Below are 288,358 nucleotides of genomic sequence, written 5' to 3'. Positions count from 1 at the left end.
CAGTTTAGTTTGATCGAATATTTCAACAAGAATTTTAATTTTAAATTCAGAGGATAATCAAAAGTAATTGCTATTACAAAAAATGTTATTTGAATATGATCTTTTCTAGAAACTTACTTCTGCACACCGTGCTTCTTTGCAGCACAAGCATCGAAAATTAATACTTACATCTGAAGATTATCACAACAGACAGAATCACAAATCGACCACGTTCTGGTTGATGGACGGCACTTCTCCGACATTATCGACGTCAGGACCAATTGGGCGCTAACATAGACTCCGATCACTACCTAGTGATGGTCATTGATCATACTGCGCCTAAAACTTTGCATCATCAACAATGTAGGGGAACAAAGCCCAAAATGCCAAGATGGGGTAAAATGGCCCAACTCATAAAATCATTTCTGAACAGTGATGAGAATTTTCCAGCCACTTGTCATCCGAATACTACCCCACAGTAAAAAAGCGAGCCAACATCTCTGACCCCCACTGTGCTTTGAACCCCATTTTGACAGCAAAAAGTTTGTTAACAGTTAACTTTTCTGGACCAACACTTGAAAAGCGCGTAATATTTTCCACAACAAAAAAGAAAACTTTTGAAAATACTAGGAGAATTATGAAAAAATCTAATTCTCTTTGCTGAAATGTGTTATAATAAATAAAAACGTGTTCAAATAAGGCCGCAATTGGGAATGCAAAGAATTTTTTTTGTTAAAGAAAAAAATATCACTCGTAAACTACGCCTCAATCAAATGTTTGACCTGAAACAGATGATGACTTCAAAAACATGGCCGCATCGCAGCCGGTTGGAATTGTCAGACAAAAGAGGCACAAAACAAGCAACAGAGAAGGCGCGACGATTACTTTTTATCCCAACTGGTAACAGATAATGACATGATCGCGAAATTTTTTTATTGCAGACAAAACGGAAGCTGAATTTGTTGCGTACTTTTCAACTCGTGAATAAACAATTATTTCTAACCCAAAATCGAAACTTTTTGATGATACATCTTCAGCAGCGTTGCAGTGTTTACCGACTCGAAGTCACCGCTCGAAAATCACAACGTACACGGAGAAAACAACGTACCCAAATATGAGTTTATTTCACCAAACTTCGGGGTTGCGTGCGGGAACCCATATTTGAGTTCGTGGAAGCGATGTTGAAGTGGGTTTTTTACATTTGATCCTGCGCGGCAAAGTACCTACCGGCTAAGTTGTTTTCACCCAACTGCTAGTTCAAAATACTTTAATTTGAGTTCAATGCTGTTTACTCAATTTTGGCTTCCCGCACCGAACTGTCAAAATTGGGTTGGTTTGCTCTTCGCTCTCTGACAACAACAAAGAGAGTGGATGAGAGAGGAGACAAAAAAGAACTCAAAAGTGAGTTTAAAAAAAAACTCAAATTTAGGTACTTGAGTTTCTCCGTGTAAGGCTTTAAAATCTCTAAACTCGTGGTGCACGATCTTTGTCCTATTCTGTTCAAGTTGGGACAAACCTATGTCGCATTGGGTAGAATGTCGCAACAAATTCAGGTTGCGACATTGTCGTTATTGTTGCGCGATGGTTGAATTTTGATTCACTGTTTCTGAACATGATTTGATCATTACTATAGGTGAATGGTTTCAAGATATGTTTGCATAAAACATTCTTCTGGATTTTTTTTTCATTTATTTAAGACATTTTACACCACCTGGTGCATTCATGTCATAATAAAAAAAATGAGCATCGCACTGCATTGCTTCATCCACAATATAACAATACATATTTTCTTACATAATTACATATTATAAAATTTTATTCTAAGATCTAGTGTTGTACACTTTCCAACCCGAGTCTGGAATATCATCTCCCTCCACGAAACTTCTTCTCGTCCTGTGCCTTTCCGATTTTTTGACTACCCTTGTTACGCTGCTGTAAATCCTCTTCGCTTGGTCCACTCGATGTTCCCGTTGACAATCGCCTCTTGTTTTTGGATGTGGATTTCGATTCATTGTTGTCGTTGTCGCTGTGCAGGCTACCGGCGTCGTTATCGTCATTCCCTTCATTTGCTCCTCCGTCGAGTGCTTTTTCTGTATCGCTATCAACTGCTATAGAGGTAATCACGTTCAAATGTATGCGTGCCTTTTTTGTAGATGTAGTTGTGAAACTGCGAGGAAAATATTTGCACTCTTGCCCCGGACGTTAATTTTATAATTATTTACCCGTTTTACCCAATTCGATTGGGTAATATTTGCATATGCAATCTAAATAGCCTTTCAATCGGCGTGCACTTTTGTGTGAGGAAAAATTTGCGCTAGTGTTCGTGTGTTGAAATGTCACTTATCTCTATTGGATCAGTACACGGTCAGAAAATTCACTCAATTTAGAGCTAAAGTGGGACAACTCAAAAATGAGTAAATTTTATTTCCAGCCCTAGCGCTGGCCCAAGTGCTAAAATCTCATCAATTTAAGTCGTATAATATTCTTGCTGATGTGAAGAATATTGTACGGCTTAAATTGGTTGGATTTTTGCACATGGGCCAGCGCTATCGCTGGAAATGCAATTTACTCATTTTTTGAGCTGTTCCAGTTTAGCTCAGATTTGTGTGAATCGTACTCATTTTAGAGTAACTTTTTCTTAGCGTGTAGTAGCGCTGTTTGGATTGGATGTCGGTGTTTGATGGTTTTGTACTTTCTCTGGCAAGTGAATCTTTTTATTGCCATGCGCACACGATTTGGCTTGATTGGGGTACGATACAGTGGTGCTTTCGTTACACTCAGGCAAATAAAGGGGCTGTCCATAAACCACGTGGTCATTTTTTTGGGACTTCTCAACCACACCCCCCCCCCGCGTGGTCATTTGTCCATACAATTTTTTTTTCTTCCATACAAAATGGTCATTGGCCGAAACCCCCCCTCATGACCACGTGGTTTATGGACAGCCCCAAACCTAAGATTATCATAAGGTCTAACTTATGAAATGGCCTTTAAACAATTCATAACGGCTAGAACGATTTTCATAAGGTCGGTCTATAACGCAGAATCGACTCACAGTTTGGCTTTTATACACATTTAGCAATGAAGTGTAGAATTAGCTCTAAGTTAAAATACACATAAAAAAAAACATTTAGCAACACGATTTTCTCAAGCGACGATAGCCGCGTGGGTTGGGCACGAGCTCAGTGATCTCGACGTTCATGGATCGATTCCAGTCTGCATTATTTTGTGATTTTTCTGCTCTTTTCATAAGTTTATCTTATGTAATTAGGTCATAATAAGCATGTTCAATTTTCACTATTCTTATGGCATCCATACTTTACTGTTATGGCTAAATTTCATAAGGTATTTTGATGAAATTCGGTAGTTTACTTCGCTGAGTGTGCTCTTTTCATAAGTTTATTTTATGTAAAATATTAGGTGAAACCTTTTTTTTCAAGTATGCGTAATAATGAAAAATCTTTTTTAATCTGTTGTACCAACATTTTTAGCCTAAGGCTAGTTTATTTTGGGACCCTTTGTCCCGAATTCAAAGTTTTTGATTCCAGGTCCTCGGCGTAGAATCTTGAGTCCAGATCTATCTGGTAGAATTTTTGGCCAAATATATGGAGATGATTGAGTTTATATTTTTTGAATTTCATGCTTGAGGATGCTTTGAAATTTCATGAGTACCGCATACATTTCGTAAACATTCTTGGTTCAATTTCAATGCGAGTTTTACTGGTTATTTTCTGATAAATTCAATCATCTATCAATTTCTTTGAAGGTTTTAGATTCCACGCTTTCGACAGAACTTATGCTAATCAATAGAGCTTGATTGGTAAACATCTACTTGATGTTTCCATATCATACGCTTCAGGATTTTTATTAACAATCGGCATTAGAGCATCCATCTTATTTTTACTTATTTTGGCACTGCAGTCTTGGGGAATTGGGTTTTTAAATTAAGAAAAATGTATTGATTTTTTGATTTTATACGAAAGAGCACTTTTTTCTGAACCACCATGATTTTTTTCAGATTTTTAAAACTTTATTTTGGTACCTAAAATCGATTTCCAAGAGATTTTTCGAAATTACCTTTTGACAGCTTGGCAACTGTTTGACAGCTTCGCCCAGTACAAAATGCGACGAGGGGTGATTCGACAAATCGCTCCCATACAAACTTCAAGCTGATTTTTAAATAGGTTCCCGGGCACCAAAATTCATGAAAATTTGGATTTTGGATCAGTTTTGCATGCAGATTCAGAATATGGAATTATCTCAACACTGTTTAAGAAGCCAATTGGCATCTTTAACGGTGTTGAGATAATTACACATTCAGAATCTGCATGCAAAACTGAGCCGAAATCCAAATTTTCATGAATTTTGGTGCTCGGGAACCTATTTAAAAATCAGTTTGAAGTTTGTATGGGAGCGATTTGTCCAATCACCCCTCGTCGCATTTTGTACTGGGCGGAGCTGTCAAGCAGTTGCTCAGCTGTCAAAAGGTGATTTCGAAAAATCTATTTGAAATTAATTTTAGGTACCAAAATAAAGTTCAAAAAATCTGAAAAAAATCATAGTGGTTCAGAAAAAGGTGCTCTTTCGTATAAAACCAAAAAACTAACACATTTTTCTTAATTTAAAAACCCAATTAAAGCCCAAGACCATTTGGGAGGGGTCTATTTTGAGCACTTTGCGCTCTAAGTTTGTCAATTTTACATCAATTGACTTGATTTTTTGTACAGAATGAGATGAGTACATTATCTAGCCACGTACAAAACTTCAAGCAAATTGGTACTATATTGGCTGAGCTGCAGGTCCTCTGCTTAAACGGTCCAACACCCTATTAATGGCACTAGAGCAAATGAAGTCTAGGAGATGAAAGTCTAAATGGAAACATAATTCGCGCCATTGCTAGGAAAAAAATGTAAACACGCAGCATCAATTTGCACAAAATTGTTATAACTGCAAAATTCCGCGGAACTTTTTCTAAAATTTCGTTTCGTTTCGAAAAATACCGAGTGAATTCGGATTTCGTATCGATCTCACGAAACATTTTTGAATTTCGTTTCGTTTCGTACCGCTTTGCATCAGAAATTTCACATATCGTTTCGTTTCGTATCGCATTGAAAAAATCCCACACCGCATACCCTTAGTAGTTTCAGCACTTTTGTATGCAGCTGAACGCCATTAAACATAACTAAATGTTCGACAATTTATTTTTGTTGATAGGTTGTGTGCATACTTTTTGAAGTGTGTAACAGTTTGAAGTTTGCGGAATAGGTCTTCTTTGTCTTCTGAAGTCTGCCAGATTGGATGATTTCTCTGGATAAACAATACACTGACAAAAGTTTTCGAGATGTCATGGTCGGCTTCATCCTCTTTCGGGCAATTTTTCCAGCCACAGTACACTCTACGAATTCAATGTTACCAAAAGAAATGTGAAATTCGCTATGACATCGCCATTGCTAATAATCTCCTTAAAATTTCTACTTACCCTAAGGCATTCCACATGAACAGCACGTGAATGAGAGAAAATAAGTAAATTTAAAGGAATGACTGCTTCCGAGGGGAGTTACTTCACCGGGTTTACTGTGAAACTGCAACTATGGCACTTTCTACTGTTTATCCGCTTCGTGATTTTCCACCTGCAAGTTTTCCAAGCCACGCACTCTGATACTGATGTCGGTACTTTAGCGAAGTATTATGGGTATGTATAGTAATGTCCCATAATGTTATCATTTTATTGTGCTGGGCAAAGGCATAAGGCCGGAGTTTGTGCACCGCTCGTCAACACGCTCTGTGAACTTTTTTTTTCAGCTCAGCTTTCATGCATCTTCTCTTAGATTTTGCCCGAAAGCTGTTTCTGCGAGAAGTTCTTTTTTCCTGACTACCGCACACTTTTCATTGCTTTCCCTGATGAAGTGCTTTTATGCTGCCACATTCTTTCATCTTTCCCGACGCTTCCTCCGGCCACGAACTCTCGTCCTCCGTGTGGGAAAGTCCCTGCTCTGTACTATTTCCGATTTTGATCCGCGCATGGGGCACCTCTTTGGTTCAGAGTCTGGCACTCTGGTCATCCATCGAAAACCAAGCGGCAAAGCAGTATGTTGAACACGAGCTACACCCTAACCGTCAGGAAGCGACACCAGACTCGCACGGTTTCTTTCATGCCATCGTCGTCGTCGTCGTTGTCGTTGTCGTCATCGTTCGAACGTTGAGCCCTTCTGGCGCTGGCGCTGGCTGCCGTGGCTGGTGCATTACATATTTTTGTTAACCTCTTCCCATAACAGCAGCAAACTGCACCAACTTGGATTAGATTTTCCGTTTTATGTTGCTCTTGTGTTCTGCTTCTGCAGTCGACATATTTTTTTCATAGCCATTTTCCACTTATGTAACGTGCTCTTGGTTGCAAGAATTTTTCCCCGTTACTTGGAAAGCTGAAAGGAAAGTCAATTTCCTTACACTTTTTTCCCTGACGGAGTCATGCATTATGCAGCCGCCCCAAATTGATTAAACTGGATTGGTTTATTGATTGCGAAGGCATTTAAAAAAAAGTTTGGTTGTCAGATGTGAGTCGACGTGTATTGAGTAATTTATGTGAAAGATTGACGATTTGAGTAGATACATGAAAATGCTATAAATATCGATACACGAACAAATTCATCTAAATGTCAGAATAATTTCGAACTTTTTCTTCAAATTGAATTGTGTTCCAAAAACGCTTACGATTTGGAAAAACAATATTGAGTGCATGCTTCTGAGATTCCATTTTGTAGAATCGATTATTTCGCTGGATGCCTCTTTTCAATAAAGAATGCGAGAAGGAATGTTTACCAGACACCTATGAGTCCAGCAAAAGGAATCCCTACACTTTTATGAGTTTCGTAGGAGGAAAACAGTGCTAACTGGAAGAGGTGAAATGTTGGACATTGGTAACTAAAGATACTGAATTTTAAACCATTAAAACCAAAGGCTACCTCAACTTCTAATAAAAAATACGTCCGAACGATCTTTTAAAGATCTTGACATTTTAGGATCTTTTCAATACCACCAAAAAGATTAGAGTTGCGATGGGGATCTCTTTCGCGTTACATTGTTCGGTGGAAAAAGCAAAAGTGACGCGAGTTTGGGGCAAGGGCATATTGTCTTTTCTCGAGAAGTGTTAAAAATGGATGCACACTTGATAGCCAATGGTATTGCAGAAGTCAAGGAGTGGTTGCGGGCATCCAATGACATGGAACTGGGTGAGATCATTCCGACTTTTTCTTTACACCGTGTCAAATAAGTTCTCATGCAAAATACAAATTTAGAAAATACAATATTATTTCACATCTGTGATTCATATTTGCAAAATGAATGCATGTATTGAAGGACCACATAATACTGATTAAATAAAGCATACGGTTTAAAATAACTTTATTTTCTAGTTCGTCCAGGGAGTTTTCCAGAAGATCCTCAGATATTCCTCTACGATTTGCATCATAAACATCTCTTAGGATTTATTGATACCTTTCTTCAGGGATTCTTCAGAATTTTTCCCCGGACCCTTCAGGAATCTCTTAAGAAATTCTTTAAGGACCTTCTTCAGAAATTACTTCAGGATTTATTTCTTGGCGTATCTAATTGGAATTACTGCAAAACAGTCTCCAGTTTTCCATGCAGTCAGAGATTCATTTTTTTTTAGAAATTTATTCTGGTGATTGCTTTAAGACTTTTTTGTAAAGATGTGTTTTAAATTTCTGCTGCTAAATTTTACTCCGAACAATCCTCTAGGCAGTGGTCACCAAACTGCGGCCCGCGGGCCGCATGCGGCCCTCGACCATGTTTTGTGCGGCCCGAGAACGGATTTTGAAATGTATAAGAAAGTGGCACACTTAAAGATTCCACAATGAAAATCAGAAAATTCACCATATTTTAAAACTTTCATGAGACTTAATGTTAACTACTGAAATTTTGCCAACATTTTTGTGTGTTTCACTTCAATAATGAGTTTAGGCTAAATTTCACAGATTCTCTACCATGAACTTTGGATTTGTGGCAGAACTCGTAATTAGTAATTTGTTGAATTTGCCGAAAATAAAATTAAAATAATTTTTATTTTGTACTAGCTGTCCCGGCAAACTTTGTCTTGCCGTCTTGCAGTGGTTTGACAATTGTTGAGCTCAAAAAAGCACCGCACTCTAGATTAAGTTAATTTTAATCACGTTGAATTTGTTCCCGGTTCATCAAATATCAGTATCTTCATCAATTTTTATACTTTTTTAAATGGTTTTCGTAACTTTTTTGCATATAAACACAGCCACAACGAATACGAGTCGAACCGTGCAAGAGTCATGCTGATCGGTAAATCCATTTCTGAGTTTTGTTGCCTCAAAGGAATTTTGAACTCATTTATATATATATATATATATATATATATATATATATATATATATATATAGATTGATCGGCGGAAAACTTCCATGTATTCGATATACTTTATATTCAGCACTTCTACCAGGAAATTATTCCAAAAAAAATTACAGAATTTTTGCATTTAATTTCTCTTAAAAGGAAGTGTTGCCCAAACTTTTGGGATTTTGCTAAAAAACTTCAGGGATTGGGCAAGATACTATTCATCCCCTAGCAATACTTTTGGGAATTCCTTTCAAAATTTCCATACTAAATCGGCTACAAATACTACAAGTACTTCTATACATTGCTCAGAAAATCATGTCAGCAGTTTTTTCTTCATTGGCTTGCTAAGGAATAACGCAAAAAAATCTAAAAAAAACACCAAAGATTTCCACAACAGCATCTCCAGGTAGTTTTCGGGATTTCTTCCGAGAACCCTAAAACCCCTACAAATTATTTTGAAATTTCTTAAAATCCACAAGAAGTCCCAAAAAACCTCACAATTCCAAGATTTTTCTTAAATCAAGGTTTCGAAATACTTTTCATGAAATTCCTAAGCTTCAGTAAGAAATTTGAAAATTTGTTAAAATTGGATCCAGGGGTTTTACTGGAAAAAGGTCCGTGTTCGTGTCTAGAACTTCCACAGTTCTGCACTAAAATCTATGCCAGCGTTGCTTTTGCTTATTTTACGTATGACTTTTAAGTAATTTGTCTGAAATAATTTGCTCAACATGTTTAATACCAAGAACTACAAAACCTAGATATTACGGTCTTAAAACCTCTGTTTTCAATTCCCTACGATTTTCAGAATTTTTACAAGTGAAATACAATTTCCTGATAACCAGGTTGTTTAGTTCTTTGCTCCTGCTCAATATTTTGAAAAAAAAAAAATCAAACGAATGGATTGTGTTGAATCTTGAAAATTGTTTGTTGAAAATTAACTCTTGAATGACTTGCGGCCCGCAGTCTCATTTCAAAATTCAATTTTGGCCCGCAAAGACAGTTAGGCTGTTGATCACTGCTCTAGGGATAATTTCAGAATTCGCTCCAGGGGTTTTGTCCACTAGAATCTTTCAAATAATTTGCAAGAATCTTTTGCAAGAATTCCTCTTTTCACGAAGTATCTGCATGAGTTCCTTTTCTATTGCAATGTAGTTTTTTGTGTTCTTGTGTACAAGTAGTATTTCAGATATTCAATAAGACTTTGGTCAGTTGTATTAAACACTAATAAAGAATAAAGAATAAAGAGCTTCCTCTGCCAATGACCATTTTGCATGCGTATATCGTGTGGCAGGCACGAAGATACTTAATGCCCAAGGAAGTCAAGAAAATTTCCTTTACGAAAAGATCCTGGACCGACCGGGAATCGAACCCGTCACCCTCAGCATGGTCATGCTAAATACCCGTGCGTTTACAGCTTCGGCTATATGTTCCAGAGAATTAATTCTTTGAGGGAATCCCAGAAGATGTTTCTGAACCGTAGGAGATATTTTAACCAGAAACCTTCTGGAAATTTCAGTAAGTAACCCTTGACGGAATTTTCTAAGGAAATCCCAAGAACTCCCAAAATTTTGAAAATTACGAAGATTTCGAAAATAAAAATCATTGGAAAAATTTCTGAGGATATCTCTTGTTAACATTCATGATGAAATCCTCAAACTACCTCAGAATTTCTTGGGAAATTGCTGAAGGATTTCCCGAAGAAGTTTCAGAAGGAATCCATTAAGGAAATTCAAAAAGAGTCTTTGGAGGATTTCTTGAATAAATTTTTATCTGATTTCTGTAGAAATTCCTGTAGGTATTCTGAAACCATCCCTGGAAGAATCTCTGGAAATTTTCTAAAGAAATTCTTGCTGGTGGTGCTGTATAAATTCGAGGAGGAATCTCTGGAAACATTTCTTTAGTTCTTAGGGGTACTATTTTAAGAATTTAGTTTTAAAATTTTAGAATATTCCTGGAGAAATTCGTTACAAAAATTCAAGAAGGATGAAAAAATTGCCGGATCAATTCGTGAACGTATTTTAAAGTTATCCCTTAACCTTTTGGAGCCGATTTTTTTCGCCGCTGTCGACGCAACCTCGCTGGTGTTGAACACGTTTGTTATGCTCGGTTTTATCGCCGGGGTCATATATGACCCCTCCGGCTCCAAAGGGTTAAAGAATGTCTAGAGAAGCCACTAACTCCTAGGAAAACGTCATGAGAATTGACAAATAATTTTTTGTATAAGTTTTGAGGAATTATTTTTAAAGAAATTTTTGAAATAATAATAAAATTTTCTTGGGAGAGATCCTGGAAAAATCTATGATGAAATACATCAAATGAAAGCCATTCACATAAATCATAAAAATTGCAGAAGATTCATTATAATGCGCCAAAAATTTACAAAAAAAAATGTACAAATTGTTAAAAAAGTACCACAATTATTGCTATCAGGTCTAAACAGGTGGTTTGTAAAGTGCTGGAGAGAGAAAAAAAATAATGTTTTCTCCTCGGCGTGGGATTTTTTTCGGTGGCGTAGAACAATATAATAAGTGGCACGGCGGGTCAACTTAACTGGCTAAAAAACCTTGCAGTATGGGTATATTTGGAATGAGGAACATGTATGGAGTTAAAAAATGGCGACCACAATATCCAAGATGGCGATCTGGAATCCAAGATGGTGGCCCATAATTATCAATAGCTCTAAAATCTTGCAATATTAGTATAATAGGTACGAGGAAAATGTCCGGAGTTCAAAAACGGCGACCAGAATATCTAAGATGGCGGCCCAAAATCCAAGATGGCGGCTGTTTAATGAAGTTTAAGGCTGAAATATCAATCAATATGGATTTGTTTGGTATAGGGAAGATTTCCGGAGTCCATAAAAGAAGTCCGGAATAACCAAGATGGAGGAAAGAATTGCAAGGTGGTGACCCAGAAATTCAAGATGGCAATTGGTTTTTTAGGCTTAAAATTATCCAATATAAGTATATTTGGTATGGCGAAGATGTGTGGAGTCCAAAAATGAAGATATTTTTTTATCTGTATTAACAAGATTTTTAGAATTAGGCTAGTTCATCTCTGGACCCACACTTTACTTCCCTTCCGAAGGAAGTACTTACATTTTGTGAGTATGTCGGGAGTGTGATTCGATCCCAGGTTCTCGGCGTGACAGTCATGGGCTTAAACCATCACACCAGATCCGCTCCACCAATGAAGATACAGTCAGGTTTTTTTTTACGCGGAGGATACATACCGCGTAAAAAAACCGCGTAAAAATAAACTGCGTTAATTCAAAAATCCGCGTAAAAATAAACCGCGTTAATTAAAAAATCCGCGTAAAAATAAACCGCGTTAATTCAAAAATCCGCGTAAAAATAAACCGCGTTAATTCAAAAATCCGCGGTAATGAAAACAATGTTTTATAACTTTTAACTCAATAATTTCCTTCATGATTTTATATTAAAAAATGAACTCAACGAATTATTTTAAGACATCATTTTAAGATTTTTGCCTGTCACTTAAAATTTCTACAAGTTACACAAACTGCCAAGCTATTGTTTAAAGGTTTAAAGCTTTTACCATCATTGATGACGTCAAACTCGACATCAACCTATCATTCACCTATTTTTGTTTTGGCCACCAAACCCAACATGGACCCAATACTTGTTCGATATTGGTCCAACAGTGGTCCAACATTCGATAAAAATTGACCCGACTTTGACCCGACATTCGATATTTTTTCAGTCTGGCGGAATTTTGCAGGGTTTTCTCGTGTTTCGTGCCCAGCTTCTCATTCGAGTGACAATGTATTCAATTGACAAGGATTCGCTTCTGATTTGATAGTTGCTCTGATTGAATGAAATCGTTTTGAACATGAATAGAAGGAAAAATTACTAAAAAAGATTTGGTTAGTGTTCAAATGAATGAGATGAAGTTTTGCAACACTGGTTTGAACCGGTTCGTTGTTAAGATTCCATCTCACAGTTGTCGCATAAGTGTCGAAGTACAGGCAGTAAATCATGTTCACTTAACCTTCCGTAACTCGCGCGGTTGCCCACCACCGTCAGCACCACGCTAATGATGAAAGATTTGTACAATGAAAAAAGTTCATGTAATCTCAAGAACGGTTTGGATGTCCTTAGACATCTCAACAGATCTGATGCTGTCTATTAAACTTTGAGATGTTCAGTAAGTCATGAAAGATTAGAAGTCGTAGCTTTGTATTATGAATGAAGTTACTGGTACACCCGTAGACTTTAGGATCTAAACTCCAGAACAGTTTGGATGACCTAGGATATCCCGACTGATCTGAAACTGTCTATTGAACTTTCAAAAGACTTACTGGGCATACTAGATTACAAATCTAGTCTATTCTAGTCTAGACTATTCTAGTCTAGTCTATTGAACTTTCAAAAGACTTACTGGGCATAATAGATTATAAATCGTTGCTTTGTATAATGCAAGAAGTTACCGTTACAGACGTAGACTTTAGGATCTAAACTCAAGAACAGTTTGGATGTCTTTGGATATCCAGAAAATTACTCTGCATCATATTCTACCTTTTTAATGCTGTTAAGCACCAAAACTACAGAAATATGTAGAAAAAGTGTATAATAATGCTTGGAAAAATTCCGGCTTAAAATTGAAAATCCACGTAAATGAAAACCACGTTAATTCAAAAATCCGCGTAAAAAAACCTCGTAAATGAAAACCGCGTAAAAAAACCTGACTGTAATAATATCCAAGATAGCGGTTTGAAAAACAAGATGGCAACTCAAAATTCAAGTTGGCGGCTATTTATTTGAGTTATGGGTATATTTGGTATGGAGAAGAAGGTATTCCACTAACACGCCAAGGTTTATCATCATTATCAAAATGGAGAATATACAAGATGGTGGTCCAAAATCCAAGATGCCAGCTCAAAATTCAAGATGGAGTTTTTGGCACAAAAATCAAGAGCCACTTTTTTTTTTATTCTTTATCACTTAACCTAATTTACAGCTCTATTGTTCACTAGGGCACTACGTGAGCGATTTCAATTGACAGCTGCATCTACAGTATTGTACAACGCCTAGATGTGTTCTATTATACTTTATCAAACTGGTTGCCTTTCTGCTGCTTTCACTTTTCTACTCTATACAAGGTAGAATGAATGAGCACAAGGATGATGGATGGCCGTTGTTCCTTTCCAGTCCGATTGGGGGTCCATTATGAGTAGCAGTTCGCCGATATTCAGGTATCCGGGTCCGTTTCAGCCATGGGACTCAGAAGAGGGTCAGTGTCAGCCGCTCTCGGTGAAGAGCAACTGACGAAAAATTGCATGTGCCGGGGCTGTCGATCAAACCCATGACCATCCGCATATGAAGCGAACGTGTGACCAACTACGCCACGGGCCCCGACTCTAGAGCCACCTAAACGACATTATTTCAGGTGTTATGAAATGGATTTTTTTAACGGATGGAAGTGCAATATTTATCAACATGTCATTTGAGTTTCGTTGAGATGGGTTTCCGAAGGCACGAAAAAGGTGCCATCATCGCTAGGGTGGATAAATTGTTTTTTTTTTCTAATAGTATCGCTATGGAATCAGAACACCTTGATTAAAAGTTTGTATGTTAGATGGCGCCCAGTAACAACAATTTTCGAACCCCTATGTCCCGGAGATCCTGAAGATCCTGAATGTCATCTTCAGAAATACTGATCAACATGTGAAGAGTCAGCTGGCTGTGGTGTAATCCAGACCAAACTTTGTATCCATTAGTCAAACTAGTACATGTATCAAATTTTAATACCCCTGAAGATGACACAAAATCTAAGTGTTGAAACGTCGGGCAAACAATAAACCTCGTTTTCCGTATTGAAGACTGCGTAGCCGTGTAATTCCTGCAGTAAATTTCTCAGTCGATTCGCCAAGCGAGCAATATTTACAGTTGCATAAAACCTCCGCATATCGTTTTGATCTATTCCTTTTTTTTTGCGCCTGAGCAATTACTTTTTCCTTCGTGCTCCCGTTTCTTGCTGGTTATGGAATCGTTTCTTTTGCTTTTATTACTGGAGTGGATATATTCCAGCGACTACTGACTTCATTGTACTAATTCGTCAAAAACCATTTTGGCCACCAACCAAACCCCTCCCCCCTCCCTACATCCGGCTATGCGTATGTCGTTTCCGTTCGTTAGCTGGTTGGCGCTGAAGTTTCCAATAATTGTTCTGAATTCCTTCTCCTGGCCTTCCTGGGTGTTGACGTCGTTGCTTGGGCAGCGATTATGCTCGCGTTAGAGCTGCGCGTAGAATGCGTCCTTGTCATCATCAGTCTTTCCGGAGTGTGGGCTGTACACGTTGATTCGTCTCAGTTCCAAGTTTTCCATTGCAAGTCCTCTTAGTCTCCGTTTGTATTATTCTGTTGCTGATTTTCAATTGTAATTCTTTTTAGTCTGGTGCAGAGCCAGATACTAACCCCCTACTTTCCGGAGGAACATAGTGCTCAGTTGAGCTAAGAGCCCTTCTCTGGCACTCGGATGTTGATCAGCTGCCCTACCATGGGGAACGGACGCTTTTGTGAGCTACTCATCCTGAAGAAAAGACGCTCAAGTTTACATGAGCAAACTCCCATTCCCTGTCAGCCTACGACAAAAGTTCCCTTGGTTTCTACAAACCAACTTTGATAAGTAATCAGTAAAAATATCAGCTTTGTACAGCATTCTGATCGTCAGATATTGTATTGTATTTATTTCACGAAACGGCAACATGTTAGTTTTAAACTTTAAGTCATGTCAAGGAAAAACTATTTATTTGGAAAGCATCAGAACGCAACTCGAGATAATCGAGGGCGACTTGTATTTCATGATACAACTACCTTTACCGTTCGTTTCTGAAGTAACATTCACTATTATCAATAAATTGCACCGATTTGTTCCGGTTTACTGGTCTAGCTCCACTTCCTCCCTAGGGACTTTATTTTGATTAGCGTGCACTTCGACTGACGACGATCACTCTCTTTGTTCCCCTGGGATTCTCGTTGCGCCCAAAAGAAAAGAAACCATCCATCGCATCGCTTGACCTATTTAACGATTCAGTAACTGACCGGTTGGTTCTAAGAAAAGAAACCAAAATTAGGTCCAATTTTTCTTCTCTTTGAACAACTCCCTCGAATAGATGGTCATCGAAAGTCGAAGCAAATAGGGAACAGCAAAAATGGCAACCATCGGAGAAATGGGTCAAATAAATAAATCTGTTAACAATCCTTTGCTCCATTATAGCAAGGCGATCCCGGTGGTTCAACCGGGAAGTGTAGGAGCTCTCGTGGAGGAAATCTGTTGCGAGGGTGGATGAATAAAAAGAAAGTCGACTCGCAGACAGAAGCCAACTCGCATTCTCGCTGCCCGGCTCCGTTAGATTTCCAGCAGCCTTGAAAAACTCTGCCGATTTTCTCACCATCCTCCGGTTTCGGCAATACCTACTCCATTCCTGTTCAGGCTCCAAGTTATGGTCCCGTGTAAACTCCTCGCCCTATAGACGGCTGGCAGAACAAATGTAAGTTTTCATTTCTGATTTCTGCTGCTCTCTCAAGTGAAAACTTGAATAAGAGTTATTGTTGGACTTTCGTTATAGATGAGCGACACCAAAGAGCAAGAGGGGTTGGGCATTTTTTTTTTCATGCCCCTTATATCTTTCTTGCAATCGGTGGATTTTCCTTTCCGGAGTTTACATCAGCTCTTGTTTGCACCCGGCTATAACTTGGTTTCTGTTCATTAGTCTTTTAAGAAAAGATTTTCTTTCGGCAATTGCCATGGAAGGTTATCTGCTTTTGGGTTGGGTTTCCGTTCTCCATGTTATCTCGGCTGCAGACAGGCCTGTATTTGACCGTTCAGATGAGCCGAAGCCGGAGCCTTCCCTTTATCTCACTCAATCAAAACAGTCTCCTTATGGGCAGAACATGGAAGGAGAGCCTATGCGGAGCAGAAAAGAAAAGTTGATACAAATGGTACTGCTGGCTAATATATTTAACAGAGCCAAATAAATCGCATCGGCTGGGGCCACATATGCCATGATGGATCGATTTAGGCCGTGTTCAAATGGTACTGGGTAAGTGCGGAGGCACACAAGGGGATTAAAGAGGATTCTACAGCTATTCATTCTTCAAACTCAATTTGACATGAGCAACGAAAGTTTGTTTGGATCAAACCATCGACGATTGGAGAATGGTAGTAGGTATACTGATGTACGAGGTTAAGAAGGGAAAATTCATATCAAATCATATTAACCTTTTTGGAAAAAGTGCAAGTGCACCATTAAAAACTAGGATATTTCGTTAATTATTATGGAACACTACTCAAAAGGTAAACAGTTTCTGGAAGTTGTGTTAAATCAAATATTGATTCGTGAAAGTGAATGAGTATCATACATGTATGTAAAAGCATGTGAGAATTTCAACAGATTTTGTTTTAATATTAGACTGACACAAATTTCGATTTTCTCTTATGTCACCGCCCCCTTGGAAAATTTTGGTCGAAATTCAACATTTTTAGGGGGGACACCAATAAATTATTCAAGAAATTTTAAAATTTTAAGGAGAAATTAGAGTTGCACAGAAAATTTCTTAACAAATCCGATGAGTTTATAGATTTTGCCGATTTGTTTGGGTATTTCTTCGTCAAATACAATTATTATTTATTGTCCTCCCCCTTAGCGAGCCAACGAGTATTGTGACAAAAGAAGAAAATTAGATTTGTTCCGGCCTTATAAAGATTAATAGAAAACGACAGGGACATGCTAGTTCTGAGCACCCACAGTGGTGAAAAGAGCCGAATTGAAGGCTCTCCATAGTCTCCATCCTAGGCGATTGCCCGCCATCGTATTGACCTGTGATCAGGTCAAATTTCTGTCGACTTGCTGTATTTCGTTATTGAGGTTGCTCCGCAATGAGCCTCTGGGTCTGCCTCTGCTGCAATGTCTCCTGCTGGGTTCCAATCTATCACTTGCTTGCTGATTTCGTTTCCGCTTCTGTGTAGAGTGTGGCCGACCCACCTCTACTTCCGCACCCAAATTTCTATCGCTATCGGCTTTTGCTGAAATCGACGATGGAGCTCCATGTTGGAGATCCAATTCTGAGGTCACCATGCAGGAATTACATACCGTAGTAATCTATTGATGAAGGCATGCAGCTGTTGAGTGTTCTCCACTGATACACGTCAATTTTCACTGGCGTACAGCAGCACAGACTTCTCGGATTTCAGTGCATCGACTAATCTGACTGTTTTTCCATACATTTCTTAATCTTGCGAAAGCAACTCCCGCCTTCTTGATCCGTGCATAGGTGTCGATCTTGGTGCTGCCATCGTCCGCCTTTCTGCTACCAAGACATTGGAAGCTTTCAACATTCTCCACTACTTGCCCAGCTATCGTAAAGTTGGAAGGGCTGGCCGTGTTTCCATCCAACGGTTTGGTCTTGTTGACGTTGATGGTAAGACCTGCCGTCGAAGAGCGATCATCCAGTTTACTCTGCATATTAGAGCGCCGTTGAGCTAGGAGAGCAACATCATCGGCCAATGTGAAGTCATTTATGTGCTCCATGGTAATGGACTGCCACAGGAACCCACGATTTGGTTCACGATCAATCGCACCAAACGGCTGCAGAGACGTTTCAAAGGGTTAAGAGGCGTTTCAGAGAGTTCAGGGACAGATCAAGGGATTGCAGAGAGCTCTGAGGGGTTTCAGTGATTTCAGAATGCTTTCAGAAGGTTTACAGAGGGTTTAAGAAGACTATCAGTGGGTTTCAAGGAATTTTCTTCGATTTAAAATTATAACATGAGGTTCCAGGTGGTTTCAAGGGGCTTAAGAAAATTTAGAGGATTGTATGAGAGTTTCATAAAAGAAATTCCTCCCACTCAAAACCGCCCTGAATCTTCCTTAAAAGTCATGAAACGCCCTGAAAGGCCCCAAGGAAGGCTCATGAAGCCTCCTGGAAGGGTTTCAGGCAATGCCCCTGAACACCACTTGAAACCTTTTTTAATATCCCCTGAATCCTCTGTTAAAGCCTTCTTATTCTACCCGAAGCATTCTTGAAATTTGCCAGTTGTTATCTCCTGAAACGTCTATTAAGCCTTCTGAAATCTCCAATGAACCTGAAATGAACCTGAAATCTCCTTGAACCTCCTGAAGCCCTCTGATAGGTCTTTGTTTCTAACCAATGAGGAAGACGAAGATGCAAAGGATAACTGATTGGAAATTTCGAGTACTGGCTCATTGAATAATTGATGAGTCGTTTAACATTTGTCTGAGCTGGGCCAAGGATATGTTCAACATTTGAGTGCCAGACTACCGGTTAGTCGGAGCATTACGGAGTTGATTATTGACTTTTTGTAGTCCTGGCATGACAAGAAGTTCGAACTGGAGAGTAGAAGATAGCTATACACACAGCGATCACCTGGCGGTTCGCTACAATATCGACTACAACAACAACAGGCAGCTGGTGGAGGAATAGGCCACTAGGCCACGACATCATACTTTGACGAAAGGACCTTTAGGGAGGCGTTCCAGAGTGAGCGAAACCTACTTGATTTAAGCGGTGCTCTCCCCATTTGGCATAATGCCATTTGGAATAACGCCATTTGACATAATGCCATTTGGCATAAATGTCATTTGGCATAATGGTCATTTGGCATAATGCCGTTTGGCATAACACGAAGAACAGCTTTCTTGGTAAGAATGTGCATATTATTTGTTATGCCAAATGGCCATTATGCCAAATGACCATTATGCCAAACGGCATAATGCCAAATGGCCCGTGCGATGCGCCCATGCCTAGGCAAGTCTTCCCTAGAAATGGGAGACCACCAGCTTACTGGTGGGCTCAAGCGATTGCGGACCTGTACGAACTGAGAAAGAGCGAAACGAACGGCGCGTGGTATTCGCCGCTGCTAAAGTCGCGCTGAAGACCGAGATCAGAGCAAGCAGAAAGACCTGCATTGGGGGTTTCTGTCAGTGTGCAAATGCGAATCCGAGGGGTAATGCCTACAGGATCGTAATGGCTTCTACAGAGCAATCTGCAGAGATTTTGCAGAGACTTTTTCCACGTCATGACCCTAGTGCTTGGTTTCCTTTCGTAGGACAGTCGGGGACTAGGGTTGGCGATGAGAAGAGGGTTACCAATAATGTGGATCTTGCGGGGATAGCAAAGCTCTTTAGCGTAGGTAAGGCCCCAGGTATGGATGGAATTCCGAACCTGGTCTTAAAAGTAGCTATTGCAGAGGCTCCCGAGATATTCAGGTCTGATAAGCAGAAATACCTGGACGAGGGAGTTTTCCCACAGGTTTGGAAGCGGCAGAGCCTGGTTCTATTGTAAAAGGCGCGGAAACCACCCGAAGACCAGTCGGCATATTGACCAATATGCTTGATCGACATGGCAGGGAAAGTGCTCGAAAAGATCATCCTCAATAGAACGTTAAGACACACTGAGGGTGTTAATCGTCTCTTGAGAAACCAGTTCGGTTTCCGGAAGGGGAGATAGATCTGTAGACGCTATCCTCTTACAAAAAAAGCCGAGATAGGAGGGGGATTTGCTACTGTGCAGTAGTGACTCTGGATGTAAGGAACGCGTTCAATAGCGCGTTGCCGATGCGCTCTTTGGAAAACGTCGCCTTGAAGAAGTGGAGTTTGAACAAATGGAACTAGAAACACGGAAGTTCTTCTAGAAGCTCAATCCATCCCGCTTCGTGTCGTGAGCAGAAACGTACAATGATAAGGACAAGAGAATCTTATCGGACGGACATGAGGTGATCGAATGGTGCAGGGAGCGCAGAAATGGAGCATCAAGTAAGCGGAAGAAATGACTAACTACGTCAGTATAGAAGGGAGCAACAACGAATCAACTGCCACGTTAAGGGAAATTAAGGATGCTATTCAGCAGCTCAAGAACATTAAGTCAGCTGGTAAGGATGGTATCGGAGCGAAGCTCATCAAGATGAGGCCGGAAAAGTTGGGCATCTGCCTGTACTAACTGATAGTTCGGATCTGGGAGACCGAATGGAGGAGTGGAAGGAAGGGGTCATATGCACCATCTATGAGAAAGGTGATAAGTTGAAGTGCGAGAGCTCCCGAGCGATCACAATTCTAAATGGCGCCTACAAAGTGATATCTCAGATCAACTTCCGTTGTCTTTCACCTAAAGTGAATGAGTTTGTGGGAAGTTATCAAGCCGGCTTCGTCGATGGCCTCTTGATAACGGACAGCTGGAGTGCGAAATCGGGTCGTTTTGTCTATGTTTAAGATGTTATGGACATTTTTGACAAAACATTTGTAATAGTGGGCAGGTGGATATTTAGCCTAAAAAAATACATGTTGGTAGGCGAACCCGAGTACGACAGAGTTAGAATTCAGTGTAGGCGGGTAACCTTTGTGGTGGTGGGTGAGCTTGTCTACCTCGGATCCCTGAGAAGGTTAAAAAACGAAGTTAGATGCGAAATACGAAGGCACATTAATAGTGGTAATCGGGTCAACCATAGATTTCGGAAGACAGTTATTCATCCCACACCAATTGTATCTTGCACAAAATGCTGTCACGTAATGCATGAATACTACAACGGCGAACGATTTTATTGATCAGCTACACCCATTGTAATTTTTCAGTTGTCTTGCTACTAATTTCATCTATACGATTATTCAATGTCATAAAAATTTACAAGTTTTAAACTCCATTGCATATAATAAAACTTGAGAATTACAGCGGGCTTTAAATGAGGCAGATGCCAAAAATGTACCCGTGTACTACGAGCCCCTATTTACATGGTTTCGTCAACACGGTAGGGGATACTGAGGAGACTTGATCCCTGGGGAGACTTGTTCCCCCCATATTTGCTCGGAATCAAAAACATTTTTCTTCCAGCATATTTTTTCCAAAACTACTCCTGGACAAACGAATATGTTTTGGCTACAAGTGATTTCGATTGTACATTGCATTATTTTTTAACGGCTGATGGTTTGTTTTCAGTCCTTCAGAAATCTTTTAGGCGATTCCGAAAAATCTCAATAACTTTGTGAAAATTGAACCAAATCGTGTCAAAATTTCACAGCATATAGGGTAAATCGCCAATTGTTGCACGGCTAAAAATTCGCCAATTATTGCACACCCCATAAGAAAAGCATGGAGTGTGCAACAATAGGCGAGTTTTTAGCCGTGCAACAATTGGCAAATTAACCTGGTTTAAATAAAAAACTTTCAAGCTTATTTATCCAAATAAGGCTGTTGTTAAAATATTTTAATTAATTCGTAGCTTAGTATACACAACAGTGACATGGGGAGACTTTATCCCTCGAGGATTACACACACATTATACAAGTGAAAAATAAAATTCTATTAGGAAGCCTCTATTTACTTGGAATTCTAGTCTATTCAACGATAAAATGTGTCAGATAATTATAATTTTAGTACAAACCAAGAAAAGGTGGACCAAGTCTCCCCATTTTGAAAATACGGCATATCCTTAAAAATTTAAGGAAATCTTACAATTTCAAACACTCCATATTCATCGAAAATACAAGAAAACTCGAAAAGAAAATGAATGAGACTCTGAAATTATATCCCCTTTAAAAAAAAACCATGTGCTCAAAGGGGGATCAAGTGTCACACATTTTTGAAAAATACATTATAAGACATGCTTCCATAAAAACACAGTTTTGAAAACTCTAATAGTTATTTATGTAACGTGTTGCAAAAAGTTGATTTTTTCAGCACGAGTCGAACATTTATCCAACGTTGTTTGCCGAGTTGGATAAATACGAAGAGTGCTGAAAAAATCGAGTTTTGCAACGAGTTTCATACAAAATTTTATGCAATGATTTTTTCATAATGCAACCCATTTGAGTTGCATAATATTCATAATGCAACTCAAATGAGTTGCATTATGAACATTATACAACTATTTTTCATTATGCAACTCATTTCAGTTGCATAATAAGCCAGTTCGGAAAAATTGGCCATTATGATACCAAAATAAGTTATATAAAATGTAAATTATTATACAGAATTGCATAAAAATAATTTAAAGGCCTTCTTGCAATAGATGTTTACCTGCCATTTTGTACGGAAATCGGGTCTAGTTTTGCGTTTTTTCCTAAAGTTTCAGGTAAATTAAGAAAAGGGGATCAAGTCTCCCCTACATCCAGCTTCTTCAATCGCGAAGATGACTATATCTACATGAACGTAAGCCAGAGAAATTGTTTACGAAAATTGTCTGGCTCTCTGCTTCCCAGTTCTAATTGGTCCTATCAAAACCATCGTCGTCACCATGACAATGGTGAAATAATCAAGATATCGAAGATTTTTAATTAGCTATAACTAGTTCATTAACGCTCATCACCCCAGAAACGTCTCATGCTCAGCGTTTGCGAAGAGTGGGAATGCAAACATACATACACCCTACTAGAACATAACCATCATCATCGGATCGTCGTCGTCGTCGTCGTGACCGTGACTCGACCAGAGGACATTTGTGGCGGTGCGGTCGGTGGAGGCGTTGCTAAGACTATGGAAGAAGATGGGTGAAGATTGCTTTCCGAGTGCTTGCTTCCGGTTACATAAAGCGGGCAGGGAAGGTCGACGTTGGCAAACGATGGCACTTCCTCCAGTCAGCGAAGGCGGCTTCCAACGTCGACCAACACCCATCCATCGCACCGGGCAGCCTCATCTGGCACTAGCTTGCCTGTCTGTATAGTAGTACACCATAGAGACGACAGTAGCGTTCCTTTCACTTGGGGTTTCAAGTAGCGCAGCTGAGTGCTGGGGAAAAATACGAGCTAAATGAGGAAAGTCAGTGGGCAAACGTGATGATTTATTACTTCAACCGGAGAGTTTAAATAACACCAGTGAAAGACATGGACTCCAGATAGGTACTAGCCTAGCAGTCGCACCGGATCGCATAGATAGATGGATGGCGGAAGGATAAGGTTGGCAGGGCTTGTGATTAGGAAGGACAGTATCAAATCCTGGTACGGTATCAGTAGAGCACGATATATCCGGCGGAAATGATAAAACCTTGTTTAACCATTTATAAGTGTGGTAAGTTGTGCAATCCATCTTTCAAGTAGGGTCAGCGTGCCATTAAACATTTTGCGGTACCTCCCACAGTCATCCTATCCGAAAACAGACACTTATGGTAACGATAGGTTCCGGACTTTTTGTTGTCACGCATCTCTCTCTCTCTTCTTGGCGTAACGTCCTCACTGGGACAAAGCCTGCTTCTCAGCTTAGTGTTCTATGAGCACTTCCACAGTTTTTAACTGAGAGCTTCCTCTGCCAATGACCATTTTGCATGTGTATATCGTGAGGCAGGCACGAAGATACTCTATGCCCAAGGAAGTCAAGGAAATTTCCTTTACGAAAAGATCCTGGACCGACCGGGAATCGAACCCGTCACCCACAGCATGGTCATGCTGAATACCCGTGCGTTTACCGCCTCGGCTATATGAGCCCTGTTGTCACGCGTGCTCGCTCCTAAAATGATGGGCTTAGTGATCTACCGGCGTGATATCGCTTCGCTTCTAATCCAAAAGTAAAAGGTAGTGGGTTCAATCCCTGATTAGTCTCTTTTCTTCTTTCCTCCGTTTTTCTTTGTACCTTTTTATCTACTTATTCTGCTATCGCAAGATTCTGAAACGGATGGAAAAAGTCGTTTGTCTTCCTTCCAGTTTTCATAGCATAGTGTCAATCTATCATATAACGCCTACAAGATATGCAACCAATTGAACTGTGCCGCATCATCTTTGCAGTAATATTTATGCCTGGTATTCACGCACTAGCGTGACATCTCTGCCAAAATTCTCCCATCAACACTCCGACATTCGCATGATCTTGTGCAGGCACGAGGACTCAACGACCTGAAGTGGGTAAGCGATTGCAATCATCACTTCCCTTCCCTTCTCCACATTATTCATCGTTCAGCGTCCATCAGCTGACGAACGAAAACGGCCTACGACTCATTGATTTCGTTGGATCCAAAAATATGGCCATATGTAGCACCTTTTCCCAACACAGTATTCCTTGTCGTTACACTTGGAGATCACAGCAAACGGAATCGTAAATCGACTCCTACCAACGGTGCTCAAAACTTTCTTATCATTAACAATGTACGGTACCGGCGACGGAAACTGAACAGCCTAGAGCGACTGAAACAACCGGATGTCGCCTCAGCATTCGCGCAGAATCTCGAAGCACCGTTGTCAGACGAGGGCGAGCTCGATGTGGCCCCCTCTAGAAGGCACCTGGGGTACGAGGAAAGGAGTCGATAGAATGAATGATTCAACGAAGAGTGCAGAGCGATTTGGAAGAAAACAACACAGCATGGGCGGTAATGCTGCAGCAAGGAACTCTCCAGAACATGGAACGATGTCATTCACTAGCATTAAAATTAACTAGCAGCTAGTAAGGATGGTATCGCTGCTGCACTCATCAAGATGGGCCCAGAAAAGTTGGCTTCCTGTCTGCATCGGTTGGTAGTCAGGATCTGGGAAACCGAACAGCAACCAGAGAAATGGGAAGGAAGAGATAAACTGAGAGCGATTATTATTTTGCATGCTGCCTACAAAGTGCTATTCTAGATCATCTACTGTCGTGTGTCACCTAAAACGAATAAATTCGTGGGAAGTTATCAAGCCGGCTTCATCGACGGCCGGTCGACAACGGACTTGATCTTCACCGTACGGCAAATATTTCAGAATCGCTTTAAAAACAAAGTACATGCTGGCAGGCAGAACCGAGAACGACCGGGTCCGTCTAGCTAGTAATGTGACGATAGACGAGGGTTGGGGATACGTTTGAGTTACCTCAGATCCTCACTGATGCAGAGGTGGTCCAGGGGTTTGGAGTCAGTTTCGTGGGTCATAACGGTGCCCTTCGATCGAGGTCAACCGTTACAACGATTAAGTGGCCGCGGAGAGGAAGTCGTCCTGGTAGCGTTGCTGTCGTGGCGTCGGTCTACTGGGTTAGATCTGAGCCCGCGGTTGGAAAGGGGTCCCCGGTAAGGGCCGGGACAGGTGCAGACCCTTTTGTCAGCAACCTTCTGGTGCATCTGATAGGGCCTGAAGGGTAGTGGTACCCTTCCTTACGGGCAGGTCAGAACGGGTTGCACGTGGGCATCAGTTCTTGATGTCTGCTAAGCAGTTGGGCGCGGGCGGGGTTGACCCTGCCCGCCTTCCGAGGACAACGGGAGTGGTGAGGACCACTCGGGCAACTTAATAAGCGCCAGCATGCTACCGTGAGGGACTCTCCAATGCGAGTCATCGATGTTCGTTGCTGCAGGCTACGCAGCTAACCTTGAGGGTGCGATGTGCACTACCCCCTCTCTGAAGCAACATCCTCTTGGTGGTTCCGGAGAGATGTAGGGTTTGGCGACCATAGGAATGTGTGTAGTGGGTACGAGGAGAGAGTAGTCCTGGCTTTTACTTTTGTTGTAGAAGACGACCTCAGCCCCACACTACCCTAAACTTCATGTTAGGGTGTCTGTTGAGCAGATTCTCCCCCTATAATTTGGAAGGAAAAAAACCTTACTGACGCCTGACAACAATGTCAGTCGTGGAATTGGTGTAGGAGCAGCTGGACTTTTCATCGGAGATTTCTCCTTCTTTCAAACACAAGTTGTTCTTTTGTATTGTGTTTGGATGTTATAGATGCTGATTTTTTCATCAGAGATTTCATCTTCTTTTATGGTGTTCTACCGAATTTTATAATTTATTTCATGTGTAGCTAAACGGCGAGCCGACAACCTGGAGCGTCCAACGTGTCTCTGATTCTCACAAGCTCCTACCTCATGATTCCACGGGTCAATCGACGATAAAGATCGCCGGCTTAGGGTTGTGTGCTTAGCTGGTAGTGCAGCCAGGGCACTGTTGTTATTCTGGCTTTAGCTAAGACTGGGGCTATACGTCCCGTGCGTGTTTTCGTCAAGGAGGTGTGGCTCAAACAGCTTCTACCCTTGTATCCAGTGGCTGTGCCCGTGTAGCTGCCGGCTTAGAATAGCACTACGGACCACCTGTTCCGGGGGTAAAAGTCCACCAAACAGGTAACCCCAATCCAAGGTGTCAGGCGACCCGTGCTGAGGGATGAATGGTTGAGGGGGTTTAAAAGATGCTCGATCTTTAACGGAGCCCGTAGCGTGGGTAGATCGCCTTTTTGGGTTGCGTTGCGGTGATAGATCTACCAAACCGAAATCTAGTGTTGTCCTATTTTTCAATTTTGGAATATGTGTTCTTGTAATTCAAGGAGTTATAGCATTAAGTCCTACTACTGGTGTTTTGGTGACTTCCAGTTTTTGAATAAAACTGAGTTTACCAACTTTATTTTGCATATAGTTAAAAACCTCACCATCTCAGGCTAAACTCAATGCAAAGGAAATCAAATTGGGTTAGGGATCCATGTCTAGTCTAGTCTAGTCTAGTCTACACATACACAGCCATTCATTAAAAGAATCCTGGAAAATGATAGAATTGACTACTTCTATCATTTTTCTGGTCATTATTAATGATTGCAGTACATCGGAGATGCATTACAAGCATTAAAGCGGCCAGGCCTACTGTGCAGCGTTTTAATACAACAATAGAAACAATGAGTGGGGACATCTCGTACCAACCGCTCAGTTTATGAAAAGCAAAATACGGTGAAAATCGGTGGGGGTGACTATGCTAAGAAGGTTAATGTCACCCCTTGGTCCTTAGTCCTTGGTCCTTCCTGGGATGGAACACAGGTATTTACTCCGTGTCCTGGCCCTATTGCCTAGGCTAAAGCGCCTTTACTCGCTCTCTGAAAATAAACCAAAACGTTATGGTCTCATGACCCTTCAATGTGTAACGTTCCGTCCCGTTACGCTAAGCAAACGGCTTAAGCGCCACCTTCCAAGTAGAAGGACCGTTCACTCTTCTCAATTACCCGGCAATGAAACCTCCCTCTCAGGGCAGGTCAACCTAGTTCTTAAGAAACGAAGTCGCACTCAACAACCCAAACGTCAGACAACTAATCAGAACCAACTCAAATTCTCACAAAAAAACTTACCGAAACCGAATCAAATATTCCTAAATTAGCCAATGGGGGAAATGCTTATCACTAAAAGAACCCAACACCAACCTTAAATCTAGAAATTCAACAAATTTGTGACGTATTAAAAAAAAATGGAGTACCCTAACTAATCTAGAAGTAAGTTTTATTCAGATTCAATTTAAGCGAAGTTAATTTAAAAAAAATATATATTCAAATTCATCGAGTTCAAATCGATTGCCTTTAATTAAACTATTTAATTCAACTGCAAATTAAGGCAAACCTAACTCCTAACTGTGACGTCACGTTTCCGAAAGAAACTTCAAGAGAAAATTTTCGTTTCGTTTTGTCAGATCTGACCTCTTTACGCGACGATCCCTCGGCGGTCGTCCCACGTGGTCTTACGATTGGTTGTTGCGCACTTCAGTACTCACCGACTGGTCCAAACTTACACCAACGGCCGGTTCCACCATACGACTCGCGCGTCGGCGTCGGTTCCGGGGTATAGGCGTCCCCTTGCAGTGGAGTGTTGAGCTTCCAATTGGGATGTCAGCTCACGCCGCACGTCTTATTGGCGGACGAGTCGTCGTCACACGAAAAATGCTACCGTGGTAGCCAATGTTGCACAGCAGTGGCGGTAACGGTTTGGTGGGTCAAAACTCACAGCCTATCGGTGATGGTCGGTGGTAGTCCTCGCTGGATCTGAGGGATGATTGTCCACCCCAGACTAGCCGCCCACGTTGGTTGGGCAAGGAGGGCCTATTCAACGTGGATTCTCACTTAAATTTGCTCACTTTCAATCAAATTAGGCTTACACACTTAATTTAATTTGCCGAGCCCGGCAAAATGATTCGCCGAGAATCCAACAGCTGAGAGTTCGGTAAAAATCTCGGTAAAAGTTCAAATTGCCGACTAGTCTGCAAACTTGACAAAGATCAATTGTCAAACTTTGACGAGTGGTTCGGTAATGCATGGCCGAGAACTTCGGTATAATTGTTTACCGAAATTCAGTAAATGTTTGTTATCTTTCATGCTTATTGATAAAACGAGATAATAATAAATAAATAAATAAAACGAAAATGATGATTAGGTTAACCATTTTAATCATGTTGGATTTTTCCTATCGTTTCTTTAACTGTACTGCCGTGAATCGCATATCTGTCCCATTTGCATATGGGACTGATATGCGATTCACGGCAGTGTACATCAATGGTAAAACATAATATGTAGCACTTTTTTTCTTCTGTCCGGTAGCAAACAAACAGGCACTTTGATGCGAGGTTCCGGCACTCCTCCTGCAGCGCTGCATCTCCAAAATAACAAACTAAAAAGGATAATTAAGAAAGGGATCCATTAATTAATGAATGAATGAATTAATTTATGAATTTAATTGCTTTACTTACGAGAAAATCGCTGAAGTGATCGCTGAATCAAAGAAGTGATTCGCTTCAAAGAATCCTTTTTTGAAGATGGCACCAGGCAACGTGCTTCGTTTTCATTTTTGACAGATGCGGTTTACCGAAACTCAGCAACATGATTAGATTGCCGATTGCTGTGGCAAAAAAGTTTGCCGAGATTCAGTAATGAACGTAAATTACTGAATTTCGTCATTTTTGACAAGTTATTTTTGGCGAACTGTCAAATTTTAACGACATTTCAGTTAAAATGTTCTTTACCGATTGAGTTCGTTATTCGTTTTTACCGAGATTAAATTTGGAGATTAAGTGTGTACCTGAATTTGTATTAGCCAAAACTCAATTAATCAGGCACTTTTTTCACCGATTCTAAATTCTCGATCAATTCAAATATTCTACACGAAAACACAGAAACATCATATTAGCACACGAAATTTAATTTTAAAACTCCCGATAACTTACTTCGAGTTTAGTTTGAACAATGAGAAACTAATTCAAATTGATTTAATGTAACTTTGATTAACTTTCAAAGCACTCCGACAAATGTCGATCTGCACTCCACAAAGCACTCCACTATTCTGAAGTAATAGTCGCGATCCAGATTCAAAATAGGGTTGAGCACATTTAGATGAACGCAATTTCCCACCCGAATGCATACAAAAAGTCGTGCATTCTATTGTTTCTTTTGGTTGACTAATTTGGGAATTTTCATATGCAACTCTGGCGCAATTTAGTTACAGCGACGAGAGAGGTTCTGATTATTTCTCTAAGACGCAATAGATTTGAAATAATGAAATGTCGCCTAGTTACTCAACTCAAATACAAGATGGCGCATTGTTGGGTTTGTGCTTTGGCTAAACTTCATATGCTGTCAGTTTTGTACATTCATGACGAACACTAGTATATGTATAACAGAAACAGACAGTAACTTAAGAATGAAACGAAAAACACATATAGGGTTCTAAATGACGTTACATTATCGCCCCCACTAGATAAATAAAAATTTTGAAATTTTTATAATTTTCAAAATTTTTATAAGAAAAGAAGGCTGTATCTTCAAATTATCAAACAAACAACTTTACCAAGGATCTGAATATTATTGCTAATCTACGAACTATTTCTGACCTAAGTTAACCCAATACTTCAGAAAAATCTGAAACCAAGTGTTATCCTATCTAAACGAAACTTTTCCGATTACTCCAGACAAAATCTGAATCAAATTTATTCTTATTTAACCAATTACCTCAGTATTGACTGAGAACAATTTCCGAGAACCGATCCGAATTACTTCAACATTCTTGAAAATTACTCGAACCGATTTTGTATACCGATAAACATCAGAGCTAATCTGATTAAATTAAACCAAACAAACTAAACGAAACTGCAATTATCATTGCATATTGTAGGTTTTACAACCCTATTGACTAAACTTACAGCATATACGAAACGAATTAACACTACTACTACTACATTCTCGAAACACGGTTACCAATAACGAGACAATGTACAACTGTCAAAACTCACAAAACAAAACAAAAAACGAATGGACATGTGTATTCGAAAGGTAATTTATGCTTAATTCACTATTAAAAAAACGACTTTAATACAATTTTAGGCTAAAAGATACGGGAATTGAAAAGGGTACGTTGTTCTGTTACCCGCAATTGAGTAAAGTGATTGACTCTCAAGTGGTTTGATCATTTTCAGTGCTGATGGAAACAACATGTTTGTCTTGCTCATCCTGTGGGAAAGCACAAGATGCAAGTTGGATGTTGAAATTTCCAATAAGAATCTGTCCCCTTATGTGCAAGAGTTATCAATGAAGATAACTGCATCAGAGAACTAAATTCTAGCGAGAAATTTGATACTCGACAACGTGAGGAAACAGCTGATGTGACATCTCGAACGTTGGAGGTCCGTAGCACCTCAAAGAGTGTTTTGGTGAATGAAGTGTTGTTTCTGTGTCTCCGGCGAAGACACAGTCATAGCTCATACTTATTTACTACGGCTGAAGATTTGTCGACGATCGAGGAAACACTAGGACATCTCAGATCGGACCTTTTCGTTGCACCACCGAAGTGTATTTTGGTTGTTTTGAACTAGTATATGCACTATGCGACCATAGTGCAGTCATAGCTTGACTTTTTGGGTTTAAGCACGTTTAAGGAACGAACCGTGGAAAGTGCCAGGTATGCGGTGTCCATCCTCTGTTTCCAAAATGTATGTGTTGGTTCCGAGCACTTCCTTGACTCGTGCCTTCGAGAACTTTGCTCCGAATTTACCGACAAAATTGGCACTCTTATCAGACAGGTGAACATTACGCTTATAGACCATATCCCCTTTCTTGAACGTATGTTTCTGATTTGACCGAAGATTGTAAGGTCGAGAATACTTCTTGTACGCGCTGTATAGGTTGGCGCGGACAAGTTCATAGAGTTTAGTGAGATCTTCTTTCCGTTTTGCGGCATCGTAGTCTTGTCCCATACCAAGTTCTTGAAGGTGCTCGTACTCTTGACCGTGACTGATCATGTCTCGACCAAAGTTAACGAAGTAGGGGGTATGTCCGGTGCTTTCGTGGACGCTAGTTCGGATGGCTCGCGCTATGGTTTGAACCGAGTCATCCCAGTTTTTGTGATCAGCTTGCTTATTCAGCGCACAGCGTATCGCTGTGACTATCACTCGATTGACTCTCTCGGCTGGATTGGGAGCTGGATGGTAGACCGCTAAGTTCCATTGGGTCACTCCATACTCCTTCAGCAACTTTTTAAACGGGTCCGATACAAACACCTTCGCGTTGTCCGTTATGCATATTGATGGTGCGCCGAACAGATTGAATACTAAATTCTCCATTACAGTGCATACTGCAGGGGCGGTCGCGGTTTTCATACACTGCGCCAGAACGAATTTCGAAAAGAAATCGCAGATGACAAGTATCCACACGTTTCCTTTGCGCGACCGAGGGTATGGACCAAGGAAATCGATGGAGATCATCTCCCATGGTCTCGAACACATTTTTGGTTTTCCACAGGGGGGTTGTACATTCTGATTGGGTACTTTGGACTCCTTACACACTTCGCAGCTGAAGCAGTACCGTTTTATGTCGCTAGCCATACGCGGCCAGTAGTACCGTTCCCTGATCTTGGTGAGAGTTTTCAGGAAACCTAAATGGGCCTCGCTGTGAACGTCTTTGATGATGTTTCGGCGATCTGGTCCAGGAACTACTTGTTTCCAGCGATGCGCAGGGTCTTCCATCAGGGTGGAGTTGGTGATGAATTTAAAGACGTTGCCGTTGAGCATTTTGAAGTCAGGGTACTTCTGTGGATGGTGTTCTATCTGATACTTCAGTCCATCGATATACGGATCTGATAGATGAATGTCCACGGTGTAGATGCTCCTGCTGAGACAATCAGCTGGAATGTTTTCACTGCCCTTCTTATAACGCAGCTCGATGTCGTACTTTGATAGTTTCAAAGCCCACCGAGCGATACGCGGACTCCGAGATTCAATTGACATAGTCTGTAGAAAGGTCAGGCTCATTGCATCCGTCTGCACAACAAAGCGACTTCCTTCAACGAAATGTCGAAAGTGCTCAATACTTAGCAGCACGGCCAGGCATTCCCTTTCGGTGGCACTGTACCGGCGTTGAGTGCTAGATAACTTTTTGGAAAAGTAAGCGATGCACTTCCTCTCACCTTTCTGTATTTGCACCAAAACGGCACCAACGGCTAAGTCGGAGCTGTCCGTCTCGATGATAAACTGCTCCGAGAAGTCCGGATTTGCTAAGGCGGGAGCAGAAACGAGAGCATCTTTAAGTTTTTGGAGAGCTTCATCGGCTTCCGCCGTCCATTCGAACTTTTTACGTCCCTTCTTCAACAGATTAGTCAACGGGGTCGTGATTTCGGAGTATTTGCAGATAAACTTCTGATAGAAGCCGGCAAGACCTAATAGGCGACGAACATCCTTGACCGATCTTGGGGCTGGATAATCGAGGATTGGTTGAATCTTCGCGACATCTGTTGACAGTCCCGCTTCCGAGATCACATAGCCTAAATATCGTATACTGGTTTGGCAAAACTTCGATTTTGTGAGGTTTATCGTCAATCCTGCTTTACGTAATCTTTCAGCAACACATTTAATCAGACGGACATGCTCTTCAAAAGTATCGGCGGTAATAATAATGTCGTCCAAATACACGTATACAAATGGCTCTAAGTCATGACCAAGGACCTTAGTCATGAGCCTAGACATTGTTGCCGGTGCGTTGATTAAACCGAAGGGCATGACTTTAAACCGGAACAGCCCTTTGTTGGTCCTAAAGGCAGTCTTATTTTTGGCGTTTTCGTCCAGCTCAACCTGGTAGTACGACTCCGTCAGGTCGATCACTGAGAAGTATCGTGCTTTGCTGATACGATGTAGAATCTGTGACATATTTGGAATGGGAAATTCGTCTTTCTTAGTTACCGAGTTCAGCCTCCGGGAATCCAGACATATTCTCCACTTTCCGTTGGGTTTTCGAATTGGCAACAACGGATTAAGGAAATCTGCGGACGGCAAACACTCTTCGATAACATCTAGTTTACGAAGTCGCTCGATTTCTTCGTCGATCACTCGTTCAACTGTTGGAGACCACTTATACAGCGGTATTTTCTTCGGTGTTGCACCTAGAACTAAATCAATCGAGTGTTTGATAAAACTCGTTCTTCCCAACTGACCTTCTTGTGTAGCGGGAAGCTCTTGGATAGCTTGAAACAGGAGTTTCCGTTGGAAATCGCTAAGTTGATGTTCCGTGTCAATATCTTCTGGACTTTTTATCGGATTTGACGGTAGTTCTACAGTCGGCATTTCTAAGGTTTCATCTTCTTCCTTCATGTCTGTAGATTGGCCTGATTCTAAGTCCGGAACTAAATGGAAGCAAACTTTGCGTTCGTCTTCGCTGAAATATCCTTCCGCTAATAGCAAACTGTTATTCTCAGACGGTTGTTTAGGGTCCACAGATCTTTGATTTGGGTGCATGGTCAACTGGAAGTTGAACGCTTTCAGGAAATCTATACCGAGAATCAAAGTTTTGCATACTTCTGGTACAATAACTGTTGGTATGACCTTGGTGACTTTCTGGACCTCGCACGGGAGATTGACATACCCAAGGCAACTGTACGAAGTCCGATCAGCGGTAAAAACTTTGAGACGACAAGGCTGAATCTTGAGTCCGAGACGCTCTATCAGTTTCTGAGAACTAATAATTGTTACACTTGCTCCCGTGTCAACCAGGCCTTCTACTTCCACGCCTAAAACATTGACACGAAGTGTCGGACAACGGTTAAACTGGGTATGGATAGTATACGTGTTGTTGAAGTACTCAAATTTGCGATTGGAGATCTCTTGGGAATCTGGAACAAGAGAGGGATCTCCGCATCTCTCCATTCCTACTCGTTTTTTGATTTTCCTTCCGATGCTGGACGAATGTTGTGCTGTTGAGGACACCGGAAGGCCGTAGTGTCTTGATGTCCGCAAATGTGGCAGAAGATCGTCTTCTTCCGATCGCACTCTTTCCAGATATGGCCTACCTTTCTGCAATTCCAACATAAAGGTTGACGTTGATCAATGTTAGTTGAACCTCGAGCATTTTCCGACATTGGTCGGCGATCTTTGAATGTAACTCCACTTCTCGCTTGCAGAACGGAGATTTCTTCTTCATCGTCCTCCACATGTACAACAAAATCATCCTCGTCCTCAAGAACAACTTCGTTAACCAGGTGTGGCTTCATTTGGGATCGTTGGCCGTACAAATTTCCTTCCAAGGTATCGAATTTGTAACAGAGTTGCGCGAGATGTTCAACAGAGTAAATCTTCTCCAGAGCCAGTCTTCGTTTGTAGAACAGTTTCATATTTTCAATAACCAAGTCGAATTTCTCCGCCTCGGTCATTGGTTTGATCAAACGCTGAGCCATTGTTTCGATGTCCGTCAAGAACGCACTGAAAAGTTCGTTGGGGCGTTGCTTCCTGTTCCGCATTTCTTCCCTGATGAACCTGTCGCGGTTGGGATTATCATACCGCATTTGCAAATAATATAGCAACGTATCCCATGACGTGAATTTAGATTCATATGCCGTATACCAGACATACGCATCATCACGGAACAAAAGATGCGCGTGTGTCCGGAGCTCGTCCTTGCTCACTTGGTAGGAACGACAAAGTAGATCAATCTGCTTCAAAAAGTCGATAACCGGAACTGGATTTGTGTCTCCTGCAAACTTTGGCCACTTCTCAATAATATTACAAGTCTGGTGCGGCAGTCTTCTCTGATTCGCTGCCCCGTTATTTGCTCCAAGATTTGCCCTTGCGAAAGACGGCGGAAAACGAATCGGACTTTCTGCATCTCCAGCGAACGGTGGCATTTGCGTCGAGTTAAGTTGGGAAAGATATGGCATGGAATTCCTTTCCGCGCCTAGTTCTTGTAGAGGGGTAACCGGTACATTTCGTGTAGTATCCCGAGTTCCTGGATTGCTTCGCAACTGCAGTGGGGGTGACAACCTGGGTATTCCTTCGTGGCGTTCGCCTGTGGACCGAATTCCAAGGTGCTCAAACTGATCTGTCAGATTATGAATCGGGAGGTTGGGTACTGGTAGACGATTCACTCGTTCATCCAGCAGATTCCTTACGTACGCCTGTACAATTTGCTCAATTTCTGAAACGTGTACGTATTCCCTCGAATTAGCCCAGTCAACCAGTGATCGTATAAGATGTTGAATAAGATGTTAAAGTGGAGGCGATATGCATACACATTACATGCACCTAAATGGAGACATGCACACATATAGCCTCCACTTTATTATCCTAAGCAACATCTTATACGATTACTGGTTGTCTGGGAGGTCGTTGATTAGTGTTTGTACTTGTAGGTGGATCAGACACTGAAGTGCGCGGTTCCGGTCCCGAGTTGTCAGCAGGATATTGTTGGCGAACCCTTTCCTGTGCCTGCGCCCTTGCCTGCGGATGCTGTTGACCTTGGTTCGGATTCATGGACGACTCTACATATGGCAACGGAGGGCCCATCGACCAAAAATCCATCCGAGATTCACGAGGTGGTTTCGGAACGACTCCCCCAGGGGGATTTCTATCTCCAAGCAAGTTCCGTGGTGAAACGGATCCTTCAGCGGCTACCTGGCCATTCGATGACGAAGCTGGACGGTCCTCGTTTAAAATCGATAAATGCTCATCCGGACGGAATCGAACATTACGGAATGGCAACAGATTTCCTTCAGCGGACATTCTGCCTAACGAAGCCTGCTGCATTTCCATCTGCAAGTTTCCCGGTGCTGGAAAACGGCTATCCAAGGAATACCGATTTCCGGACATAAACGGATTCAACACCCTCTCTGGCTCACGGCGCTGCTCTTCAGTCTCATCTGCACCAGAATCGCCACCGACAGCTCCACCTTCTCGAAGGCCTTCAGAGTCAGCTAGTGGTGAGATCACTGGTGTCCTTTGTCCTGTAACTGTAGCAGCCGAATTTCTAACTTCCGTATTCACTTCCAGAACAGGCGGAGCTCCTTCCGCGGAAACAGCTCCCAGCCGGGTCAAATCGAGTTGGAAATAGCGTCCAGCCATCCCGAAAACAAATTTCATCAGAGCCTGTCGGGTTTGCTCTCCCGACGTGGTAGTCGCGTGGCACCTACGGAGACGACGGTAGTGGTGGATCAGCCTAGATCGACATCCAATTGGTCTACCCGATAACAACGCATCCTCAATCTCCTTTACGGCCGCAGCAACGGTCACATACTCGTCGTTAATGGTGTTCGAAGTAGGATATTCCTGCTGCTCGTCACGGCGGATCAGGTAGCGAAGTACACGGCGGTTATCCGCGCTATTCCCCACGGCCGAATTCCGTAGTTTAAGCTCATAAACAACTTCTTCTTCACTCAAATCATCAGCATTCATATAATAATTATCCATTTTGATCAAATTCACTCTCTAATCACTCAATCACTACAATTCACTTGAAAAAAAAAAATACTTAAAGATATTCACTTTTATGGAATTCACTATTCTCAAACTCAAAAAGATTTTGACAGTTGTAAGAATATACTAATTTACTATTAAAAACCGCGATATTCAAAAATGTAACCGAAAAATGCCGAATTCAAACAAAAATGACCGAATCCTTATAACCGAACCGAAATTCAACAATTTGTAAACCTAAACCGATAGACGATTGCCTTTGCAATCCAAAAATTTAAAATTTGTTATTCTAAGCTCAATTCAGATCCAAAAACCAATCAAATTCAAAAATATTCTAATAAATTTCCAATTGCCAACTTCCAAAGATTCTAATCAGCAATGCCAAGCTTTTAAAGCCAGGCCCCACGTTGGGCGCCAAAATGTAACGTTCCGTCCCGTTACGCTAAGCAAACGGCTTAAGCGCCACCTTCCAAGTAGAAGGACCGTTCACTCTTCTCAATTACCCGGCAATGAAACCTCCCTCTCAGGGCAGGTCAACCTAGTTCTTAAGAAACGAAGTCGCACTCAACAACCCAAACGTCAGACAACTAATCAGAACCAACTCAAATTCTCACAAAAAAACTTACCGAAACCGAATCAAATATTCCTAAATTAGCCAATGGGGGAAATGCTTATCACTAAAAGAACCCAACACCAACCTTAAATCTAGAAATTCAACAAATTTGTGACGTATTAAAAAAAATGGAGTACCCTAACTAATCTAGAAGTAAGTTTTATTCAGATTCAATTTAAGCGAAGTTAATTTAAAAAAAAAATATATATTCAAATTCATCGAGTTCAAATCGATTGCCTTTAATTAAACTATTTAATTCAACTGCAAATTAAGGCAAACCTAACTCCTAACTGTGACGTCACGTTTCCGAAAGAAACTTCAAGAGAAAATTTTCGTTTCGTTTTGTCAGATCTGACCTCTTTACGCGACGATCCCTCGGCGGTCGTCCCACGTGGTCTTACGATTGGTTGTTGCGCACTTCAGTACTCACCGACTGGTCCAAACTTACACCAACGGCCGGTTCCACCATACGACTCGCGCGTCGGCGTCGGTTCCGGGGTATAGGCGTCCCCTTGCAGTGGAGTGTTGAGCTTCCAATTGGGATGTCAGCTCACGCCGCACGTCTTATTGGCGGACGAGTCGTCGTCACACGAAAAATGCTACCGTGGTAGCCAATGTTGCACAGCAGTGGCGGTAACGGTTTGGTGGGTCAAAACTCACAGCCTATCGGTGATGGTCGGTGGTATTCCTCGCTGGATCTGAGGGATGATTGTCCACCCCAGACTAGCCGCCCACGTTGGTTGGGCAAGGAGGGCCTATTCAACGTGGATTCTCACTTAAATTTGCTCACTTTCAATCAAATTAGGCTTACCTGAATTTGTATTAGCCAAAACTCAATTAATCAGGCACTTTTTTCACCGATTCTAAATTCTCGATCAATTCAAATATTCTACACGAAAACACAGAAACATCATATTAGCACACGAAATTTAATTTTAAAACTCCCGATAACTTACTTCGAGTTTAGTTTGAACAATGAGAAACTAATTCAAATTGATTTAATGTAACTTTGATTAACTTTCAAAGCACTCCGACAAATGTCGATCTGCACTCCACAAAGCACTCCACTATTCTGAAGTAATAGTCTCGATCCAGATTCAAAATAGGGTTGAGCACATTTAGATGAACGCAATTTCCCACCCGAATGCATACAAAAAGTCGTGCATTCTATTGTTTCTTTTGGTTGACTAATTTGGGAATTTTCATATGCAACTCTGGCGCAATTTAGTTACAGCGACGAGAGAGGTTCTGATTATTTCTCTAAGACGCAATAGATTTGAAATAATGAAATGTCGCCTAGTTACTCAACTCAAATACAAGATGGCGCATTGTTGGGTTTGTGCTTTGGCTAAACTTCATATGCTGTCAGTTTTGTACATTCATGACGAACACTAGTATATGTATAACAGAAACAGACAGTAACTTAAGAATGAAACGAAAAACACATATAGGGTTCTAAATGACGTTACAAATGATGGCCCAACTCAAAAATATAAATTAGTTTTACATTAACTATCTTACCCGGTATATACGAAAACTCAAAAATGTTATGATAAATAAATCAGTAAATAAATACATGTAAAGGCAAATATATAAAGGGTGTGCGAAGTGGTGACTTGGCAAGTGATAACAAACATACGGAAGATACAAAATATATTGGTAAGATCTCACCGAATTTCAGCGCCATTCGATCAGCATAAATAATTCCGTGTGTCCGAAGGTCGAGACAATATTACGCCTTAGGAAATTAAAGATTTCCAAATAAATACCGTTATTTACACCAAATTTGTTGCATGTCAGCTGAATCCAATTCACTCATCCGAATCTATTATTTAAAGTTTGCAACTGCGCAAGTACGCACGAGAACACCGCCGCGGAAATATCGACTCTACTGAGCAGCATTCAAACGGAACGTATCGAGCAAACGAAACTATTTTTCTACTTCCGCCGCACACACACTGAACTGCGCCACGATGGCCACTTGTAGCCGCAGGAACTGAACTTAGCAAACGGAAACATACTTTGCAAATGACATCGATCGACCAATACTCTCAACTGCTATTTTTCCGTATGACGCGAATTGAAAAGCTCCTGCCACTCAATATCCCGAAAGTTTCACCAAAAATGGCTGAAGACCAAAGTCCACCGAGATTAACTTTGATTAGATTGTTCCAAAATTTCACGTTATTTTCACAAGCGCACAACCTCAAATCTTCCGAAACGACCAAAACTAAAACTGTACGCCTTTGCTGGAAGGCGTAGCACCGCCAATTTCGTCAGCCGATTCCAGCGAGGAAACACGCGAACGCAGAATCACTGTCAAAAAACGCGACCGTTCACAATCACGGGTTGCTGTGATCTCCTCAAATTGGGTTAGGGATCCATGTATGTACTAACTCTTCGAAAACTGGAAAGTGCTAGTACGCAAGGAACATACTAGAATCCTTATTACTGAACACATGTTCCATTATTGAAATGATATTGCTGCTAATGTTAAAACCCGGGTCCTAAACTTCCTACTGGGGAGAATTTAGCAGTAAAACAAGGGTGATGCTAGGTTTCCGATGTATGGCCAATATCAGTACTCTTGTTTTGTTTTCTAAGAAAACAAAACAAAAACTGTATCAAAATCGATACTTTATTGCCCCTCAATGGCAATTGAGTAATGCGACATGCACTACACTAAGGATACGGGTAATGTCACAATAGATCTAAAAACTGGTCGCAGTGACAAACCCGCACAGGAAAAAAAAATCCAGTGGCTGAATAAGAATCGCTGTTTCGCCTCAGCCATACCTAAGGTGGTATAGGCAGCGCAACCTTGGTAAGATAGGCTTTCGAAGGCTTACACCACCACGAAGAATAAAGACCGGAAAAAATCTTGGAAACCAACCCGACAACGAAATAAGAACCACAGACAAACAGTCGTATCACTTGGAACAAAATGCGATAAAAATCATCGTCACACAAACATGATCGCCCAATGCTAATTATACTGTGGTACGCAAACCCACTGAGTAGATGGCGGTAGTGAGCAAACGTCAAACAGGAACAAAAGCGATGCGAGCGCCATGAGCGAGCGATTTGCGAACTACGCAATATTTGAATAATCCGTTAAAAAGGGAAACGATGGGAAGTGAGTAGAGTGAGACGTCTGTTTGTCTGTGTTAGAACTATTTTTGGAAACTTGGCATCAGGACAAGACCTAGGGAGAATGTCCAAAACACAACGTTAAGGTTATCATCGGTGACGATAACGCGCAGGTCGGAAGATAGGATCACGAGGAAAACGTGATCGCTCAGGCGCAAGGCAGTATGAAACAAAATGATATGCTGAGGTTTTACGAAACTATCAATGGCGTGCAGTGAAACAGTGATGGGAACTTGCCGACAGATATAACCAGTCTTGTGCATTATCACCATCATAACACAAAAAAGCCGCAACATCAACATTGCCCTTCTTCCTCCATCAACGCTACAGCCGACCGTCTCTATGTTGCTATCGAACACATTCGAGACGAACGCATTGATACGGTTGCTACCGCCGCCACGCTCTTTCTCTGCAAATCTCTTGAGTAGCCGAACGCTTCTTAATCGTCGTTCCGCCGCAGAGCTATGTCACTCACTGCTGGGTGACTCTCGCCTGAAAATGCCAGGATGAAGGTCAATTTGTTAAGTAGTATTGCATGGCGCAGCAAACACAAACATAGCACGCCCTATGAATAGAATGCAAAGCGTAGAACAAAAACTCGCTTCGAAGTTTCATCGTGTGGTTCGAAAACAAGAGACGATCGCTGCTGTTGGATGTGGTTGACTCTGCATTGAACGAGGGTTGGCTTTTGCGTAGATCGATAATGTTTTGATGGACTGCGTTTGTCGTATGAAGTGATGGTTAGAGCGAGTGTCATTCGACATTGACCATCCTGAAACTGCACAACCCTGGATATAACAATGGTGATTGCCGGGTGGAGAGAGCCCTTGTAGGGTGGGAAATGAACGACATACAGAATTCGAATCAACGACGACGGACAGGTTGTGTAACCTCCAATGCTGGACAAGGCCAAGATAACTAATAGTTAACTGAAGAACAACAGGAAGGATGAACTCCCAGCCGAGTTTCTCAAGCACGGTAGTGAGCAGCTTTATCAACACTTGCACCGCATTATTTTGAAGATGTGTGAATAGGAACAACTGTTTGTTTGTTGGTTGGATAGTCTCATTCGCCCTCTACGAGAAAGGGCATAGACTGGAGTTCGTGAGCCTTAGAGGAATAATACTCGTACAAAATATTGCTGGAATACTGTTTAACAGACTGAGGCCGTTGAGGCATGCAGGTCGATCAACGGCGATCAACTGCCTTCTTGCAATTGAGGAGGATGTTTCGGCAGTATATTTCCTACCTTCAAACAAACTATTAATTGGTGTTTTAGTGCTAACGTAAGAACAATCACGACATTCACGAAACGCGACGCGAGACAAGACACGACACTTATGGTTCTTACAATTGTTTTTCTTCGCAATCTATCGACCATAAAGGCGAAAGCACTGTGAGGTTGTAGCCTGCATTTCACTATTAATTGGTGTTTTAATGCTCTTCTTCACAATCAATCGGCCATAAAGGCGAAAACACTGTGAGGTTGTAGCCTGCATTTCACTATTAATTGGTGTTTTTAGTACGATTGTAAGAACCATAAGTGTCGTGTCTTGTCTCGCGTCGCGTTTCGTTGTGTCAATATGACGTTGAAATGGTTAGGGGCTGTTCATTAGCCTGGTACACGGTTTATATGGGAAAATACAAAAAATGGAAAAACTCAAGTTCCTGTATACTTTTTGAGTTCCACTTTGGTCCCATATCAACTGTGCAAAATTTCAGATCGATCGGAAAAACTATATTTTAGCGCCCGCGATTCTTAGTTTTTCATACGATTTACTATGGGGAAACATTACTCCTGCAAAGAAAAATCGCTAGGAGTCACCCATAGATCCCTAAAAATAAGTCGACGAATGATTTCTGTAGAAAACTTCACTAGGAATCAGACCTCTGAAGACAGCAAATCGATGCGGCGTTCGTGGAAAAAGTTATTAGGCTTCACCCAATCGATAAAATAACGAGATTTTATTATTTATTGTTATTCCTTACATGTTAAACAGCGTTTGCATGCAATTCGGTTTTCAGTCAATAAATTTTTCCACATGCCTCAGATCGCTTTACGGTCTTCGGAGGGTTGGTTCCTCGTAAAATTTCCAACAGAAATCATTCATCGATTTATTTTTAGGGGTTAAGGGGCAAACTGTGGCGATTTTTCTTTGAAAAAGTGATTTTCCCCATACTAAATCGTATGAAAACTTAAAACGGCTGGCGCTAAAATATAGTTTCTCCGATCGATCTGAAATTTTGCATAGTTGATATGGGACCAAAATGGAACTCAAGAAGTGTACAGGAGTAAAATGTCTTTTTGTGTCCCACGCTACTGTTCATAAACCATGTAGACCAAAATTTGGCCATCTCAGACCCCCCCTCCACCTCGTAGACTTTTGTCCATTCAAAAATTTTGAAATTTGTATGGAGCGTAGACTTTGGCCAGACCCCCCCTCCCCCCAAAAAGTCTACGTGGTTTATGAACGGCCCCTTAGGTTATTTTTGGCAATTTTTACTGATTAAGTATAGTATTTGTTGAGTGTTGGTCGTTTTGACATTGGAAATTATGATACCGATATCAATAATATTATTTGTCGTTCAAATGTTTTATCAGTGAGCGCCTTTCGACCTGCATATGCGTATTCAACTAAATGTCATGTGTTTCTTCTTTCATAAAATGGTTTTCGAGAAAATGTCATAAATTCCAACGCCAAGCACAGTCTTGTGTTCGCAGTGCTCTGAAGGTGCAGGGAAACTGGAGACACATCGCCCATACCGACAAAGATGGTGCGCTGGAGTAAAGTCACTTTGAAGTCAACAAGGTAAGGTAGATTCAGATTCAAATGGGGAGCTGTACCAGTATTGCAGGGGATATCGACAGTTCGTAGAAAAAAATATATTTGCAAATACATTTTAGCAATATCGGAGATCAACATGATTGCATGCAGTTAGCTCGGACAACAGATCCTCTTTTAAAGTGTCGAATCAAGGAGCACCAATAAGGCCTTCCGTGAAGTACTATAAAAGCAACAACAAACCACTTTAATTTCCTGTTTACTGTTCTCAAAATTATTACCATGACCCTTACTAGGTCAACAAAGAATGAAACCTTAAGATATTGTTATAAATTTTACAAGATTGGCTGAACTTAAGGTTGGGACGGTTTCATTGTTGCAAAAGTTTGGAAAATTATGCTGCCCAAGGAACTCCAAACGAGGCACAGGGGATGAAAATTAAAAGTCAAATGCAGTCAATTTTGGCTCCCATGAATTATAGAACCTGTGTTCTCATTAAATAAATACAATCTGGCCCGAGTCCTGCCTCACAAAAGATGGTGTGAATTTTACTTGATTGGATATATTGGATGGAAACATCAAATGAATTATTCAGATATCACTTCGGGCTGCGTGGCGTGGGTTGCTCGAATGATTTACGCTTACGAGCACCGGTGGAGCCCATACGTAGACTAACTTGCACTGGTGTCATGATGTAAGAGGTGAGTTTTGCGATTGGGAACTCACTTCCTATCCTAGAGGCATCTTATATTAAGGTTTTTTGTTCTTGATGGAACAAGCGTTTCCATGCAAATATTTGTTGGAGAATTTTTGAAGTTTCTTTTTTGTGAGTGGCTTCCAACTTCCTGGTTTTTTCATGTGTATTTCAAATTTAAGAGATACACTTTACTCAGAGACTATGGCATGAAAGTTCTACTCGTTGGATAAACTGGAAGGTGCGGTGGTTATATGTATTACAAGGAAATACCGTAATCCGGGGTATCATTGATCAGCGGGGTAACATTGATCGGCTTGACCCGCCTCATGAAATGTTCAAACAAGCATTTTACATTGAATCAGTTTCTACTATGGAATGGTATATCGTAATCTGCTATCATTTAGCTATTAAATAACATGCAATTTATGAAAATTGAATTTCATAAACATTGATTTAAATCGATTTTTCCATAACTGTGTTTCGTAACGCAATGAGATACACTGTCAAACATTCATGCTTGGCGTGAATACTAGAAACAATATGAAGTTCTAAATCACTGTATTACTTCAATATGATATACTAGAGTTGGATTTAATAATCGAAACTTTTATGAAAATACTATTTTTCTGTGAAATATACGATTTATTGGAAGTCGGCTATCAATTCCTTAAGCCATTGCCTACCTTTAGGCGTTATTCGTGGTTTAGAGGATTTTAATCCTAAAATAACTTAAAAAGTACATTATTTGGAAAAATTTGGACAACATATTCGAAATCAGCGACCCCGAATTTAGTAAGTAAGGGTATTTTCAACACAAATGAACATTGATCACTGACATGATCAATGTTACCCCAAATCAACACAATCAAAAATTAGATTTAAAAACCTATTTAAACATGTTTTAAAGTTTTACAATACTTTTTCGAGTAGCTTAGCACAAACTCAGAGGGCCAGTACTTCTTTTAAAAATATAAAACATGTAAAGTTTGCTTTAACAAGAGAATCATTCAAGAAAGATAGAAAATTCTGATCAATGTTACCCCGGATTACGGTAATTAAATTTTCTAAGCATCAATGAGTTTCGGTTTCCTACAACCAGAAATTCTGTCAGCATCCATTCAATGCAATGATGCAACTAATCAAATTCAAACTTATTATTCACTGAAATCTGAATTAAACGAGAATTAGATTCGTGATTTGACTCAAGTGCCCCATTCCGCCCAGTTGTAACCTTCTCAGGCAAAGTGAGAAATAAGACCGAAAAGATCACACGTTGATGTTGCAAAACATCACTGTCACTCCAGGATATAAAGGAAGCACCGTCTTCCCCCAGTCAGGACGACTCAACGGGGACACCCAGAGCCCAGCCAGCCAGGGCAGGATGATAAACGAGAAAAGAACGACGATGAAACGAGAACGATCAGCCACTCTGGGTCTTACACCCGGCGGCAGCGAGCGGCGAATGTTTTTTGTCACCAGCGTGAAGTGAAATAATTTTAAATAGTTTCCATTGCCTTCAAGACCCACTTTCGGTTATCCATCTCCCGTGCATTTGCGCTGCTGGCTACGACTACGGGTGGTGGTTTCATGCTCGAAATCACTTTTTTCGTGTTCCACAATGCGCTAGCACAGGAATCCGAATTTTATTCACTATCTCTGCTTAGTCCGCCGAACAGAGAGGCGTCTGGGTGGTAAAAATGCAAGTTTAATTTATGCATTCATTGAAAACTGAGGAAAACTGAGTCTTTCACTTAAAATTGAATCGAAGCAAATGCAATAGTGAATATGCCTGACTAGTTTCATTCCTTAACGGCGAATAATCGGTATTTTTGTTAATATGCAAAGCTAAAATATTTGTAAGTCAATGGAGACGCATGATGAATTATTACCGTGGATGTGAGGTGCATAACCTCTTGAAAAACGACCATTCACTATTTTAAAGGTTAAATATTGTACAAAAAAAAAAAAATAATAATAACGTTACGTGTCGCACATCGGGGCATAATGGACATCTCTGATTTAGCCGAAACCGTTGACTTTTATGTTAAACTTTGAATGCATAAGTGTAAAGAAACACGTCATCGTTCTATTTTTTAAAAGTACCATTTATATTCCTTCAAAATAACCAAAATATCAATGAAATCGACACATGTTTTTCATATGATTAAATTCTAATAATTTCGAAACAGCAGCAAATAAGGTATTACGAATGTTTGAGTGTGTCCACTATAAAACCAAGTGAATTGTTACATTATCTACATGTATACGCAGATTTAGCAATGAATGAAGTATCTTATATTTGATCAGAATTTACTCAAAATAACAATTTTAATGTTGTAGTCGATTTGGGGCGAAATGAACATTGGCAATTACGAATGAATGCACACGCATTGCATACTGTTAGGCGTTTTAGAGGGTTTAGCAGAAATCAATCCGATTATTTTAGCCTAAAGTTTATTCAATTAACTTTGATGTAATGTGAACTCGTCTAAGATGGCGTATTATATTTGTGGTATTGATCTCTAAAGACAAACTGCTTAACTGGTTGATGTAATAATAAAAGCATAAAATTTGCAGGGTTTTTGTCCGGCGTTTTAGCACTATTCGTCTCAACCACGAAAATATGTGGGGAGCCCTCAGGCGCAAAGTTGTCCCTGAGAAAATCGTTGGCCACATTTTAGAACAGTACGGGACTTTTTCGTGCAGAGCAGCACACAACGATGTATTGTCCGAACCCATCCGGGTTGTCGCTGTAGTAAGGCGAGAATGTATGCTATCACCTCTATTGTTCGTCATTGTAATTGACGAGATCTTGATAGGTGCAATTGATCGTGAACATAATCGTGCTTTGCTGTGGCAGCTTATTACCACGAAACACCTAAATGACTTCGAACTGTCTGATGACGCTCAGGTATCAGAGGGCTGCTCCAGAGGCACATTATCCTCCATTTGATACATTTTTGCCATCGCCCTAATAAAATCCTATTTCATCATCAACCTGAGGGTATTTGGATTTGGATGGGGATAGGGACATGTAGGGAAAGGGGATGAAAAACCCTCGAAGAGGTTACTAATGTATAAGCGTACCACAATGGGTGCACACAGCGCCCTGAAAAGGGCCATGTAATAAAGCCTAAAGCGAATAGAAAGCCTTTCAGGAATCAGGTATCAGTAGGTCGGCTGCAGTGGCACGTTCTCCTCCATTTGGGAAATTTGTGCCATCACCATGAACACGAGCCTATTCATCATTTACCTGACGGAGAAGGGAAGGAAAAAGGATAGGACAGAAGAAAGGACAGGTAAGGGAATAGGATCGTCATACACGCTAAGGCGTACCACAATGGGTTCACATAGCGTCCTGAAAAGGACACTGTAATAACGCATAAGCGTACCACAATGGGTTCAAACAGCGCCCTGAGAAGGGCACTGTGATAACGCATAAAGCGGAAAGAGAGCCTACACTGCAAATTTTGTTTGCTGATTTTTTTTGTGCTGATTTCATTCAGCAATGCGAACTTACGGAATATCAGCAATTATTTTTCAACTTGCTGAACCATCCAGAAATTTTGACAGTTGATCAGCAATGTTGTGCTGAAATTCAGCAAAAAATTTGCTGTACTTCCGCAGTTTATTTTGCTGTTTTTTTTTTGTGCTGGAAGCGATCGAAAAAATTTGGTGTGGCGGGTCAAGAACAACAGAACGTCCTGAAGATTCAGGTTTCTGAAGTCAGTTTCACTTAACCCTCATGTGGCCGGCAGGGTACCCGGGTACCCAGCGCCCATTTAAAAAGCACGGTGTAGAAAAAAGCAAAAAGTTTATCGGGCACTTAACGGTTACTAAGTGTTTTCCGTGCATTTGGAAACGCAGTTGCGCAAAAACTGGACAGTTACATATCAAATGATAGAAGTTCCATAATCGGATTCACAGCTATCACAGGCAAATGCATCAGCTTGCTGAATATTCGTCATGTGATAGCTTAGTCGGCATTGGCCAGTCAATGCTTTGACCAGCATGCTGCCATTCTGCTTTGATAGATACTTTAGACCCTAGAGATGGTTCAGTACAATACAATTCTGTTTGACGACATGACTCCAAACTATTCTAGTATTGTATGTGCTGAGTTGCAGCACAGGTGTCAATCTGAAGCTTTATACAACACTTGGATACCGGAATAGCTGACTCAGGGCCAATGAAGTCATGTGATGCTCCAGTGCGAGCTAACTCATCAGCCAATTCATTTCCAGCGATGGAAGAATGGCCAGGTACCCATAGAAGGTGAACAGCGTTTGCTGAATTCAGCTCCTCGATTTGAGTTCGACAAGCGATAACTATCTTCAACCTGGAGTTGGCCGAAGCAAGTGCTTTAATAGCAGCCTGGCTATTAGGGGTCGCAGTACCGACCACTTTTGGTGAGTACCGGTATTCCGGTACTGAGGTTTACAGTACCGGTAGTACCGGTAAAATACCGGTACTGGGAAATTTTTCACTAAAATGAAGAGTAATCTGTTTTGCACAGAAAATTTACAATTTACCAGGCATTTGTGTAGTTTGGTTTTCAGGGAAATCATAAAAGCTATCCAGAAAATAATAAATTAAACAAAAAGTATAGATAGAAAAAAAGAAATTACAGCGGCGTTTCGGTTTTATCACTAGTCATTTTATTCACTACTCGCCAAATTCACGCTCGATTTTATCACGGTTTTTGTTTCGTTTTTATCACGCTTTTTATGAATCATTACGAAATAAACAGAAAATAGCGCAGAAAATATAAATGTGATTGTGTAACTACCTATTGGGGCCATCCAGTAGTATTGACTATGAAATTAAGTAAATGTGATATGTAAGTAGATTACATAACGAATATAAAAAGGACAACATAATTTTATTCTTAGGCAACTGTTCATTATATTCAATTTGTATACCTCGCTATTACTGTTTGAAACGTATGTGTTTCTTACCGATTTTGTCAACAACAACACGAGGTGAATTTCATCTTGCAAAATGAGGTGTTGTCAAAATCGGTGAAAAAATGATTTATTTACAACATTTATGAGTTATTTTGGGATATGTTATAAATAAATCCAAAATCATCCAATTAATCACAAATCAGAAAACGCTGCCATCCCAAGTAGGCCTTTTCATCGTCACAAAATGAAACGAGCACTCACGCACTTCGTCATGTCATTTCGCAATAATCAAGCATCATGACGAATACTTCCATATTGTTTTGAAATTAAAATTTTCACCTGTTCCAAGTAAATTTAGGCTAATCGTTGTATTTAATAGATAGAGAGGACATAAAGGATTTGTTGCGAATAGTTCCTATACGTTAGGATAGGAATCCATCGATGTGCTAGTAATTGCCTTGTTAACAACCATGCCACGCTCCGTCATGACCAAAAAATGAGCGAATATTGTTACACTCTATGATAAATATTCGATTATCCCAAATTAATTTGAGAAAAAAAACTTCATGCTACAGCTATTAGTAAAATTGTGAAAAACTTTGAAGATTTGACGAATCAGTTTCATAAGAAAAGTTATAACAAATTTGATAACATTACCATTTATTATTTTTTAATCTCTAGTGTTCATGGTTGTTGATTAAGTATCTATTAACTTGCCATTGAAACAAAAACTAGTTCATTTGGGAAATTGTCTAATTCATATTGTTCACAGCAATGTACACACTTAGAAAAAATCATGTAAATTTGCGTCACTTTGGATGCACATATGCAAGCGACACATATGACGTAAATTTAAACGCCCAAGTGACGTAATTTTCTGTCACATTTAACTGGGTTTTTCGTCATATGAAACGTAATGAATCACGATTCTCTAATGGTTTACGTCATCCTGAACTCAATTTTACAAGTATGACGTATTATTAAGTCAAATGATCTGCAAATTAACGTCATTAAACTGTTTACGTTCTGTGCAATAAATTTACGTCACGAGTAATTTTGATTTTTTCGTAGTATGTAGAAGTGATTTTGAACTTCTTAAACAACGTTTAGCTTGTGCGTGGTCTTATATTAAAATGATTTACAATTTCATCAAAGCACGGCGAACCCTTTCATAAACTACATGGGGGAGAGGGAGGAGGAACTGACCAAATACATACAAACTTTCAAAATTTAGATTGGACGAAATTATACGAGGGTGGGGAATGTCTAAGAATAAGTTAACAAAGTTTACGGAGAGTGCCTGATCAATAAAATCATTGACAGATTCCTAAAATTGTTGAAAATGTGCATAACAATTCAAAAATTTAGCAGTTTTTCGATATTTGATACAAAATTTACATTTATTTTTCATTTCGCCAAATCCACGGTAATTTTTTTTTGACCGTGATAAAATCGAAAAACCACTGTACTTGTATGAAACTGATTTTGGAGCTATGGTTTAACTTCTGCGCAGTTTCACAAGCAGTATCTTAGTCAGTCTAAAATGAAACAGGATTAACCTTACATGTACAAAAATTAGATAGCTGCAAGGTGAAGACAGAAGAAGATTTTACTATTATTCCTTGATGATACTATTAACGGATTCTAAAAACTGAAGAAATAACAAGAAACCCTAAGCTTACAAGTATCATTCTAAGCAAGTAAATTCATTTCCAAAATTCAACGTTCATTAAACCAACCATTGCTATGGTATCCTGGATTTGCAGAAATGTTGCATATATGAAACGTTTGTTTGTCAAGGTACTTGATTTTAAATGTTTTTGTTTAATATTTATATTGCATATTGGCTATACTAATGACCGGATTTCAGCATTTCGGAAGAGATTTATCAGTACCGAAAGTACCGGTACCAAGGCTCAGTCAGTACTGGTATTTCGGTACCAAAAATTGGTCGGTAATACCGGTATTTTCGGTACCGGTACTACCGGTACTACATCCCTACTGGCTATGTGAGCTGAAATACATTACTTTGCCCATTACGTGCTGCTGAAATGCTGATTGCACTCCGCGCATAAGAGCAAAGATTTCGGCTTGAAAAACGGTACAGTGTCTACCAACTGAATAAGGCTGATGCAGCCTTAGCTCACGAGAATAAACACCAGCACCTGCTGGACCTTCGAGAAGGGAGCCATCAGTGTTACATACGATGCCGTCTGAAATACTTCTCTCCAGATAACCAGATGTCCACTCTTCCCGGGAAGGGAATTTCGAGGAAAATGTCCTATATGGAAAATTACAAGCAATTGTAAGATCACTTGGAGCAAAAACAACTTTGTCCCAATCCTCCAAAAGTGGAAGCAACGAGGTGTGTGTTGAACTGCGGTTCAGATGAGTTTCCTCTAGTAGACCGAGTCCCCGTAGATAGTAAGTGCAAGAAAGTGCTTCTTGTTCAAGATAAATGTGTATTGGGGCGATGTCAAAGAGATCTTCAAGAGCTGCCGTGGGAGTTGAAAAAAAAAAACTATTACGATTTCGCCTTTCCGTGAAAGGAACATACTCGGATTAACCCAAAGGCCATATTGGCGACACCTACCTGAAGGGCGCTTTGCATCAGGTTGAAAAAGGTGGTACCAATTAACAATGTTAGGTAGTCGTCGGCAAAACCATGAGTAGGAAAACCGCTATTATTGAGTTGCCTCAATAGCGTATCTGCTACGATATTCCTCAAAAGCGGGGATAAGACTCCCCTTGGGGGTATCCACAAACACTCAATTGCCTAATCGCTGCTTGACGCAATGTCGAGAAGAGACCCCTGTTTTTGAGCATTTGGTGAATCCAATTGGAAATCATTGGAGATATATCATGACTCCGTGCGGCTTCCAATATGATGTCATCGAAAGGCACGTTGACAAAGGCACCTTCGATAAACACCCAAACAAGATTGCTTTCGTTGCTGGTTGCCTATGTTAAGTAATCCTAGATCTGTACTACTTAAGTATCCCATCAAACTGGAGCCTCTCAAATTAATGTCTGTGCTGCCCCCGATGATATGGTGAGCATAAGCATCACTGCCAACAATTAGCGGAAGGCCTTATGAAGTGCAGTGTGCGATGACTTGTTTGAAAGCATTCGTAGGGGATGGTTCATCATGCAGTAAATAAACCGAACAATTGACGTACTTCCTGTTGAGGTTTCCAACGAATACATCGATTGTGTCAACACATATATCTCTGGTGGTTAATTCAGAGACGAGTGTAGCAATGATTGCGTTGTTGACAAGCACACAGGCTCGAGGCATAACACGAATTTTTACTGAAAGTAGCAAACACCAGGTTCACAAGTTTTCCTAGATAGAAATTTCCCTTACGAAAGTAAGGCTCTTGGACTAAGTTCACTTGGGCTATATCATTTTCAAAAGTCTGCAAAGATTGATCGTTGCTGTTCTTTTATGCAGAAGTTTAATCTGACCTATCATAACCACAGCCAATACCCAAACTAAGCAAGATTACACTCTTTGAAATCACAGGACAACAAAGAACAGCAGCAAAAAAAAAAAAACAGATCGGTATCGTTTGGAAAACGCCAAAGGCGAGCATACACAGCATACACTTTGTAAATCGCAAAATGCGAAACCATATAGGTGAAAATTTGAGCTAATGAACTACATCTCCATAATTCCGCCTTTATTTAGTCTCAAGTTTGAGACTAAAGAAGGGCAGCTGATTGTCTCGGAGAAACACAAGGTCCATTGAACCATTGCTCCGGTTAGCGCAGTAAGGGCAAAATACTGTGGAGGGCGCCCTGGTACTCCACAGGCTCCGTTAGCGGTTCGGTTTTTATTAGACCTAGGCGCATTCATTCCTAGGCACGGTCAGCTTATAGCCGCGTCACACCATGGATTAGGGGTCACCTGTTAGTGGACTCTTGCCGTAGTGTTATTCTTAGCCAATTGAGATAATCGCAACTGACACTACACATCTATCTCTAGGCTGTGTCATGATCGAACAGCCGGGAAAAAAAAAACAATTAAACTTATTTTGAGATTAAAAAAATTGAAACAGTTCAAATAATACATGCCGAGTTCTGCCAGAAATCCAAAACACATCGTAGGTATTTTGAAATATAACCTTAGTTCGTTAGAAAATGAAATCTTCTTGGCTGAACTGAGTTAAGAAAATGATAATTGAATTTATTGGCTTTTCTCGGTGAACCTAATACTACTCAAAGATGGAGGGAGTAATGAAAGTAATGAAAGAAACGGTGAATAGAATCGCAAGTGTGCGTCGAGAGAAAATGAATAGAAGTTGAAAATTAACAGAGGGCCATAATTGAACAACACAATCACAACGACGACCCCTTTGCCTAACGTCCTGGTTTTGAACGGCTAGGTACTAGTAGTTTGATGATGACTACTAGCCCAAGACAGGCAAAAAGATCCTGGCTGTGATCTGTTAAATGTTGTTCGGCTTTGCTTTCGGTTCTATCGATAGGTTATTTTGTAATCTATTTATTAACAAAACGATACCCTGTTGACTGTGAAATAAGGTCAAGGAAAGGCACATACAACATTGATAAAAACATACATGGAGCTAGTAACTGAATTACAGTTTGCAAGTGTAACTAATTCTAACTAATTGTAGATAAAATCGTGAGAGGAATGTAACTAAAATCACAAAGTTTGCTTCTTCTTGGTTACAGGCTTCCAATGGCTTCTTTGAGAGATGACATAGTTGGTTTTGCTCAATTTGTAAGGGGAGCTCATTCCATGTTAGAGCCTCGTATGCCTAGGGACACTTGTTCAGAGATTCATATTGACCGAACGTTACTTATTTGATTTTTTTTTTCGCGCTTTCATCCCGTGTGCTCCTATTGTGTCCAAACGATCTTATTCGAACCGAATTTCATTCTTCCTTGCCAATTGGATTTTACTACCTAGGTTTAATCACCGCATGATTTTATGATAATTGAATTTTATTGGCTTTTCTTGGTGAACTTAATACTACTCAAAGAAGTAGGGAGTAACGAAAGTAATGTTCTATTCAATTTCTCTCGTCGCACACTTGCGATTCTATCCACCATTTTTATTTTTTTTTCTTTGCTGGTGACCATTTTTATTTAATAAATTTGTTTGGAATTGTCTAAAACCTCTAGATAACTTGCAATTTGTATTAATTTAGAAAAAAAACTTGAACCTTCCAGCGGTCCATATTCTAATTTATTTTTTAACCCGGGAGCGGTCGCGTCGTGTACTGAGTACACGCACCATGAAAAAAGTACGCGTGTGGTACACAGCGTAAGCGTGGTGTCGTTGAGGAAGTTCGAAGGCGCGCCTGCTCGAAGGTTAAACCCGCAGGTCACAGTTAGTGATCATCACCCTAGAGAGATCGTGAAGTTCCACATTATAATAGCATTCACTTAAGAGTACTAAACCACATCCCATTTTTTGTTGCATACTTTTAAAATTCTTCCCATAGATCAACCACCAAAATCGATTGAGCGGTTCGGACGTTCAATTAGAATTGTTTGAATCATTTTGTCATACAGAGAACGGAACAGTCCAAATGACGAAGTAAAACCGTTGGTAAATTTTGGTCACACGGTGCAACAAATTCGTCTTTGTGCGTCGTCGTGGCTTGCCATTCCATCGGTTGACATTCCTTTCTCTGCATGGTGGAAAAGCCACTACTGCTGCTGGCCGGGATGCGATACTCGCTGCCATGCCACTCCTCGCTGCTATATAGGACCTCTACACGTAACCAAACCAACAACACGCTGAGCGCGAGGAAAATTTTCTGTGTTCCGCTTTTTTTTTTCATCAGCTGCTCTCCGCTCCGCGACGTTGTTGGTTGTTGTCGGTCGGGGACACTTCAAACCTGGTGTCAACTTCTCAACTGCCAAAAGGGAACGTCCATAAATTACGTCACGCTTTGAGGGGGGAGGGGGGGTTCAGCAAAGTGTGACGACCCGTACAAAAATTTCAGAGGTCTCATACAAAAAGTGTGACATAGGGGGGAGGGGGGGTTGAAAACGGTCGATTTTTGCGTGACGTAATTTATGGACGTTCCCAAAGGGTGATGTTTGCGATGATGGATGGCGAAGTCGAGGTGGGTCGGTATTGTTGGTGTACCCAAGTGGAAAACGGGAAAAAAGGCATTCACAAAAAGCAACTTGACGATCCCGAAAGAATGCGAGGAGCAGAGCGCGGTGACGGATTTTTCATCCGAGGCTCTTCCTCTCCGAATGGAGGTTTTCTTGCTCGTGCCATGCTGCTACACACTCTTGAGCTGTTGTCCTCCCGATGACAACTGTGCCACAATTTTTGGAGAGCCTCACGCCCTATATTCAATGGTAGATAGGATTTTCCGTTGTGCTGCTTTTCTCCGCTGCTGGAGATGCTCACTACGATGATGACGATGAAATCGCAGATAAAATTTTCCAGAAAAGTTGCCTCTCAGCTCACCTAACACTGTATATACGTTGAAGCACGCGGAAGACGGGCACGGCCACCGCCAACGTGAGAATGAGATTCGAACTCGTGGAGCGAATTTCCCATTGCAGGAGCGATAAAAAAGGAAAACAAAATTCTCTTCGTTTTGAATTCAACGGTTTCGACTCCATAGGTAACCTAACCGACGACGGTGCTTGCTGCCAACGTTGTTGGATGCTGTAGGAGAAAAAAGGAATTCTGGTTCTGGTGTTATTTTTGCTCTTTTGACTCTCCGGAGAGACTGAGGATTAACTCTTGTTTGGGAGCCCTCGGGCTTTCATTGTGTGCTGATGTTTATGTTTTTGCATTTGCTGAAAGAAATCTTGGTTGGCACTTTTGGGACAATGGTATAATCGAATAATAAATTGAAGGTTCTGGTTTACCGAAGCTGAACATTTTCTAATAGGTATTGAACATAAATGTGTTTCAATCTCATGTCGTGGGATTGCTTTAAAGATTTCTTTACAGATTCCATTAGATGTTCTCCCAGAGATCCTCCCGATACTACTTCAGTTATTCCTCCAGGATTTAAGGATTCTTATAGAGATTTCTACCGGCATTCAGATTTCTGCAGAGATTCCTTTTAGAATTACTTCCGGGATTCTTCGTGGAGTTACTCCTGGGACTCAATCTGGGATTGATCCAGGGATTCGTTAGAGATGCCTTCTAGGAATTCAGGAATTCCTCCAGGCAGACTTCTCGTTTTTTCCCGGAGTTTCTTCCAGATTTCATCGCGGAGCTTTCCCAGAGATTGCACGAGAATTTCATTCAGAAATCCATCCAGGGATTCATCCATCAAGTCTTCCAGAGATTCCTCAAATGGTTCATCCAGGAATTTCTTTATGAATTCCTCCAGAGATTTCTCCATGGAGTACTGCAAGCATTCCTTCAGAGGTTCTACCAGAATTTCCTTCAGGGGTTCCTGCAGGGACTCCTCCAGAGATTCGTACAAGGATTTCCGCAGGTATTCCTCTAAAACTGCAGGGTCACATGCAGGGCTTCCTGCAAGGATTCCTGCTGGGATTCCATCTGGGATTCCCCAAGGGATTTCTCCAGGTGTTTCTACATGGATTGCTGCAGGGATGCCTATAGGGATTCCTCAAGGGATTCTTCCAGGGATTCCTCCATGGATTTTTCCAGGAATTCTTCTAGCCAGAGATTCCTCCAGGGGTTTATACAGGAATTCCGGCACATATTGCTCGAGGGATTCCTACAGGATTTCTTCCAGGGATTTCACCAGGGATTCTTCCAAAGATTTTACCAGGGATTCTTCCAAGAATTCCTACAGGGATTCCCAAGTAACACACATGTTATATAAAAGTTACGACAGCGCAAGTTTTGGTTGTATAGAAGTTTATTTTACGTTATTTCAACACAATGTTAGAATTACGTAAAATAGACTTCTATACAACCAAAACTTGTGCTGTCGTAACTCTATTATAACATGTGTGTTGCTTGGGTTGCTCAAGGGATCTAGGGATTCTTCCAGGGATTCCTTGAGGGATTTTTCCAGGGATCCCTGCAGATACTGCTCCAGAGATTTTCCCAGAGATTCATCCTGAGATTTCTACTGGGATTTCTCCAGGGATTCCTGCAGGAATACCTGCATGGATTCCTGCAAGGTTTACACCAGGAAATCTCTACGGGCTTGTTTCATAAATTCAAAGATTCCTTATGAGATTCCTTCAGGAATTCCTTCATGGATTCCTTCAGGAATTCCTCCAGGGATTTCGTCAAGGATTCCTTCAGGGATTCCGACAGGGGTTCATCCATGGATTTCTCCAGGGATTCCTTTAGAGACTCCTCCGAGGATTCCTGCAAGGATTACTCCTGGAATTCTCCAGGGATTTCCTTCAGAAATACAGAGATTCCTTAAGGAATTTCTCCAGGGATTCCTCCAGAGATTCCTCCTGGAATTCTTGCTGGGATTTCTCCTGGAATTCCTGCTAAGATTCCTCCTGGAATTCCTGCTGGGATTATTCCTGGAACTGGTTTACTTCGGGAATTCTCCACGGACTTCCTTCAGAATTTCAGAGATTCATTATGGAATTCCTCCAGGAATTCCTCCAGGAATTCTTCCAAGAATTCCTCTAGGAATTTCTCCAGGGATCTCTTTCTGGAATCCCTCCAGGGATTTCTACTGGCATTACGCGAGGGACTCCCCCAGGGATTTCGTTAAGGATTCCTTCAGAGATTCCTCCAGGGGTTCATCCATGGATTTCTCCAGGGATTTCTTCAGAGATTCCTCCAAGGATTCCTGCAAGGTTTACTCATGGAGTTCTCCAGGAACTCCATGAGTAAACCTTGCAGGAGTCCAGAGATTCCTTATTAAGATCCATTAGGAATTCCTCCGGGGATTCCTTCAGGAGTTCCTCCAGGGATTCATCCTGGAATTCCTCCTGGAACTCCTCCAATGATTTCTCCTGGGCTTCCTCCAGGAATTGCTCCAGGAATTCCTCCAGGGATTTCTTTAAGGATTTCTGCAGGCATTCCGTCAAGGGTTCATCCAGGGATTTCTCCAAGGATTTCTTTAGAGATTCCTTCGGGGATTCCTCCAGAGATTCCTCTAAGGATTCCCCAAAGGATTCCTCTAGGGATTCCTCCAGGGATTCCTCCTGGGATTTTTCCAGGGATTCCTCCTGGAATTCCTCCAGGGATTCCTTCTAGAATTCCTCCTGGAATTCCTTGAGGGATTTCTCTATGGATTGTTTCAGAGATTCCTCTAGGGATTCCTCCAGGGATTCCTCCAGGGATTCCTCCAGAGATTCCTCTAAGGGTTCCCCAAGGGATTCTTCTAAGGATTCCTCCAGGGATTCCTCTAGGGATTCCTCCAGGAATTTATCCAGGGATGCCTCCAGGGATTCCTCCTGGATTTCCTTCCGCGATTTCACCAGGTATTCATCCAGATATTTCTCCTGGTTTTACTCCCGAGCCCCTTCCAGAAATAATTTATGCTTAAATGCTTTTTCTTAGATTTTGAGGACCCACCGTGAGTAATTTTCCTGGAATCACACCATAGATTTCGTTCCTTTTTTCTCGTGAAACTGTTTTTTTTTTCTCCGGCTCGTGATTATCGATATCAACTTTATTGGAAGCTTTTAATTGTGGAATAATTACCATCGAAGTCGAATCAATCGAACATTTGCCACATCGTGTGACTAACTTCCCACTGTGCACCGGATATTTTCCAACGCGAAATTCTCAGTACAGTGACTAATACGTCGAGTGGGCAAGGGAACCCACGAAGAATTGATCGTCACAGCCACGGGAGCACGGCAAAAAGCGGTCTCGGTGCCACGGCAGAGGTTTTAAGCTTGGCTCGAGCTTGCTACACAGCAGACAGGCTGGCTGGCTGTTTTCTTTTATTTGCTACTTGCTTGGTTGACTGGCGGCGAGATATAGGCGAGGCAGAATCCGCCACCCTACACATTCGTTCGTAGGGACCTCTGCTCTGGAAAACCCATACAGCCTCATTGTCGGTCGGGTGCTGCTCTGTGCGAGCTGCAGGTTGCTGGAGTACGTACCTCTATGCTGAAAGGATAATGGAGGAAAATGCAAGCAGCTTTTGCCCTTTTTCTCTTACAACTTGAAAGAGAGTGTTACTCGTGTGGAGAGCATTGGATGTGTGCTGAGATAGTCTTGGAGCTGAAATCTTTCGTTCTCTTCCTAGGATGCTGTGGCAGCTGGACCTCGAAAAGGGCATGGAATGACTCTTTTATTGTAAGGTGGTTCGATAGATATTTTATTATATTTTGTGGAATTGATGAAAACTTACGTTATTTTCAATGTATTTTGATACAGTACTTCAGGCAACAGCAGGTCATTTTAAATTTTCTTCATTGTTAATCGATGTTTGAAGAATGTTGTCCTCAATGGTCATTCCATGAAGGGACACTCCCTTTACTGTGTAGCAAGGCAACACAGCGAGCGGGAGAGTCGTACGTCGAGTTCTCTTCGCTGTTGTCCAAGTCCATGGCTGCGCGACGGTAGGCTGCAGACCTGCGCAGTTGCGCGGCTACTGATCTTTTCTCAGCCATCTCCAGTTGCCTTTGAGCCCGCGGATTGATGAAATCGCTCGACTGTTTGTTACGATTGCGATTTGTTGTCATATTAGATAATTTTTGTTAAAAATTATTATAATTAACCTAGCTCGATAAGGTAATTGATTCCGGGAACGTTCGAGTGCAAGCAGCTTGGAATGCCTAAATTGGAACCGTCGCAGCCCGGAACCTCCCTTTTCGGAATTGGCGTACTCGCGAACGAGGCAGAACAAGGAAAAACTGTGCGTGTGTCTCTGGTGTGAGCCCCGTGCTCGATGTGTATGGTGGCGATGCCGAGGCAGTGCTGCTGACGAACGCTGTTCCACCTAATCCAAAAAAATAAAAAAAAAAAAACTAGCCAAACCGAATGCGATGGCAGATTTTAGGAAAAATTGTTCCACCAGTTAGGGGCGTGTGAAAATCCGTTTTTGTATGGTCAAATGGCAGAAGAATCACGAAGTGGGCAACGAATTGAATTGACCTAAAGAGGAGCCGTTCTGGAAAGAAAAACCCTCGATTTCCTGGATATCTAGAGATGAAAGAGTGAATAATTCCAACAGATATGGGTTTGAGTGCATCATACAGCCAATGAATAGTGAAGAATATCTGCCAAATTGAATCTGCCATAGGAATTGGTGTTTACATGCAGTGAGAATTGAAAAGTGAATAAAGCAGCAAATAGTCAATGAATAATAAATTCTTTTGGAAAGATGGAAAACACCCGTAAGTGTTATTGTGATAATGAGAAGATGTACACACCAATCATTCTGGTTTGTGATAGCGTGAAAGCGAATATTGCATTACCAAAAGATTTGGTGACGAGAATCCGGGAATGGTGCTGCCCCAGAGAAGGAAATCAGCGGAGGTGCAAGAAGCTGTCAGTCAACAGCTACCAAACATCGCAACCACATTAATCATTCGTTCATTACCTGTAGAGTGTTGCTAGGGTGGATGAATGTAGCTCTGGTTGACTTTTGCCGTGACCCTTGAAGGAAAGGCCAGATGAAAATCTTTTCACAGCATCCCAAAGAAGAAAAGGTGGAACACCCCAATGCAATGCATGGGAGAAAAAAGGAAAAGGGCCGAGGGGATGGAGAAATGTTTTCGTGTGAATTTCCTGACCAACAGCAGATTAAGGCGTTTTCCAGAAGGGGATAGTCAGTGAAAGAAGTGTTTTGGGCGAGGGCACAAAGGCAAGCACAGTTTTCTATCACGTATTTTTCTACACATCACTGGGGCAGAGCAATGGGAGAGATCCGAGCGGACTGCGGCCCTCACGCCCTTGTAGTATCACACTAACTTGGGTTTCAAGCTTGCAGAAGTAGACTGAGTGGCAGCAAGAATGAAATAGATAAAGTTTTAGTTTTAATTTTCCATCTGGGGGAGCCGTACCAATTTGTGGGGCTACTAATTGTGGTGATGAATCGCTGGGTAATGATGATAAAAAGTTTCTTAGTGGATATGGTTTTCTAATGATACCATTTTCCTACGTAAACTTCTAATGTCATGACACTTAAATTGTGTCTTTAAAAGTTCCATAAATGTGTTAAGAATCGATTATTTTATTTGAGTATTTAACGCCCGTATGATGCTACAATAATAATCCTATGCATCATATGAATTTTGAATCTTTGAGAAAAAAAAAAACAAATAATTTAGCAGCGAATGTTCGATATTCCAAAAATAGACACAATGTTTCTGTAATGCGGAGGAAGGTAATAGACCAACAACTTTTCAATAGTTGCAAATGCAATATGCATCATTATGATGATGCATTTCTCGTGCCTTCAAAAAACCATTTCAACCAAACTCAAGTGACATGTTAACGAATATCGCACCCCGTTTAACAAAAATCTTTTCCATGGCACAAACAATCATATCGTAGAAACGGCTTCAATTTTGTTTGTATTCTAGTACATCATCCCAGGCACCTGAAATTGGTTCGTATGAAATGATCCATGGAATGATACGATATTCTTTAATTGCTTGTACAATGTACAATGTAACAATTAACATCAGCTGCTAAAGTTGCTGTGATATATTTGTAGGATCCAATTCAATTAATTGCTCAGTGAGTTGAACATTGTATGTTATGTTTGTGTCTTTCTGCCCATTCAACCTGCTGACGTTGATGTATTTTGTATACTCCGGACCTCTCCGGACATCTTCACCGTTCGAAATATAGTTAGGTCGCGATTTTATCATCCTCCTTTTCAAAAATATGTCTAAACATTGTACAAAATCTTTCAGCGGCAAGCCGCGCTTCAACCATACACATTCCTCCTAAAAGAACATTAAATAAAAATTTAAATCTGCCGCACAGAGGTACCCGAGTAGGTGGAAAAATCTGATGAATAGCATATTCAGTTATGATTGATTGAATTACTGAAGAGCAAAAACTGAAATTGGTTTGATTGATATAAGAGGTAAAAGAACAGAAATAATAGCAAAATCTAATATGGTGAACTACTCAATAATAGCTCGTTAAGATATTACAAGATCAAAACAATAGCAGACAAGATTTGTCACTTTTTCTAGAAAAAAAAAAAATAAAAAAATTTCAGCATCCAGCATTGGAACCTACGACCTTAGGATTCACAGGCGGCGATGCTTACCACTCAACTGTGGCTCGCTGTTGTAAACAACATGGGCATAAAAGTATGCGGTTCTTCGTTTCCACAGCTCAGAAAGGGGCACATGGCATTTCACAAACATTAAGCCATCTCTGTGGGTGTATGTGTTCCATTTCGTGCAGAAGAGCTAAACTTATTCTTATTTAGAAATTTTCAGCTATTTCAACAAGAGCCAAAACTGATATCATTTCACTTTAAGCTATTCGTGCAATTTTCATTTGATTTTTGAATAACTCATCAAAATCACATCGAGCTATGACAGCAAAAAGTGTTCGATTTGAGATATGATTTAGATATTCTCGTCTACCCGGGTAGTTCTAAATTTGGGTTTATTAGCGAATAAAATGTTGCCCATTTTCTATAGTTTATTCGAAGGATATTTTTCTGAGTTCACAATTTTATTTTTGTTTCATGTTTTGATGTTTCAAATAAAAAAAAAATAGGATTTGCTTCCCTGGATAGAAGAACAGTTCAATCGATAGAATGACAGCTCATTCAGATTTTTCCCCAATTCAAGCTTTGCATGTATTTTTAATATACAGTGTATCAAGCAATTGTCCTTAGAGCGGATTTTTCGTCAAAATGATTTTTCATTCATATTTTCATAGCTTTTTATACGTAAATCAAAAGCTCTGACATTTTGACTAATAATGTAAGACTTCTTTTTTCGAAATTTTGAGCAAAGTCAAATAAGTGTTCTAAAAGTGATAGAGCTTTGAGAAAACTTGACCATCTACTATACAAAATTTCAATACTCTATATTTCAAGGAATAGTGGCTCAAATATTTTCAAATTTCTTAAAAGCTGTTGAAAATGCAAGACTCCATTTGAAAGTTCAATGTACAATCTTGTTTGGCGTCAGTTTTACCCTATAAAAATGTGAAAAATCTGCTTATGTAGCTGACGATTTTTATAAATTTTTAATATTTTGCACATAATATACCAATGGTTTTCCAATTTTAAAAGCACATTAGTTGAACTTATACTGCACAGGACCTGTTCTGAAAATGTAGTTTAGTGGGTACTGTAAAAAAATATCACAATTAAAAAACTTTAAGAAGTTGAAAACACTTGACACTTTTGCTGATCAAAATTTTGTTTAATTTTTGGGTGTAGATTTGGATTATGTGATAATCTGGAGTGGAGATCCTTAAAGAAGTCAGTTGAAACATTATTTTGTACCAATATTCATTTCAATTTCTCACGCCTATAATTTCGTACACAAGCTTCGAACGACAACCATGTGCTTGATGTAACGACCAAAAGTAAACACAAATAAATTATTGTTCAAATCAACCTACTTTTCAGTTTATATAGCGACCATTTCAATTTCCCATATATTAGGGCTGAACCACCACACACATTTAAACTCTTTTGCACCAACTCAGTTTTCAACTGACTGAGCCGAATCTTTGACAGGCTGTTCTACTCGCCTAATGGCAAAATTCGAGCGGGGTGCCCAGTGAAACTTTACGGCATTTGTGTATTTGGGCCAGATTCCATTGATAAACTCCACACTAAATTCGCCCACCATGCTAGATGTTTCAAAAATCGACGCAAATTGTTGTTTCACATGTTCGGATATGATTGAGTTTTAAATATAAATAGTTACACCGGTGCTGCTCCGGATTAATTCCGGATTCGATAAACCCGGAGTAATTGAGTACATTATGAACGCTCCTGATGAGCTCCGGGTATAAACGCTCAGATTCAGAACTGCAACCCTCTGGGATCTCCTGCAACATCCTTGGTTCGTCCCTGAAACTTTCCGAAACTTCAACAAACCGCCTGAAACACCCTGTAATGGCCCTTAAACTCTTCAGAAAGTGCTTGAAATCGTTTGGGACATCATTGACTCTTTTGAAACTCCCTAAGATCCCCTAAAACACTCCAGGAACACCCCTAAACCCCCGGAACACCCCTGGAATGGTTCTGAAACACCCTGAAACACATATAAAACTCCCGGGAATACCCCTGGAATCCCGGGAACCTCACTGAAATTACGCACTTTTACGCGCATGAAATCCCCTGCAACGATCTAGAACACCTTTGAGAACCCCTGAATCCCATGCAGCGCCGCTGAAATCCTCTTAAACAACGCTGAACTCCCTTGAAAACCGATGAAACCTCCCATAAAACCCCAGAAAATCTTGGATCGCCACTGGAACCCCCCGTAACGCCTCTGACATCGCTTGAAAACCTCTGGAACACTCCTGAGACTCCCAGTCGCTATGGAACTCTGTTGAAATCCCTTAGAAACCTCGGAATTCTTCTGGAATGGCTCTAGAACACATTTGAAACCTAAAACACCCTGAACCCCGTTGAACATCTTTGGAACAGCCCTGAAATGCACTGGAATACTCATGACACCCCTTGGAACACCTCTGAAACCCCCAGAAACACCCCCAAAATCATCTGAAACTATTCTGAAATCTCTTGGAACACCTTCGAAAATTCCTAAAACACTCCTGAAATCGACCGGAACGACCATCTGCAAGAAATTACCCGTAACGCTCATGAAACCTCCGATAACGCATCTGAAACGCTCTTAAAACACCCTTGAACGCTTCTAAAACACCCTTGAACTCCTAATATCCTGTCGAACGCCCCAGAAATACCTGGAACTCACTGAAACTTCTGAAACTCCTTGGAACTCTTTTGATACCCTATGTAACATGCCTCTGAAACCGCTTGTAAACCTCTGAAACACACCTGAAACCCTCTGTTTGGACCTTAAGGTTGAAGGATTCGTTATTGACATAATCGTCATCATTGGAAATTCAAAAGCAGTTTTCTCGCTCAAAACTCAATTGTTTGCATTGAAAATGTATTCACTGTACTACATTCTCCTCCCGCAACACAGTGAATACATTTTCACTGCGAAAATTTTTGTTCTGAACGAGAAAACTGCTTTTGAATTTTCAATGATGACGATTATAGCAATGAAATCACCTGGAGCACTTTTGAAAACCTGTTGAACAGCTTTGAAATGCTCTGGAACACTCTGGAACGCCCCTAAACTGGTTGAAAATCCTAGGCACGCCCCTGAAACCCCTAGAACGCCACTAAAATCCCCTGGAACGACCCTGAAACCGCTTGACCGCACTCCTGAAACTCTTTGAAAATCCCTAGAGGGCGTTCAATGGTTTTCAAGGGGTTTCAGGAGTGTTTCAGTGCGTAAGTCCTCTGCGATGCCCCTTAACCCGCCTGTAACCTGCAACACTGAAACCTACTGCAATGCTTCTGACATCCCCTGGGGCACTCCTGAAACCATTAAAAATCCTTGGAAACCTCCGGAAACCTCCTGTAGCACCGGTAACATCCTTCTATAACCCCCTGAAATCATCTGCAACCTCTTGAAAAAGTGCCCTCCCAGTTCTCGAAACTATGGTGCTCGGTGTTGACGTTGCCTAAACTGTTAAAATGACTGCCAGATATTTTTTATCGATTTTATCGATCAGGGCCACTCCAGTTCCACTTCCGAGCAAAGGCGAATAACAAAATGATAACAAGTTCCGTTACCTGGTTATCATTCGTTTGATAATTGAGTTTGTTATCATTTAGGTTGAATTAAGAGCCAACATAACAAAAATGATAACTCAAATTTACTCCACCAATACCAAAATGATAAGAAGTTGAGTTATCAATGAGTTCAAGTGGATAACTAATTGTGTTATACAAAATTTTATGCAATATTACATTTGGTTATATTGATATGATTGATAACAGGTTTTGTTATCATTTAGTTATCATTCAGAGCTACCGACATAGTTAGCAGCTGATAAAAGTTTCTTATAATTATAACTATTGCGCCCAGTGATTATCATTGACGAGTGATGATCGGTCGCAGCTGATAGCCCCCTATACCAACGGAACTCAGTGAGAGGGAGAGTAGTTGAAGGCTATGCTTTCGTACTGCAGTCCCATTAGAGATGAAAAGCGGAATCTATTTTTAGATTCGAGGTCCTCCAGCCTCTCAGTTTTGGAAAAGCTTTGACATCTGCGTTTGGAAACTGATAACGTATTTTGTTATCATTTAGTATTTTTATGTTATCACGATAGACCAAAATTATTGATAACAAAATTTGTTATCATCTGATTATCTTCAATTGGTAAAGATGATAACAAAATGATAATACCGATAACATAGTTTATTATCAAAGTGATATCACTTAGTTATCCGCCTTTGCTCGGTATGGTATTCCATATGGTCACAGGATTTGGGGAGTTGAATGATTGTTTAAGGGATATTTCAAAGGTTTCAGGAGCATATCAGGGGATTTAAATGGGGTTGCAGAATGACCGGAGTTCCAGGGGGTTTCAGGAGCATTCCAGGGGATAGCGGGTGCCTCCAAGGGTTTTAAAATGTTTAAATGGAGCTCCAGGGGACATCAGAAGCTTGGCAAAAAACTTTAGTGGGTTACTGGAGGGCTAAGGAGCGTTGCGTTGAGGGTTTAATGAGTGTTTTATGGGTTTTAAAGGGGTTTCAGGCGTGTTTTAGAGTGTTAAAGGTGTGTTACAGGAAATGCCGAATTTCAGGGGCGTTCCAGAAAATTTTATTGATGTTCTAGGAGTTTCAGGGGTACTCCAGGGGGTTTCAGGGGCGTTCCAAGGATTTCAAACCGGTTTCAAGGTCGCAGGGAGTTTGTAGGATTTTACAGAGATTTACATTTGCGTTGCCCAATCTTCTAGATGAGTGCGATAATGACGGCCAATTAAACGTCCATTAAAGTTTCCATATATAATTCGAAAATTATCACTTGACGTTAAAATCTACAAAAAAGGAGTTCAACAAATTGACTGCTGATGTTGACAAAACCCTCATCTGTAGAGCCTTTTAACCATTGCGTCCATTATTTAGGACCAAAAGTTGACCAAAAGTTTGGGATCACTTTCGTAAGACATTGAAAAAAAAGGCTGACACGAATTTCGATTTTCTCTAATGTCACCCTCCCCTCGGAAAATTTTGATCGGAATTTGACATTTTGAGAGGGGACACAAATAAATTATACAAAAATTTAAAAGTTTTGAACTGAAATTAGAGCTGTCGAGAAAATTTCTTAACAAATCCGATGAGTTTTACGATTTTGCCTAATTGTTTGGGTAATTTTTCATCAAATGCATTTATTATTTATCATCCCCCCCCCCTTGATGAGTCAACAAGCAAAGTGACAAAAGAAGAATATAAGATATGTTCCGGCCTAATGTGTTAATATATTCGTCATTTTTCATTTCATATTGATTCTTCTTGGTTCATAGTTACTTAGTGGTACCAACTGAATAGACATATCGACAAATCTTGCGGCATTTAAAGGACCTTTTCCGTCCCTACCCTACATGAGGTTTTCTTGGATGTTAGCGGTAACCTGCTTTAATGATCTGACCGACGGAGTGGCGTATCTCCCCCAAAACTGAAAATTGGCAATGGTTCACGAAACCCATTAAGCTTTCACCGTACGTACACGTTTAAGCCGAGAAGAACTACCGGTTGCAGACCATAAAAATGGCACATGAAGGCTCCGCGGTTCGCGGCAGAACATTCAAGGATACACATTAATGCGAGCTGACAGTGTTGATATTTGCCGTGTTGCTTGCTATTCGGCAGCTGTCCCACGCTTGGCGCTTCTTAGTGCAGGAGATAGGCCGTGTTTCGGCCGAACAAACATCGTACCCGGGGGTTCAGCTGGTACTATACTCATGGAATAAATTTTCCGGCTGGGTGTGGCTATGGCGATGTGAGCTTAAAATAGAGCGGATGTTTATTTTGCGACTTGTTGTTCCCGTTATCGGCAATGTTTGTATTGTGGTTAAACTTTTTGCGTGTGTCCATGTTAACGGTTTGATGGTGGGTTGTAACTGAGAAGGTTTATAAAATTTATGTGATAAATCTTAATGTTCAGGCTTCAGAGTATATCGTCGGTTTCCTGCAATAGGGACACAACAAAAAATTTGTCAATTTTGAGATATGATAAAAAACAATGTCAACAAAGAATTGTTTCGTAATTCGTTGAGAAAGCCGAGGTTTTGTCATTTTCATCGATTTTCTGCAATAAAGACACAACTCAAAATCAGTCAACTTTTTCAATAGTCGTTGTAAAATAGTTATCCAAATTTCATGAAACAGATAGTCCTTTAGTCCTTTTCCATAATACACTAATCAAAATTCGTTTACTTTTGTCAAGTGTTGAGTTAAATAAGTGAATTGGTAGGAGGTGCTTCATTATTCTAAACCTTCAAACACTTATTCTGTTGCACAACTTAGAAAATTCTGATCCCAAAAATCATAAAAACGACTCATGATTTCATGAGCCTAGTGCATTTTCGTTTTATAAAAATACACCATGATTTATGATCATAATATTGTGAGTCATTGTCTCGTAACGCCACCAGTGCGTTACTTTTTTCTAAAATTATAAAGATAACTATCATATTATTATGATTTTTATTCATGGTTTTGGATGCGCATCGTCTTAGATTCTGGTGGATTTTTTTAGAACCATGAAGCCAAATCATCTCATTGAGATTTCGAATCATAGTTCCGGGTGCGCAGAGCCTATGATTCTCGATATATTTTTGGGTTGATATTCTCACAAAATTGAGTGTACAGCCATTCTTCCGTCAGAATGGTTCTGACTTTGAATAGCTAGAACTTTTTTGCTTATGCATAAAACTTGGTCAAATTTTGTCAAGTAATACACTATATGCATATGATACTTCGGTATGAGTGCTACTTCCGACCGATCTTGTCAATGAAAGCTTTTAGATAACTGTGAAAGTGCCAAGGATAGTGCTTATTGAATGCTAAGCTGAGAAAGGGGCTGTCCATAAACCACGTGGTCATGAGGTGGGGGGTGGGGGGTTGTGTTTCGGCCAATGACCATTTTGTATGGACGAAAAAAAAATTTGTGTGGACAAATGACCACGCGGGGGGAGGGGGGACGCGGGGGGGGGGGGGGTGGTTGAGAAGTCCCAAAAAAATGACCACGTGGTTTATGGACAGCCCCAAAGCCAAGCTCTGTTCCAGTGGGCAAGTTACAACCTTAATAAATCACAACTTTAACAACAACTCACGTGCCGTTAAATGCCGCCAAAACCGGAATACAATTGGACGCTGCCGGAGCGGTGCCTACACCGTTTTATGCAACCGAAACGATTAGACAAGAACGGAAAGATGCAGTCAGGGCGGGGTTGATATCGTAGTGCATGTAATGGATGTAATTTAGAAATGAGTGAATAAAAATGAGAAAACTTTTTCGGCACGTTTGTTTTACTTACCATCACTAGTACTTTGGGAGAATCTTTATCCATAAAATTTATGACTTTTTACATTTTTTTCACCAACCACCAACGATGCCCCACACTGAATGACCACGTTTTGACAGGTAGCCGGAATGCGCGTAACGCTACGCGTAACTGGCATTAGTTGAAACTCATAAAAATGGCTGTCATGAATCATGATATCAGTTACTCGGATTATGAAATTATGATTCGTGATCATGATTTCATAAAAAAGTACATCTTTATGTTTTATGATTTGTGAATCATAAGAACAGGATCGGATTTGTTTCCGTGTGTGAGAGAGGATTTGCAATTATAACGTAAAAAAAAAACAAGCAAAAATCGAGGCGAGGCAAGACAGAGTTTGCCGGAGACAGCTAGACAATTCATAAAAAGTTATTATCACACAAAACTTCAAAACTACCCGAGCAGAAGGGCATACCTTACAAATACCGTGCAAAGAGCAACCTGTGCTCTAATATCTCAAGTTGGTATTGCTATACACTCGAACCTCCATTTAGGTAGGGTCCATTTAGGTAAAATCTATTTAGGTCCCTCCATTTAGGTAACGTTACCTAAATGGAATTTGATTATGTTCAGATCAGTTGGAGTACTTAAGATTAGGTATAAGGTTGGTTTACGGGAAAGAAGTAGTGAGTGGTGTTAAGGGGATATGGGGGGAGGGGAGGGGGAGGGTGCAATGTTGAGATATGCCCCTAAGCACCCCCCCCCCCCCATTTCCATGGAGTGTAGAAAGGTGTCAGTCAGTATCCAGCGTCATTTACAGCTGAAATTAGGATAAGCAACCATCCTTCCATCATTCAATTGAAATCAGCCCCAGCATTGATGACGTCAAACCCGACATCAATCTATCATTGACCTGTTTTTATTTCGGCCACCAAACCCAACATAGACTCAACAGTTGTTCGATGTTGGTCCAACAATGGCCCAACATACAATAAAAATTGACCCGACATTCAATAATTTTTCAGTCTGGAGGAATTTTGCAGGGATTTTTGTGTTTCGTGCCCAGCTAGTCAATAGGATGACAATGCTGATCTAAGACCCTCCAAAACCCTCGAAAACGCCAGTGAAGCCCCTCCCCTCCTGAAACCCATCCCCTCATTAAACTCCTTGTAAGCTATCTGAAACTCCGCATGACCTCCTTTAAATCTCCTAGTAACTCTTTCTTCTTAGACTTCTTTGCAACCTTGTACTCCATTTAGGTGAATCCATTTAGGTAATGAATCCATTTAGGTAAAAATTCTATTTAGGCAGTCCCGACTCATTACCTAAATAGAGGTTTAAGAGTATTATTCTACGCAATGTTATAAGAACACCATAATAACAAGTGGAGGTATTTGAGCAAAGTTAGGTATTGATGTGGTATTGTTGATTTAGCTGGGAAAATAACTGAAGAACAAGATTTGTTATTACATCATGGAGCTATCGAAAAATAGAGCACTTGAAATTTATGGTATGCATTCATTATTGAAATAACAAGACTTGTTATTTTTCAAGTGTTATTAATACAAAATTATGGTATTCATTTTTGTAAAGATTTGCCAACAAACCTATTAAAAAAAAAATATTTTCCTTTATACGTTTGCTGCTGTGTTCCTACTGCTGCGGTAGTGTTCCTAATGTTGCGGCACCCCATGTGATTCCAATGGGATACCGCAACATTAGGAACACAATGTTCTTTCTAATAAAAACGAATAAAATGATCATAACAACCCCAAAGTGGCAATATTTTGTTATTCTCCCGTAGATAAAGGATAGATTTTATTATTTTCAATTTAATCCATGTAAAAAGTTTGCTTGGAGCGATACAATTGTGGTTTAAACATGAACCCAGTGCTTAGCTCCTCCATGATCGGATCAATTACCCTATATTTGTAATTGAGCTATTGATACTTATGAACTCATTGTTACTGATAAAAATAAAATTGTGTCAAACTCTAACATTTCAACAACCAAAAAACTGATTATAAAACCTAGTGTTCCGTTTAAATAAACTTGTGTGATTTCAATTGCATCACAGTGGTATTGTCTGGAAAGTAACGATTCAGGGCGCTGGTCATCAAATTTTGATGGCACCATCAACTTCGCCCAGCGACCGATAATCATCACGAAAGCATACTGCAGCAGACGGATGGATGACGCCGTGAAAAGCAGCATCAATTGTCAGCAGTATTTTCTGTCGCTTTCCACCGATCGCCACCATCGTTCCATGCTGATGGTGATGAAGGGAAATTGGAGTAAAACGTGGGAATGGAGGTTTCTCGCTTCCTTCCTCCTCATCCTTCTTGATCGGAGTGCTGCCGCATAGGAGCTACCAGCCAGCCGACAACCGGGACTATGTTGTGCGGTGTTGGTGCCGCCGCGCCGGTTGGATGCTGCACTGTCAGACTGGACATCGATCCATCAGGTGATTGAATTTCCGCCCGAATGGATCGCAATCATTTTCCACTAGCAGACAGCCGGAAATGCTATAATTTGATGGAGAGCTATCGTCATTGTTCGACGACTACCTACTGGCGGCGGGTGTCGTGTGGAGATGACTGACTGCAATTCGGGGCGATTTGCCGCGTAAGTGTTTGCTGCTGACTTTGAAGGCTTCTGTGAATTGAAATTGTGCGCAGCGTGCGGTTATGTGCACCGTTCGTTTTTTGACGTAGGACTACGTCTCTGTTTTCTATACCCGGTGTCATTTCAAAATTTATGAAACCAAGAGCGTTACGTTTGAGTGAAAGATTTTAAACGCTCACAGTATCTTTCCCACTGAACGAAATGATAAACAAATCCCGTTATCCGAGAGATGAAACTCCCGCGTTAAATTTGTAATATTCGGTGAACCTAAAAATCATTGATAAATAGTTGAAAAGTTGTTTTAAAGTTAGACATTGAAATCGCTGAAATCTATAAATATGGGTAGCGGACAAATTTTCTCGTTCAGTATACCAACGCTCTCTGATTGGTGCGCATCGTGGGGGCAACTACGATGCAGGAAGGAATGCGATCATGCGAGAGCTGATCGTCAGTTCCATTTCGTCCACCGTCGAGGTGACACCTCGAGCTGGGCAGCGGCACATCGACTCAGCGACGACACTTGGCTATCGTACTGATAGCACCAGGAATCTCATTCACAACAGCAAGCGGCGGGCCAGTTTCTAGCGTTGAGCGCGGAGAAAACCAACACGAATTGCATGGCATGATGAATGCATCAAAATCGTCCATTATTCAAACCGGTCCTTTTCAGGACCATCGAAAATGATTCCTCAAGAGTTAATTGGATAATTTCCAACATCGATCGAGATGTAGTGCAACCAAAAAGCAAAAGACAGAGCATCGTTGCCAGCAATAGTGAAACCGGTCATTATTGTAATCCAAGGCGGTCCAGTTTTCGGTGGCGTTTATCATTCAGCACGGAGAAAACCAACACGCATTGCGTGACGTGGTGAATTCATGCCATTTCGTTCCTAAAATCGTCAATTAATCAAACGGTCTTGTTCAGGACCACCGTTAATTATTCCTTAAGAGTTTGTGAATCAGCTAATTTCATTCCATCGAACCAGAAAAGTGTGGTGCAATTGAGAAGTGAAAGATTGAATACTTGGTGGCCCAGCAATAATGATGAAGCCGGTCACTAATGGTCTAATGGTTCCACCCGTAATTTAACAACGCATTACTCTATCCGAACTATTTTGCGTGAAACATTGTTTAATTAAAATTAAGTTTAAACATTTTTCGAAAATGTTCGAAGGTGAATATATGACGAAGCCACACCTAGAATTTTCTAGAGCACAAATCTGAAGAACCGAATGTCGGTTTGCGCTTAAAAGTTGATCGTTTGGTTACCCGCTGGTGGTGAATCGAAATTATCCACTCCGTTCAATGAAAATTTGCCTAATTTCTCGGTTGGTTAGTTGCTTGATGCGTCTGGAGCATTCGGGGCGGGTCATGCAAACGAAATAAACTGGAAAGCCAGCCAAATGGGAGGAGCCTAATCTACTAATCAAGGGGAATAAAAGCAGTGACCTCTGTTTTCTTCCGTCATTTTCGTTGGATCAGTCAAAGGGAATGGATGTCACCTCCGCAGCTGCGCACCAATCCTGCGATGACTCTCGGCTATTCTCGGCTGATAGAACCAGGAATCTCATCCACGGCAGTAAGCGATGGCAGTTTTCGATGGCTTCCAGCATTCAGTGCGGATAATTTTCAATTGTCTTGCCGAAATCTCCTGTTATTTAAAAGGTCCTTTTCAGGACCAGTGAAAATTATTCCTCCAGAGTTATGAATCGGATAATTAAAAGCGACAGACTGAAAACTTAGCAACAGTATAGCCGGCCTCTAATTGTTGTTCGCGTAACTATACAACGTATTGTTGAATCTAGAATATTTCATGAAACTGCAATCAAAATTATCTAAAATTTCGTTAACAGCAATTGAGTTGTGTCAAATACACATGGCTACGGTGGCGCCATCTGTTCATTTCATAGCGGCAATTTTAGTTGTTTTAATGATTGTTGCGATTGCAATATGATGTTTGGGAAGCTATGGCTTAACGCCTTTCAATATTATAATCATTCTTTCCTTTCGACGAAAATTCTTTCAAACAACGGTTGAACATTTATCTTCAAACTAAAATAATACTCAACCCTCAAGTGATGGCCAACCGCGCGAGTTACGGAAGGTTTAACTAATTAACATCATATGAATGCGTTCAGTGAAATGGATCACATAGGTAACAACTTTAATCAACACATCACTCCGCCGATTTGAATTTTGCCAGCATACATTGTGTAGGCCTTTTATGTGATAAATCCGTTATGCATTTATTTACGAAGGTCGGACAACAATGACACGAAAATCAGCTGATTTAAGACTTCAAATTAAAGGGCCCATTTTAATATATAAAAGTCGGAACCTCATTCCAGCCTTTGTCCTACGTCAACATTGCGGTTATGTCTCATTACCCACCCCTAGTTTTTTTTTTTAACAAAATTTAGTTTTGTTCAACCGAATCGCACCACATTAAATTTCAAGTGTGTTATTGAAAATTTGAATCATATAAATATTCGTTTCGGGTCTCCAGTTTTTTTTTTTAATATACAGGGGATGGCCAAAATGTTTGGGATAGGCAACTTTTTTTTCTCTCACAAAAAAGTTCAACATGCTATAACTTTTCATAGAGTGCATCAAAAAATCTCAAATTTTGACTGTTTGTCAACCTATTACACAAGTTTACAAAATAAATCGAAAGTCGTGAACTTCTGTCAACGACCAAAATTTTTGAAGTACAATTTAGTGCTGATTTCGAAACCGACCTTCAAAAAATTTTAAGTAGAACAGTTTTTAAGTTTTAGCTCAATATCGAGTTTTACAACTTTTCAAAATATGTAATTTACTAAAATTCAAATATATTGCGTTTTGTTCAACCAATTTTAAATCTTTTTCCATCAATTGAAAGCTGAATACAATACCATTCGATCATCTGAATACAGGTTTTGCGTCAGATTGATGAAATTCGAGATATTGGCGAGTTTTAGGGACGATCTTCTTAAATTTTAGCAAAATTCCCAAATTTTTTTGAAGAAATGTATTTTTTACAATGAGAAAAAAACAACTAAAAAATTCTTTCTCCACGTTTAGTTGACATATCATATGTAGGCGAATTGCAGTAAAAATTTCAGCTCAATCGAAGCATTGATTACGGAGAATGAGATGTTTGGAGTGAGCGACTTTGCTTAAAAATAGAACAAAAATCGATTTCAAACCATCAACCTTGTATGGAAAGTCGAAAAAAAAAATCCGCTCTACTGTAATTTTTTTCTTTCGCGTTTTCGAACTCAGGGCATGATTCTACACCAAAAATGATCATCAGCTTACCGAGTTCAAAAATGCTGTAAACTAGTGTTATATGTGCATCATTGGTACAAATTTGGGCTCGATTGATATTTTTTTCGCGAAGTTAGAACCGTTCGGGTAAAACACTATTTATTAGACAAGTCATTTTTGAGCTGTCATATCTCGGAAACCAGTAAACCGAATTGAATGAAATTTTGAACGTACATTAACAATATGTAAATGCGTCATAAACTATTAAAACATAGGTACTTTTTAAACTTTGAAAAAAGTTATCATAAATTGACACTTTTTGGATTTTTCTCGAAAAAATGTATTTTTTTTACATCAATGTCAATAAATTTTAGTGTTGATATCCAAAGATTTTCCACTTCTGTTCTCAAGTTATCTCTTATCAGATATTTTAGAGCCTATTTAGATTGAAGGAAGAACACATTTAGTAATTTTTGTGTGGTATTGTAAATTTGACTTATTTTCCTCTTTATGGGTAAAAATTTCAACCCGGTATAACTTAATTCGTCGTGAGAAAATATTACATTTTAAAACGTCGTATTAAGTATCAATATATTGTTGATAAACGTTAAAAAATTCATTCAATTCGATTCACTAAGTTCCGAGATATGACAGTTCAAAAATTAGTTGTCTAAAAAATAGTGTTTTACGCGAACGGTTTTAAATTCGCGAAAAATTTATCAATCGAGCCCAAATTTGTACCAATGATGCACATATAATAGGTTGACAAACAGTCAAAATTTGAGATTTTTTGATGCACTCTATAAAAAGTTACAGCATGTTGAATTTTTTTATGGGAGAAAAACAGTTGCCTATCCCAAACATTTTGGCCATCCCCTGTATAATACTCGTTTATTTTGTTTACTTAGATGTTAAAAACAATAATTACAATACTATAATTAGTTACATCCCATGATCTAAACAAAACTCAAGACTACCAATATCAATTGCTGCATTATTTTGATTAATGTAGACGATATAGTTGCAGAACAATTTCAGTACTTTAACTCTAATTCTTGGATTTAAACTTGTAAACTGTGGCCTGATCACATCATCGAAAGACAGGTTACGCCATAATGCTCGGTTCGGGGTCTCCAGTTAGCCTAGTGGTTTAGGCTATGGATCGCCAATCCGGAGACGCCGGGTTCGATTCCCGTTCCGGTCGGGAAAATTTTCTCGACTTCCTGGGCATAGTGTATCGTTGTACTTGCCTCACAATATTCAAATTCATGCAATGGCAGGCAAAGGAAGTGCTTCAATTAATAACTGTGGAGAAGTGCTCAAAGAACACTTAGTTGAAGAGAGGCAGGTCAAGTCCCAGTGGGAACGTAGAGCCAAAAAGAAGAAGAAGAAGAATTCCCTTTTCGTGACGAACCAGTACATTTGTGCTGTTGAGTGATAACAGTTTTGCATTTTTACATCTGTTTAGTCTTTGTTTTATGTGATGTAAATTGATTCAGCCATTATTTTTTTTACTAGAATGCCTGTAAACAGACTTTTGTTTTTGTTGCCTGTGAGATTTTCCACAACTAATTAAACAAAAAGTGGACAAAAACCGTTAAAAATGAAAAAAGTTTTATCTGTCGCCTATTTTTTCATTTCTAATTTATATAGGTGGGCAAAACTAGAAATCGAAAGATAAGGAGTAGTTTTTCAAATGAAAAACAATAATTGTTGTTTTGTTGGGAAATCTAAGAGTTCTGGAGAGCCAAAGTTCAGCCATTTGTATAGAGATTTCGTTTTTTTTGCGCTCCGTCCCGAAAGGGATACAGAAAACTTGTACAAAAAAAAACTGAAAGACCAGCTTTGGTGCAAGAAGTGCGATAACTACAACTTCATTTCGTGTATAACAAAATTGAAAGCCGAGTAGGAAAGTTACTCATCCATTAAAATGTAATTGCTTAATGAATCATTTGAAAGTGGGAAAATATTAACTGAAGTTAATCGATACAATAACTAAACAATGTGAAACTTTTCATGTGAATTGTTAATCTTGAACAAAAAATGGTACATGTTTTTGCCCTTTACCGGCTATACCAATTGGCTGGTATGTCTGAAATAGACGAAAAACTCAAATTTCGAAGACACAGTGTTTATTACACTCAAGTGGCCATGTAATATCCGGAACCATTACCGTTTGTTTCATTTCGTTAGCTGTAGAAAATTTGCGAATCAGTTGAAGGTAGGCTGGCACAAAACTTAAGGCAAAACTGGTTGCATTTCCTCATTTTTTGGTTTTTGATTTTTTATTAAATAACAAAGCAATATTTTCAAAATCGGTTGTCGTACACGGGTAGAGTATGGATCAATCTATCTTCTGATTTTTTTTTGTGAAGGAAAATGTTTTCCATTTTTGCAGAAACATTTTTTTTTAAATTTTGTTGAAAATTGTTTCTGCAAAAACGAAGAACATTTTCCGCCACAAAAAATTCAGTAGGCACCCTGATCCATACTCTACATGTGTACGGAAATCGATGAACATATTGCTTCGTTGATTAATAGAAAAAAAAAACAAAAAACAAAAAGTGAGGAAATGCTTCCAGTTTCGCCTTGACGGTTCACACTTTATCAAAAATTTATCTCTCAATTTATCAATCTAACGCATACTGTGTCTTCGCAATTTGAAAAAAAAAAATGATAATTATCAGAACATAAAAATTAGGAATTTCAAAACATGCTATCATTGGCATATGGAGAGTAGAGCTGGTTACGCAGTTCATAAAAGACCTTATTCACGGCTGCATTATGCCTTTTTACTTCACGGGAAACATCATTGGCACATGTCATAAGTTGTCCCTGATATACACATTTTTCAACAACCTCAAACAGTTTTCCATCAATTACTATTCTGATCTTCTAATCACTGTTTTGAGTAAAACGTTGACCAATAAAAGGGATCTTCCTGCATCAATCCATCCAAGGTCACAAACGAGGTAGAACGTCTAAGATCCAAACACTTGATTTTTATCAATCTTGCTCATATCAGCCAATATAATTTCACCGGAAAACCGTGTTCTGGAATTATCTGCCAATGCTCATTTTGTTTCACTACGTCATACTCTGTTAGTAGGAAGCAACCATTTTTAAAAATCTTCCCATACCGATTTCGGATCGGGTTCGACGAGTAGATGTCGAAAGCTGATGTCTAACGCCACGCTTACCCATCAACCCTCACACTTCATTGCTCACTCATCAATCCTCACTGCCAGCTGCTCACTTCATCATACTCCCCACTCTTCACTTTTTACTGCTTATTCTTAACCATTTCAGTTTTCACTATTCACTGCTCACCAGGGATAGGGTGCAACTCAAACTCTTTGAGCGCAGCTCCAGCTACTGCGAGACAGCACAACAAACTAGAGGGAGGCGAGTATTGCTGACTGCACCCCAAATTGGACTGACACAATAGTGTGCACACACTTTCAAAGTGTGATTGCAGCGCAGGGTCACGTCGGATTGAGTTGAGGTCTTCGGTGCACTTATTCCTCGTAATTGGAGGAATAAGTGCACCGAATACGTCGAGACGATCCGAGGCAAATGTGCACTTTTATCACACTTTTTAGGCGTACCAATAAAAGTGTGATAGTCCAATTTGGGATGTAGTCTGCAATACGTACAGTCGGTTGTGTGTTGCACACTTCCTTTGTCATGCGCTGCCCCTCTCCTGTCTCTCGTGCTCTGTCGTATACACTCTCTCTGTGTTTGTCTCTGTGCTTGCCACAATGCTTGACTCTACGCAAGATTGGTGAAATTTCGAATCAAACGATCCATCTTGGAGCGTCCATAAATTACGTCACGCAAAAATTGCCCGTTTTCAACCCCCCTCCCCCCTATGTCGCACTTTTTGTATGAGACCTTTGAAATTTTTGTATGGGTTGTCACACTTTACTGAACCCCCCTCCCCCTAAAAGCGTGACGTAATTTGTGGACGCTCCCTCACTTGTAAGTCCGTGATAAGCTTAACAACTTTGCGAAAACCAAAAATTCTTCAATTAATTTGATTATAATCACTATAGTATTTTTCTGTACATTGAAAGTACCAAACAAGTGTACTGTGACAAGCACAGTGCGAAGCACTCTCTCCGTAGAGCTAGCACTGTGATTTGTCTCTCGCACTGTTACGAAAGCTCTCACTCATACGTCGGCAAAACGGGAGACCAGCACTTCCGGTTGTGTGAAGCACAGGGTTTTTTCGCACCGCACTGTTCAGTGCATGCCGACTATCCCTGCTGCTCATTCCTCGCTTATCACTGTTCACTCCACACTCTTCACTGCTCATTTCTCACTGTTCACTTTTCATTGCTCTCTCTTCACTGCTAAGTCATCACTCCTCAGTTTTCACTGCTCAGTCATCACTGCTCACTCCTCACTTTTCACTGCTCATTCCTATCTGCTATCCGGGGACTTGAAAACAATCATTCCGGATTGATTACATTATCCGGATACTCGAGCCACTTGTTTTTTCGTGTAAGGGAAATGGAGGTAAAATGAACACTCTAAGCGTTTGGCGTCGTTTTCAATGGAAATATTGTAAAATTTTTCTTTTTTGCCATGTAATATCGTACATGGTATAATGTTCTAAACATTCTATAAGAATAAAATGCTCAAAACTACAGTTTTCTTTATTTTTTTTTTCGATTTCAAAAAAATGCTAGAAAGCCGAGTAGCGAAAAACAGTGAGGGAACAATCGATTGGGGTAAAATGAACACATATTTAAAAGTTTATTTAAACGTGTAATTTCGATATTTTAAATTGCATGTCAGTAAATTTGATGTAAATTGTATGTGCTCTGATACGATTTTGAAACTTCTTATATAAAGTTTGCAATGTACTGAAATAATTATTTGAGAAAAAAATGTACTAAATTAAGCGGATTTTCTAATAACAATCTTATTTCGTTGGAGTAAGATATGTTTTCTTAACTTTTTACTCTATTTATCTAACGATATACGTTATAGATTTCAGTATATTGAGTTTGAACAAAATCCTGTAAAAAATATATAAAGTTTGAACCAATTGATCATTTTACCCCCAAGCTCTGTTTGTTTTAAAGTTACTTCTAAAATTTTATTAAAAATAATAAATTTTGTTTTTAAATTATTAGAATATGTTATCACACATGTAGAAATTTGCGATGAGATGGCCAAATTTTGGTCAATGTGGTTTGTGAACTGCCCCTTACTAGGGTCAATGATTTTATTATAAGTTTGTAAAGAGATTCCTACAAGAGTTTAGTCCGGCATTTCTTCTAGTGAATTATGCAGAAACTAGATCTAAGTACTTCTTTAGGAGCTCCTGAAGGATTTCGAAAAAATAAGACTCCTAGAGAATTCATAGAAAAAACTTCTTGGAAACTCTCATAAGGAGCTCTAGAAGATTGAAAAGGCGTCTGAAAGTTTTCAACAAGGAAACCTGCAGAATTCTTCCAAAGAACTCCCGGAAGGTTTTCAAAATGACCTTTTTGATGTTTTGACGTAGGACTACGTCTCTGTTTTCTATACCCGGTGTCATTTCAAAATTTATGAAACCAAGAGCGTTACGTTTGAGTGAAAGATTTTAAACGCTCACAGTATCTTTCCCACTGAACGAAATGATAAACAAATCCCGTTATCCGAGAGATGAAACTCCCGCGTTAAATTTGTAATATTCGGTGAACCTAAAAATCATTGATAAATAGTTGAAAAGTTGTTTTAAAGTTAGACATTGAAATCGCTGAAATCTATAAATATGGGTAGCGGACAAATTTTCTCGTTCAGTATACCAACGCTCTCTGATTGGTGCGCATCGTGGGGGCAACTACGATGCAGGAAGGAATGCGATCATGCGAGAGCTGATCGTCAGTTCCATTTCGTCCACCGTCGAGGTGACACCTCGAGCTGGGCAGCGGCACATCGACTCAGCGACGACACTTGGCTATCGTACTGATAGCACCAGGAATCTCATTCACAACAGCAAGCGGCGGGCCAGTTTCTAGCGTTGAGCGCGGAGAAAACCAACACGAATTGCATGGCATGATGAATGCATCAAAATCGTCCATTATTCAAACCGGTCCTTTTCAGGACCATCGAAAATGATTCCTCAAGAGTTAATTGGATAATTTCCAACATCGATCGAGATGTAGTGCAACCAAAAAGCAAAAGACAGAGCATCGTTGCCAGCAATAGTGAAACCGGTCATTATTGTAATCCAAGGCGGTCCAGTTTTCGGTGGCGTTTATCATTCAGCACGGAGAAAACCAACACGCATTGCGTGACGTGGTGAATTCATGCCATTTCGTTCCTAAAATCGTCAATTAATCAAACGGTCTTGTTCAGGACCACCGTTAATTATTCCTTAAGAGTTTGTGAATCAGCTAATTTCATTCCATCGAACCAGAAAAGTGTGGTGCAATTGAGAAGTGAAAGATTGAATACTTGGTGGCCCAGCAATAATGATGAAGCCGGTCACTAATGGTCTAATGGTTCCACCCGTAATTTAACAACGCATTACTCTATCCGAACTATTTTGCGTGAAACATTGTTTAATTAAAATTAAGTTTAAACATTTTTCGAAAATGTTCGAAGGTGAATATATGACGAAGCCACACCTAGAATTTTCTAGAGCACAAATCTGAAGAACCGAATGTCGGTTTGCGCTTAAAAGTTGATCGTTTGGTTACCCGCTGGTGGTGAATCGAAATTATCCACTCCGTTCAATGAAAATTTGCCTAATTTCTCGGTTGGTTAGTTGCTTGATGCGTCTGGAGCATTCGGGGCGGGTCATGCAAACGAAATAAACTGGAAAGCCAGCCAAATGGGAGGAGCCTAATCTACTAATCAAGGGGAATAAAAGCAGTGACCTCTGTTTTCTTCCGTCATTTTCGTTGGATCAGTCAAAGGGAATGGATGTCACCTCCGCAGCTGCGCACCAATCCTGCGATGACTCTCGGCTATTCTCGGCTGATAGAACCAGGAATCTCATCCACGGCAGTAAGCGATGGCAGTTTTCGATGGCTTCCAGCATTCAGTGCGGATAATTTTCAATTGTCTTGCCGAAATCTCCTGTTATTTAAAAGGTCCTTTTCAGGACCAGTGAAAATTATTCCTCCAGAGTTATGAATCGGATAATTAAAAGCGACAGACTGAAAACTTAGCAACAGTATAGCCGGCCTCTAATTGTTGTTCGCGTAACTATACAACGTATTGTTGAATCTAGAATATTTCATGAAACTGCAATCAAAATTATCTAAAATTTCGTTAACAGCAATTGAGTTGTGTCAAATACACATGGCTACGGTGGCGCCATCTGTTCATTTCATAGCGGCAATTTTAGTTGTTTTAATGATTGTTGCGATTGCAATATGATGTTTGGGAAGCTATGGCTTAACGCCTTTCAATATTATAATCATTCTTTCCTTTCGACGAAAATTCTTTCAAACAACGGTTGAACATTTATCTTCAAACTAAAATAATACTCAACCCTCAAGTGATGGCCAACCGCGCGAGTTACGGAAGGTTTAACTAATTAACATCATATGAATGCGTTCAGTGAAATGGATCACATAGGTAACAACTTTAATCAACACATCACTCCGCCGATTTGAATTTTGCCAGCATACATTGTGTAGGCCTTTTATGTGATAAATCCGTTATGCATTTATTTACGAAGGTCGGACAACAATGACACGAAAATCAGCTGATTTAAGACTTCAAATTAAAGGGCCCATTTTAATATATAAAAGTCGGAACCTCATTCCAGCCTTTGTCCTACGTCAACATTGCGGTTATGTCTCATTACCCACCCCTAGTTTTTTTAGAAAGAATTCCTGGAAGATTTCCAGAGTGAACACCAGGACGGCTCTCAGGAGGAACTCCTAGGAAGAACTTCTCGCTGATGGAACTCCTGTAGGACTCCGAGAGAAAATCTTAAAGGATTTGCAGAAGTTAAACCCGTAGGATTCCCAAAATGAATATCTGGATGTTTTCAGAAAACTTCTTGAATTTCCAGAAGTGCATAAGCAACCTATGGAGGACTCCCTGAAAGAACTCTTAAAGGGCAACCGGTTTAGGCGTGATAGTCACAGGCTTTAACGATTACACCAGGTCCGCTCCCCAAGAAACTCCTTACAGTGTCCGTGCAAACATGCCAAGAAAAATCTCAGGCCAGCAGAAAGCAATTCCTGGTGAAACTTCTAATGGAAATCACTAACAACTTTCTGCATAATCGTGTGGAGAGGAACTGGTGTGATGGTTACAACACTTGACTATCACGCCAAGGTCCTGGGATCGAATCCCACTCCCGAAAAACTCACAAAAATGTGAGTTCTTCCTTCGTAAGGGAAGTAAAGCGTGGGTCCCGAGATGAACTAGCCTAGGGCTAAAAATCTCGTAAATACAGATCAAATATAAACTTTCTGCATGATTCCCGGAAGAAACTGCTTAAGGCATGCCAAAAGAATTTGAAGGATCTACATATTTACACTGTGATTGTGCACCTTCCATAAATATAACATCTCTTTATTCAAACTACATGATACCATTCAATTATAAAAATACAAAACAGCATAAACAAAATATATCCTGTTGATCGAGACATTTTCGCCGGATCCCTCACTTTTCATTCCTCACATTTCAATCCTCACTTCTTACTCCACATTGCACACTACTTCCATACTACTCTCTTCTCTACTCTCTTCAAACTTTTTACTTCTCTTTCTTCACTGATTCACACGTTTCAATGCTCACTCATCACTGCTTACTTCTCATTTCCTTCCCACTACTTTGCCGCTCATTCCTTACAGTTCATTTTTCACTTCCACTGCGCTCTCCTCACTTTTCGAAGTTTCACACTCTTGTCTAGGAGGAACGACACTTCCTTAGCTAACCGGTAATAATCCACATTCAAATTTAATATAATTTTGTTTTCTACCACAGCCAATGAAATACATACATCCAAAACCTTCTCAAAGTGCTCTTTGTCGGGGGAATACATTTATTCGAATCAGCCATTTCACTTCAACACCATCGCTGCTATTTCCCGATAGGAATTCAATTTATGTCTCCTGTTGAAACTGCTTATCTGTTATCATGAAGCAATTATGTTTTTCATAAAATTCTTTCAACCTCCCTAACCCAACCAGCACCCTTTGTGCCACCATTGCGCCGGTAAGTATCTTGTGTTACGCAACAACGGTTAGCCATAAATTCCCCTCAGGCACTAGTTTTTACGATCCAGTTTCACTTAATACACACAGTTCCAGGTTAATGGATGAAGATATTAGCTCGAACTTAAACTTATCAAAGGGGTGCTGCCACTTCGCTGTTTGCTCTCACCGGAGCGCCACAGATCGGCAAACTTTTCCTTCCTACGTTGTGTTGTTGTTGGCGCAGAAGTTGTGTTTTTGCTTCCTCTCGTTTCTGTTTGTGCCTCCCACGTACGCAGGCACGTTCGAATAACGCCCATAAATTACACAACGGAACACTCATCAGTCTTCTTTGGCGTTTTGATGTGCGTGATTTCTGCGCCCAGGATATCATGCCTGGGGAGCTCCGGGAGGTTGCGTTTTCGGCACGTTTCCTCGTATGGGCGCTATATGGATTGGGGGTGGTGGTACTTGAGAAAACTTTTCCGGCTGCACACTTTCTCGTTTCTTCTCTGCTTTGGCCTTTGGCATAATTTCCACATCCACATCAGACAAATAAGTTGCTGAGAGATAGAGTGGTATAAGTTTTACTTTGTATGAAGGTGTTTTCTCTCAATTTAATTGGATTTTAACTTTTTGGAGATAAATCCACGTTTGGTAGAAAATACCTATAGGCCTATGTTATTTTCATAATGCTTTAGATCAGCATTTTTATTTGGCATTGGACACATTCCACGCGTTACGTTTTGCGCGAGAATCAAACGTTAGCTTCCAAAAATGGTTATGTTGTTAAATACATGAGGCTTTCCACGAAGCAGCACGAAAAAAATCCATTTTTTTAAATTTTGCATTTTTGATTTGCATAAAATTTTGCACAGCTGTTCTAATCAATATAAATAACTATTTTTTCATATTAAAACTTTTTATTGAGTCTCGACTATCTTTCAAATAGGGCCTATGAAAAATGGAACACATGCAAATGAAAAATCATATCTCTGAAACTGCTTGTTTGATCGGAAAACTGTCTTCGGCAAAGTTGTAGATTATTAAATGGTGGCTCTCAGAAAAATACACATTGAAAAATTTATTTAGTTTTTCTTCTAAAAAAACTGAATTTTGTTACTAAAAATTAAATATCTCAAAAAGTTATTTTTTTACCTTCGTGATATTTTGTGAGAATAAAGTTCATTCTGTTAGCTACCATCTGTAGAAATTTCATAATGGTAAAAAAATGTACAAAAAAGTTATGGCACTTTGAACATTTTCGGTTGTGTGTTTTTTAGAGTATATGACGAATTCACGCAAACTCGCCGTAGGGGTTTGGCAAAACTGTCTCAGAATCCGATGGAACTTCTTAGCTTTAAAGACGTATTTTAAAGCAAGATTGCATACGTTGTATTTTTTTATTTACCTAGACTAATATTTGAAAAGGTCTAAAGTATTTGACCGTTTTTTACTCAATATAACTTAAAAATGACATTACCTTCAAAAAAGTTATGTATGGGTGACTTTTAGATAATCATGTGAACTTTCATAACATTGCGCTTTAAAAGTAAAAAAATGCAAATAAGAAAAATTATTTCAATTTGCAAAACATGACATTTTTGTAATTATTGAAAATTCTGCCATATATCGCAAGATGCGCACTTTTGAAGAAAAGTATTTTTGAGGTACCGTGATTTCGGGTGAAACTGATCAGTGGGATGAAATTGATCACCGTAAGGGTCATGTTCATTTGTTAAAAATATTGCTTTAAACTTAAAACAATTTGTAGAAAATGACCATCATCCGGCTAAAGGATTATTGAATGATGAGTTACATGTTTTACAGTCAATAAGTCACATATTTCTGTATTAAATTCAATATTTTCCGTAATTGCGTGTTTGGCGAACCTCAATACCTCAATACCCTTTCAAACTTTTGTTACCGTGGCTGTATCGCACATGTAATGAATATTCGAATGGATGCTTTTAGCTGCCAAGTATTTGCTAAACACGATTTCATAATCAAAAATTTTATAAATATTCAAATTTATACATAAAATTGCACTTTTCGGAAGTAATAACTTTTTCAGTATGAAAAGTGCATACTTTAAGGCGTTTTCATGAAATTTATTAAATTTAAAACTTCACAGATCGAAAAGAGAGTGTAAATTTCTATGACATATAATGCACATGATTGGAGCGTGGGATTTCACAGAAGTTTACATGACATATCATGTAAATCTCTTGAAAAATCATGTAAACTTCCATTATATATCATGTAATTCAGCATGACTCAGAGTTTTTACATCACATATAACACAAATTTACATGATATATCGTGTAAACCATCATAAATGGAAGTTTACATGACTAAAATGAAGTTTACATGACGTGTAAACTTCATTATTTTTATCTGTGTTGAATAAATAAAAATTGAGAAAACTCGTTAAACTTTTGCGCAGCATTTCGCATTCTGGACTTGTTAATTCAGGTGGAAAACATATTTTTGGCACATGCAAAGGTATTTCATTTACTGATCAATTTCATCCCGAAAGCAAAATTATTGATTTTTTATTTTAAATGATATTTACCTATTGCAATAAAATGATTTGTAGTAAAAGTTTCAATCTCGTTGACTGATGAGAATCGTGGTCGTACTTGTTTATTGCTTTGAGTTTGACTTTCTTTGGATGATCGACTGTACGTTGGATGATATCTTTAATTGGCAATTCAGTCTAATTTGATCAATCAAAAAGAACTATATGTTTTCTCAACCCGACGTTTCGGTCCTTATTGGACCTTTTTCAAGGATTCTGTAATGTTTGAGTTTGACCATATCGCTGCATTCGAAATCACGGTAGCATTAGTAGAACATTTTTGACAGCTCCTCTCCTCTTAAAGTATATTCTCCTATACCTAATGGAAGGCTCCTAGCAATATCATAAACTTCCTCTAAAATGCTACGTCTTTAATGGACGGTTCCTAACAACAAATACTTCATGTCATCATTTTGCGTGTTTCTCTTCGGTAGAAGAGAAGTATTTATTTTATTCTCTTATGAATAAGAAAACTTTTAAGTTGAAATTCGACTTCTGGTTGATGTTCTGAATTTCTGTGTAACAAATCTGGTGTTCTGGTTCAAAAGCGAATCCTAAATTATATTCTTTGTATTGGATAGATTTATAATTGAAACATGTGAAGCTATGTTCAATATCAATATGTGAAAATCCACGTATAAAAATACCCAAAAATTGGTTTGACTCAAAAAAAAAAACATTTTGTGTTGGGTTAGATTTAGATACTAGCAATTTAATAACTTTGATCCATTTTGAATTCTATTCTTATTGGTTGGTGTGGGGTTTGGTTCTCCGAAATAGGATTAATTTAATTTCGCAAATGGGCATGTATTCCAAATTGACTTCAATTTATTTTTTAACTTTTTTTAGCGTGATTGTTTTTTCAATATTTCATTTTTTTACTTGATGGTTTACACAAATTCATTAAAGTCACACATACCACACTTTTTTGCAGGTCATGTTATTTTTAAGTTATATTGGTATAAATAAAATAGTCAAAAACTTAAGCCCATTTCAAATATTAGTGTAGATAAATTAAAAAAAAACAACAAAGTATGCAACGTTGCTTTAAAGTACATAGTCTTCATATCTACACAATTCCATTGAAATCTGAGAGGGTGCTGCCAACCCCAAAATCTAGTTTGCGGGAAATTCGTCATGCACTCTAAAAAAACACGCAACCAAAAATGTTCAAAGTGCCGTATCTTTTTTGTACATTTTTTTCCACTATAAAAATTTTACAGATGATAGCTAACAGAATGAACTTTATTCTCACAAAAAAACACGAAGGTAAAAAAATAACTTTTTGAGATATTAAATTTTTAGTAACAAAATTCAGTTTTTTCAGAAGAAAAACTAAATAAATTTTTCAATGTGTATTTTTCTGAGAGCCGCCATATATTATTCTACAACTTTGCTGAAGACACCTTTCCGATCGAACAAGCCGTTTCCGTGTTATAATTTTTTATTTGCTTGTGTTCCATTTTTTCATAGGCCCTATTTGAAAGTTAGTCGAGACAAAATATGAACTTTTGATATGAAAAAATGGTTTCTCACATGAAAAGGAATAGTATACAAAAATATCAAGTAAATTAAAAACATCGATTAAAATGGATTCGTGCTGGTCCGTGGAAAGCCTCATACATACCAACCAGCATATCAAACGATCAGATTTGATCAGAAGATTCATTTCATGCTTTGCAAATAAAAATTGGAGCTTTTGACTTAAATAAATACATATCAAGAAATAGAGCGTAACGGGTCACCATTGCAAAAAATGACAAATTTTGACCTAACGCCAAGAAATTAGCTATTTTCCCGAAACATTTTTCAAGATGTTTCATGAATTTCATAGGATTTTCTTTAAGCAATTCCAGTTGAGAATTTCTGAATTTCCAGTTCAGCAATTTTCGGAAGCTTTAAATTTAAATACAATTAAATCATAAAGAATTACAAAAGTAATCACGATAAAATTTCCTGAGAAATTTGCAAAATTACTGAAAAAGAAATTGATAAAAAATACAGAGGAAAAGCCATTGAATTATAGGAAAAAAAATCCAAAGAAATTATAGATTGCATTCCCAAAAAACGTAACTGGCTCAATATCAGTTTCTTGAACTATAGTTTGCTTAAGAGTGGTTTGTTCCTCTTCTATAATGCTTAAATGTTTATTGGGTTCCAATGAAACTACCAAAACAAATTTCAAAAAAAAAAGAACAATAATGCCGAAGGAACCCTTAAAGAAATGGCCATGCTGCGGTTTAGCAAATACGGAGCCGTGGGTTCTCGAGTCCCACCAGAATGCGATTCTTTTTCCACAAATTCATCTCTCATTTTGTCAATTATCAACATTCTGTACCTTCTAATTAATTACAAGTTTTTTCTCGTACATTCCTATAGTATTTCACTAGAGATTTCTCTAGTAATACCTCCTAAATAGGATATCACTGGAAACTCCAACTATTCCTGAAATTCGTTTAGGGATTCTTTAAGAGATTCTTATTGGGTTCCTTCAGCTAGAATTCCTTAAAGAAGGCCAAGAGGAGTTACAGGTGTAATTCCATGATTAATTTCTAGAGTAATCCATGAATTCCTGGGTAATTCTTTAGAAAAATCCCTGGAAGAATCAAAGGCATTTCTGGAAGTATCCTAGGAAAACTAACTAGAAGAATCCCGGAAAGAATTCCAGAAGAAATCTCTAGAGGGATTCCTGCAGATATCGCTGTAGGAATTTCTGGAGGAGACCTAGGAGGCATTCCTGAAACATTACAAGCAGCAAGAATCGCTTACACAGCGCAACATTTTTTGTCTCAAGAGCAAACTTATGTGTCTCCGAAGGATTTTGGGCCGCTGAATCCGAATCCGGGCTCAGATTTGCTCTGAAACGTCACAATTTTAAGCTATACCTCAATTTATAGGGCAAAATATGCGATTTTGGGCTTTTTTGACTGCAAGCTGTTAAGCTTGGAAATATATTTTTTTAAGCAATCAAAAGGCTAATTGGTCAATTACCATCTACATTAACGACTCATGCAAAATATTTCGTTTTACCTAATCAAGTTTAATAAATTTAAGCATTTTATGTTAGTATGAAAACTTGCATGCAACTTTTGGAGGATGACTTGTATGGGAAATATCGTACCTATCATAAATCGCTTAAAACTATCAAATTCGATTTGGTAAAACGAAATATTTTGCATGAGTCGTTAATGTAGATGTTAATTAACCAATAAACATTTTGATTGCTTAAAAAAAATATTTCCTTGCTTAATGGCTTGCAGTCGAAAAAGCCCAAAATCGCATATTTTGCCCTATAAATTGAGGTATAGCTCAAAATTGTGACGTGTTAGAGCAAATCTGAGTCCGGATTCGCAATCAGCGGCCCAAAATCCTTCGGAGACACATAAGTTTGCTCTTGAGACAGACAAAAAGTTATTTTTTGTTACGCTGTGTTATGGAATCCTAGGAGGAGTTTCTGGATGAAAGTCAAGAGGAGTTCCTGGTGAAGTCCAACAAGAAATATTTATAGAAATCCCAGATTTTTTTTTATTTCCAGCAGGACAGTTTTTGAGAGAATTCCTGGAGAAATTCTTAGAAAAGTTCGTAGAAAAATTCTGGAATGACTGGAGAAGTCCAAGGAGGAATTTCTGGAAGAACCACAGCAGGAATAGCTTGAGAAATCCAGCTGAAATTCCTGGATGAAAGCCAAGAGGAGTTACTGTAGGAATCCCATGGGAAATTTATGAGAGAATCCGTGGACAATATATCTTGGATAAAAAATCCTGGAGGAATCACCGGAGAGTTTCTGAAGAAATCACAGGAAAAATCTCAGGAGATATTCTTAGAAGGATTCTGGGATGTATCACTGAAGAAGCCTCAGCTGAAATCTTAGAAGGAATTGCTGGAGGAAACTGTACAGGAATTTCTAGAGAAACCCCATCAGGCATGCCGGGGGGAATCCAAAGAAAAAATCTTTGGAATACATAGAGAAGTCCCTGCAAGAACCGGTAGAGGTATTCTGGAAGAATCTATAGAGAAGGCCCTGAAGGAATCGCAGGAGGATTTTCTGAAAGAATCTCAGGAAGAATTCCAGCCATAATACTAGGATAAATTCGTATAGGAATCACTAGGAAGAAATTCTGGAGAAATTGATGGAAGAATCACAGGAGGAGTTGTTTGAGGTATTCTTGGAGGAAGGCCAAAAAGAGTTTCTGCAGCAATTCCATGATGATTTTCTGGAGAAATCTTTGGATACAATTTCTGGAGGAATTCCTGGATGAGTTCTACGAAAAATCTCTGGTGGAGCAACCAAAGGAATTTCTGCAAGAATTCCTGGCAGATTGCCTGGAAAGGTCTCAGCAAAAAAAAACCAGGCGAAGCTCTAGAAGAATCCGTAGCATAATTTCGGAAGTATCACAGTCAGAATTTTTGGGGGAAAAATAGCTGGAAGAACCGCATGAATAGCTTAAGCAGTCACACCTGGAATATCTAGAGGAATTCTTAGAATTCCGGGAGCTATCATAAAAGTAATTTCTAGAGAAATCCTAGAATCAGCAATGCCAAGGGTATCTTAAGAGAAGTTCCTCTAACAAATGCCTGGGGGAATACCTACAGTACTCCTTGAAAGAATCGGTAGAAGTATACTGGTGGAAACCCTGATGGAATCGCAGGAAGAATTTCTAGAGGAATCCCAGGAATATTTCCCGAAAGTATTGCAGCAAGTAAGTATGCCAAGAGAAATCCCTAGAAGTATTTCTGAAGGAATCCTAACGGGAATTGCTTGAAGAATTCCAGCTGAAATTCATGGAGGAAGGTCAATGGAAATACTTGGGGAAATCCCCTGTGGAATTTCTGGAAGAACCTTTTCTACAGAGGTCCTGGATATATCCTTGAAGAAATGTATGGAAGAATCAAAGAAGGGATTTTATAGAAAAATCTCAGGGGGATCTTCCGGAAAAATTTCCGGAAGAACTTTCCTAGTAGAATTCCAGGAGGTACCACAGTGAGAGCTTTTAGAGAAGGAGAGACATTGCTGGAAGAATCGCAGCAGAAGTTGCTTGAGGAATCCTAGCCACAATTACCGGAGGAAGGCCAATATAAGCGCCTGGAGGAATTCCATAAGAAATTTTTGGAAGAATCGCTGAATGAAATCTCTGAAAGAATTCCTGGAAGAATTACTGGAGGAACTTCTGAAAGCATTCCAGGAAGATTGCTTGAATAATTTCATCAGAAATTCTTGAAGAAATCTCAATAGAATTTTTACATGAATCCCTAGAAGAATTCCGAGAAGAATCATAGTAAGAATTTCAAAAAAAAAATCTTTGCAGAAATTTCCAGTATGTACAACTTTATCAGTACTGCCTGGAGTATCTTAAGCTTCATTCGAGCGGCAGCAAAGGCAGATGACGTTTTCTTCTGTTTCAGCTGTACTTCAGCTCTAACTTCTTGCTGAACCGGAAGCTTGCGGGTTCATTTCCACAAGTACAAGTTCGCCTTCAAGGTATTATCTGTTTTCGCTATTCCTTCTCGATCCTGCTAATCACTTCCGTATCTGCCGCCTCTGGGACTTCAGCGACATCGCATACATCATCAACAGTTGGTTTTTCATGATATCTCTGGGATTGTACATAGATGAATAGGTGCAAATGCGGGGATACTTTGGTTGAGTCGTTGACCATGGTGTTCAGTCCTCACTGGATCATGCGAATTGATTGATTTATAGAGACTTTCTTGCCATGCGACAATCCCAAGTGACCAAAAGCAGCTTGTTCGAGGTCGCTCATTAGCCTTCTAAGCAGCTTCATTTTTAAGTAATTTTGGAACTTGAAAGTTCACATAAGCACGTTGGATAGCCTTCTAAGCAGCTTCTGACTGAACTTTGACAAAATTCATGCAGAAACAAAAATGTGTTTTTTAGAATCACTACCCTGTTGGTGGGTTTGTGATTCACGTCTGGAAATTACTTCTGATGATTATATTTTCACACATGTTGCTGCTATGTAGGTTTGAACTGGATCCTCCTGCGTGATTGCCTGCCGACTTCCGCTTTTTTTTTTATATTTATGTGTATTTTAACTTATAGCTAATTCTACACTTATACCGACTTCCGCTGCGCTGCTGAATACACTCGACAAAGTCAAGCTAACTTTACTACTGTACAAATGTGCAAAACTAGATGCCGACAGCCGCGTAGTTGCCGGCTAAGAATAGGACTACTAACCCCAATTCAAGGTGTCAAGCGACCCGTGCCGAGGAATGAGTGATCGAGGGGGTGAAAAAGATGCTCGATCTTTAACGGAGCCTGTGGGGCACCTGGGCACCCCCCACAGTAAGCTGTCCCTTACCGCGTTAATGCAGAGCTCTGGCGTGGTGGACATTCTTTCTCGTGCGACTCGTGGGAATCAAATATGAGTAAACAAAATTCTAAATCAAGTGTATCAGGTAGTAGCGGTGCGATCAACCCCTTCGCAAGAAGCGGGTTGATGAGGTCTCCTACAAGGAGAAGCGAGGAGTAAGGTGCTGGAAGCTGCTTACGCAGCTCAAGCGTGGGAGCTCCTGTCCACTCCACGGCAAGCCAGCCGGCGGAGGTCATGGACGGAGCATGGTTGCTGAGGGCCATCAGCCAAGTTGCAGAAAAAGGACGGCCCGCATTTGAGGTGGCTGAGCAGCAGCTCGGCAAAATTATCGACTTTGCGACAACCAAGTCGAATATAAGCAAGGACCTGAAAACGGCCTTGCTTCGGCTTAGGGCGTCTGTCGATAATGCCAAGCAGGAGCACGCGGTTGCGTTGCTGGCTGCAGCAGCGGCGGAACCCGCAAAGGAGAAAGCGTCTAAGTTTACGCAAACGGAGGCCTTCTCCTTCGCTGGTAGTCCGAAGAGAGTGGAAGCGAATGCTCGCGACAAGCATTCGCAGAAGCGGGCGAGGCAGCCGTCAGGTGAGGAGCTGTCTGGCGGCGCCCGCAAGGCCAGGCGTATAATAACCCCGAAAGCCGGTGTTAACGCTGGAAAGTCGGACCCCAGCCAGGGTTCCCGGAAAGCTGGGAAGGGTGGGCCTGAAAAGGCCGGCCCGTCCCGGAATGATGGGAACAAGGGGTTGCGACCAATGGTGGGCCCTCAGCAGCCGCAGAGCAGGGCGATCCAAGGAGAGGACCCTCCTTGGACAAAGGTAGAGCGGAAGAGGAAGAAGAAGGGGAATCCGCAGGTAGAAGTGCAGGTCGCCAAGCCAAGGCGTAGGAAGGCAGGTGCCAGGCGCGAAAAAGGTGACGCTATCGTCATCAAGACCGAACAGTCGAAATACTCGGACGTCTTGAAGGCGATGAGGTGCGACGCCAAGCTCGAGGGTCTTGGAGCCGACGTACGCAGTATCAGACGTACTCGTACGGGCGAAATGATCCTGGAGCTTAAGCGCCAGAAGGATCACAAGGGCGCCGCCTACAAGAGGCTGGCAGAACAGGTCCTTGGAGATGGAGTGGAGGTGAGGGCTCTTACGCATGAGGCGACTCTGAAGGTCAAAGACCTAGACGAGATCACCGAAGCGGAAGAGCTCGTCACGGCACTGCGGCAACAGTGCGATGTTCAGGTGGCCGCCACAGCCGTCAGGCTGCGGAAGGGGCCAGCAGGGACACAGATAGCTCTGGTTCAGCTACCTGTGGCGGATGTTAAAAAGTCCGTTAAAGTAGGGAGTATTAAGGTGGGCTGGTGTGTTTGTCACCTGACATTCCACGAGCCACCTGAGGTTTGCTTCAGGTGTCTGGAACCAGGACACAAGTCGTGGGACTGCAAAGGCCCCGACAGGCGCAAACTGTGTAGGCGATGCGGCGCTGAAGGTCATAAGGCCCAAAGCTGCACGAGTCCGCCCATCTGCATGATCTGTACCGGGAAAACCTCGAAAAACAGACATGCGATGGGTGGTCCAGGGTGCCCGGCCTTTAAGAAAGCCGCAGTGAGCAACAAATCACAGTGCAGGTAACGCAGCTGAACCTGAACCACTGTGATGCGGCTCAGCAACTGCTTTGTCAGGCGGTTTCTGAGTGGGAGACGGATATCGCCATCATTTCGGACCCATACCGAGTACCCGCCGGCAACGGCAACTGGGCCTCGGATGGGACCAGGAAAATGGCGGCGATATGGACGACGGGTAAATACCCCGTGCAGGAGTTGGTGTCTACTACCTATGAGGGCTTCGTGGTCGCCAAAGTAAACGGGGTCTTCTTCTGTAGCTGTTATGCGCCTCCGCGGTGGCCGATCGAGCGGTTCACGCAAATGCTGGACCGCTTAACGACCGTGCTAACAGGGCGAAGGCCGGTGGTAATAGCGGGTGACTTTAATGCCTGGGCTGTGGAATGGGGAAGCCGTTTCACGAACCAGCGGGGTCAGATCCTGCTAGAAACACTGGCCATCTTAGATGTCGACTTGGCTAACGTCGGTACCAAGAGTACCTATAGTCGAAACGGAGCGGAGTCAATTATTGACGTGACCTTTTGTAGTCCTGGCCTAACAAGTAGTTCGAACTGGAGAGTAGATGATGGCTACACTCACAGCGACCACCTGGCGGTTCGCTACAGTATCGACTACAACAACAGCAGACAGCGGATAGAAGAAGAGGCGGCTAGGCCAAGGCCAAGCCCTCGTAGGTGGAAGTCATCATACTTCGACGAAGAGGTATTTAGGGAAGCGCTCCGCCGTGAGCGAAACTTACTCGGTTTAGACGGCGACGAGCTGGTAGCGGTGCTCTCACGTGCGTGTGATGCGACCATGCCTAGGAGAGTCCACCCTAGAAATGGGAGGCCACCGGCTTACTGGTGGACCGACGCGATTGCGGACCTGCGCCGCGCCTGCCTACGGGCTAGGCGGCGGATGCAGCGAGCACGATCAGAGGAAGAGCGAAACGAACGGCGGGTGGTGTTCGCCGCTGCAAAAGCCGCGCTCAAGACCGAGATAAGAGCAAGCAAAAAGGCCTGCTTTGAGGGTCTCTGTCAGAGTGCCAATACGAACCCGTGGGGTGATGCCTACAGGATCGTTATGGCCAAGACGAGAGGTGTGATGGCTCCTACAGAGCAATCTCCAGAGATGTTGGAGGGGATCATTGGAGGACTTTTTCCGCGTCATGATCCTAGTCCTTGGCCTCCTTTCGTAGGACAGCCGGGGACTGGGGCTGGCGATGAGGAAATGGTCACCGATGTGGAACTTGCGGGGATAGCTAAGTCCCTTAGCGTAGGTAAGGCCCCAGGACCGGACGGAGTTCCGAACCTGGCCTTAAAAGTAGCTATTGCAGAAGCTCCCGATATGTTCAGGTCTGCTATGCAGAAATGCCTGGACGAGGGAGTTTTCCCAGAAGCTTGGAAGAGGCAGAGCCTGGTACTATTGCCAAAGGCGGGGAAACCACCCGGAGACCCGTCGGCATATAGACCAATATGCTTGATTGACACGGCGGGGAAGGTGCTTGAGAAGATCATCCTCAATAGAATGTTGAAGTTCACTGAGGGCGTAAATGGTCTCTCGAGCAACCAGTATGGCTTCCGGAAGGGGAGGTCCACCGTAGACGCTATCTTGTCGGTTACAAAAACCGCCGAGAAAGCACTCGAGCCTAAGAGGAGGGGAATTCGCTTTTGCGGGGTAGTGACTCTGGATGTAAGGAATGCATTTAATAGCGCCAGTTGGGCTGCTATTGCTGATGCGCTCTTGCGTCTGGGGATACCGGAGTACTTGTACAAGATTCTCGGAAGCTACTTCCAGAATCGCGTACTAGTATACGACACGGAGGTGGGTCGGAAGTGCTTTCACATAACCTCAGGAGTCCCGCAAGGTTCCATCCTGGGTCCGGTGTTATGGAATGTCATGTACGACGAGGTGTTGAGGTTAGAGTACCCAGTGGGAGTGGTGATTGTCGGATTTGCCGACGATATTACGCTCGAAGTCTACGGTGAAACGATCGAGGAGGTGAAGTTGACTACCGACCACTCGATCAAGGTTGTGGAGGCGTGGATGCGGTCCAGAAAACTGGAGCTGGCTCACCACAAGACAGAGGTGACGGTTGTTAACAACATGCAGTCGGCGCAGCAGACGGAGATCAGTGTAGGAGAGTGCACTATCCTGTCGAAGCGCTCTGTCAAGCACTTGGGCGTGATGATCGACGATAAGCTTACCTTCGGTAGCCACGTCGATTATGCCTGTAAAAGAGCCTCCACAGCTATTGCGGCACTGTCCCGGATGATGTCCAATAGCTCAGCGGTGTACGCCAGTAAGCGCAAGCTTCTGGCTAGTGTTGCTACGTCCATACTTAGGTATGGCGGCCCGGCGTGGGGTACCGCGCTAAGTACTGAATGCTACCGACGGAAGCTGGAAAGTACTTACAGGCTTATGTGTCTGAGGGTTGCAAGCGCGTACCGTACCGTGTCACACGACGCTCTCTGTGTCATTACTGGTATGGTGCCCATCAGCATTCTTATCTGTCCGGGATGAACCTGCCTACGGCAGAAAATCCCAGAATAAAAAAAGAAAAAAAAAAAAAAAAAAAAAAGCATTCTTATCAGTGAGGATATGGAGTGCTTCGAAATGCGCGGCACAAGAGGCATACGCAAGACTGTCAGGATGGCCTCTATGGTCAAATGGCAGCGCGCGTGGGACAGTTCCACCAAAGGAAGGTGGACCCATAGGTTGATACCGAGGGTAGATAGTTGGATTAATAGGCGCCATGGGGAAGTTTCATTCCACCTGACACAGGTCCTTACAGGTCATGGTTGCTTCCGACAGTATCTACACCGTTTCGGGCATGCGGATTCTCCCGAATGCCCAGTGTGCAATGGTTTAGAGGAAACGGCGGAACACGTTTTGTTCGTGTGCCCGCGTTTTCGCACAATGCGTGACCGCATGCTTGCCACATGCGGGGAGGACACAACTCCGGACAACTTGGTCCAGAGAATGTGTAGGGATGAGATTAGCTGGAATGCCGTTTCAACGGCTATCACCCATATCGTCTGGGAGCTACAAAGGAGGTGGCGCGTGGACTCGGAGAATGGCTAGTCCAGATGCAGTACAAGAGGTGGTCCAGGGGTTCGAAGTCGGCTTCGTAGGTCATACCGGTGCCCTGCGGTCGAGATCGACCCTTACAGCGATTAAGTGGCCGCGGAGAGGAAGTCCCGGTAGCGGTGCTGTCGTGGCGTCAGTCTACTGGGTTGGATCTGAGCCCGCGGTTGGAAAGGGGTCCCCGGCAAGGGTCGGGGTAGGTGAGACCCTGCTGTCTGCAACCTACGGATGCAGCTGATAAGGCCTGAAGGGTAGTGATACCCTTGCCTTCAGCAGGTCAGATCGGGTTGCATGTGGGCATCAGTTCTTGATGTCCGCTCAGCAGTAGGGCGCGGGCGGGGTTGACCCTGCCCGCCTTCCGAGGACAAAGGGAGTGGCGAGGACCACTCGGGAAACTGGCTAAGCGCCAGCATGCTATCGTGATGGACTCTCCAGTGCGAGTCATCGATGTTCGTTGCTGCTAGGCTACGGCAGCTAACCTTGAGGGTGCGATATGCACTAGCCCCTCTCTGAAGCAATACCTTCTTGGTGGTTCCGGAGAGACGTAGGGTTTGGCGACCATAGGAATGTGTTTTAGTGGGTCGAGGAGAGAGTAGTCCTGGCTTCTACCGGCATTGTAGAAGACGGCCTCATCCGCACACTACCCTAACCTTCCTGTTAGGGTGTCTGATGAGCAGATTTATCCCCCTATGGTTTAGAAGGAAAAAAAAAAAAAAAAGATGCCGACAGAAAATCGATTTAAGTCAGAATTTACCTGATGCCCACTCAAACGCAGCTGTAGTACTGTGGTAGAGCGTAGGGTTGTCATACAGTGACTATCGGTTCGAATCCGATGGGCGGCATTTTTTTTTGCTCAAGCCTAGTATTTATTGATTTGATAAATTCATATTAGTCTTTAATTCGTGTATGCATACAAAGTTGTTTTCTGTAAAAGAAATAAATTTAATCTACATTGAAACACAATGTTACTGAACTCAACTTCTATGAACTTGAAAGTTCCGACAAAGTTCCGAGTAGCATCTTAAGCTGCTTTAAAGTTTCGCAAAGTTCAGATAAAGTTCCGAATGGAACTTTCTGGCTGCTTAAGAGGCTAATAATGAGCCTTGCCGGAGCTTGTGATCGAAGTTCCAGCAAGGCTCATCGTTAGCCTCTTAAGCAGCCAGAAAGTTCCATTTGGAACTTTATCTGAACTTCGCTGAACTTGAAAGTGCATTTTGTCATGGGAAGCGGAACTTTTGGTTACTTGGGATGTTTATCCAAGGATTTGTTGTTATCCGTCACCATACAACGAACGGCGTCCAGAACGCTTTGGTTCTCACGTTCGACTTGCCCATTTGCATGTGGGCCTCCAACGGCGATCTTCACGTGCACTATACCTAGGTCGATGCATAAACTCTCGAATTCCTTGGAGGTATAAGCTGTTCTACGATCGGTGACTATGCGTCTCGCCTTCCCAAAAACAGCAAAAATTTCGTTTCCTTGTAGATCTGCTTCTCCTGGTTTTCGACTGACGGCTTCGTAAGAATCTTCATGATCTCGAACAATTTTGGGACATCTCTCTGCAACAACTTCAAACACTCATCTTTTTTGATGCTCGCACTTCCATCACATGAGCCATCATTGGCTCTGGTTCTTCTGATCCGGCTCAGCACTGGGTTCCAACTCAAGCAATCGGCATGTTGCATCTTCTCCCCCTTTCGGTAAACTAACTCAAAATTGTACTTCTGCAGTTTCAGCAACCACTTGCCCACCACTGATAACATCACTTTCTTGGCCATTGTTTTCTTCACCGCTTCGCAGTGTCTTCTCAATAGATATTTACGATACCTTTCCACTGACTCCACGGCCGCCAGTGCTTCTAGTTCATAACTATACTTTTGGCACTCAACTGACGAAGTTTTTCGGCTAAAGTAGCTTATCGAATGCAGGCCAACTTCCATCTGCTGCAACAAGATTCCTGTCAGTCCGTGCGAGCAGGCGTCGGTGTGCACTTCGAGGTTTCGGGCTGGATCATACATACTACGACCGGTTGATTGACTAAAGCTTCTTTTAACAATGCACTTGAATAGTTCATCTTTCTTCATGACCCGCGTTAACGGTTCTGCAATTATGCTGAACTCCTTCACGAGCCGCCGAAAGTAGTTGGCTAGGCCAAGAAACTCGCGGATATTGTGCACATTTACCGGCTGTGGAAACTCACTGCCCGAATCTTCTCTTTCCCCGGTCGAATTTCGCCTTCACTCACTTCGTGACCCAGGAAACCCAGGTTGGTCTTCAAAAACTGGGTTTCGTTCAAATTGATTGTTAGGCCACACTAAACCGTTTCAACAGAGCTTCGAATTTCTTCAGCACATCATCAACATCGCGCAAACCGAAAATCGCACCATCGAGGTACATTATAATCAAAACCGTACGAAGAAGAGCGATCACCGTAGTCCAGAAGAATTTAGGAAGTTTAGGGTGGTTCGTAAATATAAATTTCAACATTTCAATGAATTTCAGTTATACATATTTGTTGACGTTTTAATTGGATTACGGGGGATTCAAAAGTACGTTTGAGGGGCTTTAAGGGCAATTCAAGGGATCTCAGGAGCCTTTAAAAGGTGTTGTGAGGGGATTGCTGGGCATTTTAAGGTTTTTTAAAGTCATTTCAGAGTCATTTAAGAGAGCTTCAGGAGGCCTCATGAACATTTCAAGGGCATTCCTAGAGGTTTTTGCCTTTCACGTACACTAAGTGTACTGGAAAGGCTATATGTTCACTCCAAAAATGACTTTTTGATAGAAGACCCGGAGGGTCGAGTCACATATACCAATCAACTCAGCTCGACGAATTGAGGTGATGTCTGTGTGTGTGTATGTATGTGTGTGTGTGTGTATGTATGTGTGTGTGTATGTGTGTGTACAAAAAAACTCACATCACTTTTTGGCAGTAAACCTCAACCGATTTTAATGACCAACGGTTCATTCGACGCGGAATCTGGTCCCATTGTTTCCTATTGAAAATGGTTCGGATCGGTCCAGCCGTTCCGGAGTTATGGCCATTTAGGTGTTCCGGATCGGTACCCCAGGAAGGGGCCAGATATGAAAACGCTACAAACCCATTCAAGCGACACATCAAACCACGGCACTTTCGAAAACATGATGAACGGTAAACAGGAAAATAGTCTCGGGCCATATCTGAACCGGTAGTGTTCCGGAACCGGTTCCGGGTGACCCGCCGGAAGTGGCCAAGTGAACCAAACCCTTCATGCGACACATCAAACAGCGGATTTTTCGATAACCTGATAAACAGTAGGCAGGAAAACATTCTCAGACCATATCTGAACCGGTAGTATTCCGGAACCGGTTCTGGGTGTTCCGCCGGAAGTGGCTAAATATGAAAGTGAACCATCTCCATGCATGCGATACATCAAACAGCGGCTTTTTCGATAGCCTGATGAACAGTAGGCAGGAAAATATTCTCGGATCATATCTGAACCGGTAGTGTTCCGGAACCGGTTCCGGGTGATCCGCCGGATGTGGCCAAATATGAAAGTGAACCAAACCCTTCATGCGACACATCAAACAGCGGATTTTTCGATAACCTGATAAACAGTAGGCAGGAAAACATTCTCAGACCATATCTGAACCGGTAGTATTCCGGAACCGGTTCTGGGTGTTCCGCCGGAACTGGCTAAATATGAAAGTGAACCAAACCCATGCATGCGATACATCAAACAGCGGCTTTTTCGATAGCCTGATGAACAGTAGGCAGGAAAATATTCTCGGATCATATCTGAACCGGTAGTGTTCCGGAACCGGTTCCGGGTGATCCGCCGGATGTGGCCAAATATGAATGTGAATCAAAGACATACATGCGACACATCAAACAGCGGATTTTTCGATAACCTGATAAACAGTAGGCAGGAAAACATTCTCAGACCATATCTGAACCGGTAGTATTCCGGAACCGGTTCTGGGTGTTCCGCCGGAACTGGCTAAATATGAAAGTGAACCAAACCCATGCATGCGATACATCAAACAGCGGCTTTTTCGATAGCCTGATGAACAGTAGGCTGGAAAATATTCTCGGATCATATCTGAACCGGTAGTGTTCCGGAACCGGTTCCGGGTGATCCGCCGGATGTGGCCAAAGATGAATGTGAACCAAAGCCATACATGCGACACATCAAACAGCGGATTTTTCGATAACCTGATAAACAGTAGGTAGGAAAACATTCTCAGACCATATCTGAACCGGTAGTGTTCCGGAACCGGTTCTGGATGTTCCGCCGGAAGTGGCTAAATATGAAAGTGAACCTAACCCATGCATGCGATACAACACACAGCGGCTTTTTCGGTAGCCTGATGAACAGTGGGCAGGGAAACATTCTCAGACCATATCGGAACCGGTAGTGTTACTGAACCGGTTCCAGATGTCACGACGGAAGTAACCAAGTATAAAAGTTAACCAACCCCTTACATGCGACGCATCAAATCGCAAGCTCTTCAGGCAACCTGATAAACGGTTAATAAAAGAGAATAGTTTCAGATCATATTTGGATCAACCGATAGAGTTCCGGAACCGGTTCCGGTGTCCCGCTGGAAGTGGTCAAATGTAGTAGATATCAAAACCCATGCCTGCGGCACATTAAACAGCGGCTTTTTAAATAACGTGATGTACGATTAGTCAGAAAATAGGCTCAGACCACAACGGAGATCTTTATAAAGGCTACCGATAGTGTTCCAGGACCGATCTAGGGTGTCCAGCCGGAAGTGGCCAAATGCCAAAAAGAACCAAACCTATGCATGCGACACATCGAACCGCGGTCTTTTTTAAACCATGAGGAACGATTAGCAAGAAAATAGGCGCAGACCACAATAGAGGCTACCGATAGTGATGCAAAACCAGCATTGGGTGCTTCCTAGGGTGCTTCGCAGGAACTTCAAAAATGAACAAAGTCAATGCAAGCGATAAATATGTGTAAGAAAACAAAATCTTGACTGAACTAAGGCCACATACATACAGACGTCTTACTCTACTCACTCTCCATCTTCCTTGTTTTCAACGGTTGAAACAAATATGTATTAATCGTTGTTGCTTGCAGAGATGGCATTTCACCGTAGCGATTCACTGCGGCGTCAGTTTATCGACCACATTAGGGATAGGAACATTTTTCACCACACCAAGAAGCCAGTTTCTCTTGTTTTGGGTGGTGGGTAGACCAAGCGCTAGTGCGTGCTCTTGCTGGTTCGCCTTGGATCGAGTGTGGCTCACTCTTTTGCGCGCATCGCTCTCCGGCGCTCTCCCGTGTTTTCACCCAGCAGTCACCGAATCGTCACCATGGTGTCACCGGGGCGAGAACTCTCCGGTGTTTCACCGCAGCGCGCACTCTGGCGCAAAAACCTCACTGGAGCGCGCGCCCGGGTGATTTTTTACACTTTCACCGGAGAGAATTTTAAATCGTTCTCGCCGCACTGTTGTGTGGTCTAGTGCTCAGGGAGCTAAGAGATTTATTTCTACCCACCAAGCTTGCGCGCATCCGATTCGCAGTGGTGGATCCACATATAAGAGACGGGCACTTGTTGAGATACATAGCGTGAGTGCTGTATTTTCGATTTCTCTTTCCTACACTGAGGATATGGACATCTCTGGTTGCTTGTTTGACGTCTACTCACTACCAACATCAAGCCGCAGTGAAACGCAACCTGATTAGCATTTAACGATTATTTTTTTCGTAACGATGAATATAATAGCACTATGTTACGAATGATATGTCTGTTTGTCTGTACTAAAGCAATCTCATCAAATCACTGAGGTGTAAAAATATACTGTAGGATAGGTCAACGTTATATGAGAAAATTATCGCATTAACCCCGGAGAAAGTTTTTTCAATCCTCTTTTCCGTCTAAAACTACTGGGATTTTTTTTATGGGATTTAGTATGGGCAATAGGACAGATTGGTGAAGTACTAGATTTGTAGTAATGAGCTGAATTTTAGTATGGTGAGAAGGTCAATTCTCAGTTTCTGCAATGAAATGGCGCAAAAAGTGTGGGTATTATGATTCCTTGCCTAATTTTATGCTGTTTGAGCAAAACTTTGGGTAACAGTGTTGTTGTTTTTTTTCTATTTCTTGCAACATAAACAACATAGTTATCCAAAGTTTCGCTCAAACAGCATCAATTCAGGCAAGGAATCATAATACCCACGCTTTTTGCACCATTTTATTGCAGAAACGGAGAATTGACCTTCTCACCATACAAAAATTCAGCTCATTACTACAAATCTAGTACTGCACCGAACGTGCCCCATTTCACTTGCTTGCATTTTTTGTCAAATTTTACATGAATTTTGTAACCTATGACAATAAAATATAGCCCAAAGTGTGAAGAAAAAACTATGTCGAAGACCGTAAAGCAGGGCTGTCCAACATACGGCCCGTTGAATCGATGAATGAAACTTGGCCCAAGGATTGAAATATTTGAAGATATTTCATATTTAAATAAAATTTAATATTAAAAATAAACTCGAAATAGATAGAGTGTTTTGTTCAAAATTTTCAAAGATTAAAAAATTTAAATACATAAATTTAAAAATTTTAAACTTGAAAGGTACAGCCAAATTTGAAGCAGAATTTCAGCAAAATTTACTGAATTTCAGAAAAACGTTGCTGCTGAACAGCAGAGTTTACTGAATGAATCAGGAAAGTTTGCTGAATTTCAGCAAATTGTTTGCTGCAACCTGCAGTTCGGCAAAATTCCGAAAAAAAAGTATTCAGGGTGATTTTTGCAAAACAATCAAGAATTCTTGCTCACATTTTATGACCCAAATGATGTCAGTGTTGTGATTTGCCGTGAGAACGGGTAATCGGATGTACAAAATTTCACTGTTGCATTCGTGCTTTCGAAATTTGATGTCGAAATTTAATGTCTGGCCCGTCGACTGGTATGGAGTATCACTTGTGGCCCGCGGCCACGAAAGGTTGGGTAGGCCTGCCGTAAAGTCATCTGTGATTGTGAAAGACGTTATATCCTAGCTTGTAATTATCGTCTTGATGTTGATCGGTCTTCAGTGATAGTGAAGGTGCTCAAGCAGTCAACTGAAAATTCTGATATTTTTCAGCCCAGTCTATACGTTTAACGTAACGTCGGAATATGTTCAATTAATAAATTTCCCAATTTTATTAAAATTATTGCTTTTCTAAATAAGGTATTCTCAGGATTAAGGAGCAGTTCGCATTACGTCGATGGAAAGATCATGCTTCGGAATGATGGCCCTAGCACAGAAACTAGCTTAACAATAGTAGAAGATTCCAAAAACAGGACCGAATTCTAAACCGCCCGATAGGTAGGAGATTGTCCACATCACAACGGTTTCAAACCGAACGGACTCAATAAATACCAAAACTTCCGTATGACATTTTTAAGTTAGGCTAGGCCATCTTGACTAGGAAACCTTGACCGATTGAACCCTTGAAAAGGCGCCATACAGATCGAAACGTCGGAAAAAATCATAAACTAGTGTTTTCGATGCCCCCAAAAGGCTGAAGCCAATATTCTGAAGCAAAATCATCCCAGTCGTATCCCAACCAAGGAAAGATCATGAGTACATGTTCGACGAGAAAGGCACTATCACCACTAGGTGGATCAATCTGGGTTTTTTTATTCCTTGTTGGGTATATAAGTCACTAGAGGTTTAGGGGCATTTGACAGGAATTCAGGGGCGGTTCAAGGGGGTTTATGAACCATATTAAAGGCGTGCAAAAGAGTTTCAGAGTCATGTAAAATTGATGATGATGATTCAAAAGGCGTTTCAATAGGATTACGGAGGTTTCATGAGCGTTTCAAGGCATTTTAGGTCAGGATCGTATCAGGGGGTGTCAAAAACACATGTTCGTTTCAAAACATATTTTGATGGGGTCTCTAAAAATTTAATAAAATCATCGGCCTCATTGAAGCACAGTACAGGGCATTTTCGTGCAGAGTACTGTACAACGGTGTTTTGTCCCATCCCATCCGGGACGTTGCTGGAGTGAGGCAAGGATGTATACTATGTATCACCGCTACTGTTCCTCATCGTAATCGACGAGGTGGTAGGTGCGATTGACCGTGAACCAAATCGTGGATTGCTGTGGCAGCCCATTACCATGGACCACCTAAATGACTTCTAATTGGTTGATGACGTTGCTCTCCTAGCTCCCCTAGCTCTCCTCGCTCTGATATGCAGAGCAAGCTCGATGATCTAGCTAATCGCTCCTCAGCGGCAGGTCTTACCATCAACGTCAACACGACCGAATCGTTGGATGTAAACACGGTCAACCCTTACAGCTTTACGGTAGCTGGGAAAACAGTGGAGAATGTTGAAAGCTTCCAATATCTTGGTAGCCAAATGGTGGCCGATGGCGGCACCAAGATCGACATAGGTGCACGGATCAAGAAGGCGAGGGCTGCTTTTGCGAGTTTAAGAAATGTATGAAAAAACAACCAGATTAGTCGACGCACCAAAATCCGAATTTTTGACTCGAACTTGAAATCTGTGCTGCTATACGCCAGTGAAATCTGGTGTGTATCAGTGGAGAACACTCAACGGCTGCAGGCCTTCATCAATAGATGCCTGCGTTATATATTTCGTGCATGGTGGCCTCACAATTGGATCTTCAACGTAGAGCCATCGTCGATGTCTTCAAAAGCCGATAGCGACAGAAATTGGGGAGTGAAAGTGGAGGTGGGTCGGCCACACTCTACCCAGGGGCGGAAACGAAATATGCAAACAAGCGTTAGACTGGAACCCAGCAGGACATCGCAGCAGAGGCAGACCCAGAGGCTCATGGCGGTGCAGCCTCAACAACTAAATCAAGCAAGTCGGCAGAAATTTGACCTGGCCACAAGTCAAGACGATGGCTGGCAATCGCCCAGGATGGAAATCTTTCAATTCGGGCCTTTACGCAACGTGGGTGCCCTGGACTGAAAGTCAAGTCAAGACGTAAAATCGAATGCCCTGTTTGTTCTGGTTTAAAGGAAACGGCGGAACACGTTTTATTCGTGTGCTCGCGTTTTCGCACAATGCTTGACCGCATGCTTGCCACATGCGGGGAGGACACAACTCCGGACAATCTTGTTCAGAGGATCTGTAGGGATGGATTTTTTTCTGGAATGCCGTTTCAACGGCTGTCACCCACATCGTCTTGGAGCTACAGAGGAGGTGACGTGTGGACTCGAAGAATGACTATTGGCTAGTTTTAGATGCCATACAAGAGGTGATCCAGGGGTTCGGAGTCGGCTTCGTAGGCCATGCCGGTGCTATGCGGTCGAAATTGAACCTTAAAGCGATTAAGTGGCCGCGGAGAGGAAGTCCTGGCTGTCGTGGTGTCGGTCTACTGGGTTGGATCCGAGCTTGCGGTTGCATAGGAGGGCCGGGGCAGGTGGAGACCCTACTGTGGACTCCCCCCCCGATGTTCGTTGCTGTAGGCTACGTAGCTAACCTTTTTTTTTACTATTCGTTTATTTGGAAGGCACGGGCGCCACTTGGGCATAGCGGAGCCAAAATCATTTACATATTATTATAACTTTAAAATACGATATACAATTTCATAAAATACTATAATCTATTTTCGACTAATCTGATATATCGGACTTTGAACCGATGGAGGATAGTCGCGATGAACATCTTTGCTTCTTTTCTTTGTGAGATAATACACTCCTGGATGCTTTCACCTCCAAATCCCGCTTTTTCTGCTTTTCCGTCTCGTCCTCCACGCTTATCTCCGCAATCCCGTCATATTGCGTGTACAACTTGCCATTGGACCTCCACATTCGTACTGGCACTTTCTCAGACCTGGGCCCCGATGCTGTCTCCTGTTCACCCATTTCTACACTTTCCTCTCGTGTCTCGATGTTATCCGTATTCGGAAACTTGTTCTCCAGGGGCTTCGCCATCTCATCGTTCTGTGCCGATGTCGCCTCTTTCAATACTCCAGCATAGGTGACCGATTGTGCACTATTAACGATCTCAACCGAACGTTGTTTTCTTTTCTTCGGGCAGGCGTTCATCTGATGCCCCGTCTGGTTGCAGATGAAACACTTGTCCTTGTTTCCAGAGTAGAAGATATTACCTCTCCAATTGAGGAAATGCAGCGTGGATGGAATTTCCGTTTTGACGTCCATGTGAACTCCGCGAACGCCGTTGAAAATATCCAACCCGATATCGGCAGGAAACTTCTCTCGTACCACTCTTTTCACGATTCCGTATTTTCCTAACACCAGCGATATTTCTTTATCGGGTACCTCCGGTGGTAGTTCACACACACGAACGTACTAATAGTTGCCTTCCGCATCAGATATTTGCACCATCACTGTCGTTCCGTTTGCATAATGGAAACGAAGTGGTTGTGCATTGTTCTCCAACGCTACTCTGAATGCCTGTTGACTTTTCAACTTGAGGTACACACTATGATCCTCTGCTCGTCTGTATAGCGTATCCATGTCGCTAATGCTGACATCCAAACACTTCACGAATTTTGCGATCTCATCGTACGATGGCCGCACAGAACCCGTTGGAAATGCAAACCTGACAGTGTTCTTGACCTCAACCATCTTTTTCTGCGTAATACCTTTCGATTCCAGCGAGTGACAATAAGCTGATGCAGCACACAGTGACCGCGGGAGAATGTTCTGCAACCGTTCTCGTCGGCAGATAAAAGCAAACTGATTGTAGCTAACCTTGAGGGTGCGATGTGCACTAATCCCTTTCTGAAGTAATGGGCACTGCGTGAGCGATTCCAATTGGAAGCTGTACATACTCTTTGTACAGCGCCTAAGTGTATTCTATTTTAATTGTACTATATCGAACTGATTCCCGTTGCGCTGCTTTCACTTTCTACCCTATCATGGTAAAATGATGAGCACGAGGATGCTGATGTGTGGCTGTTTCTGTTTCCAGTCCGATTGGGGGTCCATTATGGGTTGCCGTTCGCCGATGTCCAAGTATCCGGGTTCATTTGAGCCATGGGCTCAAAAGAGGGTAGGTGTCAGCTGCTCTCAGGGGGAAAGAGTAACTGACGAAAGTGCCGGGGCTAGTTTCGAACCCATGACCATCTGCTTATGAAGCAAACGTGTAGCCACTACGCCACGGGCCCCGGCTTAACGAAGGGTTTGGCGACCATGGGAATGTTGTTTAATGGGTAGAGGAAAGAGTAGTTTTGTATGTTATTTATTATTTTTTTTTTGTGGAAGACGATCCTTAACCCCACACTACCTGGACCTGGACCTGGATAAAACGTTTGGTGGCAATGGGAATGTGGGTCAGTTATCATAAAGATAAATTTTCGTTGACCAAATTGTATCAAGCTTGGCCGTATAATGCAGTTTGGAAGGTTTTGAAGCCTTTTTTGGGTTAAACATGTTTTATAAAACTTTCCTTGGCGAACAGAACAAAACAGCCCATAATTAATTAATTCCCTTATGTAGATCCCAAAAAAAACATCTTATTTTTATTTTAGTGGTTTAGTGATGTTGACTGTTGATGGCCAGCTTATGACATTTCTCCAATCAGTGGCGAGGGTTACCCTATTGTTGGTTGTTGCTTCTTTGAATTTGAAAAAGTTTTATGAAAGTTCGACTTGTAAGCTTTACACATACTTTTCATTGCTTTTAGTTTTCTGGGATATCTTACATGAAACGTCATAAAATTCATGTAGAAATATAATTATTTAGGATTTAAGAAAACATTAACCACTTGGTGATGAACAAGCATTAGTAAAACAGTAATTTGCGGCAAGCCATCAGCCCATTAACCGCGATGGATGGATATATTCCAGTATGGCCGCCGACGATTCACGCAAACACACCCCGAAAGCATTTCCTTTTCTGAGGCCAGCATTCCCGGAACAGGCGAAATAAGTTTCAGCTGAAGCGCAAACTTTCACATTTACCATCGGAGAATCTCTGAAATTTTCTTCTCTGCTCCACAGAATGCCAGCGATTTAAATGGCCAGAGGCGTAGCAGCAGTGGGAGACCAGTCAGTGTGGGAGGACAAAATAAAATACACAGCACAGCGGAATAGTGAACTGTCGGCCGTGGCGACGCATTGCACGGAACAGAGCCAGAAGCTAAACCGGAAAAGCGTAATTGCATTTGATGAGTTTTAATGAATTCGAACGAAGAAGCAAAGAGCCGAACGGAAGACAACGCTAGAAGTTAGTGTGCCAGAAGAGGAAAGCATTTAGAATTACTCGGAAACGAAAAGTTTTTTTGTGCTCTGCAGCTCCCGATTCTCTAATGCCCTTTGTTCGTCGGGCAAATGAGGAAAAAGAGAAACTCAACTGAGAGGATAAGTGTGAATATTTCAGCTGAAGTGCTCGGAAGAAAAAAAATCCTTCGAAAGGGCTTGAGAAAGCTAGAAAAATACGGATAGTGAGAAAACGAAAAAAAGTTTTATTGAACCAAGTGAACGTGTGCGTGATCTCGTCCGGAAATTGAAAACAGTGCAACCCAGATTGGAGTTTAATGGAAACTGAAGTGCTCTGTGTCGCGGGACGTGCCTATCAAAGGCTACCAAGATCGTATAGCGAAGCCGGATAGTTTCTACTCTCCAAAGTTTTGCACCACCTTGTGTACAGTAATCCTTGCATCCTATTTCTACTCGGTAGTAAACGGTAGTGCGTCCGCATTGTGGCGCATTTTTAGCGTGTTAGCGTAGTTAAACAACACTATTCAATTCACGTAAATGGCTTTAAATCTTCACGTATGATGTGTGTGTGTTAAAATGATAATGTTTACCTTCGTCATTCAATCAATCACATTGCACTCATAGGCGATAGTATTCTCGAAGATAAAACGGAAACGTTGATGTTGTGCTAAACCATACACATCCAAGGAAGAACTCCTCAGTTGGTGCAGTGCAGTCCCATTCATACTAGAACAACGGCGGTGTGGATTCGGAAATCCTTCAGAATTGTGAAAATAACGACGAACTGTGAAAACATAAAGACGGCGCCCGGTAAAGGTGCCAAAGGTGCCACCTTCATACCGAAGGAGGCTCCACAGGGGCGCTAGGCTGTCAGCTGCAGGCGATGCACCGATTTGCGGATCGACCGTGAGTATTGATATAATTATATATTGAATATATTTAAGGACAGACTTGTTAGAATCCCAAAATGGCCGCCACAATGGCCGACTTTGCCACCTACTCACGATTTCGAGCGCACAAATCTCTTCGTAAAAAAAAACAGCGCACCTGATCTTTTTTATTTTAAGCTTATTACAAGTGAGCAAGAACAGAATAATAGAATGCACTGTTATTTAAAGCTTGCTTTTTGAGATTTGTGCGTCTGAAGTTCTTATGCACTGTTGAAGCGGGATTTCAAGACGTTTGTCCTTAACATAAGATTGAATACAGCTGTATGATTGAAACTCAGTAGTAAATCATCATCGGTTTGATAATATTGTTGTTGATGGTACCATTTAAGCATTACCAAATCATTTAACCGATTATACCACGAAATGATCTTCTGCGTAATCAAATAAATAGAAAAAAAAAAAAATAAAACACCATTAAAAAATCGGAATATTTTATTCAAATTTCAAACACAATAAGACTAAATGCCGTGAAAGTTCTGTTTTTAACATCTACCCTACATGTTACTACAAATAATCATTGTCGATTGTTTTGTGATTGCTGGTTAGAACGTATTCAAGTCAATTTGAGGCAGTTTAACCCGTAAATACCCGGTTCGATCTTGTCTGGTAGAAATGATTAGATGATGATGATGATAGATATTCTTCTTTGTTTTAAAACATTTTACCCTGGAGTCTTTTTTATAGTCAAGGGGAATAAGGCTGATACAAATTTAATTTTGACTTTTTGTCTCCCCACTTCCTTCAAAATTTTTTGGCTGGATCTTGGATTTTGAGGGGGCAGATAAAAAAATATTTATCAAAATATCGGGTCTTGCTAAAAATTCTATAACAAATCCGATGAGTTTTTACTATTTTAAGATTAAATGCTTTATTATTTTTATCCCCCCCCCTCGACCCACCCACCAGTGGTGGGACAAAAAGTAAAATAAATATTTGTAACGGCCTAATTGCGCATTCCTTACATGGTACTCAGAGGTGCCAAATATGTATATGATCTGGCAGGGTTGTGGTCAAAAGACAAAATTGTCGTCACCAAAACAACAATGAACTCGGTGGTTTATCAAACCGAATGTCTGAAGAATCGAATTCTGCCATTAATTCAGTCTTATGATGGCCGGATCTTGAGGATTGCCACTACAGCCAGGAAGCAAAAAATGGTATAACGACAATGACGTCCAATTTGTTCAGAAAACTCGTAATCCGCCTGATTGCCCGCAGTTCAGGCCTATCAAGCACTATTGAGCAATTATGTAGAGGAAACAGAAGGCTAAGGATGCAATCATCAAAACAACTGCGGAGAGGTTGTTGGTGGGATATAATCGCTAAAAGCTAAAACAGTAGACGAAACTGTTGTGCGCCGCCTAATGATTCATGTTTAAAGAAAAGTTCCAGAATTCCTTCAAATTCGTGCCGAATAATTTGTTTCGTATTTTTCTCTTAAAATATAATATAAAATATGCATTTGTCTGAAAACCGCATTCAAATTAGTTGTTTCAAATCGAAATGAGATCAGAATATGGTTGTTCCATTACTAAGGGGGGCATGCTTTATGGTACTCAAAAAGCCTCACAGCACCCGTAGAAAATCCATGGTGTATGAATTGAGTAATCTAGGTCATCCGAACTACTTTGGAGCTAATGTTCTTCAGATCTACAATATCTGCCATCATTTGTGTTCACTTTGTTTAATAAATATAGTCATGTTGGTGTCCATTAGACCTCTTAATGCTACGAGCAGCTCGATATTGTGGAAGTTGGACATTCCGTGAAATACAAATGGCATCCAATACACTTTGAAGTATGGGGTACAATATCTACATACTGTATCATGCTTCAATTGTAAAAAAATAGTAGAATGTAGTCTATACTGCTGATGGTGCCTCAGTGCACATCTATAATGATTCTAATACATTCATGGGCTTTCCAAACCGTTCAGGAATGAGAACCTTAAAGCTCTACAGGCACAACCGTTGTTTCTCGTCACTCTATTGACATAATTATTTCACTATTGTGTGTGTTGCACCTCATTAGATTACGAGTATCGCTATGTGTTGCAACTTGGGTGTCCACTGGCATATAGATGGACCCCAAATGGACCCCTTGTATTTTTAAGTATGGTCGTAGAGTCTCAGAGCGCAATTCTGATAACTAAACAACATTCACTTGATGATCTAGGTCATCCAAACTATTCTGGAATTAAGACTTTCAAGCTCTACAAGCTCTACTCTTGTATCTCTTTACTTGATGCATGTATTTTTCCACGATTATTTCTGTTGTATCCAATAATATTTTGAGTATCTCTTTGTGTTATTGATGCATCTACTGACACATAAATGAACTTCATAATATTATGAAGTATCGGAAATCACCTAAAAATTCTAAAAGCGTTCTTTGGAAATTGCTCCAGAAATCCCTCAGAAATTCATCGTGATTTCCTCTGAAAATACTTCAACGAGTTCCTAGGAAATGTTTCCAGGACTTCCCTTCAAATCATTCACGAGTTTCCCGGAAGTTTCTTGGCAAATTTTTCAGGAGCTATACTGGAATTCCTCCAGGAGTTCCTTGAGAGTCCCCCATGAATTTCTCCTGTAGTAACCTGAAAACTCCTCCAGATTTTCCCTAGATATGCGCCCAGGATTTTTTCCAGGAATAGCTCTAGGAATTCCTCCAGCAATTCCTCTAGAAATTCCTCTAGGGATTCCTTCAGAAAATCCTTCAGAGATACCCCAGGGATTCCTTCACAAATTCCCCCATGGATTCCTCCAGGAATTCATTCAGGTACACCTCCAGGACTTCCTCCAGAGCTCCTTCAGGAATTCATCCAGGATTTTTCCAAAAACTAATCTAAAGAATTCTTCAGGAATTCTTTAAAGGATTATTCCAGAAATTCCTCCAGGGATTCCTTCACAGTTTTCTCAAGGAATTCTTCCAGGAATTATTTCGGGAATTCCTCCAAGGAATTTCTCAGGGTAATTTTTCGGAGTAATTTCTCAAGAAATTCAAGGAATAACTACTAAGTCATATAGGAATTCATCAAGGGATTCCTTCAGAAATTCCTCCACGGTGTCCTCCAGAGATTCTTCCAGGGGTTCCTCCAACAATTCCTCCATAAATTCATCCCGAAATTCCTCCAGCAATGCCAGCAGGGACTCTTCCAGGAATTCATCAAAGGGATTCTTCCTGGAAATCTTCCAGGAAATCCATCAGTCATTCCTCAAAGAATTCCTCCAGGAATTTCTCAAGGAATTCCTCCAGGAATTCCTCCAGGGATTGCTTTAGGAATTCCTCCAAGAATTCCTCCATAAATTTCTCCTGGATATACGCCTGGATAGCAAATACTTCAGGAATTCCTTCATAAAATTCCTCATGGAATTTCTATAGGAATTACTCAACGAATTCTTCCTGGAATTACTCCAGGAATTCCTTTAGGAATTGTCCGAGAATTCGTCCAGGAATTCCTCCAAAAATTCGTCCAGGAATTCCTCCAAAAGTTCCTCCAGGAATTCCTCCAAAAATTCCTCCGGGAATTCCTCCAGTAATTCTTTCAGGAAATACTCCAGAAATTCCTTCAGGAATTGCTCCAGGAATTGCACTAGGAATTGTTCTAGGTAATCCTTTAGAAATTCCCGGCGTGAATTCCTCCAGGAATTGTTTTAGGAATTCCTCCAAGAATTACTCCATGAATTCTTCCAGAAAGTAGTTCAGGAATTCCTACAGCATTTCCACCAAAAATTTCTCCATGATATTTTTGAAAAAAAAAATCTAGGAAGTATTCCTGTAGAAACTCTTGGTGGAATTTCTGTAGGAATTCTTGGAGAAATTCCTGAAAGAATTTTTCAATGAATACATGGAGAATAGGGTGGCCCACACTTATATGAAAAACAAAAAAAATCTAAAAATGCCGAGTCTTACCTCCTAAATCAGTTGTTTTGGACCCCCAGAAGCTACGTTCAAAATTTGAGCATAATCGGTTGATCCTAAGGGGGCGCTCAAAACGCTTGAAGTTTGTATGGGAAAACTTGGCCAAATATATGCAGAAATTTTAAGTTTTCGAATTTTGCCGCTAGGTGGCGCTGTAAGCGTTCAATAATCAAACCCTTTGGTATTATTGTAGGTGACTATATGCCAGGGAACTTTGTCGAAGACCGCGAAGTGATTCGACGGCTGTGAAAAAAGTTATACCCTAGGCAAAGTGAGGCAAAGTATTGAGATTTCATTATTGATATTCCTTTACATGTATTGGAAAAATAACAATAAAGTTTATCATCACTTTTCCTAGGGTATAACTTTTTTCACAGACGTTGGATCACTTTGCGGTCTTCGACAAAGTTGTTTGGCATATAGTCACCTACAATAATACCAAAGGGTTTGATTATTGAATGCTTACAGCGCCACCTAGCGGCAAAATTCGAAAACTTAAAATTTCTGCATATATTTGGCCAAGTTTTCCCATACAAACTTCAAGCGTTTTGAGCGCCCCCTTAGGCTCAACCGATTTTGCTCAAATTTTGAACGTAGCTTCTGGGAGTCCAAAACAACTGATTGAGGAGGTAAGACTTGGCATTTTCGAAATTTTTGGTTTTCATATAAGTGTGGGCCACCGAGAAACTCCTAGAACGATTCTTGGTGGAATTCTTGAAAGAAGTCTTGGAGATATTCCTGAAGGGATTCTTGGAAGAGAATTCTGGAAGGGGTTGTTGGAGGAATTCATGACGGATGTCTTGGAGGAATTGCTGGAGGACTTCTTAGACGATTTCCTGAAGGAATTTTCGGAGAAACTCCTGGAGTGATTGCCGTAAGTATTTCTGGGGAATTTCTGAAGAATTTCCTGTAATAACTCCTGAAGGTATTTATTGAAAAATCCCTGGAGGTATTCCTAGAGGAATTTATAAAGATTTTTATAAATTCCCGAAGGATTTTTTGTCAAAAGTATTGAAGGAGGTCTTGGAGAAATTCTTTTCAGAATTCCTCTCGGAAGAATCCCAGCAGTGGACTCAGAAATATTTTCTGGATGCATTTCCTGAAGGATCTTGGGGGTATTCATAAAATGATTTCCGGAGGATTCTTGGATGAATTCTTAAAGGAATTTCTTGAAAAAATCCCTGGAGGTATTTCTAGCGAAATTCCTGAAGGGATTCTTGGAGCAATTCTTTCTGAAGGGGTTCCTGGAGGAATCGCTGGAGTACTTCCTGAAGGAATTTCCGGAGTAATTCAGGGGGAATTTCTGGAAGATTTCCTAGTGCAATTTCAAAAGATTTTTTAAGCAATTCCAAAAGGAGGTCCTGGAGAAATTCTTGAAGTAGTTCTTGGAGTAATTTCGGGAAAAATTTTTGGAGGAATTTCTGAGAAAATCCCTGGAGGAACGACCTCTTAGAGTCATCCCTGGAGTATTTTCTTGAAGAAATCATAAACCCAAGCAACACACATGTTTACAAAACAGTGATGGCAGCGTATGTAAGGGTTGCGCAGTAAGTCACAGTGACTTCTGTGCAACCCTAACATATGCTGAGGTCATTTTTTTTACCCTTGAACGGAAAATTGCGTTCACCTCTCAATAACTAGAAAACCAAAAGTTCCAATTGAACTTTTTTCATCTCAATAGAAAGGTGCACCTCACTTGCAAATTGGGGAACAATGATTGCGAACTTTTAAGTAACCTTTGTGGAAATAGAAGCAAATGTTCGTCCGAAATGCGTTAATGTTTACCGGCAAGCGTGCCCACCACTGGTTTTTCTGCACAGGTTAGGGCGTGGCAAGGCGTTCAAAATGTGCAGAAGTAATCTGACAGTGGTACCCCTTTGATTTACACGCGTGCCGCTGTTCGATCTCGGCCGCTGTCTCTCGTGGGCAAATAAATTGAAAAGTTTTGAATTCGAACCAAGTTTGTTTCTTCGTCGCTTGGAGCTCCCCTTCCTACCCCATGACGTAGTCCTAGCCCTGGACGAAACAAACAGTTATCCGAAAAATTGTTGTGTCTAAAGACTAATCTAACCTAATATTCACTTTGACATTTGTACAAATGATGATACTAAAATAATATGTTCCGTAACATATAAATTATGATACCGATATCCGTAATATTATTTTCGAATCTCTCTTTGTCAATTAATGTCTTTCGATTAGATGTCCATTCGACTAAATGTCTGCCATATGCTTCCTTTGCCACAAAATGGGTGTCGACCAAATGTCCATTCGACCAAATGTTCTTTCAACCAAATGTCTTTCGACCAAATATATTTTGACCAAATGTCCATTCGACCAAATGTCTTTTGACAAAATGTCCTAGATCCATTCTACGGCGAACTTATCATCTGGAAAATAGCAAAAGTTGGAAGGATACGATGAGCAGGGAATGTTGTGAGAATGCCGGACAACATTCCTGCAATGCTGGCGTTCGATCCGGATGGTACAAGAAGACCTGGAGGGCAGCGTGCAATGTGGTCGGACCAGATGCAGAACGAGGATCTGGCAAATGGCGGCCGAGGATGGAGGCCTGCAGCCACAAAACCGAGTGTTGTGGTGAGGAATTGTTTATTCAATTGTATTATAATTGTAATAAATGAATATAAAATGGCAATAAGATGTTTCTCCAAGTGAATTGGCTTTCATTTACATGTTTCTAGAACACTGTATCAGTAGCAAGCGTCCATGAACCAAATGGATAGCTCCAAAACTGGAATCTATCACAATAAATTCATCAACGGCACAGCAGTTTCGTCTTTACCCACTGCAAGTAAACGCAATTGTCGACGATAATTGACGACAGCAGTGGACTGACAGAAGCAAAAAAGCAGACGTTTCACTTCGTTCGCCGCTAGCGTTGTAAGCTCGTGCTTTCCCGGAAGCTGTTTGCCTCGATGTTTTATGTGTCCATAAACGAAAAAACTTTCCTTTCATTTGTCGCCAGCAGCAGTAGCAGTAGCAGCCCAGCCCAAATACCCTTGAGTCAACATCGTCGGTAGCAGATTTTTCCTACTAAATGGCTTGTCAATCAATTCCTGGTGATATCTAGAGCAATCAGAACAGTTGTTAGTGATTGGCCGCTGTTTTGTGCACATGCTTCAAGCTGTGGGTTGGGAGATTACAGCTGGGTGATAAACAATGTGCTGGTTCATGTTTAGTCCAGAAGCAACAAGCGCTCAGAGATTGATGCACTTTGGAAAGCATTTTGAGCTAACGATTCTCATGAAGCTAGATAATCAATTTGTGGAAAAGTTTCTTAAGGTAGAAATCAGCTTGTATGGTTTGTTTCTGAGTTTTGTAAAATAGGATAGCTTTGAGAGTGGATGATTTATAGAAAATTATTGTATCACCTCTAAGAGTTGGAAATATTTTTTAGAACCTCTTTTGCATTATTACTTGAATTATTGTGGAAATTCACTAAAGAGCTAAACTCCCCTAGGATGTTATTCCAGGCGCACCACGATAACGTAGTGACGTAGGTGACGTAGATTGAGAAGACGATATGCAGTGTATACTACATAGCAGTTCATCTCAAAAGTCGTAACAACTACCAGACAAATGGATTGAAAAAGTTTCCTGTCCTCCTAGTGGATGAAAAAAAGTATCATTTGTACAATATTACAGTTTTCAAGAGTTTTAATAGCACTCGCAAATAAGAAAGTGTTACACCCCAGAGAGAGCGGAAGCAGTTCAACATGTAGCAGCATTTTCCTCGCAATGCAAACTTAAGGTCCTCCGCCCATGGCAGGCAGGAAGGCAGGCAGGCTGGCTGGCTGGGGCTGGCAGTTTTGTTTACCCCACAGTACGCATGCGCCGGTTCACAGCTTCCGATAACGGATCCCAAAGTATTGCACTAATGACGACATTCATTCCGGGGCGGGCGTGTGGCAGCGAAATGAGAAGAGAAGACGCTCCTCGTGGATGTGCTTATTTGAACAGTCAAAGAAAACGATGTGTTACACTCTGCATACCAGGGGGGCTAGGCTCGACTTGACGGCTTCAACCATCGCAGTCAGTGTCTCGAAATGACAATGGGTTTCCTGAATTGGAATGGCACCAGTAGGGGTGCCAGGGACAATATGCATCCTTGAGACAAAACAGGTCGTGATTATGTTTCCTATGCAAAACTTTATCTTAAACAGAGAAAGAAAAAAAAAATCAAATCAGTACATGCCCTGCCCACCGTATCGTGCCGGATTTGGCCACCTTCTGGATGCTGGGTCGCCGTAACGTGCAGCGAGCTCGTGGTTCATCCTTCTCCGCCACACACCGTTCTCCTGCACACCGCCGAAGATCGTCCTTAGCACGCGTCGCTAGAAAACTCCGAGTGCTTGCAGGTCCTCCTCGAGCATGATTAATGTCTCGTGCCCGTAGAGGACCACCGCTCTTATTAGCGTACATGGTGCATTTGGTGCGTGGGTGAATAATGTCAGCCGTCAGTAAGGATCCGAGGTATACGAATTCCCGCATCACTTTGAAAGTATCCCCGTCTATCGTAACTACCCAGACGGGTCCTGTCGTGCTCGGTTCCGCCTACCAGCATGTACTTTGTTTTTGAGGCATTCACCACCAGTCCGACCTTTGCTGCTTTGCGTTTCAGGCGGGTGTACAGCTCTGCCACCATTCCAAATGTTCTGGCAATAATGTCCATGTCGTCCGCAAAGCACACAAATTGACCGGATTTTATGAAAATCGTTCCCCGGCTGTTGAGCTCGGCTCGTCGGATCACACCTTCCAAGAGTAGGCATGAGAGTCCATCACCTTGTCGCAGTCCCCAACGAGATTCGAATGAACTGGATAGTTCACCCGAAACCCTTACGCAGTTTTGCACACCGTCCATCGTTGCTTCAATCAGTCTAGTCAGCTTCCCAGGAAAACCGTTTTCGTCCATGATTCTCCATAGCTCTGCGCGGTCGATACTGTCGTATGCCGCCTTCAAGTCGATGAACAGGTGTTGCGTACGGACCTGGTATTCAAGGTATTTCTGAAGGATTTGCCGTACGGTGAAGATCTGGTCCGTTGTCGGCCGGCCGTCGATGAAGCCGGCTTGATAACTTCCCACGAACTCATTCGTTTTAGGTGACAGACGACGGAAGATGATCTGGGATAGCCCTTTGTAGGCAGCATTCAAAATAATGATCGCCCTGAAGGTCTGGTAGACCCTGCGTGTCCAAAGACATGAAATCTGGCGCATATCACCCTTCACACCTCTAGTAAACTCGTAGCGCCATTTCGTCTATGCGCTACCTTCAGTCCGCGTTCAGTACACAGACATCCCGTCAGAAGAGGGATATATTCCATTATAATGTGTACTTTGTGCCCTTTTCCTTACCATTTTGATTTCGTACGACAGTAATGACGTTTCATTTGCGAGGACTGCCTTGAAGCAACACTCTTTCGAGAGTGCTGGAGCGGATGAAGTACCACTGTTATTATACCCATATACCATAAGCTTCCACTGGCTGGCTGGCGCTGCTGGTGGGAGAATTCAATAAAGCAATAGCCACGGAAGCCACCAAACAGCGCCAAATTTCATGGATGGATGGTTCATTTTGTCCGTTGATAATGGTCTACACGGAACAGGCTGACTCACTGCCGCCCGATAGTATCGAGCGAGACGGAATGTTGCGTCTTATTATCGATCAATTTACCGCCGCATCATGCATGCTTGAATACCAGAAATTTTCCTACGTTTTGTTACCCTCACCATGGGACCACAACTCGATGTGGCTTTTGCCAGTGCTTTCCTACCCTGTGTAGTCTCGGAGAGTTTTACCTCACCGCAAAAGTGCTATCAAGCGAAACAAATTAAGACACATGATGGCAAAGTTTATAATTTGGAAATGCGGTATCACAGCATGGGTAATCAATTTGCATAGACATAAATCACTACTACTGGGGCAGGGTCCAAGAGATTTCAGTTAAGAAGTACAACGGTGACATTGCTATGTAGATTAATAATAGCGAGTTCATATGCTGTTTATTACCACTATAATGTAGTGGAATTCAATATATCCAATGATAAAACTTTAAATTTGAATAATTTCACTCTAGCCCTAAGTGTAAAGTGAAAATGCTCGTCAATTCATCGATTTTGGACTAATAATCCAAGAAGTTGTTGACTTCTATCTGGTTCCCAGCTGAATGTTGCCTTGCCAAACCTACACACCAAAATTTTTGAAATGCTTCCAGCACGCCAAAAATCAGCAAAAGAAATTGCTGAATTTCAGCAACATTTTTGCTGAATTTCAGCGCAACTTTGCTGATCAACTGTCAAAATTGCTGGATGGTTCAGCAAGTTGAAAAATAATTGCTGATACTCAGTAATTTGTATTGCTGAATGCAATCAGCACGCCAAAAATCAGCAAAGTTTGCTGATTTCCAGCAAAAATATTTTGCAGTGTAGGATCGAAATTCCGGTTAGACCCGGGGCGTTACTTTCGCCAAAGGATTTTGTTTGCCAACTCCAAAAGTTCGTCTTCGCTGACTTTCCTCTTATCGACAGCCCTCCAGGAGTCCAAGTACATGGGAAGGTCCCCTTCGATGATCTGATAATGTTCAGTGGGAGCCATTACACCTCGCGTCTTGGTCATCACAGCCGAGTAGTACAAATACCACAGTTTCGTAGTGGTGCTCTGACAATGCTTTCATAGAAGACCTTTTTGCTTGCCCTCATCTCGGTCTTGACGAGCCCGAATTTAGCAGCCGCAAACGCCACTCGACGCTGCAGCGGAGGCGTTCCTCAAAATACCTCGTCGTTGAAATATGATGTCTTCCACTTAAAAGAACATGTCCTTGGCCTAGTCGCCCCTTCTTCCGCCCGTTGGCGTTGCCTGCTGTATTCGATACTGTTTCGAACAGGCGTTCGCTATGAGTGTGTGGGCATTATTTACCCTCCAGTTCGAACTACTTGTTTGGCCCGAACTACAAAAAGTGACGTCAAAAGCCCAGGAATTGAAGCTACCTGCAATTGCCACAGCCCTTCGCACTGTTAGATCCGCAGTCATATAGTCCAGTATCTGCGTGAACCATGCGATGGACCATCGAGGAGGCACGTAACAGCTACAGAAGAAGACCCAATTCACTTTGGCGACCATGAACCACTCGTATGATGTAGACACCGACTTCCATTAACCATTTCGTTACTAGGACCCATCCATAACACACATTTCGTGAACGGCTGCGCCACAGTGCCTCTGGATCAGATGCGTTACCTGTACTGTGACTTGTCAGATGAGGTTCTTTTGAAGGCCGGATGCCTTGGACCTGCAATCGGGTATTTGTCGTTCGTGAATTTCCCAGAACAAGCAACATGGAGGGTTCGGTCTTGTTAATTAATTACTAATTTATGTCTTGTGCCTAACGGTTTCGCCTCCACATTGCTAACTTACACAGATTGCTCCTGTCAGGACCTTCACAGTGCAGTCTTGAAACTGGGTTAAAGACGTGGGGGCAAGGTCTTTTTTTTTTTTTAACTAGTTCGTTTATTTGGGGCTCAATCGCGTATAACGCTTTACGGAGCCGAGGATCTTTCTTTGTACTTAATAGTATACATTATACAGAGTAATAACGTTTTATCACAGATATCATCTGTTAGTAATGGGTGGAAGCCAGGGTACTCGTGGCAGCTCGAGGTTAGAAGGTCACATTTTGAGGGATGGACAGGGTAAGGATTGGGCCAAAGGTTTCACTGCTGCTCATCCAGGGGTGAATCGCATCTTGCTAGCGTATTCGGTGCCTTGTGGTGTTGGTACCAACTTGTTGTGGGACTTGGTTTTCCGGATGGCCAGGAGCAGCTTGGTAACACAAAGAGGACAAAACAGAGAAAAAAAAAACTGGAGAAGAAAACACAAGCAAATTAAACTTTTATACCAGCAGAGCGAAGAAAGTCGAAAATACATCCCATGTATGTGACATCGCGGGTCCCCAACACATCTCTCACAAGAACAAAGGGTTGTCTACCTCGGGCCTCAAGGGTATCCAAAAGTAGCGCTCTGGAGGCGTCATTATCCGGGCATTGCCAAACTACGTGGTCGATGTCATCATAACCGGAACCGCACTTAGTACAAACATTGCTCAACGCGAGGTTAATCCTGTGTAAATGCGCGTCTAGCGAGTAATGGTTGGACATAAGTCTTGACATCACGCGAATGAAATTGCGACTTACATCCAGACCATACCACCACACTCGCAAAGAAACATTAGGAATAATGGAATGTAACCACCGTCCCAGCTGGCCATCTCGCCAATCATTTTGCCAACTTTGAAGAGAACTCTGGCGAACAAAATGGAAAAAATCATCATGTGAAATTCTTCTATCATAGATCTCACCTTCCTGTGCGCCCACCTTTGCGAGAGAGTCCGCCTTCTCATTGCCATAAATTGAGCAATGTGAGGGGACCCATACAAAGGTAATCTTGTATGATCTTTCGACCAGTGCACCCATCTGCTCCCATATTTTTGTAAGAAAGTAAGATGAATGTTTTACAGGTTTCATCGACCGGAGTGCCTCAATCGAACTAAGGCTATCCGAGAAGATGAAGAAATGGTCTACGGGCATGTTGGAAATCATCCCCAAAGCGAAGTTGATTGCTGCCAGCTCAGCAACATAAACCGAACAAGGTTCCTGAAGTTTGCGGAAGGCGGTGAAATTTTCATTGAAAACACCGAAACCAGTGGATCCATTTATGCGAGACCCATCAGTGAAGAATCTCTTACAGGAATTGACATTTTGGTACTTTTCGTTAAAAATGCGAGGAATAGATATACATCGAAGTTGATCTAGTATTCCATGAATAGCTTGTTTCATGGACAGATCGTATTTAACAAAGGAACTGTCATTAGTGAAGTGTACACGGGGAGGATTATAACTTGGTAGGCTTATATCAGATGACATGTAGAACAGATAGATTCTCATGAATTTTGATTGAGTGTTCAGACTGAGCATTTCTTCGAAATTTTCAATGACAAGTGTGTTGCTCACTCCACACTTGATAAGTAACCTTAGCGAGAGCTCCCAGAATCGGTTCTGGAGAGGTTTCACCCCTGCCAGGACCTCAAGGCTCGCATTATGCGTTGAGTGCATACAGCCGAGAGCAATACGCAAACAACGGTATTGAATTCGTTCCAACTTTATTAGGTGGCAGTTTGCTGCTGAGTGGAAGCAGAAAGAGCCATACTCAATAACAGAGAGAATAGTCGTTTTGTAAAGTTTTATAAGGTCTTCCGGGTGAGCACCCCACCATGTTCCGGTAATTGTGCGTAGAAAATTGATCCTTTGTTGACATTTTTGCACCAAATACTTGATTTGGGTACCCCAAGTGCCTTTTGAATCAAACCAGACCCCAAGGTATTTCGAAGTCAAAGACTGGTCGATTTCTATTCCCAAAAGATTGAGTTTCAGTTGGGCTGGGTTCCGCTTTCTAGAAAACACAACCAATTGAGTTTTTTGCGGAGCAAACTTGATCCCTAAATCTCTTGCCCAGATTGACAGATTATTTCAGAGTATCTGTACGCACATATCTCAATACGAGCATGAGAAAAGTTGGCTATGAGCACATGAAAATTCCTTGAGCTTTGAGACTCGCGATGTTGGTGCACATCACATTAGCATTGCGAGTCTCAATGAGACATCTCAATGAGACAATCGATGCGAACTATGGTCCACTGCTGGCCTGCATACTCTCGCAGAAAATTTGACGCTTGAGCGGTGCCGACACCTCTCAAACGTCAAATTTCGTGTAAGAGTAAGCAGGCCAGTATAAATTCGTGTAGTGGACCATACAATTTGTTATTTGCCCAACATCACCGCGGTGCACCGGTTCGATTTCCTATCGCAATATTCACTAGGATGGAATATCTGGAAGATATCCCGCTACGCTTGCGGGTTAACGTTTTCCGGGGCGGTTTAAAAGTATGCTGGGGCAGTTTTGATGCAGCCAAAATTTATTTTTGGATAGTGAATAGTGGTAAGAGGAACAATCTTGGTAGGGACCTCTTCCCCAGTAACGTACTAAACATCCATGAGTCCATATTACACAAACAAGCACGCTGAACCTGTAGTACGCCAGAGTGATGTGCTTGACATAGCTCCTAAAGAAGGTTATACATATCGTCTTGGGGGTACGTTGCCATTTCAATCAATACAATCAACATCAAAATTTATTAGAACCCCAAATAATCTAGACATTTCCTTCGAATTATCGAGCCCATTAATTGAATTCCCGGAAAATCATCGATCTCGATATTTCTGTCTTAAATCCGAGGTGAGATCAGGTTTACAAGACCTAATCCGGGCCTCTTAAATGGCCTCGGTGCAATTTGTTCCTAACTGACAAACATCTCAATGAGACGAGTCTCACGAGACGTCTCATTGAGGCACGTACACTAGATTTTTCATGAGCATGCTATGATCTCAAATCGCACAAATTTGCTTGAAACGCATTTCAAACAAGCGCATGGCACACTGTCTCATTCATGTATACATGAGATTTCAGACACTCTGTTTGCAACATTTCTGCATGTGGGCCTTTTAGAGAAACCACAGCATCATCTGCAAGTTGTCTTAGCGTGCATTGTCCTTCCAAGCAACTATCAATGTCTTTCACGTAAAAATTATAAAGCAAGGGACTTAAACATGAGCCTTGGGGTAGGCCCATGTAACTTATTCTGGAAGTTGTTAGTTGTCCGAGATTGAAGCTCATATGTTTTTCTGACAACAAATTATACAAGAAATTATTTAAAATTCCTGGAAGTCCACTATTGTGCAGTTTTTCTGACAATATTCCTATGGAAACTGAATCAAAGGCGCCCTTAATATCCAAGAAAACTGAAGCCAGTTGCTCCTTTTCCGCAAAGGCCAGTTGAATATCTGTTGAAAGCAACGCTAGACAATCGTTTGTTCCTTTGCCCTTGCGAAACCCGAACTGTGTATTTGAAAGCAAGTTATTCGATTCGACCCAATGATCGAGTCGTGATAGGATCATTTTTTCCAACAATTTCCTTAAACATGATAACATAGCAATTGGGCGGTATGAATTATGATCAGACGCTGGTTTACCAGGCTTTTGAATAGCTATTACTTTGACCTGTCTCCATTCATGCGGAACGATGTTGTTCTCCATGAATGAGTTGAACAGGTCCAGTAATCGTCTTTTCGCGATATCTGGGAGATTCTTTAGAAGATTGAACTTGATCATATCGCGTCCCGGAGCGGAATTGTTTGATGAAAGAAGAGCCATAGAAAGTTCCAGCATAGTGAAGGGTCTGTCCAGAGAACCGTCTCTTGGGGATGTTTCCCAAGAAATCGGTTGTGCTGGGACTGAGTCTGGGCAGACCTTTTTCGCAAAGCTGAATATCCAACGGTTGGAGTATTCGTCACTCTCATTAGAAGAAGAGCGGTTTCGCATGTTGCGAGCCACTCTCCAAAGCGTTGTCATTGAAGTTTCTCTTGAGAGACCCTCAATGAAGTGTCGCCAATAACTACGCTTCTTCGCTTTCAGCAGGTTTCTCAGCTGTCTTTCGAGCTTTGCGTACTCTTGATAAAGATCTGAGGTACCGTGCCTACGAAAAGTTTTGAAAGCATCAGATTTTTTAAGATACAACTGGGTGCAATCATCATCCCAACCTAGTGTGGCTGGTCTTCTTTTGAAGGTTGCACTTGGAACACGTCGTTTTTGTGATTCTAATGCACTCTTATATATCAGTTCAGACAGGAATCGATACTCATCCAAAGGTGGGAGGGGATTGAATGATTCGATGCCAAAAGATACCGCTTCTGCATACTTTTGCCAATCGATATTCCTTGTGAGGTCAAAAGGAACCTGAATTGGATGGTCTGACCTTTCGCTATTATGCTTTATGGTGGTTATAATGGGTAAGTGATCACTACCATGAGGATCCTCGATTACCTTCCACAAGCAATCGAATGATAGTGAGCTTGACCCCAGTGATAGGTCGAGACGACTTTCTTTGCCGTCAGATGCAATACGTGTCACTTCACCTGTATTTAAAATGTTCAAATTGAAATCGTCGCACAAATCATAGAAAATGGCCGCTCTATTATCGTCATATGGTTCGCCCCACCCTGTACCATGCGCGTTCATATCACCCAGAATTAAACTGGATGTGATAGTGCAGAAACCGCATTCCAAAGATGACGGCGGTTAATTGAAATTCTTGGAGGAATGTAAACGGAAGCTACGCAAAGTTCTTTACCCTTTACGTTTATTTGGCAAGCGACGATTTCTACGCCAGGATGAGTCGCGATTGGAATTCTATAAAATGAGTAAGTCTTTTTGATCCCCAAAAGAACTCCCCCATAATGGTCATCTCTATCCTGGCGTATAATGTTAAAATCGTGGAAGTTGAGTTCATCTTCAGAAGAAAGCCATGTTTCACAAAGGGCAAAAATATCACAATCAGAGTTGTGAATCAAAAACTTAAACAGGTCTAATTTAGGTTTCAGACTATGACAGTTCCACTGTAGCACAGTGATCATATCTTGTACCTCACTTGATGAATTATCCATCGAAAGATATGATCGCAGCAAGGAGGGGCCATGATTGTGTCAGATTCCGAAAATATTCTTCTACTGTAGGTATAAACATATCAATAATGCCTCTTAATGTTTCTGGAAGGCTGAGGGCATTATATAAGCGATCCACGAGAACCCTAAAAGTAAACAGTCCTCGCTTGGGTCTAGGAGGCTTGCTTGAACTGCGAGGAACTTTGGTAGCTTTTTTCTTGCTACCTTGTCGATTATTTCTCTTTGAAGTGTATTTAACAGGCGGAGACGGGGGTGACAGGTTCTTGCTACAACATGGAGATGAAGCTAGAGGAACCTGATTCTTCGGAGTTTTTAAGTTTACCCCGTCTCCTTTATCATTAGGCAAACTTTTGAGGGAAGACTTTAAAAAGACCTTTCGGCGCAATCCCGGGGAAGATGATGACTTCCTTTTTCCAGGTGCGTGTACCTCCGAAAGAGATCCACCCTCATCAGTTTCGCCATCGTCCTGATCATCGGAAGACAACTCCTGATAGGGATTTTCAACTGGGACAGCTGATTCAGACACGGAATCTGGTGTTTTAAAAGATTTCACCATCTCCGCATATGTCTGTTTGGAGCGCTTTATGATAGAGCGACTCTCATTTCGAATGCGTCTTTTGTAAGCCGGGCAAACTTGCAAGTCGTGTGGATCTCCGCCACAGTAGCTACATTTTTCCGCTTCCTGTGTGCAAGAGTCCTCCAAGTGAGCTTGGTTGCATTTGCCACAACGGGGCTTGTTGTCGCAAAAGCTATCACTGTGACCAAACTGCTTGCATTTGGTACAATTAAAAACCTTCGGCCTAAAAAGATGCACTGGGTAAAAACCACCATCAATTACAACAAATTCCGGGAGGACGGAACCTGGAAAAGTCACTCGAAAAAACGCTGAAGGCGAGTACACCTTTTTATTTCCTTCCATGGAAACCTTAGATAAGCGTTTACAGTCTAGGATAGCCACATCAGGAATTGACCTATTTTTGAATCGACCAAAGCCGGTCTTGATGTCCTCACATGTCAGCATTTCGTCGAGGATCTTCCCCTCCACCTCCACTTCTCGTGCTGGCACATAGACCGCGTATTCAACAGTAAACGCTTCGTGTTGAGCAATTTCATTTGCTGCTTTGTAGCTAGGTGCGGTAACACGCAGCTTGGATGCTTTCACTTGGTGAATAACGGTCCCAGGATACTTACGCGTCAGCTCTCGAGAAATCGAAAGCATATTCAATGGTTTGCATTTGCGCCGGAAATAGACAACCCAAGGTCCAGGCGAAGATGGCTGATAAAACCGCGTACGAGCAATGATATCATTGGGAGGCGTTTCGCCTCCAATCGAATCGTCCATGTGGAAACAAATTTATGGAAAATAACTCAAAAGTGCAAAAGAGGAAGAGAAAAACCTTAAAGTATTTACAGTGCACTTTCTTCCTTAGGACGACAACTGTTTGGTTTGTAAACCAAACAATGTTAATAATATATAGAAAAAAATAATAAAGCAAAAAAAAAACTTGTACTAATAATATACGAATTCAATAATTATGTTTATTTTAGCGCACCCTGTAGGATGCAAAAAAAAAACGGTATTGAAAAAAAGAAAAAATAGCTAATAAAAAAAAAAACAAAAAAAAATGTTCTGTTATTTACAGTTTGTACACCCTTACCCGTATACAGTAGTTTGGGAACCACTGTTATGGATGTCAAAAAAAAGCACGTGGTCGAATGTGGACTGGGGATACAATAGACAAAAGCGATCAAAACAAATTGGGCGGACAAAAGAGTGTATCGAAAGAGTGATACTTATCTGACCGGAGCAGGTAGATATTTATCACAGGCAGGCAGATGGTAAAGCTGTCCGTCGCGTCTGCCTTCGCACCCGTCGCCGCCGTCCTCTTTGTTGACGTTGGGGCTGATGATGGCGATAATGATGACTTTTGGATGCGATTATTCGTTGACCTTGATGTACGATGATGCAAGCACCTCGCTTCCGCGTTGCGCTGGATACCACCTTGCGACACTACACTTCGCACAAGCAGGAGAACGCACGATATAAAAAACCTTCCGCAATTGCGGGGGAAAAAACTCTACTTCTACGAGGTCTATCGCGTGGTGAGATACGGAGCACACGTCCGACTCGTCCAAATGCACAACAGGGAATCTGGGGGCAAGGTCAGCTGTGCCCCTACCGAGCCTTTCTGTAGCCGAACGGCTGCGGTGATCACTTGTACCTCGCACTGTTGCCGCAGTGTCGTGACGAGCTTTTCTTCGTATACGTTCTCATCTAAGGCATTAACCTTTAGAGTCGCTTCCACGATAAGAGCCCGCACCTCAAAAGCCTCTTCCACCGGATACTTATAGGTGGCGCGTTTTGTCGCACTTGAGCTCGAGGTCATTTCTCCGGTACGAGTACGTTCAATACCGCGTACGTCAACTCTGAAACCCGTGAGCTTGTACTTGCTCCTCATCGCCTTCAAGACCTCTGCATTATTTGGGATTAATACCCTCCTGGCCTTGTAAGCGATACCTGGTAGCTTATCCCCTAACGGATGCCTCGCGCGCTTCTGCGATCGTTTGGCATAAGCGATCGTGTCTGGCGTACTTTGATTTAGCGAATGCGAAGTAGGCTCAGTCTTGGTAGGCTTCGGTACTTCTAGCTTCACGGACTCTGCCATCGTTGATTCACGAATTCTAAGCAAGCCCTGTAACTTACTTACTTTCAGTCCTGGACACCCACGGTGGTGCAGAGGGTCGAATTGAAAGATATCCATCCTGGACGATTACCAACCAACGCCTTTACCTGTGGCCAGGTCAAATTTTTGTCAACTTGCTTGATTTCGTTATTCGACTAATCTGGTTGATTTTCCAAACATTTCTTAAACTCGCAAAAGCAGCCCTCGCCTTCTTGATCCGTGCACCTATGTCGATCTTGGTGCCACCATCGGCCGCCATTTGGCTACCATGATACTGGAAGCTTTCAACATTCTCCACTGATTGCTGAGCTATCGTAAAGCTGGAAGGGTTGACTGTGTTTACATCCAATGATTAGGTCTTGTTGACGTTGATGGTAAGGCCTGCCGCTGTGGAGCGATTGACAAGATTATCGAGTTTGCTCTGCATATCAGAGCGCCGTTGAGCTAGGAGAGCACCTGTAAGGTCCTTGCTGATATTCGACTTCTAGGACGCAAAATCGATCATGGAGTCAAGCTGCTGTGCAGCCACCTCTATAGCAGGAACCTCTCTTCCTATTCATGGCTCTTATCAACTACGCTCCCTCCATGCCCTTTCCCTGCGAGCTACCCAAGAATACAATAGGGACACGAGCGAGAACACAGAATCAGATTTCTGATGTTAATCAATGGCGTGACTGAGCTCAAACATTTGGGGTCCTTCATACTTGTTCATGTGACGAGCACCCCAAGATGGACCATGATGCGTTAAGTCGACTTAACGCGTGAGATGAAGAAGTTAGGTACGTCAGAATGGAAATCGGATACTTATGCTGGTAATGTTTACAAATCATGTTGACATTGTCAGATCCATGGTCAGATCTTTCAGTCTCTTATTTACGCAGTAAAAACAATCTTGAATATCACATCATTTTGGCTACGCCTAAGCCGTGTCGCAAAAGAGGTGTAAAAGTTACATCTTTTTCATGTAGCAAATTAGCCGCTATTAACTACATGGCAGTAGTCCTAGCAACCGAAACTAGAGCCGGACCTACAGGTCAATCATACCCATACCTTGATACTTGTTGGCTACAAAGTACATAGCTGTGCTAAAGCGTCGGGCGTATAGTACCATCTTCGACGATTTTGGGCGAGGTTACTCCAGCTTTCTCGAATGTGTAACCAAGTAAAAAATACAATACAAAACCCGTATATTGTATTGTAACAGTAATGATTCAAACCTTATTTTTACAATAGACATAATGATAAAAACTCAGGTAAAAATGGCAATTCAAAAACAATACGTGTTACATCGTCCCAGAACCATACGATGAATTATAAATGAGGTTTTTATACTGATTTATATAGATTGTTAAGTATCGTAACAATACAAAGAACATGTTTTTTGTACAAATATTTTTGCAAAACCATACGTTTTATAGTAAATGAAATGTTGCAAATACTGATACGTATTGTTTTGAACTAGAATTTATTTACTGACTGTAACACTATTACATGGTTGGGAATGGTTCTCTTTTGTTATGTTGTATTGTTTTTCATTTCAGAAACCGTCAAGAAACCCGTACAATGTTGTGTCATCTTTCAATGTTGCTCCTTTTAATGGTTTCTGAGTCCTAACAACTAGACGAGCCCTAAAGGCTGTTTGCAATTCAGATGGAATTAATTTCTCAGCCTATTATGATATATGAGAAATTTCTTATCTAAATCGCTCAAGATCTTCTTTCTTCGATCGCAGCATGCAGTTACCAAGGAATGACATTTCAAATGGCAGCCAACATAGAAAGTTTCGTACAGGAATCGCTCAAGAAATTTTTTGAGCGTTTCCTTTAAAACAGGAAAATGGGCTTTAAAAAAAGTGAAACAGAGCGATCTTTAAACGTTCGAAGTAGAAACTATTGAGTGCAACATAATTAAACTGTGCGTTTGGAATTTACCAAAATGGTTTGGATAACTGTTAAAAAATAGGATCGTCCAAGGGAACATTTACTTCAAAGTCTCGGTAATCTCTGATTCCATTAACAGTTGAAGCTTGAGCTCCCATGCCCCACCAGCCAGATAACTGGGTTTAGAAAACTAAGCATTATTTGTGGCAACACTTTGAGCGGCATAATGGAACTTTGCCGAGCGCGCCAAGTGTTATTAGACCACTATTGTAGTTGCATGAAGTGGGTGACGAGGTATATAAGTAACATTACAGCGTGCTTAACTGTTATTGCAATATTTGAGGCACCCGTTTGACTAAAACTTGGAATATATAACAAATGTTAGCGTCGAATTATAAAGTTAACTTCGAGGTTAACTAATGAGAAAACCAAGAAGAAAACTGACATATTCGAGTCAAATATAAGCTACGTGTTTCAGGCTTGAATACCGAACGCGAAGACGAACATACATTAGAAGGCCTTTCACTGGCCATTTCATATGCTAATGATGGCTCCATGTCAAAAATAAATTTCATCAATCGCTATTGAAATAATTGTGCGCAATGATGAGAAGAGTGTCTTTCTGTGTTGACCTAGTTTCGTATTCCTCTCATCACACTCTACATACCTAGTCCACCTTAACTTTTGGAGTATCTTCTACCAGGTTCCCTGCTGAATATTGTGTTCAAACACATCCCTGTCAAGCACTACGTCAGCAAGAACATCTCCAGGATGCCCCTATCTCTTTGCTTAGCTATGCTTAGACTGCCTGTACATGTCAATGGTTGCTCCTTCGTGGTTGATCTGAACTGGCATGATATTGCACTGAGATCCAACTGAATAAGTAGCTGGAACACTCCACTTAATCTCAAAGTACAATTTAAGCAGTTCATACATTTTGGATCAGTAACGGCGCTGGCTATGACCTTACAGCCAGTTGGGAAGGAAAAGGAATGTAAGAGTGTGATGGTTGATTCCACTATAGAGACCAAGAGCACTCTGCGTCCCCACAACCAGTACGGAAAGGGTATTTGTTAGCAGGATAGGATGTGAGATCTTGGAGTCACCATTGGTCGGTGATGTGATCCGGGTCTATTCTATAGGGGATATATTTAGGTGATATATTGTGTATTGATAATTCTGAATGAGAAGCGACACAGTGCGCTTGGTTGCTTGGTTGTATGCGTTTATGCGTTATATGATAGATTGACACTGTGCTGTGAAAGTTGGAAGGGAGAGAAACGGCTTTTTGAACACGTTTCTGTTTCTCAAAAAGTGTGAGAGAGAGAGCACGGGGAAAACGAGCTCAATACACTGATTTCCAGCATCGTGCGGCGAATGATAGCCTCCTTATCTGAAACTGTAGAGATTTTTGCAGTTTGTGTTGAAATTTCATTCGAATCCATCCACTTCGAGCAAAGATATTGAACTGATTCGCGTTTTATACCTATTTTTCCCATTGTGCGATGACTATGAACTTATGAATATACATGAGTTGTATATGTAGAGAAGAGAAAGAGAGTAAGTAGACAGGGCATAGAGAGATGCAAAGCAGGAGGAAATGGACGGGCCAGATATTGAAATCAGGACCTTCTGTATTCGAACCAGAAGCGATAGCCACTAGATCACCATGCCCGTCTTCTAGACACCGCTGTCTCTACCCACGAACATCTAATTTGCCTTGATCGAGTTTATCGTTAAGTCTTATATCTCTGACTTCCTTGCCGATTTCCTTGTTGAGGCTGCGCCGCCATGAGCCACTGGATCTGCCTCTGCTGCGAAATCGTACTGGGTTCCAATCTAACGCTTGTTTGCAGATTTCGTTCCCGCCCCTGCGTAGAATGTGCCAGATCCACCTCCACTTTCGCTCTCGAATTTCTGTTGGTATCGATTTTTGATGATATAGACGATAGAGCTCCATTGGATGGAGATCCAATTGGGAGGCCACGATGCACGAATTATGTATCTACCGCAGGTATCTTTTGATGAAGACCTGCAGCCGTTGAGTGTTCTCGGATGATACACACCAAGTTTTACTATCATACAGCAGCACAGATTTCACGTTCGAGTTGAAATTCGGATTTTGGTGAGTCGACTAATCTGATTGTTTTTCCATACATTTCTTAAACTCGCAAAAGAAGCCCTCGCCTTCTTGATCCGTGCACCTATGTCGATCTTGGTGCCACCATCGGCCGCCATTTGGCTACCAAAATAGTGGAAACTTTCAACATTATCCACTGCTTGCCCAGCTATCGTAGGTTACACCCAACGATTTGGTCTTGTTGACGTTGATGGTGAGAGCTGCTACCGAGGAGCGATCGGCAAGAGCATCGAGCTTACTGTGCATATCAGAGCACCGTCATCAAGGAGAGCAACATCACCAGCAAGTTCGAAGCCATGTAGGTGCTCCATGAGGAACCGTAGCGCCGCACTCTAGCAACGACCCGGATGGGATCGGACAGGACACCATTGTGCAGTACACGAAAATGCCCTGTTCTGTGCTTCTATGAGGCTGATGATTTTATGAACATCAGGTATGGAATTTATTGATTTGCTTCAAGATGATAGGGAGCGTCACAATATGGTCCACGCAGGATCGTCCGGCACGAGATCTTGCTTGCTGCCGCCGGAGAGTTGCGCCAATCTTCTCCTGTATCCGGTTAAGCAACACTTTGCGGAGGACTTTGAGAACGATGCACATCATAATGTTATTCCGCCAATTATCGCATACAGTCAGGTCACCAGTTTTGGGCATTTTATTAAGACGCCTTTCATCCAGTCGACCGGAAATGTCGCGGTTCCCCAAATGTGGCAGAACAATTGATGCAGCAGCTGTGCAGATGCTATGGGGTCAGATTTAAGCATCTCGGTTGATATGTGATCGACCACCGTGGCCCTGTTTGATTTCATACTACGGATGCAGGGATGGAAAATGTCGCGGATTTTCATAAAAAATGTCATGACATTTTTCTATTTACACCACTTCCGGTGTAAATTTCTGTTCGTAAGCAGCACAGCACCAATTCATAATGCTAATTAGATATGGATATATGATAGCAAATAATGAAATGACATTTTTGTCACATTTTCTATTCCTAACGGATGGCTGTTTCTATATCCTACAATGATGTAGCTTCGGTGTTGACACGGGAATGCGTCGACCCCTTGGCGAATCATGCTGAGGTGTTGATGGCGTGGTCGACTCCTAAAAAAGATTTCCAAAGTACTCACACCAGCGCAGCGTTTCAGCTGCTCAGCTGGGTCAATCAATAGCTGTCAAGATGTATCTTTCACGGACATCGTAGCATTCATCTTAGTCCCATACAGTGTTGCGAAAATTATCTCAATTAGTTTCGCTGGAAAACCATTTTCTAACATTATTTGCCATGGTTCATTTCTTTTCACTGTCCGACAGAACAGACATTGTTTGAGCCGCACCTCCTTAGCCTAGGGATGCTATACATCCACTACATGTCTATGAATCGATAGTACAGTTTTTTCTTGTGCTTCTATCTATAGTTATAGGTGCCTCAGCGGAGGATTTGTTTCTTTGCAGAATAATTTGCTCTTGTCCCCAGCGAGACGGGGCGTTTATTCTTTGTAGGTTCAACGCTGTCATCGCAACGGGACCTCGGTAAATTATTTCGGGCCTTAGAAGTGGGACGCCACTCATTTCGCTGTGTATGCGGCGTATGTGTATGTAGTTATGCAAATTCTCATTGCAGTTGTTCATTTCGCTTGCTGAAAATTAAAATAAATTGCCACAATATATCAAATAATCTCCAGTGGGCTTACGCTCGTAGGTTGGGGTATGAACACATGTATGTGGGCCTGGGCAAATGTGGCATGCAGCCATGCATATGTTCCGTATTGTGTACCGTGTGGGCTCAGCCCTCGGACGTACCGAGCACTGTTTGGAGAATGAAGCATGGCAGCAAGGGGAAAAGGGCAAGACCAGCCAAAGAATATGTATGTGGATATAAATAAAGCTGGCATAAATGAGAGTGTATATAATTTTCTAAATAGCTTTCGATCTGGCGGTTTTTCCCATGTATAATACATCTGAAGAGCAAGAATGTTGTGCCATCGGTTTCATGTTGGCGTACCGCACAGCAGACGCAGACGGATGAAACAAGCTAGCGTGTAATACTTTAGTAAACATCTCCCATAACGAATGCAAAAGCCATCCACCAGGACACTGAAATGTTCCTTCTCCTAGCCCCTGGTTACAGCAGTTTTTCGGTTGCGCAGTATTACTGCTGTACAAAAGCTTCAGTAAAAAACCTCATCGTCGTGTCTCCAATAACTTTCCTCGCCGGAAAAAAATGACTGGATGAGGAAAAGCACGTTGAGAAAAAAAATATTCCCATCATCTTCCGTTTTTCGGTTCAAAAATACAAGAACAACTCGAAATGATGGCGGAATATTTATTCATGGAGAGGCGACAACCGTTCCGGGTGAGCCTGGGCTTGGGCGATTCTGGCTGGCGAACGTCCTCGAGGACGGGCACCGAAGAACATCCACAGCATTACACTCTGGGGAGGAGGGTTGACAACGATGAAACATTGAATCGCTTCCTAACGTTTTGGCCCGTCTGTACTTCTGCACCACGGCGAAATATGACGTGGAGGAAAAAGATTCACGCACCGCTAGCAAAAGCAGGAAACGCGCCTCGCGCTGGCTGGATTGGTAACGGAAAACGAGACCGTGCTTCCGAAAAACCGAGAACAGATAAAAGAGGAAGATGTCATTCCACGACAATTTATTGCATTTTATTATGTTAATGTAAATAAATTATTTCAATTATGATCTGTCGGCGGCGCTGAGGAATAGAACATGGTTGGTTGGACTCCGGTAAAATCGAGTGGTTTTGTTGAACGTTTTTTTGGCGCTCGCTTTTTGTGTCCTCGTTGTAACAAATGAAACCGAACGGCAGCGGATGTTCCGCTCTAATTATATATCGCTATTTCAGCTTATTTTCAGATGATGATGATAGTACTAGCGCGACGAGCGCGACACCGAACATTCTATTCATTGTTAGCATTTTTTGGTGTTACAATTTTCAGCCTCTAACATTAGTCATCGAGAGATGGGGGCGGTGGACGAGCGGGCTGATAGAATAGTAAAAGACAAGGGTTGGACAAATTGCGAGTGGAAATTCTTTTCATGATGATCTGATGCGGTAGAATTTGACCTGCCATTAATTTGGCATATTTTGAGCATTTTAGTATTCTTAATAGGAAACGATTATTTGGCATATTTTGAGCATTTTAGTATTCTTAATAGGAAACGATTATTTCCTGTCGTTGTACGAATTGTACCGAATGTATATGCATCTTATCTTCTTGCTGATACGGTAATTTCACTCCATACGATTATGTCGATTAACAACTTTTTTATCCCAACACTTCTGGTTTTATGAAGGCTTTCAATAAGTTTTAAAACCGAAATTTGCTTTGGCATTTTTGATAAAGAAATTGCCATTTTGAGTATTTTTCTTTGTAAACGAATTTCAACCTTGTTTTTTTTTTTCAAGTCTTGTCCGCATAAAATTCTTAGAGCATCATTTCTCATTTTTTTTGTGATGTTCAGTATCAGTACGTTTTGTGTGAATTTTCTTCCAACTCATGTTTATTCCAATGAATTTTTGAACAAATGTTTCGATTGAGCTGACGACGGTTTGATGGACATCCCGACAAAAAGTACTGATATTGATGAAGTATTGACGTTATCGCAGCTTGTAGTAATTATAGTTGACAGAATATAGTAGATAGCATCAGACGCAAATCAGGTTAATGTAGCTGGATCTGTCTCCACTTTTATTTTTAATGTGCCCTAAGTCGAAAATATTTCCTGCTGTGTGTCCATCATATATACACTTAATACGCTTATCACAATAGTGAGCACACTTCTTAAAGGAATCTCTAGACAAATGCATAGAGAAATCTCCGGAAAAATCGTTGGAGGAACGTTTGTGGTATAATCCCTGGAGAACACCTCTAAAAAATTCCAAGAGGAATCACTGAAGAAATTTTAGTTTTTTTTGTAGAGAAATTACTCGTAGAGTTACGGGTTGGAACACTATTTCTATTGATTCCTCTAGAAAAATTCCTGGAGAAATCTCTTTAGTAATTTTGAAAAAATCCTTATTGCTATCTCAAAAATATCCCTGGAAGCATCCCTAGAGAAATCCCTTTAACCCTTATGTGGCCAGCAGGGTACCCGATTACCCAGCACCCATTTAAAATACACGGTCTAGAAAAAAGCAAAAAGTTTGCCGGCCACATAACGGTTAAACATTCCTGGAATTATTCATTGAAGAATCATAGGAGCAATTTTTATTGAAATTTTTGAAGAAATCCTAATATGGATTGCAGTTGAAATTCCTGTAGAAAACCACGTAAATATCCCTGAAAAAAGTTCTGGGGAACATGTGGAACAGTTTCTGGAAGACTCCCTGCAGAAAAAGCTTCACAAATTCTAGCATGCAGTTCAGAAAGAAAAAAATCTAGCAAGACATTCAAGGAGATTTTTTTCCTTTATTTTTGAGACTTTCAGCCCTGAGCTGGTTCGTCTCTTATTCAAGGAGATTTTTTGTAGGAATTCCTAGAACAAATTGCAAGAGAAATCCAAAGAAGTAGCTCTATAGGGATATCTGTGGAGAATTCCGCGGATTGACTCTAGGAGGAATTATTGGAGAAATCGACACAGAAATTTCTACATTCTTTGAGGAGTTTCTGAAGAAATTCTTGGGAAAAGTAATGCAGGAATACCAGCAACAAATTCTGAAGGAATCCCAGCAGGTATTCCTTAAAGAAACCCAAGAAAAACTTGCGACGTTGGTGTACTTCTAAGTGGCTAACACAATCATTCGGAATGGTGGAGCGATCACGATCAGGAAGCGATCGGCCTTACACAGATGATCGGACGCGGTAAAAAGTTGTAGTTAACTGTTGTGGAATGCACATCAGAGAGTGAGTGACCATGTGCTAGGGTTGCCACTAAAATCAATTACTTACTACTGGCTCATATGAAACCCTTGGAGGAAATCTCGAGAGAAGCATTTGAATACTTCCTGAAGGATACTTGAATGAATGTACTGTTGCAATCCTGCAGGAATTGCTGAAGAAATTCTTCGAGAAATTACTGGAGAAATTTTTCAAATGAACCCATGAGGATATTCCTAAAGGAATCTTTGGAGGAATTCCTGAAGAATGCATAAAGTAATGCCCGAAAAAGTTTTTGGAAAAAATGGAATGAATTCTGGGAGAAGTTGCTGAAGGAATCCATGCAGCAATTCCTGAAGGATTCCATGGAAGACCTTCAGGAAATCTTTGGAAGAGTTCCTATAGTAATCCTTGAAGAAATTGCCTATGTCGAAGTTGCGACCGGAGGCATTTCTATTGTTGTCTTTGGAGAATTTCTTGGAATGATGGGAAGGGATGGGAAGGAGTTCTAGGAGAAGATCTTGAAGCTTCCTGAGGGGAGTACCTGAACAAATCCAGTGCAAGAGTTCCTAATGAAATTGGTATAATGACTCAACTGGGACAATGCCTATTTTTCAACTTTGAGTTTTATTAGCCCTTCCACAGTTATTAACCAAGAGCTTCCTCCTCCAAGGATCATTTTTTATTCGTATATCGTCAGGCATGAAAATGTCCAAAGAAGTTAGTTGAGTTTCCAGAGAGCAATGTGAGCAATTTTTGAAGCGATTCTTGGATAAATATCTGATTTAATACTTGAACAAATATTGCATAAGATCCATGAAGGTATCTTGGAGTACATCATAAGGAAAAATTTCTGAAGAAATTCTGCAAGCAATTGTAGCAAATTTAGCTGAATTCCCGAGCGAATTCCCGAGAAAATCCTTGGAAAAATCCTCGAAGAATTCGTTGGAAGAATTTGTTTAGAGGTCTTTAAAGAATTTCTTGATGGAATCTCTGGAGGAATTCTCAAGGGAGAACTTTTTATTGCAATTCTTTAGAGGAATGAATAAGTGAATATTTAGAATAAATTTTAAACAAATCCTTGGGGTATTCCTGAAAGAACCATTGAAGAAATTCTTTGCAGAAATTCTGGAGAGAATTCTTTAAAAAAATGCGGAGAAACTGCTGAAGGATTCCTGTTAGAGGCTGCAGGAATCCTTGCAAAAAACCCTGAAAAAAGCGTAAGAGCAATTCCTAAAACAAAAATCATTGAAGGAATTGCCGTAGGAGTTTTGGGAGCATATTCTGTATCAATTGTGGGAAGTCTTCCTGAATAAATCCTTGTAGGAATTGCTGATGAAATCTCCTCCTGCAAAATCTGCAAAAACTTCAGGGTATTTTTTTTCTAAATTTCTGAGTATTTGACTCGAAGATCATTAGGAAGAAATTAAGTAGAAATCGTTTTTTTTAAACTAGACATATTTATAAAATTGGGCAGTCTATTCCAATAAACCATACACTTTTTTTTCACCAAAAACTCGGTTCTTTTTCAAAATATTGTGCCTGAAAACATATTTTCCACTGAAATTTATGATTTTTTATTGAAAAGCGATAAAACTCGGTTAAAGTGTTACTGTGTTGTGTTGCAAAACCATGGAGTATGATATGTCGTAAGCCAGGTTTCGTAATTGTTAAGGAAATGTCCACTCCTAGGATCCTGGAACATCTGGAATGGTGGTCAATATATCCAAAATCCTCTGAATTACCTTCAAGCATATTTGTTTTGTAAAATCATGAAGAATAAACCATCACCCCATAAACCATAAACCCCATCACATCAAATAGCGGTGATTTTGGAAACTCTTAGCATGATTGAAAATTTTGTACGGAGTTCATCAATGAAGACCAGAAAATTCATGATCCTTGCCCAAAATTAAAGATGGCGGCCTAAAACTCATGATAGCGGCCCATAATACAATATGGCGGCTGTGTCAAGGAGTTTTGGGCTCTAAAACCATGTAATATGGACATATTCGGTACGGGGAAGATATCCGGAGTCCAAACATGGTAACCAGAATAATCAAGATGGTGGCCCAAAATCCATGATGACGGAAAAAAATTCAATATGGCAGCATCTTTAAGGAGTTCCAGACCTAAAACCATAAAATATGATTGATTGGTATGGGGAAGTTGTCCGAAGTCCAGATATGACGTTCAGAATATGCACGATGGAAACCCAAATTCCAAGAAGCCAGCCGAAATTCCAAGATGGTGGCCAAAAAAACCAAGATGACGGCAGTTCATGGAGTTTCTGGCTCCTATATCATGCAAGATTGGTACATTTTGGTATGGGGAAGATGTCCGGAGTCCAAATATGGTGACCAGAATATCCAAGATGGCAGCCCAAAGTCTAAGATGCTGGCTCACAACTCAAGATGATGGCTATTTAAAGGTGTTTGCAATAAGGGTAAGGTACACCGGGGCAAGTTGAAACGGGTGAGGCAAGATGAAACAGTGGGTTAAAATGATGTTTTGAAATGATGATAAACAATTTGATTGCCATAACACATAGTTTTTGATTCAAACAATCTTTTAGCGAAGGGTAAATTTCCAAATTGTATTGAAATCTATTTCAAAACTTCGCGTTTCAACTTGCCCCGGTGTACCTTATATTTAGTATGTCGAAGATGCCTGGAGTCCAAATAAGGCGACCAAAATATTCAAAATGTAGGCTACACACCCAAGATGGCGGTTCAAAAATCCAAGATGGCTGTTGTTTATAGAGTTTCAGGTCCTAAAACTATGTAAGATGGATTTGATATTGGGGAGTTGTCCAGAGTACAAAAATGGTGACCAGCATATCCAAGATGGCGGCCCAAAATCCAAGATGGCGGTCCACATTTCAAGATGGTAGCTGTTCTAAGCAGTTCTGGTTCTAAAGTCATATAGAGTAAAGTGGAGCAAAAGTTCGAGTGGGGCAAAAGTTTCTTTTAAAGTTTTTGAGCTCAATTCAAATTATTTCTTTCGGGTGTCAAGGTTGTTCGAAGCCTTTTTGAAAAAGAGTCTTTCACTCCAAAAATTATGAAAATTGATCAATATTTCGAAAAGTTATGACTAAATGTTGGTTTTTGATCAAAAAATTGTAACATGCCATGGTCCTTCCAACGCATGAAATGGCATTGTAATAAAATAAAATTCGATATTTTGTTTTGGGGCATAACTAGGTATATTTTGAAGATGCTTTAGCATGTATAACTTTTTGCAAAAAAGATTTGGAAATCATATTTTACACATAGTGGGGCAAAAGTTCGAATTGTGGGGCAGAAGTTCGAGCCATGTGGCAACTTTAGGTAAAAACCTAAAATTGTGCAAAATGTACATATTACTTCTAAGAATAATGGAATTAGTAAGAAAATTCGATCAAAGTTGAAAAAAATGTTGTTTTATCTGGATTTGGCGGAAAACTACTAATTTTTCGTGTTTTAAATTGAACCCTGATTTGGGTAAAATCCAGATCGAACTTTAAAGTGTATTCCAGTTCCAACAGCAAATATTAAGTGGTTTCAGATATTCCTATTACCAAAGTGTCAAAATAGTGTGCTACGGTTAGCGAAATTTCACAAACACTAGATTCGAACTTTTGCCCCACTGGTGGGGCAAAAGTTCGAATAAAACTCACACATACAAAAAGTGTTGTAACTCAAAATTGATAAGACATTTGGCGTAACTTTGTTCAGCATAATTTTAGCTCATGGATGGTAGAATCACCACACGGTATTCATTTATTTTTATCTGCTTAGATTTTCCGAAAAAAGTTGAATTTTCAACTAGGGTCGAACTTTTGCCCCACCTTACTCTATCATGGGTCTATCCATATCCTTGTTCTCCGCATCATATCACTCAAAAGAACAGCCTATGACTCAAAGAAGAAATGAACTTCGATAAAATGTTATCAGTTTCAACGCCAACTAATCCCTGAATGTCTAACCTAGAAAGAATAGCCTACGATTTAAAGAAGGACATATTTTTGATGATCATATTGGCTGTTAGATTGTTAAAAACTTACTCTGATTTCTTTTGAGCATATTTCGACTAAACGGCATTCGGCCAAACCACCATTCGGCTAGATGACATTCGGCCAAATTACATTCAGCCAAACGACATTCGGCCAAATTGCCGAACACCGTTTTGCTCAAGGAAAAACTTAAGTCAATGATTAATTGGGCCATTTCAATATTTTTCAATACAACTAGAGATGTAGGGAGATTTTCGTTCCGAATTTCGTAAAATTTGGTTACAAATAAAGACTTTTTTTTTATATTATATTTCTAATTAGGACCGAAGTTGGTTAATACAGCTTCCTGCAAATAAAAAAAAAATAAATAAAAGAAAAAAAAAACATCTTGATTCGTTGAAATACAACCGAGAAGCTAATATAGGCGTAAAGCGATTTATTGGGCATATCGCAGCATTATCTTGTACAAATCATTAAGTAGCAAGTAGCTCATACTTGATAGATGTTGACTTTTTCACATGACTTATTAGGACTACTGAATGTAGGATACAATCATTTCTGCTTTATTTTGCCCATGTTTTTGGCTGCGCTCGAACGATTTTTTTTCCGTTACCCTCGAACGTCGTCAGCACGATCCATAAACCAAACCCAATGTGATTGTACATCGGAATTTTCCCACACTCTTTGCCAGAATCTGCCTGAAGCCGTCGTCGTCATCATTATTCTGGCGCCAGCATCAAAATAGATAGCTCCTAATACATGCGCCCCGACCGCAGGGAAAGCCAAAGCCAACCCAAGCCAGTCGAGAAGCTCGCCAACCCGAAACACATCGATAATAATAAACGAGTCATAATAATAATCCGCCTCATAAAAATTCTTTGTTTACAAGTTATGGTACTCAGCTTTATGAAGTTTGATTTTCTTTTACCGGGCGGGGAGGCCGCTGCGGCTGGCTATCTGGGCCTACGCGTGCAAACTAATAGTCGCAAGCGGAAACCGTGGAAGGGTCCGCCAAAAGTATGCCGAAATTGCCGAAGAAGCGGATTACCCCAACCTGCCGACGGTCGTCGTTCGGCGGTAGGTGGCTGGCTCAGCAAGAAAGGGGTTTTACTATTCAGACTGGAAATCGGGACCAGCCCAACCTTGTTCGACACAGTGTTTTTGCGTTATCGTCCATCTAGAAATTAATTGTTTTATTGAATTACATAATCTTTATGTCTACTTTTGGTTACTGGCCGAAAGAAACGATCAGCGTGATTAAGAAATTCCTCTTTTCTTGATTGAATTTAGATGAGAAGTGGTGTGCATGGCTGAGAAAGTACGTGGTTTCTTATTTTCAACTAAAACGTACTAGGATTGATATGTTAAGCGAAATAGGTAAAAATAAATGAATACAATACAATCATACCTCCTCAGTCTTCCCTATTGTGGCGCAACAATGTTGACTATGTGTTACATAAATAATGAGTTAGATAAATTAAAATTTTATGATCACCTAAGCACTTAGATCAGGATTAGAGCCGAAAGAAGTAATTTACAAATTTTATGGAATGTTATAAAAGTTCTCATTTTATAAATGTTACTGTCCTAACGTTTATGTAATGATAATGTGCAATTTCTCAAAAACATAATAGTTTTTTATGCCTGTACACTTCTAAAATAATTCAATTTTTCCATGTTTTGCTCCGGATTAGAACAACGCCACCTTCAAATATCAACGTTTGTAATGCTCTTCAAATTTCCACCAGCACATATCGTCGGTTTCCTGCAATAGGGGCACAACTCAAAAAATGTGAATTTTCAGAATAAGCGTTTGAAAATTGGCAATCTTGAAGCACCTCCTGCAAGTTCTCTTATTTCTCTCATCATTTGACAAAAGTAAACGAATTTTGATTGTTGTATCATGGAAAGGGACTGAAGGACTATCTGTTTCATGAATTTTCGGTTACTATTTTTCAACGACTATTGAAAAAAATTGACTGATTTTGAGTTGTGCCTTTACTGTGGAAAATTGATAGAAATGCAAAATTCTCGCGTTTCTTATCGAACTTCGGAACGGGTCTTTGTGAGATGAAAGTTTACATAGTTTTTCATCATTTGCCATCAAAATCTCAAAAATGACAAATTTTGAGTTGTGCCCCTATTGCAGGAAACCGACGATATAAGCTTGTACACACTTGGTAGTTCATTCTCTCGGGTGAATGCGAAAGTAATTCCACATGCCACTCACCGACGCTATGTGGGAGCGCACTAGATAGCGTGCCAGGTAATAAATTTCAAGAGATTAATTATCTGCAGTGGCATCCATGGCGATGCAACCAGGTTGCCGGTAATTAAATGTAGTAAGTGCACTAGAACTTGCTGAATGAACACTCGGAATGGCTGCGAATGGCAACGGTAGAATAATAGTAAATGATGAAACCTGCTCTGCTGGGATCGGGTTGGTTCACAGAACAGTAATTAATTCGACGAAGAAGAAGAAGTAGAAAAATCATTTTCATCGTATCAATGCACACAGAGATGAAGCTACAAGTTGCACTGTGCAACTCATTGATACACCTATGATGTAGCTCAACAGCATGGCGCACCACCACCGTTGATAACAGAAAAACAGTTCCCCATCCGGAAACCATTCCATATACGATCCACCGTCGTGTAATGAAATACGTTTTTCATTCGATTTTGATAAATGATTGCATGGCGTGCACCTGTTCGAACTGGCACAAGAAATGCTCGCAAATCCACTACATTGAATGCCAACTTCTTCTTGCGCCGAACGAACGAAAATCCTGTGCGTTCCGACAGGGCGAGGAGCAACACGAACGAGAACGATTATGTCATCAATGCTCACTGGAAGGTATCATCAATCACTCCATTCTGTGCACGATTTGGATGTGAACCAGCTCAATAGAAGTCATGAGCTCACTTTTTCGACCGAGCACCGAGGAACATCTTGACGGGTGCTCGTATTAATGATTGTTATTACAAACTGATGGAAGTTTTCCCCGGGCGAGAAAACTTTATCCACCTCCTCAACTGTTGCCGGGTGGATTTGTCTTGATAAAATTGTGCCGGGATGGAAGCGCGGGCTCCATTTCTGGCATCACTCATGATAAGCCGCATACGGAATTATAGTGTGTTTCGAGTGTCGTAAACTTTTCTGAACAATTACATAATAAGTTTGAGCAGACGTACAAGTGCGAGTTTTCCTCGATGGGTTGAGTTTTTTTTACCCTAGTTTAAAGTGTTTACATTTCATCAACTTGTTTGCGATGCTCGTGTTCATGATGCTGTTTTCCAACGTTTCTAGTTGATAGACGGAAACTAGGGTATGTGACTGGGCAAAGGCCGTCCCTTATTTTGCAAAAATTGAAAATGTTATAAGTTCGTTAGTGGAAAATAATCGTTTAAGCTAAGAAACTATCATGTCAAAATTTGAAGTCCATATCTCAAGGCTAAGTGGTCCCTCAAGGGGCCTAAAGTTGTCAAAAATGGCATGGGACCAAAAAACATGATTTTTTTTTCGACGAAAAAATACGCTATTCTATTAAAACCGGTGATTTTAGGACCCTATAGGGCTTGGGGTCTCCAGTTAGCCTAGTGGTTAAGGCTATGGATCGCCAATCTGGAGACGGCGGGTTCGATTCCCGTTCCGGTCGTGCAAATTTTCTCGGCTCCCTGGACATTCTTCATTACACCAACGAACCTAACCTCAAAATGACTGATAATTCTCAGGTCATTTTGACAAATGTAACATGTGCATGAAAAGGACGACAACAAGAGCGATAAAGTAGAATATATGATCCGTCTTTTACGTGCATGTGTGTAGTCTGTCAAAATGACCTCAAAAGTGTCAAACATTTTCATGGCTAACTTTGCTGGTGTAATGAAGAATAGTGTATCATTATGCTTGCCTCACAAGTTACAAAATTCATGCAATGTCAGGTAAAGAAAGCCCTCCAATTAATAACTGTGGAAGTGCTCAAAGAACACTAGGTAGGTTTCCTTTGGGATCTAAAAAAACGATCAAAAATGCTGATTTTTCGATTGTTTTTGTCAATAACTCAGATACGAATAGAGATATCGCAAATCTATAGTAGAATAGCGTATTTTTCCGTCGAAAAAAATTTCATTGTTTTTGGTCCCATTCCATTTTTGACAACTTTAGCCTCAAGGGACCACTTGGCCTTGAGATATGGACTTCAAATTTTGACACGATCATTTTTTAGCTCAAACGATCATTTTTCACCAACGAACTTATAAAATTTCTAACTTTTGCAAAATAAGGGACGGCCTACTGGGCAAGTGGTTCTACTTTGCGCAGTTTTTCGCATTATCTCAGTTATTTAATGCCAATTGAACCGAATTTTCGTTCACGGTTTGACCCCTACCAAATGGTTCCTTACCCTAGCTCAACTCAGATGCTGTGTAAGTTTTTTTTTCAATCTTCTACTTTTTCCTTAACATGGAGTAGTATAAGTATTCCACGGCGGTAAGGTTGAAGGTCGTCGTGTGAAGCTTTACTTGAAGTTCATAAAAAAAAGAAATAATAGGATATAAATTAGGCTGTCCCAAAAAAATCGATGTTCGAAAAGTAAAAAAAATACTATTGTTTTTTTCAACCATGAAAGTTTTATCTGACAGTATCATATGTACCACAGTAGGGTGAGTGTACCAATTATGGCTATAGTACCAATTATATTCGTCATAGTTGATTTTCACCCTTAAACTATGTAAATCAACATGAAAAAAATGTGAACAACAGATCACGTTCACAAAAGATGGTTGCACTCATTCAAAATCCACATTTTGCTCAAATTATGGTAGAAATAAATACTTTCCTTAAAATTTCGGCTTCCTTGCACCCTCTTTCGCCATAGTGTACCAGTACCAGTTATGGCTATCCCATAAGGAATGCAGGCAAATAGTGCGAAAAGGAGCAGAAGTTTAAAAATGCATCCATAACTGGTACAGGGTTCTTATCATTGGCACCTATTGGCACACGCTGTAATAAATACTAAAAATAGTTTCGGCTCCGTTTCTATATTTTTCCTGTAAAGTATGAAAACTAATCTGGGTAACTCGCGCTGAGACCGGCCCACTATTTACACCTTGTCTTCAAAAATGTTTAAGTTGCCGATTTTCTGAAAGTCCTCCCTAAAAAAGTAAGGAAAATGCATTTGGATACTCAAATTGATGGACCCCCCGTTAGTTAGAGCCACAACAATTTTTGCAGACCCTTCGATTTTGGTCAAATGGTGGCTCATTTGAACCGTCATAACTCAAACTTGTACAAAAACCACCTCAAAACGAATTGTATTTGAAAAAAGGGAAGATAGAGCTACTATTAACAATAATTAAAAGTTGGGTCGGCCATATTGATTTTGACCGCCATTTTGGATATTTATACCAAAACATTTTTCTCACCATGATGGCAACCACCGATTTTCAAAATTTTTGCATCAATTGAAAGCTGAGGCATTTATACATAACATGTCAAAAAATTAGAGATGTCTTTTTTTCCTTTCAAAAATTATCTGCAGTTTTGTGAATTGAGCTACGTTTTCTCCATACATTTCAGAGAGACGAACCAGCCAAGGGCTGAAAGTCTCTTAAATAAAGACAAATCAATCAATCCATACATTTCCATGTGCACCGGCAACGACATGCAACAGCATCCGGGTTTACGCCTACATGTCTATACAGAGGCACCTGCCGCAAAATTTGGGCAAATCTGAGGTTCGTTTCCGTTTTTAACTGTTTCTCAATGATTCGGACAGTGCCTTTATAACTTTTTTAGTGTTTTGAAAAGATTAAACCTTCAGCTTTCCATTACTAGGTTCAGATTTTAAATTCGTGTTCGTAAACACTGCGAAATAACGCTGCATTTATGTAAACGGCCGGCACCGGGCCCAGTGCCGTGGCGTAGTTTACAAAACTGCAGATAACTTTTGAAAGAAGAAAAAACATCTCTAATTTTTTGATATGTTATGTATAAATGTCTCAACTTTCAATTGATGTAAACATTTTGAAAATCGGTGTTTGCCATCATGGTGAAAAAATGTTTTGGTATAAAAATCCAAGATGGCGACCAAAATCAATATGGCCGACCCAACTTTTTATTATTGTTAATAGTAGCTCTATCTTCCCTCTTTTCAAAAACAATTCGTTTTGAGGTGGTTTTCGTACAAGTTTTCGAGTTATAACGGTTCAAATGAGCCACCATTTGACCAAAATCGAGGGGTCTGCAAAAATTGATGTGGCTCTTACTAATGGGAGATCCTTCAATGTGAATAACCAAATACATTTTCCTTACTTTTTTAGCGAGTACTTTCAGAAAATCGCCACCTTAAACATTTTTGAAGACAAGGTGTAAATAGTGGGCCGGTCTCAGCGAGAATTACCCATCTATCATTTGAAATGTCGACGACATTCGTCGGTCTTCTTCTTCCTTTTGTAGAAATTGTTATCCTTAGGTAGTGCGATAATTGGTACACGCACCCTATTCATATGCGTCATTGCTCTAAAAAAATCTATATATATATATATATATATATATATATATATATATATATATATATATATATATATATATATATATATATATATATATATATATATATATATATATATATATATATATATATATATATATATATATATATATATATATATATATATATAAATGAGTTTGCAGCCCCTTTGAGGCAACAAAACTCACGAATGGCCGAACCGATCAGCATGACCCTTGCACGTTTCGATTCGTATTCATGGTGGCTGTGTTTATATGTATAAAAAGTTAATAAAATCAACTCCAAAAGTTAGAAAATTGATAAAGTACTGATTTTTATGAACTGAGAAGAAAATCAACATGATCGAAATCAAACCAATCTAGAGTGCGGCGCTAAAATTAGCTCAAAAGCTGTCAAACCACCACAAGATTGGCAAGACAGAGTTTGCCGGGACAGCTAGTATTTAATAAATTTGAAAGAAATTTTGATAATTTTAAAGAAAATGGGTCATTTTTCAAAAAATTCTCTGGCGGAACCTCGAACACGATTTTTTAGAAAATCTGGAATGTTCTACAAAAATAGGTATATTTCATTTGAGAGTTGAGTACATATCTTGACTTTTCTAACATCGATTTTTTTGGGATAGCCTCATATTACATTAATCGAAGTAAGATCCATTTTATAGGCGAAAATAACGCTTTAACCCTTTGGAGTCCGATTGATTTGCCTTCGCTGCCGCAACCTTGCTGACCTCGAACACGTTTTTTATGTTGGGTTTCATCTCCGGGTTTGAACTTAATACAAGGTGGTAAAAATATCTAACTTATTTATTGATTATTGGGGATTCAGGCGGCCAAAAATCTAAAATTGACTATGCATTTGAGATTTAGGTTCGATAGTTGAAAGTAGACCACTTGGACCAGTAAACCCGAGAAAATTAGTTGCTAATCCTGAATGAGTCCATAGCAGGGATGCCAGATGATTTTTTTAAAAATCTGTATCACCTTTTTCAAAAATCTGTATTTCATACAAAATTTGTGAGAAAAATCTGTATCCCATACAAAAATAAAATGGCCTCTTTAGCTTAAAAATCTGTATTTCATATAAAACGAAATCTGTATGGAAGCTCAAAGGTCTGTATAATACAAATAATCCTTTATATATGGCATCCCTGGTCCATAGGAATTTTTTGGTAAAATGATACATTGTTCATCTTTGCATATCTTCGACTTAAATATAAAATGCTTAACTTTTAAAGTAGTTTCTAAAAGCTTACTTATAAACCCTTCGGATGAGATGTCAGACGTATAAAAGTTGATTGTAAAACTATTAAATGAAGCCACTTAAAAAAAATCACCATACAAACCTTTTCATACAAAAAAAAAATCGGGTAGGTTCACTTCGGGACTACTTCTATGTCTTTCTTTAGGATCCCCGGGAAGCATTGAAATCAAATTTGGTTGCTACTAACTGCTATTTTGCAATTCCAATCAAGTTGTCGGCTATGATTGAGTTTTTCCAATATAAAATCACCCTATTGCCCATTGAATACCTCTGAGGAAACATTGATTGCATGGCACAGTGTTCGAAATCGATGATTTTTCGATCAAAATTTAATAACTTTTTTAAGGTTGGTTCTAGAGGTTTGGCGTGTTCTACAAAGTTTTTCTGCATGTTAAAAGGCGTCTTCTGATAAAATGTAATTAATGATTAATCCCCCTAGAAGTGAGATAAAATTTTTATTTTTTCAAAAAATTTTTTTAGAGGTTTGATGTCTTCGGCAAAGTTGTAGCTTATAATAAGAGAAAAAACTTCGTAGAACATGTCAAAGCTCCACCTCTTACGGTTTTCGAGATATGAAGCGTTTTGTGCGAAGTACCCCTAAAACTAGTTTTTTCAGTGTAGCTTTAACAGATAAAATCTTACCGTTTTGTGATCTTCTACAAACTTGTTCAGAACGTCAAAATACACATTTCTTCCGAAGGTGTCAATTCATTATATCTTAAAACAAAAAAGTTATAGGCAAATTTATCATATTTTAAGGTGTACTTTCACCTTAAGTAACTATTTCCGGCGCAAAATGGCGCAGATGGCTCAGTCGGTAGGTGAAAAATTAGACTTTTTGCTATCTCTTGAGGGTGGAAACCCTCTTGGGCAAAAGTGGGGAAGGTGTTTTAAATACAAGGCAAAAACGTATTATTTTGCCTGTAATACAGTAAAAATATATATAAAAAAATATAATTAAGATGCCCGCAGTAATTTTTAATGCACTGTGTTGCTTCCGGCAGAATCTTTACAAAGTTTTTGCAGAAAACAGTGAGTTTTTATCAGTAAAAATTGAAAAATCAGTAGAAAATATTGTTATAATCCGAGAGTTATAACTAAAGCTAGTTCTAAATAAATGTATTTGAATTTCTTCAAACTTATGACAACATATGCTCAAACGATTGACTACCTACCCAATAGTCATACAATTGAATGGCTATAGTGGTTAGAATAGTAAATACGTTTTGATAAATACCTTCGCAGTTCTAATTGGCTTCTTTAGCGATGTTGAGACACTTCCATATTCTGAATCTGCATGCCAAACTGAGGCGGAATTCAAATTTTCATTAATTTTAGTGCTCGGGACCCTATTTAAAAATCAATTTCAAGTTTGTATGAGAGCAATTTGTCGAATCACCCCATGTCGCATTTTGTACTGGGCGGAGCTGTCAAGCAGTTGCCCAGCTGTCAAAAGTTGATCGAAAAATCTCTTTGAAGTTGATACCAAGTACCGAAATAAAGTTCTAAAAATCTGAAAAAATATAGTGGCTCAGAAAATGGTGCTCTTTCGTATAAAATTAAAAAATCAATAAATTTTCCAATATTTAAAAACACTTTAAGATAGTTGTAATTTCGCACTCTTCAATTCACATTTTGATGATTTTCTGATGAAAACAAAGCAATATATATTTCAATTGCTCCCCAGTTGAAAGTGAAACTCGTGAATTACCCAAAAAGCTGTTAATTTGCAATCGGGCGAATCAAAGCTTCTCCTGATATTTTCCGATACTGTGTTCGAAGTTGAAAAGTCAAACAACAACAAATATAAATACATGAAAAAAATGTACTCTGTGTTTTGATGCACATCTTGAACTGTTTAATATTTCCTCTCTCCTATTCCTAGCGCTACATAACTTGAATATTGCCTCGAAAAAAAATTTAAAAAATGAAATTTTAAAGTAACTTTATCAGAAATTACACAAGTTTACAAAATAAAACGAAAGTCATGAACTTCTGTCAACGACCAAAATTTTTGAAGCACAATTTAGTGCTGATTTCGGAACCGACCTCCAAAAAATTTTAAGTAGAACAGTTTTTGAGTTTTAGCTTGATATCGAGTTTTGCAACTTTTCAAAATATGTAATTTACTAAAATTCAAATATATTGCGTTTTGTTCAACTAATTTTAAATCTTTTTCCATAAATTAAAAGCTGAATACAATACCATTCGTTCATCTGAATACAGGTTTTGCGTCAGATTGATGAAATTCAAAATATTGGCGAGTTTAAGGGACATTCTTCTAAAATTTTAGCAAATTTCCCAAATTTTTTTGAAGAAATGTATTTTTTTCAATAAGAAAAACCCAACTTAAAAATTCTTTCTCGACATTTATTTGACATATCATATGTGGGCAAGTTACAGTAAAAATTTCAGCTCAATCGGAGCATTGATTACGGAGAATGAGATGTTTAAAGTGAGCGACTTTGCTTAAAAATAGAACAAAAATCGATTTCAAGTCATCAACCTTGTATGAAAAGTCGAAAAAATTTCCGCTCTACTGTAATTTTTTTTTCTTTCGCGTTTTCGAACTCAGGGCATGATTCTACACCAAAAATGATCATCAGCTTACCGAGTTCAAAAATGCTGTAAACTAGTGTTACCTGACCATCTGATAGTTAACAATATGAATTCAAAATCATCAAAAAATATTCTGTTTGGTAAGCACAATGCTCAAAAATGTTGTAAAATATTTCCGGAAATTACGCAATGCAGTAAAAATTATTGCGGACATCTTGATTATTATTATTTTTATTTATTTTTCTTGTATTACAGGCAAAATAATAAGTTTTTGCCTTGTATTTAAAACACCTTTCCCACTATTGCCCACGAGGGTTTCCACCCTCAAGAGATAGTAAAAAGTCTAATCTTTCACCTACCGACTGAGCCATCTGCGCCATTTTGCGCCGGAAATAGTTACTTAAGGTGAAAGTACACCTTAAAATATGATAAATTTGCCTATAACTTTTTTGTTTTAAGATATAATGACTTGACACCTTCGGAAGAAATGTGTATTTTGACGTTCTGAACAAGTTTGTAGAAGGTCACAAAACTGTAGGATTTTATCTGTTAAAGCTACACTGAAAAAACTAGTTTTAGGGGTACTTCGCACAAAACGCTTCATATCTCGAAAACCGTAAGAGGTGGAGCTTTGACATGTTCTACGAAGTTTTTTCTCTTACTATGAGCTACAACTTTGCCGAAGACATCGAACCTCTAAAAAATTTTTTTGAAAAAATAAAAAAAATATCTCATTTCTAGGGGGATTAATCATTAATTACATTTTATCCGAAGACGCCTTTTAACATGCAGGAAAACTTTGTAGAACACGCCAAACCTCTAGAACCAACCTAAAAAAAGTTATTAAATTTTGATCGCAAAATCATCGATTTCGAACACTGTGCATGGCCGCTTTTCTCGGTAGATCAATCATAGTAGAATCTACAATCTAACCAGCCAACATCCTTTAACTGATCGAGCCCGATCGATCGATGCCTATATTGCATACTATTATTGTTCAATTTAACATTTTGGCTACGACAATTTTAAAATAGCGTCAAATACCGATTTTTGACTTATACTCATCGAGCCCGATCGATGGATACCCATATTGCATAGTGTCTGAGGCCGCATTGTAGTTAAATAGCATACATTCTGGAAGTTTGGCAGCCATCTTGGAACCTAAACTGCCATCTTGAATTCCAATATCGCCATAACTCTCTCAATAACCTAAGAAATATGTATGTCAAATTTGATTGAAATTTCTTAACGCATTCCACAGTTATGTCGAAACATACATAGATTTTCTACTTCTGTTCTCGAGATATCTTTAATGAGATATATCAGAGCCTATTTGGAAAAATAAAGAACACATTAAGTAATTTTTGTGTGGTCTTGTAAGTTTTACTTATTTTCCTCTATATGAGTGAAAACGTTAATCTGGTATAACTTTCTTCGTCGTGACAAAATATTATATTTTATTACGTCATTGCAAGTATCATAATGTTGTTGATAAGTGTTCAAAATTTCATTCGATTCGGTTCACTGATATCCGAGATATGCCAGTTCAAAAATTAGTTAGGGTATTGGTTCACTTATTAAGCATGTGGCTCCCATTTTCATCCTACGAAAAACAAAGGATTGAAGCGTTGTTTGTTTCATATTTTTGTATTTTTCGTTAGATGTGAGCACGCATGAAAACAAAAAGAACGGAATCAATCGGTGCCGTAATCGCTTGTTTTCGAATAGGATGAATATGGGAGCGTGAGATTACTGATAGCACACATACCCTATCTAAAAAAAATATTTGCTTAAAAAAAGTGTTTTACGAGAACGGTTCCAGCTTCGCGAAAGATTAACCATTCGAGCTCAAATTTGTACCAATGATGCAACTGTACAGAGGTTGGTAAACATTCAAACAACTCTGCCCGAGACATGAGCTATACATTTTGAACCATTTTCATGGTTCCTGGGAAATGAAGTTCTTTCGCATTGGAAATAAAGCCCATAGATCATGACAATATGTAATCTTTGCAACATCTTTTACGTTATCTAGTGAACTATATTGCCCACTACAAGGTCCACTATGAACAAGATATGGATGTGGAGAACATCTTCTCTGAAGAAAGTATTCTAAAATATTGTTTAATTATGGTCAAAAGGATCACTGGGCCATTGGGTGTTATATGTGTTGTCTAATGTTAGGGAGCATCCAAAAATTACGTCACGCAAAAATTGTCAATTTTCAACCCCCTCCCCCTTTTGTCACACTTTTTGTATGAGACGTCTGAAATTTTTGTATGGGTCGTCACACTTTGCTGAAAACCCGCCCCCCCGCCCTCAAAGCGTCACGAAATTTATGGACGTTCCCTTAGTAATGTTCAGTCTTTACTGATTTTGGCCGAAGACGGTGTAATTGTCTTTTCATGGTATTCGTTACTGCAAGGCTACGCAGCTATCCTCGAGGATGCCAAAGCAATGCCTTCTAGATGGTCCCAAAGTATGACCCAGGTAGTGTGGGGTTGTGGACCACCTCCTACAGACAGTGTCTATTATACACATTCCATCTCGTTAGTTCTTAAACATTTTCGCAGAAAAGTTTTATATAATGCTCATCTGGGAAGCACACACGTAGTTGCTGTATTCACATCTAATTGATATTATTTTGTTACTAAATTATATTTTTCTCTTTCCATTTTCAGGTGAGTTACTACTTCCACCAACTTCTTCATCACAAGATATCCAATTTGTGTTGTTTGCAACTTTCAATGATGATTGTACTTTTACAACGACTTCGTTATATTGTACAGGTCAACATTGATTCGTGAAGCTCTTCACGAACATAACCTGGATGCCAGCCCACGATAACAAAATTGACAACGAACTAGCGCTTACAGTCCTCCCGATTTTTTCAGTTACCTACTTTTATTGTGTTCTGTCTCATAAAACTTGTCTCCATGTTTACTTAGAGCATCAGAAGTGTTCTGGCAATAATGGCAATGTGTCGCCAAAAAAGGTGCCCCAACGACCGAGCTCAAGATTTATGGGCAGAGGTCATCACCATCCACACCCTTTCTATCGGGGCAACAGCGAGCGTTGTCCTTCCGTTGTTGTGGTACCTACCCTACCAGGAAGGAAGAAAAACTACTACAAAAAGCAAGGATTTATGGTGGCGTGCAGTGGTAGCACCAACAAAAAAAAAGGAAAACAACTCCGGAAAACTGTCACCAAAAAGAAGTGCGACGACAAACAGTAAAACAAACAAACTTCACGGTATTTCGGAGGGAACGGACCTCCAGATAGGCAGGGCGCAAAATATGACGAAAATAATTTTTCCGTTGCTCTCGGCATACTGTTAGGTAGTTTAGGTACGTGTGGGAGTTTGGGCACGCGGGTGTTTGCGTTTAGGATTGCCTTCCGGTTTTCTCTCTCCGTGTTCCACCGCGTGATAGTTGAAGCAAGTTGGAAGAGTTTCTATGGCGTTGCCATGTCTGGAACATGTGATTGGTATGCTCCACTTACGGTCGGTGGATGTTGGTGGATCGCTTGTAGGACTTTTTTTTTGATTTGCTGTTTTAGATGATGTAACCGTGGACATACATAGCAATGGCAGCCGTATATTTGAAAGGTTCGCATTTTTTTATTATGGGTATACAATGGCTGTCATAAACGGATTTGATGATTTATGATGGTTCGGTTATCGAAAGGTAGGGTGTTCCGTTCAGGTCAATATTTGGGGTTGATTTTGCCCTCGTGTCCGGATTACACAGGATATCCGTACAAACAAATTTTGTTGTAACTTGATGATATCTTTTTTGAGGCTTAAAAACAACAATTATTGTAAAAATATCATTTTAAGATTCTATTACATCGATGTAAAAATGAAATTTTTGTAATACGATCATGACTTGAAAAACAAAAGACGAATAATTTGACCCAAAATGTTCAAACTCTTCACACAAAGTTCCACAATCAATTATCCGCAAATGACGGATTTTATTCATGATTCAGTCGAGGGTTTATTTTCAAGTATCACATCACACTCGATCCTTCACATACGGGTGGATCAAAAACTTTCAAACCATTCAACAAAATGTTAACATTATGAACCAACTTTGTCCCCTTGTTAGCCTTGAACCAAACTCGACCCAACTGGATATATGATGTTCTCATCGTCACCGTCTGTCGGAGAATTGCGCTTTTCCAGGCAATCACAAATAAAATGCCAATAAAATAGCAGTTTATCGTGATCAAAGGAACAATAATTCACCAGGAAAGTGGTGTTGGTCTATGCAAATGTTTTATACGAGTGGAAACGGTCCCATATACCAGCGTAGGTAGGTTTTCTTCGCGGGATGTTTGGAACATACGAGAAAAAATAATTTTCCTAGATAGAAGAGCTTGAAGCTTTTTTATGAATTTAGGCTGAGCTCATTTATCAGCCATTCCATGAAAAAAGTAAATAATCCAGACGGCTCATATAATACATCTGGACAATTTCCGCAAAATTGGTCAAAACTCAGGAACGGAGAGAACCCACATCTTGATAATTTTACAGAAACTTATAAAATTGCCTTTCAAAAATTTATTTTTTGGGAATTTTCCAGACTTCCTTAACAGTGGATAATTTTTTTATTTTGTATAGTTTTTTTGAATTGCTGAGAAAATTTGCTTATGATTTCACAAAAAAATGTGTCTACGATGCTTTGTTCTAGAGTTATGAGGTAGTCTCTGTGCAAAATGTTTGCTATCCACTGAACTTTTCCGGAAAATTAGGTGACCCTGATTTTTTTTTTCAATTTAGTTCTTAAAATATATATATATATATATATATATATATATATATATATATATATATATATATATATATATATATATATATATATATATATATATATATATATATATATATATATATATATATATATATGAACCCTACCTATGAAAAAAAAATCATTAAATTCTGAGAATCTTCGTACCAATTTGTACGATAATAAAAAAAATCCCAAATGTCATTTAATATTGATATAGAAATAGTCAAAATATCTGTTTTTATGATTTTACAATACAACGACTATATTTTATATTTTTTTTATCGAAAATCTAACTATTTTTACACGACATGTTAAAAAAAACAGAAATATTTTTCAAGTCGTTTCAAAGCGGCATTTTTTTTAAATTTCAAGTTTTGTACTCATATTTGTATGGAATACAGTGCATCCCCATCACTTTAAAATTACCGTATTTTTATTAAATTTTTTATTTATATTTATACATACAGCCATGAACTACTAGGTGAATTGCAGTTAATAAAAAATACCAGGGAGTTTGCCTGCTGCAGAGAGAGAATCTTCCATGAATTTCTGCAGCCATTCCTTCAGAAGTTCCTTGTGTATTCCTCTATGATTTCCTTCTTATTTACCCACGAAAATTTCTTCTCTGATTCCTCCTAGAGTTTTTTTTTCTGAGATTCATTTAGGAGCTCCTTCTGAAATACCTTCAGAAGTAACTTCAGAGATTGATCTATAAGTTCTTTCTAAGATTTCTCTGGAGGTTGCTTTGAGGGACCCCCAGGAGTTTCACCTGAAACTCCAGCAGTTTCTTCAAGCGTTTCTCCAGGAATCAATTCTGGGAATCGTCAAGAAAATTCTTCTTGGATTTGTAAAGAAGTTCCTTTAATCCTCGAGCAGCCGCGTCTTCGGCCACCCTCAACGACACCTCGCACACGCTGTGTACCACATGCGAGCTTTTTTCATGGTGCGTGTACTTAGTATACGACGCGACCGCTCTCGGGTTAAGGATTAAGTTTTTTGAGAATTTCTTTAGCAGTTCCTTCTGGGAATTCTTTAAAAGTTTCTTCTGTGATTTTTCAAGGAATTCTTTCTGAGATTCCTCAAGGCGTTTCTTGAAGTCTTTCTTCATGAATTCCTTCCGGAGTTCCTTCTGGGATTTCACTAAAATTCTCGAACATTGACCAGGAGTTGCTTCTGGGATTTATCCAAGAGTTCCTTCGAAGATTCCCCCTTCAAGAAATTTCAACCGTGATTTCTACCAGCATTCTTCCAGAAGTTTCTTTCGAAATTCACTCTGTTCTTTTAAGATTTCTTCAAGAATCTTCTGAGTTTTTCAAGGAGTTTCTTCTGAGATTCCTCTAGGATGTACAGTATTACTGCAGGAGTTCTTTCTAAGATTGATACAAGAGATCTTTCCTGAGTTTCGCCAAGAATTTCTTGCGGGATTTTTACATCAACTCTCATTGGAATTCGTCCAGGAACTTCTATTAGAATTCCTTGATGAGTTTCTCCCATACAATCTTATGGCATTTCTTCAGTATTTTTTCCTGAGATTACACAATGTCATATATATCATAAGCCAATCAGCTTTGCTCTCGGTGAAAGTCCGAGCCTCAATATGCCAACATACACAGCGTTTTATAATACCGGGCTCAGGTTCGAGCCCCTGAGGTACATCCGTGGTAATATTGTAGCATTTCTCTCTGTCTCTGTGACGTAAAGGAGCACTTTGCATCTTTTTTTTTATGCTTACTTAACCTAATTTACAGCTCTTTTGTCCACTAGGGCACTACGTTAGCGATTCCAATTGGACGCTGCACTTACATTTTGTACAGCGCCTACATGTATTCTATTCTAATTCAACTATATTGAACTGGCGTCTTGTGCTGCTTCAACTTTTCTACCCTGTCCACGGTAGAATGATGAGCACGATGATGCTGATGTGTGGCTGCTGTTCCTTTTCCAGTCCAATTGAGGGTCGTCCATTATGAGTTGCGGTTCGCCGATATCCAAATTTCGGGTCCGTTAGAGCTATATGCTCCGAAGAGGGTCAGGTGTTCCGGTTTGCTCATTAGCCGGAGGTCAAACACGAGGTCAGTCATCTGCGATGGCTATCGATGATCCTCGGCTGCGATCTGTCCATGTGACCTTCCTCTCCGAACTTCCTGCAGAGTTGGCTTCAATCAGGACCTCCACACTCCCACGATTTGTTAGACTTGCTCGAAGCACTTGAAGCATGCCTCTGGTGACGGCTTTAGGACAGAAGGTTGAAGGACAAATGGTCGAAGAACAAAAGGTCGAAGGACAAAAGGTCGAACGGACAAAAAGTCGAATGGTACAAAAGGTCGAATGAACAAAAATTTTAGTAGGCCAAGTTACCAGCTGGTGTGTCTCACGTATAAGAATAAAAAATTGATGAGTCTTTGTTGTTACTCAATGAGAGAACATTATATGTAGTGCTGTTAAAGAAATCATATGCATTTCAGACACTAACATTTCCATAGGAAATTTTTCCTTCTTTCGTTTATAGGCTGTTCTTTCAAGTTGTGTTGATGAAGTATTTAATGGCAATTTAGTTAGATTTTTTGTTTATGAATTTTTCCTTCTTTAATTTATAGGCCGTTCTTTTAAGTTTTATTACTGAAATAATTATTGACTCTTTAGGTGCTTATATTTCAATCAGACACTTTGCCTTCTTTTATTCGATAGCTGTTCTTCCTAGCTTTACTGCAGAAATATTCATTGACTACTTGTGCTTAGTGATCATCGTCTCTTGGAATGATAGGTAGTTCCTATGAATTGCACTGTATAAGTAAATAACTACATTTTGTTTGCTCATATAATACCCAGAGATTTGTCCTTCCCTACTGCATAGACTGTTTGGCTTTATTAACCCTAGTAGAATGTTTGGGTCGATATGACCCAGCCCAGATAGGCACGCTGAACGTGCACAACGCCATCGTGGTGCGAAAAACCTAGCATCTTTGGGGGGTTAAATCGCTGTAATTATCGGATTTTCAAATGACAATATTTCAATCAATGATTCATCCTTCTTCTACCCATAGGCTGCTCTTTCAAGGAATATTATTGTCCACATTTAACTTCAATGTATAACATTACTTTCTATTATTTATGGACATCCTATCTTTCCTATCCTATCTTTCAATAATGTTTTTTTTAAATGAAGTTGTTGAATAATTTTGGAATCACTGGTGCTATTATTTTTATCGGAATTTTAGTTGTCGTTTTTCTGTCAAATTTCGATAACTTTTTCGTGTCTTCAAATTTGTGTTTAGTCTATTAACCTATTCGACCTTTTGTCCATTCGACCTTTTGTTCTATTCGACCTTTTGTCCCATTCAACCTTTTGTCCCATTCGACCTTTGTCCCATTCGACCTTTTGTCCATTCGACCTTTTGTCCCTTCGACCTTTTCTCTTTCGACCTTATGTCATAGATTCATCACTTTTGTTGAGATTCAGCGCCCGCTTGAGGTCTGCCGCACTCATTTGAGCTGCCTTTGGTGTTGCTGCTCCTCACTAGCTGGTCGCTGGAGGTACTCCAGATTGCGTCCTTACGTAGGTAGCGATCATGCCGTGCCATCACTCGCGAATGGCTTCACCTTTGCGCCCTTTGCATCTCTCTTAATTTTATCGTGCTTTTTGATTTGGATTATGTTTCAGGGGGAGGATTTTTTTTCTTGCAGGTGAGCAATAAAAGAAACTTTCTTATTTTTTTTCGACAACCGGTATTTGGGCACTGGTTTGCTATTTTCGAAACAAATTGCGTATTTTTTTTTGTATTAACGACCAAAGCTGCCCTAAGTAAGTCATCCTGAAGGACGTGTGCCCGACACTGCCCAACTCCCTTCAATCAATAGCATTTGTATCCTGCTGGCGCAAATGTCCCTCCCGTCTTGAACTGAGCCACACCCGAGGGGCATTAATCACCCGGCAAATTGAATTTCGGATATTTAGCACGGAAAATTAATGAAATTGTCCTTATTTTACGTGTCTCGTGTAACTGGCGCGTGGTCCTTCAAGCCGCAACAACCACTCGGGAACCGTAACGTCTGCGCCTTCAGGGATGGCTTTTGTTTCAATAAATCATCTTCCGCGGCGGCGAGGGGACAAATAATAATTCCTATGCAGAGTGAAGGTGCAAGATAATATCCACCCGGCTCGGATGTTTGAATGTTGTTACCAAGCGTAAACTTCCCGCCCAGAATCGGAAACAAGTCGGTTAGTTGGGTGGGCTGGATAGATGGATGGATGTTTGTCGGTAGCTTACGATATAAATTCCGTGCATACTCCGTGGTCCCCACGGCGTGAAAAATACACAAACAGCGCAAAAGACGTTAACGAGAGGATGACAAATTGTCTTCCAGATCTTGCGGAAAACCGACAGACTGGAGCGTAGTGACATGATGGTGTCAGGTTTGCGCTTCCCTTTCCGTGGAACGTCTTTTCTTCCTAAGTATAATTTCGGATACCTCGTCACGTGGAACGACTGAGAGTTTCCGTTTGCCTGCCGCCTATGCTTTCCTGCTGGAGCCGATGTAAATCTTTTCAAAAGTGTCATTATTTCAAGCAATCTTCATCATACCCGATGGAGAAGAGATTGGCTTAATTCAATGTGAGGGATTCATTCGGTTGGATGACTCTACGTTCAGTCGCTTCTGTAGCTGCCGATGTCGTTGTTTAGTCGGGTATACGGTTTGATAAATTGCCATGGTTTTAAAGGAACGCCTTTATTTTAGGTACATACCTATATGATAAATTAATTTTCAGAAACGCTTAATGGTAATGATTTCTTTAGCAGTAGTGGTGTGATTTTTCAAATTGCAAATAACATCTAAAAGTATTCTAATAATTCTAAACGAATACTTAGGAACAAAACTGATATTCATATAATCCACTATTTGGTGAGAATAAATTGTCGAGGTAACGGGCTAGCAAACGCATTGCAAATATATTCTTTAACTAGACCTTTCTCTATGTCTCACAGAACTTTCTAAACTTTACAGTCTACAGTAAAGAGTACTTGGAAACATTGTCTATTAATTGCTGGTCGCAAATACCTGAACCATTTTAATGAAACGTTTTTGTATTTCACAGCTCACATTGTTGTCAGCTGCCAGTAAGGATTCAAGACGGACGAATTAGTTTACTACCTTGAAGGTATCCCCGTGTACCGGGACACTACTTCCTAGACGGATCCTGTTGTGTTCAGTTCCGCCTACTAGCATGTACTTTGTTTTCGACGTATTCACCACCAGTTCATTGCTGATGCTGCTTCGCGTTTCAGGCGGATGTACAACTTTGCCTTTCTGGCGATAATATCGATATCGTCCGCAGAGCACACAAATTGACAAAATTTCGTGAAAGCCGAGCCCAGCTGCTCAGCCCTGTTTGTTGCATTACACCTTCCGGAGCAAGGTTAAAGAGACTTCCTTTCTCGATAGCGCTGATGAGCTACGGCTTTGGCTCCTCGTGTTTATGCTCGCTATATCGTGGCTTTGGTGTTCCTTTACTCCTCTATCCGAATGTCATCTGTGATCCACTGCTTTTTCCGGGTGAGTAGCTCACCTAAATTATTATCATCGGTGGCGCTACATTAATCATCTACGCTTCCACCTTCCGGAATATCCGCAGCACGGTTGTCTAGCTCCTCGACGAAGGATCTTTTCACCGCAACGTCTTCCGGAGAGTACTAACTATGGAAGAAAGTTAAATCATCCATTATGTGAGTGTGTGTTACTAATTACATGCAGATGCCAAAACAAACGCACATCATTTTCTCTTACGACGGATTTTGAACATGTATACAGAGTCTACTCCTAAATACGCTTAGAGAGCGCCACTTGTGTCGTCGCTTGGCGTTTACATGGAAAAAGGGAAAGGATGCCATACTTTCTATTTGTACTCAGCATTTACCAGCCCCTAGTGTCCATCAACCAGGTTTTACCATGAATCAGTTTTCATGAGGAAATCTTAAATAGACCATTACCACAGAAAAACAATTAGTATTCGACCATCAGAGCCATCACACATCATTTGAAAATAGCTCATCATCCCCAGTGAAGCCGGTCAGAGTCACTTACATCCTCTTGATGGCACGGACACGCCCACCTCATCCTGGTCTCCTCACTCAAGAATTTTTGCTGAATCCATGTTTTAATCTCGGAATTTTGTTCGCCTTTCGCACGGTTCATCGTTATGATTATTATCGTACATCAGAGTGCGGAATCTGCCAGAAAAAAAAATCAAGTCCTCACTTTGCGGTTTTCTACCTACTGTTTCGCCCGTTAAAAAGATAAGGGTTCGCGCGCTGTTCGTTCAGCTCATCCCATGGGATGGAGTTTGAATTTGGCTGGGCCCTGCTCTAACGGCTTCCTTGCACGCTAAGAAAATGTTACTCTAAAATGAGTAAGATTCACACAAAACTGAGCTAAACTGGAACAGCTCAAAAAATGAGTAAATTGCATTTCCAGCGATAGCGCTGGCCCAAGTGCAAAAATCCAACCAATTTAGGCCGTATAATATTCTTCACATCAGCAAGAATATTATACAACTTAAACTGATAAGATTTTCGCACTTGTGCCAGCGCTATCGCTGGAAAAAAAATTTACTCAATTTTGAGTTGTCCCACTTTAGCTCGAAAATGAGTGAATTTTCTGACCGTGTGTGCTGCTGTCGCGCTTCCTTCTCTAGTGCAAGTGCTTCCATAGCATACGATTCCCGTGCGAATGCTGCTCTCTGATGACGGTTCGCAGTTTATCGTTGTCTTTTTATAGTAGGCTGTCTCTCCCCGCCGGTAGACCTGCAGACGCCTGGCATAAGTGGAATCGCTTGGCTAAAGGGGGGCTGAACCAGTGACGGCGACGGTTGAACATGTAGACGGGATCTTGGAGCTTGTTTTTAGTATGATACAATGTGTGCCATTTAATCAAGTGTTTATAGTACTTTTTAAACAGTAGAAATTCTGCTAATTCAAAAAATGAAAAATATCATGTGAAAGGATTGTGTGAAGCATCTAGCCACTTTCGCCATATACCTATCATGATTTTCCCACAACTACGCCCATGGAAGTGACCTACTCTGGCAGCTTCCAGCGGGCAAAACACTCTGCCATCGCACACACACCCGAGTGAGGCCCAGAGTGCAGACCAGCCCGATTCAATTACCATAAAATAGAAACTTTAAGCTCTGATTTCTGGCGTTGACGTTTTTGAAGATAATGGTTTTATGCTTTTTCATATCTCGCCGAAGCGAGTTTATGCCGTGGAAAGCGAATAAAAGCACCACGTAAAGAGCATGCTTCTTCCCGTAGTCAGGAGGAGCCCTCTCCTTCGGCTTGACATCGGTTCCTGGTGCAGGAAATTCTTATCAGAAAGTAGTACTATGGAGTACAGATTAATCCAATTTCTGTCGTAAAAGCGCGGTGGCTCATCATCGTAAAACTGGGTCAAATTGACCAACGAGCTGGAACTAATCTTGAAGGTTTCTTCCCGTTTCTCCAAAGATCATTTCAATGACATGAGCTTACATGCTTAGCTTCGAGTGTAACGTTTTTCTCAAAACCCATTATTTTTCCTGAGAATCCCTTACCCAGTCAACACACGATCGCATATGATGTTGGATAGGATGCTAAAGTGGAGGTGATATGCGTACACTTTACACGCGATCAAATGGAAGCAGGTACGCATATGGCCTCACTTAAGCATCCTATCCAAATGGGTAGTTTTTCAGCCAAGTATTCAATATACGCTTTTACAGCTAATATCTGAAAACATTTTTTGAGAATTGACCATTTTTGACCCCTCACCGGGGACCCCTTTCCAACCGTGGCTCGGATCCAACTTAGTAGAGTGACACGCCACGACAGCAACGTTACCAGGATGTTCTCCCCGCGGCAACTTAATCACTGTAAAGGTCGATTTCGACCACAGAGCACCGTTATGGCCTACGTAGCCGATTCCGAGCCTTTGAACCACCTCTTGTAGCTGTAACAAGACCATGTGGGGATAGCCGTTGAAACGGCATTTCAGTCAAACTCATCCCTATACATCCCTTGGACAAGATTGTCCGGAGTTGTGCTCTTCCCGCATGTGACAAGCACGCGGTCACGCATTGTGTGAAAACGCAAGCACACGAGTAGGAAAACGTGTTTCGTCGTTTCCTCTGAACCAGCCGAAAACCGGAAATTCGAGAGAACCCGTATGACCGAAACGATGTAGATACTGTCGGACGTAACCATGACCTGAAAGGACCTAAGTCAGGTGGAATGTTACTTCCTCATGGCGCCTGTTAACTCAACTATATACCCTTGGGATCAACCTACACACCAAAATTTTGAAATGCTTCCAGCATGCCAAAAATCAGCAAAAGAAATTGCTGAATTTCAGCAATATTTTTGCTGAATTTCAGCACAGAGTTGCTGATCAACTGTCAAAATTTCAATTTGTGGGCTTCATGTCCGTGCGGTTAGCGGCGTCAGTCGTCTAGGCGTTTCGTAAGCCTCGGAGTGCGGGTTCGATTCCCGCTCCAGTCGGGGAAAACTTTTCGTCAAACGAAAAATTCTCCATTGGGCCACTGGTGTCCGTTGTCTCGTGTATGTAATGCTCAGTCTGTGCAGCCTCTGGCTGAAGACGGTGTAGTGTCTTTTTTTTTTAAATTGCTGGATGGTTCAGCAAGTTGAAAAATAATTGCTGATACTCAGTAATTTGTATTGCTGAATGCAATCAGCATGCCAAAAAAATAGCAAAGTTTGCTGATTACCAGCAAACATATTTTGCAGTGTACGCGCGCTGCCATTTGATCATGGAGATTACCCTGGCAGCCCTGTGTATGTCTCTTGTGCAGCGCCTTTCAAAGCATTCTGTGTCCTCGCTGGTAGGCACTGTGATATCCTGTGTCTGACAACTTATTAATCTGACTTCATCGGTCTTCTATATTAACTAGAGGCACCTCAACTAGGAGCAAACGCATTATATACCTCCATCTAGTTAGCGTTCCTATCGTTCACTGACTCGTAGCTCTCACACACCCATATTAGGATGCCACATCCTCCCCTTGCAGAAATGTTCAAATACTACCAATTACAATGACTACTTTGAAGCAAGCTACAAGATATTATATAACTTGGTTATATTTAAGCCTGTGCAATACAATTCGCCTAAATTCAATGGTCGATTTAAAATGTAATGATTGCACTCTGACAGGAGAACAAGCACTGTTTAATAAGTAAGGCTCCTTTTATCACTTACTACTCCAGCCTTGGTAACTTGAAACCTATTCGTCTCACTGTTGCTCCTCCCAACCAAAATAGGGGAAAAAATGAAAAGAAAAGCATTATTGTTCTATCAATTGTGAGATTTCATACAATCAACTACACACACTCCATTATTTGAAGTAAAAAAAACTTTTTTTTATTGCATAACAAGACGGCTTCTGTTAGATCCGTAGTAATTAAGTCATCGGGCCTTTTTTGGTTGTTACAAAACAAAAGTATTAGCATAGCACACATTTACAGTCTCTTAACATTCGTATTTTTACCAGATTTTACTAAATTTATATTATAGAAACAAATCTTTATTACTTAACCATCACTAAGCATATTAAAAACCGAAACGAGAATTGATGATTGCACGCCTAATATTTGCGGCCGCGATTTCATTCCGCTTGTGGTTAAAAAAAAGGAATCTCAGCTGAAATAAATTTGCAGACAGAGAACTTAAAAAAAACAGAGATCCATGGAAACAAATTTCGATAATTTTAGTTACCCTTCTGATAGTCGCATGTTTGCATAACTATGATAACTATTTTCATGTACATACCTGTTATTTCCTGTGACTAATAAATACCTTAGCCAAAATCCCTCATCGTCAACGTTACAAGTATATCAGATTAAAGAGATTCCATTACAAACATGTGATCAAGCATCTCTCATCAATGGGTACTTGTCCGATAATCGCTTTAACCCTTTAGGTTCAAGCATGTGCCCATAAAATTCCATTTTAGTTAAAATTTACGAAAGCAGATCAACACAGCTCCTCTTACCCTAGTGAATCGAAAGGGATAATAACAAAAAACAGTCTGATGTTCCGGATGTTGCCTACCAACACGTCTCATGAACGCATGCGTGTGGCAGCTTTGTGTGTGGAACTGTCACAACTAAAGCCAGCGCAACGCGCTCACATCGGTGAGTGGATCGCCACACTCACACCAAGATTCATGTTTCACGATGCCCGCACCACCCCGCACACTTTTCTTGATCAACTTATCGTAACTGTCAGCCAAACACAACGAAAGTATGCTTACACGGCATGCGCCGAAAAGCATTCGCCCATATTTACGCATGTCGACGAGTATAGGCTTCTTCACCGTCCGCCCCAAGCAACTCCTTCCGACGATTCAGCTCAGCGGTCGGTGGCACGTACGGAACAAAACGCAAGCAAATGGGAACAAATCTGAGAAGGCTCTGCGAACCAAAACCCGTCAGATGTTTTGCACGTTTTGCATCCCCGGTCACCCCCTCCGGTCATTGCGGCAGGCCCAGCAACGTATTTTGTTTTGCTCTGTTCCAAAACAAATACAACCAAACATTTGAAATGAACTCTCAATTCGGAAGCCACCACGTGGCGGTGAGTGCATGAACAGTGCTGCTAGAAAACACATCTAGTTTAATTTTCTGAATTCTCATTTTCATTTCATTGTTTTTTTTTGTGTCGGTCGGCATATTTCTTTGAAAACTTCAGTTTCTCTGCTTGTTTTTGATTCACGTGGTGACCGTTGGCTTATCCTTATTCAGCACTAAAAAAAATGCGTGACATCTACTTCACTTTTGCGTTTTTTTTTCAATTTACGGTATTGGCCATGAGCTAAACTCGACGCAATATACAATGTTTGTTGGCCTTGGACTTATCCGACTCAACTTTGAAAATTACTCGTTTTACTGTATTGGTCATGAGCTATACTCGACGCAATACATTTGTTGGCCATGGGCTTTACCCGACGCAACAATTCTAATGCTTGGCAATGAGCTAATACTCTACGCAAGCGTTACCTCCAGAGCTTCCACTGTATTGGCCATGAGCTATACTCGGCGCAATACTTCTGTTGGCCATGGGCTCGACCCGACGCAACAGGCAGAATACTTGGCAATGAGCTAAAAACTCTGCGCAAGTCATATCGTTACTATAAAGAGAAAACATTTTTGGCAACCCTATTGGGTGAATACATCACCTATACTTACAATATTGACTCTTCATGGCACTCCATTACTTACACCACACCAACATTTCAAGTTTTTCTTTGATTTTATTTCACTTTCCGAATCTACGTTTACTACAATTTTCACTATGTAATCATCGTAAATATCATGGCAGGATCGCCAATGTGATATCCTGTGTCTGACAACTTATTAATCTGACTTCATCGGTCTTCTATATTAACTAGAGGCACCTCAACTAGGAGCAAACGCATTGTATACCTCCATCTAGTTATCGTTCCTATCGTTCACTGACTCGTAGCTCTCACACACCCATATTAGGATGCCACAGGCACCATACCAGTTAGTGATGAAGCAAAGCGCGCATCGTGAGGCACGGTGCGATACGCGCTCGCAATCCTCAGGCACATCAGCCCATAAGTACATTCCAGCGTACCACGGTAGCTTTCGGTACATAGCGCCGTGTCCAACGCCGGGTCACCATACCTTAGTATGGATGCAGCGACACTAGCCAGAAGCTTGTACTTACTGGCATACACCGCAGAGCTTTTGGGACATCATCCGGGACAGTGCTACTATAGCTATGGAGGCTCTTGTAATCAACGTGGCTACCGAAGGTAATCTTGTCGTCGTTCACCACACCCAAGTGTTTGATGAAACGCTTCGATAGTGCAATCGCCTACACTGATCACCGATTGCTGCTCCGACTTCCGGTTGTTCACAACCACCACCTCAGTTTTGTGGTAAGCCACTTTCAGTTTTCTGGACCTCATCCACGCCTCCATAAACTTGATCGAGTGGACAGTAGTCATCTCCACTTCTTCGATCGACTCATCGTAGACTTCCAGCGTAATGTCAACAGCGAAGCCGAGGATCTCCACCCCCACCGGGAACTCTAACCTCACCACCTCGTCGTACATGACATTCCATAACACCGGACCCAGGATGGAACCTTGCGGGACTCCTGAGATTATGTGAAAGCATTTCCGACCCATCTCTGTGTCATAAACTAGTACCCGAATCTGGAAGTAACTTCCGAAAATCTTGTACAGGTATCCCCAGATGCAGGAGCGCATAGGCAATAGCCAGCCAACTGGAGCTATTGAATGCGTTCTTTACATCCCGAGTCACTTCTGCCCAGTAACGAATCTCCATTTTTTTTACGCTGGAGCACTATCTCGGCGGTTTTTGTATCCGACAGAATAGAATAAGGTTGACCTCTTCTTCCGATAGCCGAACTGGCTATTCGAGAGACCATTCACACTCTTGGTGTGCCTCAACATTCTATAGAGGATGATCTTTTCGAGTACCTTCCTAGCCATGTCGAAAAAGTATATTGATCGATATGGCGGGCCGATTCCCCGCCTTCGGCAATAGAACCAGACTCTGCCTCTTTCAAACTACTGGGAAAACTCCCTTGTTCAGGAATTTCTGCATAGCAAACCTGAACATCTCTGGATCCTCTGCAATAGCTCCTTCTAAGGCTAGGTTCGGGACTCCGTCCAGACCTGAGGCTTTATCTACACTAAGGGTCTTTGTTATCCCCGCAAGTTCCACTCTCTCCTCATCACCAGCCCCAGTCCGAGGCTGTCCTACGAGAGGAGGCCAAGGACTAGGATTATGACTTGGAAAAGCTCCTCGATGATCCCCTCCAACATCTCAGGAGATTGCTCTGTAGTAGTCATTAAACCTTTCGTCTTGGCCATCATGATCCTGTACACATCACACCACGGTTTCACATCGGCTTTCTGACAGAGACCCTTGAAGCAGGCCTTTCTGCTTACCCTTTTCTCGGTCTTCAGCGCGGCTTTTGCATAGGCGTTTCACTCTTCCTCAGATCGTGCTCGCTGCATCCACCGCCTAGCCCGCAGACATGCGCGGCGCAAGTCCACAATCGCTTGAGTTCACCAGTAAGCCGGTGGTCTTCCATTTCTAGGGTGGACTCGCCTAGGTATGGTCGCATCGCACGCACGCGAGAGTACCGCTACCAACTTGTCGTCGTCTAAACCAAGGGAGTGTCCATATATAACATAGCTTTTTAGGGGGCAGTCTGGGACTGTGTGACCAGTCATGTATTAGGAAAAATACGGAAAAATGCTACGTAATTTATGGACGCTCCTCAAGTAGGTTTCGATAACGGTGGATCGCATCTCTGAATACTCCTTCGTCGAAGTATGATGTCTTCCACCTACGAGGGCACGGCCTTGGCCTAGCCGCATCTTCCTCTACACGCTGCATGCTGTTGTTCTAGTCGATACTGTAGCGAACTGCCAGAAGATCGATGTGAGTGTGGTTATCGTCTACTCTCCAGTTCTAACTCCTCGTTAGGCCAGGACTACAAAAAGTAACGTCAATAATAGACTCTGAACTGTTCCGACTAAAGGTACTCTTGGTACCGACATTGGCAGGTCGACATCTAGTATGGCCAGTGTCTCTAGCAGGATCTAACCCCGCTGGTGCGTGAAAGGATTTCCCATTCCTCGGCCCAGGCATTAAAGTCACTCGCTATTACCACCGGCCTTCGCCCTATTAGCACGGTCGTCATACAGCCCAGCAGCTACGTGAACTACTTGATGGACCACCGCGGAGGCGCATAACAGCTACAAAAGAAGACCACGACTTTGGCGACCACGAAGCCCTCATAGGTGGTAGACACCAACTCCTGGACGGGGTATTTAATCGTTGTCCATGTCGTCGTCGTTGCCGTTACCGGCGGGTACTCGGTATAGGTCCGCTATGATGGCGATATCCGTTGCTAACTTAGGAAGCTGTTGCTAAGCTATATCATTGTGGTTCAGGTTCAGCTGCGTTACCTATACTGTGATTCGTTCACTGTGGCTTTCTTAAAGGCCGGGCACCTTAGACCACCCGTTGGGTGCCTGATGGACTCGTGCAGCCTTGTGCCTTATAAACTTTGGCGTCGCATCGCCTGCACAGCTTGCTCCTGTATGGCCTCCATGGCCTTTGCAGTCCCATGATTTGTGTCCTGGTTCCAGACACCTGAAGCAAACCACCGGTGATTCATGAAAGGTCTGATGGCATATCGACCAGCCCAACTTCAATGGACTTATTTACATCCGCCACAGGTAGCTGTACCAAGGCTACTCGTGACCCTGCCGGCCCCTTCCGTAACCGAATGGCTGCGGTGGCCACCTGCACCTCGCACTGTTTCCGCAGAGCCGTGACGAGCTCTTCCGCTTCAACTATTTAACCTCAACTAACGGTTTTTTCTTCTTCCTCTTCCGCTCATCTTTCGTCCAAGTCGTAAGTCCTCTTCTATGTTCGTCTTACTCTGTGGTTGCTAAGGGCCTAACAACGGTCGCAACCCCCTGTTCCCTTTCATCTGGGACGGGCCAGCCTTTGAAGGTCCATCCTTCTCAGCTTTCCGGGACACCTGGCTGGGGTCCAATTTGCCGGCATTACTGCCGACCTTCGGGGTTAGCATCCGCCTAGCCTTGTGGGCACCGTCAGACAGATCGTCACCTGACCCTCACCCGCTTCTGCGAGTGCTTCACAAAAACACCCTTGTCATCGATTGACTAGTGGAAGCATAAGGAAGTTATTAGTGATTACCTGAGCTATGTTGGACGCTTTCCTTATCGACTCACCATTTTCAGTCCAGAAACTTTTTTTATCCAATTATTTCTAACTCAAGCACCTTATTTCAGAAAGATATCGTTTGACCTACCTTCAACCACTTGGCAGTTTTCAACACTTCAACTTAAAGCCAATCTCGAACAGAGCAAACACAGCTCAAGAAACAATTAACATCCACCTGTGAGCAAATATGTCAACCATAACATTAAAGTTTTAGCTTTACGACACGCACTTGACTTTACACGGCCCGGACCTTCTTGCTTCACGGCGGCGTGATCGACATCCGACCGAACGCCAGTCACCGTGTCGTCGTCGTCATCTTCGCGGTGCCCCTCTTTCCTTCAAAGCACTTCACAAAACGCGCCACCTTCCATCACCACCGGAACAGGCAAAGAAAGTCGTAAACGTGCTACATTTGGCTATACGTGTAGTAAGAACGGAGAACGACACGGGGTTCCTAACTTCCACACCACCACCGTGGCGGCAGCCATTCCGGATTTTGGATTATAATTAACAGGTGAGAGATTACCGTCGTTTTCATGGCTTTATCTTTTCGAAGCGACAACCGACGACCAAAGAACGACGGTGAAAGTTGTTGCAAGCCTATTTGGGAGAAGTGTGGCACCAGCAAGAATTAAATGGCAACCTGAAAAATGAAAAGTTCCTTTCGGATCGGTTCCGTTGGATTCGTGTTTATTTTAGGTGAAGATGGGCGCACAAAAAGTTTCTACAATAACTACACTAGTTTACAGCATTTTTGAACTCGGTAAGCTGATGATCATTTTTGGTGTAGAATCATGCCCTGAGTTCGAAAACGCGAAGGAAAAAAATTACAGTAGAGCGGAAATTTTTTCGACTTTCCATACAAGGTTGATGATTTGAAATCGATTTTTGTTCTATTTTTAAGCAAAGTCGCTCATTTCAAACATCTCATTCTCCGTAATCAATGCTCCGATTGAGCTGAAATTTTTACTGTAACTCGCCTACATATGATATGTCAAATAAACGTCGAGAAAGAATTTTTCAGTTGGTTTTTTCTTATTGAAAAAAATACATTTCTTCAAAAAAATTTGGGAATTTTGCTAAAATTTAAGAAGATCGTCCCTAAAACTCGCCAATATCTTGAATTTCATCGATCTGACGCAAATCCTGTATTCAGATGATTAAATGGTATTGTATTCAGCTTTTAATTTATGGAAAAAGATTTAAAATTGGTTGAACAAAACGCAATATGTTTGAATTTTAGTAAATTACATATTTTGAAAAGTTACAAAACTCGATATTGAGCTAAAACTCAAAAACTGTTCTACTTTAAATTTTTTGAAGGTCGGTTTCGAAATCAGCACTAAATTGTGCCTCAAAAATTTTGGTTGTTGACAGAAGTTCACGACTTTCGCTTTATTTTGTAAACTTGTGCTATAGAAATAGCTGCCCGGGATTGCCATCTGGAGGGAGGATTTGGAGTGGACAAAAGTTATGGCGAGGGTTTTTTTTATCCCTATCGTCCTCTTTGTGTCAGAACCAGAGGGTTTTGTCAAGTGGATGGCCCACGATGGTGATGCTGTCTATTAATAGCGGATGAAAGTTATATTTTCACTCTAATTTTGAAGCAAAATATTCTATTCAAAATTGCATAAAATTGGTTATTTGTACCGAAATATAGTTGCATTACTTAACTATTATAGGACAAAACATGTCATTTGAATCGAGTTGATTTATTTATGGTATTGATGGCCCAAATTGTCTCACATAAAAAGTAGGGTTTTTGGCGAATTCCAGAGACGTTACAAAGGCGTTAAACGGGCATTTTCAGGGGTTTCGGAGGGTATCAGGTGCGTTACATGGGGTCCGATGGGATTTCAGAGAGTTCTTTCAGCGGGTTTCAGAAGAATTACAGTGGGTTTCAAGGGCGATTTCTGTTGACCCGAAGGGTGTCAGGTGCGTTACCCTCTGGAACCCCCAATAACGCTCCTGTAACGCCCCCGAAAACCCCAAGCGCCATATTGGATTCCAAAATGGTGCAAGATATCGGGTTCCAACATCAACTCATTGATTACTTTCAGTCCTGAACACCCATGGTGAAGCAGAGGGCAGAATTGAAAGATTTCCATCCTAGGCGATTGCCCGACATCGCCTTGATATGTGGCCAGATCAAATTTCTGTGAACTTGCTTGATATCCTTGTTGAGGCTGCAGATTTCGTTTCCGCCTCTGAGTAGAGTGTGGCTGACCTACCTCCACTTTCGCTCCCGAATTTCTGTCGCTATCGGCTTTTGATGACACCGACGATGGAGCTCCACGTTGAAGATCCAATTGTGAAACCACCATGCAGAGTTGCGCAATATCAGTCTTATCAGGTGACTACTGATATTGCACAATCGTCACTATCACTCCATGCCGTTCAATATCAAAACGACAACGACAGTGTACGCCCTGATATTGACCCGCACTCTAGATCACAATCATTGCAACTGTTGTGATATTTTAGTGGGTTTCGCCAAAACTCAAACCTTTTTTGACCAACATGCAAAGCTTGTTATTTTGTACAACATATCAAAATATCATGTTGGTAAATCTTCATTTAAATTTTTAAACGATTTTCAAAGATGGCCTATCAGTGATTTCCACACACCATCACAGTCAGTCCAGTTCTGATGGAACAAGGAAAGTGACGGTGACCCAATAGAGCGCACGCTGACTTGGATCGCAGTTTTCCTATCAAAATCAGCGATTTGCTTACCATTGACAGTGACAGAGTGCAACTCTGCCACCATGCAGGAATTATATACCGCGGGCGTCTATTGATGAAGACCTGCATCCGTTGAGTGTTCTCCACTGATACACACTACGTTTCACTGGCATATAGCAGCACAGAATTCACGTTCGAGTTGAAAAGCCGGATTTTGGTACGTAGACTAATCTGGTTGTGTTTCCATACATTTCCTAAACTCGCATAATCAGCTCTCGCCTTCTTGATTCGTGCACGTAGGTCGATCTTGGTGCCGCAATCGGCCGCCATTTGGCTACCAAGATATTGGAAGCTTTCAACATTCTTCACTGCTTGACCAGCTATTGTAAAGCTGGAACGATTGACCGTGTTTACATCTAACGATTTGATCTTGTTGACGTTGATGAAGCGATCGGCAAGATCATCGAGCTTGCTCTGCATATCAGAGCGCTGTTGAGCTAGGAGAGCAACGTCATCAGCCAATTCGAAGTCATTTAGCTGTGCCATGATAATGGGCTGCCACAGCCACCCACGATTTGGTTCACGATCAACCGCACCTACCAGGATCTCGTCGATTACGATGAGGAACAGTAGCAGTGATAGTATACATCCTTGCCTCACTCTAGCAACGACCCGGGTGGGATCGGACAAGACATCGTTATGAAGTACTCTACACGAAAATGCCCTGTACTGTGCTTCAATGACGCCGACGATTATCTCAGGGATACCCTTGCGCCTGGAGGGCTTCCCATATATTTTCGTGATTCAGACGATCAGTTTTTTTGTTATTAATGAACACCAGGTACAAGGACTCTTGCAATTCATGTATTTACTCCAGAATAATAAGGACCCCACACATGATTCACGAAATCCTGTTTGCTGCCGCCAGAGAAATTCGTCAATCTTCTCCTGTATCCGGTTAAGGATCACTTTGTAAAGGACGTTGAGAGCGATGCACGGTAACATGATGCTTCGTCAATCATCGCGTACAGTCAGGTCACCCTTTTTGGATACCTTTACTAAGACCTTTACTAAGACCTTTACTAAGACCCATACTTACCTTACCGATCAGGCTAAGGCCGGGGTGGCCTCTGCTGTACATATTAGCCGTCTCCATTACACTCGGCCCATGGCTGCTTGTCTCCAGTTCCGCACTCTGCGTAAGGTCCGAAGATCGTCCTCCACTTGGTCGACCCACCTAGCTCGCTGCGCTCCACGTCTACCGGTCGGATGACTATCGAGAACCATTTTTGTCGGGTTGCTATCCGACATCCTGATGACGTGACCCGCCCACCGTAGCCTCCCGATTTTCGCGGTATGGACGATGGTTGGTTCTCTTAGCAGCTGATGCAGCTCGAGGTTCATTCGCCTTCTCCAAGTCCCGTCTTCCATCTGCACTCCGCCGTAGATGGTACGCAACACCTTTCGTTCGAAAACTCCAAGGGCGCGTTGGTCCTCTGCACGTAGGGTCCATGTTTCGTGCCCATAGAGAACGACCGCGTTTTGTAGATAGTCAACTTCGTGTTACGGCGAACTTTATTCGATCGTAGAGTTCTGCGGAGTCCAAAGTACGCGCGATTTCCTGCCACAATGCGCCTCTGAATTTCTCTGCTGGTGTCGTTGTCGGCGGTCACCAGTGAGCCCAAGTACACGAATTCTTCAACCGCCTCGATTTCATCACCGTCGATATAAATTCGGGGCGGCGGGCGCGGTGATTCCTCCCGGGAGCCCTTTGCCATCAAGTACTTTGTCTTCGACACATTAATGACTAATCCGATTCGCCTGGCTTCACTCTTTAGTCGGATGTACGTTTCCGCCATTGTCTCAAATTTACGAGCAATAATATCAATATCATCGGCGAAACCAAGCAACTGAACGGACTTCGTGAAAATCGTCCCACTCGTGTTTATCCCCGTTCTCCTTATTACACCCTCTAACGCAATGTTGAACAGCAAGCACGAAAGACCATCACCTTGCCGTAACCCTCTGCGAGATTCGAAGGGACTCGAGAGTGTCCCTGATACTCGAACTACGCACATAACTCGATCCATCGTCGCCTTGATCAATCGTATCAGTTTATTCGGGAATCCGTATTCGTGCATAATCTGCCATAGCTATTCTCGATCGATTGTATCATACGCCGATTTGAAATCGATGAACAAGTGATGTGTGGGCACGTTGTATTCGCAGCATTTCTGCAACACCTGGCGGATAGCGAACATCTGGTCCGTTGTAGCGCGTTCACCCTTAAATCCAGCCTGATATGGCCCCACAAACTCCCTTGCAATCGTTGATAGTCGGCGGCATAAAATTTGAGAGAGTATTTTGTCGGCAGCGCTCAGTAGTGTGATCGCGCGGTAGTTCCCGCAATCCAACTTGTCGCCCTTTTTGTAGATAGGGCACACGATACCTTCCATCCATTCCTCCGGTAATACTTCCTCCTCCCAAATCTTGGTAATGACCCAGTGTAGTGCTCTCACCAGTGCTTCTCCACCGTATTTTAGAAGCTCGCTTGGTAGTTGATCTGCTCCAGCGGCTTTGTTGTTTTTCAACCGACCAACCTCCTCCTCAATCTCTTGGAGGTCAGGGGCCGGAAGTCTTTCGTCCTGTGCACATACTCCTAGATCTGTTACCACGCCACCTTTGGTACTTGCCACGTCGCCATTGAGGTGCTCATCGTAAAGCTGCCGCCACCTCTCGAACACCTCACGCTCGCTCGTGAGAATATTCCCGTGATTATCTCGGCACATGTCGGCTTGTGGCACAAAGCCTCTGCGCGAGCGGTTCAGCTTCTCGTAGAACTTTCGTGTGTCCTTAGCGCGGTACAGCTCTTCCATCGCTTCACGATCTCATTCTTCCTGCTGGCACTTCTTCATCCGGAAGTCTGAGTTCTGACTGTTCCGCGCCTGTTTGTAACGTGCCTCATTCGCTCTCGTACGGTGTTGCAGCATTCTCGCCCATGCTGCATTCTTCTCGTTTTTCAACTGTTCACATTCGCCGTCGTACCAGTCGTTTCTGTGATTCGGAGTCGCGAAGCCTAGTGCTGTAGCCGAGGTACTACCTATGGCCAAGCTGCTCTTCGGTTGGTAGGGTCACTGCTAACCGCTGCGCGTAGTCTTGAGCCACCTCTACGTTACGAAGTTGCTCGATGTTGAGCCGTGGCGTTAGACTTCGACGCGTGGTGATAACTGTCGAATGTTTTGAGCGCATGCATACAGCGACTAAGTAGTGATCCGAATCTATATTCGCACTGCGGTATGTGCGGACATTGGTTATATCCGAGAAGAATTTACCGTCGATTAGAACGTGGTCGATTTGATTTTCTGTTTGTTGGTCGGGTGATCTCCAGGTGGCTTTATGGATATCTTTGCGGGGGAAGAAGGTGCTTCGGACTACCATACCACGGGAGGCTGCAAAGTTTACGCATCTCTGGCCGTTATCATTCGATACGGCGTGCAGGCTGTTTCGCCCGATTACCGGTCTGTATATTTCCTCCCTTCCTACCTGCGCGTTCATGTCGCCGACAACGATTTTCACTTCACGCGGCGAGCAACCATCGTATGTTTGCTCTAACTGCGGGTAGAACACTTCTTTCTCGTCATCGGGTCTCCCTTCGTGTGGGCAGTGGACGTTGATGATGCTGTAGTTGAAGAAACGGCCCTTAACTCTCAACATGCACATCCTTGCGTTGATCGGCTGCCACCCGATCACACGTTGTCGTATCTCACCCAACACTATAAATCCTGTTCCCAGTTCATTGGTGGTGCCACAGCTTTGGTAGAAGGTAGCCGCTCGATGCCCGCTTTTCTGTCCAGTCCAACAAAGTTCCTGCAACGCCACGATGTCGAAGTTGCGGGGATGTAGTTCGTCGTAGATTATCCTGTCACATCCTGCGAAACCTAGTGACTTGCAATTCCATGTTCCAAGTTTCCAATCGTAGTCCTTATTTCGTCGCGTGGGTCTTTGCCGATTGTATCGAGTCGTATTTTCTCCTACGTTATTCGCAATGGGGATTTTTACGAGTGGCTTATTGGGCCTACGCCAACACTCCTGTCTCGCCGGAGGGCCATCGTGCCAGTTGTGTTTAACGTGCCAACCAACACTGGGACGACCACGCTGATGGGGCTATCACCTTGGATCTAGCTGGGCGTGGTGCAGCGTTTCTTACTCAGCCGCTGGATGCCAGAACAGACGCTCTTTGAGCCACACCTCCTTGGTGAACAAACGCTCGAACCCAAGTAACACACATGTTATAATAGAGTTACGACAGCGCAAGTTTTGGTTGTATAGAAGTTTATTTTACGTTATTTCAACACAATGTTAGAATTACGTAAAATAAACTTCTGTACAACCAAAACTTGCGCTGTCGTAACTCTATTATAACATGTGTGTTGCTTGGGAATCGTACCTCCTCAATCTAGCTGAAGTCAGAAGGACAACAGTGCCCAGGCTGCACTACCAGCTAAGCTTACAACTCTTAGCTGGCGGTCTTTGTCATCGCTTGACCCATGGAAGCATGAGGTAGGCACTTGTGAGGAACAGAGCTATGTTGGACGCTCTCCTTATCGACTCACCGTTTTGCAGCCCCGCGGTTTCCCATATGTTGCAGAATAATTGATGCAGCAGTTGTGCAGTTACAACGGGGTCAGCTGATCGACCCTCGGGGCTCTGATCGATTTCATGCTACTGATGGCTGTTTCTATCTCCTGCACTGATGGAGCTTCGGTGTTGACACGGGTAATGTGGCGAACCCTTGGCAGATCATGCTGAGGTGTTGGTGGCATGGCCGACACTTGAAAAAAGTTTCCAAAGTGCTCGAACCAGCGCAGCGTTTCAACTGGTCATCCGGGTCGGCCAGTTATTGTCCAGACGTGTCTTTCACGGTCATCGTAGCATTCATCTCAGTTTCACTAAGGCGACGTGGAACATCGTAGAGGAGATAGATGTCGCCGGTGTTTGCGGTTTTCTCGCCTTCGTCGACTAGGGAGTCCTCCCACGCTCTTTTGTCCCGTCTACATGAGCGTTTCACTTCCTTCTGGAGAGCCGAATAGCGCTGACGGGCTACGGCGTTGGCTCCTCGTGTTTTCGCTCGCTCTATCGCGGCTTTGGCGTTCCTTCACTCATCTATCTTCCTCCAGGTATCATCTTTGATCCACTGCTTTCTCCATTGCTCCATTGCTCTTCAACGCTACCACCTTCTGGAATATCCGCAGCACGGCTGTCTAGCGCCTCGACGAAGGACCTTTTCGTCTCAGCGTCTTCGTCGATGGATCTGAACAATGCGCAACCGGATATCGCCAGATGATGATCGGACACAATGTCGGTGCTTTGTTTGTTCCGCACATCAAGAAGGCTCCGTCTCGATTTTGGACTGATGTGGATGTTGTTGATTTGATTTTCTGCCATCACGCCATCACGGGAAACTCATGTCACTTGCACTGGTCGATGAGGGAAGAGCGATCCCCCAATCACTATGTCATTGATGCCACAAAACTCTGCAAACAGCGCTCCGTTTTCGCTCATTTCTCCGAGACCATGGCGTCCTATGACGTGCTCATACTAGTCCGAGCTGTCGGAACCATGCGGATCTTGATATCACCTTTCGGAATCTTGTCCAAGACAGCATTCAATTGGCTGTAAGAGTTCTCTTTGTCTTGCATTCCGGCAGCATCGGTTGGCGCGTAACATTGGATCATGGTAAGGTTTCGAACCCGTGTTCTGAATCTGGCTACAATTATCCTTTTACTAATAGGTTCTCACTTCATGAGCACAGTGTGGGCGTAAGCGCTGAGCAGGAAACCAACTCCACGGTGACGAGGAGCGTGTTAGCCTCGTAGGCCAGAGTATAGCAGAATTTGACCCGACGCCAATCTGTGTTCTCCAAAGTTCGACGCACAAGTTTCGCTCAGTCCTAGGATCTCAAGCTTCGTACGGCATTAGGGTGGGGCTAATTTCGAAAAATCTCTCCTATATATGATTTCCCAAATGAAAAGTGATCTACTAGTGGAAATAAGTGAGCTGTACAAAAATGAGCGATTTCGGTTGATATTTAGGGGTGGCACAAAGGGTTTAAGTGAAATTTTTTGCTAAAACAAACTTTCAAAAAACATTTCAAATTCAATTTTCGAACTTAATTTTTCTAGACTAAATCAGTGATTCTAGAACCCAATTGGGCCAAATTTGGGCTCAAAATTGCGATATATCTACTGGTTTCTGAGATATTCGAAAAAAATGTCGTTTTTCAGTATTTTTTTAGTTGGATACCAAAATATGACATTTTTTTCAAATATCTCGGAAACCAGTAGAGATATCGCAATTTTGAGCATAACACCGATTTAGTTTAGAAAAATTAAGTTCAAAAATAAAATTTGAAATGTTTCTTGAAAGTTTGTTCTAGCAAAAATTTCACTTAAACTCTTTGCGCCACCTTTAAATATCAACCGAAATCGCTCATTTTGTACAGCTCACTTATTTCCACTAGTAGATCACTTTTCACTTGGGAAATCATATATGTATCGGAGAGATTTTTTGAAATTAGCCCCACCCTAGTACGGCATGTCTCATTGGCTGGTTTTGCCAGTTTATCCTGCTGGGCTAGGGTTAATACATTCCAAGCTCCAATTCTTGCCCGATGTTTCGCGCTAAAAGTCGTTGTCGTTGAATCAGTTCGTAATATTTCATTTTTGGTTCTTGTTGTTTCGGCATACAACAAAACAACTACGTAGTTGTTAGTTTGATAGTAGAGACATACAGACCAAGCCGTCTATCTCATGCACGGTTCTTTATTCCTTTGAAACTTATACTTGACGACGAATTACCGCATTACCCTACGTTAAATCAACTTTATCTCATTTCAACAAAAAGCCGAGTGCTGAGCAAAGATACCCTTTGGATGATGACCACAGGTAGGCTTACGAGCAGATCATGAATCGATGATAAAAAGATTAAAGTCCCTCGGGTGGCATTCTAGCAACGCTCGGACCCAACAAAAAGCGAGCCAAAGTGGAACCGTAAAACCAACGACAAAAATGTAATCCAGATTTCATAAAACAAAGCGAAAAGAGTGGCCGTCCTTTTGTTCGATGTGGAACCGCCGCCGGTTTAGTGAAGTGGAAACTCTCCGGTTGAGACGGGGCGCTTTTTGGCCAGGGACACCGACGCCATCGTGGATTATATGGGGTTGGTATGAGTTTCCAACTCGCTCGTAAGAAACGATGGCTGGCTACATTCCGGTACAGTCAGTGGCAGTGGATTGACTCCCTTCCGAGTTGGTGGATAACCGGGAATTCTTCCGCTATTCATGATTGATGTTTCTTTTATTTGACGTTCGTGCCACAAAGAATCTAATGAGATAAGTGCTTGATTGATCGTTGATTATTCGCTTTCATGGCACTGTCTGCTACATCTGGCATCTCTTGGAGCCGAACAACCCAACATGGCACCGAACGGTAGATGTTGCTTGGTGCTCTTCCGATTGACTTTGTTGTCCTCCATCTCGAGCAGCTGCTGCGGGTACTCTGTGTTATGGGGGCAAAAAGTTTTGTTCGCCATCAAGAACAAATTGAATCCATTCCGGAAGTCAATCAAGGGTCGAAACTCTGCTGGAATTGTTGAACGACAACTTTGTCATGGTTGTTTATTTTTTTTTTGTACGTAGGTGTCGGAGAATGTTTGTTCTAACACGGGAGCCCGTGGTGACGACATCCAGTGATAATAAAAATGAGAAAAATATATCACGATTGGATCACACCTCCACTTTTCTACTCTTCTTTATGTGTGTTACAAATTCTACCACCGTCAGTAACCATTTATCTCCACGTGTTAAGAATAGTACGAAGAGCATTCTTTGCACTGTCAGCTTACAATGTTACGCAATCCGAGAATTGATTATCGTCACTTAAAAATGCCACGTTTCTAATATCCCTGTGTCCGTGGTAATATTCTCCCGAACATGTGCTAACAAGACCAACAAGCAGAATTTCAATTAAACCGATGTTCCAAATTGAAGCTTTTTATTAACAAATCACTGCGCTTTGTCGGTGACCTGATTTAAATTTATGCAAATTTTCCTATGTACCTGCTATTGGACTGGAAGACAGGTACAGGCGGAGGTCTGCATTTTACTATCTAGTTAGAGTCGGGGATGCGACTAACTATCCAGCAGAGGAATACAACCCGGGGGTGTTATGCTATGCTATCAAATCAAATTGTGCCCTGCTGCAGCTGATTGTCGTCCGTGATTTGCCAACACGGGAACGCTTTATGAATTATTTAAGAATTTCGATTTTGCCCTCCGGGGAGGATTCAGCAGCCGGAGATGAGATCGAAAAGCAGCTTGACGTTCACCCAGTTCGACTGATGTTACCACCACCACTACGACAAACGGTATAATTTGCTATCTGCTCTAATTAAAATGGGCATACTAAATGTCATTACTGTACAATGACGGCTTTATTGAGCCTAATGAGTATGGCGAATAATGATTTTTGTTATGATTGAGTACAGTCGGGACTGCTGTAACACGATGTCATCTACTTTACGAACACCGTAATTTTTTGACTGGAACCTCTCTATCTACGCTAAAAGGACATAAGGCAGGTCCAGCTGACGCCGTTGCGTTGAACGCATTCCTCACATACAGCGTGACAACCCCGCAATAGCTGATACCCGTTAGCTTCTTTTGGAGCGCTATCTCGGCCGTTTTGGTACAACCCTAATAGCGTCTACACTCGATCGAATCTTCTGGTTTCTCGGTATAGACCATAAACCTTGACAGAATGATCCATTCCAACAGTTTCCTGGCGATGTCCAGAAAACAGATAGGTTTGTATGGCGACGGATTACCAGGTGGCTCCCGATTTTGGGAAGTAAAATTAATCTTTGCCTTTTCCACCTTTCCGGAAATTCGCTTATGTCCAGGCACATACGCATAGCCATTCTGAACATATGAGGGCTAGCCTCGATGGCCGTCTTGATGGCTACTGTCGAGATACGTGTTCAACTTAAACGACTTCGCTAAAGCGATGAGCTCGTTTGTTACTAAGGCGACCTCGCTTTGGCCGGTTTAGTCATAGGGGATGGGGGCCCATGGTCTTGTATCGTGGTGCGGGAACGAATTTTCCACGATCTTCTGCAGCATCTCGTAGAAGCTGCTGACGCGCCCTTCGTTTTGGACATGACTACTCTGTAGGCATCACCCCGGGAGGTTGTGTTGGCTGCTTGGCAGAGATTTTTGAAACACACACGCTTACGCGCTTTAATCTCTTTGTTCATTGCCAGTTTAGCCGCCATGTAGACCTCAATCTGCTGAGGGCTGAAAATCTCGATAATAAAGAATAATAATAATAATAATAATACTTCAATCTACGCTCATCGGTCCGAGCTCTTTGCATCCTCCTCCTAGCTCTTGGACAGGATATGCTGAGTTCTGCGATATCTGAACACTACCAGTATACCGGTTTTCGTCAATTTCTGGGTAGGGGTCGCCTTGGCATCGTGAATGGGGCATAACAACTACAATAATACACCCCATTGAACTTCGCTATTGCGAAGCCCTCGTGCGACCTGGAAATTATTTCCTGGATCGAGAAACGGACGGTTGTACAGATCGCCGCTAGCTTCGCCGTATCCACCACCCAGTTCCTGTTATCGGAGGGTTGGGGGATCCACCAGTAGGGCGATGTCTGTACTTGGTTCCGAGACTGACTGCCACAGCAACTGTTGTGCGGCTTCACAGTCATTCAGGTTTAATTGTGTAACCTGTATTATCGTTGTGCACTTCGTCCTCCACGCGTGCCTGGACTTTACGGCCCACCCGTCGTGTGGTCCTTAAGGAAACAATTGTTCGCCGTGACAATCAGGCATTTTGGTGTCGAGTTGCACTCCCTGGCGATATGGCCTTCTGCAGAGCTTGCTCCGGTCGGGGCCTTTGCACGCCCACGATTTATACTCTTGCTCAAAGCACTTGATGCACGCCACTGGGGGCTCATGTCTGCTGAGTGAGCATACTGACCCCTGCCATCGGAGCTTGAACGTGGCAATCTGCGTGCCAGCCGGACCCTTTCGCAGGCAGATCGATGCACTTGATACATCTATCTCGAACTACTGTTTGAGTGCGACTGCGAGCTCTTCTGCATTGGCAATTTCATCCAGGTTCTTACACTGGAGAGTTGCCTCCGCCGTAAGGGCTCTTACCTGCACTGTTTCGCCAAGTACCTCTTGGGCTAGTGATTTGTAGGAAGTGCCTTTTTTTGACCGCTTCCTTCTTCAGCAGTATGCTTTTACATCCGTGCCCAGCGGTGAGAGACGATTTTCGCCTCGCAAGGCCTTCAGCACCTCGGCGTACGTGTCTGCCTCGGTTTTGAAGACCAACGCGTCACTTCTCTCTCGTTTGCGGGCTGGTTTCACAGTTTTCACCTTCTTCTATTTTCCTACCGTAATCCAAGGGATCTCCTTCCCTTGGTCCGGTTGGCCTCTGTTCTTTCTAAGGTTGGCCTTCTGGGGCTTGGTTTCCCTGCACAGAAAAAAATATGTAATTAAATTTCAGCGAGAAATCATGCACATAAAGGGAATGCTAGAGTTGGTGCACTTTTACATGAGATATAATGTAAAATTACATTATCATAGTGTAAATTTCCGCCTACCATCGCGTAAATCATCATGGACTCTAACCGGTTACGCGACTATTGGCGGAAATTTACATGAACGTAACGTAATTTTACATGATATCTCATGTAAATATGCACTAACTCTAGCGTTCCCTTTATGTGCATGATTTCTCGCTGAATTTTAATTACATATTTTTTTTCTGTGTGCCCCATGCGCGTTTCGCATCCGGCTTGGCAGCCTGGTTACTCGCCCTGGCCCCCTCTTCGGTTTTACGCCTGTTTCTTCCGGACGCTTCTTGGGCCGCAACTCTTCAGCAGGTTTCGACCATGCAGATCGAGCCGTAATGCGATTTGACCTTTCCATTACGGCCACGGCGAGCTGCATGAAACCATGCATTGTCGTATTGCCCGCAACGAGTAAGCTGGCCGTTTGCTTGGACCGTTCCTCCTTGCTCGCGTCTACCGCACTTCGTTCCTCTATTAGGAGATCATACTCCTTTTGGGTCAGAGCAAACTATTTACGGAGCTTCAGCAGGCCTTGTTTCAGGTCTGATGTTGTTTCGCTCGATCAGCTCGTCCAGCTGTTCGCCACCTACCAACATATTCGGTAGTTCGTTCCTATTGCGGTTCAGCGCCCGCGTGCTGTGCTCACCGGTCATCTGTGCTTATTCAGCTGGTGATGCGCCGCTTCGTGCTCCACTTGGTCCACTTGTTGAACTATCCGCCGTTTGTTTGCTGGTGTGTGCACCAGCCCCTCGTAGTGGCGATCTAGCCAAACCTCCACGCGTGAACGGGCTCAACGCCGCTCCTTCTGCTACTCCATTCTCGTTCACGTTGTAACTATTGATGGATTTCGATGTCATGTCTGTTGGCCTCCCCAGAGCCGCTATCCCTCACTGCAAATTAAGTCGTCGCCAACAATCCTGGTGGTTATCTATGCAAGCAGGAAGGCAACCCGAGGGTTGGCCCAGGCGTTTATGGGGACTGAGCTCAGAGCCGGATCAGTATTAGTCAGGAGTCCTCATCTGAACCTACTTCCACTCAGTTAGTTGCCTAAGCTGGGCACAGATCAGGATAACACTTCAAGGCCATGTCACGGTTTTATGGGGCGGAAGACAACATCGACATTAGCTTATCCACCGTTTCAAATCAGTGCCATCCGACCTTACTAAGAGGATAGAATGCCGTCGCCATCAGCTCACTTGAGCATAGTTACCTAAGCGTGTACCATCCCATCTACCAGTTACTAAACATGACCAGTATACCATAATCAGGAACTAACTGGCATCGTTTTGATGTGCCCGAGGCACTCTTAGCTGGGTTATGACAATTTGTAAGCAGTGTCATGTCACTTGTATAGAGTTTGCTTCCGGATGTGTGGTCGACAGACTGAACGGAGTCTTCTTCTGTAGTTGTTATGCATATTCTCGGTGGTAGAGAGAAGTTCACGTAGATGTTATACTACATGACGGCAGAGCTGTCAAGGCGAAGGCTCGTGACTAGGCCGTTGAACAGGGAAACCATACCACGAACTAGCGGGATAAGATCCTACTAGAGGCACTGACCAAATTCAATGTCGATCTGGTCAATGCTGGTACAAAGTACCCTTAATCGGAACGAAATGGAATCAACCATAGACGTTACTTTTTGTAGTCCTTTCCTAACAAGTAGTTCAAACTGGTGAATGTATAGCTCTACACTCACAGCGACCTGGCAATGTGAACTCGTAAGGTGATGCCTACAGAGTCGTGATGACTAAGACATAAGATTAAGCAGTCTCCAGAGATGCTGGAGAGAATCAACGAGGGGTTCTTCCCAAGTCATAATCTGAGGCCTTGGCCACCTTCCTTAGAACTGCCAGGGACAGTGGCAGGCGATGAGAGTAGGGTCACCGATGACAAACTTGCGAGGCCCCAGTTCCGGGTGAAGTTGTTGAAATATCATGTACGACGAGGTGTGGAGGTTGAAGTTCCCAGCGGGCGTGGCCATCATCAGCTTCGTTGATGATATTACGCAGGAGGTCTACGGTGAATCGAAGAGGTGAAGCTGACTGCGGCGGTGGCTTACTAGGTTGGAACCGAACCCGTTGAATGGTATGAGGTTCCCCATCGATAGGTAGACAATGTCTACTGTATGTCAATGATATTATCATTTGCAGCTTCAACGTTAAGTATTGATTTGAACACATAGTGTTTCCGACGTAATTTTTAACAAAGATTTACACGACTTATATTTGAGTTTCAATTTCACAAATCAGAACGATTGATTACATTTTACTATATCTGAGCACGTAATCATGCATGAAGTTTTATTTCATTTCACAGAAAATGACGACTTATTCAATCGAAACCGAGACCCATGGGACCAATCATGCATCTGAGGGATTCACATAAGTGGGCTATTCAATCAGGCTTCATAACGCTAGATTTCCGCATCGTTGGCTAAAATTAAATTTCATTTCCCGCTACACCAACGGGCTTCGTGGTGATGTGATGTAGCATTTCCATCACGCCCTGTCGAATCACTGCTGCCAACCAGCTAGCCGTGGTGGCAATGAGAGACGCACAGCCAAACGAATAAACGGATCAACGCGGTAACACTTTGTTTTATTCTAGCAGTTAGTGTGGCTCTGGCTCGCCCATCATCGTCACCCCGGGAGTGTCCTTTGCTGCCAACTTTCCCCACCGACCACTTGCTGGTTTTAGGGGTACCCATGGTTGACTACCAGCAGCGTGCTAGTGCTACTACTAGTTGCAGGTGCTTCCTGTGTGAACCATTAGCTTCTGGTGCCTCGCTTCATTCGACGTTGGCACCGACTACCTACTGTTGCTCCGCATGCTCGATGATGGCTGAATGAGAAATGGAATGCTCTTACTTCTGTTTTTCCACGCCCGGCGGATATAGTGTGGGCCCTTTTTAAGGTGGGAATATAAATTGAAATCGGATGAAAGAATAAGGTAATAATGTTAATTGAAGCGGAAAAACGTTTCCGATTTGATCCGTCGTCAGCGCCGTCGTCGTCGTCATCTTTGGGCTGGTCGTTGGTTTGGATTTATTTACGATGGACAGTCGAGAGGCATCACGTTCGCCAAGAAGGACGACAGGTCGTTTGTGATCCCTTCAAGGTTTAATATGCAAATCGAGTTTCAGGTTGAAGGATTTTTTTTGTGATAGATTGATGCCACGAGTGAAGTGGAAGTAATACACTTGGACGCAAATTCAATTAAATTGGGAGACTGAGCGGAAGTAATACGTTTGTGTACAAATCAAACTGTTCCTGGAAACGAAGGGCACGTGAAAATTTTGCGGGAAAGGTGGCTGGCAAACGTTTACTTAGCATGCAAATTTGCAATTTTCTGTAGGGATAGAGAGGGGGTGAGGTCTGAGATGACCAAAATTTGGTTTACGTGGCTTACGAACCACGAAATTAGCGAAAAAGTAAAAGTAGTCGCCAGGCATAAAAAGAAATGATTTGGCCATGATGTGAAATCTCAAATTATTTAAATTATTTAAATTTACTTTATGGTATGATGTAGTCTGTCATACATCACATTATGATGGTGATTCAGTTTATTTTCCTTCTTCATAGATGATTAGGTCATGAAGTGAACTATATAGAAACCAACTATCTCCATGAACCACAGTTATCAATACTCTATTCTTAAGTTTAGTTGCTTATAACTGTTATTCATTTTTTTTTTTCCAAAGGAAACAACAGACATTCAACATCATTCTATATGGAACAGGCAAGGCCGTACTCCTTTCAGAAACGTGCTTTCGTGTATGCAAAGCTGTACGGTACGGTACGGTATATGAAAGTGGCATAATGGGGTAATGCTTGCATTTTGAATCACCGTACTTATTTCGATATTCGACTTATTTTTTTTTATTGTGAACTTTATCGCAGCCCAAAAGCAACTACCAAAACCTTTAAAAAATATTCTACAATAATTCTTCTCCCCAAAAAATTCAACCTTTACCCTACATAACTAGCATCGTTTTTCATACACATTGCGTCAATCAAGCTCAAACATACATACATACATCCACATGGCCCATCAAGCTTGGGGTTCGTTGCACAGCGTCCCCATCAATCATACGGAAAGTTTATCCCTCTAGCAGCAACTGATCCCCACAGTTCCACCAACCAGACCAGCCAGCGTGTCGTTGTGCTTCTCTACGTTGGCTACTGGCTGCTGTGTCTCCAACAGAGCATTGAACCTGGCGGGCGGCGTGGCGAGCCGGCATTCTTCCTTACCCACATCGTCCATGGAAAGGACGTGGGCTTGAGAAAACTAATTCATCTTTATGATTACCTATCAACATCGTGTATGTGGTTTGCATTGTCGGGCCATCGTCGTACACAATCGTCAGTCAGTGGACTGGTATCAATCTGAATTGAAATTTTAGATTGAGTTAAACTGCCTGCCGGCGAGCTGCTGTGTATTGAACTGCTTGGTTAGAAGCTAATGACCGCATAATTCTTTCTAATTGACATTTTTTATTTGAGTTGAATTACTTCTCTCAGTTTTTTTTTATTGCAGAAGTAGTTAGCTGTTACTTTTCTTTTGGAGCCTTGTTGAACAAGTCGATTACTTGGTCTTCAATCCATAATCTCAGTATCGAGTCATTGTTGCAGTATTGCAAGAATAAAGAGTTTCTGGCGTTGTTGCTGGGTTGTGGTGGACCACATCCAACTCTATTTTTATTATTCAACGAAAAACAGCCATACAATATCTAGTAAGGCGCCGTCCACAAATTACGTAACGCTCTAGGGGTAAGTTCCTTAGGTTAGTGGAGTGATGCCAGGCCCTTCGAGAGCCGTAAAACACAAGCAATAAAATTGAAACAAAAGAATCATACGAACCCGAACCAAAGGCAATGGAAAGGATTTAAGATTTGAAACTCGGTGCCTGGAACTGCAGATTCCTCAACTTCATCGGGAGGCCCTGTACACTCTCTGGTGTACTGAAGGACCGCGGATACAGGAGGTGCGTTGTACAAGATCCGTGGTGCGAACGTTTACTGTAGTGGCAATACACGTGAGACAGGAACAGCGATATACAGAAGTGTTAAGTAAGACTGATGGGGACAGGGCAATCCTTTGCAGCAGTGCTTTGATAGACGTAGATACCTTCGAGTCGATGGAAAAATTCGTCTACATTGGTTCCTTACTAACGGATGAGAAAAACATAACCCGTCACCAAATATATTATGTACAAAACTCTAACAAAATAGGAAGTCTTCTTCAATCATGAGACTTGAACCAGGTGTAAACTGTTAGAAGGACGACTATTATGTATGATATTTGGTCTTGTGTTTGATAATGGAGTATGCTGAGTCACGAACTCGCTGTGCTCTACAACAAACCCAAGAACGAACCCGGGCCATTATGATCCCAAAACGTGCACTACGTCAGCGGGATGAGCGTCAGCTAATGCACAAAGAAGGTTAAGCTTTTCATCTGAACCACTTGAAACCCTATGAAACGCCCCGGAATCGTCTTGAAACGCCTCTGAAAACTTCCCTGGAGGTCACGAAGTCCCCCTAAATTCCCAGGTTACCCCATTAAAATACATCGGCAACCCCTCGAATCTTTTTGAAACTCACTGAAACTTCCCTGAGAATCCCACTGTAACGATTCGAAATGAGCATGAGCATGAGCATGAGCATTGGTGACCGTACACTTCGTAGTTGCTACTCCGTGATTGACTAGAGCTAGCGGAATTGCACAGAGAACCAATAGATGGGGCTTGAGATTAGCACACCTTCAATGTACACGTTCCGAGAACTCAAATTTTAATAGGTCAATAACGGCGCCGGCCATGTCGTTACGACCAACCGGGGAAGGGAAGGAATGTTAGTTGGACAACCGTTGCTACTAGAGGTTGTATATACTACTGTGCCCTCCGCAGTTGTCACGGGAAGGAGTTTTTGTTAGTTGGGAGGGATTGGTAGTTACATAGATCAGGATTCACTTTGGTAAGCATTGCAATCTATGGAACCATGAACATACACAAAATACATATTTACAGAATTGTGCCACCTCACAGTTTGGAGGAATGGTGAGACCTTGAAAATTCCAAATAGGAATTTAGAGAAAGCCTTATAAAACCAAAGATATCTTGCATCACCCCGCAATTAAGAGGACTGGTGAACCAATATATATGTTACTTGCTTATGATACTATGGACACGAAATATTGAGACTAAATTTTGTGCCGAAACCAATTGTTACGAAACGTACTTATTAAGGAAAACAATACTGAAACATATTGAAAAACAGAATACTGTGGCCAGCACCTTTCAGTGGCGGACTGTACAATAATATAGGAAAAATTTATTAAAAAAATGTGAATAGCGAGAATTTGCGCCGACACTTAAAATTTGCAATGCTTGTAGTGTTAATACACGAAAGATGAGTATGAGAAATATACACAAACAGATACATGATAGACAAAGTGGAAGAGATAATTTTCAAGATGCAACTTTCGACATTGACAACAAAAACCAAGTCGACACTCATGGTGACGAACTATACAAATTTGATCAAAATGTTCAAAAGATACATATACACATAATCTATCTATATTAATAAAAAAGGAATGGTGTTTGTATGTCACGAAACTCCTCTTGAATGACCCTGAAGTTCGCCTGAAGCCACTCTGACACACCTTCAAACGACTCTGAAATCCCTCTGAAACTCTCTTGAAAGTCCCCTGTATGCTTAGGGGCCGTTCATAAACCACGTAGACTTTTTGGGGGGAGGGGGGGTCTGGCCAAAGTCTACGCTCCATACAAATTTCAAAATTTTTGTATGGACAAAAGTCTACGAGGGGGGAGGGGGGGGGGTCTGAGATTGCCAAATTTTGGTCTACGTGGTTTATGAACAGCCCCTTATGGAACTATAACCAGTGACGGGAAATAGTGAGGAATGCAGCTGAGTAGACACAAACGCAAAGCTATCCTATTCGTGAACAACAGAAGCCAGAATATATTCGCACTTCCTTCACTCGCGAGCTAACGAAGCTGGTCGCACTCGTGATTGATTTGCGAAGCAGCTCTGAACATTTTTCAATTTTGTGAAAAAACGAATTCACACGGCCGACAGATTAACTTTTCAGGAACAATAAAGCACAAAACACTACTATTTGATGGATAATTACTCGTTTTGCTATTAAAATCGCACTAAAATGCAATTCCCGCATCTCCACTTGTTCTTCGCGAATAAAAATTCATGGGTGTTTTTGTTTTTGTTTTGCTTCATACTCGTGAAGCAAGCGGGTGCCAATAAACTCACACACAGCTCGGCACCGTGAGTAAACCCTCTCTAAAATAAAAACTCTCATTTTTGAGTAGCGCCCATGCCGCACAGGAACTGCGTTGGAAACACACATTTTTTTAAATTGCTCGTACGCTCACATTTTTGCAAAATATCAATATTTTTCGGTATTTGAAGGTGGTTTATAAACCCAGTGAGTTTGCCATGTCGAAATTATTGCAAAATACATGCTCATGTGAGCGTACGAGCAATTTCAAAAAAATGTGTGTTTCAAACACAGTCATGTGTGGCATGGATGTTTACTAAAAATGTGCAGGCCGAACACATTTTTGAGCGTAGCCGTTTTTGCGTGCCGTTTGTTGCTTTTACACTCGCGAGTTGATTCACGATGAGAGTGTTTCCATCTCTGACTATAACTCGACAAATTTAGTCTGGAATTTCGATTAAAGAATTCGGCGTACCTTCGATCAACGCATCAATTGAGCAGGAGCATGATTGTCTCAGAAGCCTCTTATTCATTCATCCATTTATTTTGTAATACATCGTTTTATTACAATAAATCTGAAACACCAGCTCCTCGTCACAACACTTGGTTCGTGGGTGCAGTCCTTAACCTTCGACGGCGTCTCACATTTTGTCAGATCGTTCTGCTTCTGGTTCGTCCATCTTGTACGCTGCCCTCCAGGTGTTGTTGTACCATCCTTGTGAACACCAACTTTGCAGAGTTGTTGTCCGACATTCTCACAACATGCCCTGCCCTTCGCATCCTTCCAGCTTTTGCTATTTTCCGGATGCTAGATTCGCCGTAGAGTGCAGTGAGCTCGTAATTCATCCTTCGCCGTCATTTATCTCTCTCGGAAGAGGCGGGTCTACTGTGCGTTCTTTTATATCATTCCACGATATGTAATGCTTCCAAAATCTCTCTACACTCATCGTTGAACCAATGGTTCCTCTGGCTTCGCTTCACATACTTGATCTCAGTTGATCTCAGCTGTTTTTATCGTTTTCCAGGAGTCCTCGAGAAGGGCTTTATTGAATTCGCCCTCGTCCGGCAACGCTGCCTCGAGATTCTGCGCTTATTCGGTGGCAACATCTGGTTGCCTCTGTCGGTCCAGGTTACATCGAGGTGGCCGTCGATTGATATTGAACACGGAGAGTTTTTAGCGCATTTTTACCATCACCAAGAAGTGATCAGAGTCAACGTTAGTGCCACAATAAGTCCTGACGTCGATAATGTCGGAAAAGTGCCGTCCGTCAATCATGGTCGATTTGCCCGAATAGATTTTTACAATTCATGGAATCGTTGATATTATAAGATGTCTGTAAGAGGAATGATAACAATACACGTAATAATAATGCTATGATTGTATGATTGGAGTTATAAATTAAGGATCATTAAACACTTTTGAAGTATTATAGCATCAATGATAACGATACATTCTATGATACAGGAATAATATTCAATAATTTAGTTTTGATAGATTACTTCACCGACCTTGCTTATTTTCCTGTTTTTCTTGCAAATACGGCTTAGTTTACTATTCAATGTGTTCTTACCTTGCTACCCACTCTAAAATCCTGTACTCCCGTGATGATTTGGGCTGCACTATCACCGCGATTTGTGGGAGATGCTTGGACATGATGTAGCGTATTGACATCGCGTTGCGATGTTCCTCCCATCTCGCCTCCCGTTTGATATCAAGTATCTTTTGCTGCACTTACTTGTACATAGCGCCATGACCGTCGCACCGTTCCGAATCAATGCTCCTCAATTGGATCTGTACACAGTGTAGACTATTTGAAGATCTGGAACTAGCTTGCGCGATATCTTCAAATCTACCTCCTGCTGATATTATCTGAACGCTTTTCTCACAATCACATATGAAGATCTTGGATGAAACGTATTAAACTGCTACTCAACCTACGGATCCAATCAAAAGTGTCTTCAAAACACTCGCGAGCACTTACAGCATATGGCTTTGAACGTCGAGTGATGGACAAAAACACGATCCCGGTAACAGCAGCCCGATTCCCGTTGTAACTAATTATGAACAAAATAAAACTTAAAAAAAGAATAACGATTCACCGTGCGATTTACGAAACTGTCAGAATCGGAGACCGCAGGGGTGTAATTTTTTTATGTCGATAAAACAGAATTGGTGAAATATTTCCGTTTTGTTTTGATCATTCACTGTATCATCAAGTTAATGATAAAGTGATTATAGGACGAATAATTCCACAAAATTTTTGTTCGAGAAAAAAGGCATATTTGAATGGTAACGATACTTAACAACCCATTCGGTCTATCATTAGAAGTCTAATTATGATAACTGTTATCATTAATATGATTAGTTGTATCGTTGATGAATAATCCGGTTTATGATAACACGAATAATATGAAAATGATTACCTGTACAACTGTTGTATGATACCGTTTTATTCGGGTGGGATTTTATCTACTGTGGTGATCTTCAGTATAAACACTATAGATTCCATTGACTCGCGGAGACATGGTTGAGCAATACGATTTTAGTGTGTTTTACAGTGAATTTAGAGTGTACCGAGCGAATATGACGTCACACAATTCATTGTCGCTATTGAACTCGTGACATTATTCTCGTTTGGCTACACGAACTGACAATCCGTTTAGGGGCTGTCCATTAATTACGTAAGGGGATTTTTACGATTTTTTGACTCCCCCACCCCTTGTAAGATTTTTTGTATGAGAGCCCAACAATTTTTGTATGGCTCGTAAGATTTTTTAAACCCCCCTCCCCTCCCCCTATAAACCCTTACGTAATTCATGGACAGCCCCTTTGATACAGTTGTCTTTGCCTCTGCGAGCCTATGGAATCTATAGTGTCTATAATCTGCAGGTGTAACGATAAGGGAGGCTGTGCTGGAAGTAGGTGTAACGTATGACCATGTTCTTGGAGGTGGCAAAATCTATCAGTCGTAAGCCGTTCTCGTTCATCGACTGGTAAGCGTTTACGTTTCATATGATGATCTTGACGTCGTGTCTTGGGCAACTATTGAGCTCGCATTTTAGCTGCGCGTCCTTGTAAACATTAGGTAGTGCTTACGAAGTGGGGGCTGTGCACGTTGATTGTGCTGATGTTGAAGAACCAACTCTTGACTCTCAACTTGCACGTTCTTTTGTTGATTGGACACCAACCGATCACGCTCCTTCGCATATCATCGCCCATCACTATGAAACTGCGCACATTTTGCTTGTGTTGCAGCAGCTCTGGTAGATGGTATGGGAAGCTCTTGATGTTCGCACCATCCTGTCCAACACACCTCCTGCAGTGCTACAATGCCGAATCCATGGGCCATCAGAATTCAGGCAAGTATGCTGGTGCCCATGATGAAATTTAAAGATATACAGTTCCACGTACCGAACTACTAATCGCAAGTCCTTTTTGTTCGCTGGGGTCGTTGCCGTTGCTCACGGTTCGTATTCTATTTTTGGTTATTTATTCATTGCTTGTTTTTTACGGCCGGCTCGCAGGGCCTTACTCCATACCCCCACCCCTCTTTACTTTCCGAGGGGTCCAGTAAGTTTGCCGAAGCAAACCCCCCGTTCCTGTCTGCATAGGACCCGATTTTCTCCTAAGTTTGCTCGTATCCTGACCAGTTCCAACTGGGAGGTACAGATCGGAGATGCATTGCAGGGAGCTGAGCACAGTGGGATCATTCTGAAAAAAGACGATCAAAACCTCTAAGAGCCGCTAGATGACATTTTAGCATATAGGTGTCTTTGAAAGATGTGTTCAGAAATATCGTCTCTATTTTTATGCATATTCACTGTATGGTAAAACTGTAGGATGAACCCGAGCAAAAAAATATTTTTTCAAAATAATTTTTTAGAGGGTAGATGTCTTCAGCAAAGTTGTAGAACAAGTAATTTCAAGTATCTTTGCTGAAGACACCATATAGTTTGGACTTCATTTTTTGGGATAAAATATGAAAGTTTAAAAAACAACCTCAAAATCAGTTTTTTGAACTTTTCCATGATTATATCGTAAAATTTCAACGTGATATGTTCTACAAGTTTGTAGGTACTACTGGAATACACTATCTTGCCGGAGACACCAACTCTGTAAAATTTAAAATTGCTCCAGTAAACCATTTTTTTTGAATTTTTTTCACTATTGAATATTTTTTGAATAGGCACTTTTTGGCAGCCGTGCTAACAAATTTTCGATGCTTTATCATGTCCAGAATAGACCAAAAGTGACTTTACAATCGGGTCTGATAAGGCACTTTGATTTCTGATGCTATTTTAATAATCATTTTTCAAAGAAAATATTCACAAATTTCATACAAACCAATTAATACAAACTTTTCGACATTAATATTTGTTAATCCAAATAGTATTCTTGTTGAAAAAGTCTACATTTCTACACTGTGGTTGACTTTACATTGAATATACGACAAAAAATATCGCTTTTTAAATTTTTAGATGAGTTTTTAACACCAATTAAAAACTGTGTTTTTATCTATTTTTTTATTGTAATTCCCAATGCATTTGTTTATGTTAAAATACATACATTAATCAATCATCTAAAACAGTGATAACATTTTTTTTAATTTGCTATGTTAACATTATAGCTTCGGTTAAAAAACTAAAATGGCGAAAATATAATGAATGCCTCTACAAGTTTTGTGTTGAAAATAAAATATAAAAAATAAAATAAAACGAGTGAAACATTTGTTAGAGATATTCTAGGTTGTAAATCTTACGTCATGATGAAAATTCTTCACAGATATTTTATTGAAAATGGTTATGCTGTTTGATACTCTTTAAAATTTATTTTTTCCAGTTTTCAAGAACTGCGTCCGTTTGGTCGATTCTTGTCCATGATTTTCAAAATTCCTTCGTCGTAGACATATTACCTTGGTTCATCCCTTGACAAATCCGCACCAAGATCACGGCTCAGTTATGGATACTTTTCCGGAGCAGCCTTTAGTTTTAAGCTTATATTATAACGATTTTTTGAAAAAATAAAATGGTTTTGTGTCTTTTTGAGAAAGATTTCGTAGATGAGGAAATCACTCAAAGAGGCTTTTCCCTCTTTCAAAATTTGTAGTTCAAAACAAATGACACTAACAGTTGAAATAGTCTACATTTATTTAACTTGTTTTTTTTTATTCAGAATTACTACTTGGATGAGCTAAAAAAATATCGAAAGGGTTGTATGCGATTTGTGAATATTTTCTTTGAAAATTACTATTAACATAGCTCCAGATATCAAAGTGCCTTATCAGACCCGATTGTTAAGCCAATTTTGGTCTATTCTGGACATAATGAACCATAGAAATTTTGACGGCACGGCTGCCAAAAAGTGCCTATTCAAAAAAATATTCAATAGTAAGTTTTTAACTCATTTAAAAAATTTAAAAAGCGATATTTTTTGTCGGGTATTCAATGTAAAGTCAACGACAGTGTTAGAAATGTAGACTATTTCAACAAGAATACTATTTTGATTAACAAATATTAATGTCGAAAAGTTTTCGTGAATTTTCAGTTTGTATTAAGTGATTTGTATGAAATTTGTGAATATTTTCTTTGAAAAATGACTATTAAAATAGCATCAGAAATCAAAGCGCCTTATCAGACCCGATTGTTAAGACACTTTTGGTCTATTCTGGATATGATAAAGCATTGAAATTTTGATAGCACGGCTGCCAAAAAGTGCCTATTCAAAAAATATTCAATAGTGAAAATAGTGAAAAAATTTCAAAAAAATTGGTTTACTGAAGCTATTTTAAATTTTACAGAGTTGGTGTCTTCGGCAAGATAGTGTATTCTAGTAGTACCTACAAACTTGTAGAACATATCACGTTGAAATTTTACGATATAATCATGGAAAAGTTCAAAAAACTGATTTCGAGGTTGTTTTTGAAACATTCATATTTTCTCCCTAAAAATGAAGTCCGAGCTATATGGTGTCTTCAGCAAAGTTACTTGAAATTACTTGTTCCACAACTTTGCTGAAAACATCTACCCTCTAAAAAATATTTTGAAAAAAAAAATTTTTTGCTCGGGTTCACCCTACAGTTTTACCATACAGTGAATATGCATAAAAATAGAGAAGATTTTTCTGAACATATCTTCTAAAGACACCTATATGCTAAAATGTCATCTAACGGCTCTTAGAGGTTTTGATCGTCTTTTTTCAGAATGATCCCACTGTGCTGAGGGGCTCTACAAGAGGTCTGAATCGCAATGACAGGCTTTATATCTCCAGTTAGTTGATTGGTTAATACTATGGATCGCCAATTTGTAGACGATGGGTTTGAGTCGCGCTCTGATCGGGAAAATTTGCTCGACTGTATCATTGTGCCTGCCACACATTATGCAAATTCATGCAATGGCCGGAAAATTCAATTAATAACTGTGGAAATGTTCAAAGAACACTAAGTTTAAGATAGGCAGGCCAAGTTCCAGTGGGAATCTACAGCCATAAAAAAAGAAGAAGAAGATCACGAGGCTTTTCGAACCCCCGTGCAGCTTATGGAAAGTTGACGCTCATCGTATGCCATTAAATTTAACTTTGGCAAACGTTCTCGCGAAGAATCAGTTTCCTCATCTATCTTTGACCACGACTTCACTGTGACTGTCATAAATCAACGCAAAAATCACCTCCAATAACTGGAATCAGCTTCTCGATGAAACTTCTATCGATGCTGTGTCCACCTTTTAAAACACCCTTCACGACATCATCCAAGAAATCGTTCCTTTTAGGCGTAATCGACTTCTTAAAAAGATCAGTCAACTCTGGTGAACACCACAGCTTCGCAACATGGAGAATCGCTTGCATAAGATCCGGAAAAAATCTTTTTTGACATTCCTGAGGCAATGCAGATAGTTTTCAAATGCTGCCTTGTGGAACACCTGCTCTTTCAGAAAATCTATCGGACTTGGAATTCTGATAGTTTTCCTGGTCAATTTTACTTCATACTACACACTCTGTCAACGAATGCAGCCTCAATGCAGTATCCCACACTTTTAATGGAACAAATAAAATTTATTGAACGTTACTCTTAGTGAAAAGTCGAAAGTCCTTGACGGAATCCAAACTACTCATTGGCAAACATAGAATTTTCATCAATGTGAATGATCAGTCGTGTTTCTAAAATCGGTCACTGCTTTATAACGACTAGTCTGATGTGTACCGTAAACCGGGGTCAAATTGATCAGCGGGGTGAAATTGATCACTCGGGTACTACATGGTAATTCCATACTAGGAACTCTTAAGCGTCGTAATGATCTTAAACTTTTTACGTCATTTGATTCGTAGATGTCTAGAGATGAGTGTAGACTTTTAATTTTTAAGAAAATGTTAGTTTTGCCTTATTTTTTCAAGGAATTTGCAATGTATTTCTCATTTAGCTGAAATTATTGCTACTAAACAATCAATTGCTGATAGGACTTCCCGTGAATTCTTTGTTTTAACATTTTTGTGGAGCCTTGGGAGGGTTGTAATGCAGCTAATCAGAAAATTAAATAGTTCATTTTATGAAGAAATAGTCATTTTTTGTGATAGAAATCACTTATTTTAAATGAAATTGCCTAACTTTAGGCGTTTAAGGGGAAATTTCGAAATTCAATTTTGCATTTAAAGTAATAAATTCACTAGTTGTAAGATTTTAAACGCGTTATTCGGTTTTAGAAGAGCAAAATTAAGTGGTGAAGGAAATTTTCCTTTCCAACCGATGCTTAATTGTATACTGATCAATTTCGCCCCAAAGTGGCATTTCCAATATTTTGATATTTGAAGTTATTTAACTTAAAGTTTAAATTTGTTGAACAAAATTCTGTCACATGGTTCCATGGAGATCCACTGGGCACTGGTTTTACAGAAATTCTTTTGGTAATATTTGAATTGGCACTGATGTTATCCGCAAAAGATGTTTTAAAGTGATCAATTTGACCCCGGATTACGGTACTAATTTTACCGATCATTATCGATCTAGTATCCAATATGTTCTTATGAAGGAGTTACGTCGCCTTTCACTGTTCAATTACTAGAAATCGAAGATCTGTGGTCACCCAAGAACATGTATCTAACAGCGCCGCAGTGTCAGCATGTGTTAGTTTTGATTCTGAAGAAAAACACGCATATTTTTACAAAATTGAAAATAATGATGATATTGATGACTGAGTACCCACCATCAGCGCAAAGATTACCATGACTGCAGAGTGCAGAGTCATACCGGGAGGGAATGATCTACCTGATGATTTTTTTGTAGCAGGGTAAGCTAAATTAACTGGAGACCTTCGAAAGACAACACGATAGTTGATATCTCGTGGCATAGTGTGGCCACCCCAGAAACAATATTTTTACAATATTGAAAATAACCGTAAACTTGAAGTCAACTTGCATAAAGCAGTTATTAATCTGAAAAATCTAGCATCACATCGCTTCACACGTCTCTCAACCGAAAACTTTAAACTCAGAACCCCAACACTAGGTTACAAAAAAAAATCGCCAATCAAATTCCAAATATATTTGTAATTTATTATATTCATTTTAAAAAAGGCCGATACAAGTATTTAATTTGTTTTATGTCACCTCCCTGACTCCATTTTCAATGGAAAAACTGTTTTCTAGCAAAAAAAAAATCATTAGTTGAACATATTATTTCAATAGTTTTTAATAATTTTTAATTTTCTTATAGTTTTTTTTTCCTTTTCTCCTTATTTATTTTTTGCCCTCCTACCTTCCTTCGTACCCGATGAGAGGTCTAAAAAAAGAACAATTATATTTGTCCCGGCCTAAGATGGGAAGTATAAGTAGGATGCATTCGTAAAAACAAAACGGTTACATACAACGGCTCGAGAACATGTCAACCGATTTACATAAATCTTCTACTGTTGTATTCGTGTAGGTCTCAGGCGAGTTAGAGTGGAACAAAAACAGGAAAAAATATATCGGAAAACCAAGAAAAAAGGGAGAATCTGAAACTGCAATTTGCGGGGGGTTTATCTATGAAACTACAGTGGCGTTCATAAAAATAGTAGTGAGAGCCGATTTACGTACAGAATGGTCTACTTTGACATGCAGAAATATCGTTCTCCTATGACCGATTGAGCTGAGAAATTGACAGTGTTTGTTTTTGGCCTAGACTGATTGCACATATCCATGTTTAAATTATGATTCTACACCAAACATTTTCATAAGCTTTACCGGGTTTAGTAATGCTGTGAACCAGTGTAATTCCCTCAAATTAGACGCGCTATGGCGAACAAAATTTAGTGCCTAACTAGATAAAATCTGTTCACCGCACAAAAACAATTCCAATATTCTCTCCAGGCTTGTTAAGATAACAGGCCTATCTAGGTATAAGTGCGGGTGTGTATATGTGTACTGTGTAGCTCCACGCTTTTGAAAAGAGTAAACATCATGGCATCATAGGATTTAATTAGCAAAATTAGATTATCCCGGTTTGATGTTTGGCTGGAGCAAATCTAATTTGTATCGTCCCCGTGTAATCAATCTGTGCAACGTAATACAAACCGTCGCTCGCAGTGAGTGTCACGCCAATATCTGCTGATTATGGTTACGCTTAGTGGGTTGGTGTTATATAGGGAAAATATTATTTGGCTTGCTGGGGATTGGCGTATCGATTGCAATTTTTGTTGGAGTGTGATATTTACTTAAGAATGAAATTGTGCTAATAACTTTGAAACTGCTTATGACGTGATATTTTAAAATCTAAGCTCTATCTAAGAGAGGAAAACACCAGAAACGGAAGAAGCTCGTGTAACAGATTACGAGTTTTTACCACGATACAGCTAAAACATATTGGAAAATTGGAGTCACTTTAAATGATGTTAAGATATTAATTAACCATGTTTGTCAAGTCTCGTACTCATGGATATCAATAAAGAATGAATTTAGGTTTGATATCAGGGGGTCTCGAGTTAGCCTAGTGGTTAAGGCTATGGATCGCCAATCCGGAGACGGCGGGTTCGATTCCCGTTCCGGTCGGGAAAATTTTCTCGACTCCCTGGGCATAGTGTATCATTGTCCTTGCCTCACAATAAACAAATTCATGCAATGGCAGGCAAAGGAAGTCCTTCAATTAATAACTGTGGAAATGCTCAAAAAACACTAAGTTGAAGCGAGGCAGGCCAATTCTCAGTGGGGACGTAGAGCCATAAAGAAGAAGAAGAAGATCAGGCCTAACATTGAATGGAAAATAATTCAATAATCTAACCTCTTCAACAACGTCAAACCAATTTAACTTACGAATCCTCATCTGTCAAGCATAAATTATGTAAGCAAAACAAGACAACCCCTCAGTATTGAGACAATTAAAGTGAAAAGCAAACCATCAGCATCCCATTGTACGATCCCCCACTACTGACGGCAGTTTAAATCCCCATGTCGCTCTTACAGTCCCACATCCCTACTGCCCTTGAACGGTTTCCCGGGGAACCCCAAGCGGGCGGAAGGTAACTGATTTTTATTGTCGTCATTATTATTTCAGATAATGCTCCATTTCCTTTGTTTCTCGGAACATATTCCGCTTTGTAAGGCACAATCCAGTAGAGGATTCCAACCGCCGCACCGCCATGTGCACCAATAGCAACCGAACCCAACCAGTCAGTGGTTGTGCTGGTGGTAGTGGTGAAAAGCTCATTTTTATGCCCGTTCCCAGACAGGTTCCAAGTTGGATTCGAAGTGACGATGAAAGAACAACTATTGCGAGGGTAAAGTGCAAAAAGAAAACTCAGTTGCTGCATTGCAGATACATCCCATAATACAATAACTTACGACGGAAACCCGTTCCAAGAAAGTGTCGAACAAAGGACTGAAAAACTTAGGTTCAATAAAAAGGTGAAAGACTAAAATGCTCTTCGTCGAGCGATGAGTAGATGACGACAGCGGTGATGCACAGTGGTTTGAAAGTCGTCGATTTGTTAAGAATAATAGACAAAAATTGGCATTTTCTATGGACCCATGCATTTTACTCCTTTTTTTACAAATTGCTGAAACCACTTGTACCCTTAAATATGTTTTCAAATACACGTTGCCCTCGTTTACAAACAATACCTTGCCGACAACAAAGTAACTTTACTTCAGTGCCGAAAGTATCGTTTTCGTCGGTCTTAAAGGGCGCTGTCCATAAACTACGTAGACTCATTTTTGGTAATCTTAGACCCCCTTCCCCCACCGTAGACTTTCGTCCATACAAAATTTTTAAAATTTGTATGAATTGTAAACTTTGGCCAGAAATCCCCCTCCTCCCCTTCGAGCTAACGTAGTTAATGGACAGGCCCAAAGATGTTCCCCCAGAGCTCAGATCCCCCAAACGTGCTGGGTTCCCAGGTCTTTCACAACCGCGTGCAGCCAGCGCTCACCGACAAAGGACTCCTCATGAGGTTTCAGTGCACGCTGTACGCTGAATTAAAAAAAAATCCCTGTGAACTGAATCAAAATTCAACCATCGCGCCAATAATGACAATGTCGCAACCTGCATTTGTTGCGACAATCCACCCAATGCGACATACGTTTGTCCCAACTTGAACATAATAGGATAAACATCGTGCACCATGAGTTAAGAGATTTTTAAGCCTTGAATTGCAATTTTCGAGCTGTAACTTTGAGTCGGTAAACACTGCAACGCTGCTGAAGATTTATCATCAATCAGTTTCAATTTTGGGTTAGTAATATTTGATTATTCACGAGTTGAAAAGTATGCAACAAATTCAGCTTCCGTTTTGTCTCCAACGAAAAATTTCGAGATCATGCCATTATCTGTTACCAGTTGGGATAAAGAGTAATCACCACGCCTTCTTTGTTGCTTGTTTTGTACCTCTTTTGTCTGACAATTCTCTTCACTTTCCCTGTACCATTTTTCTAGCCATTCATGCATTCTAGCCTGTGCCATTTTTGCAGATTTGGCTGATGATCCATCTACCAGGGGTAGAACAGGATATGAGATGGGTTAGGAAGGGAAAAGATGATGAAATAGGAAGGAATATTAATAGCAAGAGGGAATCAACGTATAAGCTTAACTGAAGTTGTGTACCCCATACCACAACGAAGTAAACCAGTGCTCTGTCGCCAGTTAACCAAAACGTGATCTAACTGGGAGTAAGTCACATCAATCGGGTGTCACTAGGTGTGTTTCAAGCTAATCTTTCATGAGAATTAGACACTGTTGAGTGCCGACTAGATGCAAAAAAAACCAAAACTATCACAGGTTGTGTTATTTTGTTACAAAGACTGTTACAAAACGTTTGTTATAAAACATGTACCGTTAGTAGTAAAAATAAGAAAAAATCTAACAAAACTCGTTCCAATTTAAACAAAATTATAACAAGTTGAGATTAAACCATAACAAGTTTATATCAAATTTAGTTAGACCACATGAAAATCATAATAAAATTATAACAAGTTCTGTTATATATTTCAGAACAAATTTGTCACAAGTTTTGTTATAAATCTCTTGTTTCGGGTGACGAAGATAATAAAAATTATCAACCTTTTTCGGGACAACAGAAAAAATTTTAGAAATTCTGAAATAATTTTGTTACAAAAAATTCAACAAAGATTGCAGTAAACGTGTTACGAAATTATGTTAGAGGCAATGCATTATATAACAAATTGTTGTTACACATCTGTTTGAATTAATAAAATAAGTTTTGTTATAATTTTGTTTCTAATATAATAACAAATTTTAATACGATTTCGTTATGACTATTCACCTATAAAAATACTAAGAACAAAATTATATCAACTTCTGTTGTTTCAAACAACGGTTGTTGTTATTTTATTATTATCTTGTAAGGTGCTTCTGATCCGTTTACCATCCCTGTAGCAACAGAGAATGTCCATAAGTCGCGGAGGATTATCGTTGATAACGAAATAAAGGCTTCCCGTTCCAATACTGGGTTTCTCATTAATGTTTAGACTACTGTGATAATTTGAGAATCCACTGAATCATCATTTCCCAGCGAAATTTCCATTTTTTCGAGCGATTCCTACAAAAAATGAGATTTTTGCCTTTAGAAAATGCATTGTTTTTTCTTAGAGATTTCTACCTATCTTTTCTCTATTTTCTTCTTTTTATTCTCTTCTTCTTCCTGAGATTCTTACAGAAATTCGTGCAGGAATTTTTTTTCTCAAGAAGTTCACTAGAGATTTGTTCAGGAACTACTCTAAGGACTCCTCTAAAAGATCCGCAGAAATGTATCCTTGAGCTTCTCCAAAGATTCTTTCCGAAAACCCAGGAATTCAAAGCTTTTTGTTGCATTATTACTTTCAGTGATTTGTGCAAGAATTCCTCCAATGATTTCTGCCGAAGATTATACAGAGATTTTACAGTATTTCATCCAGATTTTTTCGTAACTTTCTCTAAAGATACCTTTTATTTTTTGAAGGGAATAACGAATTCTTTAAAGAAATAATTCAGATATTTCTACCACAATTCCTTAAGAGATATTAAGTGAAGCGTTTCTTCATGTATTCCTACTGGATTTTTCTAAAGAAATGCGTTTCAGATTGTACATGGAATACTTGCATAAATTTCAAAAGAGCTGTATTCGAGGATTTCATCAGGGATTATCTATAAAATTCACCAATAAACATTTCTTGAAATTCTTCAAGCTACCCCGAGGAGTTTCTCCAGGTATTTTTTCAAAAAGTTCTTTAACCTTCCTTTTGCATCACGTTGGCAGCAGCTCACTGACGTAGTGAACGGTTTGGGTCGAAAATGACCCTACCCGAGTAGGTGGAAAAATCTGATGAATAGCATATTCAGTTATAATTGATTGAATTACTGAAGAGCGAAAACTGATATTTGTTCAATTGATATAAGAGGTAAAAGAACAGGAATAATAGCAAAATCTTATATGGTGAACTACTCAATACTCGTTAAGATATTATAAGATCAAAACAATAGCAGACAAGATTTGTCACTTTTTTCTAGAAAAAAATAAAAAATAAAAAAATGGCAGCATCCAGCATCGAACCTACGACCATAGGATTCACAGACGGCGATGCTTACCACTTAACTGTGGCTCACTGTTGTAAATAACATGGGAATAAGAGCATGCGGTTCTTCGTTTCCACAGCTCAGAAAGGGGTACAAGGCATTTCACTAACATTGAGCCATCTCTATGGGTGTATGTGTTCCATTCCGTGCAGAAGAGCTGAACTTGTTCTTATGTAGAAATTTTCAGCTATTTCGACAACAACAAAAACTGATATCATATCACTTTGAGCTATTCGTGCGATATTCATTAGAATTTTGAATAACTCATCAAAATCACATCGAGCTTTGACAGCAACAAGTGTTCGATTTGAGATATGAGATATTCTCGTCTACCCGGGTAATGTCGAAGTAGGATTAAAATTCCTCGTGGGATGCCACCAAGAATAGCCCTGGGGTTTCTTCTGATATTTCTCTAGAGATTTATTTAAGCGTACTTCCTGAGATTTCTAAAGCGATTCCACGAAAGATTTCTTCAGAAATTCCTGCAGAGAATATTTCAGATGGTCCTGGTTGGATAGCTTCTGAAATTCCTACAAAGATTCCTTCATAAACATTTCAAGAGGCTTCTTAAGAATTTTGGGGATCTCTTCAGAAACTCAAAAAGTTCTTCCATGGAGTTTTCAAGAAATCCCTCTAAACATTTCTCCGAGGTTCCTCCAAAAGCTCCTTGAGAAATTCCTTCATTGATTTCTGCAGAAATTTCAACAAGGATTATATTTAGAAATGGGTAAAATAATTCTGTCAGAAATATCTCCTGATATTTCTTCAAAAGATTATTCTAGATATTTCTCCAAAGATTAAAAAAAAATATTTTTCCAGAAATTGCACAAACATTTTCTAGAAGAATAAAAAAAACCCTGACGGGATTTCTTGGACGTTTCGTAGATGGGTTTCCGGACAAAAAATCCTGAAACAATTCTAAAGTTTTATCTGGAACAAATTTCAGCATGATTGCCTGGAAGAATACTAAATAAACTGCTAAATATTCCTTTTGAACTTTTGAACTTTTGAAAAAAAAAAACTTTGGAAGTAATTCTTAAGAAAAAAATGCGTGTGAAAATGCTGGACGAATTCCAAGAGAAATCCGTGGAGGAAATGCAGAAAATGCAGGCAAAAGTAATGCTGGTAAAATTCTTGAAATAACTTCTGGCATCTGAAGCTTTTCTAAAAGATTTTCTCGAGGAATCCTTGGAAGAACTCCTACATATAGATCGGGAGGTATTCCTACAGAATTTCTGTATAAAATAGAACGCAAATATCCCTAAAATCCTTCTAAAAAAATCTGAAAGAAATCCTGCAAAAACAAAAAAAAAAAACTGGAAGAATTCTTTAGAAATGAATTTCTGAAAAAAAATATAATTAAAAAAAAATTTGGAAAGAATGCCTTGAAGAGCTGAGAATTCTTTCCCCAAAATTTACTGGAAATACTGGGACATTCTTTGGTAAAATTTCTGATTTTCCAGAAGAATCTCTTAAGAGTTTTAAGAAGAATTTCTAAATGAATACCTGAGAGAATCCTTAAATATGTGGAGTATTACATGAAGAAACCTTTGCAAAAATTCAACAATAATTTCTGAAAGAGCCCATAGAAAAAAAAACCTAATTTGTAGAGTAAAACTTTTCGGTAAAAACTGTAGATGAATTTCAAGAGAAAATTCTGGAAGCATTCCTGAAAGGATAAACAAAAACTCCTGAAAACAATTCTGATGATAGTTCTGGAGGAATCCCTTCACAAAATTTCCCAGGAAGTACAAGGGAAAAAAATGTTCTAGAGTAGGTAATTCTCGGAAGAATCTTTAAAAGATTTTTTGCTGATTTTATAGAAGGAATTCTTGCAAGAATGGCCCTTCCCCGATAACTTTAGAAAAACAATCGATAAAAATAAATAACAGAGGCTCTTTTTTCGGAGCAACTTTTAATTGGGTGTAATATTGACGTTCCATGTGGGCTTACTGTAGTAATGGGGGCGCTGAAATTGGGAAACCTTGGGTAACCAGCTCTGATTTTACCATGACAGCACTGCAGGTGAGCTTCACGGGGCGTCAGAGCGTTTCAAAATGTTTCAAAGAGATTTTGGGGAGTTTTACGGATGAACCACCATGTAGGTTTTAGAGGCATTTCAGAGGGTATTCGTAGTCATCCTAGGAAGTCGGAGGATTTCCAGTCGTAGAATTTTCAGAAGGTTCAGAGGAGTAACAAGGGGCTTTAGGGGCACTTTCAAGGGCGTTTTCAAGCCCATCGAAGGGCTTCAGGGGCGTTAGACAGAGTCAGAGGGGGTTTCTAGATACATTCCAGGAAGTTTTGGAAGACTTTGGGATGGTTTCGGAGGATTCACAGGAAGCTTCAGAGACATTTTAAGGGATTACGGAGTACTTTGGGGCGTTACAGAGTTTCCGAGGATCTCAGGGGATTTACGGTTGCATATCAAGAAGTTGCGGAAGATTTTCAGCAAGTTTTAGGGGCATTCTCGAAAACTTTGGAGGGTTTCAGGTGCATTACAGTGTCTGAGTGGGTTGAGATGAGTTTTCGAAAATCTCTGGAAGTTTTGGAGGATTTCTGCGGGTTTTAAAGGCGTTCAGGTACGTTACAGGTTTTGAGGGATTCAAACTTTTAGAAGCATTTCGGATTTATATCAGAAAGTTTCCGGCGAGTTTTTTATCTGTATTAACGAGATTAGCCCTAGGCTAGTTCATCTCGGGACCCATGCTTTTATTTCCCTTCCAAAGGAAGAACTCACATTTTGTGAGTGTATCGGGGGTGGGATTCGATCCCAGGTTTCTGAGGCATTACAGCGAGCTTCGAGGGCTTCGAAGGCTTTCATGTGCGTTACAGTGGGTCTCAGGGGGTTTCAGGCGGTTTTCCGGAGGCATTCCAGGAAATTTTGGGGTCGAATTTCAGCATTACAGGGAGCCTCAGAGGCGCTTTCGAAGGTTTTTTTTATCTGTATTAACGAGACTTGTAGCCCTAGGCTAGTTCATCTTGGGACCCACGCTTTACTTCCCTTCCGAAGGAAGAATTCACATTTTGTGAGTTTGTCGGGAGTGGGATTCGATCCCAGGTCCTCGGCGTGATAGTCAAGTGTGCTAACTATCACACCAGGTCCGCTCCCGCTTTCGAAGGTTTCGAACTGGTTCTCGTAGTGCTCGGTCGGTCGTGGTAACTTTAATAGTTATATCCCACAAAGTGAATTCCCTAATCCATAGTCCGAAACACTTAACACGTAGTTATGTCCGTCGCGCGCGAGTGCTTGAAGCAAAACTTGTGTTAGCAAGCTGCCCAGCAGCGAAGAGGCCATAAAGTGTTGTGTGCTGACGTTCAAGTGCGATTTATTACGGTTCCATCGTTGTTGGTTGCAGCGCACACCCATCTCCAATACACCAGGTTGGTGTGATTCGACGCAGCGGAGCTTCTTGACCGCCTGTATTCCCCGGCGGAAGAAAATCCTTCGATCAGGAACGGGTAAGCCCCATCATTTGGTATTCATCATCAGGTACATTCAGGAGGTTCAAATGAATTTCCGGGCGTTTCAGGAAGCTTCCGAGGGGTTTTAGTGTATTTCATAGGCTCTCAGGCGAGCTTGACGGTGCATTTGAAGTTGCGTAAAGGCGTCCCAAAAGGTTTCAAAGGGGTTTTGGGGAGCTACACAGGCTCTCAGGAGAGTTTTACGGGGGCTTCATGGTGGTTTCAGAGGCCCCTTAGAAGGTTTTTGGAGGCAAAAAGTTTTGGAGGTTTTTTTTAGTTTCAGAGGCGTTATCTAGAGCTTCAGGTGTCTCAGGGTTTCAGAGGCGTTACAGGAAGCTTCGAGGGCGTTTTTGAGAGTTCCGAAGGCTTTCAGTTGCGTTAGAGGGAGTCTCAAGGGGTTTCAGGGGTTTTTCATGATTTTTTTAGTATTTCGGTTGGTTTCAGATATATGACAGGGGGCTTCAAGGGAGTTTTCGAAAGTTTCGAAGGGCTCCAGGTGCGTTACAGGGAATTTAAGGAGATTTTCGTATGCATATAAAGAAGTATCGGAGGATTTTCAGCGATTTTGAGAAGCGACGTATAGGGCTTCAGGCTATATGCATTTTCTGGGGATAAGAAGGGACTTGAAACATTCAGGGTCCTTCTGAAATGCCCTGTAGAAAATACAGTGTAGGCAGTTTCCAGCAACCACCTTTCATTCCCATGAAACTCCCTGAAACACTTCTGCAACCCTTTGATGCTCAGTAGCGCTTCTGTAACGCCATATTTTACCCTTATGTCCACTTGCTGCTTCTTTTCCAAAAATGTGATTAGATTTGCGATATCTCTACTCGATTTTGAGTTATTGAACAAAATAGGATAAGTTCCTTCGGAATCTAAAAAAAATGGTCAAAAATGCCGATTTTTCAGTTGTTTCTTGTCAATATCTTGGAAACGAGTAGAGATATCGCAAATCTTTTAGTGGAATAGCGTATTTGTTTGGACGAAAAAAATTTCATGTTTTTTTGGTCCCATACAATTTTTGACAACTTTAGGCCCCTTGAGGGACCACTTAGCCATGAGATACGGACTTCAAATTTTGACACGATCATTTTTTGGCTGAAGCGATCATTTTCCACTAACGAACCTATAACATTTCTAAACTTCGCAAACTAAGGGACGGCCTACTGCGCATCTATTATTATTATTACTTAAATTTAACTTGTTCAGTATTATCTAATGAACTATGAAAATAAACCAACAGGCAACCCTTCCGAGACCACCCTGTTCGCGACCATCGTAAAAGCGCTGGGGAAATAAACGCGAAGAAATTTTCTTTTATTTGTGCCCACTAAATATTTGATGCTGCTCAGCTCTTCCAATACCGATTGTGACCTAGATTGCACATGCAAATTTTCACATCTAGTCCCCGGAGGTTTGCGCCACCTACTACCGAACTGGGACCAAAGAAGCGACATGCATCAGCATCAGCACCAGCCAGCTGGTTGGTGGGGCTGCGCTACGACGAATTTGGTATGCATCAAAATTACCATGAGAAAATAAATGAAACTATTAAGCAGTGGCGCACCGACAAGTGTTCCTTGGGGAGAACTTTGGAAATTTGTTCATTGTTCGAATTGACTTTACGAGCGAAATTGGTTCGTCCGGAGTTCTCTGTTTGCGTTGTTGACGCTGGCGCTGCTGAGGGCAAGTCGACACGGAACATCCGCAAACACGAGTAAAGTACCCCGGGGCAAGTGGGACCTAAAAAAATGCAAGTTTAGTTTTGTCAAGCCAAACAATTTAAAACATAAAAAAATGTTTAATTCCAATGATTCTAAAAGACATTGTTGGTATATTTCTTCTTATTAACGGGCATTAAAAGTGTTTCAAAACTTTTACATTCTGTAAATTATGCATATAATGAAAAGTGGAGCAGATCTTCATTTACTCCGAATCACGGGGCAAGTGGGACCTATTCGGAATGCTTATACAAATAGCTTAATATAGTTGCTGCTTATATGTGAGGTGGCATAAATTATAAATATCTTATACGAATAACTATATTCAGCGACTTATGTTCGAAAAGTTTTGTGGTATCATGCATAAATTACGTAACACATATAATTACGAATCACTGAGGGAAAAAATGATTTAACTTTAAGCAGCTCGTGCAAAACAAATTGATTTGTTTTATACAAAAAGCGCCAAAAAGTTAAATGCCGAAAGATTTCCAAACTTGCTTTTCATATTATGTAGTTGATAAATCTCGCCAAAAGATTTTTCAAGATTTACAGATGTTATGTTTTCTCTTTCATAATGTTACGATCATTAAATAAACATTTTTAAATCGCGAGTCGTTTTCCAATTTTTCATACTTTATGTCCGGTTCTTTAACACTCAGAAAAACTTGTTATGCAGCGAAAAACGAAAAAAATAATAGAATTTGCTTAGACAAAAATATGAAAAATAGGTGGTTTGAAAAAAAATATGTTCTACCCAAGACTTTATCATTTTAAACAATAGCTTAATCATCAGAATAGAAGTAATTAAGTATAATATAACGATTGATTACTTAAGGTGCCGATTTTTACTTCTCTTTTGTGTAAATTTCGACATAGGCTGAAGAAAGCGATGTCAAACTATGAAAATGTGTTTGTTTATTCTCATAGGTCTCACTTGCCCCAGATGCTGAAATGCACTGGAACAAGTGAGAGCAGTTATCTAAGGGTAAAAAATGAAAATAAATTACAACTTTTTCGCTTAAAATAATTTGCAAGCACTCCAGCTATTATCCTAAAACCGAAAAAGTTTTATTTTATTTGTTATTCTATTTTAAAACGACGAATTTAGTAGAGTACGTTAATCTCGCTTAGTGAATTGAAAATTACATATGAACAACAATAACATATATGGTCTCTTTATGGTGAGAACAATAACAAATTTTGAATTCAAAGTATCCGTTGGTATGATACCTATGTTTTCCATGAAGAATGTTTGCCTTAAAAATAAAAAATAAAAAAAATATAGCTGTAGGTCTCACTTGCCCCGGATTCTCACTTGCCCCGGGGTACCTTAAATGAGATATGTGAATCGTTTGAAGGAACTTGGGCTATCACCACTAGGTATGTGAGTCGGTGGAAGTTGTTCAAATCAAGAGCATTGCAATGTTCTGTAATTTATTCATTTATTTGCATAATTACTGTGAAGACGATTAACACGTCCTATTGAAGAGTGAATCTTTTGTTTGAAATGCGCATTGCATTTCTCACCTTTTCAATATTACTTTTTTGTGCATATCGTCAAATGGGAGTATACTTTTTAGCTTTACTGAAGCACGACATTTTAACGACGCTTAAACATCGAAATATGTAAATCTTAAGATAAGGTAACTTAACATTATATTATACAACAACCATCTCGTTTAATGCTGATTTTTACTTTCTTAAAGCAATAAAAATGTATATATGGAAATAAGTTAGTTGCCAATTCCTGCATAGCAACAGTTTTATCCTAAATATATGCCATTGAATTCTAAATCAAACGCATTTTTCTCATGTTGCATTTTCTACTTCATAATATGTGTCCATTTGTAATGTGTCAGTTCGAGTGAAGTATGATAATCCATTGATACTAAGCAAATTAAGCAGATGAGACCATTTCTCCCTCAAAAGAATCTTAAGCATTAGAAGTTAGCACAAGCTATATTAAATGTATTTGGCGTCGGGTATGCTGACTCCCCCGTCTTAGTACCGAAATAACCGAAATCCCTTTCAAAATATAGCACCACCGCTGGACGTTGTTTCAAAAGTGGAATTAGAAAATTTGTCGAAAATCCCCAAACGGGTGCTTCACGGTGGGGGCCATGTTCAAAAGAACCAAACGATGAAACAGACAACCATATGCAATTCCAGTCCAGTTGGTTTCGTTGCTCCCCTTGCACCACACGTACCGCAACACAACAGTCAGACAACCAGTTAGATCCGGCGAAGAGCGACCATGCGTTGGAGTTGGAGGCTGCAGTCAGGAGGAGGAAGGACACTTTTCTACTATACCACTCTGCTAAATTGGAATATCGAACGGTTCGTACCGAGCACAAAGGGCCGCAAGGGCACATAATCTGCGGTGATGTTTGAAAACCGAAGGAAACAGCGAACAAGCGGATGACGATGGGCGAACGGGAGGGGGGAGACGATGCGGTGCTTACTGTGTCAGTAGGTTATGTGTCCCCTGTGATCTGTAGACTGTTCTCTTTCCGAATATTAAGGTATGGGGTGATTTTGAGTTTGAACTTCACAGCCCTGGCGGCGCATTTCGGGGCAACGGCGTATGGATTGCATTTGGGTGGAGCATACATAGCTGAGAACGTGCCTTGTGTCTGATAATAGTCAACACACGTAGATAATCGTTATATTTTTCAATCGTTATCACACTATTAAATTATGCTGTGGCTGTTGACCCTCCAGGTTGAACTAGTGTTTTTATTAAATTGAGTAATGCAATAGAAAGAAACACATCTGATTGGCATTATTGCAAGAAGAAAACAGTAAAACGTCTTTAAAAAAGTTTTCGTCTACATCCTTTCAGGCCCGACCCTGCGTAGAGTGTGGCCGATCCACCTCCACTTTTGCTCTCGAGTTTCTGTCGCGATAGGCTATTGATGACATCGACGATGGAGCTCCACATTGGAGATCCAATTGTGGTGGAGGCCCCACAAATTATACACCGCAGGCATCTATTGATGAAGACCTGCAGCTGTTGAATGTTCCCCACTGATACACAGCAAGTTTCACTTGCGTACAGCAGCACATATTTCACGTTCGACTAGACGTTCGAATTGAAAGTTCGGACTATTTGGTGCATCGACTGACCTGATTGATTTTCCATGCATTTCTTAAGCTCGCAAAGGCAGTCCCCACCTTCTTGATCCGTGCACCTATGTCGATCTTGGTGCCACGGTCGGTCGCTATTTGGCTATCAAAATATTGGAAGCTTTCAAAATTCTCTACGGCTTGCTCAGCAACCGTGAAGCTGAAAGGGTTAACCGTGGTTACATCCAACCATTTGGTCTTGTTGTCGTTGATGATAAGACCTGCCGCAGAGGAGCGATCGCACAGTGGAGCACCTAGTACATCAAAACTGATCAAAATTATTTTGACGCATTTTCACAACCCAAATGCAACCCAAATTAGTAATGAAACGTATTTCATAGTTTTCGTATTTTTTTATTTCGTCATTAGAGTGACCAATTTTATGATTGTAAAAGTCAAGATTTTTCGAAACTAAAATTTTTCAAAAAATCACAACTTTTGAACCAGTTGACCGATTTTAAACTTCTTTTTTTTGCTTGAAAGTTGTTGAGTTCTAGTTTTCAGCAAAAATACGTTCAGAGGGCCAAATAGTGTTTTAAGGCAAATAATATCTTATAATAATATAATTATCACGATTTTTTCAAAGTGTTGCAACTTTTGAAATCGGAAACATCCGGAAGGTTTTCTTTCTGCATTTGAAAGAGGAACAATAGTTTTATCATACACTTAACGCAGATTTTCCGGAAACAGCCGGAAAATCAACTTATTTCATTTTGAATGTACGGTAAAGAATTCCATGAAATATTTTTTTTCAATATTTTCATATATTGTATGTAAATTCAACTTCAATTTGTTTGGGTTTCAAATTAACAGAATAACAACATTAACCTTCTTTAACAAACTGCATTGTTGAATTGATTGACCATCAATTTCATTCACTTTGTACGGTCAAAACTAGCACGCGCTGTGAGTTATATCAAAGAAAACGGCTAAATTTCAGCTTCACTTAACCTCTTCTGATAAGCGTAAACAAAACATTTGTACACTGCTTAGCTGTCAAACGATTACACGATAACTACACTTGGCAAAAACACAACGGAAAACCCAATTACTTCATTTTCAGTTTTTCCACTTATGATCAGGTTTTGATGTGATTTACTCCAATGTGGATCGGCAAGATCATCGCGCTTGCTCTGCATATCAGAGCGCCGTTGAACTAGGAGAGCAGCGTCATTAGCCAGTTCGAAGTCATTTAGGTGCTCCATGGTAATGGGTTGCCACAGCAATCCACGATTTGGTTCAAGATCAATCGCACCTAGGGGCTGTCCATTAATTACGTAAGGGAAATTTTGCGATTTTTCTACACCCCCTCCCCCCTTGTAAGATTTTTTGAATGGAAAGCCAAATATTTTTGTATGGCGCGTAAGATTTCTCAAACCCCCCCTCCCCCTATAAACCCTTACGTAATTAATGGACAGCCCCCTACCAGGATCTCGTCGATTACAATGAGGAACAGTAGCGGTGGTAGCATACATCCTTGCCGCACTCCAGCAATGACACGGATGGAATCGGACAAGAAACCGTTGTGCAGTACTATGCACGAAAATGCCTCGTACTGTGCTTCAATAAGGCCGATGGTTTTCTCAGGTACACCCTTGCGCCTGAGGGCTCCCCAAGGGGCTCCCCACATATTTTTGTGATTGAGACGGTCGAAAGCTTTTTCGTAATCGTTGAACACTAGGTAGAGATACTCTTGGAATTCATAGATATGCTCCAGAATGATACGAAGCGTGACAATATAGTCCACACAGGATCGTTCAGCACGGAATCCTGCTTGCTCCCGATCGCATACAGTTAGGTCACCCTTTTTGTGTGCCTTTACTAAGACGCCTTGCATCCAGTCGGCCGGAAATGTCGCGGTTTCCCATATGTTGCAGAATAATTTATGCATCAGTTGTGCAGATACTACGGGGTCAGTTTTGAGCATCTCAGCTGATATGTGATCGATCCCCGTATAACACTGACGGGCTATGGTTTTGGCTCCTTGTGTTTTCGCTTGCTCTATCGTGGCTTTGGCGTTCCTTCGCTCCTTTATCTTCCATCAAATGTCATCTGTGATCCACTGCTTTCTGAGGGTGCGTAGCTTATTCAAACTATTCTCGCAGGTGGTGATGCAGGCGTTCTTAATGACGCTCCATTGATTTTCTACGCGTCCACCTTCCGGAATATCTGCAGAACGGGTCTCTAGCTCCTCGACGAAGGACCTTTTCACCGCAGCGTCTTCCAGTCGGCGTGTGTTGAACCGGTGCCCGATTTTCTCCTCCTGTCGATGGATCGTAGCAATGCGCAGCCGGATCTCGCCGATTGAGAGATGATGGTTGGACGCAATGTCGGCGCTACGTTTGTTCCGTACACCAAGAAGGCTCCGTCTCCATTTTCGGCTGATGCAGATGTGGTCGATTTGATTTTCCGTGATGCCAGCACAGGAAAACCCATGTCACTGTGTGCACTGGTCGATGAGGAAAGTGCGATCCCCAATCATCATGTCAATGTTGCCACAAAACTTTGCAAACAGCTCACCGTTTTCACTCATTTTTCCGAGGCCATGGTGTCCCATGACGTGCTCATAGTCCGAGTAGTCGAAACCAACCTTCGCTTTGAGGTTCCCATGAGGATCTTGATATAACTTTTCGGAATGTTATCCACGACACCATTCAGTTGACTGTAAAAGTTCTGTTTGTCTTGCAGTTCGGCAGCATCGGTTCGCGCGTAACATTGGATCATTGTAAGGTTTCGAACACGTGTTCTGAATCTGGCAACAATTATCCTCTCATTTATGAGCGTAGCGCCAGTGTAGGCGTGAGCGCGTAGGAAACCAACTCCATGGTGACGAGGAGCCATAGTATAGCAGAATTTGACCCGACGCCAATCTGTGTTCCCCAAAGCCTAAGGGCCCCTTAGGTTTAGCTTTCGGTGGTGGAGCATTTCACACTCAGCCGCTGGATGCCAGAACAGACGCTGCTTCAGCCGCACCTCCTTGGTGAACAGATGCCCGGATCGTACCTCCTCAATCTGGCTGAAGTCAGAAGGACAACAGTGCTCAGGCTGCACTACCAGCTAAGCACACAACTCTTAGCTGGCTGTTTTTGTCATCGCTTGCCTCGTGGAAGCATGAGGTAGGAACTAGTGAGGACCAGAGCTATGTTGGACGCTCTCCTTACCGACTCACCTTTTTGCAGTTCTAGTAGATGTTATAATTATCTCTACATGTTCGCACTCGTGATGCTCAAATTATTTCCTTCAGCACTATGATGCCGAACCTGCGGGTCTTCGGTAGTTCAGCGAGTATGCGGATCCTCAAGTTGAGAGATCAAAAACACTGATCTGCCGTCGATCATGCGGTTATCAATCAGCTGCTAGACCTGCAGGGGAGAGAAGAAACGCAGTATTGATATCGCATTGGTATATGCTTGCAATGCTAGGCGCGTCCATGGGCTTAAACCACGATGCCTCTCTCGAACTCTCTCGAACAGGCAGTATTTCTTCGCTGATCCATTCCACGAAGACACTGTAACTCTCTCTCCAGTTCTGATACTTGAATTCCAAGTGCTTCGCATTCACGCTTCCGATACTCGAGTTGATTGCGCAGATCTACTTCCGAAATGCGCATCCATTCCTCCTCCTCGATGTGCTGCTTTTCCAGGGTTTCAGTTCTACTCGTGCACGATCTCGCTCTGCCACTCGTGAAAATTCGCTTGTTAATCACGTATCAGTTTCAGCTCAACGTCGTGTTGCAGTTGCAGGCTGGTAATTCGATTCACGAGATCGATTTCCACACGGTGCTTCTCCGAAAGGTTTTAAATAGATCGATGTTACGCTTCCGATTGTTGCTGCTGCTCACGCCCTAACGCTCCGGTTTCGACACTGCAGTGCTTGTAGTGCGTACCGAAACGGTTAATCTTCTGAATTCCACCAGTCAGTGTTCACGCCAACCGGCACCGCTTCTTCAACAATCGAGAGATCCTCATATGACTGAAGATCGACGAGTAAATAGTAATTCGTCTCGCTTGTCTTCGTCTGTACAGACTTCGGTTTCTAGTGTTACCTCGGAATCCCGCTCCTACAATGTTGTCGCTACTGCTTCCACAGGATTCAACGGCGTGGAAGAAGGATCTGCCACCAGAAGATATCCAGAACTATCGCAGTTATCGTAGGGGTACTCACAACGTGGGGCTGTGTCGCCGAACAGTGAGTCTGCAAATTAAATCCCTGAAATTTGTCTAAATTCCTCCTCGAACGCCCCTTAATTGTACTTGTCATCTTTTTCCCGTAAACCAACCAAAAGTTTCATCATAGGTTTACTAACTTCTTGGGATTGCAGTACAAATTATTTTTTTTCCCTCATCTGTAGAGCCTTTTAACCACTGCGTCCATTATTTAGGAATATTGTGGTATGACCCATATTTAATTTGCTAGTTTGCTAGTCAAGTATCCTGTCACAATTGAGCTGTGATGGACAATGGTTGATGTAACACCTGATCCCACCTAGGCACAACTCATTTTATAATGTTTATTACCCTGTTGGGATTACTTCTCCAAATTTCCAAGGGCTCTAGAAACCCTTTACCAAATATCGCCAATCTGTGATGGTACAGCACTCCGCAGTTGCAGAGTAAATGCTCGGCAGTTTCGTTTTCCGTTTGACAGAAACGACACTCGGAGGATTGGATTTTTCCAATCTTACTTAGATGATATTTACTCGGGCAGTGGCCAGTCATCAGACCAGTAATTACCCTGAGATCTCTTTTGTTTAGATTCAGTATGGACCTGGCTTTTTCTGCACTGGGTTTTATGAACCTTTTTGCTTGCTTGGATGTATCCGTGGCATTCCAATTAGATTCTACCGTGGACATTTCCCAAATTTTTAGTTTCATCCGAAGAGCACACTCAGGAACTCCACAGAAAGGTTCAGGGCCTACAAAGCTTGATGCCGCACCCTGTCTAGCTAAATTGTCGGCGTTTTCATTTCCCAGAATTCCACAATGACCGGGCACCCAGTATAAAGTTACCTCGTTCCTACTGGCCAATTGCTTCAGAGAAATAATGCATTCCCACACTAGCTTTGATTGACACGTGAAAGCTTTTAGCGCATTTAGAACCACCTGACTGTCCGAAAAAATACAGATCTTGGCAAACCTATAATTTCTTTTCAGACAAATGTTGGCACACTCTAGAATGGCTTGAACTCCCGCTTGAAATACAGTGGGACTGCATCCCATTGGTATAGCCTTACTGATACCGGGGCCAAAAACACCAGCTCCAGTATTTTCTCCCATCTTGGACCCATCAGTATAAAATACAATAGAACCTGGACGTAAACTTGGCCCACCAGCATCCCAAACATAGCGACATGGTTTCACCACTTTGAAGGGAACATCATAGTTGGTCTTCGTTATCATCCAGTCTTCTACTGTTTTTATGTCCATGTTTAATTTGAAGTCTTTGATGATCCTCAAATGTCCAGCAAGATCCCCGTCTAGGACTTTATTGTAACGTATAAACTGCAGGGCACTTTTTGCCGCTTGTAGTTTAACAAATTGATGCAATGGCAGTAAATTAAGAAGGGCATCCAAAGCAACTGATGGAGTGCTTTTCATTGCTCCTGTCATAGATATACATGCAAGTCTTTGTAGCTTACTTAGCTTCTTTTGACAGGTTACCTCATTTGTTTTGGGCCACCAAACAAGTGAAGCATAAGTAATCTTAGGCCGGACTATTGCAGCATAGATCCAGTGAATCATGTTAGGTCTAAGACCCCAGGTTTTTCCTAAGGCTTTGCTGCAAACCCAAAGGGCATTGGTACCCTTGGTTAAAACATTGTTTAAATGAGAATTCCAATTCAGTCTTTTGTCCAAAGTTACCCCAAGATGTTTTACTTCTTCTGAGAACTGAATTTGAACTCCATCTAAAGAAGGTTCAGTAAGATTTATTTTTAACCTTCTAGTAAAAGGTACAATTACAGTTTTTGAAGGGTTTACGTTTAATCCCTCCTCTCGGCACCATTTGATGGTAACATTCAACGCAGATTGTAGCCGGCTAGATATCGTGTCGTCATATTTACCACGTATCAGAATAGCTACATCATCTGCGTATCCAATAACCTCAAAGCCTTGATTGATGAGTTTTTTAAGGAGTTCGTCCACTACCAAAGACCACAATAAGGGCGATAGTACTCCTCCTTGAGGACAGCCCTTCACAGATCTTACTGATAGTTGCGCACCTCTAAGAACGGAAGAGATCTCTCGATCTCTAAGCATCGATATTATCCATTCAATAATGCATTTATCCAAGCCCCTTGCTTCCATTGCAGAACGCATTGAGCTGTAGGATGCGTTATCGAATGCTCCTTCAATGTCGAGAAAAGCAACCACGGCTATTTCCTTGGCTTGAAACGATTTCTCAATTTTGCCGACTAGCGACTGTAGCGCTGTTATAGTAGATTTGCCTGTTTGATAAGCAAATTGAAACTTGCTTAGAGGCATTTCTACTAAGCTGGTAGACTTGACAAAGTCATCCACTATTTTCTCCATGGTCTTTAACAGAACACAAGAAAGGCTTATGGGTCTGAAGGCTTTTGGAGTTGTTTTGTCCCGCTTGCCAGCTTTTGGGATAAAAACAACACGAACCTTCCGCCATGCCTTAGGTATGTAAGCTAAAGTAATACTGGCTCTGAATATTTCGGTTAAGAGCGGACAAATCGCTTCTTTTCCATGTTGAAGTAAAGCTGGGAAAATTCCATCTTTCCCGGCAGATTTGAAAGGTTGAAAAGAACTCAATGCCCATTTGACCCTCGACGGTGTGAAGATTTCACAAGCTTTTTGATAGGCATTGGTCGACCACGCATGTCTTGCCTTATCCGAGTCCTGTACTTCATCCGAATAAGGAATCGATCCTGGGAAGTGAGTTCTCATCATTACTTCCAATGTTTCAGAAGAATCAACAGTAAAACTGCCATCTTCCTTTTTAAGACTTCCAAGACCATTTGAATGGTCTTTCGAAAGGACTTTATGAAGCCTTGCAGCCGTAGGAGCGTTATTGATGTCTTCACATACCCGTCTCCAGTCCTTGCGTTTGGCTAGTCTCAATTCTCTGTTGTATTCTGTAAGGGCTTGTTTATACTGAACCCAATCAGATGTAACTTTTGCTCTATTGAACAACCGTCTTGATTTCTTCCTCAGATCTGCCAGCTTATCATTCCACCAAGGGACATCCCTGTTGGATGACCTCTGTCGGATTGGGCAAGTAGCATGATATGATGTAATCATTTTATCAATAATCTCATCAGAGGCATTTTCCAACTGTGAAACAGACAAGATCTGCTCACCCTTATATGAATTTCCATTCATTAAATAAAAGCTGTAGAGGTCCCAATTAGTTTTCTTTGGGTTTCTATAGCTTTCAATTAAATTTGATCCGGCTTTATAATCGAACCTGATATGTTTGTGATCTGACAATGATTCCTCATCAGAAACATGCCAGTTCGCGATCTTATCTGATAGCAGATAGCTACAAAGCGTAAGATCTAAAACTTCCTGTCGAATAGCATTAACAACAGTTGGAGAATTCCCTTTATTGCAAATGTCTATGTTATTAGACGAAATGTAATTCAGGAGATCCTCACCTCTTTTATTAATATCTGTACTGCTCCGTATGGTATGGTGGGCATTTGCATCGCACCCTATTACAAATTGGGCGTTTATTTTTTTGCAATAATTAACAAAACTTACGACCAAAGATGGAGGCACATCATCAACGTCTCCCGGAAAATATGCAGAAGCAATGCATACCTCAGTTTTTCCCTGGATTGTTGGGACCTCCATTTTAATCGCAACAATGTCTCTAGTAATAAACTCAGTAATTGGGACAAATTTTGTTCTCCTACTTACTAAAATGGCTGTTCTTGGATTAGACTGACTTTCGTCGTACAAAATCCTACAATTCTGCGAAGAGCAACCCATTACCCTTCCATTATTTACCCAGGGCTCTTGAATTAAGCCCACGTCTAACTGTTCTCTAATAAATCTTCTGCTGAGCACAGCTGCAGCACCCTTCGCGTGGTGAAGATTTGTTTGGATAATTTTCAAGGTACTCATTTTTTTTTACTATTTACAGGAGAAAAATAAGGTCCACTGCGTCATTGCTCCGTTTAACACAGTAAGGGCAAAATACTGTGGAGGGTGCCCTGGTACTCCACAGGCACCGTTAGCGGTTAGGTTTTTATTAGACCCCCCTAACCATCCATTCTTAGGCACGGTACGCATTAAGCCGCATGACACCATGAATTAGGGATCGCCTGTTTGGTGGACTCTTACCACCGGATCAGACAATCCGTAGTGATATTCTTAGCCAGTTGAAGGAACTGCTACCGCCACTACACGGCTATCTAGACTGATCGGGAATAGAAATTACAAATACAAATTATAGTTTAGTAATGTTAATTTAATGGAAGTTCTCATATAGAATATAATTAAAGGAATCTCTTTTCGTCGAATCATTGCACAACTCACAAAATGTTAATTTTCATTTTCAGGATAAGCTTTTGAAAGCAGGGAATCTTGAAGCACCTCCTTTTAGTTCACTCATTTGGCTCATCATTTGACAAATGTAAACGAATTTTGATTGTTGTATCATGAAAAGGGATTGAAGCACTATCTGTTTCATGAATATTGGATGACTTTTTTCAACGACTTTTGATAAAAGTTTTTTGATTTTGAGTTGTGCTTATATTGCAGAAAGTTTGCAAAATTGATAAAATCTCGTGCTTCTCAACGAACAGAACGGCTCTTTGTAGGATAAAAGTTAACATAGTTTTTCTTTATTTGCCATAAAATCTCATTTTTTTATGCCTTTATTTATGAGATTTTTAGCCCGAGGCTAGTTCATCTCAGAAAATCTCAAAATTGACAAAGTTTGAGTAGTGCCCTTTTTCCAGGAAACCGACGATATTCACGAATTGAAATTGGACTATTCAATCAGTTATCATTCAATCATAGCTCTTTGATCCAAGAACAAAATAGAGATCAAATCTGACAATTACAGCATTACGTATGTCATGAACTTATGACTCCTACAAACATCAAAAATCGTACATCTCATTGATCAGTGCCAATTTTCCAGTAGTTGATGGGAAGCTGAAACTCATTCATTCTTGATGAAAATCCTCAACTCAATCCAACTCACTCAATTGTAGGGCCCATAACGTAACCAGTCAGACCGAAAGCGTCCATTCGAGATGCTGCTCACGTAAACGCTAAAAGTGGGTAATTGGCACACATCATCTGCTGGTCATGTTTTATTCGCCATAAAACTGTCAGCTGCAGCCGAAATGCCCCATCACCACATTACACAAAGTCAGAACGAACGCACACGGAACAATCGCGTGTCAGCCAGCAGTTGGTTCTCTTTGGGTATGTGCTCCGTCATTCCAGCTTTTGAAAGCCATGTTCAACCGAATCGAACCCATCCACAAGATAATTATTTATTCCATGCATAATCTGTCAATTTATGCACCAGCACTCGTGGAGCGGAAGAATCTCCCGGACAAATTCCGCCTCAGGCAGAATATGGAAAGCCCTTTTTCAAATGGGAATAAAATACCTCGGTCTTTACGACAAATGTCTTGTACATGTATCTAGCTGCAAGCTGTACCACCTACAATGATGGTGTTTCCAAGCTCTTGGCCATGGCCATTAGCCTGGTACACGGTTTATATGGGAAACTGCAAAAAATGGAAAAGCTCAAGTTCCTGTATACTTTTTGAGTTCCACTTTGGTCCCATATCAAAGCCCGGAAAAACTATATTTTAGCGCCCCCCATTCTTAGTTTTTCATACGATTTACTATGGAGAAATTTTACTCCTGTAAAGAAAAATCGTTAGGAGTCACCTCTAGATCCCTAAAAATAAGTCGACGAATGATTTCTGTAGAATACTTTACTAGGAATCAGACCTCCGAAGATAGTATATCGATGCGACGTTCGCGGAAAAAGTTATTAGGCCTTACCCGATCGATAAAATCACGAGATTTTATTATTTATTGTTATTCCTTACATGTTAAACAGCGTTTGCTTGCCATTCGGTTTTCAGTCAATAACTTTTTCCACGTGCCTCAGATCGCTTCGCGGTCTTCGGAGAGTTGGTTCCTCATAGAATTTCCAACAGAAATCATTCATCAATTTATTTTAATGGGTTAAGGGGCAACCTGTGGCGATTTTTCTTTGAAAAAGTGATTTTCCCCATACTAAATCGTATGAAAACTTAAAATGGCTGACGCTAAAATATAGTTTCTCCGATCGATCTGAAATTTTGCACAGTTGATATGAGACCAAAATGGAACTCAAAAAGTGTACAGGAGTAAAATGTCTTTTTGTGTCCCACGCTAATGGCCATGTATTGTGTGTCGCTTTGTCAGAGTAATTTCCCCGGCGCAAATTCCGAGCTCAATGGCAAGGTTTCAGTTCCCTAAAACTTTGCGCCACACGTACGTACCTAGAGTCTGGTCTCCATCTCTAATTCCTGTATTCCGTATCCCCCGGTGCGGTGAGTGCACAAAGTGTTTGCCAGGCAGAGCTTCGCATCCGAGGTGGGCGCGGTTCTTCCTTAATCCCTTGGTACGAAATCGAAATGCCATGGGAGAAGAGACACAAGCAGTCGGCGACGAAAGTTGTGCATGGGAGAAACACAGTGTAATTGTTATGTAAATTTATTCGCATCGGCGACGACTTGTTCGGGTTAAATTGTATCAGAATCAGTGCCGGTGAAAGCGGGCGAATTCCGGAAGCTGTGTAAGCAAGCCAGCCGGCTCTTGCTGTAGAACGCATTATACATAATAGGAATGACTGCACAACGAGGAGGAATGTTCGATGAAAACCTTTGCATGTCGAAAGAAATGAATCAGAAATGTATCCTCGTGTACATGACGTGTTCAGAAACTTTGTGAAACAAGGGCAGCGAAATTGAACCCCTTTCTTGAAATATAACTGAATTGTTAGATTATTTTGACCTTGATTTTGACCATATTCAGAGCATTTTTCCCCAGTTTTCAACTGAACAAACGGTTTCATCGCTTTGTCCTTTTGCCTTTCTGGTACAACGAAAAATCGTTTAAAGATTCCTTCACAAATTTTTTTTGAACGTTTATTCAGTAATTTCTCCAGAGTTTCCTTTAATAAAACTTTCAGCGATGCTTCCAGAAACTATTCCAAAGTTTTTCAGAAAACGTTTCAATAGTCCCTTCAAAAATTTGAACTGGGCTTACTTTGGGAATGCTTCCAAAGATTTATCCAGAAATTCCCACAGCAACTTCCAATTTCCCCAGAAAATCCACTAGGGGTTCCTCCAGAAGATTCAAAAAGAGTTGTGTAAAATGCTGTGCCGCATAAAAACGTCCAGGGATTTCTTTAAAAACCCCTTTCAGAGATTTACCCTCTTTTTTCGGGACTCTTCTAGATTTTTTCCCGAAACATTCTCTCAAACGCACTTTTAAGGATTTATTCCAAAACTTAAAAAAAAAATATATGTGAGATTCATTCGGGAATTTTCTGCAGGAATTTCTATAGAAACTGCCCTAGCGTCCCTCACAAATTTTTCGAGGGATTCTTTCAGAAAATCTCCAATGGTTGTTATTATTAACTCGACTTATAACTTCTTCAGAAATATCACCAGATAATCCTACAAAGTTTTCCTTACAAATTTCTCCAAGAATTCCAAGTTTTTTTTTTCAAAGTAAACTTCCAAATATTGTTCGATAATTTCTTCATGAACTTTTGGTAAAATCCACCCTACGATGGAAATTTAAAGAAAATCACGAGCTCCTGGGAGAAAAAATCCCAGGGATTGTTGAAGAAATTCTTTTGGGGACTCCTTTGGAAACTCCTCGTAGATTTACTTTAAAAAATCATCTGAAAAAGCCAAAAAATCAGTCAGAAATTCTTTCACAACATCTTCTAGAGATTTCATTAGATTTAAAAATATCCTCCAAAAATTGCTCCAAGAAATCCTTAAGAAAGTCTTGTACGGATAGCTTCCAAAAATATTGCATAGATCCCTTTAGAAAAAACTTCAATTTGCATAGATTTCTCCTGAATTTTTTGTAATAACTTATTTATTTTTGTGTTTTACAAATATGTTATCCTCCAAAAAAATCATCTAGAAAACCTTCCATGAACTTTCTCAAAAATACTCTACGGGTATTTTTTAGAAAACTATTCACCGATACATTGGGACTCAGAAATTCAGAACCTACACAATTTTCTCAGAAGCTTTCTAAAAAACTTTCTCCAAGGATTTATTAGAAATTCCACATCAAATTATCAAAGAAATTTTCAAGTTTTCTTCACATTTATTTAAATACTCCTTCGGAATATTTTCTGTACTTTCTTAGAAATTCCTCTAGGATATTCTTCGAGAATTTATAAAAAAAAACCAGATTAATCCACCTAGTGGTAATAGTGCCTTTCTCGTCGAATATGTACTCAACATTTATTTCCGTCGCCATAAGCCGAAGTGTTCCTGAATCCTGCGAATACTCTAGAACGGAATAAATCTCATATTCTTCTTTTGTCGCAGTGCTCTTTGGCTCGTCAAAGGGGGGAGGGGGGGTGGTGGAGTTGATAAATAATAAATGTATTTGAGGAAAAAATTCTCAAACAATTAAGCAAAACCGCCTAACTCATCGGATTTGATAAGAAATTTTCTGGAAAACTCTAGTTTCAATTGAAAAATTTATTGGTTTATTTATTTGTGCACTTCTTCAAAATCTTGAATTCCGAACAAGTTGAAAAATATCAAACCTCTCAGTTGACTGCTTGACCACCTTCGCTAGCCCTGGATGCCGATCATTATCAAGACATTTCGGCAAATTTTTCCTTGCACACTTCAGCCTATATTTTATTATCATTAGTTATAAGATTCATGTAAAACTTGACAAAAAAGTGCAGGCAAGCGAAATTTCCCATAACAACCCCATTCACATTTCAACCGTGTTACAGAGTGCGAGGGCTCAACCAGTTGCATCAAAACAGTTCGTAGTAATTTTAGACGCAAAAGGGGATTGGTGCTGTAAAATTTAAATTTTCCATACAACGTTGATCCATCCTACTGTATAATGACGCCCCAGGAATCTAAAATGGTGTAATTTGACAAGATCGCTCTAACTTTTATCAAGATTTTGTTCTTTTACACATATTAATCGCTTGCATCGATTTTGTTCGCCTGCGTCATTTCAGCAATGCATCCAATCCTGATTCTGCAACACTGCCGGTAATCTTAAGTGTGATCAGAGACTATTTTCTTGCTGCCCGTTTATCTGGTTAACGAACATTTTTAATGATTTGATGCTTCGCAAGCATGGGTTTGGTTTAGTTTTTTAATTGGTCACTTCCGACGGGACACCTGGAACCGGTTCCCGAACACAAACGGTTTAGATACGGTATGAAACTATTTTCCTGCTTACCATTCATCTGGTTATCGAAAAAGCCGCTCTTTGATGTGTCCCATACCTGGGTTTGGTTCACCTTTTTAATTGGCCACTTCCAGCAGGACATTCGGAACTGGTTCCGGAATACAATGAGTTCAGATATGGTCTGAAACTATTTTTTTGCTTACAGTTCATCTGGTTATCGCAAAAGCCGCTCTTTGATGTGTCGCATGCATGGGTTTGATTCACTTTTTTAATTGACCTCTTCCAGCGGGACAGCTGGAACCTGTACCGGAACACAACCGGTTCAGATATAGCCTGAAACTTTTTTACTGCTTACCGTTCATCTTCAACCCGCTCTTTGATGTGTCGCATGCCTGGGTTTGGTTCACTTTTTCAATGGGCCACTTCCAACAGGACATCCGGAACCGGTTCCGGAACACTACCGGTTCAAACATGGTCTGAAACTATTTTTCTGCTAACCATTCAACTGGTTATCGAAAAAGCCGCTATTTGACGTGTCGCATGCATGGGTTATGTTCACTTTCTTATTTGGCCACTTCCGGTGGGACACCCGGAACCGGTTCCGGAACACTACCGGTTCAGATATAGTCAGAGAATATGTTCCTACTTCCCGTTCATCAGATAATTGAAAATGCCGTGGTTTGATGGGTCGCATGCATGGGTTTGTTGCATTTTCATATCTGGCCCCTTCCTGGGGCAGCGGTCCGGAACACCTAAATGGCCATAACTCCGGAACGACTGGCCCGATCTGAACCATTTTCAATAGAAAACAATGGGACAATGTACCTCGTCGAATGAACCATCGGTCGTTGAAATCGGTTCATATTTACAATCTAAAAATGTGGTGACTTTTTTGTACACATACACACACATACATAAACACACACAAATACATACACACAGACATCATCTCAACTCGTCGAGCTGAGTCGATTGGTATATAACACTTGACCACTCCGGGGCGGGGGCTCTATCAAATTTTCGTTTTTGGAGTGAACATATAGCCTTTCACGAGAAAGGCAAAAAGGTTTATATAAATATTAACCCCAAAAGTTTTGGGAAAGTGTACTGGAGGAAGTGTACTGAAATTTGGAGAGTTCTTATTGCCCCTCAAATCATGGCACTCCCCTATAATACCCGTTAGCACACGCCTATGCCCCCTCCTCTCTATCCAGGGTGGAATTCAAATAAAGTACGAATCTGCATCCTGGCATGTGTGGGGCAGATATCGATACCGATTCGCAGGACGCAAAACAATAGGAATCATCGTATGAAACTGACATGCCATAATTTCGGATTTGGGAACCGAATGAATTTTCCCAGGAACCACATGTACCCACTACTGTGTACAAGAGATATAAATAAAATTTTATCCGGATCTTTACACTTCATTCGCTACGAGTCCCTAGAGTGTCGTTGTTTCGCTGCGATTTCTACATGATTGTTGTGCGGTGGCGCTATTTTCGCATATGCAGGGGAAACAGGCTGGCCAAATCTCATTACATTTGTCGGGAAGGACACGGCCGATTGGACGGCCTTCTATCGTATCGTTTGTGTTCCACCAAATTTCTATTCTCGTGGCTAGTGTTTATCATTCGGCAATGACCGTGAGCGTTGCTGCACGGCGGCATTTGTGTTTTGGGGACCGAAGATTTATTCATGGGACAGCATGTTATCGAAACGGTATGAGTTATGAGATGATATCTAAAGGCGACATAAATGTCATTCCATTTTTCGTAGGCGCGAAATGTTGTGGTTCAATACCATGGTTTTCCTTTCGTGTTTTCAAGCGATTCAGAACTTTTCATAAATTATGATGAACTAAGGATAAAATTTCAACGAGACAAATTAGCTCTTTGTTTATTGCGGAGTTCCAATTTTATCAAATTTAAAAACATTTAAATTTTGGTTCATGGTCACTTTTCAACACGATGTTCCATATGCGAAAGTTTTTACCGAATTTTGATTACCAAAGCTCCAAAATCAAAATAGGAGAAATGAAAAGCGAAAAAACTTTCCCATTGATGCTCTCCGGAATGGTTTCTTGTTTTAACTTTTGAATTTTCATTACACCCCACTTCCTGAATGCATAGCACATTCATCCAACAGCCCAAAGAAATCCCATTGGGGTTTCCACACAGACAGCACCAGTATTTATTTTATTTCTATTGCCATCATTGGTTTTGGCCCGGAAGAATGTTTCCAGGCTAAAAAGGAGAAAACCTCACAAAAGTTTCATCGTTGAAAGAATGTTCTTCGAAGGATGTTCCTGTTGTGCAGTGTGGGATTATTCCAAAAAGGGCTAGAGATAACCTCTCGAGCAAAACTCCTCTAGCATCCTTCGGTAAGAAGAAACCGTGGCGAAGAGTTTTTCACTTTCTGTGCTTACACAACTTTGCACCAACACTGTCTTCCTCGTTGGGAGAGTAAAAGTTTATCATCCCACTTGAGAGACCTACCGGAAGCGAAACCTTGGTCAACCGAAACCGAAGAGGCTCCTTTACTATGCTTGAAACATCACCAAAGAGGAGGGTACTTTGCATTTATACACGCACACACAAAAGTTTTCTGACGTTGAATAGTTGCAAACATGGTTGCAGTCTGATTATCTTAATTACTCTCTTGCCATAGCTTAACAACAATTTATAATTGTTTCTTTTCCTCTGCGCTTTCTTACAGGGGTGGACCTGGCCTAAGATGGGGAGCGTGCTACTCACGGCTGTGTTCATAGCGTTACATTTTGCTACCGGCCTGGCCAACCCAGATTCTAAGCGTTTGTATGACGATCTGCTGAGCAACTACAACCGATTGATACGGCCTGTGGGCAACAACTCCGATCGACTAACAGTTAAAATGGGTCTACGGCTCTCACAGCTCATCGACGTGGTAAGTAATGTAGTGTGTAAGCAAAACAGAAACAGAAGATTAACTTACAACTTCCGGAGTAGTAAAGTAAAATCGTTAAGGAATCATCACTTTTCATCTTATTCTAGCCATAAGGTCCCACCTTGGGCAGATCCTTCTTCTACACATAGAATTCTGTAAACTTTTCAAAAGTTTTTGACTGAGAATAATCAATTCCTATTTATATTATTTCACGCACGCTGCCATTTAACCTCTAGTGACGCGCATTACACTGCACATAAATCCTTCCTGATGAGGATCCCGATAGGTATCTTACCGGTTCGGTGATGACATAGACCGCATCGTGTGACACGGTGCAGTACGCATTTACTTACTTACTTACTTTCAGTCCTGGGCACCCACAGAGGTGCAGAGGGCCGAATTGAAAGATCTCCATGGCCAGGTCAAATTTCTGTCGACTTGCTTGATTTCGTTGTTGAGGATGCGCCGCCATGAGCCTCTGAGTCTGCCTCTGCTGTGTTGTCCTGCTAGGTTCCAATCGAACGCTTGTTTGCAGACTTCGTTCCCGTCCCTGCGTAGAGTGTGGCCGGTCCACCTTCACTTTCGCTCCAGAATTTCTGTCGCTATCGGCTTTTGATGACATCGATGATGGAGGCCAATTGTGAAGCCACCATGCACGAATTATATACCGCAGGTATCTGTTGATGAAGACCTGCAGCCGTTGAGTATTCTTCACACACCAAGTTTCACTGGCGTATAGCAGCACAGATTTCTCGTTCGAGTAGTACGCACTTACCACCTCTAGTAATATTTACCTAACGTATATTTTATTTTACCACGGTAACTGCCGGTACGTAGCGCCGTGCTATATTTGCCAGAAGCTTGCGCTTACTGGCATACATCGCAGAGTAATCAACGTGGCTACCGAGGGTCAGCTTATTGTCGATCATCACCCCCAAGTGTTTGACGGAACGTTTCAAAGTAATGGAGCAATCGCCTACACTGATCACCGCTTGCTGCTCCGACTTCCGGTTGTTCACAACCACCACCTCAGTTTTGAGGTGAGCCAATTCCAGTTTCCTGGATCTCATCCATTCCTCCACAACTGCGTTCGAGTGAGCAGCAGCCAATTCCACTTCTTTGTTTGATCCACCGTAGACTCTTAGCGTAATGTCGTCAGCGAAGCCGACGACTGTTACTCCCACCGGGAACTTTAACCGTAACACCTAGTCGTACATGACATTCTAAAACACCGGACCCAGGATGGAACCTTTGCGGGACTCCTGAGGAAAGCACTTCCAAAACAGCTCAGTGTCGTAAACTAGTACTCGATTCTGGAAGTAACTTCCGAGATACAGGAGCGCATCGGCAATAGCTGGCGCTATTGAACGCGTTCCTTAGATTCAGAGTCACTACTACACAGTAGCGAATCCTCCTTCTTTACGCTGAAACGCTATCTCGGCTGTCTTTGTAGCCGAAAGGATAGCGTTTACGGTCGACCTCCTCTTCCTTAAGCCGAACTGGTTGCTCGAGAGATCATTCACACCCCCGGTGTGCCTCAACATTCTGTTGAGGATGATCTTTACGAGTACTTTCCCCGCCCTGTTGATCAAGCATATTGGTCTATATGCCGACGGGTGTCCGGGTGATTTCCCCGCCTTGGGCAATAGAATCAGGCTCTGCCGCTTCCAAACCTCTGGAAAGTTCCCTCGTCCAGGCATTTACTTTTAAGGCCAAGTTCGGAACTCGGCCTTATCTACGCTAAAGGATTTTTCTATCAACGCAAGTTCGAAAGGAGGCCAATGATTAGGATCATGACGCGGAAAAGCCCCTCGTGGATCCCCTCCAACTGCTCTGTAGAAGCCAATACACCTCTTGTCTTGGTCATCACGATCCTGTAGGCATCACCCCACGGATTCGCATTGGCACTCTGACAAAGACCCTCAAAGCAGGCCTTTTTGCTTGCCTTGCCTTTTGCATGGCTTGCTAGTCTTCAGCGCGACTTTCCACATCTACCGCTGTTCGTTTCGCTCTAGGATAGGATGCGTCATGTAGTCAGCCGATTTGAGACCATTTTGCTGTCAAACGGAGACCAGTCGCTGATTGGTCAAAATTGATATCCGTTTGCTGCGATCATATCGCTTTGTTGTTGGTTTGGTCGTGTTGCTAGTTTGTAGGTTTGGCATGTGATACAAATATTCGAAATCATTTTTCTATTCAAATTTTGTCGACTTAAAAATGTCAGCATTCAGATGTAAATCAACCTAAAGGTGCTCTGATGTCTGAACATTGATAAATACCATTGATTTGGTGACAAATCAATTGAGTTTTTGATATATTTCACTATAAATGAAATAATCTTTCGTTTGAAATCAATTTTACTTGCAAACTATGCTACAGTTGACTCTCTACATCTCGATATTGAAGGGACCATCGAGATAGGGAGAGATCGAATCTAAGAACCAATTTGTAATGCACACTAGATTGAAAAATTGTCCGTAACTATGAAAAACCGTCAACAAACAGATGTCACTTCACCTACCCAGAATGTTTTGCACCTAAGAAACGAGATCTAGCAACCTGTAAAAACGGGCATATCGACATATGGAGAGAAAATCTCGAACAAAAACGAACGAGATCGCATCGAGATAGAGAGATATCAAGATAAGGAGATATCGACATGTAGAAAGGTAAAATGTATGCAGATTGAAGGGACCGACCAAACCATCGAGATAGGGAGAGATATCGAGATGTAGAACATCGACATGTGGAGAGTCGACTGTATTCCTTTACCCGCTGACTGCTGTTGTTGTAAATTACAACTTGTAATCGATACTGTAGCGAACCGCCATGGGATCGCTATGAGTGTAGCCATCGTCTACTCTTAAGTTCGAACTTGTTAGGCCAGGGCTACAAAAAGTAACGCCAATAATCGACTCCGCTAAGTTCCGACTAAAGGTACCAACATTAGCCAGATTGACATCTTGCATAGTCAGTGCCTTCAACAGGATCTGGCCACGCTGGTTCGTAAAACGGCTTCCCCATTCCATGGCCTTCAATACCTTTATTAGCACTGACTGGCCTTCGCCCTGTCAGTATGGTCCTTCAACTGTCTAGCATCTACAAAAACTACTCAATCGACCACCGCGGAGGGGCATAACAGCTACAGAAGAACATCCCCTTTACTTTGGCGACCACGAAGCCCTCGTATGTAGTAGACACCAACTTCTGGACGGGGTATTTACCCGTCGTCCATATCGCGCGATTTATCCGAACCCATGGGCTGTTTATCCGAACCCATACACGACCCAATTACGACCCAGTGGCGGGTACTCGGTATGAATCCGCTATGATGGCGATATCCGTCCTCCACTCAGAAACCGCCTGACAAAGCAGTTGCTGAGCCTCGTCACAGTGGTTCTGGTTCAGCAGCGTTACCTGCAGTGTGATTTGTCTGCTACGGCTCTCCTGAAGGCCGGGCACTTTGGACCTCCCGTTTGGTGCTTGTTGTTCGGGAATTTCCTGGAACAAATCAAATACGCGGGCTTACTCGTATAGAGCGATTCCAAGCAACAGCATCAAAATTAAGGAAATTTTTTAATTCATGATTTTCTATTGAACTGAAACTTTGCACAGTTTTTCAGTTCCATTTAAATCGCCATTTTTCGATATCAAATTTTTATTTTGAATCACGACTAACTTTTTAAAAGGGTGTATGTGAAAATGGTTCAAAAATATTCAAAAATCTGCACAGCCAAAATGGTTCGTTCGATTGCTATGAATTTTTCAGCAAAGTTAGATAACTAAATGGTGATTCCTAAGAAAATATACACTGTGAAAAAACATCTTTTTTAATATTAAAAATATCATTTTTGTCACAAAAACTCAAATATCTCAAAACCCTATCTTTTTACCATCGTAATTTTTTTGGGAAAGACGGTCCATTGTATTAACAATCTACCATAAAAATTTGGTGATGGTAAACTAATAAACAAAAAAGTTATAACATTTCAAACATTTCACTATTTTCACATTTGGTAAATATTTTTTTCTGTGTAAATTATTTCTGTCAGAAATCGCAGTTTGATGCTGATTTTATTGTTCAGCAAAGTTAGATAACTAAATGGTGATTTCTAAGAAAATATACACTGTGAAAAAAAATATTTTTTTAACATTAAAAAATATCATTTTTGTCACAAAAACTCAAATATCTCAAAACCCTATCTTTTTACCAACGTAATTTTTTAAGGAAACCGGTCCATTGTATTACTGCAGTAATTCTGAAAAGTGACGTAAGCGCCATTCAAAATTTCGATATTTTTTGGTATATTATTTATAATATCTGGGGTGAGAATAACACTGTGGTATTCCTGCTGTATTAGAATGCAAGATCTAATCGTAATCTATCATCTTTGGAAAGAAACTTAAAGGATGAGCAAGAGTTTTATGCATAATAACCAAAAAATGGGCCAAAACTATCAATGTCGCTTACGTCACTTTGCAGAATTACGGCAGATTAGCAATCTACCATAAAAATTTGGTGATAATAAACTCATAAACAAAAAAGTTTTGACAATTCAAACATTTCACAATTTTCACATTTAGTAATAATTTTTTTTTAGTGTAAATTATTTCGGCCGGAAATCGCAGTTTGATGCTGATTTTATTGTTAATGGCCTTGCGTGAGTAAAACAAGCTGTTTTTATTATGTATTATGTATATTATATGTACAGTAATGTTCCGATTTTATCACGCCCTCCGCGCATTAGTCGTTTATTCATTAATTTGCTGTTACATTTGAGGACAAGTGTTTTCCCTCTTCTTCAAGATGAATGTTGAAAGCGTGTTTTGCAACGTTAAAAATATTGAAATGGGTATAGATGTTGAAGTATATTTCAAAGCATTTTTGAAAAGGGGCGTGATTATATTGTTTAAACAAATGTCGCTGATGGTATGGTGGCATGACTCTCTGCACTTAGCACTTCTGGCAATTTCTCAGTTGTTGTCGTTTTCGAACTTCCTGCGCCCTGCTTTACCGATGATATACAGATGGCTCGTCTGTCAAAGTCTAGACGGCAGGACGTGCAAATGCGTAAATTTGTATTCAATTTGGGCATAACCAGTTTATCTATGGTGCTTTCGGTGAGATTTCGTAACTCTTTTGAACATTTTTTTTTTCATCAAACGGTCTACAAGAGAGCGTTGAGTTGAAGACCTTTGAGAAAGCGATTGTTCATGTTGTTCGTTAGATTATAATAAACAAAATCACTTATTAGTTTTAACTGACTAGTTTGGTGTTGTTTACTTGGCTGAAGAAAAAATTTACTCTAAAATTTTTAATATCCATAGCGGTAGTATTTTTTTTTGCTTTTTCGTGAGCATTGTCATGGTATGTATACAGACAAACAAACGTAACACTGACGAAATTTTCATTGACCACGCCTTTAACGATCATTTTGAATCTTGGTTGTGGCTTTCATAACCAGAAGAGTGCCCATCGTTTTTCTTTGCGTTTGACGTTTCACACTAGCGCCTTCTGATGACGATATTGCACAACGCAGTGTTTCGTGAAACATTTCCACCAGGTGGTGGTAGTGGGAACTGGGCGATGGATTTTCACGAATATTATTCTAGGCGTTTCGTCTGTTTGTCTGTGGTATGTACCTCTCATGCATTTGTTGTTGTTGAAGTTACTCGCATTCTTCCGATCATAAAGTCTGTTCTCTAAGAGGTAATTTTTTTGCAGATCAACTAGACGTATACGCGAATATATAAAACTTTTATTATGCAGCTTTCGTCTTAAAAATAAGTTTAATTCCATTTTTCTTATGATCAACAGCTTTTCAACGCTATCAAGGTAACTTTTCACCAGTCACGTACAATAAAAAGTATGACACTCTCAATATTTTTGATCACAACACTGGATCGCGTCTAAGTTTCAAATAGATACTATAGTAATTATGAATAATCAAACAAAAATATCATGAAAACAACTTGTTTAATTCAGGCGGTAGCCTTTACAATAAAATCAGCATCAACATATAATTCTCGAAATAATTTACACAGAAAAAAAAATTTTTTTTGTTACTAAATGTAAAAACTGTGAAATGTTTGAAATGTTATAACTTTTTTGTTTATCAGTTTACCATCACAAAAATTTTATGGTAGATAGCTGATATAATGGGCCATTTTCCCTAAAAAAATGACGTTGGTAAAAAGATAGGGTTTTGAGATATTTGAGTTTTTGTGACAAAGATCATATTTTTTTAAAGTAAAAAAAGAAATTTTTCACAGTGTATATTTTGTTAGGAATCATCATTTAGTTATCTAACTTTGCTGAAAAATTCATAACAATCGAACAATCCGTTTTTGCTGTGCAGCTTTTAGGATATTTTTGAACTATTTTCGCATACACCCTTTTGAAAAGTTAGTCGTGATTCAAAATAAAAATTTGATATCGAAAAATGGCGATTTAGATGAAATTGAAAAACTGTGCAAAGTTTCACATATTTTTGAAATGGTCGCTCAGGATCGACTGACATGACTCCGTGGAACGCCTCTATAGCCTTGTGCTTTGTGACCTACGCCGCCACATCGCTTGCACAGCTTGCTCCTGTCAGGGCCTTTACTGTCCCATGCGTACATACAGCCCTGATTACAGACACCTGAAGCAAACCTCCAGCTGACATACTGACCAGGCCACCTTGAGCTTTCCTGTGCCCCTGCCGGGCCCTTCCATAGCCGGAAGGCTGCGGTGGTCACCTGCACCTCGCACTGTTGCCGCAGTGCCGTGACGAGATCTTTCACGTTAGTGATCTTGTCTAGATTTATTACCTTCAGAGTCACCTCCGCTGTAAGAGCCCTCATCTCAACGTCCTCGCTTAGGACCTCTTCCGCCAGACTTTTTTAGGGGGTGTTCTGGCGCTCCTTGTCGCGCTTGAACTCGAGTATCATTTCGCCTGTAGAAATACGTCTAATACTACGCACGCCATTTCCCAGATCCATAAGCTTGGCGTCGATCCTGATCACCTTCAAGCTTTTCTAGTACTTAGACTCTTCAGTCTTGATGACAAGCGCGTCACCCTTATCGCGCTGCCCACCTATTTTCCTTGGCTTGATGTCCCTGCGCTTAATTTGTGGAGGCTGAGGGCCTACACGTTGTCGAAACCCCTTGCTTCCTTCGACCCAGGGCGGAAGGCCCATCCTCCCCAGTTTTACAGGTCGCCATGCAAGGCTATGACTTACTGGCACTACTGCCTGCAACAACCTCCTTGCCTTGCGACCGCCACCTAGTAGCTCCCATGAAGTAAACACTTGTTTCCAAACAACCCTTAATGTTTGTTGAATGTCAGTCATTTACAATTTTCGTATTGTCTGTACTAAAAGTCAAGCCTACTATGATTAACCTTACTTAACTACAACATCCCACCTTGATGGCTGCCTTGCACGCTTCTTCGATTATTTGTGACCCGCGGTGGTCAATGGGTGGGTAACGTGACTTTAATCAGGGAACCTATAAGAATTATACCATACCATAACTTCTCTTGTCTTGTTCGCGGATAACCGTCCTAAAACGGACACCTGGTATAATTCAAGTTCCTTTTTGGCTAAATAAACACGATAATTGTTTTTTCTACACCCTTAAAGCTTAATCGGATAACGGCGAAACCGTCCAGCTCATGAAAAGATTGCACCTGAATAACTGACTACAATTTACAACTATGTTTTATGTGTTGCCGCCACTGACGACGCTGTTACGTGATGAGACGGTTTCGCCGTATAGCAGTAAAGATTTTCCGAAAGCAGCAGAAAACCGCCATTAAAAGGATGCTTTTCCAGCTCGTCTGTTTGTTTTCCCCCAATTGGGTCGAAATAGTGAAATTTTAGTACCTGCACACGTCCTACCGGGCTGCGGCTGTTGAGCGGCTGACACTACACTACTGCCGGGAAGAATGCGCCCGACGACGACGACGGTGGTGGTGGTAGTTTTTAGCTCTTTGCGGAAAATGAGCGGCCGGCGGCGCCTGGACTGCTGTGGGAAATAAATTGGCATCATAAATTATTCTACCGTCATGCTGCTGTTGCTTCTCCTCACCAAATGTGGTGCCGTTGTGTGGTTTAGGGTTTTTTCGTCTTCGTGCCAGATAATACTGCTCCGAAGAAGAGGAATGACATCGAAAATTGACTCAGTTTAATCTTCGTTTCTGCCGGCATTCATGCGGAAGGGTTGACCACTTTGTGAGCCGTGGGCCTCCGGCCTGGGATGGGCCACTGTTGAAGTGTGACAAAATGAACAGCCGATAATGGAGAGAATTTTAGAAAGGGTTTGACCGACAAACACAAGTGTTTTTTTTTGCTGGAAAATAAAGCTGAAAGCATATATACTAACCTTGGAAGATTTAGGAAGAAAGTAGCCAAACACATGAAAAGGCTTTCAGCTTGGGTTTTTGATAGACATGAAAGTGATGCTATTCAATTGTAAATGTCACCATGAAAGTAATGGTTTATACGTAGAACCATCTTTACAGATATGTCATGCAATATTATGTCCCTTACACTTACAGGATACGTTATTTGCTTTCAAATTGCACTTCCTGTGGGGCTCCCATTTTTTCCCTTTAAGGCAAATTCCTTACACACCTGAGCCTTTCTATGTAAATTTTCAGTAGACCAGGTTTTTGCTTCCTTACCTTTTACCTGAGACTATCCTTTGTCTCCCTTTAAAATTCATAGACTACAAGTAGTCGCATATCTATCCCATATGAAAAGGAAACTCAGTTTGAACTTTTTTATTTGAATAAACTCGAAAAACATCAGAAATTGTTCGAGAATTTGAAAAATGTCAATTTTGTGCACTTTTTTAAACTTTTTAATATGTCATGTCATTAAGCTTTTTTTTGGATATCATACTTAATTATAAAAAAAAAACAATTCGAATACAATACATTGCTTTTTGTATGTTTTTTTTTCTTAACTTGTTTTATTTTTGTTATTTTTTAACGTTTTTTTCTCCGATACAATACATAATATTACAAGCTTAATATCTATTTCGAGATACAAAAATCTTTAAAGACTTTTAAAATTTTAGAAATCAATAGATAACTGAATATTTTCAGTTAATTCTATCGTTTGCTATCTTTGAACAAACCGTTACCGCGTCAACAATTGCAGTGCAGTGCAGTGCAGAAATCAAGTGAAACCAACCAAAAAAATAAGCTACGGTTCACTTCATAAGAAATCCGATGTACAGATACAAACAAGACACCGACAGTCCTATGTCCATTCGAACAAAAAGCGACTAGTCAGAATTTTCCTTTTGAAGAAGACTTGAAACAGAGTCGAAACGTCGGGACAAATCTAAAACAGTCGTTTTGATTCCCCAAGACTGCAGCGCCGATAAAGTAGCTATATCACACATATCAGTCGAACTCTCTTAAGTACCTATAGTAAAATAGTAGTTTCTAAAATACATTCAACTAACATTTGATTAAGCCCAGCATTCCATTCCTCGAAAGACAGAATCGTGGTGTGAGCAATTGTACAGGATTATCTCGGATATACATCCATTCAAATACTTATCGATAGACTGAATCACACCGAACTATTCATACAGCTGTCCACTGCAGCTGTTCAAGCCAAACGAACAGGAAATCATAAGAAAGATAACTATTCAGAAATGCAGGATTCAGTATTCCTTTCACTCAAGCAGAACCCTTTTCATTTCCCGATTGACAACGTCCCACAGTGGGAGCGGCAAATTACCACCACCCCCCGTTTTTCCCCTTTTCGCACGCTATCATCCTCGCCGGAACTGGATAGATCCAACATGTTCCTTATTTCAGGACTGCTCATTTGACTGTTACATCCTTCCCCGGCTCTTCCAGCTTTTCCGACATTTCTCTCCGTTTTCTTTGTTTGATTTAGCCACAGCTTCTTTGACTTTGACTCGGCCGGCTCTATCGGGTGGGAAGAAAAATCGGTCGTGATATTGATTCATTGACTATTCACGCTGCGAAGCACACTATAATGGTATTTTATACAGACCGTTCCAGGGCAGAAATCAACGGCAATTTGTATGCAAATGACTTTGTCGAGTGCTTGTGACCCAGCTCAGGATAACTAAATACTGTCATCCACAGTTACGCCTCCCAAATGATATTGATTTTCCGATTGGTTCCCCAAGTGCTAACATTTGTTCATTTTTCTTTTCTTTTTTCATTACAGAACCTTAAAAACCAAATCATGACTACTAACGTGTGGGTAGAACAGGTGAGTGAACCGGTAGCAGTGGCACATGTTGCCCAATGTTCGTGTGATACCAAGAAGCAAAACCCCTGTCTGTGAGAGCATTTTGATTACAAGGGCCTTCCAGGAAGTTGTTGTTTGGAGTTGCACTTGAAAGCAAACATCCATTTTCGATAAAAGCTATGCCAGATGTATTCCAGTCATAAGCAGTTTACAGTCTCGAGAGCACATATTTTCTACTTGTTTGGAACAATACCTTCCTAGCGGTATGGTAGATATTAGACTGCATACTTTAGTATTTAAAGTCTCGATAATAAAGATAAAGCAAATGTTCAAGTAACCAAGCCATTTGTAAAACAGAAACTTACAGTGTATCAAACAATTGTCCGTACAGCAATTTTCTGGTCAAAATGTTTTTTCATTCAAATGACTCAAAATTTTACCAATAGAGCTTTGATACACTGGTGCATAATTGATCAGAAAAACGCCAATTTTCATGCAAAATGACCAACTTTGAGATGCTGTAACTATGGTTTGCTTCGATGGGTTGAGCTCAATTTTTGACATGGAACGGAAGATATGCTGAATTTTGCGTAAACGAAGTACGAAATGTTTTTGTTCACGGGTCTGAGCGTGGCAAGGCGTTCAAAATGGGCAAAAGTGAGCGAACAGGGGTACCCCTTTGATTTACACGCGCGCCGCTGTCCGCTCACTTTTGCACATTTTGAACGCCTTGCCACGCCCAGACCTCCAGACATCCTTGGCATGTGTATCGTTCTCAAAGTCCTGAACCGGATACAGGAGAAGATTGACGCAACCCTCCGACGGCAGTAAGCAGGATTCCATGCCGGACGATCCTGTGTGGACCATATTGTCACGCTCCGTATCATTCTGGAGCAAATCAATGAATTCCAAGAGTCTCTCTACCTGGTGTTCATTGATTACGAAAAAGCTTTCGACCATCTCGATCACGGAAACATGTGAGAAACCCTCAGGCGCAAGGGTCTTCATGAGAAAATCATCGGCCTCATTAAAGCACAGTACTGGGCATTTTCGTGCAGAGTACTGCACAACGGTGTTTTGTCCGATCCCATCCGGGTCGATGCTGGAGTGAGGCAAGGATGTATACTATCACTGCTACTGTTCCTCGTCGTAATCGACTAGATCTTGGTAGGTGCGATTGACCGTGCACCAAATCGTGGACTGCTGTGGCAGCCCATTATCGGCGCTCTGATATGCAGAGCAAGCTCGATGATCTTCCCAATCGCTCCTCAGCGGCAGGTCTTAACATCAACGTCAACAAGACCAAATCTTTGGATGTAAACATAGTCAACCCTTCCAGCTTTACGGTAGCTGGACAATCAGTGGAGACTGTTGAAAGCTTCCAATATCTTGGTAGCTGATGGCGGCACCAAGATCGACATAGGTGCGCGGATCAAGAAGGCGAGGGCTGCTTTTGCGAGTTTAAGAAATGTATGGAAAAACAACCAGATCAGCCGACGCACCAAAATCTGAATTCTGTGCTGCTATACACCGGTGAAACCTGGTGTGTATCAGTGGAGAACACTCAACGGCTGCAGGTCTTCATCAATAGATGCCTGTGATATATAATTCGTGCATGGTGGCTTCACAATTGGATCTCCCATGTGGAGCTTCATCGTCGATGTCATCAAAAGCCGATAGCGGCACAAATTCGGGAGCGAAAGTGGAGGTGGATTAGCCACACTCTACGCAGGGACGGAAACGAAATCTGCAAGCAAGCGGTAGATTGGAACCCAGCAGGACATCGCAGCAGAGGCAGACCCAGAGGCTCATGGCGGCGCAGCCTCAACAACGAAATGAAGGAAGTCGACAGAAATTTGACCTGGCCAAGGCGATGGCTGGCAATCACCCAGGATGGAAATCTCAATTCGGCCCTCTGCACCACCGTGGGTGCCCACACGCTCAGAAAGCCGTTCTGATTAACGTGAACAAACAAACGCAAATATAAGAACAAGCAAATATACACCGTGAACTGGAACTAGTTCCAGCTGTCAATATGAGCATTCTGGAAAACGTGAAATCTAGTTCACGGTGTACATTTCTTATTGTTGTTATCGTTGCTATGCATAGTTCCCGTTTGTTCCCGTTGCCGTGATTGGGAGCGCACATATATCGGAACGGATTTTTTTTGCGTGCAGGACTGAAAGTAGTGCGTTGTGTTTCGCTTAAACTGAGTTAGCCGTACCTACAGGGGATAGACAAAATGATCGGGACAGGCAAAATTTTCACTTTCCGAAAAATGTTCAATTAGCTGTAACTTTTCGAAAAGTGCACTAAATTTTTTTAAATTTTTACTGTGAGTTCCTCAACTAGTTGTGTATCAGTAGACAAAATTTGGAAAAGATCGGACAATTCTTCACGAAGTAATAAAGATTTTTGAAAAAGGTCAAATTATTCGATAGCCAACTTTGAGCTGTTATATCTCCGGATTCAATGAACCGAATGCTATGAAATTTTGACCATTTATGACTTATATAATGAACTATGAAAAACCATTGACTTAACTTAATATTCTTAACACGGAAGAAAATTATAACGATTAGATTATTTTTCTAATAAAATACCAAATTATCCAAAACATCAGCATCCTTTCATAATTCAAGATGCAAATTACAGTTCATTTAGTTTTCCTCTAATTGACTTATATATAAATGCGTTTTGAAGGAAAGTAACAAAATAACCGCCAATAAATTTAAAAAAGTAATGGTATGCATATTAAAAATAGACCAATTTACTGAAAAATCGTGAAAAAATTAAAATCGCTATAGCTTTTTCGCTTGTTAAAAATTTCAAGTTAAGTCAAATGTTTTCCAGAGTTCATTATATAAGTCATGAATGGTCAAAATTTCATTGCAATCGGTTCATTGAATCCGGAGATATAACAGCTCAAAGTTGGCTATCGGATAATTTTAACTTTTTCAAAGATCTTTATAACTTCGTGAAGAATTGTCCGATCTTTTCCAAATTTTGTCCACTGATACACAACTAGTTGAAGAACTTACAGTAAACATTTGAGAATATTTGATGCACTTTTCGAAAAGTTACAGCTAGTTGAACATTTTTTGGAAAGTGAAAATTTTGCCTGTCCCGATCATTTTGTCTATCCCCTGTAAATTGCCGTGAAAAATTTTCAAAATTCTCTCCTGGGAACACTTAGAAAACTCATGGATTTTTTTTTTGTCTGATGAGGAGACACCTTGCAGATGTACAAACCACAATATAGCATACAAAATAAACTGACGAAATGTTCATAACAATTTACAAACGTAATAAGAGCAGTGCTGCCAGCAACAGTAAGTAATTTAAGATGATATTTTTCGAAAACTAATTGTTTTTTTATGCAAGAACTATCCCTTTGAAGGGAATGGAAAAAATTTGGAAAGCGGAATGATTGTACGACATTTCCCCGAAAACCACTTCCCCGAATGAAGTTTCCCCGAAAGTTTTTCCCCGAATGTACAATTTCCCCGTAAAATGTTTCCCCGAATTACCGTTTCCCCGAAAAGAGTATTGCATATGTTATTTAACATTTACCCAATACACAACTGCGGCGATCTGGTCTTTGGGTCGAAGAACGCTTCACCAAAGTACGTCAGACCGAAGTACGTTAAGCCGAATGGGTTACTAAGCTGAAGTTCATAGAGTAGAATGGGTCAGTAGACCGTCTTCCAAATTTTCTTCATAAACGATGTAAAATTTGTTTTAAGTTCTAGAAGATGTTTGAGTCCCTTGAGTTTTTTTTTTGCATTCCTCGAATCTAGGGCATTATATGTATACTGGTCCCAGACAACCAGTAATCGTATAAGATGTTGCATAAGATGACAAAGTGGAGGCCAAATGCGGGCATGCCTCCATTTAGACGCATGTAAAATGTACGCATATCGCTTCCACTTTAACATCTTATTCAACATCTTAAACGATCATAGGTCGACTGGGGTATATACTTCCATGATTTTACAATATTCTTTTAACCGTTACCCTTTTCTCACATAGATAATTTCTTGATGTTTTTTTTATCTGTATTGACGAGATTTTTAGCCCTAGGCTAGTTCATCTCGGAACCCACGCTTTACTTCCCTTCCGAAGGAAGAACTCATATTTTGTGAGTTTGTCGGGAGTGGGATTCGAACCCAGGTCCTCAGCATGATAGTCAAGTGTTCTAACTATTACACCAGGCCCGCTTCTTGATGTTTATGTTATACTGTATACCACTGACTGTCCCAGTGTTCCATGACAGATTTAGGTTTTTCTTTGCTTTCAACTCAAGCGGACTGATGCCGGTCCGGCGTAATGACACTTTCAGCCTGATAAACTGCGACCTAGGGGGCAGCAGGGACGGATGTCCTGGGGCCTGACGCACCCCCCCGCTTGCGAGTCAGCCGCGTAGTTGCCGGCTAAGAATAGGACTACTAACCCCAATTCAAGGTGTCAAGCGACCCGTGCCGAGGAATGAGTGATCGAGGGGGTGAAAAAGATGCTCGATCTTTAACGGAACCTGTGGGGTACCTGGGCACCCCCCACAGTATGCTGTCCCTTACCACGTTAATGCAGAGCTCTGGCGTGGTGGACATTATTTCTCGTGCAACTCGTGGGAATAAGTATGAGCAAAAATCCAAAAACAAATAACTTAGGTGGAAGTAGTGGTGCGATCAACCCCTTCGCAAGAAGCGGGTTGATGCGGTCTCCAACAAGGAGAAGCGAGGAGTCAGGTGCTGGAAGCTGCTTACACAGCTCAAGCGTGGGAGCTCCTGTCCACTCCACGGCAAGCCAGCCGGCGGAGGTTATGGACGGAGCATGGTTGCTGAGGGCCATCAGCCAAGTAGCAGGAAAAGGACGGCCCGCATTGGAGGTAGCTGAGCAGCAGCTTGGCAAAATTATTGACTTCGCGACAACTAAGTCGAATATAAGCAAGGACCTGAAAACGGCCTTGCTTCGGCTTAGAGTGTCAATCGATGAGGCCAAGCAGGAGCACGCGGTCGCGTTGCTGGCTGCGGCAGCGGCGGAACCCGCAAAGGAGAAAGCGTCTAAGCTTACGCAAACGGAGGCCTTCTCCTTTGCGGGTAGTCCGAAGAGTGTGGAAGCGAATGCTCGTGACAAGCATTTGCAGAAGCGAGCGAGGCAGCCGTCAGGTGAGGAGCTGTCTGGCGGTGCCCGCAAGGCCAGGCGCATAATAACCCCGAAAGCCGGTGGTTATACCGGAAAGTCGGACCCCAGCCAGGGTTCCCGGAAAGCTGGGAAGGGTGGGCCTGAAAAGGCCGGCCCGTCCCGGAATTATGGGAACAAGGGGTTGCGACCAATGGTGGGCCCTCAGCAGCCACAGAGCAGGGCGATCCAAGGAGAGGACCCTCCTTGGACAAAGGTAGAGCGGAAGAGGAAAAAGAAGGTGAATCCGCAGGCAGAAGTGCAGGTCGCCAAGCCAAGGCGTAGGAAGGCAGGTGCCAGGCGCGAAAAAGGTGACGCTATCGTCATCAAGACCGAACAGTCGAAATACTCGGACGTCTTGAAGGCGATGAGGTGCGACGCCAAGCTTGAGGGTCTTGGAGCCGACGTACGCAGTATCAGACGTACTCGTACGGGCGAAATGATCCTGGAGCTTAAGCGCGAGAAGGATCACAAGGGCGCCGCCTACAAGAGGCTGGCAGAAGAGGTCCTTGGTGATGGAATGGAGGTGAGGGCTCTTACGCATGAGGCGACTCTGAAGGTCAAAGACCTAGACGAGATCACCGAAGCGGAAGAGCTCGTCACGGCACTGCGGCAACAGTGCGATGTTCAGGTGGCCGCCACAGCCGTCAGGCTGCGGAAGGGGCCAGCAGGGACACAGATAGCTCTGGTTCAGCTACCTGTGGCGGACGTTAAAAAGTCCGTTAAAGTAGGGCGGATAAAGGTGGGCTGGTGTGTATGTCACCTGACATTCCACGAGCCACCAGAGGTTTGCTTCAGGTGTCTGGAACCAGGACACAAGTCGTGGGACTGCAAAGGCCCCGACAGGCGCAAACTGTGTAGGCGATGCGGCGCTGAAGGTCATAAGGCCCAAAGCTGCACGAGTCCGCCCATCTGCATGATCTGTACCGGGAAAACCTCGAAAAACAGACATACGATGGGTGGTCTAGGGTTCCCGGCCTTTAAGAAAGCCGCAGTGAACAACAAATCACAGTGCAGGTAACGCAGCTGAACCTGAACCACTGTGATGCGGCTCAGCAACTGCTTTGTCAGGCGGTTTCTGAGTGGGAGACGGATATCGCCATCATTTCGGACCCATACCGAGTACCCGCCGGCAATGGCAACTGGGCCTCGGATGGGACCAGGAAAATGGCGGCGATATGGACGACGGGTAAATACCCCGTGCAGGAGTTGGTGTCTACTACCTATGAGGGCTTCGTGGTCGCCAAAGTAAACGGGGTCTTCTTCTGTAGCTGTTATGCGCCTCCGCGGTGGCCGATCGAGCGGTTCACGCAAATGCTGGACCGCTTAACGACCGTGCTAACAGGGCGAAGGCCGGTGGTAATAGCGGGTGACTTTAATGCCTGGGCTGTGGAATGGGGAAGCCGTTTCACGAACCAGCGGGGTCAGATCCTGCTAGAAACACTGGCCATCTTAGATGTCGACTTGGCTAACGTCGGTACCAAGAGTACCTATAGTCGAAATGGAGCGGAGTCAATTATTGACGTGACCTTTTGTAGTCCTGGCCTAACAAGTAGTCCGAACTGGAGAGTAGATGATGGCTACACTCACAGCGACCACCTGGCGGTTCGCTACAGTATCGACTACAACAACAGCAGACAGCGGATAGAAGAAGAGGCGGCTAGGCCAAGGCCAAGCCCTCGTAGGTGGAAGACATCATACTTCGACGAAGAGGTATTTAGGGAAGCGCTCCGCCGTGAGCGAAACTTACTCGGTTTAGACGGCGACGAGCTGGTAGCGGTGCTCTCACGTGCGTGTGATGCGACCATGCCTAGGCGAGTCCACCCTAGAAATGGGAGGCCACCGGCTTACTGGTGGACCGACGCGATTGCGGACCTGCGCCGCGCCTGCCTACGGGCTAGGCGGCGGATGCAGCGAACACGATCAGAGGAAGAGCGAAACGAACGGCGGGTGGTGTTCGCCGCTGCAAAAGCCGCGCTCAACACCGAGATAAGAGCAAGCAAAAAGGCCTGCTTTGAGGGTCTCTGTCAGAGTGCCAATACGAACCCGTGGAGTGATGCCTACAGGATCGTTATGGCCAAGACGAGAGGTGTGATGGCTCCTACAGAGCAATCTCCAGAGATGTTGGAGGGGATCATTGGAGGACTTTTTCCGCGTCATGATCCTTGTCCTTGGCCTCCTTTCGTAGGACAGCCGGGGACTGGGGCTGGCGATGAGGAAAGGGTCACCGATGTGGAACTTGCGGGGATAGCTAAGTCCCTTAGCGTAGGTAAGGCCCCAGGTCCGGACGGAGTTCCGAACCTGGCCTTAAAAGTAGCTATTGCAGAAGCTCCCGAGATGTTCAGGTCTGCTATGCAGAAATGCCTGGACGAGGGAGTTTTCCCAGAAGCTTGGAAAAGGCAGAGCCTGGTACTATTGCCAAAGGCGGGGAAACCACCCGGAGACCCGTCGGCATATAGACCAATATGCTTGATTGACACGGCGGGGAAGGTGCTCGAAAAGATCATCCTCAATAGAATGTTGAAGTTCACTGAGGGCGTAAATGGTCTTTCGAGCAACCAGTATGGCTTCCGGAAGGGGAGGTCCACCGTAGACGCTATCTTGTCGGTTACAAAAACCGCCGAGAAAGCACTCGAGCCTAAGAGGAGGGGAATTCGCTTCTGCGGGGTAGTGACTCTGGATGTAAGGAATGCATTTAATAGCGCCAGTTGGGCTGCTATTGCCGATGCGCTCCTGCGTCTGGGGATACCGGAGTACTTGTACAAGATTCTCGGAAGCTACTTCCAGAATCGCGTACTAGTTTACGACACGGAGGTGGGTCGGAAGTGCTTTCACATAACCTCAGGAGTCCCGCAAGGTTCCATCCTGGGTCCGGTGTTATGGAATGTCATGTACGACGAGGTGTTAAGGTTAGAGTACCCAGTGGGAGTGGTGATCGTTGGATTTGCCGACGATATTACGCTCGAAGTCTACGGTGAAACGATCGAGGAGGTGAAGTTGACTACCGACCACTCGATCAAGGTTGTGGAGGCGTGGATGCGGTCCAGAAAACTGGAGCTGGCTCAGCACAAGACAGAGGTGACGGTCGTGAATAACATGCAGTCGGCGCAGCAGACGGAGATCAGTGTAGGAGAGTGCACTATCCTGTCGAAGCGCTCTGTCAAGCACTTGGGCGTGATGATCGACGATAAGCTTACCTTCGGTAGCCACGTCGATTATGCCTGTAAAAGAGCCTCCACAGCTATTGCGGCACTGTCCCGGATGATGTCCAATAGCTCTGCGGTGTACGCCAGTAAGCGCAAGCTTCTGGCTAGTGTTGCTACGTCCATACTTAGGTATGGCGGCCCGGCGTGGGGTACCGCGCTAAGTACTGAATGCTACCGACGGAAGCTGGAAAGTACTTACAGGCTTATGTGTCTGAGGGTTGCAAGCGCGTACCGTACCGTGTCACACGACGCTCTCTGTGTCATTACTGGTATGGTGCCCATCAGCATTCTTATCAGTGAGGATATGGAGTGCTTCGAAATGCGCGGCACAAGAGGCGTACGCAAGACTGTCAGGATGGCCTCTATGGTCAAATGGCAGCGCGCGTGGGACAGTTCCACCAAAGGAAGGTGGACCCATAGGTTGATACCGAGGGTAGATAGTTGGATTAATAGGCGCCATGGGGAAGTTTCATTCCACCTGACACAGGTCCTTACAGGTCATGGTTGCTTCCGACAGTATCTACACCGTTTCGGGCATGCGGATTCTCCCGAATGCCCAGTGTGCAATGGTTTAGAGGAAACGGCGGAACACGTTTTGTTCGTGTGCCCGCGTTTTCGCACTATGCGTGACCGCATGCTTGCCACATGCGGGGAGGACACAACTCCGGACAACTTGGTCCAGAGAATGTGTAGGGATGAGATTAGCTGGAATGCCGTTTCAACGGCTATCACCCATATCGTCTGGGAGCTACAAAGGAGGTGGCGCGTGGACTCGGAGAATGGCTAGTCCAGATGCAGTACAAGAGGTGGTCCAGGGGTTCGAAGTCGGCTTCGTAGGTCATACCGGTGCCCTGCGGTCGAGATCGACCCTTACAGCGATTAAGTGGCCGCGGAGAGGAAGTCCCGGTAGCGGTGCTGTCGTGGCGTCAGTCTACTGGGTTGGATCTGAGCCCGCGGTTGGAAAGGGGTCCCCGGCAAGGGTCGGGGTAGGTGAGACCCTGCTGTCTGCAACCTACGGATGCATCTGATAAGGCCTGAAGGGTAGTGATACCCTTGCCTTCAGCAGGTCAGATCGGGTTGCATGTGGGCATCAGTTCTTGATGTCCGCTCAGCAGTAGGGCGCGGGCGGGGTTGACCCTGCCCGCCTTCCGAGGACAAAGGGAGTGGCGAGGACCACTCGGGAAACTGGCTAAGCGCCAGCAGGCTACCGTGATGGACTCTCCAAAGCGAGTCATCGATGTTCGTTGCTGCTAGGCTACGGCAGCTAACCTTGAGGGTGCGATATGCACTAGCCCCTCTCTGAAGCAATACCTTCTTGGTGGTTCCGGAGAGACGTAGGGTTTGGCGACCATAGGAATGTGTTTTAGTGGGTCGAGGAGAGAGTAGTCCTGGCTTCTACCGGCATTGTAGAAGACGGCCTCAACCCCACACTACCCTAACCTTCCTGTTAGGGTGTCTGATGAGCAGATTTATCCCCCTATGGTTTAGAAGGAAAAAAAAAAAACTGCTACCTAACGTACTTCGGCCTGACATACTTCTGCCTAAAGATCCATCGTCTTTTTGGCTCGATTGATAACCTTTCATTTAATAAAATTTTCCTTCTTTCAAATATAGTCTGTTCTTTCAAGTTGAACTGCTCAATTTATAATCAGTAATTTGACTACTGCTATATTAATTTATTTTTATTTTTTTTGTGACAAACTGTTCGAGTATCTATAGGCGTTATAGTAGCAATCTTCATCAAAGATTCTCCCTTCTTCCATCATATACTGTTCTTTTAAAATATTGTCGGCTACTAATATGTTCTGTAGAAATGTCAATTCCAAATGCTACTTCGGTTATGATTGATCAATTGATTTATAAAAAATGAAGAGTGCTTAGCTTCAAATTTATTTGTCAAACAAATTGAGTTCCATTGACTTTTCTTTTTAATGCCTGTTAATACACATTAAAATTGTGCTCATAGACTTCCTTCAAAAGCAAGAATACTTTAAGACTTAAAGTTTAAGTTTTCTGGATCATGTGATTTACAATGGCAATGAACTTTAGCAGATTACTACAACAATCACGATGACTCGTTTTAAAGGTATTATACGTTTAAAGGGCGTTTTCATCGATTGAATATTTAAAAATAAATATAAAGAACAGCCTATGAATAAAAGAAGGGAAAATTATGATAAGCGTGTTCTTAGTTGAGTGCCATATTATTTTCAATCAGTACAGCAGAAAAGAACGACCCATATTCAGAAGAAGAGCAAATCTCATTGAAGCATCATGAAGAACATGATATCTCGAAAAATTCATGATAAGAGGTAATGCTCAATATCAATGAAGTGTGAAAGTTTCCATGATCTTGATATCTTTCTAAAGACTACACATCGGCACACTTTGTACTCAGGCTAACTTTTCGCTATTTCGTTTCAATGACTAGTTCAGACTATCGAATTAATCAAGCAAACGATTAGAAACCAGTACCAAAAATAGTATTATAAATATTTCGGGGAAAAGGTTCATTCGGGGAAACGGTTCGTTCGGTGAATCGTTTTTCGGGGAAATAACTTTCGGGGAACTGGTTTTCGAGGAAATGTCGTACAATCAGCGGAATATTTTTTTTAAATAACTTCGTAAATAGGGTGACAAAGGGTATTATCGGCAGGTTTGTTCTCTTCGTCATGGGGGGTTTTTGTGGTCCAATTTGCCTGAAATTTGGGCATATAACTCAGCTTGCTTGGGAAGGATTTGAGGCCAACTTTGAGATCAGCAGGTTTCAAAAAACCCCCCATGACGAAGAGAACAAAACGGCCGAAAATACGTAAGTTCCCCCACTTCGGATTTCGCTCAAATGCTCATGATCCTGAAAAAAAAAAATAAAAGCCAGATTGCCTCTCCTCTCTCCTCTTCTTGGCGTAACGTCCTCCTGGGACAAAGCCTGCTTCTCAGCTTAGTGTTCTATGAGCACTTCCACAGTTATTAACTGAGAGCTTCCTCTGCCAATGACCATTTTGCATGTGTATATCGTGTGGCAGGCACGAAGATACTCTATGCCCAAGGAAGTCAAGGAAATTTTCTTTACGAAAAGATCCTGGACCGACCGGGAATCGAACCCGTCACCCTCAAGCATGGTCCTGCTGAATACCCGTGCTTTTACCGCCTCGGCTATATGGGCCCTAGCCAGATTGCCTATTTAATTCAAATAATGTTGTACTCATATATAATAACATATATGTAGTTAATCTATCTATATATATCCCTTTCGTGACGAACCAGCACAATTGTGCTGTTAAGCGGTAACTGTTTTGCATAATTTTTTCATCTGTTTAGACTTTGTTTCATGTGACGTAAACTGTTTCAATAATTCAGCCATTACTTATACTTGAATGTGTGCAAACAAACTTTTGTTTACGTTGCCTGTGAAATTTACCACAACAAAGTAAACAAAAAGTGGGCAAAAACCGCAAAACATGAAAAAGTTTTATCTGTCGCATATTTTTTATTTCCAATTTATCTAGGTAGTCAAAGTTAGAAATCGAAAGATAAAGAATAGTTCTTTCAAATAAGGAAAAATAATTGTTGATTTTTTTGGGAAATGTCAGAGTTTAGGAGAGCCAAAGTTGAGCAATTTGTAGGGAAATTTCACTTCTTTGAGCTCCGTCTCGAAAGGGATATATCTATCTATATAAAAATGTAGTGGCATACGTGGGACCGCGCATAACTTACGAAATGAGAGTCCGATTTGGGTAGTCTTAGTTTTGTTCTGTTAGTTTTCACCCAAGGAAGATTTATGGAAAAATTGAGCGTTTTTTTTTTTTTTTTTTAGAGAGACTTTACCATACTCGGCATTCGTCTCATTGAGTGTTTTTGAAAATTGGGTTTTCATACATTTTGAACGGGGACTTGGGGTTGGCTAGGAACTTGAAACGTCAAAAAACGCAGTGGGCAAGACAAAGTTTGCCGAGGACAGCTAGGATATATATCTCTCTCTCTCTCTCTCTTCTTGGCGTAACGTCCTCATTGGGACAAAGCCTGCTTCTCAGCTTAGTGTTCTATGAGCACTTCCACAGTTATTAACTGAGAGCTTCCTCTGCCAATGACCATTTTGCATGCGTATATCGTGTGGCAGGCACGAAGATACTCTATGCCCAAGGAAGTCAAGGAAATTTCCTTTACGAAAAGATCCTGGACCGACCGGGAATCGAACCCGTCACCCTCAGCATGGTCATGCTGAATACCCGTGCGTTTACCGCCTCGGCTATATGGGCCCTATCTATATATATAAAAATGAATTTCTGTCTGTCTGTCTGTCTGTCTTTCTGACCGCTATTGAATCGGAAACTACTGGACCGATCGGTGTGAAATTTTGTATGTGGGTGCTGTCGGGGCCGGGGAAGGTTCTTAGCTTGGTGTGAGATCTCTCCGGTCTCTGGAACGGGGGGCTCCCATACAAATGACCTTGCGAGGAACGCCCCTATCGAGCTGCACGTCAAAAAAAAAAAACACAGTAGGCAGGCAGTACGACGTTTGCCGGGACAGCTAGTATATTCATAAAAAAAACGAAATCTGAAAAAAAAACACATTCACAGTTGCAAATTTTTACACTTTTAAAATAAGTTTTCCTAAAAAAAATTTTTGAATAAATGATTTTCTCTAAATAACGCGTACAGGAGGAAAACATATCTTTAAACAGTCCAAATTATCCCGCTGAAAATCTATCTGCAGTTCAAAAAGACATGAACACGGGCGGAGGTTTGTGTAAGACATTTGTTGAGAATTGATTCATTTCATAAGAACATGTTTTTTTAACTTTGAAATATTTGGTTTTCATACTGATGGTTATTCAATTTTAATTGGGTTAAGTGTGAGCAAAATAACAGCAACACACGCCGATTGACGTATTTGATAGGGAATCGAATTGGTATTCCCTTTCTCAAGAATATACTGGAAGACACTACATCTGGCACCCCTGTACATAGTAGCCGCCTCCATTCCACTCGGTCCATGGCTGCTTGTCTCCAGTTCCGCACTCTGCGTAGGGTCCGCAGATCGTCCTCCACTTGGTCGACCCACCTAGCTCGCTGCGCTCCACGTCTTCTTGTACCGGTCGGATGACTCTCGAGAACCATTATAGACGGGTTGCTATCCGACATCCTGATGACGTGACCCGCCCACCGTAGCCTCCCGATTTTCGCGGTATGGACGATGGTTTGTTCTCTCAGCAGCTGATGCAGCTCGTGGTTCATTCGCCTTCTCCAAGTCCCGTCTTCCATCTGCACTCCGCCGTAGATGGTACGCAACACCTTCCGTTCGAAAACTCCAAGAGCGCGTTGGTCCTCTGCACGTAGGGTCCATGTTTCGTGCACATAGAGGACGACCGGTCTAATCAGCGTTTTGTAGATGGTTAACTTCGTGGTACGGCGAACTTTATTCGATCGTAGAGTTCTGCGGAGTCCAAAGTAAGAACGATTTCCTGCCACAATGCGCCTCTGAATTTCTCTGCTGGTGTCGTTGTCGTCGGTCACCAGTGAGCCCAAGTACACGAATTCTTCAACCGCCTCGATTTCATCACCGTCGATATGAATTCGGGGTGGCGGGCGCGGTGATTCCTCCCTGGAGCCCTTTGCCATCATGTACTTTGTCTTCGACACATTAATGACTAATCCGATTCGCCTGGCTTCCCTCTTTAGTCGGATGTACGTTTCCGCCATCGTCTCAAATTTAGAGCAACAATATCAATATCATCGGCGAAACCAAGCAGCTGAACGGACTTTGTGAAAATCGTCCCACTCGTGTTTATCCCCGCTCTTCTTATTACACCCTCCAAAGCAATGTTGAACAGCAAGCACGAAAGACCATCACCTTGCCGTAACCCTCTGCGAGATTCGAAGGGACTCGAGAGTGTCCCTGATACTCGAACTACGCACATCACTCGATCCATCGTCGCCTTGATCAACCGTATCAGTTTATCCGGGAATCCGTATTCGTGCATAATCAGCCATAGCTGTTCTCGATCGATTGTATCATACGCCGATTTGAAATCGATGAACAAGTGATGTGTGGGCACGTTGTATTCGCGGCATTTCTGCAACACCTGGCGGATGGCAAATGTCTGGTCCGTTGTAGCGCGTTCACCCATAAATCCAGCCTGATATTGCCCCACGAACTCTCTTGCAATCGGTGATAGACGGCGGCATAAAATTTGAGAGAGTATCTTGTAGGCAGCGCTCAGTAGTGTGATCGCGCGGTAGTTCCCGCAATCCAACTTGTCGCCCTTTTTGTAGATGGGACACACGATACCTTCCATCCATTCCTCCGGTAATACTTCCTCCTCCCAAATCTTGGTAATGACCCAGTGTAGTGCTCTCACCAGTGCTTCTCCACCGTATTTTAGAAGCTCGCTTGGTAGTTGATCTGCTCCAGCGGCTTTGTTGTTTTTCAACCGGCCAACCTCCTCCTCAATCTCTTGAAGGTCAGGGCCCGGAAGTCTTTCGTCCTGTGCACATACTCCGAGATCTGTTACCACGCCACCTTCGGTACTTGCAACGTCGCCATTGAGGTGCTCATCGTAATGCTGCCGCCACCTCTCGACCACCTCACGCTTGCTCGTGAGAATATTCCCGTGATTATCCCGACACATGTCGGCTTGTGGCACAAAGCCTCTGCGCGAGCGGTTCAGCTTCTCGTAGAACTTTCGTGTGTCCTTAGCGCGGTACAGCTCTTCCATCGCTTCGCGATCTCGTTCTTCCTGCTGGCGCTTCTTCATCCGGAAGACTGAGTTCTGCCTGTTCCGCGCCTGTTTGTAACGTGCCTAATTCGATCTCGTACGGTGTTACAGCATTCTCGCCCATGCTGCATTCTTCTCGTTTTTCAACTGTTCACATTCGCCGTCGTACCAGTCGTTTCTGTGATTCGGAGTCGCGAAGTCTAGTGCTGTAGCCGAGGTACTACCTATGGCGGATCGGATGTCCCTCCAGCCATCTTCAAGTGTAGCTGCGCCAAGCTGCTCTTCCGTAGGTAGGGCCACTGCTAACTGCTGCGCGTAGTCTTGAGCCACTTCTACGTTACGAATTCGCTCGATGTTGAGCCGCGGCGTTCGACTTCGACGCGTGGTGATAACTGTCGGAAGTTTTGAGCGCATGCATACAGCGACTAAGTAGTGATCCGAATCTATATTCGCACTGCGGTATGTGCGGACGTTGGTTATATCTGAGAAGAATTTACCGTCGATTAGAACGTGGTCGATTTGGTTTTCTGTTTGATGGTCGGGTGATCTCCAGGTGGCTTTGTGGATATCTTTGCGGGGAAGAAGGTGCTTCGGACTACCATACCACGGGAGGCTGCAAAGTTTACGCATCGCTGGCCGTTATCATTCGATACGGCGTGCAGGCTGTTTCGCCCGATTACCGGTCTGTACATTTCCTCCCTTCCTACCTGCGCGTTCGCTGACAACGATTTTCACGTCACGCGGCGAGCAACCATCGTATGTTGGCTCTAACTGCGCGTTGAACGCTTCTTTCTCGTCATCGGGTCTCCCTTCGTTTGGGCAGTGGACGTTGATGATGCTGTAGTTGAAGAAACGGCTCTTAACTCTCAACATGCACATCCTTGCGTTGGTCGGCTGCCACCCGATCACACGTTGTCGCATCTTGCCCAACACTATAAATCCTGTTCCCAGTTCATTGGTGGTGCCACAGCTTTGGTAGAAGGTAGCCGCTCGATGCCCGCTTTTCCACACTTTCTGTCCAGTCCAACAAAGTTCCTGCAACGCCACGATGTCGAAGTTGCGGGGATGTAGTTCGTCGTAGATTATCCTGTCACATCCTGCGAAACCTAATGACTTGTAATTCCATGTTCCAAGTTTCCAATCGTAGTCCTTATTTCGTCGCGTGGGTCTTTGCCGATTGTATCGAGTCGTATTTTCTCCTATGTTATTCGCAATGGGGATTTTTACGGGTGGCTTATTGGGCCTACGCCAACACTCCTGTCTCGCCGGAGGGCCATCGTGCCAGTTCTGTTTAACGTCCCAAACAACACTGGGACGACCACGCTGATGGGGCTACCACCTTGGATCTAGCTGGGCGTGGTGCAGCGTTTCTTACTCAGCCGCTGGATGCCAGAACAGACGCTGTTTGAGCCGCACCTCCTTGGTGAACAGACACTCGGATCGTACCTCCTCAATCTAGCTGAAGTCAGAAGGACAACAGTGCCTAGGCTGCACTACCAGCTAAGCACACAACTCTTAGCTGGCGGTCTTTGTCATCGCTTGACCCGTGGAAGCATGAGGTAGGAACTTGTGAGGACCAGAGCTATATTGGACGCTCTCCTTATCGACTCACCGTTTTGCAGCCCAAAAAGAGGATAGCACCAGTGGATGACCAATCGATCAACTTATCCGCTTGGTGCGATGTTTGGTTCCTCAGATGTGTGCTTCTGAAAAGGTGTGGCTTCGTTCTCTTATCACCTTAACATATTTGGCATTTATTCTGCCAAAGACATACCAATCTCAATTTTTTTCACCGATTAATACTGTTAATTAATCAATAGAATCATTCCAACGCAATTCAGGAAGCTGGGACCTACGTTGGTAACTCAATTAAGTTGATGGAAAATTGATAACCGAACGTAGATGATTTGCGGTTTCTTTCACTTGCAGTCAACCGAACTCGACAAACACCACCACTACCTGCCAATGTGTGGCTTGTTTTGAGGTCAACGCATCAGGGTACAGTGGCAATACGCGTCCAGCTGTCGAACAAACAGTGCAAAAATGATGGTTCAGAGCACAAGTTGAAACATGAAGTAAAAAATGAACTGAAACTCACTGAATGGTCTTCAATATTCATGAATGTATTGAGAACAACGAGCCGAGCCGAGGTCCGCGGGCGTTCGGTTGACACAATAATTAAAAATAAAATAAATTAGCCAGGAGCAGCCGGGGGAGGATGGTCCCCGGTACTGGCCCGTGCAGGTTGTATATTTGAATTTAATGCTCTATTGCACTTTTATTGTTCAGCAATTTCAGTTCAAGCGTGGCTCGTTAGGGTCTATTCATACAAACTGAACAATAACTAACCGCATCTTGGCACAAAAAGTAAGCTGATTGAAGCCGGTTGGACAGGAGGATGCGTTGCAAAAGACCGAACCAATAACTAATTTAACACACATGATAAGTTTTTAAATTGATTTTTGTTTTGAAAGTACTGCATCTGAATATAGACATTTTTTTACATTTCATTGCAATATTCCAATGACTACTGAAATAATTATAATTGAAAGACACATAATTTAAATAAATTAATAAATTGATAGATGAGTTCGTAAAAATAAAGCCATCTGGTGAGGTTCAAACTCATGACCCGTATTCGCTGAATCCACATATTAACCAACTAAGTCACAGACTAGATGGAAATTCTGCGAAATAGAAAGCCAAACAAACACCAAGCCCATGAACACTCATTTTTTTTTCAAATCTCTCTCAGTTTTTCTCTCTTTCACCTTAGATGTCAATCTGCCAACACGCTGTCCTTTTTAATTTCAACTTCTTCTATGGCTTAGTTAGTCAACATGCTGCTCCAGTGCATTCGGAATCGTGGATTTTAAAATCCACTGGAACGTAATTTTCTCAAATCCATCTTCCAATTTGTCAATTGATCAACACTGTAACAAGCAATAGGCAACGAACGTATACATTATTACCACTGTTGATTTATTCTGTAAAAATAATGATGACTTGTTAAAAACAGTTTTCTTTGAAAAACAAAATAATAAATAATGAAATACTTGTTATCACGTGTTTAAATTATATTCCAACAAAAAATAAGAAAGCTAAAGGCATTATCACCAACAACGTGTTAATCCGAGTTTTTGCTTCTTGGTATCGTTACCGCTTGAGCATCCTTATCCTGTCTAATCTTATTGTTTTTCTTCCCGAAGGAATGGAACGACTACAAGCTCAAATGGAATCCAGATGACTACGGTGGGGTGGACCAGCTCCACGTACCATCGGAACACATTTGGCTGCCAGATATTGTACTGTATAATAAGTGAGTATTTGCACCTGTTTGGTTCCCATTCACCACCATCGGTTATAGGTACCTGTGTATTTTGCCACGTGCGCCAATCTCCAGCTGCCAGAGGGTGGTGGTGATTTCCACTATCCGGAGAGCCCGTCAAGCACCATATTGATTTTAATGAAATCGGTCACGAACAAAGCTGAATCCCATCTAATTTTAATGTTTGTTCGATCTTTTCCTTCTCTGCCCATGCTTTCCCTGTCCGTCGAAAATTTCAACCCGGACCACGACGACGCCACAGTGCGGATGGAAACTATGAGGTGACAATAATGACAAAAGCAATTTTACATCATACGGGTAAAGTAGTATGGAAACCACCTGCCATTTATAAATCATTTTGTGAGATCGATGTTGAGTACTTTCCATTTGACGAGCAAACATGTTTTATGAAATTCGGATCCTGGACGTACGATGGATACCTGGTGAGTAAACGAGGCCTAAGTGGTTTTGTGGGATGTGAAAGCGTTAAACCAAAGTAATGAGAAATTGTGGGTTGTGATGATTGGTTATGAAAATGCAACAGGTTTCATTATGATTAGAGCTCTGTGCATATTTTTCGATGACATCATTATATTTTTGTTAAATGTTCACATTGCTTGAGTAAGTTTCACTTAGTCTTTTTCTTCCACCTTTTTCTACTTTACTACTAGCAAAAGATTATGACTAAAATTGTATCAAAACGTAAATTTTTTGTAAAAACAAATCGCAAGACAGAATAATGTTCGATTGCCAATGGATAAGTTTTAATAACGATCGAAAATTATACGACGCGATTAGTACATATATTTTAGAATAACTTCCTTTAACCAACCTGATAAAGTGAGTTTATTTGTCATCTTTTTGACAGACTTACTTCTAGTAGAATTCCTAAACGCATTTCTAGTGAACTATCAACAGAGCTTAAACAGATTCGTCTTCTTTTGAGGATCTTTTGGGTTTTTAAGGAGTACGTCATTTCGCGAAACCCACGTGTTTTTGTTTTTGGCGGGAGCATATTTTCTTTTGTTTTGCCTTGTGATTGTCACTGCGGCTGTAAGCCTTGCGAGCGTACGACCGCCGCCGGACTCTAATAAAAAATAAGCGCAACAATTAGCCTGTGCATGCCGGCAGGATCGACATACGAATGACACTAATGAGTGGAGCTTTTTTTTTTTGTCGACCATTAAAGCTTTCAACAGCGATCGACATTCGATGAGAAAATCTTATTGGAATCTAACTGGAATCGTAAACAACAGCTTTTCCCATTAAACCCTCATTGACTGAAATTCAATTCAACCGTTATTTCAATTTTCAGGTTATAATATCTCACAAATCGCAAAAATCGCAACCTGAAATTTTTAGCAAATACACATCAAGAGGTATATTTTGGTGTTTTTTTTTTAATATTTGATCTCTTATAATAGTATTAGTAAACGTGGTGCCTCTCTAAATTTTCGACACTATGGTTGCCTAGTATTGATGTGTATTTAATAAAAAAAAAATCAGTTTGCAATTTCTTTTTGCGTATTGTGAGATATATAATCTGAAATTACACCATTTATTCGATTTTTTAATTTTTTTTCTTCATTTTCTAATTTCTTCTTCGTTTCTCGTAAAAACACCAAAATAATCTCAAAAACTGATTTTTGACTACTGAATTTTTCTTTTTAAAATAACTAAAAATTAAAACAAAACAGTAGGCTGTGGAATTTTGACGTCTACGAAAGTGTTGTTTATTTTGTTAAAATGAACAATTTTGCCGAAGACGTGAAGTCTCTAGGACGTAAATCTAAAAAGCTAGATGGTGGCGCACCCTATGCGGATTAGTTACGAATTGCAAATTTCTTCACAATTGGCTTCTATAGCGGTGTTGAGATAATTCCATATTCTGAATCTGCACGCCAAACTGCCGAGATCCAAATTTTCATGAATGTTGGTTCCCGGGAACCTATTTTAAAGTCAATTTGAAGTTTGTATGGGAGCGATTTCATGAATCACCCCTCGTCGGATTTTGTACTGGGCGGAGTTGTCAAGCAGTTGCCGAGCTGTCAAAAGGTGATTTTGAAATTTATTTTAGGTATTAAAATAATGTTCTAAAAATCTGAAAAAAAAATCAAAAGTGATCTCTCATATGAATTTAAAAAAATCAATATTTTTTTCTTAATTAGTGCTCCTAATTATTACAAAAAAAGGTTGTCGAAGACACTATGTGCCGGAAATGCTTCTTTTCGGAGTAATTACTTTTGTCCCGCAAGATTGCTATCCTGGCATTCAGTGCATTGTGATAGCAGTTGGGTTATGTCAAACACACAAGGCTACGGTGGTGCAACCGTTTTAGTTATTTTAATGATCCATTAAAAGGTTCAAAATGGAATACAGTCAGGTTTTTTTACGCGGGGGATACGTACCGCGTAAAAATAAAACTCAGTTCAAATTTCTAAAAACCGCGTAAAAAAAGTCTCACCATTTCTCGACGAATCATGCAAAAATAAGACGATGATTTTTTTGTATGGAGTTTTCATTTACGCGACCGCGTAAACAAAAACCGCATAGAAAAAGACCTGACTGTACACTCATTCGAAAAGGGTATTCTGCATAGAGGAGATGCTGAAGAAGATTACAAGTGGTAGTCGAAATACGCGTATCAGTCAAAGGATAAGCATTAGAGGGCGGAATCAAAATATACAGTACAAAACTAATTCATTATTTAAATAATTTAAGACATTTATCTAACAAAGGAGGTCGTTACAATGAATAAATAATTGAATTAAAGTTCCAACAGTTGAAAAAATCACCTTTCTAGTTTGTAGTTTTGCATTAATTTAACGAAAAAATGTATTAGGAAGGATTGAATTTCCAGCTGTTGTTATACTTGCAATAAATGTTTCTAATTAAAATCCCGGGTAGACGAGAATATCTAAATCATATCTCAAATCGAACACTTTTTGCTGCCATAGCTCGATGTGATTTTGATGAGTTATTCAAAAATCTAATGAATATCGCACGAATAGCGCAAAGTGATATGATATCAATGTTTGTTCTTGTCGAAATAGCTGAAAATTTCTACATAAGAACAAGTTTAGCTCTTCTGCATGAAATGGAATACATACACCCATAGAGATGGCTCAATGTTAGTGAAATGCCATGTGCCCCTTTCTGAGCTGTGGAAACGAAGAACCACATGCTCTTATTCCCATGATATTTACAACAGCGAGCCACAGTTGAGTGGTAAGCATCGCCGCCTGTGAATCCTATGGTAGTAGGTTCGATGCTGCATGCTGACATTTTTTTAATTTTTTTTTTCCAAAAAATTGCCTTGTCTGCTTGTTGCTTGCGCAACGAGAAATACGACGATCCGAACTTTTAAACTGGTTTATTGATTCCAACGATTAAAGTTTCCTGTAATATACATTAATTTAAACCTCTTGAATTCAGTGAAACAGTAGTCAACTTACGTTTTGTAATTTCTCTAGTTTCTAACCCGGAAAGTGTCTTAGAATAATCGCTTTTATGGAATATCTAGATTATCAAATTCACGCAAATTAGTTAAATACATTGGGTATAAATACTATTACAAATTACCGTATCAAATCATTACGAATTGATATTGATATTGATATTGATTCGATACGTATAGCTATGGTGAATTCGATCTAGGTGTATAGAACTGCAAAACAATTCGATTTAGTCTCACATTGTATAGCACATAGGTTATCAAATTTTACCTTAGTAAGTAAATAGAATAACAAATTTAGAATTAAGCATAGTAAATAATGAATTCATTAGGTATTTCACTTCAAATAAACAGTTTTGGATATCATCACTTGCATCGTAGTCGAAGATAGCACATTTTCGATTCTCCTTTTGTCCCTGCATTCCTTTGTCACTCGCTCACGTCAGCAAGTTTGATCAGTCAACCAAAACGTCAATCTGTACTGGAACGTTGAGTGGAAGGTGTGCTCAAAAACGAGGGACGTTCGTGACACTGATATTGTTTTGATCTTGTAATATCTTAACGAGCTATTATTGAGTTGTTCACCATATAAGATTTTGCTATTATTTTTGATCTTTTACCAATCAAACCAATATCAGTTTTTGCTCTTCAGTAATTCAATCAATATTAACTGAATACACTATTCATCAGATTTTTCCACCTACTCGGGGCGCTTTTACAAACCTAGAATAATAATCCATGTATTTTTTTCCTGCCAAATTTCTCCTCCCAAATATAAAAACCGTGTTCGATTTTTTGTGACATCTTAGATGTAAAAAAATAATAACCTTCGCAGATTTTGTGGCCTCACAAGTGCAAAGAAATTCTGCAAAATTGGGACATTTTCCAGGGATTTTCTCAAAGATTATCCCACAAATTTCTCTATTGGCTCTTTATAAAAACTATCAAAAATTCATTCGGAAATAGTCGCTTTTAGTTTTCCATTGATATTTCATGAAATTCATAAAAAAATCCTCGAGGTACTTGTTCAATAATTCGTCCAGCGATTCCTTTAGAAAATCTTCCACGGAATTGTAGGAGAAACTCTGCCTTTAATGCCTTCGGAAATTTCTCCGAGAAATCCATTGATTCCTTTGAAAAATTCTTAGTTTCCTTTAGAATTTTGTCCAGAGTTTTCTTGAGATTGAGCTTGAGCTTGATTGACCGCCCGTAGATGCTTCTCCAGTATCGCCAGACCAGCTACACTCACACAAGGAACCAATGAGATTATCTGCCGGGGACTAGCAGGCATCTTCAGTGTGTGAGCGTTGGTGATCTTCTATTTTTAGGTGACAATGACCCCTGTCACGTCAGGTTGCAGGTCAATGTGGGGAAGGGGAAGGAAGTGATGATTACAATCGTTTATATCCACATCAGACCTAATATACCTCTGCGTCTGCACAAACTCTTGCGGGTGTCGGAGTGTTGGTGGGGTATGATTGGTAGAGGGTTCAGAGGGTGTGGATGCCAGGCGTAAGGTAATAGAATTGAGTGTTTATTATTTTGAAGATATGCGGCACAGTTCGCTTGATTGCATAACTCGTAAGCGATATCTGATAGATTGACACTGTGCTGTGAAAGTTGTAAGGAAGGGAAACGGATTTTCAACCGTTTCTGGTTCTAGCGATGGCTATGAACATATAAATATACATAGAGAGGAGAGTATAGAGAAAGTGGATAGAAAGATAGAAAGTAGAAGGAAAGAGACTGACCAGGGATTGAACCCAGGACCTTCTGCATATGAATCAGAAGCCCGGAAGATATTCTGAAGAAATTAACCTGGAGGAAGAATTTATGATGATATGAGAGACTATGCTATGCTATTTTAGAAACTGAAAATAAATCCCTGATGATTTTTTAATGAATCTTAGATAGATTTATCAGAGTCCGTAGAGGAATTGGTGAGGTAATTCTCGAATAAATTTCTGAAGCAGTCCAATGACGAATTTCTGAAAGAATCCAAATAATGGTTCATAATAGGAGACCCTTAGCTTTTTTATACATACAGGGGAGAGACAAAATGATCGAGACAGGCAAAATTGTCCCTTCTCAAAAAAAATTTCAACTAGCTGTAACTTTTCGAAAAGTACATCAAGTATTTTCAAATTTTCACTATAAGTTGATCAACACAACTATATCAGTGGACAAAATTTGGAAAAGATCGGACTATTTTACACGAAGTTATAGAAATTCTAGAAAAAGGGATAATTATCCGATAGCCAACTTTGAGTTGTTATTACTCCGGATTCAATGAACCGAATGCAATGAAATTTTGACCATTTATGACTTATATAATAAACTTTGAAAAACTTTTGACTTAACTTAAAATTCTTAACACGGAAGAAAATTATAACGATTAGATTATTTTTATAATAAAACACTAAATTTTCTTAAATTTCAACATCGTTTCAAAATTCAAGATGCAAATTATAGTTCATTAAAATTCCCTCTGAATGTCTTGAATACAGATATGTTTTGAAAGAAAGTAACAACATAGGCAGCAATTCATTGAAAAAGTAATGGGAGGCATATTAAAAAAAATACCATTTTACTAAAAAATCATAAAATTAATGAAATCGCTATAACTTTTTCTTTTGTTAATAACTTCAAGTTGAGTCAAACACTTTTCAGAGCTCATTATATAAGCCATAAATGGACAAAATTTCATTGCATTCGATTCATTCAATCCGGAGATATAACAGCTCAAAGTTGGCTATCGGATAATTCAACCTTTCTCTAAAATGTTTATAGAATAGCCCGATCTTTTCCAAATTTTGTCCACTGATACACAACTAGTTGATCAACATACAGTGCAAATTTGAGAATATTTGATGCACTTTTCGAAAAGTTACAGCTAATTGGACATTTTTTGAAAAGTGAAAATTTTGCCTGTCCCGATCATTTTGTCTATCCCCTGTAGGCTCCAAAACGAGTAACATAGTTTTAGCATAATGAGGAAAAGTGTAGTAGACATTATAAAAATAAATCTGGGAATCTCTCTCTACGTTCCCACTGAAACTTGGCCTGCCTCTCTTCAACTTAGTGTTCTTTGAGCACTTCCACAGTTATTAATTGAAGGGCTTCCTTTGCCTGCCATTGCATGAATATGTTTATTGTGAAATAAGTACTGCCCAGGGAAGCTGAGAAAAGTTCCCTACCCGAACGGGAATCGAACCCGCCGTCTCCGGATTGGCAATTCGTAGCCTTATCCACCAGGCTAACTGGAGACCTGTTATATTCTTTATTAATTAAATAATATATTTGGGATCATTCGGAGAAATATTTTACAAGAATATCTCAATGTTCACTTGTTTCGATCTTGTTTAAAGTAAACTTTTTATCTTTTTATTCTACACGGATATATTATGTGCAATATGAAATATCAGCGTTTGATGTAATCTTTAGTTCCATCCATAGCTGTTAGCATTACAAATTCACACTGATCGTTTCCAACGACAATGTTTTATGAGCGTTTTATTTTATAAAACATTTTGTGCGACTAAGGGCCGGTTTCTTCACCCTAAGGAAGTTTGACCAGTAATCCTGGCAATGGATTGATGCTCTGAATATGTTCGTTACTGTCGTTCATTGTCGTTCCTCGTCTGTTCAATATCGCAGCCAGATCCAAATCAATTATTCACGCTACTAGTAACATTGATAGACATTGTGAGCATTGTCGTACTAAAATTCCATTTTGGGCAGCTGTCAACGATAAATCTGAAATCTATTTCGCATGATGTCTAGCCATCTGATTTTGTTTTCTGCATGATCATGATAAGAGTAATTCTGTAGAAGAAGTCGCGAGCGAAAAGCATGTTTCACAGAGATTTCAGTAAAGTGTATTTATATCTTTTTACACATATCGTCGATTTTCTGCAATAGGGGCACAACACAAAAAAATAAAATTTTTCAGAAAAAGCATTTTAAAATTGGGAATCGTGAAGCACCTCCTACAAGTTCACTTGTAGGATTTATAACACTGGTCGACAGTGGATCACGCACTTTGACCACTTGTTCCATTTCTGATGGATTTTGGCCCGCTGATTCCGAATCTGACTTCGGAATTGCTGTAACACGTACAGTTTTTGAGAAAAATAGGTTTTTTTTTCACAAAATTTCATATTTTCATAAAAAATAAACTATTGTCTATATATTATTATTTTTTATCTGCTCATCTCAACCAATATTTATATTCGGTAGATTTTGATCCACTGATTTAGAATCTGACCTTAGAATTTCAGTAACACGTACAGTTTTTGAGAAAAATTGGGTTTTATTCACAAAATTTCATATTTTCAGAGAAAATAAAATTATTGTCTTTTTAAATTTGAAGTTTTTATCTACTCATCTTTACCAATATTTTTTATTAAATAGATTTTGATGCACTAATTAGTAATCTGACCTAAGAATTCCTGTAACACGTAAATTTTTTGAGAAAAAGGGATTTTTATTCACAAAATTTTATATACTCATAGAAAATAAAATATCGTCTTTATTGTTTTATTTTTTTATCTGGTCATCTTAACCAATATTCATATTCAATAGACTCTCGTATACTGATTCAGAATCTGACTTCAGATTCAGTTTTTGAGCGAAATAGGGTGAAATTGCAGTTTGAAATGGAGCGAAATAGAATGTGAAATTTTGTTGATAAAACCCAACTTGAAAAAAAAATAAATGTGTTACAGCAATTCTACCCAAGCAACACACATGTTATATAAGAGTTATGACAGCGCAAGTTTTGGTTGTATAGAAGTTAATTTTACGTAATTCTAACATTTTGTTGGAATAACGTCAAATAAACTTCAATACAACCAAAACTTGCGCTGTCGTAACTAATATATAACATGTGTGTTGCTTGGGCTAAGGTATGAATAAGGAATAAGTGGATACATTAAATACAATCTATTACGATCTAGTGAAAAGCTGTCCATTAATGACGTAGGGGTTTATGGAAGGAGGGGAGTTTGAGAAATCTTTCGCGCCATACAAATAAAAAGCGGGTTCTCATACAAAAATCTGAGGTTAGATTTCGAATAAGCAGATTGAATTTATTACATACAAATATTTGTTTTGATGAGAGGACCATAAATTAAAACAAAAGTAATATTTTTCTATGAAAATACTGAATTTTGTGAATAAAACCCTATTTTTTTCAAAAATTTTAAATGTTACAGAAATTCTTAGGTCAGTTTCCGAATCAGTGGACCAATATCTATTAAGTATAAATATTGGTTAAGATGAGTAGATAAAAAAAATATAGAGACCATATTTTATTTTCTTTAAAAATATGAAATTTTGTAAATAAAACCCCATTGTTCTCAAAACATGTACGTGTTACTGAAATTCTTAGGTCAGATTTTGAATCAGTGCACTGATCCACTGCAGTGGATCGAAATCTTTTGAATATAGATATTAGTTATGATGAGCAGATAAAAAATTTAAAATTATAAAATCATTATTTTTTTTCACAAAATTTCACGTGTTACAGAAGTTCTAAGGTTAGTTTCCGAATCGGTGGATGACAATCTATTAAATATAAATATTGATTAAGATGAGTAGATAAAAAAATTAAAATTATAAAGACAATAGTTTATTTCCTACAAAAATATGAATTTCATGAATGAAACTCCATTTTTTATTCAAAAATTTCATGTGTTACTGAAATTCTTTGCTCAGATTCTGAATCAGAGGAATGAAATATATTGAAAATAAATATTGGTAACGATCAGCAGATAAAATGAAATAAAATTAAAAAGACAATATTTTATTTTCCATGAAAATATGAAATTTGATGCATAAAACCCTATTTTCTCAAAAAATTTACGTGTTACTTCTTAGGTCAGATTCTGAATCAGTGGATCAAAATCTACTGAATATAACTGTTGGTTATGAAAAATACAAAATTATGAATTTTTTAAAATAAAACCCTATTATTCTCAAAAACTTTACGTGTTACCGAAATTCTTAGGTCGAATTCCGAGTCAGTATATAACAATCTAATAAATATAAATATTGGTCTCTTCTTAACCAGATGAAAAAGTTGAAATAATAAAGACCATAGTTCATTTTCTATTAAAATATGAAATTCTGTGAAAAAAAAAACATTTTTCTCAAAAATGTTACGTGTTACTGAAATTCTCCGGTTAGATTTTGAATCAGTGGATGAAAATTAATTGAATATGAATATTGGTTATGATTGGCAGATGAAAAAAAAATGTAATGACGATAGTTTATTTTCTATGAAAAAGTGAAATTTTGTGAATAAAACCCTATTTTTCTCAACAAGTTTTCGTGTTACAGAAAGTCTTAGGTAAGATTCTAAGTCAGTATATAAAAATCTAATAAATATTAATATTGCTTAAGATGAGCAGATAGAAAAAAAATGAAAATTATAAAGACAATACTTTATTTTCAATGAAAATATGAAATTTTGTGAATAAAACCCTATTTTCTCAAAAATTTCACGAGTTACTGAAATTCTTTGTTCAGATTCTGAATCAGTGGATCGAAATCAATTGAAAAAAAAAATGATTATGATCAGCAGATGAAATAAAATATAATTATAAAGACAATATTTTATTTTCCATGAAAATATGAAATATGGTGAATAAATCCTTATTTTCTCAAAATTTTACGTGTTATTGAAATTCTTAGGTTAGATTCTGAATCAGTGGATCAAAATTTATTGAGTATAACTATTGGTTATGATGAGCAGATGAAAAATTCAAAATTATAAAGACAAGATTTTGTTTTGTTTGAAAATATGGAATTTTGTGAATAAAACCCTATTTTTCTCAAAAAAATTACGTGTTACTGAAATTCTTAGGTCAGATTCCGAGTCAGTATATGAAAATCTAATAAATATTAATATTGCTTAAGATAAACAGATAAAAAAAAATAAAATTATAAAGACAATAGTTCATTGAAAATAGAAAATATAAGATTTTGTGAATAAAACCGTATTTTCTCAAAAATTTTACGTGTTACTGAAATTCTTAGGTCAGATTAAGAATCAGTGGATCAAAATGTATTGAATATAAATATAAGTTATAATGAGCAGATGAAAAATTTAAAATTAAAATACCAATATTTTATTTTCTATGACATATTAAATTTTGTATACAAAACCCTTTTTTTCTCAAAAACTGTACGTGTTACAGGAATTCTGAAGTCAGATTCGAAATCAGCGGGCCAAATTCCATTAGAAATGGAACAAATGGTCAAAGTGCGTGAAAAAAGTTTCAATTTTGTCGACTAGTGTAATTTGACAAAAGCGAACGAATTTTGATTGTTGTATAATGGAAATAGCATAAAGGCCTATCTTTATCACCGAGAAATGCCAATCAAAATTAATTATCATAAAGGACTACCTGTTTCGGTATCACTGTTTTTCAACGGCTATTGAAAAAGTTGTTTAAATTTAAGTTGTGCCTTTATTGCAGAAAATTGATAAAAATGCGTAAATCTCAATGAATTTCGGAACGGGTCTTTGTTAACATAGTTTTCAAAATTTGCCATGAATATCTCAAATATAAAAAAAAATATTGAGCTGTACCTCTATTGCAGTAAACTGACGATATGTCATATTTTAAATGCTTTGTTTCTAATGTATTAGAGCTGGAGAAAAAATTTCCAAAGAAATCATAATGAAACCTGTTGTGGAGAGGTTTTAACATAATGTCCCAAGAAAGAAAACTTTAAGCTACCGCCCTGCTAATTCGTTGCGTTTGTTTGCCTTCCCACCAGGTGGATCTTCGCCATCTCCAGCAGACGCCCGACTCCGATAACATAGACGTGGGAATAGACCTGCAAGACTACTATATATCAGTTGAATGGGACATTATGAAGGTGCCTGCCGTTAGAAATGAAAAATTTTATAGTTGTTGTGAAGAACCATATCCGGATATTATATTTAATATAACGTTAAGAAGAAAGACACTTTTCTACACCGTGAACTTAATCATACCTTGCGTTGGGATATCGTTTCTCTCCGTACTAGTGTTTTATTTGCCCAGTGATTCCGGCGAAAAGATATCATTATGTATAAGTATATTACTGTCGCTCACTGTGTTTTTTCTACTGCTGGCTGAAATCATTCCACCAACGTCACTAACGGTTCCACTGCTAGGAAAATATTTATTATTCACGATGATGCTAGTCACATTGTCCGTAGTTGTTACCATCGCCGTACTGAACGTTAATTTTAGGTAAGAGTCGACGACAAATCACAGCAGCGAGTGGTGTTTGACCTACCTTCCATGCTCTTTTCCGCAGGTCACCCGTTACGCACAAAATGGCACCATGGGTGCATCGAGTTTTTATAGAACTATTGCCTAGGGTGTTATGTATAGAGAGGCCAAAGAAAGACGACGAACCATCCGAAAACGAGGAGCAAGCGCCCGAAGTGCTGACGGACGTGTTCCAGGTGCCACCGGATGTGGAAAAATACGTCAGCTACTGTGGGAAGGAGTACACCACGGATTTCGATATTCCTGGTAAGTGGGCATGGGATGGTTTTAAAACAACATTGGTAAGTGGGAATAAATGGATAGTAAGATAAAATTTTATGAAAATGGACTACATGTTCGCTCGTGAAAAAGTATTCAAATTACAACATCAACTCGAACAATCTTGAGAAGGTTATGACTGCATCATTAACCCTAGTAGGATGTTGAGGTCAATATGAGCCAGACAGGCACGCTGATCGTACACTACGCCATCGTGGTGCTAAAAAGTTAACATGTTAGGAGGGTTCAACCAAAAGATTTATTTCAGCCACTAAATTTGTGCAGACTGAATTTCGTTTCAATTCAACAGAATTACGTTTTCAATTTTACCATGGACTCGATTTTCAATTAAAAAAAGTTTCTGGTGGCAACCGGATTCGAACCAAGAACCTTGACATCACCAAGCTCGCACGCTACCACTCGGCTATCGAACCGGTTGATGTGAGAAGGAACAAAACGCACACAAGAAGCGTTGTTGGGTCGATGATCATGTTTTCCCATGGTAAGTTTAAAAACATTTTTATGCTTGTCATTACTGCAAGCCGCCTTTCAGTGTAACAGTATATCACATTGTGTGGAAAAGAACTGAATAAAACTTAGCATCTTTCTCTAGAAATTCATATCTCTACTACTACAAGAAACTGGTCAGGGTACGAACAAGAAAGGTCAGATATTAAACAGCTGTGCGATCATCATTCGAACATTGACGAGGAAAGTCGGTGGTTTTCAACCGAGAGCGACTTCTCTTCATGTTAGAAAATGCTGATCATTGCTCTAATGCCAACGAGAATCACACGTTTGTGTGCGCATGGCCGCCGTGGGTTCAATTCCCAACCGTGCTACCAGAAAACTTTTCGTTATGCCGAGACAAAAACATCGATTGACACTGATTGTAAAACTATACAAAATACCTTACTATTCCACTATAAGGTGTGCTTATTAGGATACTTACTGTAATAATTTGCAGCCAGCTATTTTAGCAAATGCGATTTACTTTGATTAGATGTCATTGCAACTCACTGCTATTAAAAGAGAGTTAACTATCCAAAAGTCCTTGAATTGCTGGAGCTGTTTCAATCAATGATAGAACCTTGATTTCTATTCTTCTGTAAAACCTGAAAGTTTATAGAAAGTGGCATTACCGCGATAAAATAACCGAGACGATAACGATTGTAATTCACCATAATCTTTTTTGTTCAAATCTCATTTCATTTCCGTTGTATTGAAAAAATTGGAACCCACAAAAAAGCAAATTTACTAACCAAACTCTCGTTAAACAGTTTCCATTCCTTCCTCTCCGCTAGCACTGCCGCCGTCACGTTTCGATGTGGCCGCATCGGGTGGCGTTGGGCCATGTTTTGGCGAGCCACCGCTACCAGCACTGCCACTACCCGGAGGAGATGACGATCTCTTCAGTCCAACCAGCAACGGGGACATGAGTCCGAACTGTTGCGGTGACGTGAGCCCAACGTTCGAGAAGCCCTTGCTGCGGGAGATGGAGAAAACGATAGAAGCATCGAGATTCGTAGCTCAACACGTTAGGAATAAGGATAAATTCGAGAGTGTAAGTATATAGCTACTCAATGTTCTAGGTGGGAGGGGAAGGGACACCAGGGCAACCGTAAAGGAATCCGTGTATCTCAATTTTTCAACTGCTTTTCCCGTGGAAGGAACGAAAGCGATACCGATAATAGAACTTCCGTCTTAATTCGATTTCCTATATATTCTTCCCCGGGTAATGCGTCTTTTCTGACTTATCCTTTTGTGCCGCGGGCTGCTAGCGGGCGTGACAAGAAAATGCGATTCGACGAAATGCCTTTTCTTCCAGCCGTCTGAGTACTCGACTCGTTTTCCCTATTCTCCAGAAATTCATTGCGTCAACCAAAAAAGAGTAAATAAATAAAGGACACCGACTCTTGCGACAGCGCATTTTCCGATCTACCCGATTTCATATTCAATTAGGCGTTCAATTTATCACCCCTTTCATAAAAGATAAGCTTTGGGTTCGTCATTATTGACATGGGCGGGCCGGGGAACGCAGCTTTGCGGTTCGGGGCTTGAGGTTCGTGTTGGGTCAACCGAAAATGAACTGCAAATAAATTTGATGGCAAATTTGGGTGTGGATACTATCTTGCATCAAATTGCTGGAGGCGTCCAAAGCAAACATTCCCGTGGAGTGGGATAACATTGCAAAAGAGTGTAGTGTGGGATGCATTGCGAGTGAAGCGGCTGGTCTGCTCGGGAGCTTAACCTCGTGAATTTTCTATCAGTTGCCGAGCGCGAAGCGATACCGTAAAACGGGGTAGGTAGCTTTGATGAATCATATAACTTAAGGTTCTGAGATTCAACAGCTTCTGATGCTTGGTGGTCTATGTATAATTCCATCCGTTGAATCTACACCGAATGGAAAACCCTCCTCCAATCAGCACAGTCCATCGCTTGCAGTACACATGGAATTAGGGTCACTTAAGTCGTTCTTCAACAGAAGATTTGACCTCCATTTTGTATTTTGTCGTGGTTTGCAAACTACAGAACTTCAGCTGATTACGGATCCCGAAAAAAGTTTCATTTGCAGCATAAAAAAGGTAGAATGTGATGCAGAATATGTTTTCAGGATATCATACGTCACCCAAACTGTACTTGAGTTTAGATCCTAAAGTGTACGGGGGTAACGGTGATTTTTTTTTAATATACAAAACTAGGATATGCAATCTATTTTGTCCAGTAAATCTTCTGAAAGTTCGATAGACTTTATTAGATATGTTGGCATATCCTACGTCATCCAAACCGTTCTTGAGTTTAGATCCTAAAGTCTACGGGTGTAACGGTGATTTTTTTTTAATATACAAAACTAGGATATGCAATCTATTTTGTCCAGTAAATCTTATGAATGTTAAATGGACATCATCAGATCAGCTGGGATCATACAAACTATTATGATGTTTACAATCTAGTATCTACAGCAATTGAAGTTTCTGGTTCGGCTATATACTATACTATCAGAGACTATGACATAGCTTTGGGATATACAGAATCGGAAACACTATGGTTCAATATATAACATGGAGTCTACAGCCGTAATAATATCGTCGGTTTCCTGCAATAGGGGCACAACTCAAAAAATGTTCATTTTCAGAATGAGCGTTTGAAAATTGGCAATCTTGAAGCACCTCCTACAAGTTCACTTATTTATCTCATTATTCGACAAAAGTAAACGAATTTTGATTGTTGATTCATATAGAGGGACTGAAGGACTATCTGTTTAATAAATTTTGGATTACTATTTTTCAACTACTATTGAAAAAGTTGACTGATTTTGAGTTGTGCCTTTATTGCGGAAAATTGGTGAAAATGCAAAAATCTCGCGTTTCCCAACGAATTTCGGAACGGGTCTTTGTGAGATTAAAGTTTGCATAGTTTTCCATCATTTGCCATCAAAATCTCAAAAATGACCAATTTTGAGTTGTGCCCCTATTGCAGGAAACCGACGATATATTTCTTGCTGTTTTGAGTGACATAACATCATCAACCTTGTTATCAACCGTAGTGATTGTATGTAAATATATTATTTAGCATTAAAGATAGATTGTGTAGATTGTGTGAGTGCAGTGGTAGAATGAGGTGACATGGTCAGATCGTTGCGCCTCTGAAGCGAAAATAACACATATTTTCACCTTGCTGTGTTTTTTAACTGTGATCTACCTTTGAGTAACATCGTATGCTGCATGTTCTACCGTTTTCTCGCTGATTGATTTGCTGCTGCTGAGGTGGGGACGACTTGTTGAATTACCTGGAATCGTCCATGAAAGGTCATTTACGTGTTGCTGTTGTGGTGTGTGCTTCCATTCCTATTACTGCTACTGCTGTTGTTGTAATTGTGCTTGACGAACAGTTCCACAGTTTTACCACACCACATGAGTCAACTGTGGTTGCGCAGTAGAGCAAACGAGATGTCAAAACTCGACTCGAAGCGTAAGGAGAGCGTTCACGGTAGTTCTCCATCCAGCGAGATTTCCAACAATGAATTGGCTCGTTTGATTACGAACCAGGGAAAAACAATGCAGGACCAAATAAACAAGCTCGGGGACGATCTGCGTGCTGAATTGGCGAAAGGTATGGACGAGATAAAGACAGACTTGGTCGAAGTGAATTCGAAGCTGTGCTGCATGCGGCGAGACGTGTTTAACAATGCCGATGCGATTGCTCGATCGAATCTATCCAATGATTTGATTATCAGTGGGGTTCCATTCATCGAAAACGAGGATCTCCAGTACTATTTCCGAACCTGGTGTAAAACTTTGAGCTATGTTGATAACTCCATTCCGATCGTGGATATTCGTCGCTTGACCAGAACACCGCCCAGAGCTGGAAACGTTTACTTCCTCTTGGTTCAGTTTGCTATAACCAACCAGCGTAACGACTTTTTTTCGAGCTACCTACGAAGTCATTCCCTCAATCTGAACCAAATTGGCTTCCAAACCAATAAGCGAGTGTACGTCAATGAAAATCTTACTCCAGCAGCCAGAAAAATCAAATCCATAGCCATTGATTTGAGGAAAGCGGGGGAGCTGGTGAAGGTATTTTCCCGTGGCGGAGGAATCTTCGTTAGACGCAAAGACGACGATAGGGACGTAATCATCAAATCAGAAGAGGATCTGCGACGTTTCGGGCATCTTGGGAGTTAACCTATCTTTATAAACAATCTCTATCCTTCCTCACCTATCCCTTGATTTCCATGTATCCTGTCCTAAAAGTATTAGATTAAGTGAAAATTGTTAAACTTGTCAGTAGATTTTTGTAACGTATTTTATTATGCTGTCTTTTTTGTTTGTATCAGTGTTATTAGTAGTTTTATGCGTAGTCAGTATTAATTTGTAATTGAACTTTTTTGGTTTGTTTTTGTGTTTGTAAAAGGATGAGTTATTTAAAGGCTACAAAGATAAGTAAACATGTTTTCTTGGGTTTGGGATTAAACTGAGATAATGGCTAATAGTTATCGCGGATATACCTCTACAGATTGGAGTGTTCAAGGTATCGTAATGAAATCAGCATTCGCACATAACAAATTAGACCTGAAGTTCTCTAAGGTTGTTTGGCGAATCTGGAGTATCTATTTCATAACATTTCAAACTTCAAGAACTTCACGGATCTCAGCAGATCATGCAACGCTATTGTTTGTGGTGAAAACACATTACATTATTCTTGAAGATTTGAAGGACATCCCAAGTAGTGGAACTAGCTGAATAACAGTTTCTTAAGCTAAAGTTTTCTTAAGAGTTGTTTGTTCTACTTTTGTAAGCAAAAATGTTTGTTGGGATCATTATAAGACAGATTTCAGATTAGACCAGTAACTACAGTTGAATATGCAACATTACTCACTATAGCAAATATGGCTACTGTTACGAATGTAGACCCGAAGTTCTGAACTCTAAAATAGTTTGGCTGACCTGGAACATCCCCATAGTGTCTCTAAATGGCGTTTTAGACTCCTAGAGCTCTACAGATTACGAAATGCTATTATTTATGGCGAAAACACATAACACATTCTTGTAGAATGAAGGAATTCATTATAGGACAGTTTAGACTACCCTGACTGTCACAAAAGTTTATAATTATTTCAAGTAGGCTTCAGGTAGGTCCAGTAACCGAGGTTGCTTACGCAACGTTACTCAGTATAGCAGATATGGCTACTATTATGAGTGTAGACCTAAAGTTCTGAACTCCAAGGTACTTTGGCTTACCTGGAGATTTCAAGAGCTTCACGGACACCAGCAAATTATGCAATTCTCTTATTTATGGTGAAAACACATTAAGTTATTTTTGTAGATTTGAAAGGCTTCTTTATAGGACAGTTTGAACATCCCTGAATGTTCCAATGGTTTATAATAATACCTAGAAGAGTTTAGATTGGTCCAGTAATCGTGGTTGATAAGTATCAGTATCAGTATATACTGGCCCAGGATGGCTACTGTTACGATTATAGATCTGAAGTTCTGAACTCCAAGATAGTTTGGCTGACCTGGGATATCTCTATGGAATCAAAAATTATATTTAGGATTTTAAGAGCTTCACGGATCCAGCTTTTAAAACAACTGGTGTGTCAATTATTTCGTTTCTCCAGACTTAATGGTGTTCAGGATGTTCTAGGTTATCAATAAAGTCTCAAATACAAATTTTCCCATCTTTCCGTAATAGAGGATCAATTTCCAACAATTTTGCCGAAGACAGTGTTCTGTTTTATTAAATGTGTGAATTAATACAGCCGTTTCTATGTTGGAGCCATATATGCTCCTTCCGGCTTCAAAGGGTTAAGGGCAATAATCGGAAAAGGGAGGTGAAGGACGTTTAAGGTGAGTTTAAGTTGTAGCAAGATGGGTTCAAAGAGTTCCCGAGAACTCACTTGAGTATTATTCATTATATTTGCAAGCCAGAATAGTGATCTCGTGATGTATCACGAATAAGGTTTGTTCTCACCCCTGAAATTAACTGAAATACCTTAAAGATGCTTCAGAGAGCTTCAGGGGACTCAGAAAAAGCTTTGAAACACGTTCTAATTCCTCAGTAAACCTCATGACACCTCCGCAGACCACCTTAAGGTTGAAGGAGTCGGCAATATAACATAAGCTTATTTTTCATGGTATTCTTCTTATTCATCAAAACAATCATTGAACATCTTTTTAATTTCAAATTTGTTCGACAGAATGTGTGACACAATAACACGTGCTTCGTCGCATTATACGTTTTCATTTAGGAGAAGTATTGTAATCTTGAGTTCCATTATTTTACTCTCCTTCAGGAAAATGGAGAAATTAAAAAGACAACACTTCCATGGGCCTAATCAGAAGAGCTTTAAAATCAGCTGATTTTGGGGGCAGTTCTCTTTAGTTACACTGAACTGAGTAAGTTGAAGCCAATAAAATAGAAATGTGATATAAAAATAACCAACTTGAATCAAAGATTCGACATGCATTTGTCTACTGCAAGATTCATCCGAAACGAAATCAATATCAACCTTTTAATTTACAACATTGTACGAAGAACGAGCAAACTAAATGTGACTTAAACTCTACTCAAAAGAAAATCGGTTTTACACATCCGTAATCTATAGAGTGATTTCTCGATATACATAATACATTTATGCTTTAGCAAAGGGTCCAGAACCACATCTGTAATAAGTGATCTTTGATCCACCATCATCCAGTGTTGCAAAAATTCATCTCATGCACAGAAACGCCTTAAAAATCTTAAACAACCTCGTTATCATCGAGTAACCATTTAGAGCCGAAATATTTCACCGCTGCTACCGCAACCCCGCTAGAATGGAACACGTTTGTTATGTTTTGTTTCATCACAAGTGTCATATATGACTCCTCCAATCCCTAAAGGTTACAATCGGATAAAGTCGCCTGAAATCTTTTGAAATATCTACAAACGCCTTAAACTCCTTAGAATCTCCCAGAGACCACAGAAAAGTTTCATTTTACTCTACTGGAGCTCTCTGAGGCCTCTCAAAACGCCTCTTGAAATCTATCAGAAAACCTCACTAAGTCCCAGTGACTTCTCATATAGAGTAAAGTAGGGCAAAAATTCGCGTGGGGCAAGAGTTTGTTTTGAAGTTTTTGAGCTCGAAGCACATTATTTCTTTCGGGTGTCAAAGTATTTCAAAACCTTTAAGAATGAGTCTTTCACGCCAAAATATATTAAAATTGATTAATGTTTCAAAGAAGTATGACTAAATGCTGCTTTTGGATAAATATAAAAATGTAATTTACAGTGTACTGGCCCAGGATAGACATTAACACCTCTTCACAGACTATCGTGAAATGATTGAAAGATGGAAGAACCACTGCTCCCTTCACCTAAATAGTGCAGAGAACACAGATCAGGAACCCTCCTGAAAACCTTAGTAAGTCCTTAAACTCACTGAAACGCCACTGAAATACCTGGAAACACCGGCAGTTCTTCCGGCAACCCCTGAAGCCCCCGAGAACTCCTCTAAAACCTTCAGAAACATAAATGAAATCTCACTGAAATTTCCTTGAAAGACCCCATAAATTCTTCCAAACTCCCTCATGATATTAACATTAGCATTGGCATTAAATTGCACTAATGATTAGGTTATATGTAATGAAGGTTCTCTGCTTCCCGTTCGTTACCAAAACACAAAAATTCGAGACGTTTGCGAGAGTCTGACAATCCATGAATAAGTTATAGGAAAAGCCTGTACGTAGGGGAGATGGGGGTTGAAATTTTTCGTGACGTCCTTACGGGGCAAAACGCCTTTTGAGGTGAGCCAAAATGCCCACTGTTATTTTCCAGGTCAACTTGTAATAAAATACCTTTGACCTCCATCAAACTATTCCCAGCAGCAATGAAAGGAAAAGGAGGCGCGAGGTGGTTAATAGGTGGATGCTCTAAAACTAGCGTGCAGTACAGTCAGGTCTCCTATTAGAAGCTGCTACCTAATTCACGCCCACTGCTTTTTCCAGGCTGTCTTCTAACAAATTTAGTTCATTGTTTGTATGTGATGAGTCTATAGTAAGCACTAACTACGCTAAAAAAATCAGCTGGATTGGATGCAAAACAGCTGAGAAATTGCGGTGGGCGTAAAGTGGGTGGCAGCGTCTAATAGGAGACTCGATTGTAACTTAAATTTTGTTTAAAGCGCGCAAAAAACAGTTCTTTGAATTGCGTAGGGGAAGGTGGGGTAATATGCACCCCCTAAGCAAACGTAGCCCTATAGCTAAGATTAAGATGATTTTATGGGTGTCTTGCGTTTTGAAAGTTAGTTTACTTGTTTGACTAAGAAATGCCTACTTTTGGTTCGCGTGATATCAATTTTACCGAATCAAATTACCAATTTAAAAAAGTGTTACGTTTTGGGTGCTGAAAAACTGTTGGGGGCAAAACGCACCTCGAGGTGGGGCAATATGACCTCTGGCATTTTCCGCTTTGTATTCTAATGAAATACCAGGCGGCTCCATTTTACTATTTACGGCAGCAGATGGAAGGTGTAGGAGGCGGATGGTAGTTAATAAGTTGATTCCATATAATCTGCGCGCAATTGCTTAAATTGCGTGTGCTTCAAATTAGACAATCTTTCCAAATGTGTAAAATCATCGTTTTCCACGCTTTACATTCGAATATTCTTTGCATTCTTGGGCTTATCCGGCTCAGTATTACGTCTAGTTTGCTTGCATCGAATGGAACTTCACTTATATAATGCAGTAACGTGAGGGCGTTTTGCCCCGGGGATGCGTATTACCCCAGGTTACCATACATCTAGAGAATAAAGGGTGATACGGTCAAAATTTGGTCACACAACTTTTTTCATAACTTCAGACTACGTACACCATTTTTGTACCAGTAATGCTACATTATATGTAGCTTATACCATAAAATTTTCATCAAAATCGATTGAGTATTGGTTGATATATAGATAAAACCATCGACCTACCTTTTTAAAATTTTGTACAAAGGCGCTCCATAGTAAATTTTCGGAAATTTAAGGTCAGTAAAGCACAATTTTGATTATAGAGCTACCAATACTGCTCCGATTTTTATCAAAATTTTACAGTATAGTGCTATTATGAAAATATGTGCTTAGTAAAATTTTGAGCCATTTTGTATGAATACTTTCAAAGTTGTAGCAGTTTGAATATGAAAAAAACTGACCGGGTGCCACTAAAGCAAATATAACTTTGAAACGGCTGGATCAAATTGAATGAAATATTTACACAAGATTTTGATATGCATACTTCACATACAGAAAAATTTTCATTGAAATTGGTTTAGTATCTCTGGCTCTATAAATAAAAAAGTAAACATGTGTGAATCCTTTTTGCACAAAATTTTAAAAATGCAGATCTCAGGGTTCAAAAATATCTCCACAAATACTAGACCGATTTTGATGAAACTTTTATGGTACAAGCTATATATAATGTACCATTACTGATCCAAAAATCAGCTGTTTTGGTGTACGAAATCTAAAGTTATGAAAAAAATTGTGTGACCAAATTTGGATTTGACTTGAAAAAATTTGACAAAATTTGACCACCTAAACAAATAAAACTTTGTAACGACTGGATCAAATTGAATGAAATTTTTACACAACATTTTGATATGTATACTTTACATACAGAATAATTTTCATTGAAATTGGATCAGTACTTGTGGCTCTATTAATAAAAGAGTTAAAATGTGTTCTTATTTTTTAATCCTCTTTGTACAAAATTTTCAAATTGCAGTTTTCAGGATTCACAATATCTCCGCAAATACTGAACCGATTTTGATGAAAATTTTATGGTATAAGCTACATATAATGTACCATTACTGGTCCAAAAATCAGCTGTTTTGGTGCACGCAGTCTCAAGTTATGAAACAAATTGTGTGACCAAATTTTGACCGTATCACCCTTTACCTTTCAAGTACGCAAAACAGGACCATAACGCCCCGGCAAAGCATATGTACGTGGTCATATACTTCGAATAACAAGCAGTTTAAGGGCACATTCTGCCTTGGAGAGTAGTTAACTCTCTTGTCTAAGAGACGTCCGCGAGAAACCAAAATTTGCCATTCAAATAACCAGTTCAAAGAAGTGTATCTTTTAGGAAGAAAACGCCTTTTTGGGTGAGGACCCGCTGGAATTCTATGCTGACTTGTAGTCAAACTCTTCCTACCAGCAAATGAAGTAATAGAAGGTGCGTTATAATTTAATGGGTTGATTCTTTATAACCAGCGTGGAATATCTCAAATTATGTGTGCATAAAATAACTTTCAAAATATGGAACATCTGTAATGCCCTGGTATGCCCTCAATTCCTCTATAATGAAATATCGTGAAGATACTTTGCCACCGGTTGAGACGTTCTAACCCAGTTTCCTGCGTAGATTCTGGCTCCTCTATTTGAATGATTCGAATGAAAAGATTGCTAGTGAGCAATTCTCGCTATATTAAGATAACTCATATTTCCTTTGCCTTTGTCCTTGCAGATAGAAGAAGACTGGAAATACGTAGCACTCGTCCTGGATCGCCTGTTTCTGTGGATATTCACGATAGCGTGCGTAATGGGTACGGCCCTGATTATCCTGCAGGCACCCAGCTTGTACGACAACACCCAACCGATCGACGCCATGTACTCCAAGATCGCCAAGAAGAAGATGGAATTGCTCAAAATGGGGAGTGAGAATGTATAGCATCCGCCCGGGTTCGCATCCGCCGTTTGGAAGTACATTCTGAACTGGATGCGGACCCTGGTCAACGAGGATGACCATTAGAGAGAACCCATTCCTCACCAACTCGCGAGCATACCCCCCGAAACCGAATTGAAAGAAAACTGGTAGCAACTCGCAGCTACCGCCCATCCGACAAATAAGAAAGCAAAATGCAAAAAAGAAATCGTGAGAGAGAAACAACAGACAACATCCGAACAAAAACCAAAGTTACTCCACTCGCATCTCATTCAGTGGCAAACGCGTTGTTGGTTTTCACTGGTCGGTAGACTCCTTGGCTGCTGGCAGCTCAACACCTCAAACCAACCGGCATGTGGTGTCAGTCAAATGAGAGAAGAAAAAAAAAATCAGGGGACGGCACTGGCGGTTGACCTCGTTGCGTGTCCGGACAGATTACTCAGGCGGAAAAAAGGGGTTTCCTCCGGTTCTGCTTTTGCCAATTGCTCAATTCAACTCCCCGGAGAAACGGACACGCCACCAACATCGTCAGCCGCAGCCCGGCCCGGCGTTACACTGCAGAGGAGCGTACGTACTCTCAGCAGGACCCATCACGTGAGTCAACAGCGTTATGTACTCTGATTGTTCGTTTTGTGTTTTCCATTTGATTTTTGGTTTTCTCTAGGGAAAAGAATGTCAATAACAATCAAATTAATGTTAATACCGTGTAACAAAATGTAGTTTTTATTAAAAGAGGAAAACTTTTTATACGACGAACGACGGGGTTGGAAGAGGGGTTTCAAAGGAATAAGTTAGTTTTTAAAAAAGAGTTTGTTTCTGGATCCGCTTGTTTTAGGGACTGGGAGCAGTCTCGGCGGCAACGTTGCTGTTGTACATACAAAAACGGGAGGGAGTTTTTTTTTTGGTAAGACATTTGATTTTGGATAACAATAAAAGCAAAAACAGTAAAAATACGAGTGCAATGTGATTGATGCAAATCAGAACTTAAGACGTAGCGTAGTTTGTTGATGCAGAGTTATGGCAGCAAATTGGTGTACATAAATAAATTTTGTTGGAACTCAGTCCTAGTGGAATTTGGTAAGCTAAACTCTAAGCTGGAGTTCAGAAGTAAAACGAACTTTCAAAATAGTTAATATTTTTTATATTATTATGGATAGTAGCGGATGAATTGAAATGATAGTTATTTTTAAGTGAAATTAAAGCGATATAATGAAAAACGAGATTTAGTTAGACATTAAATTTGCAGACATTTTTATACACTTACAAAAATAAGAGAAATTAGATTTGGTTTATTTACTGCAAAACATGAATTGCCGTACTTTTCTAGGCCAGTAAATTGCGTTGTTGGCGGTGCCACTGCAAGACAACTTGTCTCCCCAGCACATTCTCCTTCCGGAGAGGAAGAAAAACTGCGGGGTGTCAACTTTCTTTAGCAAACAAAATCAAACGGTAGCGTTTTAAACTATCTAATTTTGGAATTGAGAAGCAAATGCAAAATCTTCCTAACTAAGTGTAGTAGGGCAACACTATGCGCAACAGATAAGCAGCAGCGTGAGAGGCGAATTGGATTGTACTGGAAAACGTTGGTCAGAAATCAAGCAGAATCGAATTGAAGCAGACTAAGTAAAAGAACAATCAGCTTGCACCGGTCTGATAATGAAGTGTCTTATCTACAGGAAATTCTACCAAAATTCCCAATAAGTGAACGCTAACATACTGCAGCAAAATCCAGTGAGAGCAGCTAGCAAGATTGCTGAAATCTTGCATCTTCGAACTTGGCTGCGACGAACATTCTAGCCAAGCTTCATAGATCGATCGGAAACTTCCTATAATCACTAGATAAATATGACAGAGTAACTGAGGAGAAATAACAAGCGTGTATGTATTTTATATGACACAATATTATTGAGGGAGGAGAACATTTTCGTAAACTATAGGTGTATATGTAGTTAGATTTTATATCATTGAATGAATTGAAGTTAAACTAATACAAGTAAAGTGGAAATAAGCAAGTATCACATAGTGCAGCAATTAACTGCTGAGTGTAGTTAAAAATAATTTACTCGTACTAAAACCAACGGTAAAAGCTTAAGCCACGAACTTACACATACATTAACACAAACAAAAAGTTCAGAGAGGGAGAAAAGTGAAATCTCAACGACCTTATAGGACGGTTCGATGATTCCAATCGCAAAACACTCACATCACGTGTATAGAGTTTCTTAATTTGTAGGGAGTAAACGGTAAGTTTTAAGCAACCGAATCGAAATACGTTCTCCAAAAAAACACAACACTCACTCTTGATCTTTTTGCAAACAATTGAAACGAAAACTAGGAAGAAATGCAAGAAACAAAACACTACAAAACAAAATAACTTTAACATACAAAACTGAAACTTCTCATAGTTAACAAGCAAAGTTAGTCCATAATAGAGAAATTGATATCTCAAGCACAGCAGACACTACTGTTGTAGACTTTTGTTGAAGCCACACCCTCCCAAAACAAAGGACATTATTACAACAAAGCGAAGCGTTAGGGAATTTGGTTCCGGTGGCTACGGCTTACCGCAAAACAGCACAGCACAGCAAGAGGTAGTCCCTTCAAAATATTGGCTCTTTGAAGGAGCTACCTTGGAGTGCCCAAGTATGACGATCCGATATCTTGTATGGGTTAGTGAAATGTTATTTCGTGTTGATGTTTGAGTTTGTACTTGGCTTGATTTTTGAGATGACAGGTTAAATTTGGTTTTAGTTTATGCGTGTGACTTAACGGAGGAGAAGAATAGCCGTTAGCGACAGTTTGTTTTTAATTAGTAGAAGTAATTTAGGATGGAAGAATAGCTTATACTTACACACACAGTACTGCCCAAATCCATACACTTTTTTGTTATTGCACCAATTTTCCTATACATGTAGGTTTGGGAAGTGAATTGCTGGTAAGGAAGAAGTTTAACTAAGATACAATAATGTTTATACATGTTATCGTTTGTCTTAACCCATCAACGCTAATTATTTAAGGTCAGTAACTTTTCTTCGATTTGTATCACGTCAACATCAAATGTCTCCATGATTGCATTTTTTCCTCCAAGTATTATTAAAAAGCTGTCTTATGAAAAGGCAAAGTTGATCAGGACATCAAGTTCTTTCAAATGGAAGACCGATCAATTCCAGATACATCTGCTATCAACTGCTATGAACTGATTGATTCTGGATTGATCAAGTCTTCCTTTGTTGATCAAAGAATCTTGTCCTTGCCGATGTTCGGTCTGCATCGCGTCGGAGCAGAGGCAATGACGACAATGATGTGTGAGCTCGCTACTACACTCGATGGTCGGTTGGTTTTACTCTCGGTAGGAAAAACCACTGGACTTGGATGTACTTGGCGTAACCGGGTCTCCTGACAGTGGGCCAAGCACGCTCCGGTTGTAGCCGGTGGTGATGTCGGGTGACGCGACCTCGCTGTCGCAATACACGGTAGAGAAGTCGGGGTGTTTTGATCGGTACGGGCAGGGCCGACATCAGTTGCTGGCCCCCTATAGGGAGTAGACCGATTCGCAACCACCACAACGCAACCACCGAGTTTGTAAATAAGATTTTCGTTAAAAACCACACGACGTAAAAGCGAGTATGTTTGTTTTTTTTTCGAAAGCCATGAATCCCATATGGCTATTAGGCTGTGCTGAAAGGATAGCGACTGTTGCAAGTATTATGACCCCGAGTGAAACACGAAACGGAAAGAAATAACTCGTGTGGTTTGCCATCACCGCCAGTACCACGCTAATGCTGAGTACAAAAAGCGAGATTTTTTCAACGTGTTGTACAAAATACAACAGCGCGATCACTCAAGGGTTAATTCTGTTTGTGCTCCGATGACTATTAACAATCCAGATCATTACTGCCGAATCGCATCCAGAAATAATACCATTTCTACCTATTTACTTACAGCTTTGTATGAGGTGACATCTTATTCATTACCAGCATACACTTACCTAAGCCTCCAAAACATAGTTGAACCAAATTCGTTTGTTCAGTCTAGCCAACATAAACACTGTCAATGAAGATCAAGTCCTAGGTCAGACGTAAGACAAATTCTTCCACTTCAGAAGAACAGTCCACCAATACGTGGTGATGATAGCTCTGCATTGTGTCATATATACAGGTGACGGTTAATTACAGTAAAATGCATTTTATACAAAAATGAGATC

At 40.9% G+C, this 288,358-nt stretch overlaps 1 protein-coding gene across 2 annotated transcripts; it reads left to right on the top strand.

Annotated features, from left to right (window-relative positions):
• The first annotated feature begins 59,277 nt into the window (after positions 1 to 59,277).
• On the top strand, positions 59,278 to 286,338 carry LOC109403328 (acetylcholine receptor subunit alpha-like 1). Of its 2 annotated transcripts, none has more exons than XM_019676136.3 (10): positions 59,278 to 60,132; positions 109,858 to 110,982; positions 232,096 to 232,302; positions 242,506 to 242,550; positions 260,844 to 260,953; positions 261,225 to 261,405; positions 272,205 to 272,665; positions 272,733 to 272,953; positions 274,270 to 274,529; positions 283,957 to 286,338. In XM_019676136.3, exons 3-10 carry the CDS (start codon positions 232,114 to 232,116, stop codon positions 284,158 to 284,160), a joined length of 1,671 nt encoding a protein of 556 aa, XP_019531681.1. In that variant the 5' UTR covers positions 59,278 to 60,132; positions 109,858 to 110,982; positions 232,096 to 232,113; the 3' UTR covers positions 284,161 to 286,338. The 2 variants fall into 2 exon arrangements, with proteins under 2 accessions (XP_019531681.1, XP_029718579.1); XM_029862719.2 differs by having other exon boundaries at positions 59,280 to 60,132; positions 274,246 to 274,529.
• Positions 286,339 to 288,358: the final 2,020 nt, after the last annotated feature.

Source organism: Aedes albopictus, chromosome 3, assembly GCF_035046485.1.
Source record: "Aedes albopictus strain Foshan chromosome 3, AalbF5, whole genome shotgun sequence".
Classification (NCBI taxonomy): Eukaryota; Metazoa; Arthropoda; class Insecta; order Diptera; family Culicidae; genus Aedes; species Aedes albopictus.
This window is presented reverse-complemented; position numbering and strand designations above follow the sequence as displayed.

Bases quoted from the DNA above. Each gene is read 5' to 3' on its own strand.
- LOC109403328 (XM_029862719.2), top strand. From the start codon at position 232,114: ATGGGGAGCGTGCTACTCACGGCTGTGTTCATAGCGTTACATTTTGCT. The intron at 232,303-242,505 runs GTAAGTAATGTA...TTTTCATTACAG, and splicing joins TCTCACAGCTCATCGACGTG to AACCTTAAAAACCAAATCAT. The intron at 272,954-274,245 runs GTAAGTGGGCAT...CTCGTTAAACAG, and splicing joins CACGGATTTCGATATTCCTG to TTTCCATTCCTTCCTCTCCG.